Raw genomic sequence first — 243,619 nt, forward strand, 5'->3', positions numbered from 1 at the left:
GTACGTTGCTTTTGCTAGATATTGTGTAACTTGTATTGTTTTCCCTGAGCCAAATTCTTCGATAATGACTAAAAAAGTACCTAGAAAACTTTTGAGCTTCAAGTGTAGCTGAGGTGATTATAAGACACAAATCTTTTCTCTACCTCATAGGCTATCCAACAACCCAAATAGGACCTGATCAGTGTGCATTGTTCTTTCATATGCTTCATCGAACATGATAACACAATACGCTAAGAGTTGGCCATCCGCAAGTACTTCTCCTAGTGGCATTCCTTACTTGATTACAGTCTCAAGCCATGTGGAATCCTCAAACCTAATCGTGCAACTGACCTTTTACCAAGCTTGCAACAAAATTCTTTAGCAACCCTCTTGGCTACAAACATAGTGGGCACTCTTTGAGGTTGTGTGCAACCAATCTTTCCTTTTGTTAGTGCTTCTAGTTGTTTTCCTTGAAGCAGTTTCTCCAATCACAACTACAATTTGGCTCCCATGGACTACTCTAACCAATTCTTTGTGTAGCAAGGCTACAATGTCGGAGGCACTGGACATACAATTAGTTGCAGTTGGGCGGAGTCCACACATTGGACGGACTTTTGCTGGGCAGTGACACGTGGAAGGCATACGGGTGGTGGTCTAGCGGATGTGGGGCCCAACCACCACAACCACATTTTTGAGATAGTCTTAGTTGGACTAGATATTTGTGAGCCGTTAGAGGCTCTTTATGGTTGTATATATCCGTAGTAGCTGCTTTGGGCTTTAGAGATCATCTACATTGTGTGGTCAGTCATCTAGAGTCTATCATCTGGAGTTATACACAGCACGTCTACATCATCCCTACAAAATTGAGCCTCGACACCCGCACTGTACCCATGAGATCTAGGCTGGAGCTGAGTGTGCTGCCATGCCAGCGTTTGTATTGACTTCTTTGAGTTAGTCAATGTCTCTCATGTTGTTCATGTTTAGGTTCACTGCTAAGACGTGTTGTTGTTTCTCTGTTGTTCATTGTCTTTTATGTTTGCATTCTGTGGAGTGAGATCTCACGCACACTGCACTGAGGAGCACCCACTATAGAGGACACAACACATTATCTCCGCTACAGGTGCTCTCATTTTTGGCACTCTTGGTGGGGCCCGAACCCACAACCCCTTGATTAGAAGTCAAATGCCCTTGATGATAGTAGGTAAAGTTCTAAGGCTGGTCGTATCCGACATAAGTGTGAGTAGAGGGTCCCATGAAATGGGAAGAGCTACTTGGTTGTACATATCCAACAGGAATTTGTACTTGTATCCCCTGCCCTATCCAACCATATCCCCTACTCACTGGAGCCTAACATCCCATATCACTATGGAGTAGCACTTTCCAAAGTCCTTGCATCTGAGCTCAGAGGTCGTCAATGATTTTAGACTTTTCTTGCAACGCGTGTGGCAAAGCCAAAATAATGGCATCTCTATCCACTATTGTGCTCTCTGTGACACTCAGAGAGCCCTCCATAGCTACGTATGTAGCGGAGTGGCGCTGGTGAGTAGATGCCAACCGCTCTGCCCAAAGCTCAATGGTAGCAATGGCCTGCTTGGACTCCTGCAATATGTCCTCATATAGCCGAAAAAGTAATGTAGAGTCTGAAACTGTGGAAGATCTCGCAGCAGTGTCAAGTGGGAGAGGGTTGGCAAGTGCCACCGCTAGTGGTGGACTGGAAGCATACCTCTCTGGTGGAATAGAGACTAGTGGAGTGTCTGCAACAACTGGGATAGGTATAGGAGAAGAGGCAACTCCAAGCGGGGCGCGGGAGCTAGTCACTGTGGTAGGAGTGAAAATGACAGAAGTAAAGAGAGGGACACATACTGTAGAAGCCACAACTGAAACATGCATAGTGTGATCCAAACACCCGAGCATACCCTAGAACAAATATGCGGAGTTTTCAATTAATCAGACACCAGCCAATGATCTCTCGAAGCTCCAAGAGGTAGCTCACTCTTCATCTTCTAATGCGTCCTCCCCAGCTACACCTTCTGACCTGGTCAAAGAAGTCAACCTAGGAGACCCTAACAACCCTCAGCATGTCCTATTAGCCACTTGGTTATGGGAGCATCCTGCACTACTCGATCAGGTAGTCTCTTTTATGCACTCTTTTAAAGATGTTTTTGCTTGGTCCTACAAAGATTTGGAAGGGATCCCACCAGAATTGGATGTCCGTACTATCCCTTTGGTTGAAGGGGCTAAGCCGATCAGAGGCCGATCAGAGGCCGATCTTACAAGCTCAACCCAAAGTATGGAGAAGCTGTCAAGTTTGAGATAGAAAAAATGCAAGAATCAGGAATCATTGTACTTGTGGAGCAACTCTGAGTGGTTATCACCCATGGTGATAGCGCCTAAGAAGAAATCGAATAAAATCCGTGTGCATTGATTACTGTGCTCTGAACAAGGTAACTATCCCAAATGGTTTTTCCACACCCTTCACTGAGCGTGTGCTTGAAAATGTAGCAGGGCATGTACTGTACAGTTTCATGGATGGGTTCAGTGGATACCATTAGTTGGGTATCCATCAAGGTGATCTGATCAAAACAGCTTTTGTGACTCCTTGGGGTATTTTCATCTATACTAGAATGTCGTGTTAAAAAATGCTCCACCTTCCTTCAATCGCACATTATATCTCATATTTTGTCCTTTGCTTATGGATCATCTTCGCATCTTCATGGATGATTTTTCAACCTTCTCGGGTTCTCAATGTTCAACCCCATTGGAGAATCTATAGGAGTACCTTGCTCATCTCTCTTTTGTCTTCCTCAGGTGCAGAGAGGCATGCCTGAAGTTCAATCCGAATAAATGTCATTTTTTGGTCACTGAAGGTGCACTTTTAGGCCATGTGGTGACTGCTAAAGGTTTAGCGCCTGGCCCAGAGAAGATAGTGACCATCTTGAAGTTACCTCCTCCCATCAACCCCACAGGTGTTCAGAGTTTTGTGGGCTACACACGCTATCATCACAGGTTTATACGCATGTATGCACAGGTGGCTCAACCATTGACCCGACTTACCAATGCTACTGTACCCTTTCAAGGGTCAAAATCTGAGGCTGAAGCATTTGTATACCTAAAAAAATGTCTCACTAAAGCACCTATTCTAGTTGCGTCCGATTGGTCTCTCCCTTTTCATGTGCAGACGGATGCCAATCAACTGGCTGTGGGTGCTGTGCTAACTCAGCTTAGTAAGGAGTTCAACTTGGATCGCCCTGTTCACTATGCAAGTCGACTGCTCACCAAAGCAGAGCACAACTATAGCACCACAGAAAGGGAAGGTTTGGCTTTTGTGTATGCTCTACAAATTTTTTTTCACTATTTATTAGGGGTCCACTTCACAATTATTATCGATCATCATGCCCTGCGTTGTCTGCTTAATAAGCCGCAAGTTACAAGTCGAGTATGGCGATGGCTACTCTTATTTCAAGAGTTTGATTTTGAAGTGGTACTCTGACCCGGAAAACATCATGTCATTGCTGACTACCTCTCTCACATTCAAACAGGTGAAGAAGCTACAAGGGTTGCGGATGACTTTCCAGATAGCATTCTATTTAAGGTGGATACCACTTCGGAATGGTACGACGATGTCTTGCATTTGCTATCTACTGGCCTGTACCCAGAGAATGTATATCCACTTAAAAAGAGAAGATTGCTGATGAAGTCTAGGCCATTCACTCTGCTTGGAGGCCAACTTTACAAGTCGGGACCGGATGGTGTTATGAGGCGGTGTATCTCCCTACAAGAAGTTGAGTATATTTTGGAGGATTCCCACAGTGGTCCTCTGGTGGCCATTACCTTGGTCACATCACCGCCCAGAAGATTCTACAGAGTGGTATACAGTGGCCCTATGTTTTTCGAGATGCAATTGCCTATGTGAAAGTCTGTGACGTGTGTCAGCATTGTGGAACTAAACCAAACAAGCAATCCAACTATCCTCTATAACATCTTCCTTAGCAGAATTTTCAGATCTATCAAACAAAGGTCTCTGGTGCAAGGTCCTTTTACGCATCTGCTTGCTTTTTTCCATCCATAGGGAGTCTCTGTATTCTCAAGTATTGGTTTGGTCACTACCAATGAGCACAAGCATAAAGTAGATGAATTTATACAAAAGCATACATCAACATGTCTGATACATCACATGTGTTGCATTGTATCCTCGTAAGCATTACAACAGAGCAAAATTTTCCACAATAGCATACATCACTGAACGAGATTCTCTATGCAGTATGCAGGTCTACTTGTCTCTATAGAGGACGCTTGTAGGCCAAGCTAGGGGAGGTCCAATTGCTCCCCCTGCCCAGCCAGGTAATCGGAAGTATTTGCTGGTGGCTACATAATGCAACCAAGTGGGCAGAGGTACTGGCGACAACTGATTGTACTGGCAATACTGTAGCCAAGTTTCTGTATGAAAATATTTTGTGCAAGTTTGGATGTCCTCTAGAGATCACCAGTGATAGGGGCAGTCACTTTATTAATGAGATGATTTCAACCTTGCTCGCCAACCACAAGATTTTTCATCGTAAATCTTGTGCCTATTACCCTAGAGAAAATGGGTAGGCCGAGAGCACCAACAAGGTTCTGATAGCCCTTCTGCGGAAAGCATGTCATCTCCATCCAGCGTCTTGGGCTCAAGCTATCCACGGTACCCTTTGGGCATACCAAACTTCTTTTAAATCCACAACCAATCACACCCCATTTCGGTTAGCCTTCGGTTTGGAAGCCATAGCCCCGTTCAAATTCAACTCAGGATCTCCTCGAGTAGGCAGTCTGCGTGCCAATGGGGGTATGGAGGCTGCCTCTGTCTCTCATCTCTCCCTATCGGAAGAAAGCCGTCGTTTGGCTTCTCAGGCTCTTGAGGCAGAGCAGCTTCGTCGCAAGGCGTGGCATGATCGCCATCTCCAAAAGCCTGAAATTATGCCACGCTCACTAGTGCTACTTTATCAGGTTGGATATCAGAAAAAAGCAAAGAAGTTGGTCCCAGCTTGGCAAGGACCATTCATAGTACAAGAGATTCTACCACAGGGGGCAATATAGTTAGTGACTCTGGAAGGTGTTCCCTTGCTGTTGGTAAATGGCTCCAGGATTAAATGCTACTACCCTTCACCACAAGCTAGGTTGTGGTCTCTTAAACTAGTATTATAACCTGCAGGGCCACGAGGCTGCCTTTTCCTTGTGCTCTCTACCATCCCGCCAGCTCACTTCTATCATTTGCCTTATCTCACAGTCTTTCTTCACCTTCATCTTGGTCCCCCTCTTAAACATTGTTCTTCTGGCCGATATCTGTCTTTTGTTCCCCAAGTTTTTTCAATGTATTCCTGCTATGTTGAATGAATGAAGTGTATTCTTTCATTAAACATTTTCCTATTCACTTGATTGCATCAATCTCTTTATTGAGCTACATTGAGGTCTCGATATGTTCAGTTGGATATTAAAATGAGTACTTCTCTCTTTTCATGGACCCGTCTCCTAAAGCTTTCTTGTCTTAACTGCATTGTCCACTTTCCCTCTTGGTGTCCTTGTCTTTCAGAGTATGCCAAGTTGTTGTATTACTCTTCTTTTCCTATTTGCAATATTCATGACCATCTCTTCCCCTAGTAAGTTCGTCACCACAACTATGTACACCCTCAAGCAGCACAACCTTCTACCAATTTGCATTTAGTGGAATATCATAATTGTTTGCATGCGTAAGGCGATGTTGTGTAATATGCAGCATATCCTTTCCGTCTTATTGGATGCTTTTCAAAAGCACTTCAGATCAAAATAGAGGGGATTCTTTTGTAGTTTGCAAAGTTTGTGAGTAATTCACATCTATGGGAGCTGCGAATTTTTTTGATGCTGCAACCTTCTACTTTACGTTTCAGGGCAATGTAATTTTCACAGCTTCCACGTGCAAGTTCCAGAATCCCTCGCCACTCCCTACCCTGAACCTCTAGCCCCTATACAGTTTTGCTCACCCCTCCCTACTCTCTCTCACCCATAACCTGTCGCCCCTACCCTCATCCCTCGCCCCTACCTTGTCCCCCTCGCCCCTCCCTACCCTCTCTCGGCCCTACCTTGTACCCCTCGCCCCTCCCCACCCTCTCTCGCCCCTCATCACCCTCCCTCGTCCGTCTCTACTCCTCGCCCCTACCTAACCCCCTCACCCTCACCACCCTCCCTCGTTCCTCTCTTCCCTTTTTGCCCCAGCCCCAGCCCCTCGCCCCTCTTTACCCTTTTTGGCCCAGGACCACCGTCGACCCTACCCACCCTTTCACCCTTCCTACACCTCTGAGCCATTAGATCAGTAGGCCTGAGACATAAAAAAATCACGCCAAATTTCCCTTGGATTTTCGCCTACAACCACATCATCCATCACTTGGGGAAGTTCTATCCAAAGATCAACTACACACGCTAGGCCTTACAGCATTGGTGGGTGCACATCTACCTGAGAATGTCCCTGTGAATATGGTCCATGAGGTTCTGAAGCTTTTCCCCAAGGTACACGGTCACACACTTATAGCTGCACGCATTGGTCATGCCTTGGGGATGACAAGCTTTCCCTCCGTAAAACCAGCCACTAGGACATACTCACAACTTTCCAAAGATGCAACCATCTAGGCATGTCAGGATCTACTGAGTACTGATCACCCACACTATGCAAGGAATAAAAGGATTTTGGCTATTTTCAAGTATAACTGTCTGGCCATAGATGCTAAAGCAAGTAAGGAGAGATGCAATGTACCTACGTTGTTCTCTCATTGTGACGGCCTCTATTACCTAATCCACACTATTCGGTGTGGTTTCCATCATATTCTTTACACATCTTTACAGTCCCGGGCCAAGAGGTTTCTAGCCCAGGTGCAATATGTACAGTCTAGCTTGCAATGCTTTGCAGCTCCTATGTTGGCTTGGGTTATTAACATACATGTAAGCCTTATGGACGTGGATGCCGAGATGCAGAGTACGTACTCCAAAGCAAAAGGAAAATCTATTGCCCATACAACATGTTTACCTGAGAAGAAGAAGAAGAAGAAGAGAGGGCTCGAGTGGTGAAGGACACAACAAAATCTCTAATATCGCTGCCAGTATCTGAAAGCCAACAACTTCGAGTGAAGCACCATGCCTGTGCTCCCCGTATATTCCCGCTACTTGTTCTGGGGTATGCGCGGGTCTTTCACATCACACTATGCATGTTTCAGTTGTGGCTTCTATAGTATGTGTCGCTCTCTCTACTTCTGCCATTTTCACTCCTACCATAGTGACTAGCTCCTGCGCCCCGCTTGCAATTTCCTCTTCTCGTATACCTATCCCTGTTTGCAGGCACTCCACCAGCCTCTATTCCACCAGAAAGGCACGCTCCCAGTCCACCACCTGTGGTGCCACTTGCCAACCATCTCCCACCTGACACTGTTGCTGCGGGATCCTCCACAATTTCGGACTCTACATCACTTTTTTGGCTATGTGAGGACATATTGCAGGAGTTCAAGGAGGCCATTGCTACCATTGACCTTGGGGCAGAGCAGTTGGCAGCTACTCACCAATGCCGCTTTGCTACATACGGAGCTATGGAGTGCTCTGTGCTGTCGTGGAGAGCGCAATTGCGGATAGAGACGCCACTATTTTTGCTTTGTGACACGCATTGCAAGAAAAGTCTAAAATCATCGACGACCTTCGAGCTCAGATATAGGGTATTTGGGAAGTGCTACTTCACAATGATATGGGATTTTAGGCTCCAGTGAGTAGGGGATATGGTTGGAAAGGGCAGGGGATACAGGTACATACTCGTGTTGGGTATGTATAACCAGGTAGCTTTGCCCATTTCATGGGACCCTCTACTCACACTTCTGTCGAATATGGCTAGTCTCAACACTTTATCTACATCCTCAGGGGCTTCAACCATCGACTTCCCTACCAAATATGCACCCGACATAGAGTATTCCTTTCGACGACCTTGTTGCTGGTGCACACCGACATGGCTGTGTTAGTTGACACTCTGAGTGCACTGCAGGCTAGGTCCTTCCATCAGCTGTGCAACAGGTGGCACCTCTCATCACTGGCCAGTTCGCCCAAAACAATAGAGCTCATCAACAACAGCCTCCCACTATCGGTTTGATGGCTCCTCCCCCAGAGGCGGATATGTCAGGTGCAATGGTGGCGACGACTCTTTCTCTTGGTTGATAGGATCGCACTCCTCTGCTCAATTTCCTTTGTACATATAGTGACTTCTCGATTTTCTTTATAGCATAGTGTTACTCTCACCAAGACGGTGAGTGGTTTTGTGGCGGGTAACCTGTCAGGGATATAGTGTCGTAGGCATTAGATAGACAATTAGTTGCAGTTGGGCCGACTCCACACACTAGACAGACTTTTGCTGGGCAGTGATACGTGGCAGGCATACATGTGATGGTATAGCGGACGCGGGGCCAGACCACCACGACCACGATTTTGAGATAGTCTGAGCTGGATTAGATATTTGTGAGCCGTTAGTGGTTGTATATATCCGTAGCTGCTTTGGGCTTTAGGGATCATCTACCTTGTGTGGTTAGTCATCAAGAGTCTATCATCTGGAGCTATACACAACACGTCTGCACCATCCTTGCATAGTTGATCCTCGACACCCCCACTGTACCCCTGAGATCTGGGCTGAGTTGAGTGTGCTACCATGCCAGAGTCTGTATTGGTTTCTTTGAGTTAGTTGATGTTCATGCTGTACATGTTCAGGTTCACTGCCAAGTCGTGCTGTTGTTTCTGTGTTGTTCATTTTCTTATGTGTCTGCATTCTGTGGAGTGAGATCTCACACACACTGCACTGAGGAGCACCCAATATAGAGGGACGACACATTATCTCTGCTACACTTTGTTACTACTCTTGCAACTTTCTCCGCTCTTTGGCCATCCCTCTAACTGCTCCTCCTCCTCACCGCGTGAGCTTGATTCTAATCTCTTTATCGGTGGCGCTCATGGAGCTTCAATAGAAGTAGTGATCGCCATCTCTTCCCCTCCTCTGTGTCTTGAAATTTAGTTTGGCTGAAAGCCATCCCTCCCTCTTGTCTCTCTTTTGAATTTCAGCTTGAGGCAATCGTCATGGTCCTCCCTCTTTTGCCTCCAAAGGATGAGCGCCTTGCATGTGTGGAGGGCAGAGAAGGAGTTGGAAAAGGTTGGGGGTAGCACCGGAGTAGAGGTGTCAAGAGTGATGAAGGAGAGGACTCATCGAACACTATGAAGAGAAGGTCAAAAGGGGCAGAGCAAATCAATTAAAGAGGACCAATAGGCATATATGAAGCAGGGAGATCCAACGTTTGCTCGCTTTCTATGTAGGATATGATGATCAGTTTTAGCGTTACTGGTTTACTACTTTTGACTAAGTGCTATTCTTCACTAGACTTTTTTTTTCCCCACAATCAAGAGTAGGTCAATCACATGCTGTCAAGTGCCACATCTCTCTTTGGAGCATTTTCACAACTAGGATGGAGAGCATTTGAACCCCCCACCCCCCCCCCCCCCCCCCCCCCCCAGCCCCCCAATTAAAGAAAAAAAAGAAGAGAAGAGGAAGAAGAAGAAGCTCATCGGGAAAGAGAATTTTTGGACTACATAAGGAGCCCTTAGTAAAGTCGGATTTTTGGTGCAATTGTGGACCATTGGATAAAGCTTGCAGGTTAGTGCCACATGGCAAAAAACTTCCTTTTTTGATATTTCTTTTACGTCTTTATGAGAGGTGTTGACATTTTTTGTACCTCTCTCTTTAAAGAGGGCCATTTAATATTGGTTGTCATTATTTTTTATGTTTTTGGAATATATTATAATCTAAATAAGTCATTGTTACACTTGTTTTCAAAAAGTGAAATACTCTACATATTGTGACAAAAAGAAAACAAGTGAAAGGGTCACGACGGCTTTCAAAAACAATAAGAAACTGATAAAATTGTTAGGTTGAATTAAACTGGTATTAGTGTTTGGGAAAGGATTGCCTCAGCTTAGTCTTGAGCCAATTGAAAATCGAGACTAGCTAGCTGCAAACAATGGTAAACGGAAGAAAAAGCGATGAAATATGTGAGAAAGTCGTCCAAAAATTCAGCAAATCTTAAAATCTTTGCTAGTTTTCAGTTTTCTTCTTTGTGAGGAGGAAACTCGACCAGTTGTCGCTTAATAAAAGAGACTTTCTAGAACGTTAACACTAACTGGAATCAAGCTATAGAATGCAAGAAATGTAAAGCTATGTGAAGTTGTGAAATGAAAGGTGAAATAAAAAGAACTAATTAATATGTGTGTGTGTGTGTGTGTGTGTGTGTGTAGAATTTATTAGAATTATGCAAGATGAAGCTTCACTTTAGCATTCTAAAACAACAGAATGCAAAAAAAAACATATATATGCGTGTGTGCAAAATTTACTAAAATAATGCAAGGTAAAGGTTCACTTTAGCATTCTAAAACAATAGAATGCAAGAAAAGTAAAGACATGTCAGATGTGAAATGAAAGGTGAGTCTCTATCATGCACTGGAAACAATAAAAGTCTCCCTAACCCAACCTCAACAATATCTCACACGGGCATGGGTTGGATGGGATCAATGGCCCATGCCTATTTCTCGGAGCGGTGCATCGTGGGCCGTCCGATGTTGCGACGCGCCCAAATTTACCAATTTGCCCGAATTTACTAAGCTGACCCGAATTTACACAGCGATAGGTTCATCATAAGAGAAGCCCTTCTCCCAATGCTTTCAACAAGCATGCACAAGTGAGGTGGTTAAGGTGATAGGCTTGCAAAGGTGATGTTCTGGGTTCGATTCTGAGGGAGGAGAGTGGGGGAGGGAGAGGTGGGCGCCCGAATTTACAAGTTTTGCTGCACCCGAATTTACCTATTTTTCCGAATTTACACAAACTGCATCGAACAGCTCATATCGCACCCGCTCCCAGAAATAGACGTGGACTATTGATCCCATCGAGCCCATGCCCTAGCGAGATAGTGAGGAGGCTAACCCAACACAACACTAGCATTATATACATAGGCCATTCTGAACTTTCACCTTGTAAAAGTCGTAGAAGAGGGGAGAGAGAGAGAGAGAGAGAGAGAGAGAGAGAGAGGACGTATGGATTCGTCGAAGCGAACCTTCTTCGTGGCAGTGCATGTGGGTGCTGGTTATCACTCCCCGGCCAACTCCTTAGCTTATCGAAAGGCTATGCACCACGCTTGCCTTGAAGCTGCCTCAGTCTTGTCTCAAGTAAGAGAGAGAGAGAGAGAGAGAGAGAGAGAGAGAGAGCCCACACACACACACATGAATTGTTGACATTGAAATAATTGGGTTTTTCTGTCTACTACTGTTTCCCTACCCCGTCCTCGCTGCTCTTACCCTTGAAGAATGCAACAAAGGTTGAAAGAGTTCATTGCCAGTCGTGGCATAAAGAAGACCACAAATTGTTGTAAGGAAGGAGGGAGAATGCCAAAAGCCCAAAACTATTTGTGGAAGACCATAGAGGGGAAACGAAGCCTCTACAAGTTGCTAGAAAACCTCTAGTAATGCCGCAATCCCAAAGCAGGTGACTAACAGTTTCTTTCGTAGTCGAGCAACGAATACAACGAGAAGAGCAGATATGAGGTGCACTAAGAAAAGAGGCCACCGGGAGAATTCCAAGCAAGCATCGCCATAGAAACAATCGCTCATTGTAAGGCAAACGGCTCTTCGGGCAGTGAGTGGCTTCTTCCACCAGGTATTAGACTTCTGCATTGACCATAGGGCATTGCAGTGGTCAACAATCCAGGGTTGCGGTAGAAGAAGAGCATAAACCTTACTAGCAGACATCCTCAAAGGGCGTGTCTTGGAAAAACCAATCAGACATGCAAGCACCATCAAACAAAGGTGGAATGGCCAAATAATCAACGAGCATGTGCTGAAGCTCTCTCCAGAGCTGACACTAATGCACACCCAATCCAAAATGTCGAGCAGCAAAGGGAAACTGAAAAGTGTAGCCTACCTCATCTGTCACAAACCGTGACATGGCATGCCCGAGTACGTACAACTGGCTGGCAGCAGGCCCGTGAAACGCGGAACAATGCTTATTTGGCTGTCCCAAAATTTTCGGCGCAAAACACGGAGACAAGCTAATGTGGCACAGTGTACGGATTCCCTGCTTTTGCGCAACAGTTGCTGACGTGGCAAAACGTACGGAAAAGCTGGCTGAATCTACATGGGTTGATTTTGGCAGCTTTTGAGTCAATTCCTTTATTTTAAGAAGCCTCAGGGCTTTTGATTTTTGGGGGCTCTGCTTTTGGGCATCCCTTGTAAAGCTATAAATTTGTGGGCAGGGTCCTCACTTCTTAGAGCATCTGGACGCAGAATCTGAGAGTGAGAACCCTCCCACTCTCTTGTACTTTGAACACAACTTAATACAAAAAGAAATACTGAAAGGGACGCCGGTCTTTGGGGCCAATATCTCTAGGCACGGAACTCCACCAAGCTGTGTCGAATCAAGTGTGATTTGTGTACTATTTTGTAGTGAACCTCTGCTGTGTCGCGACAGAATCTTGACTTGGAGTATCCAAGTTTGTTACAGTGGTATCAGAGTGCGATCGATTTCTCTTCTACTGGGAAATCCGATCCTTTTCTCGCGACACTTATGGATTCCAACAAAGAACAGTCGACTTCCTTTGCATTTGGAGATGTGGGAAGAGATCAGGAAGAAGATTCTCACGAAGAGTACGGCCCACCTTAGCCTACTCAGGCAGAGATTGAAGAGATGGAACATCGACAATTGGTTGACGACGCGACAAAGATGATGATCAACATTGCGAAGGATCCGAAATTTGCAAAATTTCAGACATCCAAGGTGCACACCCAGTGGCAGACGGCCACAGAGCCACCCCTCAAACCGGCACTCAAGAAACCTCCTACTCCGAGGATGTTTACAGAGCAAGAATTGGAAGAGGTGGTTGATACACAGACTACTCAGCTTTTTGACGCGAACAATAAAGCTAAAAAGTACTACAAAAAGCAGAAGAAAGGAACCGACTTCCCAGGTTGTTTGGGTTCGTCAATCAACTTTTGCCTCGGCAAGAAAGCAGAAGAAGCGTGTGCGATTTGAAGGAGTATCCAATTCTTCTTCTTCTTCTTCTTCTTCTTCTGAATGGAATTCTATCCATGTTATGCTAGCTAGCATACATGTTGTGTATGTTATGCTAGTCAACATATTATAGATGCTAGTTAGCATAATGCGTATGCTAGTTAGCATAGTGGGCATGGTGGCTAGCATACATTGTATGCTAGCTTGCATACCCAATTATGGTATGTATGCTAGTTAGCATAGTGGGTATGGTGGCTAGCATACTAGGTATGCTAGTTAGCATATCCACTCTACTAGTTATCATCCTCGGTACATGGAATGCTTATTTTCTAGTTAACATATTGTGAATTCTAGTTAGCAATTGTGTATGCTTGTTAGCATAGTGGGTATGGTGGCTAGTATACTTTGTATGCTAGTTAGCATACCTAATTATGCTATGTATACTAGTTAGCATAGTGGGCATGGAGACTAGCATACTATGTATGCTAGTTAGCATACCCACTATGCTAGTTAGTACACCCAGCTCTCTTCTGACACTCGAGCGAAGAAGACTGGAAAGGGAAAAAGCGAAGCAAAAAGCAAAGCTTCGGAAAGAGCAAGAAAAAGGCAAAGAAGCCTAAGTTTTGCCCAGTTTCTGACAGTTCTATAGAGGACTCATCCTCATATAATTCGGACTCCGATGATCACAGATTTTTACGCAAAGAAGCAGCATTTCTATAAAGCCAACGAGTATGACTTCCTCGAGGATAAAAGCAAGAAAGTTCGAGAATTTAAAGAAGGTGGACAATCAATTAAGTTTGACACTTTTTCTGGATTCCGAGATGCTTCGAGGGCTTTGGCCTTCATACGGCAATTGATATAGCTTTCTCTGGAGGGCATTACCAGAGCACTCCAAGATTTGGAGGGCTATCTCTTTCTTCAAGGGGAATGCTCGAACATGGTGGTCCACCCTTCTATTGAACAAGGAAGCGCCAATTAAATGGTTGAAATTCAAAAGGCTTTTTATTTCTTCATGGCTGACTGGGAGTATAAACGAGGTATACGAACTGCTTGGAATAATCTTCGGATGACCAAGAGAGATTCTTTGGACGCATATTGCGAGAGATTTTGGAGCTCTTTTCTATCGGCTTCTTCATTTAAGAAGATCTCATTTAAAGAACAGATTGAGCGGTTTTGCTGCGGACTTTCTACAGAGATCCGAGATCACTGCTTAGAACAAAAGTCAGATTCTATTGAAGAATTGATGGGTCATGCGAAACGGGGTTTTGCCATACATTCAGGCAATCTGACTTACTCCACAGATGAGATCATGACTCAAAGAACCGAACAGACTTCTAAAAAAAAAGTAGAAAGAAGAAGAGATCCCAAGAAAAGAAAGATAAGGATTCACAAGCCCGGCTCACTCTTTGAGAGAGGGACAACTACATCAAAGAGGGGAAGTGTTTTGGATGCAGGGAACATGGGCACATCTTCGCAAAGTGCCCTAAAAAGGCACAACAAGAACAGAATGAAGAAAGGCCAGAGAGTTCGAAAGCAGTTGAGGAACGTGGATGAAAAGGCAAGATGAAAGCAGGACTGGTTCCAGATTGCATGGGTACTGACCCAAGCACGATTGATGAAAGTACAGAACTTTGCAGAGCTTGGGGCAAAGTAAAAGATCAAGAAGCCCTGATTTTCTTTGATGGAGGAGCCAAGGCCAACTTCATTTCACCTGATTTGGTGGCGGGACTCGAGATTACACCCGATCGAATGGGACCACAAGCAGAGGCAGTTCTAGCGGCACCCGACAGAGACGTGGCCATTACACCTGTCATTGGCAAACTTCGGTTGCATTGTTAGGGGTGTTTGGGGCACCAGGACTTCTACATAATGCCCTTGGAATGTTGTGGTGTCCTCCTGGGAGTCCCTTGGTACCATAAGAACAACGCCGTGGTTAATTATTGGGCGAAGAAAGCGACATTGACTACTGAAAAGGGCCGAAACATCGTACTTGATGTAAAACTGAAGGGCGAGTCTGTCCCTATTGTATCGGCTTCGGTCGTTTCAAATTAATGAAATCCAGTCTGTTTGTTTACTCGATCTTTTTGAAAGAGTTGAATGATGAACATAGGACAAATATGTATGAACTTGATAAAGAACGCCAAGATTTTCTCCAACTCATGTCGATTGCTTTTCTGAGGGCCTGCCAGGCGAGTTGCCACTAGCTCGTCGTGAGGATCATACCATTGATCTGATACCTGGAAGCACACCACCGAACCGACCACCTTACTGTGTGAGCCGAGCCCAGAATAAAGAGATTATGAACCAAGTGAAAGACCTCTTGGAAAAGGGTCTTATCCAGCCGAGTACTTCACCTTACTGATCTCCGGTGTTGTTGGTCTTGAAGAAAGACGGATCTTCAAGAATGTGCATTGATTATAGAGCTCTCAACAAAATCACCATCAAGAACATATTTCCGATTCCTAGGATCGATGATATTCTAAACCGACTACAGGGATCCTCTTGTTTCAGCGAGATCGATTTGAAGAGCGGATATCATCAAATCTGAATCGTGCCGGGAGATATCTACAAGACAACTTTTCGGAAGACCTTCGGTTTATTTGAATTTTTGGTGATGCCTTTTGGCCTTACCAATGCTCCAACAACCTTTAACCGAATGATGGACATGATTTTTTCAGAGTACAGATCCTTTGTTGGCACTTTCTTTGATGACATTATTGTCCTCTCCAAGGATGAGGCAGACGATCGAGAACATGTGCTACAGGTCTTTCAGGCATTGCGAGATCACAAGTTGGTGATTAATGCAAAGAAGAGTGAATTTTTCCTACTAGAGATACACTTTTTGGGACACATCGTCTCAGCAGCAGCAGGAGTGCAGATGGACGCGACCAAGATTGAGAGTATACGTGATTGGCCCGATTTGAAGAATGTCCATGAAGTTAGAAGCTTGGCTTATGTTCTCGCTACCGGCGGTTCATTAGAAAGTTTGCAGAGGGTTGCTTCCCCTTTGCATATGTTGTTACAAAAAGGAGTCACTTTCTCGTGGAGACCCACAGAGGCGACTGCCTTTCAGACATTAAAAGAGAAATTGACTACATGACCAGTTTTGACTTTGCCAGATTTGCAGAAGTCATTCGATGCTTGTTGTCACAAACGGGAGCGCATAGCAATATAAAATATACTCGGATAAAGAAAATTTATCACTTAATATTGAAGCCAGAGGATATAGAGAAATAGATAGAGAGAGAGAGAGATAAAGTGAGAAGATCGACACAGTACTGGGGACCAGAAGATGGACTCGTCCCCCCCCCCGTAATAGTATCTTTATTACTGAGGAGAAGTCTATACAAGCACTTGAACCGAACGTATTACCACGTTCGTTCTAGAATAAGACTTGATGGTTCCCGGAAGCCTCAGCTTCCGATTCCTAGGGCAAAACCCTATTCCAAGGAACTTCCGTTCCTTATTCTAAGTCCTCGAGAATCAAGGTTCTCACCTTTGGATCTCACCTTCCAGACTCAAAGCATGGCATCCCTGCAACTCTTTTCCAACTCTCTTTCCAAAGTCCTCTTCCGCAGAACAACTCTGCTTTCCTGGACATGAAGACCTTACTTGGGAATCCCAACTTCCGGATCACAACTTGAGAGACTACCTCTCTATGATCCGTGGATCTACTTCCCAAACTCGGGTACGAAATCCTTGGGCTGATCTGGCTCTAGTTCCTCAGAGCGCTTTTTCTCCTGTAGAGGCTCTTACCTTCCTCTGCTCCTACTCCCTCACTAAGAGGAAGTACACCTGCAAACAAATACTCAGAGTTCATAACATGAAAATCGTTACCTTCAAAGTCTCGACGCTCGAAACGCAACTCCGTTCTCGAAAAGCAATTCCCCGGAAGAGATCTCTCCATAGAAAATCCTCTCTTCCAATCCTACACACAAAAGAGGTGTGTTCTCGGGTTCCTTCTCGTAAATCAGCCCCGTCTACGACGTGTATGGGCTGAAAACAGAGTAAAACAACAACTTGTCGCGATGGAAACACGCTTCGTATGCACTTCTTTGCGAGGGAACTCGCGCACTGGGTCTTGGCGACATCTGGTACACTTGGGGCAGCCATGGGCATCACCGGCAACGTCTTCTTTACGGCTGAAATCTGCAGCAGTATCTCCTCCTTGCAAAGATTGGTCCTCCCCTTTGAGTGAGGGCATGTGATGCTTTTATAGCTCCTAGCCACGGGCACGAATAGCTGCTCGCGTAGAGATTGCGGCCGTTTTTTTTTTTTTTCAAATTTTTTTTTTCTGTTCTGCCAGAAAAAGAGAGAGAAAACGCTGGCTGATCTGTTGCCTTATTTATCAGATGGCTGCCCACTTATTAAGTGGGCGGCCGGCGTATTTTAAAAATAGTCTGAACCTGCCCAAAAACTCAATAAAACCTTATAAGTTAAAAACAATGCTTTCACAGCACTTCCCAAGCGTCCCTGGATGCAATCACATGCACAGTTGCAATGTAGACATAGACTTCCTCGCGGGAAAGCATCCGCTTTCCTGAAAAGCAATCCCGCTTTCTCAAAAAGCATCTGTTTTTTCTCAAAGTTTCCTCTGAACCCATCTTCATTCAAGTGCTTGCTTTTTTCCTTGTGCACAATTCTAACACAGTTCGGAATTTCCTCTTGACTATGGATATCCCCTTTCCGATGCACCCGTCACCCACCTTGTGACGCATCAGGAATACCCATCACCTAGTCCTTTCCTACCGAACTTACGGTACAATCTCCTTCACGATGCTCTATGTCACCCATCCTATGACGCATCAGAGATGTCCGTTCTCGGATGGTCGGATACTTCGTTCCGATGCTCCCTGTCACCCATCCGATGTGACGCATCAGAAGTACCCTTTCCTGGTGGCCTTACAGATATTCCCGTTCTCAGTGCTCCCGTCATTACTTTGAATGACGCACTAGGAATACTCTGTACTCGGATGTCTCCAGTGAGAAAAGCCCTCTCACCTAAAATTCCAATAATTCATTTAGAATTATTTTTCCTTGGTGTTCCAAGCGAGAAAACCCTCTCACTTATAAATCCAATAATTCATTTAGAATTATTTTTCTGTCAGATAAAGCCAATTTAGCAACACTTGTGGTCGTAGTCTGGGTGCGGTCTTAATGCAAGAAGGTCATGTCATTGCCTATGATAGTCGATTGTTTTCAAGGCCGGAATGGATAGCACAGATATATGAGAAAGAACGTTTGGCGGTTATTCATGCTCTTACTCAGTGGCAACATTACCTACTCGGAGCCGATTTTATTGTCTTCACAGATCACCAGAGTTTACGCTACTTCTTGTCACAGAAGCAGCTATCGAAAAGCAGATGCGGTGGGCGAACATTTTGTCACAGTTTCACTTCCAGATTGTCCATGTGCAGGGACAAAAGAACTTGGTGACAGATGCTTCGTCCCAGAAGCCGTTGGTCTTTGCTATTTCCGCGATACATCATAGAAGCTTCGAGGATATGGTCGATGAGTACGCCACAGATCCAGATTCTGCAGATGTATTCGGTCGAATACAGAATGGGGAGGTAGTAGCGGGATATTCCATTCGGGATGGCTACTTGATGAAGAAAACGATGTTGTGCGTTACACAGCTGTTGAGGGAAAATGTACTAACCGAATGCCACTGTCCACCATGTACGGATCACCGCGGCATTGATACCACCTTGAAAGGTGTGGAGAGAGACTTCTTTTGGCCGAGACTCAAGGACGTGGATGATTTTGTACGCACTTACTTGGTATGCTAGAAGGTCAAGTTTGACAGAGTTTGAGAGGCATAAAGCACAGGGATTGTTACAGCCTTTACCCATTCGCACCCGCCCCTGGGAAAGTATTGCTATGGATTTCATTTTTGATCTCTTGAAGACATAGAGTGGGCACGATGGTATCTGGACTGTTATTGACAGATTTAGCAAGCAAGCTCATTTCATTCCAGTGAAGAAAACAATCAAGCTGGATCACTTAGCGAGATTGTTCATTGCCCAGATATTCAGATTACATGGCATGCTTGAGACAATTGTCTCTGGTAGAGATCCCTGATTCACGAGTTTGTTTTGGAAGGCTATTTGGGAGAACATTGGTACACGGTTGCAGTTCTCGTTATCTTTCCATCCGCAGATAGATGGGCAATCTGAGATTGCAAATTCAGTCGTACTGGATATATATTGAAGTCTTACATCTCGGATCAAAAGACTGAATGGGAAAGGTTTTTACCTTTGGTGGAATTTGCCTACAATAACACGATCCACTCTTCGACGGGGAAGACACCATTTGCGATTATTGAAGGTGCTCCAAAGGTTCCACCCTTCTTAAGCATGAAAGATAAGACTTTCGTAGCCGACCAGTACATGAGGACTTGGACATTACTTTTGCCAAGGTCTAGGAGGCTTTAGAGAAATCTTAGGAAAGACACAAAAAGGCCGTAGATCGACACCGTCGCGATTTGAAATTAAAGGAAGACGATTGGGTGCTCTTACGTTTTGAGAAGGCACGCCTGAGAAAGAAAGAGGGAAAGGAGCCACTTTTTCCAAAGCTTAGCATGGGATACTATGGACCTTTCCAAATAAAAGAAAAGATAAATGATGTCTCCTTTAGACTGAAGCTGCCCGATACTTGGAGAATTCACAATGCTTTTCATGTGAGTCTCCTGAAGCCTTTTAAAGGCGATGTGCCTGATGATGGGGAGCTAGATGAGCAACCCGAAGTGGAGGAAAGGGAGGAGATACTCGTTCCAGAACAAATACTGGCATATAAATATAGAAAGATAAAAGGTGAAGTGATAAGGCGGTTCTTGGTTGAATTCAAGAACTATTTCTCATCCAAAGTGGATGGAGGAGGAGGACCTGGCAGATACTCCTCAGATTGTGAACCTTTACCTTGAAGCATTCGGTTTAGCACAGTCTACTCCCATAGAACCCTGATTTTAGCATGGGCGAATCCAGTGCAGTGGGTATGCACAAGAGGGGAGTCACTCCACTCCTTTGTCGACAGATTGCCTTGATACCTTGATTTGATATAGAGTCACTCATGTCCCTTTGGGTTTCAGGGAGACTGTTGAGCTGACAGTATTCTGCTGTATGACTTTATGATTTGGAATTCCCGATAATATGATATTGATTTGTACTTGACTTGTTTAAGTGCAGGAACTGATAGACGAAATGACTACAGCATTTCGGTCTGATAAATCTCTATAGACATGATTACAATGAGGATTAGTTAATCGGGCATCTGTGAGGTCCTGGTTGGATCTAGATGCGATTGCTAAATACGTTGCCGATTAATCATGGTCTAAGATTTGGAATGATTTTTGAATGTGATTTGTCCTGTGATGTCAAGTGATGTCCTGTGATGTGACTGTCAATTGGTACATGTGCTAGATGTGTTGTTCCTAGTGCGTCGGTACTAACCGTTAGTGTTTGCTAAGACTGTTTATGGCCTTTGTCTGTTTTGCAGGCGTAATCGAGGGCGATTACAATGCTTTCAAGAGGGGGGTATGTCACAAACCGGTGACGTGGCATGCTCCGTTACACCGAACTGGTTGGCAGCAGGCCCGTGAAACGTGGAACAGTGTTGACGTGGCTGTCCTGGATTTTTCGGCGCAAAACGCGGAGACATGCTGACGTGGCAGAGTGTACGGATTCCCTGCTTTTGCGCAGAAGTTGCTCACGTGGCAAAGCGTACGGAAAAGCTGGCTGAATCTATGTGGGCTGATTTTGGAAGCTTTTGAGTCAATTGCTTTATTTTATTTTAAGAAGCCTAAGGGCTTTTGATTTTTGGGGGCTCTGCTTTTGGGCATCCCTTGTAAAGCTATAAATTAGTGGGCAGGGCCCTCACTTCTCAAAGCATCTGGACGCAGTGTCTAAGAACCCTCCTACTCTCTTGTATTTTGAACACAGATTAATACAAAAAGAAATACCGAAAGGGGCGCCAGTCTTTGGGGCCAATATCTCTAGGCACGGAATTCCGTCGGGCCGTGTCGAATCAAGTGTGAATTGTGAATTGTTTTGAAGTGAACCTTTGCTGTGTCGCGGTAGAATCTTGACTTAAGGTGTCCAAGTTTGTTACATCATCAACCACACCACTCGAAGGCCACGGCAAGAGAGAAAATATGCATGGCGAGGCGAACGATCGACTAAAGTAAGAGAAAATACCGGACTCCAATGAAGACTTTCCAATCGAAGCGAATTCCCTTTCGCTGTTGTCGACCATGCTATGATAAATGAATTGTAACATCTTTCTAATCAGAACTCAAACTGGAAGTAATATGACATCTTGGAATGTGTCCTTCCATCTTGCCAAACACAACCTTCCAAAGAGGTGGCTGTCAATGACCAAAGGAGGAAATAACAATATGCCGGCACAAGCAGGCAAGCATAAGAGCCCAAGGCTGAGTTTGTTGCACAAGAATAGGCAACAACATAGCTTTCCTAGCAAGAACATGCTGGTGCAAGTCCAAGATATTGAGACCACCAAAGCACTTGGGAGTGCAAAGTTTCCCATCGACATTAAACGCAGGCCTTTTTTGTGAGCATGAGTTTGCCACAAATGAGACAAAATCGATGACATAAGAGAAGTGAGACAATAGCGAGGACAATGCAACAATGGCAAATAAAATTGAACATAAGTCATCAAGATACTTCGAACAATTTGCAAAGCGAACATGTAATAGCCATGTGGATAATTTTTAGTAATGCAATTTAACATTCAAGCACTGCATAACCCAATCCAATTTTTGACTGTGAGTGACATTCCATCCAATTGGATACTCCAAATGCTTGCAATTACATTCGGAGGGACAATCTCTCCTGCCACAACAGATCATGCCAATCACAAGGATTCATTAGCAGAAGCTTCGATTTGTGGAAATTGACTCTGAGACCAGCTACGAGCCCATACAGCTCCAAAGCATCCATAATCACTTGAACATCAGTCTGGCAAATTGCGAGGTATAAACAAAGAGTCATCCGCATAAGCATGCCCAATGAAGTTGTATCTCGATGGTAACTGCAAGCCATGAAGAAGACCAATGAAAGTCAAATGATCAAGATGCATCAACAAAGGGTGTGTGGCAATAACATACAACAATGCACCAAGGGGGCAGCCCTGCCTAACTGAACAACCAAGAGGCCAAGATTCCGTCAGTTCACCTTTAAGAATCCCCGAAGACGAGCTGCGAGCATGCAAGAAATAAACGGTATTTGCAAAAAATAAACGGTATTAGCTAATTTAGGACCGAACCCAAGACACCGCATCATAGTTGCAATGTAGTCCCACTGCATAGTGTCAAAAGCCTTTTCAATGTCAACTTGCATAACAAGTACATCCTGCTACGTGTACTTCGCATATTCCATGCCAATTAGAACATTAGCCAAGTTGTTAGTGATTTGGCGATGTGGTATGAAACCATACTGAGCTTGATAAATTCTATAAGAAGGTGATCTATAATCCAGTTCACCAACAACATAGCCAATATCTTATAAACGATAGGCATCAAAGTAATTGGCTCCCAATGAGAAAATTGCTCGCAAAGTGCTTGCTTAGGCAACAATGTAAGCAAACCCTTTTTCCATGATACTGGCAAGTCTTGTTTCGCCCATGCCTCGTTCATTATCAAAAGCAAAGGCTCTTTAAGAGTCTCCCAAAAGGAGAGGAAGAACTCCACAGTAAACCCATCCCAGCTAGGGGATCGCCAACGGCCCAATGCAAGCAATGCACAATGCAATTCATAGTCAGTAAAAGGTTCCTCAAGGCTTTGTGCATCGTGAGAAGAAATGATTGGTTGTACATGAGAGCAACAACTGTCGTGCTTGACAAACCACTATAAATGACTGGGGAGCAGTAGCAAACACCTGTCTATAATGCGAGACTATGGCATCAACAAGTTCCTGTTTGGATGATGTATAAGCGCCTTAAGAAAGCTTTACACGCTTTATGTCCTAGGCAACCCTCGCGTGATGCAAATGCTTAAAAAATTGTTATGAAGCACAACCTTTGTACACCAAAACACGTTGACAAGCACATGTCTGCCGTTTGTCAGGCTTCCGCTTGTCATTTAGTTGTATACACACCCGAGCTTCACACAACTGTGACAATTCAGAGTATAACGAATGCGAGTTAGCCAGTACTTGCAACTGTTGACAAAACTGCTTGACATCATTAACATCATCTCGAGTCCGATGCATGTACTATTTACCATGATCCTGAATAGCACATTGCACTCGCATAACAAAGCAAAACCAAGCAACATCAAGATTAAGATGCATGTGAGCAAGCAAGGGGGAATAAGTCTGGAAATCATATCTCGAAAGGTCTCGTGAGTAAGATGAGCATCGTTAATTAGTAGCAAACGCTTTCGAGAAAGAGGTCTATCACAAGGAGATTGTCCATAGTACAAATTCAATAAAACCAGATGATGATCCGATAGCTACAAAGTGTAATCCATTCTCATATGGTATACAAAGTCGTACTGCTGTGTGTTGAGTACATACCATCTACCTGCCAAAGTCGACGATGCGGAAGCGTAGAGACCAAGGAGAGAGAGAAATGAAATGAAATGTAATATTAATGTCTTCAAAAGGCCAAAATGACCTATGAGACCAAAAGGTTACATGTGGTGAATCTATTACCAGGTGTGGTTACAAAAAGTACAAAGAACTGAAAAGAAAATAGTGGGTAGGGGGGTGGGGAAAAAGATGATACAAGGGGAATACAAAGGGTGAGCTGATACAATGGAGCTCTCTGACAGTCGAGGCATCATATACATATACATCAGTATCCAAAAGGCTATAGAGATTCAATGTCCTCCAAGGTAGACTATGTTGGGACAGCTCCTATGTCGTGCCAGTATGGTATGGATCCTTTGTCTTAGTCTACGTTGATGTCGAGAGGGCCCCTTCATCCGTGGGCGACGGGACCGCCCCAACTCTATCGCCAGATCAAGTAGTATGCCTCTGGTGGCTCTGGTGTTGTTATGTTATTGGGGCTGCTCGGACTCCTCTGTCTGTGACTGAAAGAAATCTGTAATCTTTCGCTATTGTTGGATCTCTCTCATTGTGCCCCTCTTCAAGAGGTCCTCTCTGTGTTTGCGAATCTCCAGTAAGTATAATCCGAGGCATCTCTGATCTTGGTATCTCATGACTCTAGAAAGTGGTCCAAAACCCTCTTTGAATAGACAGTGAAAGCGGCCTCGTATCTCATAGTATACTAGGCAGTGACACATGTAATGTAGCTCTGTCTCTGGCTCTATCTGGCACACCTGACAAATCTTGGACTCAGCGGGTACTCCTCTAAATCTGCTTGTCTCGATCTCTAGCTGATGTGAGGATGTGCGTATCTGACCAATAGCACATCGTATTCCGTGGGATAGATGAGTGTCCATGTATCCTAGTGTGATCACAAAACCATCCTCTGTGAGTTAAAGGAGAAGATGCTCTCTATAGTTAGTCATCTTCGTACCTAGCTCATGTGTAGGTTGTATCCATGTCCTCTTCGTATCTAGCTGAATCGTCCTGTTTGATGAGCCTGGTAATCTCTGCTCTAGTGAGGGAGATGGAGGGTGCACCCAGAGAGTACTGAAATGGGGGTAGCCGATCCATACTAAAGCCATGTAACTGAAACCAAGATGCCATCTCTGCATACCAACAAGATTTATCTCCCTGCAATGCCAGCTGTCGCGAAGACTCTAGTGCTAATCGAGCATATTTGTCTCTAGGGAGAGCCCAAGTGCTGTGCATAAATGAAACTGATCGAGTGAGTGCCTCCACTACCAATGGAGGAGCAGCGAGCTCCGCCTTAACAATGTCATGTGATACTGAGGCCTTGGTCCTAATCATTCGAGAAATCATAAACACCAAGGGCTTCTCCATACATCTCCATCCATCAGTACTGCCAGCTCTGCTATGATGATCAACTGAGGGGCCCCATATCTCCACTCCGTACAGCATGGCCGAAGTGACCAAAGTGTCAAAGAGCCAAAGCTTTGTCCGAGGTTCCTGGAACTGAACCTGCGAACATATCCTTCAAGTCTCCCCAGTGCTGCATAGGCTCTGGTCAATCGCGTATCTGCTGCACGCCTCAGGGAAAATACTGGACCACTGAAAACTGCCCCAAGATAAGTGTATGTATTTGCATACTCCACAGTCTCTCGACCATATGTAAAAGTGGGGGCGGACCTCCTTACCCATTGCGCCGTGGTGTTAAACACCATTACCTTGGTCTTACCACTGTCCTGTGCAAATCCATGCAATGCATCCAAATGACGCTGCATCCCCTCTGGAGAATTGGAGATCAGCACAATATCATCAGCATATAATAGCAACAGAATCCATGTCCCTACAAGCTGGGCACCTCTATGATCCATAGTAGTCTCGTACGGTCCCGTACGTTTTGTACGCGTACGATAATGTGCGGTACTAAACAAACTAAAAAAAATTATGATGTACGATGACGTTATGTACGTTCAAATTTAGAAAAACAAATAATTCTCAAGTCTAAGGGCCTAAGGCTTAGGCCTTAATACTTACTTATAAAAACTTGACATTTGTATAGATTACAAGTTAGTAGTTACAATACTACATAGTACATAGTACAATGTAAAGAGTCAAGACTCAAAGACTAAAGAGAATGAGCATTACATAAACCAAAATGATCATTGAAATTTGATAAGTAGAGACCAAGTGGCAAGGGCTACAAAGTACTCAAAAAGTGGCAAGGGATACAAAAAAGTGGGGGGACCAAGTGGCAAGGGCTACAAAGTACTCAAAAAGTGGCACACCATAATAGAGAGACTAAATAGTAAAGTCACTAGTCACTAGTGCTCTCATCATCTTCCTCATCTTCCTCTTCTGAGCCTTGCTCATCAACATCATCCTCTTCCTCACAAGAGTCGAAGGATGACGGCTCATAATCTCCATCACTAATGAGGTTGCCTTCATCATCATACTCTGGCTCTCGAGGCTCTCTATCCTCGGAAGTGATGGCCGCCGCACAAGAGCCGCTTCCGGAGCCTCGCCGCACATAGGTCCTAGGAGCCTCTGTGGGTGTTTTTGATGCTTTGCCTCTACCTCTTGTAGCCCTGGCACCTCTGCCTCTTGTAGCCGATGTAACTCCATGGATGACGACCTTCTTGCGTGATCGTGTGCGAGAAACCCGGCGATCAATTTCTTCAAGCTCCAAGTAGAGCTCACGAAAAATCATTTGCTCCTCAGGGTCTTGCTCTTTATTGACACTCTTTAGAGTGTCAATCGTAAGTGTGAGCTCATCCACGTTGACCTATTTGACATTTACAACATTGGACAATGAAAACATAATTAGTATATTCAAACTAATTAAAGACTAGACTCTAGAGTATAGAAAATGGAGTGAGTAGTGATTATAATTTATAATTTATACCTGTCGAGCCATAGGCATCTCATGCATAGAGAGAGAGAGAGAGAGAGAGAGAGAGAGAGAGAGAGAGAGAACGAGAGAGAGAGTCTCCTGAACCAATCAACCTTGACAATGAATAACTGAATGTGTATACAATGGAGGCAAGGAGTTGCTTATATAGCAATCCCAGTAAATTGCCCTACCCAAGACTTTGACAAATAAGTAAATAAATACCTAAAAGCCAAACTAAATAATGGGATCACATTGGGCAATTCACTTAAGATGCCTAAACTTAAAACACTATCCAGCTGTGCGCGATATGAGCAATGAGCAGCGTGTTGAAACTTGAAAAGTAAATCCCGAGACATTAAGGTACACATAACGCCATAAATCAAGCATCTGTGCAGAAGCGAGGAGATGATCCCATGCTTGTCTCTCCATGAGCAACATTTGTGAATTGCTTGTGGTGCTATCATTCATATTAGGAGTATTGTTAAAATCGCCACAAAGGAATGCATTGGAGGTCCATGTTTCGCCATAAGGCGGCCCTTTGCCTAGAAGTTGTATATGCATATATGCCTCCAATTTCATAAATGTGACCATTCAACAAACATTGCACAATCATCCATCGACCGCGTGGGTCATTACTCACAAGAACTGGCTGAAGCTCATGCCCAACCATCAGAGTAACCATGCAAGCCAGCATACGCAATTCAATAACCCGCAAAATAGGAACACTGACCAACAAACTCATGCTGATTGTGTTCTTGCAAAACAACTATATCTGCCCTACATGTATTTACATAGTGCCAGGTTAGTCGCCATTTATCAAGGTTACATAACCCACGCACACACATTGTACGAGATACAACTAATGCAATTATGCATGGGAAATCATATGCACTAGTGGCAAAAGAACATAAAGAATTAGGTAGACGTGCCCATGTGCATGTCTTCTTCCACCACATCCGTGTAAGAGCCAATCCGTTGATTCAATGCAGAAAAAGTTTTCAGCATTTACATGCGAGGTGTAAGCCTCACCAATGAGTACATCTTTATAAGAATGCATCGCTTTTTCCCATGCATCAATCAACGTGCGATTTTCATCACATGGAAGTTGCTTGAACCATGCATTCTTATTAGCATTGACAAGTGGAACATAGTTACGAGAGGAGGGTAGAGTGCGAATCTTCACCATCTTTTTAGGCACCACCCAAGCACTAAAATCACTGGACCCCATGTTCTTATCCTTCACAACATTGCCATTACCAGGAATTGCAGATTTGGAAGGCTTGGCTTTCCCTTTTTCCACATTGGGAGCTACATTAACACTTGAGCCTCCATTTTGCTTAGCCTCACTGATAGGTTTGCCCATAGGGATAGGAGTAGATGACGGAACTGCTGAAGGAGAGGGCTGCAAAACAGGTTCAGGGCATTCAGATTGTATGTGCCCAAATTTACCACATCGAAAACATGAATTTGCAAACTTGCCCCATTTGAGTTTGAATGGGCGCTTGCCCACCCACAAGTCCCTTGAATCAACCATATTGCCTTGTGGCTAGGCTTGTCAGTATCCCATAGAATGCATAACCTATTGGTGTTTGCATCCAATTTCGGGGGACATATTACCTTCCCAAGTTGTGCAGGCAACAACGGCAGAAAGTGTCTCTAAGTGCGAGGGAAATCAACAATTTCCAGTGGTGCCTCTTCTGGTATTTCTTTATTATTGCTTCGCAAAGGTACAACTTCTCGAGGGTCAAGTCTTTGAGACCTTGTGTCCAGATGCTGTCCGAAGACTTGCCTTAGGGGCTTTTATGAACAATACAAGGGTTGCCCAATAGCAGAACCCCAAAAACATTTCATCCAAAAGCATTGATGTCCAAAAGCATATGCACTCAAAAGCATGTGCCAAATCAGCTAGCTCAGCAGCAGCACATAATGTGGAAATCCGTACAATAGTGCCATGTTGCACTGAACGCAATTTACGGAAATTCATGTCAGGCCTTACGCTTTTGATATTTAGGGTTTAAGCCCCTTGGTTGGTGCTCTTCAAGTTGGTAGGGGTTAGGTTTTCAAATCCTAACCCACTAGGCCCCTCGGCCACATCTGGGTTCCATCACTTCTTCTGATTGAATGTTTTTAAACTCTAACCCCTTGTCCTGTCAGCTAATTTCTCAAGTTGGGCATGCCACGTCACAAACTTGTGACATACCCCCTCTTAAAAGAATTGTAATCGCCCTTGATTAGGCCTACAAAATCAGCCAAAGGATAGAAACTAGCTCAGTAGACACTGACATCAGATTGTCGTCGAGCGTCTCAAGTACAAATCATGATCATTGTAACATATTTAGGGATCACATTTAGACTGTGCTGATATTGTCACGTTATCTACTAAATCTCTTTACTATCATATTCATATCCTTTCTTTTCGCATTTCAAGCAAACCATACCCATGAACACCTCACAAGACAATCAATTTACAGAGCATGCAATCCACAAATCAAACACTTAGTTCACACTGAACACCAAGGTTCAATCATTCAATTTAGTCATCCCATCTAGTCTAGAACTCTGGATGCACTTAGATCTTTGTGTAGCCATCTCATCTTTTGGAAACTCTTGATGCACTAACATTAGTATCCAGTCACCTCATACAGATAGAAATCTTGATGCCCTAGAATCATATTCACTTAGCCATCACATATAGATCTTGCTGATCTCTCACAGACGTCTAGATGCACTAAGTTCCAATCATTCATCAGACAAAATGATGCAGACATTTCGTCTTTCCGATAGATACCTCTAACAATTACACATGAAAGAGCATGTTCAATCTAGGGAATTTTCAATTCAATGTACATATTTTCATAAAGTCATTTCGTAGAATGTTGCTAAACCATCAGCATCCCTAAAATCTCAAAGAGAAATTAGTGTCTTTATTTAATCTAGACAATTTGTGACAAGGGAGTGGAGTGGCTTCCCTCTTGTGTAGCACACACTGCACTAGATTTAGCTTGTTGATTCGACATGCACTTTAGGAATACACACCGCTAAAAATTCAAAAGCCTAAAGGTACAACTCAAAATTGAAGAGAATTTGCTAGGTTCTCTTCTCCCATCCACTTTGCATCGAGAGCCAGAAAATCTTGCCCTTGACCAAATTATCGGTGGACCTATCTTACCTTTCCTGTTTTGTTTCCTGTGCCCTGGGACGTGTTGGTTGTTGTCCTGGTCTCCGCAATCCACTAGCACATCAATGTGAATCTTCAGAATCCTCTGATGAACTATCAATTGATTCTCTTAGTTCTTTGGAACACTCTGATGTGAACTATCAGCTGGTTCCCTTGGTTCTTTCTTAGGACATTCCCTGAATGTAAGGTGCAACGGAAGTGAATGTTGAACTTTGCTCAAGATGAGTGCTCCGAACTCTGCTCAAGGTTCTTTTTACTTAGGGAAGGGAGAGCCTTCCGTTCTTTATTGAGAGTGCAATGGACACAAACAAAGTGAATGGACACTGTGAGTGAAGGTGCTGAGACTGAGAGAGAGAGAGACGAGAATACGACTAGGGATGTTGTAAAACCCTCCTCCTAGGGCCCCACTCTGGATGGCGAGGGTGGTCTACTATTGATTGCACAATCTGGTACAAGATGCTGATGCATATCTAATTAATGCTAAGTCGAGGGCGACGGTGTGGATGACGATTGTAACTAAGTCAGACTTTGTAAATAATTAATTTATTTACGAGAAAAGAATTATCTAATTAGTTGTGTGCACACCAGAATAGACCTAGCAGTTCTAAGGCCTCTGGTGAGCCTAAATGCGGGCTAGAACACCTCAGAGGGACCTTAGCAGAAATTACCCTGAAGCCCTAGTGATTGGGAAATTGGGTCTTCAGAAAGGGGTAAGCAGTAGCCTCAGATTTTAGGCTCAGGAAAAATACGCGTGTCAGTACAAGCACATGAATGAGATGGGGTCCTTAGAACAGTGACCCTAAGGCTAATAAAGCTACTAAAGCCTTAGGGTAAGTTTCGTGAAATTAAATTTAAAGGTCCGTGCCCGGGCAGGCGGCCGGACAAGTGTGAACAGGTAAAGGCGGTGCAGTGCCCGTGCGGCATTGTGCCGGCAGACCTTTGGTGTTCTCATAAAAGAATCATTGGTAGCAGTTGTTAGTTAGTTGCACATTTTTTTTATGAGCTAGAAGTTTTTAAAGTCAAAAGTTGAATGGTTTTTAAGTTTTTAAAGTAAGTGTGCCAAGTGGCACACTTACCAATGCAAACTAATTCTCTCTTACTCTCACTCTTACCCTCTCTCTCTTCCTAGCGCCCCCTCTCCCTGATGGCTATTTAGGAGCCTCCCCCTCCCCCATTTTCAGGGCTGGCAGTGCACCTACCCCCCCTAATGTGAGCGTGCTCTACGCGGTGGAGCCCTCCATTGAAGCTTGAGAGCAGCCCCTTGCGACATATGTGGTAGCCTTGTGCTCCCATTGTCAAGAACAAGGGATCTCACAGTCATAGACACCTTCTGGTGAAGTTTCATCGCGAGAAGCTGCCGTAGACGCTCTCTTAGCAGAGTGCGGCTGCTGAAATTCTCTGTTTTCAGCCCCTAATCACCTCGATTAGGGCTGTTTTCAGCAGATCAGCCATAGAAATTCTCTTCTCTCTCCTTATCCTAAGTCTACATCAAGTTTGGCGCGATTCCATTGCGAAGAAGACCTCTGTTTCGGCGTAGGGGTGTGCACAGGTAAGAATTTCAGGTTATGTGCAGAAAATTACAGCAAGCATGTGCGTGTGCATTTTGCTTGTTTCTCTTTTGTGTTCGATGCATAAATGAATGAGCATGAAGGCAACACATAACGGAAGATGGACTCTCCTCTGTGAGAGCTTCCGATGAGCTGTTTTATCCCTGATAGAATACGGTGGCTTTGAGTGACCAGCTTGAAGATCTGCCCAAATTGTGGCGAAGTCTGGGTCTTGAGGATACATCTCGCTGAGAGATTCTAGTTCCTCGTGATAAATTGTTGTTAGTGCATTGATCTTTGGACGCCTGGAGAGAGCATCTGCAACTGCATTCTTCGTTCCAGAAGTGTGTAAAATCTGAAAATGAAACATTGAAAGAAAGTTGGCCCATCTCATCTGCTTTTCTGATAACTTTCATTTGTGTGAGGAAGTAGCGAAGACTTTGATGATCTGTCTTGATAATAAAATCAGCTCCTAATAGATAGTGTTTCCAAATGGAAAGAGCATGAATTACTGCCATTAGCTCTTTCTCGTATATGGAGACATGCAACTCTGCATCTTTAAGGCGCCGACTTTCATAGGCTATCGCGTGACCCTCTTGGTTCAAAACTGCTCCTACACAATCTCCAGATGCATCGCAGTATACCTCGAAAGGTTTGCGAAGATCAGGGACGGTGAGAACGGGTCCGTGACTGAGTAGATACTTAAGCTTTTCGAAAGCTTGTTTTTGTCCAGACCCCCCATGGAATGGAATCCGCTTCTTTGTCAGGTCATGGAGGGGACCTGCTATCGCGGCCATGAACTAGAATCTCTCAGCGACATGTATCCTCAAGACCCAGACTTCGCTTCGGCGACTAACCTGGCACTATGTAAATACATGTAGGGCAGATATAGTTGTTTTGCAAGAACACAATCAGCATGAGTTTGTTGGTCAGTGTTCCTATTTTGTGGGTTATTGAATTGCGTATGCTGGCTTGCATGGTTACTCTGATGGTTGGGCATGAGCTTTAGCCAGTTCTTGTGAGTAATGACCCACGCGGTCGATGGATGATTGTGCAATGTTTGTTGAATGGTCACATTTATGAAATTGGAGGCATATATGCATATACAGCTTCTAGGCAAAGGGCCGCCTTATGGCGAAACATGGACCTCCAATGCATTCCTTTGTGGTGATTTTAACAATACTCCTAATATGAATGATAGCACCACAAGCAATTCACAAATGTTGCTCATGGAGAGACAAGCATGGGATCATCTCCTCGCTTCTGCACAGATGCTTGATTTATGGCGTTATGTGTACCTTAATGTCTCTGGATTTACTTTTCAAGTTTCAACACGCTGCTCATTGCTCATATCGCGCACAGCTAGATAGTGTTTTAAGTTTAGGCATCTCAAGTGAATTGCCCAATGTGATCCCATTATTTAGTTTGGCTTTTAGGTATTTATTTACTTATTTGTCAAAGTCTTGGGTAGGGCAATTTACTCTTGGGTAGGGCAATTTACTGGGATTGCTATATAAGCAACTCCTTGCCTCCATTGTATACACATTCAGTTATTCATTGTCAAGGTTGATTGGTTCAGGAGACTCTCTCTCTCTCTCTCTCTCTCTCTCTCTCTCTCTCTCTCTCTCTCTCTCTCCTGTCTCTCTCGTGCTCACTCCCCTTGGTCTCTACGCTTCCGCAACGTCGACTTTGACATGGTATCAACTTGGTGTAGCTCGTGCTTGAAGCCCTTGGCGTGGAGGAGCAACCGTGCAGATCTTGAGAAGAGAACACATCTTGTGCTGGTCGCCGGCGTTCATCCTTTGCTCATTGTGTTTAAAACGCAAGGCTTTTCTACTCCCGGCGCCGGTCTCCCCCACACTGTCCCTCGCAGCCCTAGCGTTAGCGTTTCAAAACGTTGTTGGGCAAGCTACTGACGGCATCGAACTCCCCCATTGCGCAATGCCGCACGGGCACTGCACCGCCTTTACCTGTTCACACTTGTCTGGCCGCCCGCCCGGGCACGGACCGTTAAATTTAATTTCACGAAACTTACCCTAAGGCTTTAGTAGCTTTATTAGCCTTAGGGTCACTGTTCTAAGGACCCCATCTCATTCATGTGCTTGTACTGACGCGCGTATTTTTCCTGAGCCTAAAATCTGAGGCTACTGCTTACCCCTTTCTGAAGACTCGATTTCCCAATCACTAGGGCTTCAGGGTAATTTCTGCTAAGGTCCCTCTGAGGTGTTCTAGCCCGCATTAAGGCTCACCGGAGGCCTTAGAACTGCTAGGTCTATTCTGGTGTGCACACAACTAATTAGATAATTCTTTTCTCGTAAATAAATTAATTATTTACAAAGTCTGACTTAGTTACAACGATGACGAATCTAATGTTGGAACTGAATGCTTGAACTGGTTCTTGTCGGGGCTGTTCTTTCTTGCTTGGAATCGCTAATCTGCTGCCCTTCTATCTGCTGAATTTGCTGCTCTTTCTAGCAAAAAATGCTAGAGTCTATGGTTGGGAAACGCTGGTGTCGGCTGGGCTTTGAAACGCTGAATTTATGGTGCTGAAATACTGCTGCAAAACGCTGTATTTCTGGCTGTATTGCTGCTGCAGAATCGCCAATGCAAGGGCTGAAAAAGCGCTAAGTGCAGGACTGATGAGCGCTGGTGTTTGTTGCTGAAAAACACAAATTGCAGAGGCTTGAAAACGCCAATGATTCGCAGCTGAAAACGCTAGGGGGGTCTGGGGTAATAACGCCATGTTCTTGGGGGAAGTCTTGCTTGAGAAGGTGCCTGTTGAGCAATGCTCTTGATGCCTCTTCTGCCAGAAAATGCTAGCTCTGGTTTGCTTATATATTTCATTAGCAAAATTGCCCTACCTAGTTCCCAACAAAAGTCACTTAATAAATAAGTGAAAAATGTTAAAAATAGGGAAAATGCACTGGAAAATTCCTGTGATGAATTCTGATGGTAATGCTGATGATCATGCTGTGTGCAACCGGAGGTTATGCATCTAATCTAAGTGCCTGGACATGCACGGTCGGTGAACAGACTCACAAAAGTGCCATATCACTTCCTATCCTAGACTGACTTGACTGAACCGAACCCTGGTCATGCTGTAGCTTGTCCACGAACACATAGGGTTGGATGTGTCACATGACATCCCTTCCTTTTCAAAGTGAGGTACTGGTACCGAACTGTATGGCGTCGAGGGAGATTGCCAATAACATCCGGAATCCTGGAAAGGACTCTTCGCCGGCCCACTCTGATGCGTGGGTCATGCGATACTTGAACTTCATAAAGGTTTGCAATGCCTGCTTCTTTGGGCCGCTCCGAAAGCGACACAAAGGCTTGTGTAGCTCCTTCAATGCTTCAACTTTGTCTATGGACGTAGGTCCACCTTCTTCACGAATCTCCAAGGTTGAAAATTCCTGAAACCACTTCCTACACAAAAACATGAACATACCCATTCCATGTAAAGTGACTGGAAAAACTCGTCTTTTCTAAAGACTGTGCATGCAATGTAGATGAACATAGAGACGGAGTGCCAAACCGTTCATCAAACACATGCAAACAATGAGAGTGAATCTTTTCTTTCTGATCTAAATCAATCAACTGTGGCAATTCACAACGGAAATGCCCATGCTTGGTGCTCATACTTTCTTGTGCTCTTGCTACAATGTGTCATGCCAAGGAAGAGACATGGAATGTGACTTCCTTGAATGCAAACAATTCATCTTTTCATGAATAATCCGCATACATCCATGCTCATTCATGAGCGAATCGTGCTCAACGTACAATATGGCATGCCTATGAATAGGGATCACATAAGGACGGTGACTAAAATACTGGAAAGCATCACGAATGAAACACTCAAACAATGCTAATCATTTGAACACAGAATACTTCCTATGGGGGTTCTTTCGACCTAGGCTCGAGAGCCAAGATCGGTTCTTCGTGTTTGATCGAATCTTCCTGTGGGGGTTCTGTGGACCTCGACTCGAGAGCCAAGATCGGTTTCCGTGATTGATGGAATCTACAATGAGGTTAGCTTCACTAGAAAAAGTATCAACTAACACATCATCCTTGTGAACAATCACATCATCTTCACGCAAATCATCATGCTTGTGAGAAATCACATCTTGATCATCATGCAAACCAGCATGCGTGTCATTGTCATACAAGTCTTCATGCTTAGCCTTATCATCCAAATCATCATGCTTAGCATCCTGCAAATCCTGCAAAGAAGAGACTGAGAGAGTCTCCTTCTCCTGAATCCTTTCAATCTTCGCCTGCACATTAGAAATGAGAAATGGAGAATGAACAACTTGCTCTCCACGAATGACAATGGGAGAGTCACTTTTGGCGTTGAAAGTGAACGTATAATCAATGAGGGGTATGCTCACAAAACCATCGAATGCCCAAAATCATATCACATCCTGAGAGAGGAGAGACTAAAAACTTTCGACGGAAAGCAGCTTGTTGAACCGTAAACAACACATCAAGGCACTCTTTCGTGATGAGAGAGTCCATCCCAGGAGCGAAGCTAGAGACCTCAAGAGGAGATTTCTGACTAACCTCTAGGCGGGCTCTCTCAACATCAAGGCACTCTTTCGTGATGAGAGAGTCCATCCCAGGAGCGAAGCTAGAGACCTCAAGAGGAGATTTCTGACTAACCTCTAGGCGGGCTCTCTCAACAAGAGAGGGACTAATCACATCATGCATACTGCCTGGGTCAAACAATATGACAAAACGCTGCCCCGTTATATGACCATAACATTTAATGAGAGACTCATCAATGGGAGGGTCATGAGAAACTTGGGGCACACTCGTATTCTCATTTATTGCATTGACAGAGGAAGTGGGTTCTGTAAATTCTTTAGATTCATTAGAGTCAAGCTTAGGACATTACAGTCAAGCTTAGGACATGTTCTTTTGATGTCGCATTTTTTCTTGTAGGAGGCAAGTCAATGAAAAATTGACACTTGGCGCATTTACAAGCATTTGCCCGTTTTGGGTTTGCCGCTTAAAAATATCTCAACCGACGCATCAGTTGACTTCGTGGCAGAGTTGTAAAGTGTCCCCCCTAGTCATACCGGAGGTAATGACGCGAACACATTTCTCGGCCCAAAATAGCAGTTCCCTAAATTTTAGGAGATGCTTCTGTTGGGCTCGCTGTGGTCATCTGACCATCTATCTTCATTGGAACCTCATCCAAGAGTGCAATGTGGCCCAACTGTCGGATACTTTTTGTTAGTAGTCACACCTTGACTTTAGGCCTTTATTGAGTTCACTTCCTAGTATCCACCAACTTGCTAAGTGCGACGGGGGGACCTACATGATCTTGCTCTGAGCCTAGACATCCTCTTACCATACGAATTCCAGTGCTGACCACTACCCATCTGCGGGTGAAACTACTGTTCACATTGGCCATACAATGTCCGACCGTTTGCTATTTCAAGAAGAGGGTCTCAAAAATAAAACAAAACCCGTTGGAAAGAAACCAACAACTAAAGTTAGCAGTTGCCACGTCCTCGTGACATGTTTAACAATTGCCACGTCCCCGTGACACCACGCCTTGAGCTTGTCTTGGAAATGGCCCAATTAAAGAAAAGGGGCGTGAATTCGTCGGCTTCCTCTAGGTGCATGGCTAACTGTGCCTCTTGCCATGCGTGGTACCAATTGATGGCATCACCAGCAAGGTACATAACTGCCGTTAAAACCTTGCTATTTCCTGTCTTCTTAGTTGTTGCAAAATAAGCATTAAAATTGATGTAACCAAGTATGAATAACTGTAGCATCCATCTTACCATCATACTTACTGAACTGGATCTTCTTTGTGATTGGGTTGCTGGGGTCCGAATCTCTGCTTGCGCCACTTGATGAACTACCAACATCTTTGGCTGGCTCAGACTTCGAGGCGAGAACATGTCGTACCAACTCTTGCATGCGTCGTTCACTCTGTGCCGCACGCTCTACTTGTCTTTCTTCAGCCGCCAAACGATTCGCTTCTTGTTGTGCGATCATGTCCAGCAGTGTCTTGACCAAAGCCTCCATAGGATTTGGTACAATCCGTGGCGTAGATGGGGAAGGAGGAGGGTCGGGAAAACCTCCTGGTGGGGAAAACTCTTCTTCGCCACTCCCATGCTCACCATCTCCATGCGAAGTATCCATTCTGCTTTGGGTGATGACCATACACTGTGACCTTGGTTCTTAAGTTCTCGAGGAACTTGGGTTCTTGTGGGTCTTGGGTTCTTGGGGGTCTTGAGTTCTTGAGGTTCTTGAGGTTCTTCTTTTGCTTGCAATCTGTGTTAGAGAAGGATCTTCTCTTCATCCGAGTTCTGCTCTTTTCCGCGGGCACAGCCCTTGGCGGCCTTGCGCTCACACCAAGGTTGCTATTTCCCACCTCACGTCGATTGGCCGGCCGCTAAGTGCACGGTCAGCTCTCAATGAGTGAAAAGAGAAACAAGGGGAGGCTGGAAAAGCCCTTCTTTCTTGGGTTTCCTGTCACTCTTCAAAAACATGATTAGGAATCGACACGCCCAAGAGGACTTGGGTTACGTGAGACCGCAACAAGCAAAAGAAATCCTTGTGGTTCTTTCCTTGAGTGATACAGAACACTGCCCTGATGGATTGTGATGGATTCTGATGGTAATGCTGATGATCATGTTGTGTGCAACCGGAGGATATGCATCTAATCTAAGTGCCTGGACATGCACGGTCTGCGAACAGACTCACAAAAGTGCCAGATTACTTCCTATCCTAGACTAACTTGACTGAACTGAACCGTGGTCATGCTGTAGCTTGTCCACAGACACAGAGGGTTGGATGTGGCACATGACGCTGAAGACATGTCCTTGTTCACCACAGCCATAACATTTTTCTCCTTTGAAGTACACAGCATGTTGCTCTTCTCTCATTCTGGGCCCTATGGATTTCTTCTTCTGATTTTGCTTTCCCTTGGAAGACTCTTGCCCTGTTGAGGTGGACACTAGCTTGTCTAGAGAATAGGTCAATGACCCGGTATACATACCGAAACCTTCCTTGGCACGCCCCATAAGCCTTTGAATGGATTCTGACCTTTGCTTCAGGCAATACCGTCAAATCTCTTTTGGTAGTCCGCAACAAAACCGCTCAATTTGGTCTCTCACGGTGATCCTCTTTAACGAGGACATCAGCAAAAACGTCTCCCAAAACCTCTAACAATAGTTAATCAAAGTGCCTTCCTTTTTCATTCTCAGATGATGTGAAGCCGTGATGAGTCCTGATGACATCTTCTTCATATTATATTGTTAACCAAGCCGAAGTGAAAATTCTCTTGAATTTGATCCACTTCTCAGGGTTGTATGAAGGCAAGGGCTCGATGGGTGTCCTTGTAGCTTAAAAACGTGTCAAACCTAACTGCTTGACCTCCATCCTTGAACTCCTTGGTCTTCTTTCTCTTTTTCTCACTGTTTGAATTGTCAGAAGAGGACGAGGTCTCCTCCTCTGAACTGCTAGATTGCTTTCTATGCTTTTTCTTGGATTTGCTTTTCTTGCTTTTTCTTCGCTTCTTCCACTTTTTCTCGGAGGGGTGTCGTCTCTATCTGGTTCTCTGCGAGAACCCATGTGTGTTGCAGAAAGGATGACACACCAAGCCAAAGATCAATAGCAACACAAACAAAAACTGCAAATGATTGAATTGAACTTGAATAGAGAGATAGAAGAGAAGAGTCCAAACGGAATGGCGGAGTTCTGTTTCTAGATGCAATGGCCCCAAAGATTGCCGCCTCTTCCTATATTTCTTTATTATTGCTTCGCAAAGGTACAACTCCCCGAGGGTCCAGCTCTTCGAGACTCTATGCTTGGATGCTCTTCGAAGACCGGCCCCAAGAGGATCAATAAGAATGAGTCCGCCTTTGGACTCATTGGTCTGTGCTTGGCCTACAACCTTCTTCACCATCTTGATCTTAGCAAGATGGAAAAAGAAGTATGGAAAACCCTTGAAACAACCTTTGGAGGTAACATTAACAACTCCAAGCTATTTCATAAGATGCAACTCCATGGGTTCCTTCGGCCCCGGGAAGAGGTCCCGCTTCACTTGCACAGTGAGCATCTTGCATTATGGAGTCGAATCGCTTGTGTAGGGAGACGGCATGTTCGCTTTGTAGAGAGACTTAGCACCAAGAGTGTGCTCTAGGTGCTCCCCTCAGCTCTACGCAGCGCATCCTTCAGAACTCTCCACATGATCTTTACTTTGCAGGCAGACATACAAAGATTTTGGAGGAGCTACGCCGGCTCCAAGACGTGAGGTTCGAGTTTTACTCTCGTGCTTCAATGTCCCATTGACTCTCAAGAGGCAATAGAATGAACAAGGAATTCTTTGCTATGCACAGAGAGGGACCAGCCGGGTCTGGTGCGTGCGATCAGGGACTCTGTAGGGGTGTTTTGCGTACAGAGCCAGATCAGGTGCTAGCTATTGCTTCAGATTTCTATGAGCACTTGTTCACAGTTGATGCAATCACTCCAGAGATTTTACAGGCTAGAGATCAGGTTTGGCACTTCACAGGAGCCGTGCAAGTACAAATGTGCCGTCAGTTGATGGCTCCTTTTTCCTTGGATAGTTGCGAGATGATGATGGTCCCACTAGAGCTTTATTTGCGACTTATTGGGATGTAGTACAACTGTGGCTTTTGAGAGGTTACTAGGACATATTTGATATGGGTCTTATGCCGCAGTCGATGTGTTCAGGCCTTGTATCTCTTTTAGCGAAGGAAGGGGACATTGCTCGTTTGAGACAGTGGCGACCCATCACACTCCTCTCTTCAGTTTATAAGATATTGGCCAAATTGATTAGCTCTTAGCTGCGTCCTTATCTGCTGGACCTCATACACAATTCTCATGTAGGTTTCGTTCAGGATCAGTGTATCGTGGACAATTTGTTTTGCTTTCATCTGGTAGTAGAGTGGGCTTGATTGTCACATATGCTGTTGGTGATCCTTCTCCTTGATTTTGAGAAGGCCTATGACAGAGTTGATTGGAGTTTTCTTGAGGGATCTCTACTTCGGATAGGCTTTCCAGATGCTTGGAATTAGAGGCGTCTCAGCTATTTATAGCTCAACTTCTAGTGCTGTGACCATTGGAGGATTTGTTGGATGCTTGTTTGAGCTCTCTCGTTCAGTTAGGCAGGGTTGCCTGCTGGCAGCTTGTATTTATTTGTGGTGGAGATGATGCCGGATTCCAGCAGAGCACAACAGCCAGGTTCTAGAGGTCTACTTATGCCCGTTGAGGATGAGCCAGATTTGGTACATTAGGAGTATGCCGATGACACTCTACTGTTTGTACGCTATGCCCCAGATCTTCTGGATAGGATTCGTCACTCTTTGGATGTATATTCTTTAGCTAGTGGTGCACGCATCAACTGTCACAAGTCTTTTGGCATTCTTGTGGGGGTTGATGACATGTCGACCGTGTTTTCAATCATTCAATCTAGCCATCTCATTCCGTTCAGAACTCAATGCACCTAGATCATTGTGCAACTATCTCATCCTTTCGGAACTCTTGATGCACTCACAACAGTATCCAGAATCTTATTCAGTTCACATTTAGTCCACTTAGCTATTACATCCGATATCTAACAGATGTCTAGATGCACTAAGTTCAAATCATTCATGAGACAAAATGCTGCAGACATTTCATCTTTCTCTACATGTCTCTAACAATACACATGAAAGAGCACATGTTTTCAATTCAATTAAGGAAATTTCTAATTTAGTGTACACAGCTCATAAAGACATTCCGCAAAATACTGTCAGCCCGTTAGTAACCTAAAATCTCAAAGAGAAATTAGTGAGTTTATTTAATCTAGGCGATCTGTGACAAAGGAGTGTAGTGGCTCCCCTCTTGTGCAATCTGCAACGCACCAGATTCAACCTGCTGATTCATCGGTAACTTTTGGCATAGACAGTGCTTCCTAAAAGCTTCAAGGTATACTTTGAAGAGAATTTGTGAGGTTCTCCTCTTCCATTTACTTTGCATCGAGGACCAAAAAGTATTCTTTACCAAATTATCTAATGGACCTAGCTTACCTTTCTGTTCTTTTCTTGTGCCCTTTGACCTGTTGATAGCCCGTCTTGCCTCCCTGTCCTTGGCACCTCAATCTGGATCTGTGGAATTCTCAAATCTACCGGCTGATTCCCTTTCCTTTCTTTCCTCGTGCCGTGAGACCTGTGGGTAACCTTACTCGCCTCCCCTGTCCATTGGCATGTTAGTCTCAATTGTCGGAACCCTAAGACGCACTATCATCTGATCCTTGTTCTTCTCCGAAATCCTCCGATGAACTTGCATTTAGTTTCCTTAGTTCGTCGGAAACCTCGGATGCACTATCGTCTGATTCTTTTACTACTCCAGAATCCTGTGATGAGCTGTCGTTCGGTTCCCCTTATTCATTCTCTTCACTGGAAGACTCTTGCCTTGGTGAGGTGGATACTATCCTGTCCGTAGGATAAGTTAATGAGCCGGCTTGTATTTTAAATCCTTGCTTAGCATGTCCCATAAGTCTTTGAATAGAGTCAAACTTCTGTTCTAGACAATACTCTCGAATCTCTTTTGGCAAATCATAGCAAAACCGCTCAATCTGGTCCCTCAAAAGTAATCTTCCGAAAAAGACACTCCGAAAAAGACACTGGCAAATAAGTATTTCAAAACCTCTGGAAGTAGTCATCCAATGTATCTTTCTTAGTCATTCTCAAATGATGCCAAGCCGTGATGACATCTCTTTTATATTCGTTTGATATCCAAGTTGATGTGAAAATTTTTCTTGAATTTTACCCACGTCGCAGGTGCTTCTCTGCGTAACAATAGAGTAGACCACCATGTCTGCGCAATTCCTTTCAAGGAAGATGCCGTCCTTCGCACCTTGGAGTGTTTTGTGTATCGTCCTCCAGAGAAGGTGATGTCAAATTGCTGTACAAACTCAAGGGCTCGATGGGTGTCCTGGTAGCCTGAACACGTCTCAAACGTGGCGGCTTGATCTGTCACCAGCGTGTGACTACTATCTATCCTTTTTGTTGATTTCTTTCTTATTATCTATTTACTTTCACCTTTTGGAAACACCCCTCGGGAAATCTAACTGTCCTGCATTGCATAGCTAGTGTGGAACTGTTTAGAGGGAGTCCAGGCCTGAGGGCAAGAGAGCACTAAGGTTGGACAAGGACTATGGTTAGCCAAGTGGGGTCATTGACTAGCCAAAGTGGAATCCTTTGCTACAGAGGCTACATTTCAGTTCTGGATGTGGCCGCAATGTACAAAGAGGGTCGGATGACCTAGAAAGATACAATGGCAGCATCTCCTAAAATTTAGGGAACTGCTATTTTGGGACCTGAAAATGTGTTGGCGTCATTACCTCCGGAATGACAAGGGGAACATTTTCTTGCTCTGCCGTAAAGTCAATTGGGCAGCCGGTTGGGAGATTTTTAGGCGGCAACCCCGAAACGGGAAAATGCTTGTAAATGTGCCAAGTGGCACCTTCTGGTGCACTTGCCTCATGCAACAAGAGTTGGCGCTGAATTTAGGAGGGGGAGAGCCTCATTTTCAGTTTTGTCACAGGTTAAGAGCTATGGAGTGCTTGCTTTCCCTCTTATGCACAGTGCGGTGCCAGGAGTGATGCCCTGCACGCTACGCACTGCCCTCTCTCTCCCCTTTGACAGTATGTTATGCCCCTCTAGTGGGCTCTTCATTTGACCAATGTACAGTTGTGTGGGTTCATGCGTGATTGCCGAGGCAAGAGCCTCTTGCACAGGTACTTGATTAGCTAGCGGCTAATCCCCCGCAGGTACAGGTGAATTCGGAGAGGTTTCACGCCAGAAATCTCGTCCGATTCAAAGGGCAAGTAGCCCTACAGGTGCGGGAGCTCGAGGACCTGCTAAGGATGCGACCGACACGCGAAACGGAGCCCGAAACAGTAAATTACAGCCTGCTGTGTATTTTTGCAGGTTTAGGGTTTTGGCCCTAAACGGACCCTAATACCCCCAAGAGGTTCGGGGACGCAAGGGGACCGCTGTACAGGCGATCTGGCACATTTTCGGGGCTGAAAACAGAGAATTCAGCGTGCTGCAGATTCTCGCCAAGTCTTGCAAAGTGCCCGTATGTGTCGGGAAAGTCAGTCAATGCGTGGGAATACTGACTGTGAAGGGTTCTAGTACAGTTATGTTGCCGAAATCAAGTCGGAACAGTCAAAATTCAGCCAAGGTTGTGCGGGGCAGCTTGGAAAGAACCACAGCGTTTATTCCCTCTTTTAAACAATAAAGAAATACCGAAAGGGGCGCCTAAGTTAGGGGCCAATCTGGTGTCGGTCTTCTCATACAGGTGCATTCTAGCATCTGTATCCCATTCCCTTCTCTTGTGTCACTATAGCGCAGGTATAATAGACGACTAATAATGGGTGAAAGCTAAATCAAGGTTTGAAGTAAAGTCTACCGCCCTTTTTGGATTGAACAGGCCGGTTTCATTGTTCCATTGCCGGGATTAAATCACTTTTTCCCATAGAAGTGAGCCTTGGTTAGTTTTGGGCTTGAAGACACAGGGGATCATAGACCAGACACAGGGAATTGCAATTATGGCTGACAGACCAGATGATGTGACTGAAGAGGTTTCCTCTTGACAGGGTGAACAGACACATGAAGTGGGTGAGTCCTCAAGACCACCACAGACGGATGATGATATATTTAGGACCCAGTTGGCTACTGCTGTGGCTATGTTCACACAAGTAATGCAGAACCCGAGGTTTTTAGCCTTTCTGCAACCTCCTGTTCCGTCTCAGCAAGTTGGGTCATTGGATCATATTCAAAAGCCTGTTAAGGCTCGAGCACCGGTGATTCATACTGCACAGTCAATGGAAACACCTGTACACTTGACGGAGAACATGCAGTCTCCACAACCTGTGCCTAAGGTGCAAGAACAGGTGGCTGAGATGCCAGTCTTTCAAGCTGTACCACTTCAGCCCGCCACCTTTCAGCAGCCTATAGCTGGTTCTAATGGGCAGGGAAGCAACCTACAGGCTATGCAACAGGTCTTCCCACCACCTTCAGTACACCCTGGCTATTTTGAAGGTGGATCGGTATTCCAGAGCATGGCTGGTCATGCACCTGGAAATCAGTTTTACACGCCAGGAACAGTGTTCGGGGGTGCTCAAACGATGATGCCTAACCCCATGTATGGTGTCACAGGCATGCTACCAAGGTTTCAGAGCACTCAGGGCCAATTTGGGATGCCACAGGCAAATTTTGGTATGGCTGGAATTACAAATCAGCAGCCAAATATGGCATTTCCAGGTCAAGTTAATAGCGGCCAAGGAACACAGATGAACCCTAATAGTGTTCCCATGTTTCAGTCACTTCCATATGACAATTTAACGCCGCTGGAGAGGCCAACTCCATACAAAGAAGGTGGCAAAGGTGTGTCTTTCACGACCTTTACAGGGTTTGATGACAGGAAGAAGGCTCTCTCATTCCTCCAACAGTTTGACAAGGCCTATGCAGGGGGAAACTTTACAGAGGCTTCCAAGGTCCGCAAGGCAGCCACTTTCTTGACAGGGAATGCGGAACAATGGTGGACAACTTTATTGCTTCGAGGGCAAGCTCCGTCCACATGGATTTACTTCAAGCAGATTTTTGCAGCAGCATGGTTATCTGATGATTTTGAAGCAGATGTCATGACAGAATGGCACCAGCTTAATGCTGCCACTTGCAGAAATTTGGATGATTACAATCGGAAGTTTTGGAAAGCTCTACTTCCAGTAACTTCCTATAGGTTTGTGCCATTGACAGAACAGATTGAAAAATACTGTTGTGGCCTACCTAAAGGATTGAGAAAGTACTGTACGAAGACAAAAGTCACTACTTTGACGCAACTCATCGAGGTAGCAAACACTGGCAATGGTTTGCTCAAGGGAGAAGATTGTGAATTTAACACTGGCGTCAAGGCAGGATCAGGCAAGAAAAATTCAGCCAAGAAGCACGTTCCCAATGAGGCTCCTAAAGGGACTCAGGAGTCAGCCAACGCAGGGAAAGATAAAGCCACGGCTGAATCAGAAAAGGGACCAGCGAAGAAATGGAAAAGACGTTTTCCTCGCAAGTCTGAAGAGCAAAAGAAGGTCTTGAGGACAGAGAACAAATGCTTTATTTGTGAGCAGCATGGCCACATTGCTTACAATTGTCCTACAAAGAAAAGGCCAGCTGATTCTGATGACAAGGAAGACAAGAAAGGAAAGAAGCCCATGGCTGGTCTAGTGCCAGATATGGTAGGCGACAAGCCAAATTCAGATGCAAGTGAGCTTTGCAAAGCATGGGGAAAGGTCAGGGATCAAACAGTGCTTATCTTCTTTGATCCAGGTGCCAAAGCCAACTTCATTTCCCCAGAATTGGCTTCAAAGTTGGGAATCAGACCTGAAGAGATGGGGTATACAGCAGAGGCAGGTTTGGCATGTCCTGGCCATACAAAGGCTGTGACACCCATCATTGGAAAGTTGCGTCTACATATCCAGTCCTATGTAGATGCTGAAGAATTTTACATCATGCCACTGGACGGATGTGATGTGTTGTTAGGTATTCCTTGGTTGTTTCGTGTACAGGGAATCCTGGATGCCTACAACAAAAAGATCACTGTACAGAGCAGGGGAAAGACTCACATTCTGGATGTAAAGCTTAAAGGGGAGTCTATTCCCACTGTATCAGCTTCTGCTATTACTTTTGTAATGAAAAAGCATCTTTCTGCGTACTTGGTTTTTGCACGTGAAGTGTCAGATTGTGATGAATCAAATTTATCTGTGCTAGATAAAGAAAGGTCAATGTTTTTACAATAGTATAGTGACTGCTTTTCCGATTCATTACTGTCTCAATTATCGCCAGAGAGACCCGAGGACCATGCGATAGATTTGGTGCCAGGCAGTAGCCCACCAAATAAGCCTCCGTACAGGGTTAGTGCGGCTCAGCAGAAAGAGATAATGGGCCAAGTACATGAGCTGTTAGAAAAGGGGTGATTCAGCCCAGTTCATCTCCATTCTGTTCTCCAGTGTTGTTGGTGCAGAAAAAGGATGGCTCATGGCGTATGTGCATAGACTACCGTGCACTGAACAAGAATACCATCAAGAATAGGTTCCCTATACCTAGAATTGATGATATTATGGACAAATTAGAAGGAGCAGCTATGTTTAACATGATAGATCTAAAGAGTGGGTACCATCAGATCCGCATTAGATCAGAGGATGTGCACAAGACTGCTTTTAGAACGACGTTTGGCCTTTACGAATTTTTAGTGATGCCCTTTGGTCTCACAAATGCTCCTGCTACGTTCAATAGGATGATGGACAGAATTTTCCGTCCACACTAGCAGTTTGTTGATACATTCTTTGATGACATGATAGTCTACTCAAAGAATGAAGAGGAGCATAGGCATTACTTGGCCATTGTGTTCAAAGAGCTACGCAGTCATAGGTTGCTCATCAATGCAAAGAAAAGTGAGTTTTTTCTGGAAGAGATTCACTTTCTGGGACACATTGTCTCAAAGGATGGTGTCAGAATGGATCCTGCAAAAGTTGAAGCGATCAAGTCATGGCCAAATTTGAAGACGGTGCATGATGTCCGAAGCTTCTTGGGACTATGCTCCTATTACAGAAGGTTTATCCGAAATTTCGCTGAGATTGCTTCACCTTTACATGCTCTTCAAAAGAAGGCAATCACCTTTAGATGGACACAGAAAGAGATTTCAACTTTTAATCTCTTAAAGGAAAAGATGACTTCAGATCCAGTCATTGTGCTGCCAGATCTTAGGAAGTCATTTGTGGTCCAGTGTGATGCCTGCGGTAGTAGCATTGGTGCAGTGCTAATGCAAGATGGCAGGGTAGTAGCCTATGAGAGCAGAATTTTGCAAGGGCCAGAGATGACCATGCAGGTCTATGAGAAAGAGTTACTGGCTGTGATTCATGCGCTCTTAAGTTGGAAACACTACCTGCTAGGTGCAGATTTCGTTGTCCAAACGGACCATCAGACCTTGCGATACTTCTTGACACAGACAAAGTTATCTGAGAAGCATATGCGATGGGCAAATATCTTGTCCATGTTCCATTTTCAGATTGTGCATGTGGAAGGCAAGAAGAACGTTGTGGCTGATGCCTTGTCAAGGAAGCCACAAATTTCCGCTGTGTCGATTCCTTATCATCATGCACTTGATGATATGAGAGAACAATATGAAAATGATGAAGATTTTGCAAGGGTCTTCGAGCAGCTAATGCAAGGACAACGTCATGAACACTATCTTCTCAAAGATGGGTTCATGATGATGCATGGCAGATTGTGTGTCACAAAGCCATTGCGACGCAAAGTTATGGAAGAGAGTCATGTCCCACCGTATGTAGGGCATCGTGGTATCGATGCTACAGTTAAAGCGGTTGAGACATTCTTCTATTGGCCTACATTGAGAAGGGATGTGGATGCCTTTGTGCGAGAATGCCTAATTTGCCAGAAGGTCAAGTTTGACAGACAAAAGGCACCAGGATTATTGCAACCACTACCTATTCCAGATAAACCATGGGAAAGTATTGCTATGGATTTTATCTTTGATCTTTCGAGAACGCAGACAGGAAACGATGGTATTTGGACCATTATTTGTAGATTCAGCAAACAGGCTCATTTCATTCCTGTCAAGAAGAAGATAAAGCCAGATCAGATGGCACGCTTGTTTATGAGCAATATTTTCAAGTATCATGGCATGCCACAGTCGATTGTTAGCGACCGTGATCCACGCATGACAAGTTTGTTCTGGAGAGGCTTGTTTGAGAATATGGGCACAACGCTCAAATTCTCTTCGTCATTTCATCCTCAAACAGATGGGCAGTCAGAAGAGGCAAATTCTACTGTCCTAGATTTACTGAAGTGTTATGTGTCAGAGCATAAAGGAAAGTGGGAGCAGTATTTGCCATTGGTGGAGTATGCATACAATAATACAGTGCATTCATCAACTGGCAAGGCACCTTTTGAGATAGTTGAAGGTGGCAAGAAAGTTCCTCCCATACTGCACACAAAGGACAAGATATTTGAAGCAGATAAGTATGTTCAGGACATGGATGAAATGTACAAGAAGGTCAAAGTGGCCTTAGAGAAGACTCAGGCAAAGCAAAAGAAAGAAGCTGATCGTCACCGTCGTGAAATGGTATATTCACTTGGTGATTGGGTGCTTTTACGCTTTGAAAAGGCAAGGTTAAAGAAGATGAAGGGCAAGGAAAGACTGTTTCCAAAGCTCAGCATGCGTTACTATGGGCCCTTTCAAGTATGCGACATAATCAGTGATGTTGCATATAGGCTGAAATTGCCTGACAGTTGGAAGATTCACAATGCGTTTCATGTGAGTCTTCTCAGACCCTATGTGGGTGATGTGCCAGAAGATATGCCAGCTGAAGATCAGCCGGAAGTCGAGGAACTTGACGAGATCTTGGTACCGGAACAGATTTTGGCACACAAAGAAAGGAAAGTGAAAGGCAAGGTTGCTAGGCATTACTTGGTAAAGTTCAGAAACTATCCACCAATGGATGCTAAGTGGATGGAAGAAGGTGAACTTGCAGAGTCACCAACTGTGTTATCACTTTACCTTGAAGCCTTCGGTTTGCAACCTACCTTGACCCCGTGAGTTTCAGAGCTACATGGATTGTCAGTGTGACAATGGCTTCTGAAACAAATGATGTACATGGTATTTAAAGTGAGCTCAAATGAAATACCTGTTACATGAATGTTAGAGCTGTACAGATTGTCAGTTTGGCAATTGCTCTTATGGAATGTCCAAAAGTTTGGTTAGTGCTATAGAAGTGAGTATTTGTTGTCAATTTGTCAAGGATACAGTAGTTGCTTCTATTAAAGAGTACATGTGTAACTGCATTCTTAAACTGTCGGTTTGGGTATGCTCGAAAGTGTTACGGGATCCAACGTGTACTATAAGACAGTGGCAAAATGTGCAGCTACCATTTTGTCATTGGAAAGTTAGCGACTCAAAGCAATGGCAGAGTGCGAAGCTACCACTATGTCATTGGGACAGGGTTCACACGCAGGCAATACATGTGTCGACGAGGTGTTGAATACACCAGGGTTGACAATGAGCATGTATGTGTCGTACATGTGTCGACAGGTGTTGAATACATCAGTGTTGACTAGGAGCATGTACGACATAGATGCAAATGAGGACGTTTGAGATTTCAAGAGAGGGGTATGTCACCAGCGTGTGACTACTATCTATCCTTTTTGTTGATTTCTTTCTTATTATCTATTTACTTTCACCTTTTGGAAACACCCCTCGGGAAATCTAACTGCCCTGCATTGCATAGCTAGTGTGGAACTGTTTAGAGGGAGTCCAGGCCTGAGGGCAAGAGAGCACTAAGGTTGGACAAGGACTATGGTTAGCCAAGTGGGGTCATTGACTAGCCAAAGTGGAATCCTTTGCTACAGAGGCTACATTTCAGTTCTGGATGTGGCCGCAGTGTACAAAGAGGGTCGGATGACCTAGAAAGATACAATGGCAGCATCTCCTAAAATTTAGGGAACTGCTATTTTGGGACCTGAAAATGTGTTGGCGTCATTACCTCCGGAATGACAAGGGGAACATTTTCTTGCTCTGCCGTGAAGTCAATTGGGCAGCCGGTTGGGAGATTTTTAGGCGGCAACCCCGAAACGGGAAAATGCTTGTAAATGTGCCAAGTGGCACCTTTTGGTGCACTTGCCTCATGCAACAAGAGTTGGCGCTGAATTTAGGAGGGGGAGAGCCTCATTTTCAGTTTTGTCACAGGTTAAGAGCTATGGAGTGCTTGCTTTCCCTCTTATGCACAGTGCGGTGCTAGGAGTGATGCCCTGCACGCTACGCACTGCACTCTCTCTCCCCTTTGGCAGTATGTTATGCCCCTCTAGTGGGCTCTTCATTTGACCAATGGACAGTTGTGTGGGTTCATGCGTGATTGCCGAGGCAAGAGCCTCTTGCACAGGTACTGGATTAGCTAGCGGCTAATCCCCCGCAGGTACAGGTGAATTCGGAGAGGTTTCACGCCAGAAATCTCGTCCGATTCAAAGGGTAAGTAGCCCTACAGGTGCGGGAGCTTGAGGACTTGCTAAGGATGCGACCGGCACGCGAAACGGAGCTCGAAACAGTAAATTACAGCCTGCTGTGTATTTTTGCAGGTTTAGGGTTTTGGCCCTAAACGGACCCTAATACCCCCAGGAGGTTCGGGGACGCAAGGGGACCGCTGTACAAGCGATCTGGCGCATTTTCGGGGCTGAAAACAGAGAATTCAGCGTGCTGCAGATTCTCGCCAGGTCTTGCAAAGTGCCCGTATGTGTCGGGAAAGTCAGTCAATTCGTGGGAATATTGACTGTGAAGGGTTCTAGTACAGTTATGTTGTCGAAATCAAGCCAGAATAGTCAAAATTCAGCCAAGGTTGTGCGGGGCAGCTTGGAAAGAACCACAGCGTTTATTCCCTCTTTTAAACAATAAAGAAATACTGAAAGGGGCGCCTAAGTTAGGGGCCAATCTGGTGTCGGTCTTCTCATACAGGTGCATTCTAGCATCTGTATCCCATTTCCCTCTCTTGTGTCACTATAGCGCAAGTATAATAGACGACTAATAATGGGTGAAAGCTAAATCAAGGTTTGAAGTAAAGTCTACCGCCCTTTTTGGATTGAACAGGCCGGTTTCATGATCCCCCGTCCTTGAACTCCTTGGTCTTCTTGCTGATTTGTTCACCGTCAGAAGAGGATGAGCTCTCCTCCTCTGAACTCCTAGATGCCCTCCCATGCCTTTTAGACTTTTCCAGAAATCTGCTTTCCTTGCTTTTCTTGCTTTTTCTCCGCTTCTTCCGCCTTTTCTCATCCTCACTAGAACTAGAGGACGACAAACTGTCGAAACTCTCTAAAGACGAAGAAAATTTTAAGTCATCCTTGAAAAGAGCACGCTTCTTTGATCTGCTTGCCATCTCGAAAGTTGACTTCCGGCCCAAATAATTGGGGAAATCCTACCCCGGACTTCAGCACACATAGGTTCTCGAGGAGAATGTGACAGAGCAATCAAGATCTTGTTTGTCTAGGAATCTTCGTGTCGCTGCCTCGGACTTATTAGCCACTCTCACCCATAGTCCATTGGGCACGCTCCCATCTTCATCGCTCTGTATTAAGAGACATAAGCCATAAAGAACCCAAGAGCACACATGGGTTCTTACAGAGAATCTGACAGAGATATCAACTCTCAGCTGGAAGGAGAAGAAAAGTTGAAACCTGACGTAGGAATTGAAGAAAAGAATAAAGAATTGGGTAAATTTTTGGCAGTGAAGTTTGCCAAAGGGGAGTACAAACTGCAGGTTGATACATGTGTGAAAACATTAATGAAGTACTCCCAGAACCCGAAATATGTGAAGCATTTGAAGACGTACCCGATAGATGAGATTCATAAGAGATGGCGAGAGGCCATTGATTCTCCTCTCAAGTCGGGAAGAAAGCTGACAGAATAGACGAGTGCAAAAAAGCAAAAAATGTACTTGCAAAAAGAGCTGGGCAGAGCTCTTGACAAGAAGATGAACCAAATAATGAAAGGCTTGAAGCACTCTCGGAAGAAGAGGAATTCGGTGACAGAAGATTCCTTGACAAACAAGATCTTGACTGCTTTGTCAGATTCTCCTCGAGAACCTGTGTGTGCTGCAGAAGGGATTGGATCCTCTGTAGAAGAAGAATCTTTCTGAGATTTGATACCACTGCTATAGGACACTCCAAGCAAGAAATCAATAGGAACTCACGAACAGAAACTGCAAAATCACTGACCTTTACTAGAGAGAAAGCAAAGCCCCAAAAGCAGTTCTCTCAAAAGCACTAAACCGCAAAAGCTGGCCCTGAAATCTGCTCAAAACAGCCAGTGCTTTTTCGGGAAATCCGTACAGCTTGCCACGTGAGCACAACAACGCAAATTGCAGAATTCCGCACAGATTTACCACCTCAGCAGTGTCAAAAGTTGACGATGCGGAAGCGTAAAGACCAAGGGGAGTGAGCACGAGAGAGAGAGAGAGAGAGAGAGAGAGAGAGAGAGAGAGAGAGAGAGAGAGAGAGAGAGAGAGAGAGAGAGAGAGAGAGAGAGAGAGAGAGAGTCTTCTGAACCAATCAACCTTGGCAATGAATAACTAAATATATGTATACAATGGAGGCAAGGGGTAGCTTATATAGCAATCCGGTAAATTGCCCTACCCAAGACTTTGACAGATAAGTAAAATAAATACCTAAAAGCCAAACTAAATAATGGGATCACATTGGGTAGTTCACTTGAGATGCCTAAACTTTTAACACCCTCTCTGCAGCCCATAGTGGACATCAATAGTAAGACCAAATCGATGAAGAAGCTACCATGGACACCCCAGAAAGTGGCCACCAACTGCATACACCTTGGTGTTGCTCTCCTCAACTCTGTACCTGAAAGTATTGCCATCTTGAGCATCGGTTGCCTTTGTAGAAACTTTGAATTGTAGACCACACTACGTCCCAATCCCCATTCGTGAACTCTGAACACATCACGTCCAAAATATAAAACTCCAAGATAATGAACTGTTGGAACACATCATGTCCATAATCTTACCAAGAACAATGAATTGGGGTGTCCATCCATAGTGTTTGACGTCTGATTGGTTCCATGCCAGATGCATGTGCATTGAACTCCGACCTACGGGTCCAAACCCCAATAACTCGAACTCCAACACAAGGGTCCGAATTAATTATAGGGAGCATTGCTTGCCCCTCTCTGCCACTCACAAGCCTCTCTCGGCTGAAGCTAGTGGTGACACCTGTCATTTGACTAGAAATCTGATGTGGAGGCCACTGTGGCCACTGCCACGTGTGCCATGTCTATCTCCTCTGTCAAATCTTTATTACCGTAACCTCTGTCCAGCTTGTCTTTGTCCTTGTCTTCCTGTGAGTTCTTGCTTTTGCCTTTGGCTTCAAACTCCCGAGCCAAACAAAGCGTCGAGTCACATTCATGACAATTCTAATCGTACCGTGTGGGTACCAAGGTAGCTAACTGAGTACTGGTACTGCCATCTGTGTCCAACTGACCTTTGTCGTCGTTCTGTAGCAAACTCTGCCATTTGCTTTTGACTTCACAAACTTGAGCCAAACAATTTGCCGGGTTCCTTGAGAACTGTGCCGATGAATAGACCGCTAAATGGATGGTTGACGATGTGTTATCCATAGCTTTTGGTTGTCTTTGGTCGATGTCGTCGGGCCTCGAGCAAGGTTGGGACATATTGAAGCTGCAAGACCTGGTAATCGGGTACTTTCTCGCACTCCAGAAAATGGCTGTACAAACCAAGCCGAAAAAGATCCAAGCCGCTTCAACTCCACGGCAAAGGAAGGTCCACACGTAATGCGCTCTGCACAATCTGCTATCCCTCTCTGAAATCCGAAACTCTATCGCCGATAGCCTCTCTGCACGTTTGCCCTGTGGTAGGCCTCGAACAAATCCAAAGCTCCACGATAAACTGTGCATAGCAATGGCTAAGAATTCCATCCAAGCCGATAAAAATTTCCCAAGCCGCTCTGCACTCACTTCAATCCACCTCGACGTGCCATGTGGGAGCTTTTGAACAAATCAAAGGCTCCGCAGATCAGAACTTTGCCTCGCCCTCTCTGAGCCGCTAAGCCAGAACTCTTCTCATTCAAGCCGCGTGACTTCTCCCTCTCTTCCTCTCCTTGTTGTCACCTTGCCTCGCCGTGCGGTTGGTCGCCCAAGGAGAACCACCCCAAGTCCCTCTCTTTACTTTGAGAGCCACCCCCTTTGCTCACAGCTGTTGGCGTTTCAAAACGCAAGGGGTCGGGGAGAAGGGCTGCTGGCCTTGCGTTTTAAAACGTTGGTCTTATCTCCTTTGGAACCGTCAGGCAGGGGTGCCACACAAAGCGCGTTTCAAACGCAGGGAAGGGGAGGGTGGGGCTGTCGGCAGCTACGCAGTGGACTGCCTCTGCGGCGTTTCAAGACGTTGGATACTGCGCCCAGTAGCACCACTTTGTTGTGCAACGTATTGAGTCCCCCAACGGCAGGGGGGGATTGAAGGGGCTCGTAGCTTTTTAAGACGCAGGAGGGGAAGAGCTCCTGGGCTGCAAAGGGACATTGCTGGAAAGGAAGAAAGGGCAGCTTTTTAAAACGCCCCGGGGGGGGGGGGGGGGGGGGGGGAAGTTGAACGCCGGCCAGCAAAGGGCGGAAACTCCTCAATGCTTCTCTTCTCTGGGCTGCTCCTCCACGCAAGGGCTTCTTCGATCACTGAGCTACACAGCGCTCTGATACCATGTCAAAGTCGATGGTGCGGAAGTGGAGAGAGAGAGAGAGAGAGAGAGAGAGAGAGAGAGAGAGAGAGAGAGAGAGAGAGAGAGAGAGAGAGAGAGAGAGAGAGGAGAGAGAGAGAGAGAGAGAGAGAGAGAGAGAGAGAGAGAGAGAGAGAGAGAAAGAAAGATTTTTTAACGTCCATAGGAGGCCGAAATCGGCCTATGAGACAAATCAAAGTACATGGGGTGGGTGTCCTCTGGATATCTTGTGAAGGATGAAAAGGTACAAAGCAAAAATAGCTATCCTGTGTAAGGACTGAGGGAAGAGGGAGGTGGTACAAGGGTGCTTTTCTAAAAAACAGGGGAGAGATGCAATCCTATATGCTGGGGTATATACAATCATGAAAGAAATGCTATCATATCTCTAGCTCCATCCTGTCCCGTAATCAGGGTGTAAGACATGATGCATGGGTGAGTGAGGTGTGAACAATCCCCGTAGGATGGCGGCTGGACCTGCAAAAGCTCGGATGCGTCTCTCCTCTAGAGATCTGTAGTAGCGCTCTTGGATCTCCTGGATCTCTCTCTGGTGAAGTCGGGGTGCTTTATTCCCTCTTATAATTCGTGAGTTCAGACTATGAGTGCTTTATTCCCTCTTATAATTCGTGAGTTCAGACTATTTTGAACTTATGAAGGTATATATATATGTCCTACGCCCATGGGGACGTGGACGTCTGCGAGCTCGGACCTCCTCAGCCTGCTGTAGAGTCACTCCTCTCTGAGTAGTTTGGGATGGTGGTACTACTGTGTCCCTCTGGAAGAAATCTGTAAGCTGTGTCTGGCGCTCGTCTCTCACGACTGATGATGTCTGAAGGAGAGAGTCCCTGTGCTGCTGTGCCTCTATGAGGAAGCGGCCGAAAAGTCGCTGGTCTCTGGACTGAAGAATCTGGTGTAAGGTGGGCTGATCTGCAAACAAAGTCGGATATCTGCCTCTGATCCCCTCATATGCTCTACATCTGCACACAAAATGCTCCTCACTCTCAATGTCTGCTGTGCAAAGTCTGCATATCCTCTCTGCCCTGGGGACATGTGCAGCTCTCCCTGCCTCAATCTCTAGCTGGTGTGATGATACTCAGAGCTGTCCAATGGCAACCCGTGCTGTATGTGGCATGTGGACATCCATGTATCTCGGTCTCTGGATGAAACCATATGCTAGGATGGTCAGGAAGTGGTCTCTATAGTATTGCCACTTCGTAGGAAGAGGCTCTCTGGGTGTGATCCATGTCTCTCGGATGTATAGCTGCCAGAGATCCTGTCTGAGAACTCGATTCCTCTCATGGTGTGAGAGGCGTATGTATGGGGAGTCAAGATCATACTGAAAAGGGGGCAAGTCTGTGATGTCCAAGCCATGGGATGTGAACCACTCTGTGACTTGTGAGTACCATGCTCTGGTGTCCCCCTCCTGATGTAGCTGTATCGATGCCTCGAAAGCTCTGCGTGTGAGTCTGTCTGGTGGAAGCTCTCGCATGTGCTAGATGAAGCAAACTGTCTGAAAGAGGGCGTCTACTAGCATCGGGGGTGCCGCTAGCTCTGCTCTGATGATGTCGTGTGGTACTGATGGTTTGCTATGGAGCAAACGAGAGATCATAATGATCTGTGGGCGCTTTATCTGTGTCCAGAGAGATGCTGAGAGTCCTGGTGCCCATACTGCGGCAGCGTACATCATGGCAAGTGTAACTAAAGTGTCAAAAAGCCACCCTTTGGTGCGGGGCTCCTTGAAGTGGGCCTGGTGGCATCTGCACTCTAAGGTGGCCAATGCTGCGTATCCTCGTGTAAGCCGGTCTCTGGCTGCCTGGGTCATGGAAAATCTGCCCGTGGTGCCAGTGAAAGTCACCCCCAAATATACATATGAATCAACTACCTCAACCTGTCCACGTGCTACCATGAGAACTGCTCTACTCCGGACTTTCTTGGAGGTGTGGAAGATCATGACCTTGGTCTTGCCAAGGTTCACTGTGAGCCTTAGATGTGTGCAGAAATCATCCAAGGCGTGTAGGTGGCTCTGTAGTCCCTCCTGTGTCTCAGAAACTAGAATAATATCATCTGCATAGAGCATAATATGGAATGGTGTACCTGCCAAGTCGGAGCCCGCCCCGCCTGCTCGTAGGATGTAATCTGCTATCTCGTCGATGTAGAGGCCAAATAGGGTCGGGGAGAGGGGGCATCCTTGCTTCACACCAATGGTGCTAGCAATGGGGTCCAATACTCCACCTGGGCACCGCACTCTACCTATGACCTGTGCATACAAAGAATGAATCGCCCATATCATCTCAGATGGTATCTGTAGCTCTTGGAGACGCTGAAAGAGTCTCTCTCTAGGGATGGTGTCAAAAGCCTTGCGGAAATCCACAAAGCAGCAGTAGAGTCGTCTCTTCCGTGCTTTCGCTCCGTCGATCAGGCAGCGAAGCACGAAGATGTGATCGATGGTTGAGAAAGTGCGTCAAAACCCTGCTTGTCCTGGTGCACGTAGCCTTGATGCCTCTGCTTATGTGCTGAGCTCTACCTCAAGAACTGCCCCATATAGTTTGGCCAATGTGTGGCCAATCATGATAGTCCTGTAGTTCCCTGGGTCCAAGGTGTCGCCAAATTTGTGGATCGGCACAATGGTGTGCATGGTCCACTCCTCTGGTAGTCCCTCAACCAAAGCGCGGTTGAAGAGACGTGCTATCAAGGGGGAGAGGGTGTCTGCTGCATAGATGAGGTGCTCGCTCTGTAGTCTAGTGTGGTCTGCTGAGCGGCCATGCTGGAGGGGTCGAATAGCCCTCTTCACCATACTAGATGTGAAGAAAGTCGAGGTGGTAGGTAGAGGGTCGGGTGGCTCCGGGATCAGTGGCTGCCTAGGTATCTGGTATAGGCGCTCGGCGTAATCATGCCAGATCTGAGGATCCTGCAGGGGGGTGGTAGGACGTGGCTCTCTGAGAATCCTTCATGCGGTGGCGCAGTCTGTACTCATGAGAAGGTGGTATAGCTCAAGCTCCTGTGCCTCTTCGAAGGCCCGCCGTTTACGACGTGTGATGGCCTTCATCTGTCGCCGGACCTCGCTCTCAGTGTTCTCCTTCAAGGCTCGTCGAGCCCGTAGCTGCCTGTATAGATCCCTACACTCCTCGTCGTACCACCGGTTCTGGGGCATCGTCCCAGAGGGTGGAGGTCTACCAGTGTGGGTAGTATGTGGAAAGCAGCTGAGAGCTGAGGTGTGTAAAACTGCGGAAAGCTGGCTAGTGAGTGTAGAGAGTGGTGTATCTGGGTCGAGAGTGTAGATCCCCTCGTAGACATGCGATGAGTAAACTCTGGCTAGCTCATGTGTGAAATGTATGGCGGTGTGTGGTGTGTGTGAGATGGGTGAGCCAGTGAAAGAGAGGGCAAGATATGCATGGTCAGCCCCAATAGGTAGTGGTGGGATGGTGAAGGATGTGAGCAGGTGAGCTGCCTCTCTGAAGCCGATGTAGTCCACTGTACTGCCGCCGCTGGGGACTGATGGTGGTATGCAAGTCAGGCCTCCAGATGATGGCCATTGCGCCATCCCGTTGTAGATAATGAGACGGTGCTGTGATCCCAAGCGAAGTAGATGTCGCCCGTACGGTGTCGGTGTGGTGGTGTCTCTGGAAAACCTCTCTGCCTCTGTGTTCTCCATGGTGGAGAGTAGCTCTGGGTCGTCAAAGTCGTAGATGTCACACTGTCTACTGTGTGTCCTGGCGTTGAAGTCTCCCGTGAGGAAAACTTCTCCAAGCTTGGAGTATTCCACGATCTCCTCCCTGAGACATGCATATGGTGAAAGTGTAATCATCTTCCTCCTCTCCTCCCTCCGTATGAGCCGCATCTGTCTCTCCTCCGCCTGTCTGTGCAAATCTAGAACCACTGGGTGCGAAGTAGCAAATGGCAATGTAGAGAATGTGTTCATCAGAGAGCTCAATCCGCACCCACATGTAATGGCTCCTGGGTCACGGGCTACTATCCCTATCTTGCTATGGAGTGAGCGACGGTAAAGGATTGCTACTCCGCCAGATCCTCTAGTGGTGTTGTGCCGTGTGCACTTCCTGTGTGTAGACTCCCACTGATAATCTTGTACTCGGGGTAGACCTTTCTCTGAGCTCTCATGTGTCTCTGTGAGTAGAATGATGTCTCTGTCATGCATCACCTCCTCCAATCTCCGTGGGTGTGTCCACAAAGAGCCGTTGCAGTTCCAAACTGCCATGTGTATCTCCTCATATAGTGTCCCATAGGCCGTGAGTCCCTATGCTACGGCCTTGCCATCGATGATGACCCGCGATGATGACCCGGCCGTCGCGATAGGAGGCTCGTTTTCCTTCATTGCGTGCTTGTTGGATCCAGGGCATGCATGCTCTTCTATGCTCCACTTGCATTTTTGTGAGGTCGTCATCTAGGTAGATGGGGGGGGCCGTGAGACCTCGTAGGATTACCCTCTTTCGGATGAAAAGGGTGCGTGCTTCTTCCGATGGGAATTGGAGTATAAGAGGCCTCTTCTTGGTGAGGTCTTTGCCGGCTCGCCAAGCTTTGGTGAAGGGGGTTGGGTCTTCTACTTTGTAACCAAGTGTGTTGCATAAGGTTTTACCATCTTTCTCGGGGGTGGATTCCTTCCTTTCTTCAATGCCGGTGACTCGTATGTTGAGGCGACGGGCATTCCGCATCTTCTCCTCTTCAAGGGGTGGTGTGTACAAGGAGAGCTGCTTCCTTGTGGGCGTCCTCTTTCGCTTCTTTCTTGAGGTTCTTCTTGACCACTTCTACCCATCCCTCCTTTGTGGCTTCGAGCTTGTCTTCCAGGCTCTCGGTAAGGGCTTTAGTGAGTTCTTCTTTGATGGCCTCCTTTGTGTCCTTGTTGATTTCCCCTTCCTCGGGGGTAAGGGATGCGATTGAGGCCTTGAGGATGGCCATTTGCTCATGCATCTCTTCCTTCTCTTTCTTCCATCCTTCAAGCTCCTTCTTTTTGTCTTCCTTCTCCCTTGCCCATTCTTCTTTCTCTTTGTTCAAGACTTCTACTTCTTTCTCAAGTTTGGAGAGGCGGTTGATGATAGTGGTGATGGCGGAGTCGGTCAATTTCTTGTTTTCTTTGATTGTGGCGTGTAGCTTGTCCTCCATTTTGGCCATTTCATCCTTTGTGGCCCCTTTTGCCAGAGCCAGAGAGAGAGAGAGAGAGAGAGAGAGAGAGAGAGAGAGAGAGAGAGAGAGAGAGAGAGAGAGAGAGAGAGAGAGAGAGAGAGAGACTCCTGAACCAATCAACCTTGGCAATGAATAATTGAATATGTATACAATGGAGGCAAGGGGTTGCTTGTATAGCAATCCCAGTAAATTTCCCTACTCAAGACTTTGACAAATAAGTAAAATAAATACCTAAAAGCCAAACTAAATAATGGGATCACATTGGGCAGTTCACTTGAGATGCCTAAACTTTAACAAGCAGTCCGTACACTTGCCACATCGGCAGGCAACACGTTTTATGGAAATCAGCCTCAGACCGGCACATAGAAAAGGCAGACTAAACAGACTTTTAATACTTCAATAACAACTGAACTGAGAGAGAGAGAGAGAGAGACGACACGCAAAACGGAGTGGCGGAATTCCACCCCAGAGAGTATTGGCCCCAAACCTTGGCGCCCCTTTCGGTATTTCTTCATATTGCATCAACACAGTACAAGCCGGTACTCTAGACTCTGTACCTTCGCCAGGAAGCATGCTAGAGAATGAGCCCTAACCTCATATTTAAAGGCCCTTGGCCTGAAAAGCAATTACAGTAAAAAGCCTTTAAAACTCAAAAGCTTCTGGTCCAAAAGCAATGCCAAAAAGCTGTCGGCGCAATTTACGAAAATCCGTATAGTCTTGCCACGTTAGCACCGCCAGCGTGAAAAGCGAAAATCCGTACAGTTCTGCCACGTCAACAGTCAGTGGAATTTTCGGAAATCTCCGTACAGCTGCCACGTCATCAACTGCCACGCAAAACTGTCAGTGTGTGTGTGGGTCCTGCTTTATTTTAATCCTTTATGTCACTTGGGGCTCCATCGGATGGGGTCCCCATAAGTTGGTAGGACTTCTTCTTCTGTTACTTGTTCTTCTTAGGGTTTAGGCCCCTTTGCCGACATTTGCAAGTTGGCTTCCTTCTTCAGGGCTTTGACACGTCAGCAGTTTGTGACATCTCCCCTTCTTGAAAGAGAGTAATCGTCCGCGATTACAGCATATCTGCAAAACAACTCAAGTTAGCTTAAAAATTTCGGAGGGTCATTCCGAGGGACAATCAGTTTGCTCTTTTTGTTAAGGAGTTAGCTTCTCCTTTCGGCTCTTTTGATCAAGGAGTTAGCTTCTCCTTTTGTCCAGATCGGAACTCTTGATATTCCGGCGTAGTAAAATAAGCCATCACCTAGACCGTACTGATCTTCCACGGGTGTCTTGATGCACTAAAATTACATACCGAGGCAATCTCATCCAATTAGGAATATTCAGTGGTTGGCACATCACAATGCAACACAAATGCTCAAATATGCATGTTACAAGACATAGAAACATAAAGCTACCGATGAACACTCCTCCCGCATAACCTAACAAGGTCCGGGCCCGGAGATATTCAACGACTCCCTCATCACTCCTCCTGCACAACCTGAAAAGGTCCGGGCCAGGAGATATAGAGGCCTTTTACAAGCAAACGCCCCCCAGACTGCAGCCTGCGTCGTTTGGAGGTGCTGAGAGTAACCACTGCTCAGACTTCTTAATATTGCTCCCGCATAACCATTCAGGTCTGGGCGGGGAGTGACAACAACAATTATTTTACAAGTATACAACCAAATGCTCCCCAGACATCCCATCTGCGTCGCTCGGAGGTTCAAACAATAGCAAAACAACATTTCTCAGTTCTCCACCGGGAGTAAAATCACCAAGGTCATTGAAACCAGTATTAAAACCAAAGTCAAACATTTCAAATCGGCACCAAGACAAGTTCAAAACAGATACCATCCATTTCAAACAAATTTTCAAACAATACTTTCTAGCTATAAAGAAAAAAAACAAGTAGAGAGTCCATTCGAGGTTTTGTTCGGACAACCGAACTTTTAGGACGACTAGCTTGTCCTTCTGCATCACGGTGATGGTTCAGTTCCTAACCTGGAGAGTCGCATCATTCTTGTCGTGCCAAGGCCTGCCCAAGAGAACGTCACAATTGCTCAACTTTATGATGTGGAAATCAGCTTTTCCGTGAATAGTCACTGGAAGAGCACCAATGAGCGGTGCCACTTTCTGAGTTTTCCCTGCGGCTAGCTCAGCTTCAATTTCTCCACCGTCTGCATCATAATCAAAGTGCATCTGCTTTAAGAATTTTGGATGGATGAAGTTCTCTGTAGCTCCGGGGTCAGAGAAAATAAGGGCTTTGAAGCCATTGACTTTGCCATATGCTCGACACAATTCATTTGTACTTTCAAGCCGTATGCCATAAATATCAGGAACTAGTCCAATAGTGGGTCTAGCTCTCTTAGCAGGAGGTGACGCTGGGGTTCTGTCGACCGTTGGTGCGGGCGTTAGCTCCCCTGGTCTATCAGTGCTGTTGGGACAATTAGAATGATTATGCCCTGTTTGAAAGCATCCAAAGTATTCGCCTTCTTGTAGTAAGGTGTCTCGTTGTTGAGGCGTCAAACGAGGCCTTTGTGGTTGACTTTCACGAGGTCTCGAGAATTTGTTCTTTGTTGGTGAGAGTTGTGGTTCGTGGCGGGAGATTCTTCTATGGTAAACTCTAGCTTTCCCTTCATCAGTTTGTAGCCGACCGCGGCATGGTCCATAAGTTCTTGCATGGTAGAGACTTGCTTGGATAGACAATATTCTTGCAATGGTGATGGTAGTCCAATGGTGTATTGCTCGCATCGGGCCTCCAAGGGAACAGATCTAAAGGACATCGGAAGGTACACGTCGAGAAACCTTTGGTCCTCCATGGTTTCGGTTGCAAGCATTTCCAAGTTGCCCCACTCTGCCAAAATCCGGACTTTAAACATAGGAGTCATGTAACTATGTGCAAAAACTGTCTTGAAAGCTTGCCAGGTCCTTGGAGCATGCGGTTGTATCACGATTGAACTCCACTATTGCATAGCATTATCTTGAAGAAATCCCGCTGCTTGAGAAATCTTGGATTCTTCTGTATAGTTCCCTAAATCATAGATGTTGTCGAATTTCTATAGGAACTGCAAGGCTTTCTTGCGATCTTTCACCTGGGAAAAAGTGAAAAATTTGACTGTCGTGCCGCAATCTTTGAAATCTTTGGGTTGGTTAGGCGCATATCCCGGGTATGGATAATAAGGGTATCCATATGGGCTCCAACCATTGTAGCCTGGTGGCGGTGGTGGGGGCAATGGCGATGGCAAAGGCGGTTGCATTGGATCAGGGTCAGATGGCTGCACTATATTCTTGAAGAATCCCCCGATTGGAACAGGCGGCTGAGAAGGTTGCCGGTTGGAAGCTCTCGTACTTTCTTGTGTCAGAGGAGGAGGTACCACCTGGGGCATAAGAGGGGTAACATGTAGTTCAAAAATTGTTGAAAACTTTGCAGCATTGGAAGATTCTGCTGACGATGCCGCGAAAGAATGTCGTGAAGCTCGTTGAGCAGAAACTGCAAATTTTTTGATGAATCCATGAATTCCTTGTCTTGGGTTCTTTATGGCTTATGCCTTGTAAGACAGAGCGATGAAGACGGGAGCGCGCCCGATGCGCGATGAAGTAAGGGTGGGAGTGTCTAATAACTCCGAGGCCGGAGGCCGAAGATACCTCAAATAAAATTCCAATAGCTTTGTCTGCTCTTATGTAGGACCGGTATGCTTTCAGAAAAGCACACGCCTATCTGCTCTTATGTAGGACCGGTATGCTTTCAGAAAAGCACACGCCTAATGCTCTGATACCACTGTCACAAGACGTGCACCAGGCGTGCCAATAGAAAAGAACAGACTGAACAGACTTTTAGCACTTCAATAACAACTGAACTGAGAGAGAGAGAGACGACACGCGACACGGAGTGGCGGAATTCCACCCCAGAGAGTATTGGCCCCAAACCTTGGCGCCCCTTCCGATATTTCTTTATATTGCATCAACACAGTACAAACGGGTACTCCAGACTCTATACCTTCTCTAGGAAGCATGCCAGAGAATGAGCCCTAACCTCATATTTAAAGGCCCTTGGCCTGAAAAGCAGTTACAGTAAAAAGCCTTTAAAACTCAAAAGCTTCTGGTTCAAAAGCAATGCCAAAAAGCTGCCAGCGCAATTTACAAAAATCCATACAGTCCTGCCACGTCAGCACCGCTAGCGAGAAAATCGAAAATCCGTACAGTTCTGCCACGTCAACAGTCAATGGAATTTCCTGAAATCTCCGTACAGTTGCCACGTCATCAGCTACCACGCAAAACTGTCAATGTGTGTGTGGGTCCTGCTTTATTTTAATCCTTTATGTCACTCGGGGCCCCATCAGATGGGGTCCCCATAAGTTGGTAGGACTTCTTCTTCTGTTACTTGTTCTTCTTAGGGTTTAGGCCCCTTGGCCGACATTTGCAAGTTGGCTCCCTTCTTTAGGGCTTTGACACGTCAGCAGTTTGTGACACCTCAAGCTTTGGGTTTTTAGGGTTTTAGGCCCCACGGCCGGTGCTCAGAAGTTCTTTAAGTTGGTCGGTTGAGTCTCTCTTGTCCACTCGGCCATTTCTCTTCCAGTTGGGCATGCCATGTCATCACTTTGTGACACTATGCCCCTAATGTCTAGGATATGATTCGTCACTCTTTGGATGTATATTGTTTAGCCAGTGGTGCACGCATCAACTGGCACAAGTCTTTTGGCATTCTTGTGGGGGTTGATGACATGCCGACCTGGGGCACAATTGATGGTTTTACTTGGTAGAGACTTGGTCAGTCTTGTAGATACGTGGGATTTCAGGTAGGTCTGGATGTGACTTCGGAACAGCAGTTTGCACCTGTTATGCAGTCGATGCATAGAAAGCTTCGCTTCTGGTCCTCGCATCATCTTTCTTTGGCTGGTCGAACATTGGTGGCCAATCAGGTGTTGTTGCCTCCGCTTGGTATATTGCTTCATGTTGGACACTCCATAAGGGCGTTATGGCGTAGTTGAGGCGCTTGATTTAGAATTTCCTTTTTGGGGGATCAAACAGACACTCGAGCCAGAGTTCGATGGTCCACAACTAGAGTTGTATAGCCGTTACGAGGAACATGGTGTTCCTTGTCCAAACCAAGCATATATATTATAGAGATACAGTACCATTTTGTTCGCGAGAAGACCAAGGATGGCTCTATCCGACTAGAGTACATCCCAACTTCGGATAGCCCTGCTGACATCTTCACCAAACCTCTTCCACAGGTGACATTATCCTCTCATGCCAGCTCCCTTGGACTTGTTTCTCGCCAGGAGTTGAGACTCGAGAGGGGGTGTTAGAGTTCAGATTCCTGTCCGGTGGTGGCTCCAGTATCTCCAAGGAGCATATTAGGGAGGGGGACTGTTTTGTGGCTGTGCTCGGTCGTATCTTAGGTAGATGAACCTGTTCTTGGCGATGCGCTCAATGGTGTTGCTCACACGATAGGGTGGTCTGAGGCGGGACCCCCGTTCCTAGGGTTTCTTGGGGTCAAAGCCTCAAGTGCTCTACAGTTTTGCTACTAAACGTCTGGTCACTTTCAACAAGTTTACATATTTATTAGCATTTATTAGCCATTTATCAGGATCGTGGGTTTTGCAGCAGGTAGGGCAAATCTTGGATTTGTCTGTATATGCAACATCTCCCCTTGTACTCTTGGCATGTGTTGTTACAAGCTTGGACACTCTAAGCGTGAAATCAATAGCAACACACGAACATCTTCAAAATCATTGAACGTTAATAAAGAGAGAGAGAGAGACGACATGGCTCGACGTAGTTCCGTGCCCAGAGGTATTGGCCCTAGAGTTTGGCGCCCCTTTCGGTATTTATTTTTATATTAACGCTTGAGCAAAGCACAAAGTCGGCGGGTCCTCTGCTCAGTGCTCCTAGGCAAATCTGAGAAACAAAGAGGCCCTTGATACAATTTTATACGCTTTAGGCCTTCTAAAGCAGTACATGAAAAGCTTTAGTTCTCAAAAACATTTGGCCCAGAGCATCAGCGCCAAAAACCGGCAGCGCAAATCGTGGATTTCTCTACAGCCTGCCACGTCAATCAGCCAATGCAATTTACGAAAATCTGCCACGTCAGCAGCTCCACGTGATTTGGGCCTTCTCTCTTTTTCATCTATTTATCCCTGGGCTCCATCAGATAGGACCCCATAAGCTGGGAACAACTTATAAAATAGTGTTTTATCCATCTGGTCATGCTGCATCATCGTTTTGTGACATACCCCCTCTCGAAAGAATTGTAATCGCCCTCGATTACGCCTGCAAAATCAGACACAAGCCACAAACTAGCTCAATAGACACTAACTCTAAGTACCGACGCACTAGACGACACAAATCAAGCACTTGCACAAAGATGACAGTCACTGAACATCCACATCACATTCAAATCAAATCACATAAAGTCCATCAAGATCTCGGACCATGATCTCTTGGCAATGTGTTTAGCAATTGCATCTAGATCCACACCGGATCTCAGTGATGTCAGATTGACTAATTCTTATTGCTATCATGTCCATCTCATATGGAATTTCAAGACCCGAAATGCTGCAGTCATTTCGTTCGTCAAACATGCACTCAGACACGACTCACATGAGAGAGCACACGTAACTTAGAATCATTTCGGGAATTCCCATGTCGAAGTACTTCTTTCACAAAGTCATTCAGCAGAATACTGTTAGCCCCATCAGTTTCCCTAAAATCCAAAGAGACAACCATGCACCACCTGTGTCTGCGTTGTAAACCTGTAAACATTAGCAGCAATCTCTTCCGATTGCACTGCCCCGTAAGGTCCCTTGGGTTCGGATAATACCCCCATCAATTCGTAAGAGTGACTTTATTCCATCTAGGTAATTTGTGACAAAGAAGCGGAGTAACTTCCCTCTCGTGCAGTCCCGCCTACGCCATATTCAACCCGCTGATCTCCGGGAACTCTTGGAATAGTCGAAGCTAGACCAAAATCGTTAAGGTAAAGTTTCAAATTTGAGGAGTATCTGCTAGGTCCTCCTCCTCCATCCACTTCGCATCCAATGCCGGATAGTTCTTGACTAAGAGCCCTTCTCTTTTCTTTCCAGGTGAGCTTGTATCTGTTTTGGAACGAGAATCTCCTCGGTCTCTTCTACTTCAGGTTGCTCCTCAGGCTCGTTGTCCACTGGCACCTCTCCTGGATCTGGGGAATTCTTTGATCTACGAGCTGATTTTCCTTTCTTTCCTTGTGCCCTAAGACCTGGGGGTAGCTAGCCTCCCCTGTCCATCGGATTGTCAGTCTCAATCATCCGATGCTTGAGACGCACTATCAGTTGATCCCTTTTCTTCTCCGGAATCCTTTGATGAACTTGCATCTGGTTCCCTTAGTTTGTTGGGACCCTCGTCTGATTCTCCAAAATCCTATGATGAGTTGTCATCCGGCTCCCTTGATTCATTCTCTTCATCGGCAAACTCTTGCCCTGTTGAGGTGGATACTATCTTGTCCGTCAGATAAGTCAATGAGCTGGCATGCATTCCAAATGGTTGCTTAGCATGTCCCATAAGTCTCTAAATAAAGTCAAGACTTCTGGTTTAGACAATGTCTCGAATCTCTGTTGGTAATCCACTGCAAAACCACTCAATTTGGTTTTCAAAGTAATCTTCCGAAATGAAGATATTGACAGATAAGTATCCCAAAACCTTTGGCAGTAGTCATCCAATATATCTTTCTTGGTCATTGTCAAGTGATGCCACGCGGTGATGACATCTCTTTCATGTTCATCTGATATCCAAGTTGATGTGAAAATTTTCTTAGATTTTAACCACGTCGCAGGTGCTTCTCTGCATAACTACAGAGTAGACCACCATGTCTGTGCAGTTCCTTTCAAGTAAGATGCTGCCCTTTGCACCTTAGAGTGTTCCGTGAACCGACCTCCAGAGAATGCGACGTCAAACTTTTGTACAAACTCAAGGGCTCGATGGGTAACTTGATAGCCTGAAAATGTCTCAAACCTGACGACCTGACCCCCTTCCTTGAGCTCCTTGGTCTTCTTGCTCATCTGGGAGATACTTAAGGTGTTTTTTGGTACCCTCTGGCTTCTTAGGCTGATCCGGGTCCTTAGGGGGATGCTTTTTGCCTTGGTCGCCATGGTCATCATAGACCGCTCTTTGCCTTGCACGGTACCTGCTTTGTTCCATCGTTTGGGGGTACTTGGAATGTAGATCCTCCGCAATGATTGCCGACCATAGTTACAGAGAATGCCCATTTTCAGGTCCCCATTCCCCGTTCCCACCCCAATTTCCTGTTCCGTGTTTCAGACATGAGTATCCGAAACAGGGAATGGCATTTCATGCATGTTACCGTTCCACGTTCCACGTTCTGATCTCCCATTCCGGGTAACTATGTTTTTGACTCGATCATCCACTGAAGGGTATCATGGGGATACACCTTCATGCTCTTTCAAAGTGGTGGTTGTAGGCCTGCTTTGAATTTTTGCATCTTTCGCTCGTCCTGGAAATCTTCATGAAAGGAGTAACATTCAGAAGAACCGACCAATACTTGTCAACATAAGCCGTGACTTTCTCATGTTTCTTTTGGGCGAGCCAGTCCCATTCCTTTCGGATGTCCTTATCGAAGTTGGGTGAAAGGATTTGTTCATAAAATTCATCTTTGAACTGAGTCCACGTTTTGGCTTGTGTACCTACCAGAATGTAGGCTACCACTAGTTGCTTGCTGTCTCCTTGCGATACATCCCATTATGATGCAACTTGGATTTTCCAGTAAAGTTTCCGTTGGTAGAAGCAACTTGCGGTTATCCTTCTTGAATTTGGGCTTCTCCTAGTATTACGTAGGGTAGTAGTAGGCGTTCTCTTCTTGGAAGAAGGCTTAGATACTATATGAGAAGTGGAAGTAGTAGTATAATCAGAAGAGTATGATGGAGAAGAGATAGAGACATCCTTGCTTTCATTCAGCAGAGCGAGAGTTTTTTTTCTTGGCCCTTGCTCTTGGAAGGCCGTTTGTTCCGATCCGGAGATCCCTTGTGCGCTTCGGCATCTCTTTCCGCGTTTTTCTCCTGCGGGTTGTTACCTCGGGGAGGATTTTCCTGACGCCCATCGGTATCCGTTCCTTGCGGCTTCTTGATTCCGTCCAAAACCTTCTGGACAGCCAGTGGCGTGAGAAGCTGCTGCAATTTTGGGGAGTTGAACTCGCACTTGCTGAAGTTTGTCTGCAAGGGTTCTCCCGTTGCTCGTCATTGTTCTTCCCGTTCCTTTTCAGTATTGTCCTCCTTTGTAGAAAAAGAGAAGCGACCAAGCTTTGATACCACTGTCACAAAGCGGAGCGCACACAAATAATCAATAAGCTGAAATAAATAGATTATTGACCAAAAAAGACGAGGGAGAAGATCGACACAGTATTGGGGATTGGAAGATGGTCTGGTAGGGAGAATCTTGTTACAAGCACAAGAACTAGAGAAACCCCTCCGTTCTAAATCTTAGCTCGATGGTCGTTTCCTTCCCGTTAGGGAAATCCGAGAGGCAAGCTCTCAATTCCTTTCCTGTCTGTACTCGGGACAAAAAGCTCTGCAGACTGTTCCGGATTCCGCTCTAGGAATCCCCGAGCGTATGCCGAAGCCTCTTCTCTCCTTCTCTGCAATGGAGTACTTGCAAAAAGCACAAACACCAAAAGCAACAAATGGTAGAGCGTATTCACAAGCTTTACCTAGCGGTGGCAACACTGCATCAAAGAGGGGGCGCTAGGTTTTTTTTATAGGCCTTTGGTGCAGACTGGAATAGTTGACAGAAGTCTCACAGGAATAGCAGGGCAAGGGAGCCTTGGAATAGCAGGAGGAGAGAGAGGGAGAGAGAGCTAGCGACAATATCTCTAGAGAGAGAAGAGGAGAGATCGTGTTGGGGTATAAAGCCCAATGTGGTCGCCCAGGTAAGTGGGCGGGCCGCCAGGTATGTACACATATTCTTTTGTAAAAACCTAATAAGAACTCACTATGCTCTACACATTACAGTAGAGTGAGTTCACCGTATCGTCGTGCTCTTCTTCTCGCACTCTCTCTCGCGTCGCACTTCCGCTCGTACTCCTTCAACTGGTATCAGAGCTTAGATCGAGACTCGGGGCAGCACTGCAGGAGGCTAGAGTCACCAGCTCAGATTGGAGTGAAATTCGACAGGCGAAGACACGGCCCCAAATCTCGTGGGCAAGCCCGAAGGGCTTGGTGTTGTCAGAATTTCATTCTGAGGTCATCTCGGCCACCGTTCGGCTTCGACAAAGGTCTGCGCAGGCCATTTTCGACTACGTGGTCTCGGCGGGTGCAGATCCGACTCTGCAAATTTGGGGTTTTCGGCCTACGACTGCAGGTGCTGAGGATATCGACACTCCCAGAGTGTTGATTTGTGGTTGTCTACACATCGAAGGACGGCTCACAGTTCTTGGAGGCGTGTCACATACGACACGGGCGCATCTACACACAGACTGTAGGCAACATCCACTAGTTCATCAGGTAGCTTGTGTTTGCTGCTTGATATTCCAGATTTCATCCTGACATTGCAGGTACTTCCACATGGGATGTATTGTCAGAGATGATGTATGTCTGTTGAGGGTTTGCTGGCTGTGAGTCACGCAGCAAACAACCGCCGCAGCGGTTACAGCATACAGTGGGAAATTTGTGGATGTATGACTTTGTGGGAAGTCTATGTACTATCAGATTTACTGCAGCCTTTGTTGAGGGTCGAGTGAGGTTTTATTGAGCTGGGGGATTCTCGAATGTTGAGATCCTTTCGGTGATACAGGTTTTGGAGCGATCCCTCGAGCACCCTTAGATAGGCAGCTAGGATGTATTGACTGTGAGTTAGACAGTTGGGATTGCATCTTTGCTTTACTGCCGTTGAGGCATTGTCGCAGTCTATGCTTATAGGACAGTGACAGGACAGTGAGAGACAGTACAGGTGCAGGACAGGTTCACCCGCAGCTTATAGTGTCATAGAGACAGTGTTTTTTGAGCTGTTTTTTGGTCTGTTTTTGAGTACACCATAGCCATTTTACAAAGGAGACTCTGCCGAAATTTATGCAGAATCTAAAGCTTTCTTGGTTCATTTGACAGGTTGATATTGGTTCAGAGGTCAGTTTACAGGGGAAACTCTGCTGAATTTTTCCCAGGAAAGTAAACCACTGTGAAACGTAGCTATGGCTGGATCACAGGACACTGCTCTTTACAATATCAAGAAGCTGGATGGAACCAATTTCCCATTGTGGAAGAAGCAGATTTGGCAGGTGTTGGTACAAAAGAAGCTGATAAAACCTATAAAGCTCAAGGAGATAAAACCAGAAGATATGGACGAAGATGAATGGAGCGAAATGGATGAATTGGCACTTTCTACCATTATGCTGACTTTGGCAGAAAGCGTTTACTTCAATGTAGCAGACGAGATATCGGCTTATCAAGCATGGTTAAAGCTCAGCGATCTTTATGAGAAGCAGAGTGCAGCTTCACAGGTATACTGGCTTAAGAAGCTTGTTGACTTGAAGATGAAAGAAGGGACACCTATGTCCAATCATTTGAATGAATTCAACACAATCTATAGTCAGTTGTCAGCTCAAGGTGTCAAGTTTGATGAACCTGTTAGAGCTATGTTCCTATTGATCACATTGCCGGAAAGTTGGGACACTTTTCGCACAGCTTTGAGTAATTCTGCACCTCCAGATGGTTTGAACATAGCAGGTGTAGAAGGAAGTCTGCTTACTGAAGAAACCAATAGAAAGACAATGGACAAAGGCAAAGGAACAGCCTTAGTTGTCAGGGGAAGGACCAAAGAAAAGTACAAAGGTGGAAAGAGGAATCAGTCTCGTAGCAAGTCCCGCAGTGCTAAAGGCAAGAGTGACATAGAATGCTACCATTGTGGCAAGAAGGGTCACATGAAAAGAGACTGCAGAGAATGGAAAGCAGAAAAAGGCAAAGAGAAAGCTGAAGACCATGGTGAGAAGAACAAGTCCTCAGTGAAGATTCAAGAAATAAATGTGACAAACACTGTTGCAGAGGATGACAGACTAGTGTCAGGAGACATCTACTTCTTGAAGAATACAATGGACTCAGCTCTTCTTACAGCATCTGATGGAAATGCACTGAGTGACTGGATTATAGACTCAGGGGCATCACTTCATGTGTCTCCAAACAAGGAGTGGTTTATCTCTTATGTGACCACTAAAGATCATGTTCGGCTAGGCAATGGGCAGACATGTGAGATCTTAGGTGTTGGAGATGTTCAATTGAAGTTTCAGAATGGTTCTTCTTTCACGCTGAAGAATGTGAGACATGTTCCCGCAATTACAAAGAGCTTGATCAGCACAGGTTTACTTGATGATGCTGGCTACGTCACCACTTTTGGACAGAACATGTGGAAGATATCCAAGGGTTCTATGACAGTAGCACATGGAGTAAAGTCTGGAGGACTTTACATGATTTAGGTATCAAATGTCTCTAAAAATGTAATCAATGTAACCGAGCAGCCGAACGTTTCTTTGTGGCATAGCCGTTTAGGACATATGTCCAAGAAGGGAATGGAAATCTTGTCTCGTTCTGGTTATTTGCCTGGCTTTTCATTTAATGATTTTGAATTCTGTGAACATTGTCTGTATGGTAAGCAAACACAGCAGCCACATAAGCATAGAAGCAGTAGAAGAGATACACAGTTGGCACTTGTTCATAGTGATTTGTGTGGACCTATGCCTAACCTATCTCTAGGGGGAGCTTCTTACTTTATGACATTTATAGATGATTATCGAGGAAAGTATGGGTTACTTTCTCAGCACAAGGATGAAGCGTTTGTGTTTCAAAACGTTTGTGACACTGTGGAGAATCAGAGTGGCAAGAAGCTTAAATGCTTACGCACTGACAATGGTGGAGAGTATGTTTCAAAGGCCTTTCAGGACTTTTGTGAGTCAAAAGGTATAAAACGTGAACTTACTGCTCTTACAATCCTCCTCAAATGGTGTTGCTGAGAGGATGAATAGGACCATACAAGAGAAGGTCAGAAGTATGTTGTCTAATGCACAGCTGCCAAATGGGTTTTGGGCTGAAGCTTTATCAACAGCTGTTCATCTTGTAAGAGATCTCCTAGCAAGGGTTTGCAGAAGGATTCAGTGCCAGAGATGGTATGGTCAGGCAAGGTGCCCTCATACAAGCATCTCAGAGTCTTTGGCTGTGAGGCATATACTCACGTTCCAAAGGAATTTAGGAACAAACTTGAGCCAAAGAGTAGAAAGTGCATCTTTCTAGGCTATGGTAATTCTGGTGAGATGGGGTACAGACTTTGGGATCCCGAATCCAGAAAGGTTGTCCGCAGCAATGATGTTCACTCTAATGAATCCAAATATCATTCTAAACCAGAGAGGGTTGAGGAGATTAGAAGAGTTGTCTTCCAAGAAGATGGACCTGCACGTGCAAGACAAAATGTCAGGGCTCAAGAGAAGCAAGGACAGGATAGATTGAAACCACAGGTTGTGGCTGAGCCTGAGCCACCTATTGTGCGTAGATTTGGACGTGTCACGCGACCTCCTGATAGGTTTGTTCCATCTATGAACTATGTCATGTTGACTGATTGCAATGAGGCTTCATGTTACAAGGAAGCAGTGCAAATGAAGGACTCCGGGAATTGGCAATTGGCCATGCAGTCAGAGATGACAGCTCTGCATAAAAACCAGACATGGAAGCTAGTTAAATTACCACGGGGCAAAAAGGCTCTACCTTGTAAATGGGTTTACAGGTATAAGATCACCGCTCATGATAGTCAGCCAAAGTACAAAGCAAGGCTTGTTGCCAAGGGCTTTAAGCAAGAACAAGGCATTGACTTTGACGAAGTCTTCTCTCCGGTGGTCAAGATGACTACATTGAGATGCTTTCTTGCATTGGTTGCCATATTAGATTTGGTGTTGCACCAAATGGATGTCAAGACAGCATTCTTGCATGGTGATTTAGATGTGGAAATTTATATGCAGCAGCCAGAAGGGTTTGTTGAGAAAGGCAAGGAAGATTGGGTATGCCAGTTGTTAAAGAGTCTTTATGGCTTAAAACAATCACCGAGGGCATGGTACCATAAATTCCACAAGTTTATGCTTTCTCAAGGCTACAAACGTAGTGAGTTCGATCACTGTCTAAATACAAAGAAGGCTAAGGATGACAGTTGGCTGATCCTTATTTTGTATGTGGATGACATGTTGATTGCTGGCAAGCACTTGGAAGAAATTTCAGCTTTGAAGTCAAAGATGGCAAAATCGTTTGACATGAAAGACATGGGTGAGGCAAGTCATATACTTGGTATGCGCATTGAGAGGGACAGATCAAGGAAGTTGATTTGGTTATCTCAAACAGAGTATATTGACAAGGTTTTGCAACGTTTCAATATGGAGAAGGGAAAGGCATTGAGTGTTCCATTGCCACCATATGTGAAACTTAGCAAACAAGATTGTCCTGTGTCTGAGGAAGAACAGGCTGAAATGGATAAGATTCCATACGCGTCTGCAGTGGGTAGTTTGATGTATGCAATGATTGCTACTCGCCCAGACATTGCATTTGCAGTGGGAGTAGTAAGTCGTTACATGTCAAACCCAGGCAAGAAACATTGGCAGGTAGTGAAAGGAATATTGAGATACTTGAAAGCTACAAAGAGTATGCGTATATGCTATGGGAGTCAGGAGCTAAGTGTGAAGGGTTTTACAGACTCAGATTATGCAAGTGACTTAGACAACCGAAGGTCTACGTCAGGGTATGTCTTTACATTGGTTGGTGGAGCAGTATCATGGCGTTCTAGATTACAAGATTGTGTTACTCAGTCTACTACAGAGGCTGAATATGTTGCAGCATCAAAGGCATGCAAAGAATCAATTTGGCTTAATCGACTAGTAACAGATTTGGGAATCAAAGAAGAGATGCCTGTGTTATATTGTGATAGTCAAAGTGCTATACAATTGGCTCGCAATCCAGTTTATCACTCAAAGACAAAGCATGTGGATGTGAAGTATCATTTCATCAGGGAAATGCTCGAGGATAAGCAACTTCAGCTTGTCAAAGTTCACACCACAGAAAATCCTGCTGATCTACTTACAAAAGGACTTCCCTCAGAGAGCTTTGCGCATTTTCGCAAGCAGATAGGTGTAGGGTAGTACATCACTTCTCTACATCTCTTGTATATTAGCTTGTATAGTAGCTTCTCTCACACTTAAAGTACCACATTGGACTTTAAGTGGGAGGTTGTTGGGGTATAAAGCCCAATGTGGTCGCCCAGGTAAGTGGGCGGGCCGCCAGGTATGTACACATATTCTTTTGTAAAAACCTAATAAGAACTCACTATGCTCTACACATTACAGTAGAGCGAGTTCACCATATCGTCGTGCTCTTCTTCTCGCACTCTCTCTCGCGTCGCACTTCGCTCGTACTCCTTCAGATCGCTATTTTCAGCTTGGAGAGGGGGGGCTTTATCTTTAAATTGGGCAGCCGGCGGGTCACTTTTTAAAAATAATGTGAACCTGTTCAAAAACTCAATAAAACACTGTGAGTTGAAAACTGATGCTACACAGAACTTCCCATACGTCCCTAGATGCATCCTCATGCACAAATGCGATGCAGACATAGATTTCCTCACGGGAAAGCATCTCCTTTCCCCGAAAGCACTTAAAAATTTCCTGCTTTTTAGAAAAAGCTTCTTAAAACCATCTTTATGCTTGTGCTTGCATCTTTACGCATATTCCATTATCTAGTTCAGATTTCCTTCCAAACCAATGTAATATTCCCAATCTGATGCTCCTGTCACCCATCTTGTGACGCATAAGAAATACTCATTTCCCACGGAACTTACGGGACAACTCCTTCAGGATGCTTAATGTCACCCATCGTATAACACATCCGAGTTGTCGGTTCCTGATGGCTTTTTATCAATTCCAGTAGATCTTTAGTTCCCAACTTTTACGGTTCAAGTGTACACATTCAAATATCCTAATTTCAATAAATAGAATTTACTCAAAAAAAAAAAGAAGAAATTAGGCCATTTAGCAACCCAGAAGGGCACAGTGGACCAAGGGCTTTACATGCTCCGACCTCTTTCCTCTATCACAAGGTCTTCTATAGGTGATCTATGGCACTATCAGTTTGGGGCTTATGGGATCATGTGTAGGCAGAACAGGTTTGGCTCAGGAATATTGGTGTGATGGTCTCCATCCTCCTGGATAGTCTTTACTTTGGGGGCAGCGGCATGGTCAGCTTATTCTGGGCCAGCACTGGGCTATGATACGGAGCAAGACAGCCAGGCTATTAGGCTCCTAGTGGGGCGATCTCAGCAGCGCCCTATGCCGGATTTTGCTGACAGCGAATTGGCCAGATTTAGATGGGAGGTGATCAGCAGCCTGGGTTCAGGTTCATATGGAGGGCTCGGTGTTTTCGCATCTTTGAGGGGTGGCCTGAGCTTCGCGCAGTCATGGTGTGAGCCTTCTTGCTTGGTAAGAGCTTGCTTGGCCACCACACCATGGATATTATCGTACTAATTTGTAATCCATCCCTTCCTTATGGTTACCTACATGCTGGCATATGGTTTCATGCACAATAAGTGCTGATGTTGGAACTGTGTGTTTTTTAGTTTTGTTTACTCCTACTCCTCTTCTTAGCTTTGAAATGGTTTGTAGGACTATGTGTGAAGTTTTTGCTCGAGGCATTTGCCCTAATCTGCGTCCTTAATCTTGTTCTGCTCATTGTAGAAATCGGGAACAGGTTTTGATGCTGTTGTTGCTGCTGTCAAGGTCTTAGAGGTAAGCTTTAGGTGATTTTTTTGAATGTTCATCATAGTTTCGTTTCTCTTGATAAGTTGGCAGTCACAATTGACCCTGTATCTTGAAATAAACCTGAAATTAGGTAGGATTACTGTAGGGTTCTGACATCACCAATGCTGGATTAGGATCCAATTTAACTGAAGATGGTGTGGTTGAGTGTGATGCAAGCATTATGGATGGTAGAACGTGTGCTTATGGAGCTGTTGGAGCTGCACCAGGTACAGTCAGCTACCTTGCAAGTGTCTACTTAAGGTAGAATTAATTGTCCCAATAAATGTGCGGAGGCATGTTTTGCTGAATTAACTGATTTCTTAGACTAATATGGAATCAGTTGAACTCTTTGGTAAGTTGGGATATGAAAATTAATGAGGAAATCTGAAGAGTTTTTTAATACATATATCTGATGCAAGCTTAATGCCTCGCTCAGCATCTCATTTGACGTACCAGGAAACAGAAGGGTCCTAACTTTTTTTTTCAACGCACAGACAGGCATACACATACGCATGTACGTAATTTCATAAATTTACACCCATTTACACACATGCACACATGCACTTGTGTACGTACATACATAAATATAGGCACATCTCTATACACAAACAGAGACACACACGTACATCTTTATAGACTTTGACATCCGTTACGTTGATAAATCGATTCTTTGAATTCTTGTGTCCTTGGTTTGAATGTCTTTAAATTTAAGTGAATTTGAATCAACATTTGTATTGACGTACATCAATACATAATACATGTAGACACACATTTACAGACATTAAGAGTGTGCTGTTGAGGAAACCGATCTTTGCACTCTCTTACGTCCTTGGCACGAACTTCTCTAAACTGAGGTAAAGCTGCGTTATGAATGTATTTACAGACGTAGATGCAAACATATGTATACACACACATTTGTATTCATTCAGAGTGTGATGTAGGGGAATCAAGTTCTTGCCTCCTCTCATGTCTTTCACTTGAGCGTCTCCAAATTGATGTGGACTGGACTCAATTGAGCTTCTTTTGTTTACTTTTCCTAATTGCTTTGATGAATGCAAAATACAAGCAGAAATTACTTCGATCTTTGAGCCTTTTTTGTGAAGTCTGAAAGACCTCGGCATTGGTTGGTGAGCAGGGCAAAATGTTTCTTTGTGAAATTTGAGCAACCTCCACATGTTTGTAATGACTATGTCTTCCTGGCAAGGGAATTTGACCAAACGTGTCCTGAACATATATGGAGTCTGGATTGATGGGAGGCTCAACTTGAAGTGTTTTTTTTTTCTTGTTGTTCAGGTCATGGCCTATCTATGGATATTTGTCCATTTAAATTCTTTTTCCTCGTCCCTTTTTGCACTCTCGATGGCTTCAATTTTGTGTTCCCTCTCTCATGTGTGTGTAGTATCCCATCATTTGCACTTCATTTTTTCTAATTGTACCATTAGTTGTGTTGAACCCTTAAGTGGAATATAATTAAAAACACTTCTGAACAAGGGGATAAAAGGGGGCTTAGATATGCAACCAGGTAGGAATGAGAAGACATTGGAGATTTTAAGTATTTAATGAGTGGGAAAAAGAGAGGTGGATGTGAATGAACTCGTGGAGGGATAGAAGGAGATCCAGCCAATCGAGTAGGTTGGGCACAAACACCAAAATGGAGAGGAAATAATATTTCTGAGCAACTTAAGTCGTCTAATCAAAACTTGTTGAATACCCAATCCATGGTCCTTAGGAAACAGCTGTTTGGGCTACCAAATGTAGTATCCCATTGTTGGTTACCAATAACCATGCACATTTTTCATATTTCTAGATAGGCTGATTCCTGCATTTTGACTTTGGATTTCAAAAAGCGCATTTTAGCCACAAATGTGGTTTTTAGTATGGCCTTTCATGGTTGTCAAAAGTTTTTTGTGGGTCTACCACATTTTTATTTCTGATGTTTCCCTGTTTACTCTTTGACTATTTGTGATTCTTCACTACAGTTGCAACATTTTTTTGTAGAGAATTTTTTCTGAATCTTTGTTCATTATGTTTTTCAGGTTTGCAAAATCCCATTGAAGTCGCAGCTGCGTTGGCAAAGGAAAGCCTCAAGGGGTCATTATCTTGTGGTCGTATCCCTCCTATGTAATTGTATATTTTTGCGCGCTCTCTGTCTCTCTCGACTTATGGAATTGGGGGTACCCATAGAGCTGATATGGGGGATTATGGCATTGTACAGTTCAGTGATGGGTCATGTACGCACATCAGAGGGAATATCTGACATAGTTCACTCCACTATTGGAGTGAAACAGGGATGCCCATTGTCCTCTACTTTATTTGGTATGTATGTTGATGAGGTCTCTGATTATATTGACAGAGGAGGAGATAGAGGTGCTCAGCTTGCAGGGACATGGATCCCTCTTCTATTGTATGCTGACGATATCATGTTGATATTAGACTCACCAAAGGGTATGCAGAGACATTTGGACGCATTGCATAGTTTTGCAGGGGATAGTGGATTGTCTGTCAACCTTGGTAAAACCAAGGTTATGGTATTTAATACTAGCCACAATGGGTTAGGAGATCAGCACCTACATTCACATATGGTCAGGACCGTATGGAGTACACTGATGCATACACATATCTTGGGGTGGTCTTTAGTGGACCGAGGTTCACACTGAAAGTGGTAGCAGACACTAGATTGACTCGTACGAGCCTATGCAGCACTAGGCAGTTTAGAGAGGATTTGTTCGCAGGTTCAGTTCCAGGAACCTCGAACAAAGCTCTGGCTCTTCGACACTTTGGTCGCTTCAGTTATGCACTACGGGGTTCAAGTTTGGGGGACCGTCTGTTGACAGTGTTGGATGGAGTAATATGGAGAGGCCCTTGGTATCTATGATTTCTAGGCTGATTAGAGCCAAGGCCTCAGTTCCACATGACATCATACGAGCGGAGCTGGCTGCCCCACCTATGGAGGTTGAGGCATTTACCAGATCAGTATGATTTGTACACAGCTTATGGGACACCACTAGGGACAGATATACTAGACTTGCTCTTGAGTCATCCAGACAGCTGGCATTACAGGGAGATACATCATGTTGGTATGCATAGATGAGCTCATGGTTTCAAAGGCATGGTTTCAGCATGGAACAGGCTGCTCCCTTTCCAATATTCTCTTGATGCACCATCTTTGGCTCTTACACGTATGGAGATTACTAGACTCATTCGGCAGGATCTTATCCAGCTTGATACTAGGAGGACATGGATAGAACCATCACGGGAGTTGGGTAGGAAGACAGCTTTCTATAGAGAGCATCTTCTCCATCTTACGACATACGGTTTTGTTACACGGCCCAGCTACATCGACACACATCTATGTCATGGGTTACGATGTGCCATAGGCCAGATTCGCACATCTTCACACCAGCTTGGGATTGAGACAGTTAGATTCAGAGGCATACCAGCAGACAATAGGATATGTCAGTTGTGCCATGCAGAGCCAGAGACAGAGTTTCACTACATATGTCACTGCACAGTCTACTATGAGATACGGGGACGCTTTCATTGTTTATTCAGAGATGGTTTTGACTCGTTAGATAGAGTCATGAGATATCAGGATCAGAGATGTCTCGGATTATTTCTACTTGAGATACAGAGGCATAGAGACTCTCTATTGAGAGGGCATAGACACAGATAGTCCCAGAGACGCATCTCAGATTTCTTCACTACGAGTACCACAGAGGCAGAGGGGACACCACCATCACAGAGCTCTGTTCCCACCCATACACACAACAACGGTACTCTCATTGACCGAGCTATAGAGTTGGGGAGATCGAGACGACCGCGACTGAGGAGGGGAGCCACGCAACACCAGAGGAGATTGCGGCAGAGGATCCACAGGATTCTAGCACGACACCCAGAGCGTCGATCAGGATAGGTTCATGCTACTGCTATATTGTATCATGGCGACACTTATCCCCACTTTGTACCTTTGTGGCATGATACCATTGCTCAGCTTACCAGCCACCCATAGGAGTGGGGCAGCACTCCTATCTCAGTTTTTAGTTTGTAGTTTTCTTTGTTTGTACCCAGATTTGGTACTAGACTCATCATTGTAATCAGTTTGGTCTCATAGGTCATTTTGGCCTTTGTTAGATGTTAATATATCATTTCATTTCATCTCTCTCTCTCTCTCTCTCTCTCTCTTCAAAAACAAGTAGAGGAAGAAGATCAATGGATTCAAAGTAGCCAAGAAGGGAAAAATTCAACTTACACAATCATTGTCGATGTCAATAAGTAACACCACCTTAGAGGAGGAGCAATGAAGAAGGACAAGGTCCTTGCATGTGAGAGTAATGAGGCTGAAGCAAAAGAGAACATAGATGAAGAAACCAAAGAGCTCTACAAGCTAATGGGCATTCAAAAGCCCATGCATACAGCTTCTTGGAGGTGGGAAATAGAAATGCCAGCTCAAGTGCAGTGGGAGAAAGCTCCAAGGATGGAGCTGTTATCCTAAGCTTTCCGTTGATAGAAACTAGGACAGAATTCATTGCTCTAAGAACACTTAAGGGCACACGTTTATTTTTAGGAGAGGACCTCACTCCAAATCAGCTAGCACATAACGCAAATGTATGCCTAGGATACTGGCAGCTGGGCGAGAAGGAAAATTGGCATCTTATAAAGGTGGGAAGGTCATTATTTTGGAGCATCACTCCAAATGATGCTAGAAGACCTGTGGGACCTCTTTGAAGCTAGCTGTGTGGAATTACAATGGGGCTAAGATTTGAATCAGGGATCTTCGAGGATATATTCAAAGGCAGAGATATCATTTTTTATTCAGAGACATCAAAGTCCATGCAACACACTTCCCATAGTTACAAGCTACATTTGGGAGTCTGCTTGAAGGAAGCAAACACGTACTGAGCATAGCACAAGAAATTTAGATGGAGCAGCAGTGCTTTTTAGGAAGGAGCTACTCTCTCTTATACATATAGTCCATAAAAGGTGAGATACATGTGGTAAGAGTATAGACACAGTGAGTCAATGACCCAGAGCATTGTATAGTGCTGTATACTACATTCCTCCCAGCTCATCATCGTGTGCATTGCCCATGGAGCAATCAGCATCATAGTTATCCGGAACGGGAAATCGGAACAGGGAACGGCAACATGCATGAAATGCCATTTCCTGTTTTTTCTTTTTGGCAAGAAAAAGATTGTTCCATTAGTTAATAATACTACAAACAACCTCTGTGAGAGAGGGCTACTCTCGAGTCTCAGTGAGAAAAAAGTATGTACAATGAAGGCTAGATCATGAGACGGGAGGAAGAAAGAGCCACACTGGTGGCCAGTAGTGCCATTTAGGCACACCTTGGACCACGGTGAAGAAAGGCCTTGGGCGCCAAGAGGCCTCTCAGTGCTCCCGCATGCGGTCGGAGCTTCCCTGAAGTCTCTCAAATTGACCCGAGTGTAAGAATCAGCTCCAGCCAAATGTCACAAACAGTCTATGCCAGTGTGACGGGGCGAGCCTCGAAGATGCGAAAAGCAGCGGGCCCGTCGGATGAACGAGGAAGAAAGGCCTTGGGCGCCAAGAGGCCTCTCAGTGCTCCCGCATGCGGTCGGAGCTTCCCTGAAGTCTCTCAAATTGACCCGAGTGTAAGAATCAGCTCCAGCCAAATGTCACAAACAGTCTATGCCAGTGTGACGGGGCGAGCCTCGAAGATGCGAAAGCAGCGGGCCCGTCGGATGAACGAGTGTTAGGCCACAAACGAGCTCCCAACACCACTCTCTATCACTGCACCACTCTTGGGGGATGAGCTCTGTGGCAGGCTGAAGTGTAGGTCGATCCCTATGGATCACTATCATCTTGTTGGTGGAAGCCAACTCAAAATGGAGCGCAGGGCCCGTGAGAGTGGACCAAGCTGCAGCACCCCAAGTGTGTTGTCGGGTTCTGGAAAGGGCTAGCATCAGCTGAAGAACCCAAAGCCAAACCTGCCGTACCATGGGGCAGTCCCACAAACAGTGACGCTGGCTCTCCAAATGATGGCCACATGTTGCACATGGTGCTCAGAAGGTGTTTTGTACCCACCAACTCCAAACTGCTATAGCCTTGTGCGCAGCTAGCCACTGAAACATAGTAACGCTCCTCGGCTGCCTGCTCCCAGAAACGTGACAAGAACTCGGTTGTGAGACCCTCCTCGTGCCAGTGAAATGTTGCAGCTGGGCGAGCCTCGCTCCGTGCTGCCGATATGTGTCGCCCCAAGCGAATTGTGTACTGGAAAAAAGGAGTCACTGGGTGATCGGCCGAAGAGTTAGGATCCCGCCAGACCCACTCTCCGGGGTCCCACTGCACTCGTACCAGAGGAGGAGTCTGCTACTCTGGCGACAAATCCAAGCCAACCTGACAACCCAAATAACGTATAGAAGTCCATGGGGGGATCCACGTGAAACCCTCTCCTGACGACCAATCAGGCATAGGAACACTGCCAACCCAGAAAACCACAGTCTTCCTCCGGTTGATCAGTGCTCCTGATGCACAACAAAACACCTCAAGAGCCTGCTTACACGTGTACAGATTGGCCTCATGGCCCTCCAAGTACATGCGCAAGTCGTCAACAAACCCAACGTCAAGCAGCTCGTCTCCCCTAATAGGGAGCTCTAAACCACGCAAACGTGATGGGCTGCCATTGTCGAATCTCATCCAAGGAGCCTTCCTCCTTGGGAATAAGGTATATTAGGCCCTCACTCATGCTCTCAGGCATCTCACCAGTGTGTAAAATGTGCTGGTGGGCACTATATAAATCCGAACCAAGTAGCTCCCAGTACTTCAAGAAAATATTGGGAGTCAAACCATCCTTCCCTAGCAGCTACCTCGTGGGAGTACCCTGAGGGCCTCATGGAGCTCCTCTAGCTGGAGAGACATCCCTAGTCTCTGACGCATCTCCTTACTAACTAGGCAAGTCATCTGTGCCTAAACATGCTCTTTGCTTGCACCCTAGCGCTCTGACTGTAGCTCAACTGAAAGCAACTCACGGTAAAAGTCATTAGCAACTGCACGCATATCCTCAGAATCTGAAGCAACTTACATGTTAGGTCTCCTCAAATGGCTAACATTGGTGCGCGCATGGCAAGGCCCCACAGTCTCAAAGAACTTCCCAGTAACTTTGTCGCCCACCTTGGTCCATTGAGATACCTGCCGATGAAAAGCAAACTCATGACATCGCTCCTCAATGGTGGTCAGCTCTTGTCGAGTCTGTTGCATCTGCTTCTCCAACCAAGGACTGTCTGGGTGGCATTCCTGAATCCGCCATAAGGAAGCAATGCCCCGTTTGAGACGCTTCTCCTCCTCCTTGGCTGTAGCCGAACGAGCTGGAGACTCCTAAAGGAAGAAGCGACCAAGCTCAGCAAGTCCAATAGCCACCCTACTAGCAGGGGTGCCCTGATGTCCAAACTCTCTGTCCAAAGGTCCTCCACCCGCTGTCTTAGCTCCGTATCTAGCAAAATCCTCTCAAGGATGCGCAACATCGCACTCCCACTCCTCTCTCTATTTGTCATAGTAAGAATCATTGGCGCATGATCTGAAAAAGTATTCCCTGCCAAAATGCAAATAGATCCTGTCACAAACTGATGATGTGGCAGGTCCTTGGATGAATACACACACGCTGAAGTACTGACGTGGCAGTACGGGACCCCGTAAATTACGCTAAAGTGTTGATGTGGCAGTCCCATACGGATAGGGCCGGATTTTGCGCTGGCTGTTGTACGGAATTCCGCAAATCGCGCTGATGCTTTTCTGGGTAGATTTTTGGGATCAATTGCTTTTAAAAGCTTTTAAGTTTAAGAGCTTTTGATTTTTGGGGCTCTGCTTTTGGCATCCCTTGTGAATTTTAAAGTTGTGAAGTATTTGAAGTAATCCTCTCTCATGTCGCGGCAGAATCTAGACTTGGGGTGCCCAAGTTTGTTACAGTGGTATCGGAGCACGACCGATTTCTCTTCTATCGGGAAATCCGATCTTTTTCTCGCGACACTTATGGATTTCAACAAAGATCAGTCGACTTCTCTTGTATCTAGGAATGCGGGAGGAGATGGCGGAGAAGATTGTCATGATCAAAGAGAGGAAGAGTATGGCCCACCTCGGCTCAGTACGAACTTGAAGAGATGGAACGTCCACAGCAGGTTGACAAGGCAACGAAGCAGATAATTAAATTTGCTAAGGATCCCCAATTGCAAAATTTTTGACCCAGCAGGAGATGACTGAAGTTCATACTCTGTGGGAGAAAACCACCCAGCCACCAATCAAAACGACGATCAAGAAGCCTCCTACTCCAAGTGTCACAAACTGCTGACGTGTCAAAGCCTAGAGAATGGGGCCAACTTACATATGCCGGTCGAGGGGCCTAAACCCTAAGAAGAACAAGTAGCAGAAGAAGAAGAAGTCCTACCAACTTATGGGGACCCCGTCCGATGGGGCCCTAGTGACATAAAGGGATTAAAATAAAGCAGGACCCGCAGGCACGCAAAAACTGATGACTTGGGAGATTTTTGAAAATTGCGTTGACATGATGATGTGGCAGGCTGTACGGGTTCCCGCGTTTTGCGCTGGTTGATGATGTGGGAGGTTGTACGGATTTCCGTAAATTGTGCTGGCAGCTTTTTGGCTTTGCTTCTGTTTTGCGCTGGTTGATGACGTGGGAGGCTGTACGGATTTCCGTAAATTGTGCTGGTAGCTTTTTGGCTTTGCTTTTGGACCAGAAGCTTTTGAGTTTTAAAGGCTTTTTACTGTAATTGCTTTTCAGGCCAAGGGCCTTTAAATATGAGGCTAGGGCTCATTCTCTGGCATGCTTCTTGGAGAAGGTGCAGAGTCTGGAGTACCGGCTTGTACTGTGTTGATGCAATATAAAGAAATACTGAAAGGGGCGCCAAGGTTTGGGGCCAATACTCTCTGGGGTGGAATTCAGCCACTCCGTGTCGCTTGTTGTCTCTCTCTCTCTCTCTCTCTCTCTCTCTCTTTCAGTTCTGTTGTTATTTGAAGTGCTTAAAGTTGCAGTCTGTTCTTTTCTATTGGCACGTGGTGCCCGTCTTGTGACAGTGGTATCAGAGCATCTGGCGTGTGCTTTTCTGAAAGCATACCGGTCCTACAAAAGAGCAGATAGAGCTATTGGAATTTTTATTTGAGGTATTTTCGGCCTTCGACCCCGGACTTATTAGCCACTCCCACCCTTACTTCATTCCGCATCGGGCGCGCTCTCGTCTTCATCGCTGTGTCTTATAGGGCATAAGCCATAAAGAACCCAAGACTTGGAAATCATGGATTCAGCAGAATATTTGCAGTTTTTGCTCAACGAACTCCACGACATTCTTTCGTGGCATCCTCAGCAGAATCTTCCGATGCTGCAAAGTTTTCAACAATTTTTGAACTACATGTTACCCCCTCTGATGCCCCAGGTGGTACCTCCTCCTCCGGCACCAGAAAGTACGAGAGCTTCCAACCGGCAACCTTCTCAGCCGTCCGTCCCGATCGTGGGAGTCTTCAGGAATATGGTGCAGCCATCTGACCCTGATCCAATGCAACCGCCTTTGCCACCGCCATCGCCCCCACCTCCATCACCACCGCCACTAGGCTACAATGGTTGGAGCCCATATGGATACCCTTATTATCCATATTCCAGATATGCGCCTAACCAACCCAAAGATTTCAATGATGGTGGCACGACAGTCAACTTTTTCACTTTTTCTGGGGTGAAAGATGGCAAGAAAGCATTGCAGTTCCCACAGCAATTCGACAACATCTATGCTTTATGGAACTATATAGAAAGCTTTTTCGAGCAGCGGGATTTCTTGAAGACAATGCTATGCAATGGTGGAGTTCAATCGCGACACAACCGCATGCTCCAAGGACCTAGCAAGCTTTCAAGACAGTTTTTGCACGTAGCTACATGACTTCTATGTTTGGAGTTTGGATTTTGGCAGAGTGGGGCAACTTGAAAATGCTTGCCTATGAAACCATGGACGAATATAACCAAAGGTTTCTCGACGTGTACCTTCCGGTGTCCTTCTTTAGATCTATTCCCTTGGAGGCCCAATGCGAGCGATACACCATTGGACTACCATCACCATTGCAGGAATATTGTCTATCCAAGCAAGTCTCTACCATGCAAGAACTTATGGACCATGCCGCGGTCGGCTACAAATTGACGAAGGGAAAGCTAGAGTTTACCACAGGAGAATCTCCGGCCACTAACCACAACTCTCGGCAACAACGAACAAATTCTCGAGAGTCTCGTGAAAATCAACCGCAAAGGTCTCGTTTGACGCCTCAACAACGAGACACCTTACTACAAGAAGGCCGATGCTTTGGATGCTTTTAAACAGGGCATAATCATTCTAATTGTCCCAAACGCACTGATAGACCAGAGGAGCCGACGCTTGCACCAACGGTCGACAGAACCCCAGCGCCACCTCCTGCTAAGAGAGCTAGACCCGCTATTGGACTGGAGAAATTGAAGCTGAGCTAGCCACAAGGCAAACTCAGAAAGTAGTACCGCTCATTGGTGCTCTTCCAGTGACTATTCAAGATTATCATGGAAAAGCTGATTTCCACATCATGAAGTTGGGCAATTGCGACGTTCTATTAAGCATGCCTTGGCATGACAAGAATGATGCGACTCTCCAGGTCCGGAACCGAACCATCACCGTGATGCAGAAGGGCAAGCCAGTTGTCCTCAAAGTTCGGTTGCCCGAACAAAATCCTGAATGAACTCTCTTGTTGTTTTATAGTTAGATACTCTTGAACTTTGTTTGAGAAAGTATTGTTTGAAACTCAACTTGAAATGGATGGTATCTGTTTTGAACTTGTCTTGGTACCAATTTGAAATGTTTGACTCTAGTTTTAATACTGGTTGCATTGATTGGTGATTTTACTCTTGAGTGGAGAAGTGAGAAATATTGTTTTTGTATTGTTTGAACCTCGGAACGACGCAGGCCGATGCCTGGGGAGCGTTCCGTTGTATGCTAAAAACCTCCGAATGACGTAGGCCGATGCTTGGGGAGCATTTGGTTGTATGCTTGTAAAATAATTGTTGTTGTGACTCCCGGCCCGGACTTGGATGGTTATGCGGGAGGAGTATTAAGAAGTCTGAGCAGTGGTTACTCTCAGCACCTCCAAACGACGCAGGATGCGTCTGAGGGGCGTTTGGTTGTAAAAGGCCTCTATATCTCCCGGCCCGGACCTTTTTAGGTTATGCGGGAGGAGTGATGAGGGAGTCGTTGAATATCTCTCGGCCCGGACCTTGTTAGGTTATGCGGGAGGAGTGCTCATTGGCGGCTTTATGTTTCTATGTCTTGTAACATGCATATGTGAGCATTTGTGTTGCATTGTGATGTGCCAACTACTGAATATTCCTAATTGGATGAGATTGCCTGTGTATGTAATTTTAGTGCATCAAGACACCCTTGGAAGAAGAGCGAAAGGAGAAGCTAACTCCTTGATCAAAACAGCCGAAAGGAGAAGGTAACTCCTTGATCAAAAGAGCAGAAAGGAGAAGCTAACTCCTTAATAAAAAGAGCAAACTGATTGTCCCTCGGAATGTTCCTTGAAAAATTTTGAGCTAACTTGAGTTGTTTTGCAGATATGTTGTAATCACAGAGGATTACTCTCTTTCAAGAAGGGGAGATGTCACAAACTGCTGACGTGTTAAAGCCTAAAGAATGGGGCCAACCTACATATGCCGGTTGAGGGGCCTAAACCCTAAGAAGAACAAGTAGCAGAAGAAGAAGAAGTCCTACCAACTTATGGGGACCCCGTCCGATGGGGCCCCAGTAACATAAAGGGATTAAAATAAAGCAGGACCCGCACACACGCAAAAAATGATGACGTGGAAGATTTTCAAAAATTGTGATAACATGATGACGTGGCATGCTGTACGGGTTTCCGCGTTTTGCACAGGCTGATGACATGACAGGCAGTACGGATTGCTGTAAATTGCGCTGGCAGCTTTTTGGCTTTGCTTTTGAACCAAAAGCTTTTGAGTTTTAAAGGCTTTTTACTGTAACTGCTTTTCAGGCCAAGGGCCTTTAAATATGAGGCTAGGGCTCATTCTCTGGCATGCTTCCAGGAGAAGGTGCAGAGTCTGGAGTACCGGCTTGTATTGTGTTGATGCAATATAAAGAAATACCGAAAGGGACGCCAAGGTTTGGGGCCAATACTCGCTGGGGTGGAATTTCGCCACTCCATGTCGCGTGTTGTCTCTCTCTCTTTTAGTTCAGTTGTCATTTGAAGTGCTTAAAGTTGCAGTCTGTTTTTTTCTATTGGCACATGGTGCCCGTCTTGTGACACCAAGAATGTTTACTGAAGAAGAAATCCTGGATGCGGTCCAGGCCTGAATTAATCAGATTCTGGTTACGAAGAAGCCGACGGAAAAGCAATTGAAACAACATAACAAGGGAATAAATTTCCTTGATTACTTGGTGCAAAAATCCACTTTTGAAAACGCCAAAAAACAAAAGAAGCGTGTACGCTTCAAAGAATTTCCCAGTTCGTCCTCATCTTCTAATAGCTCGGAACTCTCATCTTCTTCTGATTCAAGTGATGAGGACAGGAAAGGCAAGAAACGACAGACAAAACACATGTTTTGTGCAAAAAGAAAGCATTTTTACAGAGCCAATCAATATGATTTTCTCGACCACAAGGGCAAAAAGCCCAAAGAATTCAAAGAGGAAGGATAGGCAGTAAAGTTTGAGCGCTTTTCAAGGTTTCGAGATGCTCCCAAGGCTTTAGCCTTTGTCCAACAGTTTGACATAGCATTTTTTGGAGGGCTGCTATACAAAGCACTCCAAGATCAGAAGGGCGGCATCCTTTTTGAAAGGCAATGCTCAGACATGGTGATCCACTCTGATGTTAAGGAAAGCGCTGATAAAGTGGCTGAAATTTAAGAAACTCTTTATTTCTTCATGGCTCACACAAGAATACGAACGAGATGTGATTATTGACTGGAACCATGGTCAAGACAGAATCTTTGGATTCTTACTGTGAAAGATTTTGGGAAAACTTTGTACCTGTTTCATCCTTTAAGAAGATCAAATTTAAGGAGCAGATTGAACGATTTTGTTGTGGGCTTCCCAAAGAAATTCGAGATTATTGTCTCGAAAGGAAGTCCGATTCTATACAACAATTGATGGGACACGCGAAGCGGGGATTTGCTATACATTCGGGTAAATTGACTTACCCATCAGACGAATCTTCAACAAGTCAGAGCAGAAACAATCGATGAAGAGATATACGACCTTCACTGACAGAAGACCAAAGAGATGAATATTTCAAAGCAGGGAAGTGTTTTGAATGTGGAGAACAAGGACATATCGCTACAAAGTGTTCCAAAAGGGCACAAGAATCAAAATGAGTGGCACATTGAAAGAACAACAGGACGAGGCGATACTCGTTTCAGAACAGCTTTTTGAATTAGCATTTTTTTGCTTTATGGATTTATGAAACAAAACTTCTTTTTTGGAAGATGATTTTGAATTTTGAATAAAACTGATGTTTTTTGAAAGAACTGTTAATTCTGAAAAAAGAGCGGGATTAAGAATGAGATGGAGCAGTGACAGCTCCTGAATGAACATGATAACGAATCACGACTGATTTAATGAACTTAGTGATGTATTGGGATCCCCGAAAACGATTCTCGTACACGACAGTGCTTGAGGCGACAGATTCTCGCACACGACAGTGCTTGAGGCAACAGATTCTCGCACACGATAGTGCTCGAGGTGAAAGATTTCTCACACATGACAATGCTTGAGGCTAATGACTACTTGCACACGACAATGCTTGAGTTGGAAATATATATATATATAAAAAGAGATCTCTATAGACATGATTGCAATATGGATTAGTTAATTGGGCATCTGTGAGGTCCCGATTGGATCTAGATGCGATTGCTAAATATGTTGCCGATTAATCATGGTCTGAGATTTGGAAAGATTTTTGAATGTGATTTGTCATGTGATGTCCTGTGATGTCAAGTGATGTGATTGTCAATTGGTACATGTGCTAGATGTGTTGTTCCTAGTGCGTCGGTACTAACAATTAGTGTCTGCTAAGACAGTTTATGGCCTCTGTCTGTTTTGCAGGCGTAATCAAGGGCGATTACAATTTTTCAAGAGGGGGGTATGTCACAAATTGGTGACGTGGCAGGTCCTCGGACAAACACAAACTCTAAAGTGCTGACGTGGCAGTACGGACCCTCGAAAATTACGTTGAAGTGGTGCCGTGGCAGTCCCGTACGGACAAGGCCGGATTTTGCGCTGGCTGTTGTACGGAATTCGGCAAATCGCACTGATGTTTTTTTGGGCAAATTTTTGGGATCAATTGCTTTTGGAACAATTGCTTTTGATTTGAGAAGCTTTTAAGTTTAAGAGCTTTTAATTTTTGGGGCTCTGCTTTTGGCATCCCTTGTAAGAATAAAAGAGCCCTCAGGGCCTCACTCTTTAGAGCATCTGGACGCAAAGTCTGAGAGCAGAGGTCCCTGCGGGAGTTGTACTTTGCTCAAAGATTAATATAAAAGAAATAGTGAAAGGGGCGCCAGTCTTTGGGGCCAATCTCTCTTGGCACGGAACTACGCTAGGCCGTGTCGACCAAACTGAACTGTGAATTTCAATGTCGTGAAGTATTTGATGTAATCCTCTCTCGTGCACGGCAAAATCTAGACTTAGGGTGTCCAAGTTTGTTACAGATCCTTCCATGTCACAAATGTGGTCACTCGCGTAGAAGCGATCTATCCGAGATAGATTCACTCCTCCTACTCTGCGGCGGGCAGAGCAAGAGAAAGATAAGTTGCCTTGGGGCCGCACAAAGCCTGCATGCTGCCAAACATCTGAAATCCTCAAGGTCATACATAAGCGCTCCCAAGCTGCCAACTCAGCCCCGTGCACAGAATCATGGCTACCTCCATCCTATTTGAGGGCTCCTCCAATATGTTGAAGTTTCCCCCGACACACCAATGCTCTGCATGCGGCAAAGACTCTACAATATGTGACCAAAACTCAGCGCGTGCACTTGTCACAGTGGGCTCATAGATGCTCAGGAAGCCCATGAGGCAACCATGAACCTGTATAGTAATCCACTGGGTCCTGCCTGGCACAATAATACCTCTGCCCGCAATGGCCTGTTGCCATGATTCCGCAACATTCATACATACACCTCCCTAGATGCCAGGCCCAAAAGCAGCTGTCGAAAAGGTCTCATAGTGACCACACAAAATCTGACCACAACGCCGAATGCATCTCTCACAAAGACGGTGTTCTTGAAGCATAAGAATATCAATCATACCACCCACAAGGCATCTTTGAAGCTCCTGATGCCAGCGGCCCCTCTGACGTTGAAATTGAGGCCCACCTAAACCTTGCACATTCCATGAGACAATCTTGATGGGATCAATGAGAGAAGACCGATGCTGCAACAACAGCCAACCTCGCTATCTTCGAGGCCGGCTTGGATGGAGAGTAAACCATATCCGAGCGACATCTAGATAGGCGCGTCTGAAGTGACTGTCCCAGGCCAAAGCAGAGCGCGCAGTTCGTAGGGCTATATCCTCTGAATAAGAATACTCATGTCCAAATACATAGCAAAGAGGGCTGTGAGTGTCGGCAAAAACGTGAACCACAATGTGCCTACATCCTGTTGCATCCGGTAGCGTCACACTGAACTTGGCGAGAGGCCAAAGTGTTTGAATCAAATCTGTCACCCCTAGGTCCTATGTGATGTAAGAACTCTAGAGTCTGGACCTGGAGCAAGTCAAGAACTCTGGGCAAGGTCCACGCAATGTGATCCCTACCACACAACGGAAAGGAGAAGCCTATTGTTGTATTCAAAGCCCCGGCGTCTCTGGCTGCTAGAAAGAGGACGTGAACTTGGAAGCAAGCTGCTTCAAGGTCGGAGATGGGTTGTCGAGGAATCGGGTGAAGTTGTAGTTAAAGAAATCTCACCGTCAACCAATGTCAAAACTGGTCAGCCTGCGGGGGATTGACGCAAAAGGAGAGACCTATACGAGCAGTGGCATTCTCAAGTAGGGCTGTCCCTCCCAAGCCATTCGGCTCGTAGCGAAAGCACCATCAGGAGAGCGTCAAGCTGCGGATGAGTGTTTAGTCCCCTGTGTTTAGGAGTGTGGGATGGGTCGGTGATGAGGTTGAGGGCCCAGCGGGAGAAAGGGCAGGAGGAGGAGGGGTGGGGGGTTGGAGGGAAGGTGGAGGCGGGGCAGAGGAGTCGGAAGGCGGAGGGAGGGGAAGGGGTGGCGGTGGTGAGGCTAAGGTGGAGGGGGACTCCTGTTGCAAAGGGTCAAAACGGTTCCTTGTCGGAACCCAATGTTGCTGAGCTGCAGGAGGTCGGCCACCAGGGAGGGCGGTGTGGCAAGCCCTTGTCGACGGCGGCCGTCCACATTCTGTCATCCATCGGCTGGCTGGTCGTTGGCCTCTATCGAAGTGCCATCGTCTGTGTCTTGGGTACCTGTCTGCTTGGCATGTTTAGCCTTGGGGGGCTGAGCATGCGATGCGGTCGAGATCTCCCGCGAGGACAAGCCTTCGCTAAGTGGGCCATCTGTCTGCAAATGAAGCATTGGTTTGGGAGTCCTGAATACTCCACCCTATGGCGTAGCCACCCCACCACTCACCTAGGTGGAAGGACTACCTTTGGGAGGGTGTGAGTGTCGCGCACCAGAACGTGTAGTGTGGTAATACCTGCAGCCTTGGAAGCCACTGAAGCTGCCGTCCTCGGGGTCTCCAAGACTGTCTTGATCTCGGAACCAATCCTTGAAAGAAGTGGGGAGGTACTCTCTCCTCAGGCTAGTGAAGCAGACTGAATTGGGTAAGTCTTCTTCCTCAACAAAAACATATGAAACTGGGTCGAAACCATGGTGCCACTATCGAAAATGAGCCCTAACCGCTTGGATGGCCAATGGGCTCATCGAGATGACCTTGGCAGCCATTTCGGTAGTCTCAAACTCAATCTTGTAGTAAACCTGCTTGAGAAGCTGTATGTCGATGATCTTTCCCACCTCTGCTAGGAGACGGGCCTAAAGGAGGTCATGCACCTCGCCTCTGCTGGGTCGACTGCCAATAATCTTGCATATGATAAGAGGTGGCTTGAAGGCACTCCACCTTTGTTGCAAGGTTCGCTTTCTTTGTTGGCGATAGAGCAAGTCGGATGGTGGGCTCGGCGGGATCCGGCGAGGGGCCTTCATCTGAGGCCCTCTGAGGCGGAGCACGAGGTACCATCTATGTCTGCTATTGCAAGTGAGGGCGAGAAGTGTTCCTGCTGGGGTGAAATTTGTCGACGAAACCGAGGAGCCAACGATGAAACCCGGTCAAACAGAGAAGAGGTGGAAGTGAATGTGGGTGGAGACGGCACCGGGGGTTTGGGGGGGGGGGGAATGGCGGCGGACAAGGAGGCTAAGGCGGGTGGGAGGCAATGCGAGTGAAGGGGCAGGGGGCCAACATGAGGCAACACGGGGGAGGGAGGAGCTGGGCAAGGGTAGCGCGAGGGGAGAAGTAGGGCGTGGGATGCGCAGGCCGTGGGAGCAAGAGCAGTGAGCGTTTTCTCACGATGATTCTTTTCTACTTCCCATCGAAATGCCATTCCCTATTATAGATACTCACATCTGAAACACAGAACTGGGAATCAGAACGGGTAGTTGGAATGGGAAGGGGGAATGGATACTTGAAAATGTTTATTCCCTGCAACTATGAGATGATCTCAAATGAGGATATATGGAAGTTCTCAAAGGATGGAGATGTCATTTTACTTGGAGATTTCAATGCTAGGACAATTTGTCATGAGTCGGCTTTCTTTGACGCATCAGAGGAGATGCTTTGTGAGCTTGACTCAGAAGAGATGAGCTTGAAGCAGAGTTTTGAAGATACGTAAAGAGTATGGGGATTATCTTATAAAGATGGGTGCTATACATGGGTTGGCCATACTTAATGGCCTCAACAGATATCTACACTCGAGGTTTTACTTGCTTATGACATGTCTATAGCACTAGGGACAAACTCAGCAATTAGCTTCTGGATGCCGGAGATATTATTTGTGCAGAGAGACTGATGGTGTATACATGGGAGAGATCTATAGATAATAATGTCAAGATGACCCAGGGGAACCTCGTTTTGGGAGCATATGCGTGCCCAAGTGCACAATCATAATATCATTTTTCTTTGTGGCCTTTTAGTTATGTTCTGCTTATTGTACATGCATGTTGGTGTGTGTTTCATAGGTTTTTAGCTGGTGATGGAGCACGATCTTGGGCTTCTTCGCATGGATTAAAGACTGCTGTAAATCCTATTGAAGCAGGGAAGGTAATTTTTGTGCAAGTTATATTCAGCATTGAGCCATCATTTCTTTACGAATATTTACATTTAAATATTTTTATTTTAGCTTATTTCACAGCCAGGAAGGTGGTGATCCTGTAAGTGTATAAGAGTCTTTTTAAGGTGTCTTAAGTTGTTCCATCATCAAATGGGATGAATGGGTCTCAAGCATCTTGTATTACATTTGGTGTTGATGAGGTGAGGACGAGGTCATATCTAAGTTTGAGGATTGGAAGAAAACCATTTGCTACTGAATCCCTTAGTCTCTTAATGAATGTGAGAAAGAAAGCAAGAAGTCATATTAACATCCCATAGAGGCCAAATTTGACCTTTAGGACCAATCAGACTGAGATTTACTATTGGGTATCATGTAAAAATAAAATTAAAACGGGGGAGGGCTAGCTTCAAAGGCACTTTTGTCTCATAAGAATCCTTATTACAAAAGTTAGTGATCCATTTTACTCGGGGACTGTAAGAGGGAGCAACTATTTCCTCCTTGTGTATGGAGTTATTAACTCACGAATAATGGCCACGAATGATGGATTTTCCTTCTTTGTAGACCGCCATTTCCCTTGTACTTGGGTAACTCACTTGCTCTTCAATTGTAAAGGGGCGAGCTTGTCTAAATTCCACACCTTGAGTGCCACAAACTGCTGACGTGGCAATCCTCAAGGAACTGGCCAACTTGTAGATCCGAGGGGCCAGAACCCTAGCAGAAGCAGAAGAAGTTCTTACCAACTTACAGATTCTTGCCGAGTGGCCTAAAGATACAAGGGGGTTAGGATTTAACATTTCTATCCTAACCCAATTTATTGATTGGTTGGAAGAGAGAGAAGTTATTCATTACGAAGACAAGTAAATATATTCACATCGTTACCTTTAGAGATAAGATAATAAGTACATTAAGTGGTGCCAGATGGATGATGTTTCTCTATTAAAAATAACGCATGAAAATATTTTGTTTTAGATTTTACTGTGGCATCCAAATGCTGCGTGGGAAACCTACCCTACACCTTTTGCCGAATGTGCTCTCAATAGTTGAGCTCCTTCGTCATGTGGTGTGCTAGTTTTGGCTACCTCATGATCTTCCATGGACCATCTGAACAACAATACCACAACTATTTGGTAAAGTATGTAGACAATTCAGTTGAGGGAGCTCAGTGGATGCAAGCATCACTTCTTTCTTGACAATATCCATCACTCATATCTACATATAACAATCAAAATACCTTAGGTAACACTCATACCATTGAGTGAGCTAATGTACAATTAGCCCAATGAAGAGCGTTGATTGAAGCAACATGATTGTGACGAGTGCCAACCAAGACAACACTTGTTTGTACTTTTACATTTTTTCATTATTTAATATACAATGTTGATTGAGGTAACACTCACTCTTATGTACATCATAGGATAGTAAACACAATTATTACATATGGATCATTGATTGAGGCAATACAATTAACGGTAGTTGTTTTCCAACTATAGTACCATTAGTAATGATCCTCGAGTCCGCTATCTCATGTTAGGGACAAATGTGGGCGGCAAATCATCCAAGTTTAGGTTGAGCTTGGTATCCCAACACTTTCCCTTAAGCTCAACCCCATCTCTCCTACTCCAGGCATAGCTTGAAACTCTTTAGGGCGCGGGTTAAGATGTTTGCAATCTACTCATCCCTATGTGATGCACATAGAGGGTAAGAGAGATATCTACAATCAAAGGCAACGTTTTGACAATGTATGTTTTTAAGCTTTTGGTAGCAAGTGTTTTTCGAAATAGCTAGCAAATTCCAAAAAGACTATCCTTTCTCTCTCTCTCTCTCTCTCTCTCTCTCTCTCTCTCTCTCTCTCTCTCTCTCTCTCTCTCATGGCTTGCCAAAGATAATGAAAAACATATCTACCTTAGAAATATGACAAAAAGAAAGCCAAAGAATTTGAGAAGCAAGTTATTTTTTTGGCTAGCTTTAGCATTAACCACAACTCATGTCACAAACAAGAGTGGTTTCAAGTGTGTTGTGCTCTATTTCGTATATAGAACTCTTTTAGGAGTTTTTGATTTGCCCAAAGGGCAAGGCCATAATGTTACTTTTTTTTTTGCCACACTCGCAATTGAGTTGAGAGAAATTATATTAGCTCAAAAAGAATACAATTTCCCTCAAGCACTACATGTGCCTTGAGGGGACTAGGGTTCCAGTAGAGACTTGTACACAGGAACAGAGTGACGATACACCTACCCTCTTGAGTGTTCTAGGAAGTTCACTGCCTGAATCCATTCTTCATCCTTGTCAACTGCCCCTCTTCTTGCTCCTACTACATGTATGAGCTCACTGCTGTGACACACAATTTTAGCTACATCTAGTTTGTGCTCAAAAACTTGAAGGGTCTGAGACTTCCATACCTGATAGCAGAAGTTGATAATTTTGTGTGCACACCAAAACGGCTTGGCTTTGGAAACCACGACTGATCAGGTCATCCATAAAGAAGATCATCCATAAAGAAGATGGTCTTCCAAGTCCTTACCAATTTGCAGACCCTAGCAGCCATCCCCTGCAAAGTAGGGCACTTGCAGAATAGATGAAGGGGGCCTTCAGAGGCTGCCCTACAGCCAGAGCAAGTGTCAGAGACAATCCCTCTAGCGTGCACCTTAATCCCAGTAGGCAAGGCACACCAGAGCACTTTCCAGATGATTATCTTTATGTATTCAGGCCCTTTAGTCTCCCAGATGGTGTTGACACTCTTTTGCCACGTTCTTCTGACCAGTTTTTTTCTTCCAAATTCCATTGAATGAGGCAAACAAATCTACTTTGTACACTAGGTTATTGGCTCGACTCTCTCGTTGAAGAATTCAGAAAGGTGAGGTCTTGTCTTCTCCAAGAACATGTCGAGGGGCCTAAACCCTAAATAAACTCTAAATAACCTGTCATCATCTTCTACTCACACACAATTTGAGTAGAAGATGATGACCTGGAAGCTGTGTACAGGGACATGCTTGCGAAGTGTGGAGTCTAGTATTGATGTGGCAGCGTTGTACGGATAGTCTTCTGGGCATGAGCTTTGGGACCAACTGCTTTTGGACTCGGTGCATTGTTTGATTCTGGTTTCGATGATTTATGATTTACTTTTGGCTCGGGCTTTCTCGGGAGGAGTACTGAAGAGATAATGGTATTTGATATTGTCTGAGTATCTTTCGCTCGGGCTTTCCTAAGAGGAGTGTTCATTTTAGTTGTAGAACCACTACTGACGCAGATTGATGGTCTGGGGAGCAATTAGTGTAAGCTGAAAACCTTTGAAGGACGCAGACGGCGCTCATGGGAGGGTATAGTTGTACTTGGAGCCTCAAGCGACGCAAGCTGTGGTCTTGGGAGCGTTTGGTTGTAGTAGTCCTCTATATCTCATGGCATAGACCTTTCTAGGTTATTTGCTGGCGGAGTGATGAGGTAGTGGTTGAATACCTTCATACCTGAGGCTGTTTGCCTGGGAGGAGTGTTCATCGGCGCAGGTTGTTTTCATGGCTTGTAACATGCATTTGTAAGCTTCTGCGTTGCATCGTGATCTGTCAACCATTGAATATATTCCTAATTAGGTGAGATTGCCTGGGTATGTGACTTTAGTGCATCGAGACACCTCTTTTGAAGATCAGCACGGTCTGGGTGTGATGGCTAATATTTTCTATGCTAGTATATTAAGAGCTCCAATATGGAATGAGAAAACTGAATGACCCTTGGGATTGACCCTCGGATATTTTTTAAAATCTAATTTGAATTGTTTTGCAGATATAATCGCGGACGATTACTTTTCTTTCAAGAGGGGAGTATGCCACAAATTCCTGACTTGGCAATCCTCAAGGAACTAGCCAATGTGCAGATCCCGGCTGAGGGGTCAAAACCCTAGCAGAAGCAGAAGAAGTCCTCACCAACTTACAGATTCTTGCCGAGTGGCCTAAAGAGACAAGGGGGTTAGGATTTAAAATCCTAACCCAACCCAACTTACAAGAACGACTGAGGGGCTTAAACCCTGTATAAAGCAAGACACTCACTCACACACAATTTGCGTAGCAAGATGATGATGTAGCAACTGTGTACAGATTTGCCCGCAAAATGCAAAGGGTACTGCTCACGTGGCAACGCTGCATGGATAGCCCTTTGGGCATGAGCTTTTGGACCAACTGCTTTTGGACTGGGTGCTTTTCATGTAACTGCTTTTGGATAGGCCTGGGGCCTTTAAATATGCTGTGTGGGCTCTCTCTCTAACATTCTACCTGCGGGAGAAGCAGAGCGGAGACACAAAGTTGTACCTTGTTGAAGTAGTCTAAAGAAACATTGAAAGGGGCGCCAGGTTTTGGGGCCAGTGCCGTCCGGGAGTGAAATTCCGCTAGTTGGTGTCTCGGTCTGTTCAGTCTGTTCTTTTCCGTTGGCACGTGGCGTTGTTGGGTTACATAGAGCCTTTGAGAGACTTGGCTTGCCTCATTACTCCCATCTTCCCACTACTCTAGAATAGTTGATTGTTGCTTGTTTGCCTTTGATTACAATGTATGTTGGGTCTCCCAAATACATGCTTTAGTGAATGCCTCTTTCCATATGTAAGTTTGTCTTATATTTCTCATCCTCCATTGTGGCCTAGGTCCAATCATCAAGTCGACCAACAATTCCGATGGTCCCTTGGTTTGTAGCATTCTATCTTGCTCTCAAATTGTGGAAATTATCTCTTTAACAAAAGGGTGTACTTGATTGATGTTTTCTTTGAGACTGTGCTGTCATGTAGGTCTTCATTGGGTTGCTAGTGCTTTGTTGCGTCATGTATTTCAATTGTGCTTCGAGTGTTCTTATCGTTGTTTGAGACATTTGACGAGACTAGTGTAGCATTGGCATGAGAGTTCTCTTAGCTTCAACAGAGCTTATTGTTTCTTACACAGATGGAGGTAGGAGATGGATCTAGCTAGCCTTGGCGAGGATATGGTAGTTGCAATGTGATTTCCAAGATTGTTAGTAGAGTGTCATCTACGTTACAAAGATTAGCAAAAGTCTCGGTGTTGTTTTGAGCGAGGGTACTGTTGTGGGAGTCATTACTACTGCATTTGGCATAGTATGCCTGCTTCTCACCCTTTCCCATCACAATAACATTCCATCTCGCCATGACTCCCACATTTTCACCTGCACTTGCCACCTCTGAGGTGGCAGTCATTACTACTGCATTTGGCATAGTATGCCTGCCTCTCACCCTTTCCCCTCACAACAACATTCCATCTCGCCCTGACTCCCACATTTTCACCTGCACCTGCCACCTCTGCACCCACATGCACACGATTACAGTCCCTTAAGCACTCATAGTACACTTCACCTACACTTGCACACACCCATCCACCCATCACACGAACACACACTCACCCACTTCTTCTGCACTTAGCCGGGCTTGCTCCACTTGTTTGCAGAGCCACAATTGTTTGTAGAAACCAATCCTCTCTGTCACCGATTTTGGCCATTGCAGGGCTGATCTGCAACTTTCACCAATGTAATAGGGCTACAGTATCACTAGCACGGACAGGCAGTTAGTCACAGCTGGCCAGGTTTCACACTGGACGGACTTTCTTGCGGGGTCGGTGACACGTGGCAGGGATACGGGTGGTGGTCCAGTGAACACTGTGGCCAGCACACCACCACCACAGTTCAGAGATAGGCTTAGCTGTAGTGGATATTTTGCAGCTATTGGTGGCTCTTCATGTTTGTATATATCTGTAGTGGGTTTGGATCAGTTGGACATATATATGGTCAGTAGTCTCTGAGTCTATTATCTTTAGTTGTACACAACATGTCTGCACCATCCCTGCACAGTTGAGCCTTGACGCCCCCACTGTACCTATGAGATCTGGGCTGGAGCTGAGTGTGCTGCCATGCCAAAGTCTGTATCGGTTTCTTTGAGTTTGTCGGTGTTCATGCTGTTGTTGTTTATGTTCATGTTCTGCTGAGTCGTACTGTTGTTGCTATGTTGTTCATTGTCTTCTATGTTTGCATTCTATGGAGTGAGATATCACGTACATTGCACCGAGGAGCACCCACTATAGAGGGCACGACACATTATCTCCGCTATACAGGTGCTCTCATTTTTTTGACACGCCCGGTGGGACCTCAACTGAAATCTCACTCCGTGTAGAGAGCAGAGTCAAGTCGAGGAGCTGTTGGTTTCAGCTCTCTACCTGTCTTGCTCTATTGGGTTCGACTGTGTCGGCTTAGTCTTAGTTCTAGACCTGCTGGTCTAGTCTCTCGTCTTGGTCTAGTCTCTCTGGTCTAGGTCCAGCCAAGTGGTCCAGTCACTCGCCTTGGTCTAGTCTCTCTCGTCCAAGTCCAGCCAAGTGGTCCAGTCTCGCTCGCCTTGGTCTAGTGGCGATTGGACCTATTTTCAGCAAGTTAAAGGTCTTCGTGCCCAAAGCTTGGGTGGGATTTTGGTTAGTGCATGACACATACAAGGCGGTCAAAAGAGCGACAAAGCCTACTATTAAGTCCTTTGAAGTATTACCATAGAAAGTGTCAACCCTTCGTGCCAAGTAGAAGTCCACCAGCCCCATTACCCCTACCTTCCCTGCAACTACCTCCAGTCCCTCAACCAGTTCTACACCTCCCCAGTCACCCCCATCAATAAACTTCTCATCCATTGTGTTACAGCAAGCTCCAATGCAACAAGCTCCTGCACAGACAGCCATGGAGGAGCTCACAAGCGTTCTAGCTAAGGTGAATATTAAGTTTCCGACTTTCAAGGGTCTCTCCACAAAGGATGCAATCTCGGAGGTTTTTTTCTCTCTGCAGAGGTCGTGGCCTCAACCGAGAAGATGCCTACTTAGTACTCTTCCCATCTACCTTGGATGGATTAGCAGACAAGTGGTACAGTCAGTTTGCAGAGAACCACTTTACTACTTGGGCTACATTGAGACAACAATTTTGTGAAGCTTTCAGACCAGGCGACTTCCAAGAAAAGGTTTTGGATGAGTTGGCCAACCTGCTGCTTCAGCCCAAAGAGACTTTTGCAGAACTCATGACCTGAACAAAGTCTTTGGTCGCCAAGCTTCCTCAGCAACGAGGTGAGTTTCTGGTCAAGAAATGCGTAGAGAAGGCTCTTCCAAAGACTTCTCAGCAAAAACTCAGAGAGAATCTCCGACCTGATGCCACCTGGGAGGAGTTTGTTGCGGCTGCAACTAGGATAGAGGGGGCAAGGAAGCTGTTTACCGACTCTTCTCAGGTAGAGACTGTCTTTGTACTCCTGGAGAGTCCATCTGACCCTTTGACTTCTTTACATAGGGAACTGGAAGCCCTAAAACTACAATGTGCTCTTCAAGAGGAGAAGTCAATCTCTCTTAGACAAGAGAAGCCCCCACATCACGAGGCTTTGGATCAAATCAAGAGGGAGCAAGAAGAGCTTAGACTAAGGCTATGGTATGGTTTAGCTCATGCCGCTCTCCAGGACACCCTCCACAGGACTGTCCCCTTCGTGCTTATTGCCACTTCTGCGAAAAGTCTCGACATGAAGACAAGGATTGCTACTATATCAAGGGATTGTGGCAAATACAGCAAAGTCTGGGTCCTCTCCAACAAGGGCTAGCACCAACATCCATTATTGTTTCTCCCTATGGCCATCCAAATTCCATGCCACCTTTGCTCAATACCCCTAGTGTCCAAGGTATGTCAGGTACTTTTCCGTCTCAAAATTTTTATCATACTCATGCTCCCTCAACCCCTCAGAGCTTCTGCACCTCAGCTTCCAACTCCATGCAACAAGACGAGAGACCACCCCATTCCCCGTTTCGTCCATCAAATTGGCCCATCTTATGCTATAGATGTGGAGAATATGGGCATTACCAAAGCAAGTGTCTTTACCTGAAGGGTCTCCTCCTTACCGTCATTGTCCGGAGTCTAAGTACCACTACAGAAGGATTGTCCCAAGCAAAGGGAATCCTCATCTTCAGGCCCAACTCAGAACCAACAAGAATTCACATTCTCGAAGATCAATCTGATCTCAATGAACACCATCCCTCAGCCATCACCTGCTACTCATGCGGTTAGGCCACAACAAGTGGGAGAGCCCGCCGGCGTCCTCACTCGGACACAAAGAGCAGCTCTTGGTCTCAGCTTGCCAAGAGGTCCATCTCGTCCATCACCACTTCCACAACCTGACCCAACTGACGAGCCCTTCATTGGTGCTAAGAGTAGGCCAGTCTCTATGCTATCTGACATTGATGGAGCCTTCTTGGAAGCAGTGGCTGACTTGCAAGAGATCAAAGTTCTAGAGGATGCCCAGATCGAAGGAGCTAAGCCCACAACGGAAGCAATCTTGAAGAACACCTTTCCTTTACGATATGCTCCGGCTTGATGCAACCCTCAGAAGTGACATCTGTACCCGAGTGCAGGGCCTAGTAGCAGGCACCTCTGCATACTGCCCTCAGAGTCTTATATGATTTCCTATCCAGCAGCTCCTCTCAGCGACTACAAAAGTCGTCGTCTCACTGTATCTATTCTTGGGAATCAATTCTCCGTTGTCATAGTGGATGGTGGATTTGGGATCAATCTGATGCCAGAGTTCACTATGTTGGCTTTAGGCCTGCAGCCTACCCTCCCTACTCCATTCACTGTTACATTGGCCGACCAGAGGACAGTCTATCCAGTGGGCATAGTAGACAAGGTGCCTCTGAAGGTACAAGACTTCACCTTCAGCTTGGATTTTGTGGTGGTCAGTCTTCCCCAGGTGGAGGGAGGATTTCCTTTGCTTAGGCACACTAAGGCACTTTATGATTGGGGAAACGATGCCATGTGGATACATACTCTTGGTTCCCATGCAACCAACTCGACTCGAAGGAGGCATGCATCCAGTTGTTCATCACAGCTCTTCGTCAGTACAGTCCAACCCCGACCTTGAGCAATCTACCCCATGTAACGGGTCTGACGAAGACCCTTGTCATGTGTATACTGATGCCAGTCAACTGACTGTGGGTGCTGTGCTGACTCAGCCTAGTAAGGAGTACAACTTGGATCGCCTTTTTCACTATGCAAGTCGCCTGCTTACCAAAGCAAAGCGCAACTATAGCACCACAGAAAGGGAAGGTTTGGCTATTGTGTATGCTCTACAAAAATTTCGCCAATATTTATTACGGGTCCACTTCACAATTATTACTGATCACCATGCCTTGCGCTGTCTGCTTAATAAGCGACAAGTTGCAGGTCAAGTATGGCGGTGGCTAATCTTATTTCAAGAGTTTAATTTCGAGGTGGTACTCAGACCCGGCAAACATCATGTCCTTGTTGACCACCTCTCTCGCATTCACACAGGTGAAGAAGCAATAGGGATTGCAGATGACTTTCTAGATAGCAGTCTCTCTAAGGTGGATACCACTCCAGAATGGTACAGCGATGTCTTGCATTTGCTATCTACTGGTTGTACCCTGAGAATGCGTCTCCACTGCAGAAGAGAAGATTGCTGTTGAAGTCTGGGCCATTCACTCTGATTGGAGGCAAGCTCTACAAGTCAGGACCAGATGGGGTTCTAAGACAGTGTGTCTCCCCTCATGAAGTTGAAAATAATTCTGGAGTATGTCCACAATGGTCCCACTGGTGGCCATTACCTTGGTCACATTACCGCCGAGAAGATTCTACAGAGTGGTCTATGGTGGCCCTATGTTTTTCGAGATGCAATTGCCTATGTGAAACTATGTGATGTGTGTCAGCGTTGTGGACCTAAACCAAGCAAGCAGTCCAACCGTCCTCTGCAGGTCTCTATGGCATGGTTGGCCTTTGAAAGATGGGGCATGGATTTTGTGGGTCCAATTGCTCCTCAGGCCCAACTAGGTAACCAGAAGTATCTGCTGGTGGCTACAGATTATGCAACCAAGTGGGCAGAGGTACTGGCAACAACTGATTGCACTGGCACTACTGTCACCAAGTTTCTGTATGAAAATATTTTGTGCAGGTTTGGATGTTTCCTGGAGATCACCAGTGATAGGGGCAGTCACTGTGTTAATGAAATGATTTCAACCTTGCTCGCCAACTACAAGATTTTTCATCAAGACTAGATGGGGTTCTAAGACGGTGTGTCTTCCCTCATGAAGTTGAAAATATTCTAGAGTATGTCCACAATGGTCCCACTGGTGGCCATTACCCTGGTCATATCACCGCCCAGAAGATTCTACAGAGTGGTCTATGGTGGCCCTATGTTTTTCGGGATGCAATTGCCTATGTGAAAGTATGTGATGTGTGTCAGCGTTGTGGACCTAAACCAAGAAAGCAATCCAACCGTCCTCTACAGGTCTCTATGGCATGGTTGCCCTTTGAAAGATGGGGCATGGATTTTGTGGGTCCAATTGCTCCTCCGGCCCAACTAGGTAACCAGAAGTATCTGCTGGTGGCTACAGATTATGCAATCAAGTGGGCAGAGGCACTGGCAACAACTGATTGCACTGGCAATACTGCAGCCAAGTTTCTGTATGAAAATATTTTGTGCAGGTTTGGATGTCTCCTGGAGATCAACAGTGATAGGGGCAGTCACTTTGTTAATAAAATGATTTCAACCTTGCTCGCCAACTACAAGATTTTTCATTGTAAGTCTTGTTCCTATTACCCTAGAGCAAATGGGCAGGCTGAGAGCACCAACAAGGCTCTGATAGCCCTTCTGCGGAAAGCATGTCATCTCCATCCGGCGTCTTGGGCTCAAGCTATCCACGGCACCCTTTGGGCATACCGAACTTCCTTCAAAGCCACAACCAATCACACCCCATTTCAGTTAGCCTTCGGTTTGGAAGCAATAGCACCCTTCGAATTCAACTCAAGATCTCCACGAGTAGGCACTCTACGTGAGCTTTCTCATCTTAACTGCATTGCTTCTTTCCCCTTTGGTGTCCCTTTTTTCAGAATATGCTAGTTGTATTACTCGTCTTTTCCCATTCATCTCACATGTGGAATTCAAGATCTGTTGGTTAGCCATGGTCAACATCGCAATCTATCCTTTTTTTGCCAAGGTTGTGGGAAACCATCTTTTCCCCTAGCTATGCTGTGTAGCATGCAACCTTTCTTTTCCTTTTATGGGATGCTCTTCACAAGAACTTACAGATAGAAATAGGAGGGGTTCTTTGCAGAGAGTGTGTAAAAATTCACAGCTAGTGGAATTGGAAAACCTTCTACTTCACGATTTGAGGGCATAAGATTTAACAGCCAGGTTGCCAGCAGCTTCCCCTTATACCCCTCGCCCCTACCTAACCTTCCCTCGCCCCTCACCTGCCCTCTCTCGCCCCTATCCTCATCTCTTGTCCCCTCGCCCGTCACCACCCCTCCCTCGCCCCTACCTAACATCCCTACCTCCTAGCCTCGCCTCTCCCTACCCTACACTCATCCCTCGCCCCTAACTGACTTACCTATCCTCTGTCGCCCCTATCCTCATCCCTTGTTTCCTCTCCCCTACCTACCTACTGGCCTCGCCCCTACCCTACCCAAACCCCTCGCCCCCTACCCTACGAACTCTCGCCCCTAACCTTTCCACTCGCCCCTCACCTAACCCCCTCGCCTCTACCCTATTCCCTCACCCCTATCCCACCCCCCTCGCCCCTACCCTAACAAGTCGCCCCTACCCTATTCTCTCGCCCTCTCCAAACCCTCTCGCCCCTACCCTGACAACTGGCCCCTACCCTCAAAAATCGTCCCTACCCTATTCCCTCACCCCTCTCCAAAACCCCTCGCCATAGTATTCCTCACCCGACCCTATCCCTCGAACCCTACCCTCTAATCGCCCCTACCCTGACCCCCTAGCCCCTACCCAATTTTCCTCGCCCATATCCTAGCCCTTTCGCCATCGATCGCCTAGTCTCCCGCAACAAGCAAATACAACTTTTTTTTAACAATCGCCCCTACACACCAAATGCCCCTTCCTTATCAAGCCTACCTATTTAACCTCTACCACCTAGGCCTTGCCTTTACCCCTAGCGCTTTTCCTCTCTCTTCGATTGGATTGATTGATATGGCAGGTCCCAGCAAGCAAGTGTGAAAGGCAGCTTTGCGCAAAAAGCCAGTTGTAGCTGCAGAATCAGGGGATGATGACTTATATAATAGTAGCAAAGGCCTCGAAGACATCACTTCAAGTGACCTAGTGATGAAAGCTACAACTCCTCAGCAGCAGACTCAACGTCGGATTCTGAAGTTGACTATGGTTCGGATGCTTCCAGTGATCACGCGGAACAGCCGAAGGGGAGTCAAAGCAAAGGAAAAAATCAAGTCATCACTCACGAGATAAAGAGGCCTTCAACATCTAAAAGTTGCTCAACTTTCTCCTTGGATTTTTTTCTACAGCCGCCTCGACCATCTCTGAGCAAGGTTCTTTCCCATGCTCAGCTACAGAGTCTAGGTCTAACAGCACTGGCTGCTAGCGATCTACCAAACACAGTTCGTGTTGAGATGATCCATGAGCTTTTAAAAAATTTTCCCAAGTAAGGGGCCACAAACTCACTCCTACACGGCTTGGCCATGCCATGGGTATGACCACCTTTCCCGCTGTGAAACCTGCTACACGCACTTTTTCTTAGCTGTCCTAGGATGCAACCATTCAAGCATGTCAAGAGCTGCTCAACACGGATCACCCCGAGTACGAAAGAAACAAACAGCTCCTCGGCATCTTTGGTACTATTTTCTAACCAGAGATGCAAAAGCAGATAAGGGGAAGTGTGACCTACCCACTATATTCTCCCACTTGAATGGCCTCTACTGTTTGATCCACACTTTGTCCTGTTTGATCCACACCTTGCCCTGTTTAATCCACACCTTGCCCTGTGGATTCCACCAGATTCTCATTACATTCTTACAATCTCGGGCCAAACGATTCCTGGCCCAAGTGCAATCAGTGTAGTTGAGCTCCAAATGTTTTGCAACACCTCTCTTGGCGTCGGTAATAAATATTCATGTAAGCCCTGCCCAAGTGGATGAGGATACCCAACCAATGCTACGAATCGGGAAAAGAAAATCTCTAACTAGTGAGACTGATCAGGCAATAAAGAAGAAAAAGAAGATCAAAGCCAAGGTGTTAAGGACTCAGTAGAGTCTCTACGTTCATTGCCAAAGTCAGAGAGCCAACAGACTAGGGTGACATATCTTCCGGGACGTTCTCCGTCTACATCCATTCCTTGCTCTCCTGTGCCAGTGTCTACTTCCACTCCTCATGACGAGTCCGCCGCTTCTCCGTCACAGCATCCTCTCCCTTCTCCCATTTTCACCTCTTCTCTAGTAAATATATCTCCTACTCCATTAGCACCAACCATCCCAGGTGTACCCACTACACCAGTTGTTGTAACCACTTCACCCATACCTAGTCCTAGTCCACCAGCAGTGCTACTTGGTCCTGCACGTCCTCCAGCATCTCATGCTCCAATACCTCATGCACCTGTTGCGTCTTCAACGGTGGCGGACTCTACTTCTTTGTTTGAGCTTTCTGAGAAGATATTACAGGATTCTAGGAATGCTATCGCCACCATAGAGTTAGGAACATAGCAGTTAGCGGCTACACACCAGCGTCACTCCGCTACTCACGTAGCTATGGAGGGATCTGTGCGAGTTGTTGAAAGCGCCATCGCCAATCGGGATGCTACTATTTTCGCACTACAACAAGCCTTGAAGATAAAGTCCCAAATGGTTGATGACCTTAAAGCTCAAGTACAAGGATTCAGAGAAATGCTTCTACATGAAAATAGGGCTACCCAGCCTACGATGATGGGCGTGGGGTATGGATGGATTGGATCAGGTACACCAATGCAGAATGCAACAATAGGTCCTTCTCTGCAATTTATGGGACTCTACACACAGTCTCCAATTCAGTACTACAATCAACAGTATCCTCAGGGGTTTCAGTTGTCGCCATTGCCTTGTACGCAGAACGTTCCTTGTTGCGACGGTGTTGCTGGTGCACACTGCCATGGCTATGTTACTCGACGTCCTCAGTACACTACATGACAAGTTCTACCCTCTGCCTTGCAGCAGGTGGCTGCTCCCTTCACAGGCGGTGTCAGGCGGCCCAGTTATGGATCGGAGGGCCCACCAACAGTAAGGTTCCACCATTGATTTGATGGCTCCACCTCCAAGACTGATGCTTCGGGTGCTGTGGCGACTAATCTTTCTCTTGGGTGACTGCATGACAGTCTTTTCACCATGGCAGTGCAATGCAGTAGTTGTTTATTTTGCAGTCTTACGATCTTTTAGTAGTTTCAATTGTTTCCCTCACTGAGACAATGAGTGCTTTTGTGGCGGGCAACGTGTAGTAGGGCTACAATGTCATTGGCACGGCAGGCAGTTAGTCATAGTTGACCAGGTTTCAGATGGCAGGTTTCACGAGGTCTAGTCGACATCGTGGCCAGCACACCACCACCACAGTTCAGAGATAGGCTTAGCTGGAGTGGATATTTTGCAGCCGTTGGTGGCTCTTCATGTTTGTATATATCCGTAGTGGGTTTGGATCAGTTGGACATATATATGGTCAGTAGTCTCTGAGTCTATTATCTTTAGTTGTACACAGCACGTCTGCGCTAGCCCTGCATAGTTGAAAGAGGAAGAGCTAGAAGAACCGTCGGAAGAAGAGGAAGAAGAACCGGGTAGTCCTTCAAAACCCACATGCTGCTTCTGTTTTCGTGCAGTTGCAAAAGAAGATTGACTGCTCAAGTAACTGGGGTAGTGAGTCCCCTTGTTGCGCTTCTTCAATTGCTTCTTTGATGACTTCTTCGTGTCTAGAAGCTGATTGATTCGGGTCTCAACAACATCATTGAGTTCTTCTTCAATGACCATCCTTGGAGTAGGAGGTTTCTTGATTGCCGGTTTGATTGGTGTCTCAATGGCTTTCTACCAATGAGTATGCACTTCGTCCATCGGGTGCCGGGTCAAAAATTTTGCATACTGGGGATCCTTGGCAAACTGAAGCATCTACTTTGCGCACTCGTCAACGTGCTGTTGACGTTGCATCTCCATGAGTTGATACTGCAAGGGCCGGGGTAGCCTGTACTCATTCTCCGCTAATCCGCTTGAATTTTCTGTACTGCCTCCCGCTTCAGAGGTGGCAGATGGAATCGTCTGTTTCTTTTCGGAATCCATAGGTGCCGTGAGAAGAAGGATCGAATTTCCCGATAGAAGAGAAATCGGCCGTGCTCTGATACAACTGTAACAAACTTGGACACCCCAAGTCTAGTCTCTGTCGTGACACGTTGACACGGCCCGGTGCACTTCCGTGCCAAGAGAGATTGGCCCCAAAGACTCTCGCCTGTTACAAACTTGGACACTCTAAGTCAAGATTCTACCGCAACACAGCAGAGATTCACTTCAAAACAGTTCACAGTTCACAATTGATTCGACACGGCCCGGCGGAGTTCCGTGCCTAGAGACATTGGCCCCAAAGACTGGCGCCCCTTTCGGTATTTCTTTTCATATCAAATCTGTGCTCAAAGTACAAGGAAGTGGGAGGGTCTCACTCTCAGACTCTACGTTCTGATGCTCTGCAGAGTGGGAGCCCTGCCCACGCTTATAAAGGTTTACAAGGGATGCTAAGAGCAGAGCCCCAAAAGCTGCCATTAAAAAACTCATTTAAAAATAAAGCAAGCTTCCAAAAAGCCTTTCTTGAACATTAAAGCAATTTGTCCCAAAAACTGCCTTGCGTAAGATATTGCGTAGAGCCTGCTTTTTCCTCACGCAAATCAGCCACGTGATTTTTGCCGTGATTTTCGGAGGTCCGTACCAGCCTGTCGATGCATTTGGCGGGCCTGCCTTTTTCCGGGTGTGTGTGTGTGTGGGTGTATATGGGCTGCCACGTCACTGGTTTGTGACATACCCCCTCTTGAAAGCATTGTAATCGCCCTCGATTACACCTGCAAAAACAGACAGAGGCCATAAACTGTCTTAGCAGACACTGACTATTAGTACCGACGCACTAGGAACACACATCTAACACATGTACCAATCGACAGTCACATCACAGGACATGACTTGACATCACATGACAAATCACATTAAAAAATTCATTCGGATCTCAGACCATGATTAATCGGCAACATATTTAGCAATCGCATCTAGATCCACTCGGGACCTCATAGATGCCCGACTAACTAATTCTTATTGCAATCACGTCTATCGAGAACTTTCAGACCGAAATGCTGCAGTCATTTCGTCTATTAGTTCCTGCACCTAGACAAGTCAAGAACAATTCGGTAACATATTATCGGGAATTCCAGTAAAGTCATATAGCAGAATACTGTCAGCTCACAGTATCCTTGAAACTCAAAAGAGACACCAGTGACTTTAGTATAAAAAATCGGGGCATTTTGTTGACAAAGGAGTGGAGTGACTCCCCTCTTGTGCATACCCATTGCACCAAATTCCGCCCAGCTGAGTTTGGGGTTCAATTTGGAATAGACTATGCTAAACCAAATGCTTCAAGGTAAAGGTTCACAATCCAAGGAGTATCCGCCAGGTCCTCCTACTCCATCTACTTCGCATCCAATGCGGGATAGTTCTTGGATTTAACCAAGAACCGCCTTATCATTTTACCTTTCACCTTTATTTCTTTATGTGCCAAATCTATCCTGGAACGAGTATCTCCTCGTTTTCCTCCACTTCGAGTTGCTCATCAGGCTCCCCATCATCGGGCACATCGCCTTTAAAGGCTTCAGGAGACTCCCATGAAAAGCATTGTGAATCCTCCAAGTATCGGGCAACTTCAGTTGAAAGGAGACACCATTTATCTTTTAGGAAATCTGGAAAGGTCCATAGTATCTCATGTTAAGTTTTGGAAAAAGCTACTCCTTTCCCTTTTTCTTTCTCAGGCGTGCCTTCTCAAAACGTAAGAGCACCCAATCATTCTCCTATAATTCCAAATCTGCTCCTATGATGTATCGCGGAAATAGCCAGAACCAACGGCTTCCGGAACAAAGCATCTGCCACCATGTTCTTCTGTCCCTGCACATTGAAATTCTGGAAGTGAAACTGTGAGAAGATGTTCGCCCACCCCATCTACTTTTTCGATAGCTGCGTCTGTGACAAGAAGTAGCGTAAACTCTGATGATCTGTGAAGACCGAAAATTTTTTCTAGAGTAGGTAACGTCGCCACTGAGTAAGAGCATGGATAACCGCCAAAAGCTCTTTCTCATATATCTGTGCTGTCAATTTCAGCTTGAGAACAATCGGCTCTCGTAGGCAATGACATGGTCTTCTTGCATTAAGACCACACCTAGACTACGACCACAAGCATCACAATATACTTTAAATGACTTCTGCAAATCTGGCAAAGTCAAAACTGGTCCTGTAGTCAATTTCTCTTTCAATGTCTGAAAGGCAATCACCTTTGTGGATCCCCACGAGAAAGAGACTCCTTTCTATGTCAACATATGCAAAGGGGAAGCAACCTTTGAAAACTTTCTAATGAACCGCCGGTAGTACGACCATAAGCCCAAGAAGCTTCTAACTTCATGGAGATTCTTCAAATCCGGCCAATCACGGATAGTCGCAATCTTGGCCGGGTCCATCTGCACTCCTACTGCTGAGACAATGTGTCCCAAAAAAGTGTATCTTTGGTAGGAAAAATTCACTTTTTTTGCATTAATCACCAACTTGTGATCTCGTAATGCCTGAAAGACTTGTAGCAGATGTTCCCTATGTTCTGCCTCATCCTTGCAGAAGACAATAATGTCGTGAAAGAAAGTGCCAACAAAAGATTTGTACTCTCTGAAAATCCTGTCCATCATTCGGTTAAAGGTCACTGGAGCATTGGTAAGTCCAAAAGGCATCACCAAAAACTTGAATAAACCGAAGGTTGTCCGAAAAGCTGTCTTGTAGACATCTCCCGGCGCGATTCGGATCTGATGATATCCGCTCTTTAAATCGATCCTGCTGAAACAAGAGGATCCTTGTAGTCGGTCTAGAATATCATCGATCCTAGGAATGGGAAATCTGTTCTTGATGGTGATTTTGTTAAGAGCTCCATAGTCAATGCACATTCTCCAAGATCTGTCTTTCTTCAAAACCAACAACACTGGAGAGTAGTAAGGTGAAGTACTCACCTGGATAAGACCCTTTTTCAAGAGGTCTTTCACTTGGTTCATAATCTCTTCATTCTGGGCTCGGTTCATATGGTAAGGTGGTCGGTTCGGTGGTGTGCTTCCAGGTATCAATCAATGGTATGATCCTCAGGACGAGCTCGTGGCAACTCGCCTGTCAGGCCCTCATAAAAAACAATTGGCATGAGTGTGGAGAAAATCTTGGCGTTCTTTTTCTAGGTCAAAACATATTCAACCTTCAATCATCATTCAGTTTTCTCCAGAAAATCGAGGAAAGAAGCTGAATTTCATCAAGTACAATCTCTGTGCCCTTCATTTGTCAAAGTCGCTTTCTCAGCCCGATAGTCAACCACGACATTGTTCTTTTGGTGCCAAGGGATTTCGAGGAGAATGTCACAACCTCCCAAGGGCATTACGTAGAAGTCCTCGTGCCGTAAACATCCCTGACTTCGTTTGCCAATGATTGGTGTACTGGCATCATCCCGTCCGGGTGCTGCTAGAACTACCTTCTCTTGTGGCCTCAGCCTGTCAGGCGTAATTTCAAATTGAGCCGCCAATTCAAGTGAAAAGAAGTTGGCCTTGGCTCCTCCATCAAAGAAAATGAGGGCTTTCTATTCTTTCACTTTGCCCTAGGTGCGGCAAAGTTTGTACTTTCGTTCATTTGGTTCGGACCCCACGCCAATGTTGTACCAGGTCTGTTTTCATCTGCCTTTTCTGCCACATTCCTCTGCTGCTCTAGAACTCTCTGGCCTATTTTCAATCTGCTCTTGGTGTGCCTTTTTAGGGCACTTCGCGGAGATGTGTCCTAATTCCCCACATCCAAAACACTTCCCCTCTTTGAGATAGATAACCCTTTCTCTAAGAGTGTGTCGGGGACGTGTATCTTTCTTTTCTTTGGTCTGGGAACTCTTTCTCTTTCTACTTTCATTATGAGCAGTCTGTTGAGTTCTTTGAGTCAAGATCTCATCAGTGGGGTATGTCAGACTGCCCAAGTGTATGGCAAAACCCCGTTTCGCATGACCCATCAATTCTTGAATAGAAATTGACTTTTGTTCCAAGCAGTAGTCTCGGATCTCTGTAGGAAGTCCGCAGCAAAACCGCTCATTCTGTTTCTTAAACAAGACCTTTGTAAATGAAGAGGCTGGTAGAGAAGAGCTCCAAAATCTCTCTCAATAAGCGTCCAAAGAATCTCCGCTGGTCATCCAAAGGTGATTCCAAGCAGTTCGTATATCTCTTTCGTACTCTCGAGTCAGCCAAGAAGAAATAAAAAGCCTTTCAGCATTTACTCGGAACTTCCTTTCTCAGTAGAAGAGTGAACCACCATGCTCGAGCATCTCGGAAGAGATTCAAATCGACTGTCCACCTTCTTTAAATTCTTGAACTTTCTTGCTTTTATCTTCGAGGAAGTCATATTGGTTGGCTTTTTGAAATGTTTCTTCTTTGCATAAAATATGTGATCGTCGGAGTCCGAACGGTCTGAGGATGACTCCTCTGTATAACTGCTAGAACTGGGCGAAATCTAGGCTTTTTTTCCTTTTAATTGCCCTTTTCGAAGCTTTGCTTTTTGCTTCGCTTGTCCATGTCTTTCTGTGAGTACATGTCCTGTTTTTCTGCAGTTGTCTGTCTTTTCGGCTTTACTCCCTATCTGAGAGGAGAAGCAATGGCCACACGCCATCTCGAGTAAATCTTATCAATCAGGTAATTCTTCAGTTGTACTCCTTTTCTGACAAATTTGTCCAAAAAAAATTTGCCCAAATCTTCATTCTTTTCTTCAGTTCCCGCGCGGGATCTTCAACTTTTCTTTGCCTTTCCACTGAGACGTGTCATCTCTGTCAGATTCTTCACGAGAACTCATGTGTAATGTGGGATTCTTAATGGCTTTATGCCCTGTAAGACAAAGTGATGAAGACGGGAGCACGCCTGATGCGCGATGTATGAAGGGTGCTAGTCGCTAATAAGTCCAGGGTCAGGGCACGCAAATTCTTTCCCAAAAGCTGTGTGCGTTGTAAAAAGGATCGGATCCTCCATAGAAGAAGAATCCTTCTGCGCTCTGATACCACTGTAACTAACTTGGAAACTCCAAGTCAAGATTCTACCCCAACACAACAGAGATTCACTTCAAAACAGTTCACAGTTCACAATTGATTCGACACAGCCCGACAGACTTCCGTGCTTAGAGACATTGGCCCCGAAGACTGGCGCCCCTTTCGGTATTTCTTTTTGTATTAGATTTGTGCTCAAAGTACAAGGGAGTGGGAGGGTCTCACTCTCAGACTCTACGGCCAGATGCTCTGCGGAGTGGGAGACTTGCCCACGCTTATAAATGTTCACAAGGGATGCTAAAAGTAGAGCCCCAAAAGCTGCCATAAAAAAACTCTTTTAAAAATAAAGCAAGCTTCCAAAAATCCTTTCTTGAACATTAAAGCAATTTTTCCCAAAACTGCCTTGTTTAAGATATTGCGTAGAGCCTGCCGTACAGCCTGCTTTTTTTCTCACGCAAATCAGCCACGTGATTTTCGGAGGTCCGTACCAACCTGTCGACGCATTTGGCGGGCCTACCTTTTTCCGTGTGTGTGTGTGTGGGTGTAAATGGGCTGCCACATCACTGGTTTGTGACAGCGTCCCTTTTGGTATTTCTTTTTGTATTAATCTTTGAGCAAAGTACAATTCCCGTAGGTCCTTAGCTCTTAGACTGTGCGTCCAGATGCTCTGAGAAGTGAGGCCCTTGGGCTTTATTTTCTTCTTACGAAGGGGTGCCAAAAGCAGAGCCCCCAAAAGCAGTGAAACTCAAAAACAATGAGACTCAAAAGCAACTGGCTCTAAAATCTGCCAAAAACAGCCAGCGCAGATTTCGGATTTCCGTACAGCATGCCACATCAGCGTGTCAGTGCAAAAAGCAGAAATCCGTACGTTGTACCACGTTAGTCTGCCAGCGTGATTTACGGGGATCCGTATAGCGTGCCACGTCAGTGTCAGTACAGCGTGCCACGCCAGCGTCCATACTCTGCCTGCCATGTCAACAGTCTGTCAGGTCACCATTTTGTGACACTTTGTCAAGACCTTTTCCCTCAAAGGCTGTATAACACACAACATCGTTTTCCACATCAAATAGCCATCCCGTATGGAATAACCTGAAACTCTCTCCCAGACTTGGTACTAGACTCATCATTGTAATCAGTTGGTCTCATAGGTCATTTTGGCCTCTTGCAGACGTTAATATATCATTTCATTTCATTTCTCCCCATTCTGTATCCGAGTAAAAATGTTTACAAAGTTAGGATCCGTGGTGTACTGGTCAAACATATCCTTGAAGCTTGTGTGATGTATCGCGGAAATAGCGAGGACTAAGGGCTTCCGAGACAATGCATCTGCCACTAAATTTTTATGTCCTTGAGCATGGACAATCTGGAAGTGAAACTGTGACAAGATGTTAGCCCATCACATCTGCTTTTCCGAAAACTGCTTCTGTAACAAGTAGCGTAGACTTCGATGATCTCTAAAGACTAAGAAATCGGCTCCTGGTACATAGTGTCGCCACTGTGTAAGAGCATGGATTATTGCCAATAGCTCTCTCTCATATATTTGTGCTACCAATTGTGGCCGTGAAAACATCTTGCTTTCATAAGTAATCACATGGCCTACTGTTATCAAAACCGCTCCCAGACTACGACCACAAGCATTACAATAAACTTCGAATGGCTTTTGCAAATCTGGCAAGGCCAACACTGGTCCGGTGGTCAATTTTTCTTTAAGTGTTTGAAAAGCAGTCACCTCAGGCGGTCCCCACGTAAAAGGGACTCCCTTTTGAGTCAATAAATGCAAAGGTGAAGCTATCTCTGCAAACTTCCTAATGAACCGCCGATAATTAGAGGGCAAGCCTAAAAAGCTTCGAACTTTGTGGACATTCTTTAGGTCGGGCCAATCGCAGATAGTCTCGATTTTGGCCGGGTCCATCTGTACTCCTTTTGCTGAGACAATGTGTCCCAAGAACTGTATCTCCGGTAAGAAAAACTCGGTCTTTTTGGCATTGATAACCAATCTATGCTTGCGTAATGCTTGAAAGAACTGTTTGCAGATTATGTCGGTGCTCTGCTTCGTTCTTGGAGAAAACTATAATGTCGTCAAAGAATAGATGGATATTCTCGGAAAATCCGTACAGCAGTCCACCACCTTCATTTAAATTCTCTAGTGTCCTTTTTGGGCCCCGTTGGCAGGGTGCCTATAAGTTGGAAAACTTTATCAATAGCCCTTTGTCTGTTTAGGCATGCCACATCATCAGTTTGTGACACCTCAACCTCAGCCCCATCTGTGTTTGACTCTCTGACCAAGCCAAAGCCCTTTGTGTCTGGTGGACTACCCTCCACCACGCTTCCTCAAGGTGGGTTACAATAGATAGATGCCGATTTCAAGATTGATGAGCCAGCAACTCATGATATCTCTCTGCTCCTAGACACGGCAACCTCTTCACCTACAACGAAATCTTCAAGAGTGCCATCTCTATCTCTAGGCCCTGTAAAGGGAGATTACTCGGCTACTCTAATGCCCACCCCACACTGCTAGACCAGATGCAGAGCAAACACTCTTATTTGCTATGGTCTATGTCACAGAAGATAAGATTAGCCTCTTTCGAAGTTACAGAACTGATGATTTTGCAAGAGATTGGTTTGTAAAACTTTTGGGGAGACCAGTGAGTTTAGTGCTATCTGGAATCAGCATCTCTTATAGGGTTGTTTCTTTCAAAACTTGAAACAGGTCACCTTCAACTTTCTCACATCCTCTCTATCATTCTGTGCATCCTCTCTCTCAGCTTCACCAGATATCCGATGCACCTATTTACCCCCTTCGCCCTATCCCTCCCTATCCTCGCCCTACCCACCCCCATCCCTTGTCCCTCAACACCCTTCCCCTCCCTATCCCTCACCTCACCCCTAAATCAACCCCCCCCTTTTGCCTCTCTCTCTCTCTCTCTCTCTCTCTCTCTCTCTCTCTCTCTCTCTCTCTCTCTCTCTCTCTCGCCCTCGCCCCTACCTACCCCTCTCCCCTCACACCACCACCTCTCCTCGCCCCTTTCCACTCCCTCTCCTCGTCCCTCGCCCCTACCCACCCCCTAACTCCCTCTCCCCTACCCACACCCCCTCACCCCTCGTCCATGTGGCAGGCAACTTGTAGCAGGGCTACAATGTCACTTGCACACGACAGGCGGTCACAGTTATAGTGGGTCTTGGGTTCACACTGGACGGGCCTCGCCTGGGCAGTGACATGGCAGAGATACGGGTGGCAGTCTAGTGGACACCGTGGCCAGCTCACCACCACCCAGTTTGGAGATAGACTGAGCTGGACATTCAGAGATATGTGCTGGCCGTTGGTGGCTCTTCATGATCGTATATATATGTAATTGGTTTTAGTCGTTGGCATTATCTCTGTCTATGGTCTTGAGTCTTGAGTTCATGAACAACACGACTGCACCGTCCCTGCACATTGGAGCCTCGACACCCCCATTGTACCCTTGAGGCTGGGCTTGGAGCTGAGTGTGCTGCCAAGCTAGAGTTTGTATGGTTCTTTGGGTTTGTTGAGTTCCACTGAGTTCCGAGTCTGTTGTGCTTTGAGTCGTCGTTTGATTTTAGTGTGATGTTTTCTTTCTGTTGGAGTGAGGTTTCTTGCATATTGCACTGAGGAGCACTTACTGTAGAGACAACACGACACACTTTTCTCGCTACACCATGTCCCTGCTAGCTGTGCTCCTCTGTCCTCTAGTCTCGTAATATAATCAGAGGCCTCATCCACGTACATACCAAACAAAGTAGGAGATAGCGGGCATCCTTGCCTCACTCCAATATTGGAGTGAACCAGGGTAGAAATCCCCTCGGGAGTGCGTATCTGCCCCGCAACTGCTGTATAAAGCCATAATCCCTCAAATGAGCTGTGTAGGTACCCCCATGACCTGTAGGCGTAGCATCAATCTAGCTCTGGGTACTGTATCACAAGGTTTGCGGAAGTCATAATATATCTGTTCTCCATGTGACTTGCCCTCCTCAATAATGGCTCGTAGAGTGAGGATGTGATCAAGAGTAGAGAAACCCCTCCTGAAATCTGCCTGTCTTGTATACCTTGTCTCTACGGTTGAACATCATAGCTAGAAGCTCTGCAAGAATATCTTTGGCATGAATAAATTGCGCGGCCACGAATCCCCCATGATCATAAGCTCTCCCATGTTTCATCCTGTCAATGGCTTCCTTACCATCTCCGTTGTAAAGAAGACATCTGCATGTGGGCATGGCTCTGGTGGACTCGGTAGAGGTGGCTTCCCCGACATTGTATATAGGGATGTTGCATATTGGCCCCACACCTCCGGAGAAGTAATAGCTAGAGTGGGAGAGGATTCATGAAAAAGCTGCCAAAGCCTCAGCCGAATCCTAACTCAAAAAATAGTTGGTATAACTCTTGCTCAAGGCTAGCCAGAGAGGCCCTCTTCTTCCGACGCACCAATATGTGACTGTCTATGAGTGATGACTCCTAGAGAATCCTTTCTCTGTAATTGGGCTCTCAAATCTCTGCACTCCTCATCATACCAACTGTTCTGGTGCATAGTCCCAGAACGGCGTCTTTGCTCAGGATGTGTATGTGGAGAGCCTTCCTAGCCACATCCCGTAGAGTCTCTATCAGAATATGGGTGAGCTCCTCCAAAGGTTGCCCTGGATTCTCTGTGCATAGGCGTCTATAAATTCAATCCATGTAAACTGAGTCTGTCTCCGAAGTGAAAGTATATCTTGTAGGACCTCCTGCTTGTGTCTTTTGAGCTGGGGTCCTCTCAGCTGTGAACTGGAACAAGATGTCCAGTGTCAAAAGGTCACGGTCCATTGCTACCCCAATGGGCGGGGTCCAACTGTGAAGTCCTCAATATGGGAAAGAAAGCTCGTTGTGGCCATAATATAATCCACTATGCTAGCCCCGTGAGGATGTGGGAAGCAAGTAAACCCGGTGGCTGGTGGGAATCTCTGTAAGCCATTAAGTTTCCCATCTTTGTGCAGTCACATGTGGCATCATCTGACCCGGGGCTTGGTGAGTCTCTAAATAGAACACAGTATCTCTGTCTCTAAAGATGTCCTCAAAGGCACTCACATCAAGCGTGGGAGACCCATTGCAGTTCCACATTGCTATTTTAAGTTTGGTCCCTAGGTCTCCAACCGTCATGCGGAGCGTCGCTCCATAATGAGCACCTTTCCTTCTCTATAGAAGGCTATCTTTTCTTTTTCCCTTGCCGCCCTAATCTCTTGCATAACTTCTTGCATGTGGGCAAGGTGTGATAGAGTGAGATCATCGCCAAGGAATATGTCAATCTTCTTTAATGTGGGCGTCTTGTTAAAAACTCTTTCTTCACCTCAATAGTGGGAAAGCGCAAAATGAGAGCACGTTCCTTCGATGTCTCTCCAACACCTCCACTTCTTTTACCGACTCTCCATGCCTTTGTGTGCGTTGGTTTATCTATTCCCATCAACTCCATGAGCTCCCTTACTTCTTCCTCGACTTTATCTCGATCTTTCAGACCACTAATTCTCATATGTACAGCAGGCAAGCGTCTCCGTTGTTCCTCCTCTAGTGTCATGTTGATGATGGTTGGTGTGGGGGTTGATGCCTCCTTCCCTTTTCCTTTCTTGGCAACCCCTATCCACTTCTCACTTCGTCCATCTTCTGCGTCTTGGTGATCACTTCCACCCATGTAGACGTCTTTGCTTCATGTTGCTTCTCATCCTCTTTGATCGCCTGCACTTGCTCCTTGATGACTTTGAGCTCTTTGATCATTGAGGACTGAATTTCTCCTTCTTCGAGTTCCCCTCTTGTCTTAACTTCAGCCAGCTCTTTTTTAAGGGCTGATACCTCCCCTTTGAGCGTGTTGATCTCAACCCGCATGTCCTCTTTCTCTCCTTTCTATTGTTCCTCCTTGCTAGATTGCTTTTGGAGGAAACCTGCCTTTTTCTTCCTCCAACCTTTCATCTCTGCTTTCCACTCCTCCATCTCTTCTTCCATCTCTGTGAGCTGTTTGTGTGTGAGCATGAAAGTCGTCTTTAACGTCCTGGGGGTGTTTTGCTGTGTGGAGAAGCCATCATCTTGCGCGATGGTGGGGGGGTTACAAGAGTACTAAGAACTGAATACTGATGCAATACTGGAAATAGCAGATGCTTATCGAACAATTCTTCACGATAGAGTTGTTGGGAACTATGAGGAGATGCTGTAGGTACTGAGGTACTGCTAAACTGTGAGGCTAACTGCTGGCTGGCTGCTGATTACTGATGGTGCTGATTGCTGATTACTGATGGTGTTGGCTGAGGCTGAACACTAATGGTACTCCGGCTGCTGGCTGGCTGCAAAATGCGAGTTCTGAGGCTGCCAGCACCAAGCGATGCTCTGCTAGTGGGTAGCTACTGAAAACGCAAGGTGCTGGGTGCTGAGGATTTGCAAACGTAGGGGCTTTTACTACATCACCTAAAAATATGGGGGTTTGGGTACATTCAGATGAGGGCTAATGAGGTGTACAGTGGGGGGAAGTAGACAATGGTGATCATCTCATGAGCTCAAAAAGAGAGAGAGAGAGAGAGAGAGAGAGAGAGAGAGAGAGAGAGAGATGAAATGTTATATTATACATCTTCAGAAGGCCAAAATGACCTATGAGACCAAACTGATACAATCCTTGTGGATCTAATCCTAAGACTAAAACTAAAAGACTCAAATCGTCAGCCTGAAAATCATCAGCATCATCATCATCCATGCGGGAGGATGCCCGGCATCGGGCATTGTCTGAGAAAGTATTGCATAAGTATTGCATCGGTGGCTGAAGAGCTTTGTCAATGTCGGCCTCTGTAAATAATCGTACTGGGCGTCTCCCATTTCGTGCTAGAATAGTCCTGATTCTTTGGTGGAGCCTCCGTCGATGTTGTGGTCGCCCCCGTAGACGTGGGTGTCTAGCTCTCCCGAGCTCAGTGGCTCTGTCCACTAATATACCTCTTGTAGAAGTGGGCTCTGAAGTCTGTGGCGAAGCATGCTCATCCGGCTGCTGAGTCCCTGCTCTAAAGAAGTCGGTGAACTCCCTCAGTGAATGTCTCCCACTACCTGGTCTCCTCAAGTGACTTTCCTTGTGTCTGCGTAGCTCTAGCAAAAACAACCCGAGGCATCTCTGATCCTGATATGTCATGACTCTAGCCAACGGTCCAAAGCGCTCTCTGATTAGACAGGATTAGACAATGAAAGCGGCCTCGTATCTCGTAGTATACCGGACAATGAAAAATGTGATATAACTCTTGTCTCTGGCTCTATATGACATAAGTGGCATATCCTGGCTTCTGTTGGTACTCTCCTAAATATGCCAGTCTCAATCTCTAGCTGATGTGATGATGTGCATATCTGACCAATAGCACATCGTATCCCATAGGATAAATGAGTGTCCATATAGCCCGGTCTGATCACATATCCATCCTCTGTTAGTTGGAGGAGATGCTCTCTATAGAAAGCCATCTTCGTGCCCAACTCTTGTACCGGCTGTATCCATGTGTTTCTGGTGTCTAGTTGAATTAAATCCTGACGTATAAGTCTAGTGGTCTCCATCCGTGTGAGAGAAAGGGAAGGTGCATCCAAGGAGTGCTAGAATGGAGGCAGTCTATCCATAATGAAGCCGTGTGACTGAAACCATGATGTCATCTGCCCATACCAACATGCTGTGTCCCCTTGTAGCGCTAGCTGTCGGGATGGCTCAAGTGCTAGCGGAGCATATCTGTCTTTAGGGAGGGTCCCATAAATTATGCATGGAGGAGACTGATTTAGTGAGGGCCTCAACTACGAGAGGAGGGGCAGCTAGCTCTACCCGAATAATCTCATGTGGCACCGAGGTCTTATCCCGAATCATCCAATAGATCATAGAGACTAGAGGCCTCCATACATCTCCATCCATCAGTGCTGCAAGATCTGCCCTGGTGGTCCAATGAGGGCCCCCAAATCTGAACCCCACAGAGCTGAAGCCATTAGAGTGTCAAAAAGCCACAGGTTTGTTCGAGGTTCCTGAAACTGAACCAGCGAACACATCTTCCCCAAAACTCTCAAGGCGGCATAAGCTCTCGTCAATCTAGTCTCTGCTGCTTTCCTCAATGAAAATGACGGTCCACTGAAGACTACCCCAAGATAGGTGTATGCCTTTGTATACTCCACCGTCTCCTGACCATATGTAAAAAGTAGGTGCTGACCTCCTGACCCACTGGTGTGGTGTTAAACACCATAACCTTGGTTTTCCCGAGGTTAACAGACAATGCACTATCGTGGGCAAATGTGTACAAAGCATCTAAATGACGCTGCATTCCCTCCGGGGAGTCGGAAATCAGCACAATATCATCAACATATAATAGTAGTGGGATCCATGTCTCTGCCAACTGTGTTCCTCTATCACCATCCCTCTCAATGTAGTCAGCAACCTCATCTACATATATGCCAAATAGTGTAGGAGATAGCGGCCAGCCCTGTTTCACCCCAATAGTGGAGTGAAACAAATCAAAATCCCCTCTGGAGTGCGTACATGCCCCACTACTGACCAGTGACTTGTATAGAGCCATGATCCCCCAAATCAACTCTTTTGGAACCCCCATCTCTTGCAGTCTGTGCATCAATCTAGCTCTGGGCACTGTATCGAGGCTTTGCGGAAGTCCACAAAGCAACAATAGAGCCGTCTTCCACGTGATCCCCCTCCTCAATAATAGCTGTGAGTGTCAAGATATGATCAAGAGTAGAGAAACCTCTCTTGAAAACTGCCTGTCCTGCTACCCGTACACCCTCTCTCTTTGCCCATCTACTCAACTGCTGCTCAAGGATGGATGCGTACAACCGTGCCAATGTGTGTCCGATCATGATAGTACGGTAGTTCCCAGGCTCCATAGGGTCCCTTGACTTGAAGATAGGTACAATCGTGGACAAACTCCAAGTATCAGGTAGGCCCTTGCACATGGCACGGTTGAACATCACTGCTAGAAGCTCTACAAGCAAATCTTTGGCATGTATAAAATGCTCTGCTTCTAGACCATCGTGCTCATATGCTCTCCTAGTCTGCATCTTGTCAATGGCTATCTTTACCACCTCGGCGGTAAAGAAAGCACATGTGTGTGGGCATGGCTCGGGCGGATCTAGAAGAGGTGGCTGCCTTGGGACGGTGTAGAGAGATGATGCATACTGGCCCCATACCTCCGTAGAAGTGATGACGGGGGGGGGGGGGGGGGTGCCCATGGAAGAGTCGCCATGCCTCGCCTGAATCCTGGCTTAAAAACAACTGATATAAATCCTGCTCTAGCCGAGCTAGAAACACCCTCTTCTTTCGTCGTACCAAACGCCGAGAAGCAATCCATGATTGCCTGTGAGTAATGACACCTAGAAGTACCTCCCTCTGAAGCCGGGCTCTCGTCTCTTGCACTCCTCATCATACTAGCTATTTTGGGGTGTGCTCCCAGCGCTGCCCAGGTTCAGTATGGGGGTATGCCTCTGCTGCTGCATCCGGTAGTGTCTGTCAATATATAAGTGAGCTCCCCTAAAGGTCTCCGCGGATCCTCTGTGCATAAGCGTCTGTAGATACCATCTATATAGACAGAATCAGTCTCTGAAGTAAAAGTGTATCGGGTATGCATAGGTATGTGTGCTAGTCGAGCTGTGCTGAACTGGAATGAGACGGTAAACGTGAGGAAAGCATGATCTACTGCTACCCCAATAGGCCTGGACCCGACTGTAAAGTCCTGAATGGAGGGTATAAAACCGGGCTGAGCCAAAACATAATCCACTGTGCTGGCCCCATGTCTATGAGGCAAGCAAGTGAACCCACTCGATGTTGTAAATCTCTGGAGGCCATTCAAGATGGCCAGTCCATGTGCAGTCTCCAAATTTGTCAGATATCCCCCATATCCAGTGTGCTCTTTATCCTGCGAACACCTGGCCAGTCCCATATCACTGACATCCATTCCTCTCAACATTTCCTCTGAGGTATCGTAGAAAGCTGTCTGAGATTGGCCGGTCCTGACATTGACGTCTTCCAAATGAATGACATCTCCATCCCTAGAGAAACCCATATGTCCTCATCCAATATCATGTAGGGTGACTCCCCCTTGGGCGATGCATAATGAGATGGTGCTGGGGGAAAAATAGCATATTGCAATGTAGAGTGGTCTCCCTGTCTTCGCTCTCACTCTGACCCACATACATATGGCCTCCTCATCCCTCCGAACCATACGAATGAGGGGTTGCAACTCCTCCCTGAATAGGACTGCCACACCTCTTGATCCTCATCCTCTATGCGTTGATCTCACTTCTTGCCTACAAGTAGTCTCCCAATGGTATCCAGTCACTCTAGGTAATGTGCCGCCAGGAGTCTGATGCGTTTCCAAGTAAAAAGTAATGTCTCTTCCCTTAAAGCTATCCTCAAATGCGCCTAAATCTGGCTTCATTGATCCGTTACAATTCCATGCTGCCATTTTAAGGTTGGTCCCATAGGTCTCACACAGTTATGCGGTGCGTTTTTCCAACACCGCTACTCTCCCTCGCCCTTTCTCCCTCGCCGCCTTAATCTCTGGCATCAGTTCTTGCATGTGTGCTACCCGTGTTAAGAGTGCGGTCATCACCCAAAAATATCCCAGTTTGCTTGAGTGTTGGTCTCTTCTTCAAGAATTCCTTCCTAGCTTCCAGTGTAGGGAAACGTATAATGAGTGCTCTTTCCTTGGGCCTTCCTTTCTCATCACTTCCCTTCTTGCCAACTCTCCAAGCACCTGTGTGTGTTGATTCAGAAATACCTATGCGCTTCAAGAGCTCTTTTTTTTTTTCCGAGAAAAAGATCCTTCTATTAGTTAATGAAAACTGCCCATAGGGCTACATCCACCTCTGCTAGAGAGGGCTACAACAAGCATGATGGGGAGACTCTCCCAATGAAAAAACAGCATATATACAATGGGGCTAACTCAAGAGATGGGAGGAGGGAAGAGCCACACAGGTGGACAGTAGTGCCATCTGAGCACCCCCTGGACCATGGTGTAGAAAGGCCAAGGGCGCCAGAGTCGAAGGAAAGCCTCGCGGCGCTCCCGCATGCGGTCGGAGCTGCCCTGTAGTCCCTCAAGCTGTCCTCTGAAAGTATGGATCAGCTCTAGCCAAAAGTCACGAACAGTCTCTGCTGGTGGCACAGGGCGAGCCTCAAAGATGTGGAAACAACGGGCCCGCCAGATGAACCAGAGAGCTAGGCCGCTGATGAGCTCCCAGCACTCCTCTCTCTCACTGCACCACTCCTGTGGAGTAAGGTCTATAGCAGGCTGGAGTGTAGGTCGCCCCCCCTGTATCACTATCATCCTGCTGGTGGAAGATAGCTCAAACTGTAGTGCCGGGCCCGTGAGGGTGGACCAAGCCGCTGCCCCCCAAGTGTACTGTCGAGCCGTGGAGAGGGCAGGCATCAGCCGAAGAACTCGTAGCCACACCTGCTGGGCCGAGGGACAGTCCCGAAGACAGTGTCGCTGACTCTCCACCAACTGGTCACAGGCTGTACATGCGGCCGAGAGACCACTATGCACAAGCCAGCTCCCTACTGCTGTGGCTCTGTGTGCAACCAACCACTGGAACAAAGTTGCGCGCCTCGGCTGTCTGGAGTCCCACAGCCTCTGCCAAAAAGCTGCCAAGAACTCAACTGTGAGACCCTCCTCCTGCCAATGCCGTGCTGCAGCGGGGCGGGCCTCTCTCTGCGCTGCAAGTATATGACGTCCAAGCCGAACAGTGTACTGAAAGAAAGGGACTCCTGGGCGGTCTGCAGAAGAGAAGGGGTCCCTCCAAAGCCACTCACCAGGATCCCACTGTACTCGTGCCAGTGGATAGCACTCCCAAGCCCATAGCCTCCAGTGTCCTGTCTCGAGAGCTGCTGGGTCAGGGTCTATGACGCAAGTCCTCCCACAGATGCCCACAACTCGGATCCTCTGGAAACAGCACTCTGCTACCTGCGGGGCCTCTACTGTAACTCGCTGTAATCGTCCCCCACCCTGAAGCTCAAAGAACAGGGTTGGGACAGTCTCTGAACAAGCCTTGACTGAGATGAGAACCTCCGGTCGTGTGAAGGCTCCCATCCATCGGGGTGCTACTCGCTCGAGAGGCGTGAGCCACTCAGCTGGAACTGACTCTGAGATGTCCTGACACATGCTCTGAACCCCTCTCATGCCCTGTAGCTGGACACCCTGCACCTCCTCTGACAAACCTGTGAACTCTAGCCAGTCACCTAGAGAGCGCGCTGGACCTGCTGCCATGGGACCCCAAGAAACATGAGGCCTACTCCCAACCAAGTGGCCTCTCTGAGTGCTAACCATGGGGTTCCAGACGAGGGGCTGTCGTAGGCGCTCCTCCGTGCATGTCGGCTGTCTTTGCTCTAGGCCACGCCGTAAGAGCTCCCAAGAGCGAAGCAAACTCACAGCGAATCGGTCCTCTAGTCTCCTGCTCAAACCAACTCGGCGCAACTCTATAAAGATCCATCTGGTCGAAGGTTGCCAAGGGCCTCCTGACTGAGGCACCCTGGCACGAAGCCTCTGCAGCAAGAACTCTTTCCAGGGCTCCTCGCCTGGAAGAAGTCCTCTGACGACGAACTTCCCAAGAAGGGCTCTGCTCTGCTGTGCTGGATCAATGATCCCAAGCCCTCCCTGAGAACAAGGGAGTGTGATGACCGACCAAGCCACCTTGGCTCGGGCAACCTGAGTGTCGCGACCTGACCAAAGGAAGTTCCTGATCAGCCTCTCTACCTGGCTGATACAAGAACTCGAGAAGATCCAGCAAGAAGTGATGTACCACATAGTTGCCAACAACACCTAGTTGGCAACTACTACTCTACCAGCCAGCGAAAGTCGTGTTGAGCTCCAGTGTAACAGCTTTCTCCTGATGGACAAGAGAAGAGGAGCAATCTGCTGCTCGGGGGACAAATCCAAACAAACCTGACAACCCAAGTATCGAACTGCAGTCCCTGGAGGAATCCACCTGAAACCCTCTCCTGGCATCCACTCTGGCACAGGAGCACTGCCAACCGAGAAAGCCACTGTCTTTCTCCAGTTGATCAGTGCGCTCGATGCACAGCAGAAGGTCTCTAGAGCCTGCCCACACCTGTGTAAATTGGCCTCCTGGCTCTCTAAGTACAAGGCTGAGTCGTCGGCAAACTCAGCGTCCAGAAGCTCATCTCCCCGTATAGGGAGTGCTAAGCCCATCAAACCAACCTGCTGTGACACCAAAAATTTGCTCATCGCCTCCGCATAGAACAGAAAGAGAAAGGGGGCAAGAGGACAACCCTGTCTGACCGATCGTGTGAGCATGAAGCGCTCACCTCTACCTCCTGCCAAAAGCACCTAACTGTGAGCGTGTCTGTACAAAGCTGACACCCCTCTGATCCAAGCATCTGAAAAGCCCATCCTGCGAAGCATGCCCTCTAGAAAGTCCCAGTCAACTCTGTCGTATGCCTTCTCAAAATCGAGAAGAAGAATCACAAGGTCCTCCCCACGGAGACGTGCCATGGCAGAAGCCTCCCAGAAAGTGAAGATGTTGTCAAGGATACTGCGCTCCTTGACAAAACCTGTCTGAGTCCCATGTATAAGGCTCTCCAAAAGTGGCTGAATCCTCAAACTTAAAGCCTTGGCAAGAATTTCGTAGGCTGAGTTGAGGATGGTGATGAGGCGCCACTGTCGAATCTCATCCAAGGAGCCACCCTCCTTTGGAATGAGGTAAATCAGGCCCTCACTCATGCTATCCAGCATCACTCCTTTGTGCAGAATGTACTGAAAGGCACTACAGAGATCTGGGCCAAGCAAGTCCCAGTACTCCAAGAAGAAGCTGGGAGTCAGCCCATCCTCACCTGGACAGCTACCACGAGGAAGGGCCCTAAGAGCCGTGTGCAGCTCCTCAAGCTGAAGAGGTATCTCCAGCCTCTGGCGCATCGCCTCAGTCACAAGACAAGGCATCTGCGCCCAAACCTGCTCCCTGCATGCATCCTGTCTCTCTGACTGGGGCTCAGCTGACAGTAGCTCACGGTAAAAGTCAGTAGCAAGTGCACGCATATCCTCAGGCTCACAAGCAACTGACCCATCGGGTCTCCTCAGCTGATTGACCTTGGCATGCGAGTGCCGAGGTCCTACTGTCTCAAAAAAAGCACCTTTCACTCTGTCACCTACCTGAGTCCACTGAGATGTCTGTCGGTGAAAGGCAAACTCATGGCGCCTCTCCTCTGTGCAAGCAAGCCCCTGTCGAGCCTGCTGTAACTGCTCCTCCAACCATGGACTGTCTGGATGCTGCTCCTGCATCCTCTGTAGTGAAGCAATGCCTCGTCTGAGACGCTGCTCCACCTCTCTCGCTGCAGCCCGTCGAGCCAAAGACTCCTGGAGAAAAAAGTGGCTAAGCTGAGCTAGGCCTAAGGCCACTCTGTCTGTCGGTAGAGCCTGGCTGTCCATGCCCTCTGTCCAAAGAGCCTCTACCCTCTCTCTGAGTGCTGTGTCCAACAAGACCCGCTCTGGGATGCGAAGCATCGTGCTCCCACTCCTCTGCCTGTCTGCCACTGTGAGGATCACTGGTGCATGGTCCGAGAAGGATGTCCCTGCCAGGATGCCCACTGATCCCCCCAAGTCACTGAAGTGGTCACTAGTGTAGAAGCGATCTATCCGCGATAGATTCACTCCTCCCACTCTGCGGTCTGATCTAGAGAAGGCAAGACTCTCTGGAGGCGTCACAAAGCCAGAATGCTGCGATGTATCCGAGACCCTCAAAGTCATACACAACCTCTCCCAAGCTGCTAACTCGACTCCATGCACAGTAGCATGGCTGCCTCCGATCCTGTCACAGGGGTCCTCCAACATGTTGAAGTCCCCTCCTACACACCAATGGTCAACCTGTGGCAAAGACTCAACAATCTGTGACCAAAACTCTGCACGAGCACTCGCCACATTGGGCGCATAGATGTTCAGGAAGCCCACAAGGCCACCCTGAACCTGCACAGTAATCCACTGAGCCCTGCCTGGCACAATAATCCCTCTGCCCACAATGGCCTGCTGCAATGAGTCCGCAATAGTCATACATACCCCACCCTGGATGCCTCCAGGTCCAAAAGCAGCTGACCAAAAGGTATCATAACGTCCACGCAAAATCTGACCACATCGCCGAATGCGGCTCTCAGACAAATGGTGCTCCTGAAGCATAAGGAGATCAATCTCTCCTCCCACAAGGCAACGCTGAAGCTCCTGACGCAATCGGCCCCGTTGTCGCTGAAACTGGGGCCCACCTAATCCTTGCACGTTCCACGAGACGATCCTCATGGGGAGCGAGAGAGAACAGATGCTGCCGCAGCAGCAAGACAGGCTATCTTCGAGGCAGGCTTGGATGGGGAGTAATCCGCATCCGAGCGTCCTCTAGATAGGCGAGTCTGTAGTGAGTGCCTGGCCCAAGCCCAAGCAGAGCGAGCCGTGCGTAAAGCAACCTCCTCTGTCCAGGAGTCCTCATGTATGTATACATAGCAAGGCAAACACTTTGTATCAGCAAAAAAGTACACCACAATGTGCCTACATCCTGTTGAGTCTGGGGGTGTCACCGCAAAGTTGGCCAGTGGCCACAAAGTCTGCAGCAAATCTGTAACTCCAGGTTCTCCCATGTGGTGAGAGAACTCGAGAGCCTGTGTATGCAACCATCCCACCACTGAGTCGAGGGACCACTCTGTCTCGGTCCTACCACAAAGGGGAAAGGAGAAACCAACTGCTGAGTCCAAGGCCTCTGTCCCCCTAGCGGCGAGGAACAGAGCGTGGACCCTAAAGCAGGCTGCCTCGTGGTCTGCTGCAGAATCGCCGAGAAAGCGAGTGAATCCGTAATCGAAGAAGTCCCAGCGGCGTCGGAGGTCAATGCTCGTCAGACCACGAGGGATAGCTGCAAGGGAAGATGTCTGAATCTGCAAAGGGGGCCGCAAGAAGGGCTGGCCCTCTCTCGCTAGGCGACTCGTGGCAAAAGCGCTGCCAAGAGATCTCCTAGCCGCCGGCGAGGGACCAGTCTCCTGAGTCGATTGTGGTACTGATGCAGGGGGAGGGGGAGAAGGAGCTGGGGGGGGGGGGGGGGGGGGGGGGGGGGGGGGGGGGAGGAGAAGAGAAGCGGGGCGGGGCGAGGTGAGGAGTGGGCGGGAGCAAAGGGCGGGGGAGGGGATGAGGAGGAAGAGGGGAAATCTGAAGGTGGGGGGTCTGGCGAGGGTGAAGCGGAAGAGGAGGTTGGCGTAGGGGGCTCCTCCTGCTCAAGAGGACCAAAGCGGTTCCCCGTGGGAACCCACTGCTGCTGAGTAGGCACATGAGGGCCACTCTGAGTGCCAGGTTGTCGTTGTGGCCCCTGGCGTTGACGGCCACGGGCCTTCTGCCACCCCTCCTCCGCTGGAGCCCCAGGCTCGGAGGGTGGCTCAGAATCTGTGCGTTGTGTCATTGGCTGAGGCTGCGGCCCAGCCTTGGCAGGCTGGGGCTGAGGCTGAGGTGCAGGTCGAGGCCTCCTCCGTGGACAGGCCTTCGCTAGGTGGCCCATCTGTCTACAAATGAAGCACTGGTTCGGGAGACCTGAGTACTCCACACTCTGCCTAAACCAACCCCCACTCACTCGAGGCAGAAGGATGACCTTCGGGAGCATGTGGGTATCTCTGACCAAAACTCGAATTGAAGGGATGCCGGCCGCCTTGGCAGCTACTGATGCTGCCGTACGAGGTGTCTCCAGAAGAGTCCCGAACTGAAGGGATGCCGGCCGTACGAGGTGTCTCCAGAACAGTCCCGAACTGAAGGGATGCCGGCCGCCTAGGCAGCTACTGATGCTGCCGTACGAGGTGTCTCCAGAACAGTCCCGAACTGAAGGGATGCCGGCCGCCTTGGCAGCTACTGATGCTGCCGTACGAGGTGTCCCCAGAACAGTCCCGAACTGAAGGGATGCCGGCCGCCTTGGCAGCTACTGATGCTGCCGTACGAGGTGTCTCCAGAACAGTGGAGTCATAGCTATGACCTTGGAGGCCATCTCGGAAGTCTCGAACTCGATTTGGTAGTACCCCCGTCCAAGGATCTGGACATCCAAAATCTTGCCCACCTCTGCGAGAAGGCGGGCCTGTAGAAGGTCTCGCAGCTCTCCTCTGCTAGGACGGGTGCCGAGAACCTTGCAGATGACAGAAGTCGCCTGCAAGCGCTCTACCTCTGCGGCAAGGCTCGCTTGCTCTGTCGGCGAAAGAGCAAGTCGAATGGTGGGCTCAGCGGGGTCGGGCGAGGGGGCTTCAGGCGAGTCGCTCTGTGGCGGAGCTGGAGCCTCCATCTGTGTCTACTGCTGAGTCGAAGAAGCGGACGGAGAAGAACAATCTGCAGCCGAGAACGCCGAACACTTGTCTGAAGAGAAGGTGTTGCAGAGCCAAGCGCAGAAAACCCTTCGGAGATAATGCGGACAAAGAAAAAAGGGGGGGGGGATGGAGGGAAGGAAAAGGAGGCGAGCACGGGTACAGAAGGCTGCGGGGGGCGGGGGGGGGGGGGGGGGGGGGGGGGGGGAAACAGCCAAGGAGTGGGGGGGGCAGCGGGAGGGCTAGGGGGGGAGGGCGGCGGGCAGCGGGAGGGCTAGGGGGGGAGGGCGGCGGGCAGCAGGGGGCAGGAGGAGGCGGGCTTGGCAGGGTGGGGGAAACAGCGCGAAGGCGGGAGGAGGGAGGGGGTGCAACGCGAGGGCGAGGGGGGGGGGGGCAGCGCTGGGGGTGGCTGAGGGCAGCGCGAGGGTTAGAAGGAGAAGGGGGGTGAGGGGGAGCGATGGCGCAAGGGGGGGGGGGGGGGGGGGGGGGCAGCGCTGGGGGTGGCTGAGGGCAGCGCGAGGGTTAGAAGGAGAAGGGGGGTGAGGGGGAGCGATGGCGCAAGGGGGGGGGGGGGGGGGGGGGCGTGCAGCAGCAGCGAGCTAGGAAGCTATTGTTTTCCGCTTCAAGAGCTCTTGCACTTCTTCTTCTACTTTTTCATTTTCTTTGAGACCTGCAACACGCACATCAAGGGCTCTAGTCTCTCTTTTTTGCTCCTCCTCAGTTGTCATATTGATGATAGTCGATGTCGGTGTTGCTTCAGGCATCTTATGTTTTCCTTTCTTTGCGTCCCCGATCCACTTTTCAGCTTTATCAACCTTCTCTTATGTTTTGAATAGGTGCTCCGCCCACGAAGAGGTTGTTCGTGCCTTTTTCTCTTCCTCTTCTTGCAGAGTTTTCACCTGCTCCTTAATGCGAGAGAGAGAGAGAGAGAGAGAGAGAGAGAGAGAGAGAGAGAGGTCTTCAAGGGGCAGAGCACTTTTGTTCTCATGAATAACATTGTTTAGCTTGCTCAAGCTTAATGTTCACGGCGCAGGATACATGGCTGGTTACGGAGAGGACTTACCGGCAATGGCTAAGATACAAGGAGATGCTTGAACAGGCTGATTCTCTTACTCTTGTAAGGTTATGATTTTTTTTTTGTACTGTTGGTCTGATGCTAGGCCTTCTACAAGAAACAGAAAATAAGGTGCACTGTATATAGAATTCATTGAATTTGTTTGCCTGTGGATGTTATGTGGGTTTGGCTTTTTAAAGGTAAGACTGTATATTAGTGTTTTGGGTGAGCGAAATAATCCTTGTACAAGGTAAGAGGGCATGGGGAGACTTCTTCTATATGCCTTAGTAGAATACAACAATGGGCTGAGAGGGCTACATCAAACAATGGAAGGCGGGAAGAGTCACATGGATGGCCTGTATTTTGCTACCTACAGGGCCAATGGTGTGGGCCAGCTTTGCCTGAAGTAATCTGATGGTGTCATTGGGAGTATCAAAGCAGTGAACCCTCCATACGGACTGCATAGTAAGGCTGGTGATAAGCTCCCAGTGCACTTCCCGTTCTCTCCTCCACTGCAGTTTATCATTCCAGATACACGGCATACGTATTACTGCAATTGGGTGCCTGTGAGAACCCCCTGGTGGGAGCTGACCAACCAGCCTGAATACACAGTTCATATGCAAGTCCCGTGCACGCTGATGTGTGAGAAGTTTGGGACCCGGGTCAAGCTTTTTCAACCTCTGGTGGTGGCACGACTTGAGACAAGGAACCTTCGAAAGTAAGCAGCGTATACACAAGGCCGTCGTTCTTCATACATGGAAGGCCTGCTGGCTTAGTCAAGATGGAGACCCTATCCACTAATAGTTATTTCTCAAGATATTTAGAGCGAGTATGTTTTGTGTCTTCCTCGCGTTGTTTAAGGATGCCCCCACCACTTGGGGACAGATTAACATGTGTAATTTAAAATGCATTATGCTGTTGCATAAAAAAGGAAAACATGTAAACACACCGAGATTCTTAATTGGTAATTGCTAAGGACTCAGCTTGTAGCCATCAACGTATGCATCAGGTTCTTAAGGGTTGCAACCATTTCTTTCGAATGACAGCCTGTGCTGTGGGATAAAAAATGATCATGTGTATTATTGTCAAACCTGGCAGAGCTTGTGTGTTCTCAAACAATGGCAATGTCTTCCTATCATCATTGTTATTATTATCGTCTGCACTTGTACAAATGAGTCTACGGATACCATTCATTTAGATGAAGAAAGCCCTGCATTTGATAGCATTTTTGATAGGTGTGATTTTGAAGAAGATGACTGTTCCAAGCTCATTTAATCGGATTTAATTTGTCAAATGATGTCTTTAAAGATAAAATACATATGAAAAGATTCTTCTATAACATTTGTACTTTCCACCGAGGGTGTTTCTTTGTGGTCTATTAGTCAAAAGCTCCCAGCAGAAGTACTGAGTGCGCGTTGAGTAAGGATGCAGCTTGCATGCTTCCATCTGTTGGCTGTGAAGGAGTCATGGATACTGTTGGCGCAGTTTGTGTTGATTCACATGGAAATATTACGGTGGGCTCATCGAGTGGAGGAATAGCAATGAAGGTTTGGATCCTGAAGTTGGGTTTCAAGTCCATGGAGATCTGTTGTTATGTTGGTGTGTAACTCTAGGCTTTCTTCTTTCAAAGAGATTGTGCTGATTTCTGCTGCAGGTCAGAGGACGCATAGGAGTTGCAGCCACTTATGGGGCTGGGTGCTGGGCTTCATCCCATGAAACACGGGGTGGATCTACCGTAGGTTGTTGTGTGACTGGTGCAGGGGAGCACTTGATGAAGGGGCTGGTTGCATATGAATGTTGTTTGTCCGTTTCCAGGTAAGATAATGCTGCCGGGGGATTTTCCTTAAAAAGTGTAGGTGTATGATGCGAGTTCATCAGAAGGGGTATATTAAACTAACAAAAGTTACAGAATTACAAATACAAGAGGGATTTTTATAACCAATTTGGAAAAAAATGTGAGGTTTATAAATAAAAAGAAGAAAAGAAATGTATATCTATATAATATCTATATCTCCTAATGGCTTCCCAAAAAAAATAAAAAAATAGTACATATTGCAAGCAAACTCTAAAGAGAAGAAAACGCTGAAGGAAAGGTAAAGAAAAAGAAGAATACAAATGCAAAATGACACACATTGCATGCATGCTGGACCAACTTTTACATAGACATGCAAATTTTTTTATTTTCAAAACTCACCCTTCACTTATGCGTTTGAGATGTTTTGAAAGTGTCACAAAAACAGAAGTGTGTTCTTAAAACTTTAAAATTATTTACTATTTTTCGTAGGATTGTGCACAACACAAAATTGAGAAAACAATGCAAAAAATCGACACAGCACTAGGGACTAGAAGATAGGTTGGTCCCTCCCCCCCGAAGGAGATTTGTATTACTTTTTGAACCAATACAAGCACGTGAACCCGAAATAGAATTCACTATTCATGTTCCAAATACTTTTTTGATGCATAAAGATGCATGATTTCATAAGCCTATTGGCTGAAATTCATCAACTTGTAGCCGAAAACGGCTATGTTTGTTTGTACTCGGATTTTCTGCGCGGGAGAAGCTTCTATTGATATCTGCCCACGTGAGGGATGCCCACACGAGTTCTCCTTGACTGAAATCTGCTTTTGGATTGCGTCAGAGTGCTGAAATTTCTCGTGGGTAGCCGGTACTGCGCTTGTCTGAGTGCGCCTATTCCCCACAGGGACGCGCACAAGCTCTATGGGGCAAGCTGTGTAGGCTCTCCGCTGCTCTCACAAGAGCTCTGAGCAAGAGATAGCTAATGAGAGAGAAAGAGCTGAACTGAGCACGGAGAGAGAGAGGGGGCTGAACTAAGTACTGAGAGAGAGAGAGAGAGAGAGAGAGAGAGAGAGAGAGAGAGCTCTATGTGTGTGGAAACAGTTGCAAAATCCCCAATCTGGTAGCGGTACATCCTCTTATAGCCTAGCGTGTGAAATGTTGGCCATCTGGCACTGCATGACCGAGAGAGAGAGTGCTCGCAAACTTTCTACGTTGCTCTTACAATTTTTTCTCAGGCTATGCTTAAGTTTTTTAAAGTTTATTTTATCTAGCCACGTTCAAATTTACCCGGTTGCTTATTTTTTCTTAAAAAACGTACGTTAATTTTCTATTTTCTGGCCAATCTGGGGCATTTATAACCCATTCGATTTTATGTTTCTTCCGATTCAACCCGTCAACTCCCGTCCGGTCGTATTTCACTATGTCGAGCTGGTCACTTCTTGGACGGCCACTGCAAAAACTATTAAATTTTTGCTTTTCTGAAGGAACTGGGTACACCATCTTATTCATAATCTTGTTCTGACAATTGTCCACTGCGTGGCCTTCTTGATTAAAAACTGAGCCAATGCAATCGCTTGAAGCATCGCAATGCACTTCAATTGGTTTTCGAAGATCAGGTACAATAAGGATGGGTCCATGGGTGTCACAAACGGGAGCGCATAGCAATATAAAATACATTTGGATAAATAGGATTTATCACTTATTATTGAAGCCAGAGTATATAGAGAGAAATACATATATATATATATATATATATATATATATATATATAGAGAGAGAGAGAGAGAGAGAGAGAGAGAGAGAGAGAGAGAGAGAGTGTGAGAAGATCGACACAGTACATCTTCTGGTCCCTCCCTGTTATAGTATCTTTATTACTGAGGAGAAGTCTATACAAGCACTTGCAACCGAACATATTACCACGTTCGTTCTAGAATAAGACTTGACGGTTCCCGGAAGCCTCGGCTTCCTATTCCTAGGACAAAACCCTATTCCAAGGAACTTCCGTTGCTTATTCCGAATCCTCGAGCATCAAGGTTTTCGCCTCTGGATCTCACCTTCCAGACTCAGGGCATGGCATTCGTGCAACTCTTTTTTCCAACTCTGTTTCTAGAGTCCTCTTCCCGCAGAACAACTCTGCTTTCCGGAACACGAAGTCCTTACTTGGGAATTCCAACTTCTGGATCACAACTTGAGAGACTACCTCTCTCCGATCTGTGGATCTAGTTCCCAACTCGGGTACGAAACCCTTGGACTGATCTAGCTCTAGTTCCTCAGAGTGCTTTTCTCCTACTAAGGCTCATGCCTTCCTTTACTCCTACTCCCTCATTAAGAGGAATTACACCTGCAAACAAATACTTAGAGATCATAACATGAAAATTGTTACCTTCAAAGTCTCGATGCTCGAAACGCAACTCGGTTCTCGAAAAGCAATTCCCAGGAAGAGATCTCGACATAGAAAATCCCCTCTTCCAATCCTACACGCAAAAGAGGTGTGTTCTCGGGTTCCTTCTCGTGCATTAGCCCCGTCTACGACGTTTATGGGCTGAAAACAGAGAAAAACAGCAGCTTGTCGCGATGGAAACACGCTCCGTATGCAATTCTGCGCGAGGGAACTTGCACACTTGGTCTTGGCGACATCTTGTACACTTGGGGCAGCCATGGGCATCACCGGCAACGTCTTCTTTATGGCTGAAATCTGCAGCAACATCTTCTTCTTGCAAAAACTGATCTCCCCTTTGAGAGAGGGAGTGTGATGCTTTTATAGCTCCCTGGCCACGACAAAGATAGCAGAGCATTGGCTGCTCGCGTAGAGATCGCGGTTGTTTTTTGTTTTTTGTTTTTTTTTTAAAAATATTTTTTTTCTTATGCAGTGTTTTGCCAGAAAAAGAGAGAAAAATCGCTGGCTGGTTTTTACTGCTTTATTTAACCATAGGTTGCCCACTTATTAAGTGGGCGGCCGGTCACCTTTAAAAATGGTTTGAATCTGCCCAAAAACTCAATAAAACCTTATAAGTTAAAAACAATGCTTTCATAGCACTTCCCAGGCATCCCTGGATGCAATCACATGCACAGTTGCAATGCAGACATACACTTCCTCTCGGGAAAGCATCTGCTTTCCCGAAAAGCAACCCGCTTTCTCAGAAAGCATCCGTTTTTCCTCAAAGTTTCCTCTGAACACATCGTCATTCAAGTGCTTGCTTTTCCTTGTGCACAATTCTAACACAGTTCGGAATTTCCTCTCGACTATGGATATCCCCTTTTCGATGCACCCGTCACCCACCTTGTGACGCATCAGGATTTCCCATCACCTATTCCTTTTCTACCGAACTTACAGTACAATCTCCTTCGCAATGTTCTATGTCACCCATCCTATGACGCATCAGAGATGTCCGTTCCCGGATGGTCGAATACTTCTTTCCGATGCTCGTTGTCGCCCATCCGATGTGACGCATCAGAAGTACTTGTTCCTGGTGGCCTTACAGATATTCCCTTCCACGGTGCTCCGTCGTTACTCTTTGAACGACGCACTAGGAATACTCTGTACTCGGATGTCTCCAGTGAGAAAAACCCTCTCACTTGAAATTCCAATAATTCATTAAATTTATTTTTCCTTGGTGTTCCAAGCGAGAAAACCCTCTCACTTATAAATCCAATAATTCATTTAGAATTATTTTCCTGGCAGATAAAGCCAATTTAGCAACATCCCTCTCACTCATAAACAATTGTCCTCAACTGTAGAGGTCCAATTGAATTGCCGGGGAGAAAGCGGAAAGATTCAAAATCTTGCTCAATGGTGAGTTGAGCTAGTCCTTTCTAAAAAGAGAACTTAAAAGTTAAATTAAACAAAAATTCAGTAATTCAATACTGACTTACCAGTTCATGTCCTTCCTCTAGTATCTCCAGGATATCCTTCACCAATCATCAAACTTATGAGCCATGTAAGAACTCGTCATTCGCGTCTTTCCAACAGATCGGAAGTTTCCTCATCCAAGAATCTGTTAACTCACTTTTGCCTTCTCAACCTCGAGAAGAATAATCCTCCTAGAAATCAATCTAGGTCTCTGTCCTTGCACATAACCTTGTGCTATTAGTCCTTAGGATTTTAAGCCTCCTGTGTCCTCCCGCATAGGGCATGTCGAGAGCATTAAGCTCATGTGAATCTTCCTATGACAGACAAAGTGTGCCATCTTACCAAAGTAAGTTCTTATTCCGAGCCTTTGCTTTGGATAGGCTAATTGTTTTAATCCGAAGATCCCTTGTGCATTGCGCACGTTTTTCCTCCGGTGGGTTGTTACCACTTGCAGTGTTTTCTTTATGCCTGCTTGTGTCTATTTCTTGCGGAAATTATCAAGAATTTTTCACTTAGCAAGCATCTAGGATTGCTTGCAAAATCTTAGGCAAATAAAAATTCTAGCGATACCATTCCGTGAACATAAGTTCAAACTCGGCCCACTTAAGGGCGCACTTAAGGGCGAACCCGCTTTAGATCTCAATGATGTTCTCCGATATGTGGTTAAGGTAATTCTTACCATTTTAAAACGGTTGGCGAATTATACTCTTACGAACATAATTGTTCGAATTTATTCCCGCAGCGTGTAAATGCTACTTGACCTGCTCATGGAGAAACATATACCGCAACCAAAAGTTGCTACTGTAATGGTAAAAGCACATAGCGTACTCAATTATCAATGACCATCAAAAAATTTCTCCTCTGTAGAGAAACTCAAATTCCTTCCACCGAACACGTCTCAAATAGAGATTCTCGTGTCGGAATATCCTTGCGCTCAAAAAGGCGCTCAAGAGAGTATAACAAACTCCTGTCTAGTTCCTGAAAAGGAAGTTGGTTCATCTCATTCTGTTCAGCAGAAAAAAAATTTGACTGGTAGATAATCCACCTTGGCATAGGTCTGCATCTTCATGTGTTATCCATGTACCTAAAGGTGTACATAATTCTTAAGCTGTGTTAGTGTTTTGGTGAACCTGGGAAATTACCTTCCCTTCGTAAGATCCTTAGAGCGAAGACACTCAACCTGACGATCCCTTGGCTCGATCTTAGAGCAAAACCTGCTCATCAAATAAACTAGGATTTCAATCCTTGGATTCCTCGAGCACAGACCGTAGCCATCGCTTGTTCCTTCCCTCGTAAAGAGAGAGCGTGCAAAGAGCACTACCATATCTTCCCTTACCGGGTAGGGGGTGTGGGCTTAAAGAGTACTCAAGCTTAATGAAAGTTTTTCTGAGCTTGAAAGCTCAGAATGGTTCCTTCATAATTTCCTACCCGCAGTAGCAGGTAATCTGTTTAAGAATTACCGGATACCAGATCAATCATGGACCTTCTGGATGGTTAAGCAAACCAATTCATCGCATAAAGCAATGTTTGAACTCAATTCTACTCTCATAAACATTTGTGCGTGATTGTCTTGGTTAGACACATTTATATACCTCGTGCATAAAAGCAATATGCAATTTTCTAATCCCTCAAAACTTTATCTTTGATCAAAGACTTGCCCTCTCACTTAAAGTTCGAGGGTCTTCTGTTCAAAATCTCAGGAGTCAATTTGAATGCCCTTACTCCAAACTTTCTCCGGATAGCAACGTATCCGTCGAGGAGAGATAACAAAAATTGGTGTTTCTATGTTCAATGGTTCCCGTCCCACTGCGGGGATTAGATTCTATGTACACGGAGGTGTACACTTTCAGCTTGTATTCTGACTCCACCATCCGCTGCAAAGTATCTTGCTGATGCATCTACAAAGTTCGGGCAAAAGTCCGTCGTTGAATTTCCTTATCTTTCCTCAGAGAGGATCAAGAGTGGAGCTACCTTGGCAAGAGTGAACCACTATTTGCTTTGAATAACTCGTGTTCCTATCGGACAAACCGATCCCAATCTTTTTGGATGCCTTCCTCAAAGCGTAGAGGAAAAAAAATTTGTCGGAAAATTCAGCCTTGAATTGAATCCAAGTCTGGTTGTAAGTTTCTTGTACAGCTTTGGTATACCACCAAGTACTTGCAATCCCCTTGAAGTGTTTGGTCACATCCTCACCTTCGACGCTTTTCAGAAATTGCCGTTTGCAAAGGCAACTTCAAACTGTCGAATGAAAGCGGTAGCTTTCGGGACATCTTCCCTTCTGTCAAAAGTATCAAACTTGACCGGAGTGTTCTGATGTCTAGAGACCTTCTTCATATCCTTCCCGAAATGATGGGATTTCATGGCTATGGTTCTGAATTGATGTTCATGGATATTTTTTGGATTCTGAAGGATCTTGAGCATTCCGCTCCTTGGATTCTCTAGGTTCTTGAGCATCATGCTCTTGTCGCCCTCTCCGAGAATCCCAAGACTTGTGCCGACTTCTGCAGAGAGATTTTTTTTTTCCAACCTGCGAGCTTTTCCTGCAGGGCTTAGGGTTCCGCCTCCTTACTTCTCTCTTGGCTTGTCATGGCTTCTTCCCGTATCTTTCCAGATTCGTCCTCCTTTACAGAGAAAGAGAGGAGACCATGCTCTGATACCACTGTCCAAACGGGAGCGCATAGCAATATAAATACACTTGGATAAATAGGATTTATCACTTATTATTGAAGCCAGAGTATATAGAGAGAAATAGATATAGAGAGAGATAGAGAGTGAGAAGATCGACACAGTACTGGGACCAGAAGATGGGTTGGTCCTCCCCCCCCCCCCGTAATAGTATCTTTATTATTGAGGAGAAGTCTATACAAGCACTTGAACCGAACGTATTACCACGCTCGTTCTAGAATAAGACTTGATGGTTTCCGGAAGCCTCGGTTTCCTATTCCTAGGGCAAAACCCTATTCCAAGGAACTTCCGTTCCTTATTCCAAATCGTCGAGAATCAAGGTTCTCGCCTCTGGATCTCACCTTCGAGACTCCGGGCATGGCATCCCTGCAACTCTTTTTTCCAACTCTGTTTCTAGAGTCCTCTTCTCGTAGAACAACTCTGCTTTCCCGAACACGAAGTCCTTACTTGGGAATTCCAACTTCCGGATCACAACTTGAGAGACTACGTCTCTCCGATTCGTGGATCTACTTCCCAGACTCGGGTACGAAACCCTTGGACTGATCAGGCTCTAGTTCCTCAAAGCGCTTCTCTCATGCAGAGGCTCATGCCTCCCTCTGATCCTACTCCCTCACTAAGAGGAAGTACACGTGCAAACAAATACTTAGAGATCATAACATGAAAATCGTTACCTTCAAAGTCTCGACGCTCGAAACGCAACTGTGTTCTTGAAAAGCAATTCCCTGGAAGAGATCTCGACATAGAAAATCCTCTCTTCCAATCCTACATGCAAAAGAGGTGTGTTCTCGGGCTCCTTCTCGTAAATCAGCCCCGTCTACGACATTTATTGGCTGAAAACAGAGAAAAAGAGAAGCTTGTCGCGATGGAAACAAGCTCCATAGGCACTTCTTCGCGAGGGAACTCGCGCACTTGGTCTTGGGGACATCTGGTACACTTGGGGCAGCCATGGGCATCACCGATGACGTCTTCTTTGCGGCTGAAATTTGTAGCAGCATCTTCTTCTTGCAAAAACTGATCTCCCCTTTGAGAGAGGGAGTGTGATGCTTTTATAGCTCCCTGGCCACGGCAAAGATAGCAGAGCATTGGCTGCTCGCGTATAGATCGAGGTTTTTTTTTTTATTTTAATAATTTATTTCTTATGCGCTGTTCTGTGAGAAAAAGAGAGAGAAAAATCGTTGGTTGGTTTTTACTGCTTTATTTAAACATAGGATAAGTGGGCGGCCAGTCACCTTTAAAAATGGTATGAATCTGCCCAAAAACTGAGTAAAACTTTATAAGTTAAAAACGATGCTTTCGTAGCACTTCCCAGGCGTCCCTGGATGCAATCACATGCATAGTTGCAATGCAGACATAGACTTCCTCGCGGGAAAGCATTTGCTTTTCCGAAAAGCAACCCGCTTTCTCAGAAAGCATCCGTTTTTCCTCAAAGTTTTCTCTGAACTCATCTTTATTCAAGTGCTTTCTTTTCCTTTTGCACAATTCTAACACAGTTCGGAATTTCCTCTCGACTATGGATATCCCCTTTTCGATGCACCCGTCACCCACCTTGTGATGCATCAGGAATGCCATCACCTAGTCCATTCCTACCAAACTTACGGTACAATCTCCTTCGTGATGCTCTATGTCACCCATCCTATGACGCATCAGAGATGTCCGTTCCCAGATGGTCGAATACTTCTTCTCGATGCTGCCTGTCACCCATCCAATGTGACGCATGAGAAGTACCCGTTCTTGGTGGCCTTACAAATATTTCCTTTCACGGTGCTCCCGTCATTACTCTGAATGACACACTAGGAATACTCTGTACTTGGATGTCTCCAGTGAGATAAACCCTCTCACTTAAAATTTCAATAATTCATTTAGAATTATTTTTTTTGGTGTTCCAAGCGAGAAAAACCCTCTCACTTATAAATCCAATAATTCATTTAGAATTATTTTCCTATCAAATAAAGCCAGTTTAGCAACAATGGGTGAGAAGGTACTTAAGCTTTTCAAAAGCTTCCTTCTGCCTAGCCCCCCATGCAAAAGATATATCTTTCTTAGTAAGATCGTGGAGAGGTGCAACGACATGAGTGAAATTGCAAATAAAACCTCTATAGTAGGGATAGAGGCCAAGGAAACTTTGGACATCATGAACCGAAGCATGCCGTGGAACCTTTGCTAGGTCTATGCGTAGTTGATAATGGGAGATAATGTGTTGCAGATAATGAATCTTTGTCAAGAAAAATGCACTCTTCTTAGCATTAACTTGGAGTTTATGCTACTGCAATTCTTCGAACTCAGTCTGTAGATGTCGTTTGTGTTCTTCCTCTGTGTGAGAAAAGACTAGAATGTTAACAAAGAAGGTTCCATGAACTGCCATGTCTCGACCGCGGACTTATTAGCCACTCCCACCCTTCATCGTGCATCGGGCACGCTCGCGTCTTCATCACTCTTGTCTTATAGGGCATAAGCCATAAAGATCACTTGCAAGAGAAGGATCAAAGGTTTTTCGAGCCACTGTTTTTTTTCTCAGAGACAGTGCCATGCCATAAAGATCACTTGCAAGAGAAGGATCAAAGAATTTTCGAGCCACTTTTTTTTTTTTTTTCTCAAAGGCAGTGATATGTAGTGGTGGAAGTGTATAGCTACCAACCCGCACACTCCAAGGACTTTGTAAGCTTTCAATAAATTTTTTTCCTGAAGTTAAAGGCCTTTAGACATCTTCCTTTAGATTGCAACTTCTGGCAGATTGGGGTATCCTAAAAGGCTAGCCACAAAAACCCTAGTAGATTAAAACTTGAAATTTCTCGTCATCTCTCAGCAGGTGTCTCTTCTCAAACTGATAATCTTGGAGGTTCGGTGTCATTGCTATGTCTTGGGACTACCATCACCGCCATAGGAACACTGGAGCTTATGGATCACGTTGTGTTCAACTTATGGAAGAAATATAACCCTAATTTTTGGTGCAGGTTTCAAGATGGAAAGTTAGTCGACTTTTCAAGCTCGACTGATGTCGAGTTTGCTTTATTAGTTTGAGGTCCGTTTGAGAACTTGTCTGGTGATCCTGCTGGAGTTTGTTTGAAATGGATGGTATCCGTTTTAAACTTGTCCTGGTGCCGATTTGAACTGTTACTCTGGTTTTAATACTGGTTTCAATGATTGGTGATTTTACTTTCGGGTGGAGTACTGAGAAATGATGTTTGAGAATGCTTGTTCATACTCATGGTCCGGACCCTTGCGATGTGTTTTTACTCATGGCCCGGACCCTTGCGGTTATTTACGGGGGGAGTATTAAGAAGTCTGAGCAGTGGTTACTCTCCAAACGACAACGCAGGTTGCGTTCTGGGGGGCGTTTGGTTGTAAAAGGCCTCTATATCTCCTAGCCCGGACCAACGACTCAGGATATCAAGAGCTCCAATCTAGAATGAGACTCCTTATTGGATGAGATACTTCTGGGAAGCTAACAACCCAGGATATCAAGAGCTTCAATTTGGAATGAGACTCCTTATTGGATGAGATTCTTCTGGGAAACCAATGACCCATGAAATTAAGAGCTCTGATTTGGAATGAGAAAACTGCCTCGGAATGACCCTTGGAAATTTTTGACCTGGCTTGAGTTGTTTGCAGATATGCTGTAATCGCGGACAATTTCTTTCTTTCAAGAAGAGAGGATGTCACAAACTGCCGACATGTCAAGCCACTGAAGAATGGAGCCAACCTGCAGATCCCGTCGGAGAAGCCTAGACCCTAGAAGCAGCAGAAGAAGTTTCACCAACTTGCAAAGTTTGGCCGAGTGTCCTACTTTTAAAGAAGCCCCCAACTTATGGGACCCCGTCCATGGGGCCCAGGGGACCTAAAGGCATTGAAGTAAAGGAGGACCGTACACACATGCACTCAATCTCTTGCAAATAGCATGGTGACGTGGCAGTTGTACGAACGCCCACGTTTTGTGTTGTAGTGCCACGTGGGAGACTGTACAGATTTCCACGTTTTACGTTGCTGACGTGGCAAGTGAACGGATTTCCTAAAATCACGTTGGCTGATTTTCAGCATGTGCTTTTGGGCCATATGCTTTTAGACTAGAAGCTTTTCATGTAAATTGCTTTTCATAGGCCAAGGGCCTTTAAATATGTGCAGAGGGCTTAGTCTCTAGCACGATCCCGCGTGCAGGTGGAGAGTCTCGAGTACCGGCATTGTACCGAGTTCAAGTAAGATAAAGAAATACTGAAAGGGGCACCAAGGTTTGGGGCCAGTGCACTCTCGAGGTGGAACTCCGCCACTCCCCGTCTCATGTCGTGCATCTCTTTCAGTTCAATTGTTATTTGAAAAGCTTAAAGTTGTTCAGTCTGTTCTTTTCTATTGGCACGTGGTGCCCATCCTCGTGACAAGTTCCCAATCTCTCGGAATTAAGTTCAAGAGATTTTGAGTAAGTGCAATCTCTCGGGAGTAAAGAGATACTGAGGTGTCCAAGGAAATGAAATTTTTTGTGGAGCTTGGACATTCAAGCTGCCCCACCCTTTGAGTAGCTGCATTTTTCCTTTCTAGCCACAATAGAAACATTACCCTCTTCCATATAGGCCTTCAATTGAGAGGGAGTGGGAATTACTCTCCCTCTTGCTTCTATTGTGGACCTTTGGGCAGATCTGAAGGCCGCTTTCGTGTGGAGTTCCTGCCTTAGTAGTGAGAGCCTTCTGCTTTTGCATGAAAGGTACTAAACTCCTGCTTACGAGGAGCTCCTTTCGAATGCAAGTTATTGGTTATGAGGATGGATTGTATCATAATTTGAAGAGTGTTTCGAGGGTATAATTTCATGCTTTTCTGAAGTATGGGCTGGAGTCCAGCTTCAAACTTGCGCATCTTCTCTTCATCAGGAACTTTCATAAAGTGAGTTAACTTTAAGGAGGACCTCCCAAAATTTGTCGACGTAGTCGGACACAGCTTCATGCTCTCTTTGGGAGAGCCAATCCCATTCTTTCTTCACATCATTGGCAAAGTTAGAGGGAAGGAACTGAGCATAAGGCTCCTTTTTGAACTCCTCTTAGTCTTTGTGTCACAAACTGGTGACATGGCAAGCCCCGGGACACACACACACACACCTAATTGCTCGTGAAATGCGCCGACAGGTTGATGTGGCAAACTGTACGGACCCCCGCAAAATGCACTGCCTGCTGAGGTGGCAAATTTTTTGCAAAACGCGCTGGTGTGCTGATGTGGCAGTACATACGGATTTCTGGAAATTACGCTGTCAGCTTTTGGTTGCAATTGCTTTTGAGTTTGAGAAGCTTTTGAGTAAAAGATTTTGGGGCTCTGCTTTTGGCCATCCGTTGTAAGAATAAATAGGTCCTATGGGACTCACTCCTTAGAGCATCTGGACGCAGAGTCTGAGAGTGAGTACCCAGGGACTCTCTCTTGTACTTTGCACACAGATTAATATAAAAAGAAATACCGAAAGGGGCGCCAATCTTTGGGTCCAATACCTCTTGGCATGGAACTACACCGGGCCGTGTCGTCTTTTGTGAACTGTTTTGAAGTGAATCTTTGCTCTGTCGCGGTAGAATCTAGACTTGAGGTGTCCAAGTTGTTATAGTGGTATCAGAGCATGGCCAATTTCTCTCCTACCGGGAAATCCGATCCTTTTCTCGCGACACTTATGCATTCCAACAGAGAATCAATCGACTTCTTCTGCATCTGGAAATGCGGGAGGAGATGGCGGAGAAGATTCTCATGATCAAACAGAGGAAGAGTACGGCCCACCTCCGCCTACTCGGTACGAACTTGAAGAGATGGAATGTCGATAGCAAGTTGACAAGTGCACAAAGCAGATGATTAAATTTGCAAGGACCCTCAATTTGCAAATTTTTTGTCGCAGCAATCCATTGCAAAAGTGCACAGTCAGTTACAGAATGCCACCGAACCACCCATCAAACCGGCAATCAAGAAACCTCCTTCTCCGAGGATGTTTACAGAACAAGAACTACACGAGGTGGTTCAAACTGAGATCAGTCGCCTTTTGGATGCAAACAATCAATCCAAAAAGCAAATGAAATGCCGCAAGAAGGGGACTGACTACCCTGGTTATTTGGGCCGTCAATCTTCTTTTGCATCTGCAAGAAAGCAGAAGAAGCGTATACGATTTGAAGGACTACCTAGTTCTTCTTCTTACTCTTCTTTTGACAGTTCTTCTAGCTCTTTTGACTCGAGCAAGGAGGGCAAAAAAGGCAAAAACCGAAGCAAAAAGCAAAGCTTTGGAAAGTGCAAGAAAAAGGTAAAGAAACCCAAATTTCGCCGAGTTTCTGACAGTTCTACAGAGGAGTCATCCTTTGACAGTTCGGACTCGGATAACCATGTTTTATGGAAAGAAGAAGCATTTTTACAAAGCCAACCAGGATGACTTCCTCGAAGACAAAAGCACGAAAGCAAAAGAATTCAAAGAAGGTGGACAATCGATTAAATTTGAATCCTTTTCTAGGTTCCGAGATGCTTCGAGGGCTTTGGCCTTCATCCAGCAGTTTGACATAGCCTTCTCTGGAGGGCATTACTCAGAGCACTCCAAGATTAGGAGGGCTGCATCTTTTCTTGAAGGCAATGCTCGAACATGGTGGTCCACTCTTCTTCTGAGGAAGGAAGCTTTTGTTAAGTGGTTGAAATTCAAAAGGCTCTTTCTTTCTTCTTGGCTGACCCGGGAGTACGAACGGGATATACGAACCGCTTGGAACCATCTTCGGATGACCAAGGGAGATTCTTTGGACGTTTATTGCGAGCGTTTGGGACTCTTTTCTACCAACCTCTTCATTTAAGGTCTCTTTAAGGAATAGATTGAGCAGTTTTGCTGCAGACTCCCTATAGAGATCCGAGACTACTGCCTGGAACAAAAGTCAAATTCTATTGAAGAATTGATGGGTGCGAAATGGGGTTTCTCGATACATTCGGGGAATTTGACTTACCCCATTGATGAGATCTTGGCTCAGAGAACTCGACAGACCTCCATTAATGAAAGTAGAAAGAAAAAGAGTTCCCAAGAAAAGAAGGATAAGGATACATGACCCCGGCTCACTCTTCAAGAGAGGGCCAATTACATCAGAGAGGGGACGTGTATTAGTTGCAGGGAACATTGACACATCTCCGCAAAGTGCCCCAGAAAGGTACAGCAAGAGCAGACTGAAGATAGGTAGAGAGTTCGAGAGCAGCAGAGGAATGTGGCAGAAAAGACAAGATGAAAGCAGGATTGGTACCAGATTGCATGGATACTCACCCAAGCCTGATTGATGAAAGTACAGAACTTTGCGGAGCTTGGGGCAAAGTGAAAGATCAAGAGACTTGAGTTTCTTCAACGGAGGAGCCAAGACCAACTTCATCCCACCGGAATTGGCGGAGCGGCTCGAGATTACACCCAACAGGATGGGACCACCAGAGCATAGGCAGTTCTAGCGGCACCCGGACAGGACATAGCCATTACAGCTGTCATTGGCAAACCTTGGTTGCATTGTCAGGGGTATTTAGGGAACGAGGATTTTTACATAATGCCCTTGGAAGGTTGTGACGTCCTCCTAGGAGTCCCTTGGTACCATAAGAACAACGCCGTGGTTGATTATTGGACAAAGAAAGCAACGTTGAATGAAAAGGGCCGACAAATTGTACTCGATGTAAAACTGAAGGGTGAGTCCATCCCTATTGTATTGTCTTCGGCCATTTCCAAATTAATGAAATCCAGTCTCTTTGTTTACTCAATCTACTTGAAAGAGTTAAATGATGAACACAGAATGAACATGTCTGAACTTGATAGAGAACGCCAAATTTTATCCACACTCATGCCGATTGCTTCTCTGAGGGCCTGCCAGGCGAGTTGCCCCCATCTCGTCCTGAGGATCATACCATTGATCTGATTCTTGGAAGCACACCACCATTTGGCCACCTTACTGTGTTAGTGGAGCCGAGAATGAAGAGATCATGAACCAAGTGAAAGACCTTCTTGAAAAGAGTCTTATCCAGCCGAGTACTTCACCCTACTGCTCTCCGGTGTTGTTGGTATTAAAGAAAGACGGAACTTGGAGAATGTGCATTGATTACCGAGCTCTCGGTAAAATTACCATCAAGAACAGATTTGCGATTCCAAGGATCAATGATATTCTTGAAAAACTTCAGGGATCCTCTTGTTTCAGTAGGATTTATTTGAAAAGCTGATATCATCAGATCCGAATCGCTTCGGGAGATGTCTACAGACGGCCTTTTGGACAAGTTTTGGTTTGTATGAATTTTTGGTGATGCCTTTTGGCCTTACCGATGTTCCATCGACTTTCAATCAAATGATGCATAGGATTTTCCAAGAGTATTGATCTTTTGTTGGCGAGTGAATTTTTCTTGCCGGAGATGCACTTTTTGGGACACATCGTCCTAGCAGAGCAGGAGTACAGATGGACTCGGCCAAGATTGAGACTATATGTGATTGGCCCGATTTGAAGAATATCCTTGAAGTAAGAAGCTTCTTGGGTTTGTGTTCTTACTACCGGCGGTTCATTTGAAAGTTTGCATAGGTAGCTTCTCCTTTGCACATTCTCCCACAGAAAGGAGTCCCTTTCTCGTAAGGATCCACATAGGTGACTGCCTATCAGACACTGAAAGAGAAATTGACTTTGCCGGATTTGCAAAAGTCATTTGAAGTATATTGTGATGCTTGTGGTCGTAGTCTGGGAGCGATCTTAATGCAAGAAGGCCATGTGATTGCCTATGAAAGCCGATTGTTTTCAAGGCCAGAATTAACAGCACAGATTTATGAGAAAGAGCTTTTGGCAGTAATCCATGCTCTTACTCAGTGGCGACATTACCTACTTGGAGCCGACTTCACAGTCTACACTGATCATCAGAGTTTACGCTACTTCTTGTCAAAGAAGCAGCTTTCGGAAAAGCAGATGCGGTGGACTAACATCTTGTCACAGTTTCACTTTCAAATTGTCCATGTTCAAGGACAGAAGAACTTGGTGGCAGATGCTTCGTCTCGGAAGTCGCTAGTCTTGGCTATTTCTGCGATTCATCATAGAAGCTTCGAGGACATGGTTGATAAGTACACCACAGATCCGAATTTTTCCGATGTATTCACTCGAATATAGAATAGGGAGGTAGTAGCGGGATATTCCATTACGGATGGCTACTTGATGAAGAAAACGATGTTGTGCCTTACACAGTCATTGAGGGAAAAAAATCTGCCTGAGTGTCATTGTCCACCTTTTACGGGTCATCACGGCATCGACACCACCTTGAAAGGTGTGGAGCGTTACTTCTTTTGGCCAAGACTCAAGAAAGATGTGGACGACTTTGTACGCAGTTTTTTAGTATGCCAGAAGGTCAAGTTTGACAGGCATAAGGCATAGGGATTGTTACAGCCTTTACCCATTCCTGCCCGTCCCTGGGAAAGTATTGCAACGGATTTCATTTCTAATCTCCCGAAGGCACAGAGTGGACATGATGGCATTTGGACTGTCATCGACAGATTTAGCAAGCAAGCCCACTTCATTCCAATGAAGAAAACAGTCAAGCCGGATCATTTAGCGCGATTGTTCATTGCTCAGATTTTCAGATTACATGGCATGCCTGAGACAATCGTCTCCGACAGAGATCCCCGATTCACGAGTTTGTTTTGGAAGGCTATTTGGGAGAACATTGGTACACGTTTGCAGTTCTCATCATCTTTCCACCCGCAGACAGATGGGCAATTCGAGATTGCAAATTCAGTTGTTCTAGATTTATTGAAGTCTTACATCTCTGATCAGAAGACTCAATGGGAGAAATATTTGCCTTTGGTGGAATTCGTCTACAACAACACGGTTCACTCTTCGACGGGGAAGGCGCCATTTGAAATCATTTAAGGTGCTCCGAAGGTTCGACTCTTCCTTAGCACGAAAGATAAGATTTTTGAAGCCCACTAGCACATGAGGGACTGGGACACTGCTTTTGCCAAGGTCCGGGAGGCTTTAGCGAAATCTCAGGAACGACACAAGAAGGCAGCAGATCGACACCGTCGCGATTTGAAATTAAAGGAAGACGATTGGGTGCTCTTACGTTTTGAGAAGGCACGCCCAAGAAAGAAAAAGGGAAAGGAGTGGCTTTTTCCAAAGCTTAGCATGAGATATTATGGCCCTTTCCAAATAAAAGAAAAGATAAATGATGTCTCCTTTAGACTGAAGTTGCCCGATACTTGGAAGATTCACAATGCATTTCATGTGAGTCTATTGAAGCCTTTTAAAGGCGATGTGCCCGATGACGGGGAGCCAGATGAGCAACCCAAAGTGGAGGAAAGCGAGGAGATACTCGTTCCAGAACAAATTTTGGTACACAAGGACAAAAAGATAAAAGGTAAAGTAATTAGGCGGTTCTTGTTTAAGTTCAAGAACTATCCTGCATTGGATGCGAAGTGGATGGAGGAGGAGGACCTAGCAGATACTCCCCAGATTTTGGAACTTTACCTTGAAGCATTCACTTTAGCATAGTCTACTCCAATAGAACCCCGACTTCAGCGAGGGTGAATCTAGTGCAGCGGGTTTGCACAAGAGGGGAGGCACTCCGCTCCTTGTCAACGGATTACCCTGATTTGAAATAGAGTCACTGATGTCCCCTTTGGGTTTCAGGGATACTAAAGGGCTCAGTAGTGTTCTGCTGTATGACTTTATAATTGGAATTCCCGAAAATGAAAATGATTAATTTGTATTGGACTTGTTTGAGTGCAGGAACTGAAAGACGAAATGACTGCAGCATTTCGGTCTCATGAACCTCTATAGACATGATTGCAATAAGGATTAGTTAATTGGGCATCCATGAGGTCCGGAATAAATCTAGATGTGATTACTAATTACGTTGCCAATTGATCATGCTTTGAGATTTGGAATGAATTTGTATGTGATTTGTCATGTGATGTCAAGTGATGTTCGGTGATGTGACTGTCGTTTTGTACAAGTGCTAGATGTGTTGTGTCTAGTGCGTCGGTACTAACAGTCAGTGTCTCCTAAGAGAGTTTATGGCCTTTGTCTGTTTTGCAGGCGTAATCCAGGGTGATTACAATTCTTTCAAGAGGGGGGTATGTCACAAAATGGTGACGTGGTAGGCCCCCGAACACACACACACACACACACACACACACACACACACTTGACTGCCCGTGAAATGCGCCGACAGGTTGACGTGGCAAACTGTACGGACCCTCGCAAATTACGTTGACTGTTGAGGTGACAGATTTTTGTCAAAACGCGCTGGTCTGCTTACGTGGCAATACGTACGGATTTTCGGAAATTACGCTGGCAGCTTTTGGTTGCAATTGCTTTTGAATTTGAGAAGCTTTTGAGTAAAAGATTTTGGGGCTCTGCTTTTGGGCATCCCTTGTAAGAATAAATAGGTCCTTTAGGACCCACTCCTCAGAGCATATTGACGCAAAGTCTGAGAGTGAGTACCCACAGACTCTCCCTTGTTCTTTGCACACAGATTAATATAAAAAGAAATACTGAAAGGGACGTCAGTCTTTGGGGCCAATACCTCTTGGCACGGAACTACGCTGGGCCGTGTCGTCTTTTGTGAATTGTTATGAAGTGAATCTCTGTTGTGTCGCGGTAGAATCTAGACTTGGGATGTCCAAGTTTGTTACACTTTGGGTTTGCGTTTTTTTCAAAATTGTGGTAAGCCACCAGTTGCTAGCCGTATCTTTCAGATACATGCTAACATGGCGTAGTTTTGAGCGTTTTGAAAAGTTACCTTTTGCAAAGGCCACCTCGAATTGTCGAATGAAAGCAAGAGCCTTCGTGTCAACCTTCTTGCCATTATAGCATTTGAATTTGACATCCTTATCTCCAGCTTTAAACGTGTTCTTCTTCTTCTTGTGGTGTCAGGACCGCTTCTTGGAGATGGCTTTGGACTCCTTGTTCAACGGAATTCTATGAAGACTCTTCCTTTGATCCTCGTCTTGCTTTTCTGCTTTCTGTGGTTGATTCTACAGTCTCATTTGGGGGTAACTCAAGCTCCTCATCAGCGATGATATTATCCAAGTTCTTCATAAAAGAGTAATTTGGCGAGTTTGGTGAAGGGATTTCTTCTTCTTTATGTTGTCGGAGGTTCTTATTGCAGGATCCCTCCAAGGTCGTGTTGGGGCCCCAATCTGAGGTATTCCCTGAGTTGGTACTAGGGGATTTTGAGGTGGCTCTTCCACCGTCTTTGCTTTCCCTTTTTCAGGGTCTTAAGCACTTTCTGCACTTCTGGCTGAGCAAGAGCAGCTTGCAATTGTGCCATCTGTTGCTTGAGCTGCTCAAGCTCTTTTGCTTGTCCAATCATGATGGGTATTTATGCCAAGGACTGTCTCTCCTTAAGGAAGAAAACGAGAGGACCTTGCTCTGATACCACTGTCATAGAAAGGGAAGCGTGTAAATAAAACTTTAGCACTTATTTACTATTTTTCGTAGGATTCTGCAGGACACAAAATTAAGAAAACAATGCAGAAAATCGACACAGCACTAGGGATCAGAAGATAGGGTGGTGCCCCCCCCCCCCCCCCGAAGGAGATTTGTATTACTTTCTGAACTAATACAAGTATGTGAACCTGAAACAAAATTCGCTGTTCATGTCCCAAATACTTTTCTGATGCATAAATATGCATGATTTTATAAGACTATTGGCTGAAATTCATCATACCTGTAGCCGAAAACGGCTATGTCTGTTTGTACTTTGATTTTTAGCGATAATTGTCTACGTGAGGGATGCCCACTCGAGCTCTCCTTGGCTGAAATCTCCTTTTGGATTGCGTCAAATTGCTGAAGTTTCTCATTGGCAGCCATATTGCGCTTGTCTGATTGCAGCTATTCCGTGCAGGGACGCTCACAAGCTCTATGGGCTGTTCTACACCTTTGCCGCAAGCTGTGTAGGCTTTGTGCTGCTCTCACAGGAGCTCTAAGCAAGTGGTAGCTAATGAGAGAGAGAAAGAGCTGAATTGAGCGCTACATCCTCTTATAGCCTAGCATGCGAATTGTTGGCCATCTGGCGCTGCATGAGGGAGAGAGAGTGCTCGCAAACTTTCTACGCTGCTCTTGCAGTTTTCCCCATGCTATGCTTAAGTTTTTTTTAAGTTTAGCGTTCAAACTGGCCTGGCCGCTTATTTTTAAAGGTTTCAAACCTTTTACTTAAAAACAAGCGTTAATGTAGGTCAGTCGTGGGTAATTGTGGAGCATCACTGATGACGTCAGCCTATAATGTGTGTGTGGCATGGCTCGCCGCTAGCTGCTCCTTGCCGACCAAGACCTATCAATTACCCTTGTCCCCTGCTGTAGAGAATAGTTCTTGCAGCTTGCTCTCCAGCTTCTGATGGAAGGTGATCCTAGACTCCACCATATGGCGAATAAAGGGAATTGTCTCCTCCTTAGATTTGGGATTTGGGAGCGCTATAGTAAACAACATGGCCGTGCTTGGCGTAGTTGGCTTCTTTAGTGTCATCAACAGCCTCGCCCGAATTATCGAGCACCTTTGTCTATTCGAGAGTGTATACGCTTCCGCACAAACCTAACATTTAAATCTCAATTTTCTGGGCCAATCTGGGGCATTAATAACCCGGCCCATTTCATGTCTCTTTTGACTCAGACTGTCGGTCCCGCCGGGTTGTATTTCCACCCGCAAAAACTATTAAATTTTAGCTTTTCTGAGCGAACTAGGGACACCATCTTATTCATGTGCTTGTTTTGAACCATTCTGCACTGCGTCCAGCTACTGTTCTACTTATCATTCTATCCGGACACGGATAAATTTTTGGATGACATATTGCACTGAAAAAATATACCCGTTCATGATTAGTACCAATAAATTCATAAATTCATCCTGTGTGCACAAAAATTATTTTCATTTATTTGTAGCCGTAGCTAAAAATATTAGAGGAAGGATTTTTGTTTTTCCATAGTAGTGGAGATAAAGAAAAAGGGGTCATTTTACTCATAAAAGTATTGTGTGTGAAGGGTTTTCTACATACAGCTTGAGTGCACATGATATAGAAAATTTCTTGAAGGTGAATCCCCCAGGATAGTGATATCGTAATCCTTGGTTCGTCTCCTTTAGAATTCAAGGTTTTTGTGAAATTTGTAACACACATTTAGCATCATTAAAATTATGCCTTTAAAAGTGTCTCTATTTGCAGTTTGCAGAAGGATCCAGAAAATGCGTGCAAAGAAATTCTTTCAAAGACACTTCAACAAGTGCGGAACTTGGTTCCGCAGACATCTGGTGGAGTACTACTAGTACAAGCAAATGGAGCGTCCACGGTAGGTAGCTTGAGAGCTGGCAACCTTATTTTTGGTTCTGTCTGCACTGCTGGCATTGCATGCTCACTTTCTCGAATATGGTTGGACTTTTTGAGTCAGGTAGAGGAGCAAGGTGGACAATTGAATTCTTTAGAGATTATTGCTGCATATGCAACGTCTTCTTTTGGGGTGGGATATTTTAGCAGCTCTATGAAAAAGCCAAAGGTAAGCAACTAATGCAGGAAAGGCTAGAAGAAATTGAGGGATGTTGATAGCATTTTGCATAGTGATAGCCAAATCATTATGCCTAATGGCTTCAAAAAAGTAAATTAAGGACATACATAGTGCAAGGAACCTCTAAAGGGAAGAAAATGCTAAAGGAAAGGTAAAGAAAAAGAAAAAATCCAAATATTCCATGCACGCTTGACCACCTCTTTGTAAAGACATTCAAAGTCCTTTGACTTTCCACTTTGATTAGGATTTTCATTTTCTAGGCCCATCCTTCACTTATGCATTTCAGATGTTTTGAAAGGAATTTTTTTTCCCAAAAATGTGGAGACCTAATTGATCATTCTGATATGTATAGGCCACAATATTGAGGCAGGTTCCTGGGAAGGATATGACACAGATCAGCACTTTTTCATCTTTATTTAGATTCTCTTAAGGAGTGGCAGTTTCCTGGTAAATTATTTTTGGTCATACCCATGCGAAGGATTTTTATTTTTCCTTCGGCCACAAAAGCATGATGAAATGTATTAAGAAAGAGGAATGTTACAACAAAAGGAAGAAAAGGCGGAACATCCCTTGGAAACAAGGATGCTAGTGAGATCCATGAAAAACTAGAAGTGCAAGTGATTGCTCTAGATAAGCACATGCAAAGGAAATTAAGAGATTATCATCGCACAGTCGGTCTCCTGTCAGCTGGTTATTATGGATGATGAGTGCACTCCTTCCACATTTTCTTCATGGAATTCTGCGACAGATGCATGTTATTCAACAGATGGTTCTTTATAAGGTCGATGCACGAAAATGTTGGAGACTCCAAGTCAGGTTCTCATGTCCCTAGGAGTTCATGAGTTTTGACAGGACTCCAGGATTATGATGACCTCAATTTTGCAATGGTGGAGGCTAAGCTCTCTACGTCAGCTTCGGTGCAAAAGTGCATTGGGCATATTTATGTATGCGTCATGCAGCCAAAGTATTTTTAGCTACTACCATTGATGGTGTCATTACTTCTGTATATCATTTAGGGCTTTTGCCATGATTTATCTTTTGAGATTTCTCCCTTGACGAATTGTTTTTAAAGGTCTCATGAACTAAATCAGTATTTGATATTATGGACTCGTGGGATGAAATAGCTTGTTAGTCATCGGCAAGTGCCGATATATGTTGGCTCAGTGGTGAATTTTTTTTAGAAGGCAGTCAAAGAGTTTCCCTGATGGCTTCTCTACTATCTGCCCTTTCGGTTCGTTGTCAACTTCGAGACGGCTAATTTGAACTGTTACACTAACTGCGGCTAGTCTGGGTGAGCTTCCTCTTACTGGCATGTGCACACGTGTGAAAATTTGAAGAATCTCTCGAGGTTTGATGTAAGGGAATTTTGGGAATGTTTTTTACTTCATTGATATTTTGGGTAAATAGTGAAGGTAGGGATATTTTGGTGATCTCCCCTGTTATTTATCTAGCCGGTTTTCTAATCTCATTATATACTGCCTCTTTGCAGTCTTTAGCAATCCCCAGAAACTCTTGCAAGCGGGTGGCTCTTGGCTTCTGAAAAAGTTCATGGACCACCAATTCAAGGTTAAACTTTCAAGATTGTTGTGATCTTGAGCAAAGATGTCATGATACTTCCGAATAAGTAGGTCTGAGAGCAGACAAGAACACTACCTTTCAACGAGCAAGGACGATGTGTGTGTGTGTGTGTGTGTGTGTGTGTGTGTGTGTGTGTGAGAGAGAGAGAGAGAGAGAGAGAGAGAGAGAGAGCACCCTCTTGGCTCTTGCTATTTTTATAGCCAGCTCATTTCTCTTGTAAGCATTTTCTCATAGTGTCCTCTCCAAGTAAAGGATTGAGTCTCTTGAACCTCATCCGGTATGATCCTGACATGATCTAGATATTTCTACAAAGTAATGGAGCTAGGATCATGTTCATTATCACTCTGTAATTCCATGAGTTTGGATGGAAGAAGAATAGAATCACTCTAGAAAAGCTCTTGCAAGGATAAGTCTATATAAAACTGCCATTAACAAAGTCAATACATACAACCCGGGGTTGCTTAAATAGTACTGGGCTGTTGTCTAGGGCTTGGGCAAAAGCAATCAACGTCGCCAATTGCAACTATTGCTGCTCATCCAGCAATGATTTCCACACAAAGGGACAACAAAGTATCATAGTTCAAATATTCTCGTCGGATGCCACACTTGTATCACCCAACTCAGATTGTGAATTGCACATTTGTCATCCACAAATTTTACCACGTTACAAGTCTTGCTAGGGTAGAGATAGAGAATGTGTTTCTTGATCCTGGGGCTTGGAGACAATGAGCAAAAGCAATTAGAGATTGACAATGTGTCTCTCTTGATCCCAGGTACATATAACGCATTAGCAAGTGGGGAGAGCTACCACTGGCATATGTGAGCATAATTTTTCCAACTCCTTTTATTGGATAAAAGACATTGTTTACATGTTACATTCAACGGGAAAAGTTTTCGTTGGACAATTATGCCACGTTGAGCCTTGAAATTCGTTTTGGTCTGAGACCCACTTAGAGGGCCCCCCCCATAGACCCTCTAAAGGTGCCAGTAGAGGGCCCTGCAAAAAAATAATTTGAGCCTCATAGGGTTACGGTAAAGTAAAGGGTACTTCACCTAAAAGGTAGCACAAAAGTTTTAGGGGGTCCTTCTACCACCCCCTACATTTCAAAAACGCCATTACAACTTGCTATAGAAGGTTAACAAGTCAAAAGTGAAGGTGTGCTCAGAAATTCCTTGCACAGTCCACTGGAAAACCTATTATCAAAGGGCATATGGGCACACAATGAAATTTTGAAAAGGCCCTTCAAACTTAAGAGGGCCCTCTTACCATACAAACGGGTTAAAGGTACCCCCAAAAGGTAGTCGTTTGTTGACCCTTAGCTCTAAGTCTTCAAAGAAGGCCAAACGGTGGGATCCACGATTGGTGGCACGAAAGGCAAGAGGATCTAGATTGTCCACGTCATTTTTTTAAAAGTAATCTCAACCCAAATTCGTAAACTCAGACGTTAGTGCTGATGTGGCACGAGGGGTGGATGGAGGTGGAGCTTGGGTGGAGGTTGCCTGAGCTTGGAGGGATACTGACGCCAGGGCATCATGGAGGCACATACGGGTTGTACCCTCCATGCAAGTCACCGTGCAAGTGGAGGTGGCGGTGAGGATGGAGGGAGTCCTGTGGGAGCACAGGTGTGACAGAGGGCTGTAGTGCGTAGAAAAGGACTGCCCATTGCAAGTGGACAGTCGTGGATTGAGTTAAGGAAAGCCTTGCGGCAAATCATAGGTTGGCGCACTAAGCACAGCAAAGGAGGGGGGGCTTCGAGGATTTGATAGCAGGTTTGGTTATATTACACCGACTGTGTGCACACATGGGATAGGGGGTGGTGTGTGAGGGATTAGGATGTGTGTGTTTGTGTTTTTCCAATGGGGCACAATGAGGGTCGTGACTTCTTCTACAGCTCATGGGTGAGGATGGGCAATGAGGTGTGTGTGTTCCAACAATGTATGTGGGCAACAATTCATAATTTTTCCATGCCTCTGCAACTCAAGGTGGAAACCCCAATAGCACCAAGAAGAGGAGGAAAGAATTCTGGTGGTATGAAGCTTACTGTGGGCAAGAATGAAGCAGCACCGATGGTATTTGGAGGAGAGGCCACACCTCCAAAACCTCTCAAAAGTAGTCCCCCATTTGAGAGAAAGGCAGTGTGGACCAGACATTGACTTGAATGCCACCCCTTTTCGTGAAGGGGAACACCAACCGGAAACGTCCGCTTCTATCAATCCACGGCCTAAGAAGAAATTGGAGAAGGTGTTTGATTGCCATGAGGAGAAGGTGGATGAGAGGTTGATTGGATAGCATGCCAAAAAACCAGTAAAGATTGGAATTGCAAAAGCGAAAGGCAAATTGGTCCAAGATGATGAGGACCTAGGTGAATTCAAGGTGGAGTTCAAACAGCCAGGTTGAGTCAAAATAGTTGCAGAACAGCCAGGTTTATGCAAGGAAGATGGCAAGGGGATTGGGGGTAGTAGCATGGAAATGATGACTCCCATGCCACTTCCATATGTGGAGGTCTTCTTGCCCGACGAGATGCTTGCCCGACAATGTCGTGCAAGTGATGAATGCCCTAGGATGGTTTCGCTTTGAGTTGAAGACGTGGCGAATGGAGAACGAAAGACCATGGCCTTGTCATACACGTTCTTGTAAGTCGAGTCGCCCCTCCAAAGCTGATTTGGACTTGAGAGGGAAGGCACCAAGGGCATGGCTAGAGAAAACTCAATGACACAAGTGTTAAGTATGGAGCTTGATTTATTCTTTGTAACTTTGTCTCAAAACCCTCATTGGTAAGGCTTCCATTATGAGAAGAAGCCATTGTACGTATGAAAAATCACTCGTCAAAATTTTCTCTTTTTGCCGAAATATTATGGTCGGACGGCCGTCGGAAAGTGATCGAAAAATGTCTGATCGGTTGGCCGGTTGGCCGCATGGCTGGAAGTCAATGGCCGATGGCCGATGGATGGAACTCTTTGGCTGGTGGTCGAATTCAATGGCCGGTGGCCGATTTCTAAGCGAACTTATCTTCTCAAGGGTAGCCACACGTGGACGTATTGGAGAGTCCAATTTGAACTTGTTTACACAAGGGCGGTTACACACGGCTGCCTTTCATGAGAGAGGACAACCCTTTTAGCCTATAAAAGGAGATCTCTTCTACACCTAAAATGCATTGTGAAGTTGATGAAACAAGGTGTATGCGAGGTGGTGAGAGTGAAGCAAGGCGGACGCTCCATTAAGAGTATAATCGCTTTGTAATCTACCTTTAGTTCGAAGTACGAAAGCCATTGAGTGACTGCTTTTCCGTGGACATATGTCACACTGGGTGAACCGTGTATATCATGTATTCTCTCTCTCTCTCTCTCTCTCTCTCTCTCTCTCTCTCTCTCTCTAATCTTTCGTGTGTGAAAATGATCTCTCTCCATTAAGTAAACTACTTTAATATCTACTTAGCGACGTCCTATTTTCTAGCAATTGGTATTAGAGAAAGGTTTTTTTGTAGCTAAGTATCTTAAGAAAATGATTTCTTGAACTGAATGGGAGTAATGGTGGAGGAATGTAAACTGAAGATCGAAAAGTTTAACGGTAAAAACTACCAACATTGGAAGATGTAGATTGAAGACTATCTCTACCAAAAGGACCTTTATTTGTCACTACCCGGTTTTACAAAGAAGTCCGCAACAATGACAGATGAAGCATGAATTGTCCTTAACCGAAAGACATTAAAAAAAATTTGGCTAAGTTTGGCCTTCAACGTTTTGGAGATGAAGACCACGGAAGACTTGATGAAGTTACTCGACGACCTCTACGAGAAACCATTGGCATCCAATAAGGTGTTTCTCATGAAGAGCTTGTTCAATCTAAAAGTGGTAGAGATTGATTGAGTTGCAGAACACGTAAATGACTTTAACACCAACATAAGTAAACTTCGATCGGTGAAGATTAATTTCAACGATGAAGTGCAAGTCCTTCTTATACTATCGTATGTACCGGATAGTTGGGACGGCCTAGTGATGGCTGTAAGTAACTCTATCTTTGACACAGACTCTTAACTTTGATGATGTTGTGGGTGTTCTTTTAAATGAGGAAATACGAAGGAGAAGCACATGTGAATCATCAAGTGCTGCACTATCAGCGAAAACGAGGGGAAGATCGAAGGAGAGGTTCAAAAACCAAAAAGGTCATGATCGCTCAAAACGGAGCAAGTCACACACAAAGTCAGTTCTTGAATGTTGGAACTACGGCAAGAAGGACCACGTCAAGAAGGATTGTTGGTCAAGAAGAAGAAGTCAGAGTCTCAAGATAAGAAGCCAATATTGGAGGCCAATGTGGCAGGTAAAGTAGAGCAAGACGCTCTAATTCTCTCATTAGATAATGTGTCTAATTTCTGGATAGTAGATTCCGATGCTTCATTCCATGCAATAATGCACATGCAACATTTCCAAGACTACACCAAAGGTAATTTTGGGTATGTATTATTGGGAGATAATGAAGCTTGTGAAATTATCGGCAAATTGAAGTCGCGGAGCGGAGCTTAGATCGATTCTCTCTCTCTCTCTCACACACACACACACACACCCACACAGAGATACACAGACAGAGAGCTTACACAGTACGCAGAGAATTCGTTGAAGGCTTATCTCCCAAAACTTATTAGTCACAAAAGTATATGTGAGTATATACAAAGAGTTAGTGATAAGCGAGTTAGGCGGACGGGTGGCCATATCCGTATAAGAGGCCACTTGGGCTTTAATCCCAACAACCTCCCACTTAAAGTCCAATGTGACACTTTAAGTAACTGTAAATCTATGAACATAAATGTACAAAGATTTACATGGCTGCCATCTATCCTATGCCCAATAACTCACGACAATGCACAAAGCCCTCTCCTGGAAGTCCCTTCGTGAGTAGATCAGCAAGATTGTCCTTGGTGTGGATCTTCAGCAGTTGTATCTGCTTGTCTTCAAGTACTTCCCTGATGAAGTGATATTTCACATCAATATACTTAGTCTTCGAATGGAACACTGGATTCTTTGCCAATTGTATAGCACTTTGACTATCACAATATAACTCTGGCATCTCTACTTTGATTCCCAAGTCTACTACCAATCTACCAAGCCAAATAGCTTCTTTGCATGCCTCATTTGCTGCAACATACTCAGCTTATGTAGTAGACTGTGTAATACAATCTTGTAATCGAGATCGCCATGATATGGCACCTCCAGCCAATGTAAAGACATAGCCTGATGTAGATCTCCTCTTATCCAAGTCTCCTGCATAATCTGAGTCAGTGTATCCTTTGACACTCAAATACTGACTACCATAGCATATGTGCATACTCTTTGTATGTTTTAAGTATCTCATGATACCTTTCACTGCCTCCCAATGTTTCTTGTCGGGATTTGACATATATCTGCTAACCACTCCCACTGCAAATGCAATATCCGGACGTGTAGCAATTGTTGCATACATCAAACTCCCACATGCAGACGCATATGACACCGAATCCATTTCAACCTTTTCCACCTCAGACTGTGGGAAATCTTTGTTGCTTAGTTTCACATATGACGGCAATGGTGTCATCAATGCCTTTCCTCTGTCCATATGGAAACGTTGCAACACCTTGTCAATATACTCTTTCTAAGATAAGTAAAGCATCTTCTTTGACCTATCTCGCTGGATACGCATACCCAGTATATGACTTGCCTCACCCATTTCTTTCATGTCAAAAACCTTTGTCATTTTTGACTTAAGAGCTGAAATTGCTGCCATTTGTCTACCAGCAAGTAACATGTCATTCACATACAAGATGAGGATTATCAACCTATCATCCTTAGCTTGTCGAGTATACAGGCAATGATCTGTCTCACTTCTCTTGTATCCTTGAGAAAGCATAAATTGGTGAAACTTCTCTTTGTCATAGAGACTCTTTTTCAAACGACATACCAATTTCTCTTTGCCTTTCTCAACATACCCTTCTAGCTGCTACATATAAACCTCCTCATGCAAATCTCCATGAAGAAATGCCGTTTTCACATCCATCTGATGTAAATGCAGATCATGTTTGGCAACCAAAGCAAGTATACTTCTCAATGTTGTCATCTTGACAACTGGTGAAAAGACTTCATCAAAATATATTCTGTGTTCTTGCTTAAAACCCTTAGCAACCAACCGTGCTTTGTATTTTTACTGTCCATCATGAGGAGTAAGTTTATACCTGTAAACCCACTTACAAGGTAGAGATTTCTTGCCCTTTGGCAATTGAACCAAATCCCACGTTTGATTCTTATGCAGAGCCGTCATCTCTGATTGCATGGCCAACTGCCATTTTTTTGAGTCAACCACTTGTAATGCCTCCTTGTAATAAGATGGTTCTCCGCAATCCGTGAGCATGACATAATTTAGAGGTGGCACATAACGATCAGGTGGTTTGGAGACACGCTCAGAACGTCTCACCACAACTGATTCTGCCTCTCTAGCCACTATAGGTTGTTCCTGAGCTTGACCATGCTATCTTGATGTGCTAGCACTAGGTCCATCTTCCCTGAAGACAACTCTTTTGATCTCCTCTGTCTTCTCTGGCTTAGCGTGAAACTTGGCTTCATTGAAATGCACATCATTGCTACGAATAACTTTTCTAGAGTCAGGATCTCAAAGCCGGTAACCCATCTCGCCCGATTCTCCATAGCCAAGAAATATACACTTCTTGCTCTTTGGTTCTAACTTATTCCTGAACTCCTTAGGAATATGGCTATAAGCTTCACAACCAAAGACTCTGAAATGCTTATACAAAGGTGCCTCGCCTGTCCATAGCATCTCGGCCACTTCACTCTTATCCAAAGCCCTACTAGGAGATCTGTTGATCAAATGGACTTTTGTAGCCACTGCTTTCGTCCAAAATCCATCAAGCAACTCATCATTTGACAACATTCTTCTGACCTTCTCTTGTATGGTCCTATTCATACGTTCTACAACTCCATTTTATGAAGGATTGTATGGTGCAGTAAGTTCCCGCTTTATCCCTTTTGCTTCACAAAAGTCTTGAAAAGCTTTGGAAACGTACTCTCCACCATTGTCAGTTCTCAAGCACTTCAGCTTCTGACCACTCTGATTCTCCACAAGCTGCAAGAATGTCTTAAAGACCTTGAGAACCTCATCCTTGTGCTTTGAGAAATAAACCCATACTTTGCGAGAATAGTCATCTATGAATGTACAAAAGTACGTTGTTCCCCCTAGTGACAAACTAGGCATTGGTCCGCATAGATCACTATGCACAAGAGCTAACCGTTCGGTCCCTACGATTCCTCTTTGATCTGTGCGGTTCCTGTGTTTGCTTACCATAAACACAATGCTCACAAAACTCAATCTTGAAATGAAAATTCAGGAAAATAACCATAACGAGAAAGTATTTCCATTCCTCTTTTTGACATATGTCCCATCCTACGATGCCACAGTGACACTTGGCTGCTCAATCACATTAATTACATGGTTTTCAACCTCTGAAACATGTAAAGTGTATAGAGTTCCTGACTTGATGACATGTGCTACAGTCATCGAACTTTTGGAGATCTTCCAAGCGTTGTTCCATAAACTGTCACATAACCCGCATCATCCAACTTCCCTGTACTGATCAAGCTCTTTCGGATTGCTGGAACATGTCTGACGTTCTTGATCCATGAAGAAGAGCCATTCTGAAACTTCAACTGCACATCTCCCACTCCAAGTATTTCACAAACCTACTCATTGCCAAGTCTGACATAATCTTTAGTAGCCACATATGATGTAAACCACTCTTTGTGCGGAGCCATAATCCAATCACTCATAGCATGTCCATTCTCTGCAGTCAAGAAAACAAAATCAAAATTGCTTGTGAGGAAGATGTCACCAACTGCTATACCAGAATCACTGTCTGAACCAGATCCTGTGACATTCACCTCTTCAATCTTCACTGAACTCTTCTTTTCATCTTGCTTAAAACTCTTTGTTTTGCCTTTTTCTTGTTTCCACTTCGTACAGTCTCTCTTCATGTGACCCTTCTTGCCACAATGGTAGCATTCTATGCCATCCTTTGACTTCGAGTCACGAGACTTACTTCGGTTTGGTGCCTTCTTCTCTTTAAACTATTCTCCCTCGAACAACCAAAGCACTATTGCCTTTGCCTTTGTCAATGTTCTTCCTGTTCACTTCCTCTGTGAGAAAGCTGCCTTCTACATTGGCACTTGTAAGATCTTCTGGCACGACAGAATTACTTAACACTGTGCGAAAAGTATCCCAACTGTCTGGCAAAGTGATTAAGAGAAACATAGCCTTCACTGAATCTGGAAATACTATCTCCTGTGTTATTAATTGAATGAAAATTGTGTGAAACTCATTGAGATGATTTGACAGGGCTGTCCCTTCCTTCATCTTCAAATCCACCAATTTCTTGAGCCAGTAAATCTGAGAAGCAGCACTTTGTTTCTCGTACATACCACATAGCTTTTGCCATACGCTGTAGTCTCTTCTGCTACGTTGAAGTAAATATTTTCTGCCAGTGTCAGCATGATTGTGGAACAAACTAACTCGTCAAGCTCTTCCCACTCATCTTCAGCCATACCTTTTGGTCTCCCCCCTTTGAGCTTTAGTGGCTTCGCTTGTTTTTTCTACACCAAAACCTGTCAAATCTGCTTCTTCCAGAATGGAAAGTTTGTGCCATCCAGCTTCTTTATGTTATAAAGAGTCTCACTTTGAGAAGATGCCATGTCTGTCAAACTGTTTACTCCTGGGAAAAATCCGGTAGAGTTTCCCCTGTAAACTGGCCTCTGTACACAATAAACAAGCTATAAACAACAAGCTGCACACCTCTCCTCAAGAACTGTCAGTATTTTGAAAAATTTTAACAGCGTCTCAAAAACAACCATGAATAGCTGACCAGTGACAAATCTAGAAATCTTTGTAATATGCTATCCTATAAGCATACACTGTCTCCTGTCTGGGCGATCACAGAACTTGTATCTGTCTCAAGACTGAACCCTGAACAATGCCTCAACGACCTGAAGCATAAGATGCAATCCAGTGTCTACATAAAGTCATCCATCCAATGGGATAAAAGTCGCCGAAGAGGATGCGTGTAGAGAGGAACTCCAACAACCTAATCCACCTCACACTGGGTAACCCAGCCCCTAGTGTTTGGCTTCAAAAAACCTCACACGACCCTCTCAGATGGCTCAACAACTGCCCATAACTAGCATACATCCTACAATAGACCAATCACTATCCTATGACCACTACGGCAGTCTGTTTGCTAGCGTGACTCACAACTAGCAGACCCATAATCACAATACATCAATCTGTAATACATGCGAGTGGTGTCAAGCCGTCGTATGGCCACACCTCCCCTAGAACCTGGCAAGCACAAGAAGTAGCAATGCAGACTGCAATATATATATCTGATGATATATATATGTGTACATGGTCTATAGATGATGCTTTGAAGACTAATGAGTGATGTATGTCGATGCCGATATTGATGCCGACCACCTCCTGCTTGCCAATCTACACAAGACGGGTTTCTTTGCGGTTGAAACCTATCTTCTGATGTAGTACTCAGAACGAAATTTTGAGGGCATAAACAGCTTCGAAAGGGGGGTAAAACCTCAGGTCAAAATACTCTCGGAACGCCGAGTGTGAATTTCCAAGCTCCGGATCCAGAATCTGCCTAAAAAGTGCTCGCGCGCGATTACGCGAAAACGCACTGAACCTTGCTCTGATACCAATTAAAGTCGTGGAGCGGAGCTTAGATCGACTCATACACACACACACCCACACAGAGATACACAGACAGAGAGCTTACACAGTATGCAGAGAATTCGTTGAAGGGTTATCTCCCAAAACTTATTAGTCACAAACGTATATGTGAGTATATAGAAAGAGTTAGTGATAAGCGAGTTAAGCGAGCGGCCGGAGATATCCGTATAAAAGGCCACTTGGGCTTTAATCCCAACAAAGGTATTGTCTATGTAAAAATTGTAAATGAAAATGAATGTAAGCTTAAAGATGTTAGTCATGTTCCTTCTCTTCGTAAAAAATTGATCTCTACAAAATAATTGAACAATGAAAGGCACAATACTGCATTTGGAAACAAATTGTGGAAGATCTCAAAGGGATCTTTGAGAAGGAGAAAATGTTGGTACACTTTACTTGTGTGCTGCCAGTGCACAATATTTAACTTGTGTAACAACTACAGAAGTCGACATTGCGGTATGGCACTATCGGCTTGGATATATGAGTGTCAAAGGAATGCAAATCCTTCAATCAAAGAAGCTTCTACCAAGTTTAAAACAAGTGGATTTAGAGTTCTGTGAAGATTGTATTTATGATAAACAAAAGAGGGTAAAATTTTAAAAATCAAAAAATAAAAGAAAACATAAAAAAACTTGAATTGGTTCATTATGATGTTTGGGTCCTGTAAGTGCACCATCCCTTGGGGACTCATTTTATTGTTTCTACGTAATCTGCGTCATTCAATAACGAGGGGTAGTGGCGTCACCCTGGAAATGCTGATGTTGCTGGCGATACCAATTTTTATGCATTGCCTGAGTTACAAAAATTCGATTGATAGGGGTTTTGTATTAGCAAACGTCATTGATGGAGGTGAGGGGATAAGAAAGAAACAGACGAAAAATTATGGCAATTTCTCCTACGATTGCTTCCTCCAATTCAAGAGATGTATGTAACATTCATAGATGATACAACTAGGAAAACATGGGTTTAAGTAATGAAGAATAAATTCAATGTGGTTTTTATATTTCAAAGGTGGAAAGCCTTTGTGGAGAATGAAGGAGGTACTAAGCTTAAAGGCCTCAGATCCGACAATGGAGGCGAATATTGCAGCTAAGCTTTTGAAAGCCTTTGGGCTAGCAATGACATTTGGGGACAGAGGACAACCCCAAGGACAACTCAAAAAAATGGCATTTCAAAAAGGACAAACAAAACAATCATGGAGTGAGCACAAAGCATGCGGCTACATGCAGGCCTACGGCTTGAGCTTTGGGCAGAAGCAGTAAGTACGTCTGTGTACTTAATTAACCGGTCACCCTCAACGACATTGGATGGAAGAGATAAAAGAGGCATGGATAGGTAAACTGGTGAATTATGCATTTCTCAAAGTCTTCGGGTGTGAGACTTTTATGCACATAGATAGAAGCCTAAGGTCAAAGCTACATGCAAAGTCCAAAAAAGTGTTTCTTTATTGGCTATGGAGAAGCCGACTTTGGGTATCGCCCATGGAATCGCGAAGATGGTAAAATCTTTAGGAGTAGGGATGTGATTTTCAACTAACAAAATATGTATAAAGATTACTTGGAAAGAAAACAAACAAAAGATACAGGTGATGAGTACATGGAGCTTGAGGATGCTGAAGGATCAAGGAGTAAAAGCGGTGACAACGTGCAACAACGTCACCAAATGAGGAGCCTCAACCTATGCCTCGAAGATCTACGAGAGCAAGTAGACCTCCAAAAAGGTTTGTTACTTCCTTCAACTATCTCTTGGTATCAGATTCTGGAGAGCCGGAATCATACAAAGAAGCTATGCAACACGAATCCAAAGAAGAATGGATGAAGAGCATGCAAGTGCAGATGGACTCATTACATCGCAACCAAACATGGGAGTTGGTTGAGTTGTCTAAAGGTAAATGGGCACTACATAACAAATGGGCGTACAAGCTGAAGTAAGAAGAAGGTGAGAAGAAAAGGTACAAGTCCAGGCTTGCTGTAAAAGGATTTTCTCAAAAGAAAGTTATTGACTTCAATGAAATATTTTCTCCTATTGTAAAAATGAATTCAATTAGGCTTGTCCTAATACTTGTGGCTACTCATGACTAAAATCTTGAGCAAATGGATATAAATACGACATTTCCTCATGGTGATTTAGAGGAGTAAATCTACATGCTTCAACCAAAGGGATATGAAGTAAAGGGTAATGAGAAAATGGTTTGCAGATTAAGAAGAGCTTGTATGGTCTAAAGCAAGTATCAAAACAGTGGTACTTGAAGTTCAATTGATGGATGGTGAATCACGGATTTAGAAGATGCAACTCAGGTCACTGGGTCTACACAAAGAATTTGGGAGATGGGAAGTTTATCATCCTAACGTTGTATGTTGAGGAAATGCTAATTGCAAGTGCTAATATGCAGGATATCAAAGACCTAAAAGAGGAGCTGTCTAAATCTTTTTCAATAAAAGGTTTATGCAAGGGTATGCTGATGCAGATATGGCAAGTGACAAAGATACTCGAAGGAGCACTACTGGTTATGTCTTCACATTTGGAGGCATAGCAGTAAGTTGGGCTTCAAAACTGAAGAAAGTGGTCTCACTTTCTACAACGAAATCAGAATATGTAGCAATGACGAAAGCAAGCAAAGAGATTTTGTGGCCTCACAGAGTCTTGGAGGAGCTTGGATACAAGAAAGACAATTGTGTCTTGTACAGTGACAATCAAAGCACCATTCATCTTGCAAAGAATTCAACCTTTCACTCAAGGACAAAGCACATCGAGGTGAGATATCAATTCATACGTACTCTTTTGGAAGAAAGACAAGTAAATTTAGGAACGGTGCACACAAGTGAAAATCCTGCAAACATGTTTACAAAGGTAGTCAACAAGGAGAAGTTGAGTTTTTTCTCATCTTCAATCAGCATTCAAGGATAAGAAGCCATGATGGAAAACAGTCACAGGTTTGGTGTGGAGATCAGTCTCCAAGTAGGAGATTGTTAAGTATGGAGCCTGATTTATCCCTTCTAACTTTTAATCTCAAAACGCACATTTGTGAGGCCCCCATTATGAAGAGAAGCCATCGTGCGTATGAAAAATCAGTCGCCAGAATATTTCCTTTTTGCCGGAGTATTATGACCGGACGACGGTCGAAAAGTGATCGAAAAATGACTGGTTGGTTGGTCGGTTGGCCGGTGACCGAAAGTTAATGGCCGGTTAGCCGGTGGCCGAAAGTCAATAGCCGGTGGACAAAAGTCTTTGGCCGGTGGTCGAATTCAATGGCCGGTGGCCGAGTTCTAGGTGAACTTGTCTTCTCCAGGGTGGCCATACATGGGCACATTGGACAATCCAATTTGGAGCTGTTTACACATGGGTGACTATATACGGCTGCCTCTCATGAGAGAGAGCAGCTCTTTTGGCCTATAAAAGGAGGCCTCTTCTACACACAAAATACATTGCGACGTTGATGAAACAAGGTGTACGTGAGGTGGTGAGAGTGAAGCAAGACGGGAGCTCCATTAAGGGTATAATCCTTTTATAACCTACTTCTAGTTTAAAGTACTGAAGCCATTGAGTGGTTGCTTTCTCGTGGACGTAGCCTACATTGGGTGAACCATGTATATCATGCGCTCTCTCTCTCTCTCTCTCTCTCTCTCTCTCTCTCTCTCTCTCTCTCTACTCTACTCTACTCTACGCGTGTGAACATTATCTCTCTCCCTTAAGTAAACTACTCTAATATCTACTTAACTACATCCTATTTCCTAACAACAAGGTGGCAAGGAAGCACGTCAAGGACAAAGAAAGAAATTTTGTTATGAATGCAAAGAAGGCTGAGGACCTTCTTCGCCTTCGAGCATAAGAGAAATGGAGCAGGCTCAAAAGGGAATTTAGAACCATGTCAAAGGGGAAATTTGTGGATAGTGTCATCAAAGAACGCATGACTACCTACCATGCATCTACCGCATTGCGCCTTGGAAGCATTCAATAATTCATTGACGAAGGCTACGATAAGCATGTAAGCTAATTAATTGTTAAGGGATTTCTTTAGATGCTCACATTCCTTGTATTTTTTGAAGTCTCAACTTTTGGGCATGTGTAGCTTTCTTGTATGCTTATTATCGTGCCATAGCATGTTTATGGTGACTATGGTTTAACATGTGTTCCTTGTATTATTTGAAGCTTCAACATGTGAGAATGTTTATGCTTATTACCGTGCCATGGTAAGCATGCTTATGGTTGCTACAATTTAACATGTGTTCCTTGTATTATTTGAAGCTTCAACACGTTAGAATGTTTATGTTCTTTCTATCTTATGATGGTCACATGGCTTTGGTTCATGAAGCAAAATCACATGATCTTGTTGTAAGTTTCATGGCCATTGCCTTGGTTTCTAGGAAGATTTTTCCTTCCTTGTTTTCTGCCATCGGTTTGTTTTACCCACCATTGTTTTACCCACCATTGGTTGTTGCTGCCTAGGGTCTAGATATGCACATGCTTTTATGCTTGCTATTGTTTAATCTATTTCCTCGTATCTTAAAACTTGTAGTGCTTGGTTTAGATTAGTGTATTTTGGAAGCTTGGGCATGTGAGTTGCCTCGTATCTTAAAACGTGTAGTGCTTGGCTTAGATTGGTGTATTTTTGGAAGCTTGGGCATGTGAGTTGGTTGCATGTTTTACGACCGTTGTCTTTGTGTATGCAAAGACCTTTAAAGCTTCAACCTTCTTTGCTACTATGGGATTGCCCAATGTACTGATGTCATCTAGTATGGCCTCCATGTGTGTTTTTTCTACCATAATTGTTGACAATGGACCCATTTGACCCACTAACCTGGTGATCATTGTTATATCTAGGACCTTGGTTGGCATAGGTGGTCCTTGTAATCACTTCTAGTGAGGGAGTGGACAAAACTTTGAGACAACTATAATTTGCAAAAATTGCAAATAATTTATCACTTGGAACAACTTGAATAAGTGAACTAAAACAAAGAGTGAAGGAAGGAAGAGAGAGAGAGAGAGAGAGAGAGAGAGAGAGAGAGAAGATGATGGCCCTAAATTGCCCCTTAGGTTTAAGCGCTTAGAGCTCTACTACTTATTGTGGCTTTATTTTCCATGGGCCTAGTTTACAATGTCTTTGTCCTAAGACTTTCCTAGTTTATTCACTAAGATCTTTGTGTCACAGTGGTCCTACTTATCCTTGTGAGCAACTAGTATATATATCTATCTATACTTTTCTTGGGAGAGGCTATATTAGTTTACTCGTGTTTGATTGAAGATTGTTGACATGATCCAAGTTTATCATGTTTGACCTTGCTTGGCATGTGATCACGGTTTGCATAAATTTGTTCTTGTTTAGGCAAAAATCTCTATTTAATTAAATTTGACCTTTGGTATCTAAGGTTAGCCATAAGGCTCTTTATGTGTGCCGTGTTTCAAGTTTATCTATAGTTGTCCTTGTAAATACTTACTTGTCCTTGATTATCTATACTTATTCTTGTTTATTATTTATATTTGTCCTTGTTTACTTTACAGGGAGGGTCCTAGTTTTCTAGCTTTGACCGGTGTGTTGGAGCAAAGAAGAGTGCTTCTTGTGGGCAAATCAAAAATATTTTGGCATGAAGACTCTCAAGAATATCACTTTTGTAAGTCTCTCTGTTTGCTAAAGATACAAGCTTCCTCATCTCAATAGTTTCAGTCACAACTACGAGCAACTTACTCCAAAGAAAATGATGCAAGCAATTGAAGAAAAGCAGTAAAAACAATTCATGCATAACTTACACTCTTCAAGAAGAGCCACGAAGTGTTTAAAATCATCTCCAGTGATCCAAATCTTACCAAATTTGGTTTGTGGGCTTATTACAACATGGTAAAACTAGTGGTATGCTGACTTGGTCAAAAAAGTTAAAAAATGGGACAGATATAAATAATCACGATTATTTATAACTGGCAACTTTTTGCATCTTTTTTATCAACTGAGCATGTACACATGTTTATCACATCAATATAAGCCTATAAATCAAATTTCAACAAGTTTGGACAATTTTTTCTCCAATTTACACTCGAGTTTCAAAAAGTCAGTACAAACTTTAGTTTTTACCCAGTTTTTTGCCAGTTTGGTGATCCAAATCTTTTGTGCCTTTACAAAAGTTGTTTGTACACATGCAATGAGTCAATGGCATGAACCTCGGTCAAATCTGAGCTAAAAGTTAGTATTGCGATTATCAACTTCATGCTTGAAATGAACACTTTTTTGTAATTTTTTCAAAGAGAGTCTTTACATGAGCTATTTTAAGCCTATGAATTAAGTCAAAACTTAATTTGGCCTAAAATGTCAAGAAAAGTAAATAATCTGAGTTTTTGCCAACTCTTGAAATTTTTACCTCAAAGTGTCCTTGAGCTTACCAACTGGTTCAGACCTTTTAAGCTTACTCTCCAGTTGGATTGAGTGGTATCGAGTCTTATCATGCTATTTCTAGCCGTAGACCTGAAATTCTGCAACTTCCAATAACAACTCACACTTGAGTCTTTCAAAGAGAGCAATGTTCTGAAATCCACTTCAGATCCTACTTACCCTACTACTAGATTCTCATGCAATGGGGTTGTGGAAAGTGTCCACAAACACTCGTTTTCTTGTCTTTTATGGTTTTCTGAGCATTGATGTTAAGACTTGTCTCCCCGACCAATCATCCTCAAAATTCTAATCTGTTTCTACAATCCGACAATCCTAAAGGCACTCAGTAAGTACAATTACTTCCAAGCTACCTCTACACAACAAAAGACGACAATCTTAGGCTATGCGGTTTCTAAAAGAAAATTTTGAACTCTACGCGATCTTAGAAGAAGTTAAAGGATAACTTCACAAGACGCTCGTATTTTTCCCTAGTTTAGGTCTCTTCGATCCTCGGCAACGCCAAATGTGGGATGCATATCTAACCTAACCATCCTATCTTATTGCAATATTAGCGAGAACCACGATTAAATTGTTAATCCATGGGATGAAACTAACTCGACTAGTGCATAGAGGCTACAAGAGGCGTCAATCTCTCGAAAAACAACTAACAACTCGTATCTAACTCAAGCTACACTCAAGTGACTGAAATCACCAAAAGCCAATCGCTCAAACAAATCACATTCGTTACAGCATCAAATGACATCCAAACGTAACGAAACTTTTAGGACATGTTTATAAGACATAAGCACACATGCTTATGGTCTCAAACCCCATTTTAGATCAAGTTCCAAAATCGCGATTATTAACAGCAGTGGATTTTTGACCTAGTCATTTTCGACCCAGAATGTATCTAAATGCTTAGCAATGATGCCCCAATACCCCACCTATGCTTAGTTTTTTATTTGAAAATGTAAATTCCTAGTTATGATGAAATTAGGCCGTGGGTCGGTGAAGCCAAAAGCTACGACATATCGTGATGTGTTTACGTCAATGCGTAGAGCTCTTACCTACGGTTGCAATGCAACAAACGCGATTGTAATGTGACAACTGGGGAGCGAGTAGGAAGCACAAGAAGGAGAGGAGTGAGCGCCGTTAGCTCACGCTGTGTATTTCATTATCCAAAACTTAATAATAACTTACAAAATTGGCTTTTATACCTTAGCCAAGGTTTTTGGTGGTCAAAACTAATAATTTGGGAGTTCTACCAAAGATGGGTAATGACGGGTTGATACAATCTGGAAGCTTGTAGCCCCGACTCATTAATTATAGAGTTTATCCGAGAAAATAGGAGTTACAATATTCCCGATTTATCAAAATAATAAGTGTTTTACAATGAGAACTCTGAAAAATGGTATCCGTGTTAGCTTGCTGCTAACATGGGCAAAAATAGGTCAAATGGGATGAAAATTGGTGGGAAGGCTTATGAGGATGTGATCAAGGTGTTGGTTACTCCAAATTCACAGAATCAGTAAGTCAATTTATGACGTTTTTTGGCCCAAACTGGGTGAGTAGCTTTCCCATGGTGTGTGTAATGCTTTGATGTGCTCATAAGTGGAATTGGTTGAGAGTGCATGTGCCCAAGATCAAAGACGGTGTTTTAGACTCAAAGTTTTGAATATTGATGTGTTTTGTGAGCAAATCTTGACCAAATGTATCCAAATTTGGTGAGGTGACTACAACCTAGAAAAGAAATAAAAGGATAGGATGCACGACCCAAGCTTACTCTTCGAGAGAGGGCTAACTACATCGAAGAGGGGAAGTGCTTTGGATGCGGGGAAACAGGACACATCTCCGCGAAGTGCCCTAAAAAGGCATCGAATGAATAGGATGAAGAAAGGTCAGGGAGTTTGAAAGCAGCTGAGGAACGTGGGGACCCAAACCGATTCAAATGAATGAAAGTACAAAACTTTGCCGTTTTTAGGGCAAAGTGAAAGATCAGGAAGCCCTCTTTTTCTTGGATGAAGGAGCCAAGGCCAACTTCTTTGCACTTGAATTGGCGGCTCGATTTGGAATTACGCTCGACAAGTTGAGGTCACAGGCAGAGGTAGTTCTAGCGGCACCCGAACGGGATATTGCCATTACACCGATCATTGGAAAACTTCGTTTGCAATGTCAAGGGTATTTAGGGCACAAGGATTTTTACGTAATTCCCTTGGGAGGTTGTGACGTCCTACTCAAAATCCCTTGGTACTACAAGAACAACGCCGTGGTTGACTATCGGGCCGAGAAAGTGACTTGAAAAATGAAGGCACAAAGATTGTACTCGATGAAATTCAGCTTCTTTACTCAATTTTCTGGAGAGAGCTGAATGATGATTGAAGGTCAAATATGTTTTGACGTGAATGAGGAACGCCACAATTTTTCTCCACACTCATGCCGATTGCTTTTCAGAGGGCCTGCTAGGTAAGTTGCTGCCAACTCGTCCTGAGGATCATACCATTGATCTGATACCTGGAACCACACCACGGAACCGGCCACCTTAGCGTGTGAGCCTAGCCTAGAGATACACTTTTTGGGACACATTGTCTCAGTAGCAGGAGTGCAAATGGATCCGGCCAAGATAGAGACTATCCGTGATTGGCCCGATTTGAAAAACGTCCATGAAGTTCAAAGCTTCTTGGGCTTATTTTCTTACTACCGGTGGTTCATCAAAAAGTTTGCAGAGGTTGCTTACCCCCTTTTCATTCGAAGAACGTCCATGAAGTTCGAAGCTTCTTGGGCTTATTTTCTTACTACCTGTGGTTATCAGAAAGTTTGCAGAGGTTGCTTACCCCCTTTTCATTTGTTAACATAGAAAGGAGTCCTTTCCTTGTGGGGACCCACAAATGTGACTGCATTTCAGAAAGTGAAACAGAATTTGACTACATGACAAGTTTTGACTTTGCCGGATTTGCAGAAGTCGTTTGAAGCATATTGTGATACTTGTGGTCATAGTCTGGATGCGGTCTTAATGCATGAAGGCCATGTCATTGCCTACGAAAGCCGATTGTTTTCAAGGCCGAAATTGACAGCATAGATTTATGAGAAAGTGCTTTGTCGGTTATCCATGCTCTTACTCAGTGGCGACATTATTTACTCGGAGCGGATTTTACTGTCTTCACAGACCATTAGAGTTTACGCTACTTCTTGTCACAAAAGCAGCTATCAAAAAAGCAGATGCGGCGGTTGAAACATCTTGTCACAGTTTCACTTCTAGATTGTCCATGTGCAGGGACATAAGAATTTTGTGGCAGATGCTTTGTCTCAGAAGCTGTTGGTTCTGGCTATTTCCACGATTCACCATAGGAGCTTCGAGGATATGGTAGATCAGTATGCCACAGATACAGATTTTGCAGATATTCTCACTCGGATACGGAATGGGGAGATAGTAGCGGCGGGATATTCCATTTGGAACCTCTACTTGATGAGGAAAACGATGTTGTGCGTTCACAACCGTTGACGAAAAGGTTACGACCGAATGTTACTGTCCACCTTTTACGGGTCACCGCGGCATTGCTATCACCTTGAAAGGTGTGAAGAGATACTTCTTCTGGCCGAGACTCAAGAAGGACGTGGACGATTTTGTACGTAGTTGCTTGCTTGGTATGCCACAAGGTCAAGTTTGACATGCATAAAGCACAGGGATTGTTACAGCCTTTACCCATACCCACCCGCCCCTGGGAAAGTATTGCAATCGATTTCATTTTTGATCTCCCGAGAACACAGAGTGGTCACGATGGTATCTAGATTGTTTTTGACAGATTTAGCAAGCAAGCTCATTTCATTCTAGTGAAGAAAACAGTCAAGCCGGATCACTTAGCGAGACTGTTTGTGGCGCAGATCTTCAGATTAGATGGCATGCCTGAGAGGATTGTCTCCAACAGGGACCTCAGATTTACGAGTTTGTTTTGGAAGGCTATTTGGGAGAACATTGGCACGCGGTTGCAGTTCTTGTGATCGTTCCACCCACAGATTGACGAGCAATAAGAGATAGCTAATTCAGTGGTACTAGATTTATTGAAGTCTTACATCTCTGATCAGAAGACTCAATGGGAAAAGATAGACGAAATGATCGTAGCATTTCAGTCTGAACGACCTCGATAGACATATTTGCGATAAGGATTAGTCAATCGGGCATCTATGAGGTCCTGAGTGGATCTAGATGCAATTGCTAAATACGTTGCCGATTAGTCATGGTTTGAGATCCGAATGAATTTTGAATGTGATGTCCTATGATGTTGTGTGATGTGATTGTCGATTGGTACAGGTGCTAGATGTATGTTCCTAGTGCATCGGTTGTTCCTAGTGCCTCGGTACTAATAGTCAGTGTCTGCTAAGACAGTTTATGGCTTCTGTCTGTTTTGCAAGCGTAATTGAGGGTGTTTTCAAAGCTTTCAAGAGGAGGGTTTGTCACAAACTGGTGATGTGGCTGCCCTATACACACGCACACCCGCCCGCTGAAATGCTGACGTGGCAGTAGCGTACAGACATTTCTGGGATTTGCGGCGCATCGTGCGAAACTGATGACATGGCAGTAGTGTACGGAATTGCAGATTTTTCTACGCAATTGTAAGTCTGAATTCTACGCAAAGTTTAAAGCAGCTTTTGGGAGAAAATTGCACTATTATTAAGCTGCTTTATTTGCCAAGCAATGGATTGAGAGAGAAATTTATTTTTATGAAGCTTTTGATTTTCAGCTTTTGGGGCTCTGCTTTTGGCACCCCTTGTAAAGCTTTATAAGTGTGGGCAGGGCTCCCACTCTACAGAGCATCTGGACGCAAAGTCTGAGAGTGAGACCCTCCCACTCCCTTGTACTTTGAGTTGCAAATTAAATCAAAAAGAAATACCGAAAGGGGTGCCAGTCTTTGGGGCCAATATCTCTAGGCACAATCGAATCAATCGTGAACTGTGAACTGTTTTAAAGTGAATTTCTGTCGTGTCGCGGTAGAATCTTGACTTGGAGTGTCCAAGTCTACTACAATAAACCTACACATGGTTAACATATGCACATTTAAAGAAAGAGTTGGCATAAATGCTTGGACTTTTGCAACTCTATGGAGGTGTTTAGTGCACTGTGTATTTGAGTAAGGGTTGCATGACTTGGGCCTTCAAGACTAAAAATGTATCTCATGCAACCACAACATTAAACGTAAGTTTGACGAACCACTCAAATGATGGGTGGGGAGAGAGAGAGAAGAAGAAGAAGAAGAGGAGGAGGATTTTAACGTCGTAGGAAACTATCTCGAGAGACCTCTAAGATCTATCTGACGAGAGTTGAACTCAAGACCTGTTATTCAAGAGGGAAATGGCATAACCAATCTACCAAAGAGAGAGAGAGAGAGAGAGAGAGAGAGAGAGAGAGATGGTTGTATGGTTATATTAGGTATTAGGTTGTGTAAGATTAGGGTTCAAAGGAACCCTAATTTTACACAAGAAAGGAACCTATCTTGCATGCTCGAAGATAACGGCCAAATTAGAAACAATAGCAGGCTTTGTACAACCAAAAGTTGGGTAAAGTCTCTGAAGCTAAACAAAGGAGCATGATGAAGATTATTGATTTATGCCCAACTAAGGGCAACTATTGCTTTAGGGGGGCTATAGGTTGAGAACAAACGCATAATGAGTTCTTTCTTTAGGTGCCTTATGAACAAGAATCACGCCTTTTCTTTACTTGACAGGCCATAGTGTTTGGTTGTTTTTTTTTATAGCTTTGGAGATAAAGCACATGATGGTTGTAAATGGCTACCTTTTTTTTTTTTTTTTTTTTTGCAAAACTCACAATTGCGAGTGAATAGTATTAAGAACAACAAAAATATACACCAATCCTCAAGCTCTGACCGAACCTTGAGGGTCAAAGGATTACAAGTTATCTGCTCGGCGAAGAAACCACTACTACTTCTCGGCTTTACTTATTACAAGATGTTATACATTGTTCTAGACCAGTCCTCTGAGGCTTGTTTGCCTCCGATCATGTGGATTATCACTCTACTCTCTTGTATGATTTCCCAAAAGCTTGCCACAGCCAGATCCCCCTCAAACATGTGGCGGTTCCTTGCTTGCCAAATATGGTGCAAGAAGCAGTACCTAATTACTTGAGTGCGAACGAGAAGATCATGACTTCCCCGCTTGTTACTACCAAAGAACAAATCATTCTTGAAGAACTTAATTTTCCATGTCCTTTGAATCCACTTGCATATTTTCTCAGCAATGCCCCTGATTGCCTGGCATCCCATGAAAAGGTGGGCTAGGTCTTCACTAACTATTCTGCACCCCGAGCAACGATCGGACCCGATGCCTCTTTCTTGTATCTTCACGTCCGTCGACAGAGCACCCCACATCACTTTCCACAGAAATAACTTCATATACTGAGGCCACCTTGGCTTCTAGATGTTCTCCATGACTCCCTTGGTTGTAAGTGGATACCTTAAATCATTGTTTGTTCTTCAATGCAAAATCTTGAGATTTAAAAAATCAAGAAAATTCTCTTTTCTTTTGCACTCATTTCTTGAGCGCCCCCCCCCCCCCCCCCCCCCCCCCCCCCCAAACACAAAAAAAAAAAAGAAAAAACCTTTCTCCCTCACACACTCACATTCAGAGACATCCTTAACAATACTATTCTTTCGTTTTGGACGGCATCTTAAATTCTCTAACATTTCTTATGCTTGTTTTTTAATCAACCAATACCCTTGATTGACAATGTGTTTGTTGATTTCCTAGAGTGGAAGTTGCAATTCTACTTGGAAAGGCCATTGCATCCATAGGACCAGTTGAGTAAAATCAGGGCTCCTTTGTTTATATCTTCTTTAGCGCTTGCATTTCTGTGTTACTTTTTTTTTTTCGTGAGCATCTTTTTAACTTGAGTGTCACCTTAATGAATGAAGTTATCTATTATGCAAAAAGAATGTGAGATTCTTACTCCCATCTCTCAATGTGAAGTCTAAAAGGGAGATATGGTGGTTTGGTAGCCATTGAGGTTCCCAAGGAGAGACATAGAGTGCTAGACTTGATCTTTGCAAGGAGCTCATTGATTACACATCATTACTGCTCAAATTGCACGTGAGAAACTTAAGGTGCCACATATTACGACATTTGTCTCCATGTCATGCATAATCTCGGCTTACCCTTGTTTTTATGTGTGTATGATTTTACTCGAGCTTTTTGCTCATGATCTGACCCCAACCATATGTTTAGTGGCCCTTGGGAGGTGACTTGATGACCATAAAGTGCCTGCTAGGATGCAAGCAAGGTAGGGTATTTGAAAACCCCTTGGGGAAATCCATCATTTTGTTCTTGCTTGCTAATGTTTATCTATGCACATTGCATGCACTCATGTGTATTTTTTATCTTTTTATCAAGTTCCACATTGATTATGCATTTGGTATGAAGCCAGTAGAGAGATCACAAGAGGCCTTGCAAATTGTAGAAGATTTGCTCAACTCAATCGGATGCCACGGAGGAAATGCCTTAATAATGGCTTCAAGGACATATAGGAAGAGCTGGGTCAAATTGTGACACTCTCACTTGTGCTTTTGTGTGTGCATACGTATGCGTGCGTACATGTGTGTGTGTGTGTGTGTGTGTGTGTGTGTGTTCTCTATCTCCAATTGTGTGGGATTCTATTCTTAATTCTTGCAATGGTGGAGTTCAATCGTGACACAACCGCATGCTCCAAGGACCTAGCAAGCTTTCAAGACAGTTTTTGCACGTAATTACATGACTTAGATGTTTGACGTTTGGCAGAGTGTGGCAACTTGAAAATGCTTGCCACCGAAACCATGGACGACTCTAACCAAAGGATTCTTGACGTGTACCTTCCGGTGTCCTTCTTTAAGTTCATTCCCTTGGAGGACCAGTGTGAGTGCTACACCGTTGGACTACCATCACTATTGCAGGAATATTGTCTCTCCAAGCAAGTCTCTACCATGAAGAGCTTATGGGCCATGCAGCGGTCGGCTACAAGCTCATGAAAGGAAAGTTGAAGTCTACCATAGAAGAACCTCCGGCCACTAACCAGAACTCTTGGCAACAACGAAAAAATTGTCGGGAATCCCGTGAAACCAACCTCAACGGCCTCGTCTGACACAACGTCAACGAGACGCCTTGTTACGAGAAGGTCGATGCTTCGAATGTTTCCAAACAGGGCATACGTTCAATACATGTCCTTAGTGAGCCTCGACGTCCTCAGTGAAACCTTCTGCTCCCACGTCAGACAGATCCCCGGGGCCACCTCCGGCCAAGAAGCCTAGACCTGCTTATTGGACTAGTACCCGATATTTATGGTGTACACCTCGAGAGTTTTAATGAATTATGCAGAGCTTATGGAAAAGTCAACGGCTTGAAAGCCCTTATTTTTTTCGACCCCGGAGCTATGGAGAACTTCATCCATCCAGAATTCTTGAAGCATACGCACTTTGATTATGATGCAGAGGGTGGAGAAATTGAAGCTGAGCTAGCCACATGGCAAACTCAGAAAGTGGTACGGCTCATTGGTGCACTTCCAGTGACTATAAAAAATTATCATGGAAAAGCCGATTTCCACATTATAAAGTTGGGCAATTGCGACGTTCTCTTGGGCATGCCCTAGCACGACAAGAATGATGCAACTCTTCAAGTCTGGAACCGAACCATCACCGTGATGCAGAAGGCCAAGCCCGTTGTCCTCAAAGTTCGGTTGTCCGAACAAAACCGTGAATGACCTCTCTAGTTGTTTTCTAGTTAGATACTTTTGAACATTGTTTGAGAAATTATTGTTTGAAATTTGTTTGAAATGGATGCTATCTGTTTTAAACCTGTGTTGGTGCCGATTTGAATTGTTTCACTCTCGTTTTAATACTCGTTTCAATAATTGGTGATTTTACTCCCAAGTGGAGAAGTGAGAAATACTGTTTTGGTATCGTTTGAACCTCGGAACGCCGTAGGCCGATGCCTGGGGAGCGTTATGTTGTATGCTAGAAAACCTCTGAACGACGTAGGCCAATGCCTGGGGAGCGTTTGGCTGCATGCTTGAACCTTCAAGCGACGCAGACTACGATCTGGAGAGCGTTTAATTGTACAGTCCTCTGAGCTCATGGCCCGGTCCTTTTTAGGTTACTTGCGGGGGGAGTGGCGAGGTAGTCGTTGAGTAGCTTCATACCGCAGACCGTTTGTCTTGGGGGAGTGCTCAATGATGTTGTTTGTTGTGTCTTGTAACATGTATATGTAAGCATTTGTGTTGCATTATGATGTGTCAACTATTGAATATTCCTAATTGGATGAGATTGCCTGGGTATGTGATTTTAGTGCATCAAGACACCCGGAAGATCAGTACGGTCTGGGTGTGATGGCTAATTTTACTACACCGGAATATCAAGAGTTCTGATCTGAACGAAAGGAGAAGCTAACTCCTTGATCAAAAGAGCCGAAAGGAGAAGCTAACTCCTTAACAAAAAGAGCAAACTGATTGTCTCTCAGAATGACCCTCAAATATTTCTTTGAGCTAACTTGAGTTGTTTTGCAGATATATTGTTATCGCGGACAATTACTCTCTTTCAAGAAGGGGAGATGTCAGAAACTGTTGACGTATCAAAGTCCCAAAGAATGGAGCTAACTTGCAGATGCGGGCCGAGGGGCCTAAACCCCAAGGAGAACAAGTAACAGAAGAAGAAGTCCTACCAACCTATGGGGACCCCGTCCGATGGGGCCCCAAGTGACATAAAGGAAATAAAGCAGGACCCACACACACACACACACACACACACAAGCAATTGCATAGCTGCTAATGAAGTGGTAGATTTTTAAAAATTACGCTAGTTGATGACATGGTGGGCTGTACGGATTTTTGTGTTTTGCGCTAGCTGATGATGTGGCAGGCTGTACGGATTTTTCTAAATTACATTGACAGCTTTCAGCATTGTTTTTGGGACCAGAAGCTTTTGAGTTTGAAGGATTTTCATGTAAAGTGCTTTTCATAGGGTGCTAAGGCCTCATTCTCTGGCATGCTTCTTGGAGAAGGTGTAGAGTTTGGAGTATCGGCTTGTACTGTGTTGAGGCAATATAAAGAAATACCGAAAGGGGCGCCAAGTTTTGGGGCCAATACTCTCTAGGGTGGAATTCTGCCACTCCGTGTCGTGTGTCGTCTCTCTCTCTCTCTCTCTCTCTCTCTCTCTCTCTCAGTTCAGTTGTTAGTGAGGTGCTAAAAGTCTGTTCAGTCTGTTCTTTTCTATTGGCACGTGGTGCCCGTCTTGTGACAGAGCTGATTCAAGTAAAAATGAATACGATAAGAGCATATGGTGAATCACAATAGCATACACTTTAACTTGGAGAGAGACAGAGAGAGAGAGAGAGAGAGAGAGAGAGAGAGAGAGAGAGAGAGAAAACAAACACGAGACATAGGAAGGCGGAGCACCTTCTTTAGAAGCGTTGACCTTGAAGACGAGCGCCCCTAAAGGGCATTTCTTTTATATTGCAAAAGATGGCTAGTACAAGTTGTTGTCACAAATACTCAAGGCCTTCGTGATCTTCAGGTTTCAACATCTTCAAGAAATCTCAAAGCATTGGTTGTCTTAACAATTGTTAAGAGAGAGAGAGAGAGAGAGAGAGAGAGAGAGCGAGAGCGAGAGCGAGAGAGAGAGATCGCCCAAAAATTGATGCTTCTTTACAAATATCTGAATAGGTTTTTATATCCTAGTTTTTGCACGTAATTACATGACTTCGATGTTTGACGTTTGGCAAAGTGTGGCAACTTGAAAATGCTGGCCACCGAAACCATGGACGATTCTAACCAAAGGATTCTTGACGTGTACCTTCCGGTGTCCTTCTTTAAGTTCATTCCCTTGGAGGACCACTGTAAGCACTACACCGTTGGACTACCATCACCATTGCAGGAATATTGTCTCTCCAAGCAAGTCTCTACCATGCAAAAGCTTATGGGCCATGCAGCGGTTGGCTACAAGCTCATGAAAGGAAAGTTGGAGTCTACCACAGAAGAACCTCTGGCCACTAACCAGAACTCTTGGCAACAACGAAAAAATTGTCGGGAATCCCGTGAAACCAATCTCAACGGCCTCGTCTGACACAACGTCAACGAGACGCCTTGTTACGAGAAGGTCGATGCTTCGAATGTTTCAAAACAGGACATACGTTCAATACATGTCCTTAGTGAGCCTCGACGTCCTCAGTGAAACCTTCTGCTCCCACGTCAGACAGATCCCTGGGGCCACCTCCGGCCAAGAAGCCTAGACCTGCTTATTGGACTAGTACCCGATATTTATGGTGTACACCTCGAGAGTTTTAATGAATTATGCAGAGCTTATGGAAAAGTCAATGGCTTGAAAGCCCTTATTTTCTTCGACCCCGGAGCTATGGAGAACTTTATCCATCCAGAATTCCTGAAGCAGACGCACTTTGATTATGATGCAGAGGGTGGAGAAATTGAAGCTGAGCTAGCCACATGGAAAACTCAGAAAGTGGTACCGCTCATTGGTGCACTTCCAGTGACTATACAAAATTATCATGGAAAAGCCGATTTCCACATTATAAAGTTGGGCAATTGCAACGTTCTCTTGGGCATGCCCTAGCACGACAAGAATGATGCAACTCTTCAAGTCTGGAACCGAACCATCACGGTGATGCAGAAGGCCAAGCCCGTTGTCCTCAAAGTTTGGTTGTCCGAACAAAACCGTGAATGACCTCTCTAGTTGTTTTCTAGTTAGATACTTTTGAACATTGTTTGAGAAATTATTGTTTGAAATGGATGCTATCTGTTTTAAACTTGTGTTGGGGCCGATTTGAATTGTTTGACTCTCGTTTTAATACTGGTTTCAATAATTGGTGATTTTACTCCCAAGTGGAGAAGTGAGAAATACTGTTTTGGTATCGTTTGAACCTCGGAACGCCGTAGGCCGATGCCTGGGGAGCGTTATGTTGTATGCTAGAAAACCTTTGAACGACGTAGGCCAATGCCTGGGGAGTGTTTGGCTGCATGCTTGAACCTTCAAGCGACGCAAACTACGATCTGGAGAGCGTTTGATTGTACAGTCCTCTGAGCTCATGGCCTGGTCCTTTTTAGGTTACTTGCGGGGGGAGTGGCGAGGTAGTCGTTGAGTAGCTTCATACCGCATACCGTTTGTCTTGGGGGAGTGCTCAACGATGTTGTTTGTTGTGTCTTGTAACATGTATATGTAAGCATTTGTGTTGCATTATGATGTGTCAACTATTGAATATTCCTAATTGGATGAGATTGCCTGGGTATGTGATTTTAGTGCATCACGACACCCGGGAAGATCAGTACGGTCTGGGTGTGATGGCTAATTTTACTACACCGGAATATCAAGAGTTCCGATCTGAACGAAAGGAGAAGCTAACTCCTTGATCAAAAGAGCCAAAAGGAGAAGCTAACTCCTTAACAAAAAGAGCAAACTGATTGTCTCTCAGAATGACCCTCAAATATTTCTTTGAGCTAACTTGAGTTGTTTTGCAGATATATTGTTATCGCGGACGATTACTCTCTTTCAAGAAGGGGAGATGTCAGAAACTGTTGACGTATCAAAGTCCCAAAGAATGGAGCTAACTTGCAGATGCGGGCCGAGGGGCCTAAACCCTAAGGAGAACAAGTAACAGAAGAAGAAGTCCTACCAACTTATGGGGACCCCGTCCGATGGGGCCCCAAGTGACATAAAGGAAATAAAGCAGGACCCCCCCCCCCACACACACACACACACACACACACACACACAAGCAATTGCATAGCTGCTAATGAAGTGGTAGATTTTTAAAAATTACGCTAGCTGATGACATGGTAGGCTGTACGGATTTTTGTTTTGCGCTAGCTGATGATGTGACAGGCTGTACGGATTTTTGTAAATTACGTTGACAGCTTTCAACATTGTTTTTGGGACCAGAAGCTTTTGAGTTTGAAGGATTTTCGTGTAAACTGCTTTTCATATGGTGCTAAGGGCTCATTCTCTGGCATGCTTCTTGGAGAAGGTGCAGAGTCTGGAGTATCGGCTTGTACTGTGTTGAGGCAATATAAAGAAATACCGAAAGGGGCGCCAAGGTTTGGGGCCAATACTCTTTGGGTTGGAATTATGCCACTCCGTGTCGCGTGTCCTCTCTCTCTCTCTCTCTCTCTCTCTCTCTCTCTCTCTCTCTCTCTCTCTCTCTCTCTCTCTCTCTCTCTCTCTCTCTCAGTTCAGTTGTTAGTGAGGTGCTAAAAGTCTGTTCAGTCTGTTCTTTTCTATTGGCACGTGGTGCCCGTCTTGTGACAAAGCCGATTCAAGTAAAAAAGAATACGATAAGAGCATATGGTGAATCACAATAGCATACACTTTAACTTGGGGAGAGAGAGAGAGAGAGAGAGAGAGAGAGAGAGAGAGAGAGAGAGAGAGAGAGAGAAAACAAACATGAGACATAGGAAGGTGGAGCTCCTTCTTTAGAAGCGTTGACCTTGAAGACGAGTGCCCCTAAAGGGCATTTCTTTTATATTGCAAACGATGGCTAGTACAAGTTGTTGTCATAAATACTCAAGGCCTTCGTGATCTTCGGGTTTCAACATCTTCAAGAAATCTCAAAGCATTGGTTGTCTTAACAATTGTTGAGAGAGAGAGAGAGAGAGAGAGAGAGAGAGAGAGATCGCCCAAAAATTGATGCTTCTTTACAAATATCTGAATAGGTTTTTATATCCTAGCTTTTGGGTGTCTCTGACCCTTGTCTTTTTATTCATCAAACCTTTCGATTTTCATTTGTTCGAACCTTTGGGTTTTCATTTGTCGGACCTTTGGCTTTTCATTTGTTTCAACCTTTGGCTTTTCATTTGTCCAAACCTTTGGCCTTTCATTTGTCTAAAACTTTGTCTCTTTCATTTGTCCGAACCTATGCGGCCTTTGCCTTTTCATTTGTCTGACCCCTGGCTTTTCAATTGACAACCGCCGACCTTTGTCTTTTCATTTTTCCAATACACCTTGGCTTATAAAAAAAAAGTACACCTCACTTTTAGGGTTGATTTGTGACATTCCCCCCATTGAGAAAATAGTAATCACCCTCTATTACATCTACAAAATAGAACAAGGGTAACACAACAATTTATCAATTAATCAATCAATCATGTACATGCATTAAAGTTACTAATCACATGGCATGCATCACATGTATATGTTTTGAATAAATCTAGGCATCCTTATCAATTTCAATCTTGAACAGTTAGATGCTCCATATACACTAGAATCAATTAGACTAGTCATCACATCTGGTTCAATCTTGAACTCCACAAGTGTCTCTGATTCACTAGAATCAATCAAATTTCTAACTAGCCATCGCATTACCATAGGAACTTTTGATATCATAAGGAAAAATATAGACCTTACATGGTCCATATAAGAATCCCTAATTTTTATGGATTAAAGCTAATGCTGTGGAGAGTTAAAGGGACAAGGACATTTATGCAGTTAGTTTTTAATAGGCTTTTCTAGACTTTTTTTAACGCCCATGTTCGAGAAGGCCCCTTATTCTCACTACCTTTTTGAAAAGGGAGTTTGACGTTAACTACTCCCTCCTTTCTCTTTCTCTTGACACACCATAAAAAACGTGCATAACTAAGGATCAAAAAGTGAACTTTGTTTCAAAAAAATTATTTTCACTTATTTTTGGCTTAAAACTTCTCCTCAACATATATGCATATCAAAAAGACCATTTTTGGACTTTATATTTGACACATTCACTAAAAGTCCACTTTTTAAATATTTATTTTTTCCTTTAAAAAATTATGTTCTCTCCTCCCTCTCCTCTCCCCTTTCTCTCCCTCCCGTGTTCCTCTCCTCCCCCCTTCCTCTCCCCTCTCTCCCTCTTTTCCTCCTTTGCTTCCTTAGGATCACATGGCATGGTACTTAATGACATCACAAGCTTTGGAGATCTTTCCTAATGATGCGGTGGTGTTTGTAGTGGATTTTGCACAGAGTTACTCTTTCAAGGTGGAGAATCAAATTTAGTCAATGCATTGGTATTCAACTCGGGCCACAATTTTGGTTCGCATTTCATACTTACATGATGCACCTGGTGCCATTCAAAAGACGACCCACTTATACATCTTTGATGACAAGACACATGACACTTTGTTTGTGTAACATTGCTTTATTTGGCACAACATGTGGTTGAAAATTCAAGGCTATAGTGTCAAGCAACATTGGGTGTGTTCAGATGTGTTGCTTCACAATTCAAAGCAAGGCAGCCATTCTATATTGTAGCCCAATTCTTCAATGTGACAGTATTAAGATGATGGACAATTTCTTTGATTTTGGCCATGGGAAGGGTGAACACGATGGGACAGGTGCAGTGATCAAAAGCTCTCTCACACATGAGAAGTTGAAATCTGGTGGATGGGTGCTGCATAACTCTTGAAGCGTTGTTGCATTCCTCAAGGCAACCGCAGTCAGAAAACAATGTCCATAGACAGGTAAGAAATTCGACCGTTCATTCTCGAAGGTCAAGCTCAATGACGTCGATAGAGACACGGAGTGGGATTGCATGTGCATCAAAGGGTCTTGATCCTTTCACTGTGTCAATGGATATATTCAAAGAGATATGCACGGGCCAAGGCACACACTATTGTCTTGCTATTGCCATGTGTGCATCAAAGGTCAATGGAGGAGATTCGTAAACAAAGACCATGTGGAGGGATGGGAGTATTTGCTAATACAACCCACAGTTAGGGATGAAAGCGATGGAGAAGCGTTGAACAACGATGAGGATGAGCATGCCTCCATATACATTGGCCACCATGAAGACCTGAGCAGAGCCTTGATGGTTGCCCAGAACTGGTGAATGCAAAGGATCTTGGCGTAGAATTAAATATCCTCAAATGCACTAAGGCAAAGCGCTTGACCATAACTTTTAAAAGGGACGAATGGCACAACCAAAGGAAGAAAATTTCATTTTTCGTTCAGGGACTATTCTATGGCAAGGTAAATGGACGAGATGGTACCTATGTCCTTTTGGACAACAAGTCCACTTCTCTAATATACTCCCATTTGGTGTGACGCATTAGGTTTCCAATGTGCTTGAGGGAAGGTGAGCCTAATGTATATGATATGGCAAATGATGTATTTTTAAAAATCTATAATAGCATGCCCCCAGAGGAGAACTTGTATGTTCTATCTATGTGATAATTCATAGCCTAACCACAGTTTGTACTCACCTATGTTTGCACTTGTTTAGCACTTCACCACTTTCAAAATCACTTGACAACAATTTTCTAGTAGTTGACCACTGTCAAGCACCACTTGACAACACTTTTCCAAAACTTCACCACCATTGAGTACCACTTGAAAATGCTTTTCCAGTGCCTTACCACCACTTAGCATATCCTAACCATCTGAACACGGTGAGCCATCTATTAGCGGCCAAAACAAAAGCCTCTTACCCTAAGAAGCTAGCCCTAAGCATATTAAAATAGCCAAACGCTACACTAATGTGATTTAGAGCAGCCAAACCTAAATGGCTTTACACAACCTATCGTAACGCTCCAAATACGACGATCTATTAGCGACTAAATCAAAAGTCACCAACTCTAAGCCACTAACCCTTAGCGGCTAGCCCTAAGCAGACTTAAATGGCCAAACGCTGCTCTAATCCGATTTAGAGCGGCTTAGACTAAGCGCCTTTACATAGCGTATCCTAACCGTCCAAACATGGCGCGCCATCTATTAGCGGCCAAACCAAAGCCATTAACCCTAAACGGCTAGCCCTAAGCAGGCTGAAATGCCAAACTCTACACTAATCCGGTTTGGAGTGGCCAAACTTAAGCGGCTTTTCACAGTGTACCCTAATGCTCTAAATACGACCATCTATTAGCGGCCAAACCAAAAGTCGCTAACCCTAAGCCGCTAATCCTTAGTGGCTAGCCCTAAGCAGATTGAAATGGCCAAATGTTGGCTTAACCTAAGCGGCTCTACACATCATACCCTAATCGTCCAAACACAACGCCCATCTATTAGCAGCCAAACCAAAACCGCTAACCCTAAGCAGATTGAAATGACCAACACTACACTAATCTGATTTGGAGCGGCTAAACCTAAGTGGCTTTACACGGGTGCTATCCTAACGCTTCAAATATGGCCATCTATTAATGGCTAAACCAAAAGTCGCTAACCTTAAGCCGCTAACTTTAAGTGGCTAGCGCTAAGCAGGTTGAAATGGCTAACTACTACCCTAATCTAATTTGGAGCTTCCTAACCTAAGCGGCTCTACACAACCTACCTTAACTGGCTAAACACTACCATCTATTAACGGCCAAACACTAAGCCGCTAACCCTAAGTGGCTAGCCGTGCCCTAAGCAGACTAAAATGGCTAAACGCTACCCTAACCCAATTTGGAATGCCAAACCTATGCGGCTTTACATGGCCTATCCTAATCGTCCAAACATGACCATGTATTAGCAATCACTACCCCTAATCTGCTAACCCTAAGCAGCTAGCCCTAATCAGATTGACATGGACAAACGCTACCCTAATATTTAGAGTGAACTAACCTAAAGCGGCTTGATGCAACCTACGGTAAGCATCTAAACACGGCTATCTATTAGCCATCAAACCCTAAGCGGCTTTACGTGACCTATCTTAACCGTCCAAACACGGTCATATAACAAAAGGCTGTTAACCCAAAGCGGCTAGCTCTCAGCGGAGTGAAACAGCCATAAACGGATTGAAACTGCCAAATGCTAAGTTTAAGCCGACTAAAATATGCAGCTAGCTAATCCTAAGCGACAAGTTCTACACTAATTAAAATGGTCAAACCCTAACACTTCAACCTAAGTGTTTAGGTTTAAGTGGACTAAAATGGTCAAATGTATTAAACAAACTAAATCTTAATTTAAATATGAACAAAGTAACAAATTTTTTTGTTTAAGTATAAATTGATCTAAATCGAATCAAAATAACTCAATGATTCTTTTGCAAACTTATTCTTATTACCATATTTTATTATGTTTGTTTTTGAATGATAATATTTAATCAAAATTTAAAAATAACTAATTTAGTATACTTTTCATTTTTATTTTTAAAATTTTATGTGTGTGTAGTGTGTTAAATTATGTGTAAATTTATGTGCATCTTTATTTATTTACGTTTTTATGTGCATGTGTGTGTTTGTGTGTGCGCGCGCGCAAGAAAAGAAAGGGATAGTGCACTCACAAGTGGCCTAAGTGAGCACAAAACACTTGAGAAGATGCCGCGCGTGCCAAATCTGCAAACACACACACACACACACACAAACCAAAAAACCTACCATAAATGTACGAAGTAATCTCACCTTCTTGTTGTCGATGAGTGTATGAGTGCAGATCTGAAGCTCGGTAAGTCCCATAGCAGCAGATATGAAGCAAGCGAGAAGAGGAGAGCACGAGAGTCTTAATAAAATGAGGCAAAACAAGAGAAGAGAACCCAGGGTTCTGTTTTTGCGGGTGGCATTGATGCAAGTGTCGGTATGCCCGTTGATATACGCGTCGAAAAGTGCGTTGGTATAACCGTCAGTATAAGCATCGGTATAATCGTCCGTAATCGCATTGGTATAAGCGTTGATAATTCAAAATTTAATTTTTTAAAAAATTGGATCTCCCTTTAGGTTTAGCAATGCATATACCAATGCCCATCAACGACATCGATAATTTGGCGTTGGTAATGAAGCAATCTCTTGTAGTGTCACAAGACAATTAGTTGCCCCTTTTTTGATATCCAGGTGAAGATTTTTGGCATGCCCAAAGGCCATGGACTCTGAAATTGCCTTCTCTTTTTAAGCCTTCCCAAAAGGCAAAGGCCTCATCTTTTTGTTAGGGAAAAATAGGCAAAAATTTACAATTTTATTTTATGCTTTTTTTTGGGTAACAATGAGTGGACCTGGTGGGTTTTTGAGTAGAAAGTAGTGTAAATTTTGGTTTTTAAGCTAAAATGTACGATCATCATGAAAGATCCTGTTGTGTATTTTCATGATACACAATGGAAGTGCTTCTACATGTGATCGCGTAGAATATAATGCATAAACTTATCATCACTCCAACCAGCTAGTTTATTGTTGCCAATTTTACTTCTTACTCGATCCTACTACTAGCATGTACTACGTGATAGGGGGACATTGCCCAGTTGATTTTCACCCCAAGTGCTCCATAAACTTCTTGATGCATGAATCTCCTAAAGGAATGCCACAACTACTCTCGATGTGAGCACCTCTTGGAAGCCACTTGCCAACATTGAGACTATTTGGGCATTTGCCTCATCCAACATGAAAAGCTAAAAATAGAGGTTGCAAGCCCAAGGCTAGATAGTGGCTAGAGACACGAGGAGGGGCAAGGGGTCGAAGAAAGTTTATTTTCTTGATAGACAATGGAAGTGCTTCTACATGTGACCACGTAAAATATAATGCATAAACTTATCATCACTCCAACCAGCTCGGTCTTTATCGCTGCCAATTTTATTTCTTACTCCATCCTACTACTACTAGCATGTACTACGTGATAGGGGGACATTACCCACTTGATTTTTCACCCACAAGTGCTCCATAAACCTCTTGATGCATGAATCTCGTGTGCATGCTGCAATGGAGCCAAAGGAGTGCCAAAACTACTCTCGATGTGAGCACCTCCACGAAGCCACTTACCAACATTGAGACTGTTTGGGCATTAGGCATTTGCCTCATCCAACACAAAAATCTAGAAACAAAGGTTAGAGGCAAGGGCTAGACAATGGCTAGAGACACAAGAGGAGGGGGCGGGGGGGGGGGGGGATGGCAATAACAAGGAAGATGGGCATGGGAAGCTTCAGATGTGCACAACTTAAGCAAGAACGCAACAACATAACTGGACAATCATGCACCTTTAGCCACCAACTACAAGAACATATCAGGTGGAGCTAGGGTAGCAGGAGTGTGCCAAGTTAGGGTAAGGTGATGGTCAAGTTAGATTTGATGATGAGCTTTAGTGTCACAAAGAGAGATGAAGAGAGGAGGTATCTACATGCATTAAACTTTGGAGCACGAATTCATCGCTTAACTTTCCTTGCATCCTACCTTTAATAGGTGCAACACCGTGCATCTATCCTTGTAGAAAATTCTTTTTTAGGCCTACTAGCATCAAGCCTAGCATGTTTCTGTAAGAGAGCCCATTGTAAAGAGCCCCATGGAGGACAATGATCCTTTATGGTCCTACACATGTGCCATGACACGAGTGCCACTTTGTGTTGACAACTAGGTTGGTAGCTCTAATTCTTGCTTTAATTCACATCCTTAGATTTTACTATACCTCCAAATAACTTTGTGACATAAACACAGTGGTGTCATCGTCACTGGTGTCTTGCCTAACCCCATGTGAGTGGGCTCTATGCCTCCAAATAACTTTGTGGCCTAGACAAAGTGGTGTTACTATCACTGGTGTCTTGCTTAAACCAATTTATAGTGAGGTAGGCCTCATGATTTTATCACTTGTGTTAGCTAAAATTAATTCTATTACATGATAGCAAAAACATCTTATTGCTAGAATTAAAGGAATGTAATCTCATGATGAGGTTGAAATCAGCATTGGTATCATTACAGCTAGTAAGGGTGCGGTATTAATTTAACGTAGGCCAAAAATCTCCAATGTTCCATTTCCTCTAACTCTCCAAGTTTACAAATTAAGGTATGGTCACATGAGGCTTCGTTATCAGTTATTTGAACTGATAACTAAGCTTTATTCTTGGTCACAAGCAAAAAAGGCATTAAATGAATAACTATGCCTATCCTTTTAACTATGCCAATTTTGGCATAGTTGTGAAGCTCAAGGCATAGAGTGCATTTGCACATTGTAGTGGCAGTGTTTTGAGTGACGCAAGCTGTTTTGGCTACTCCTCATAATGGTTGTGAAAGCTACACGTGAACCAAGAGAGAGAATGAAAAATGTAGGAGAGAGAGTGGCAAAGTTGAGCCAATTCTTCCAATTTTGGCAGAGTTGAAACTTGGATGGCTTTGTTTTTGTTAGGTGACAAAGGAGGATTTCATCGCTGAAAATGCTGCCACAACAGTGTGCAAATGCGCCCATAATTGGGAGGTTGAATTAATAACTAAGCCTTGCATGACCATGCAAAAGGCTTAGTTATTCATTTAACGCTCTATGTGGGCTTAGTTGGAATAGTTTTTATAACTGATAACTAAGCCTCACGTGATCATAGCCTTACGCTTCCCTTGGGCTTTGTTGTGCATTGTATGCATGCCCATTGATGATGAGGATTCCATAGTGGCATCCCTTGGTTGGCCTCATCACTATATGACATAGGATATTAAAAGAAACCCATGAGGTGGAATCAATGGATGGGAAGTCAAGCACGGATTTCATAGCAGTCTTGGCCATCCATGCAAGAAGAAAAGGTAAACATGGACATAGAAAGTAAACATGGATGTGGGGCCTACATGGAGCTATCGGGCGGGGGAGTTGATGTACTGAGGTGGAGCCAGAGTGGTGAGGAATTTTGAAATCACCCTACAGGTGGCTTGAGGGAAAAATTTGAATTGGTAGGTAAGGGGAAGGGGGTGGGTGAATACTTACCTCAGTGAATCAAGAGGGATGTCAAGCGAGTGGGGATGTTGGGCAACCTGACATAACATAGGATGTCCATGGAGTAAGTGCTCAAGGTTTTTTAAATAGATGCAACAAAGTCAATTGTGTAAAGATTCCATCAATGGAGGGAGGGAACAAGGTACATTCTGTGATGAGGGTAGCTCTCTTTGCTATTTCTTTTTGTGTATGTATGGAAAATGCATGAGGGGAGCAATGTGCTTTGCTATTGTACCAAGATGGCGTTATATGGGATGTGTCGGTATTTATTCAATGCTATGCATGATAGAGTTGATGGTTATATTAACTTGTGGATGACAGCCATGGGTCCACACCTTTGACTTCCCTTTAAAGGGAAATCCACCATATCCTCAAAGCCACCATATGTTGGAGGCCTAGATCTCATTAAAGGAGGGCACTGCTTGAGAAGCTCAAGTTATACTCTCATGTCCACATGTGATGCAAAAGCAGAGTGAGGAGCTTGTCATGTAAAATTTGAGGGTCAATGCACACAATTTGGGGGAAGAAGGGCACGAAGTTTGTGTGTGTGTGTGTGTGTGTGTGTGTGTGTGTGTGTGTGTGTGTGTGTGTGTGTGTGTGTGTGTGTGTGTGTGTGTGTGTGTGTGTGTGTGTGTGTGTGTGTGTGTGTGTGTGTGTGTGTGTGTGTGAGAGAGAGAGAGAGAGAGAGAGAGAGAGATGGCTACAACAGGGTGCAAAAGGAAGAGACATGTTGTGTTTCTACAGAAGGAGTGGACGGATGATCTCCTCAATGTTTCTTTTCATGAAGATATCACCTGTAAGACATCTATTGGGGGTGAATCGAGTGAGTATCTTGAGATGTACAACCTCTTCGAAGTTGAAAGTGCCAAGGCTGAGGTCAATGAAGATCCCAGCTGTTCAAAAGATCCCAATTACCTAGGGTAGATCTTGAACCAGTTTGCCTACATATCAAAGACCTTCTTTTCATTTGACGAGAAGTTGTACTCATTGATGTTGGCAGATTTGTAGGGCACAATTAGGGTGTCACTTGATGTGCAAGGAGTAATGGACCTCAAGAAATGTTATGGGGTTGGAGAAGACTTGAGTCTGACCATTAAAGGAGGCTCCCAACAATGCCACATGTGTTTGCAATTTTCTAGCTTGAAGATACCTACATTGAAGGCTGGGAGCATATACTCCATGCATCCCATTGTCCTTTAAGGAATGGAAGACACTTGGGAGTGGCTGCCACCATCAGTGCAATCCAAGCAGAATGGTGCACCGACCAAAGAAAGTGTGGCATCTCTCTTGAGTACATAAAGGACTTGATTGTTGCATGTGGTTGCATACTCAACGGGAAGGCTTTCACCATGATGTGTCTTCTTGGCCCGAGAGAAGAAACTCCAAGTCCTCTTCAAGCATTTCAATTGAGACATGCATTTCTCGAGTAGAACAAGAACTTACGACCATCATGATCAAGTACCAAATAAGGTTGGTGCTAGTTTGGTCAACAAAGGCACATTGAGTGAGCAGGTTGATACAGAAGTACATGTGTCACCAAGGTGGGAATGCAAGGAGGAGTAGCCTTGGAGACAAAAGGCGACAAAAAAAATCTAGATGAGGGTGTCGCCATCTCAGAATTAGACGGTGTATTTTTCATAACATTTTCAGCATCAGACGGTGGATTTTGTCAGCTGGGTGTGGACGTTTCTTTGGCTGACACCCTTGGAATTACAACTATAGGGGGTGTCAAGCACTCAACAAAGCATGAAATATGGTATAAAGCTATGTTTCAGAAGGATCAGATGGTGGAATTTTTTTCAGAAATTTTGGAGTCTTACCAAAATTCAAGAAAGGAGGGAAGGATGTAGATGGCAGAGGCAGTCTCACTAGCGGAGGCAGTTTCACTAGGTGGGAACTAGCTCCTGGAAAGCCGAGCAACGGATCAATCAGTAATTACCATGACGGTTACCATAGTAACTCCAAGAGGCTATAAATAGGACCCATTACATTATAATCGGGTTGGCAATTGTTGGCTATACTTTTGGGTTGTTTTATCTTTTGACTTCCTACTCTTAGTGTGTGGTTGTAGTCCTGAAGCTGTTCCTAAGCTACATTATCCTCACTTGTACTCTTACTTTGTAATTCCTAATAGAGTAGTCGAGTACACTTCAGCCAGATATACTTTGTATCCATTCCTTCCAAATCTGAATCTGAATTTGAACTGAATCTGAACACTAATTCCAGTCATTCAGCTTGTCTATTTCTCAGCAGATGTATTCCAGTTCAGGTAATTGTTCCAGCTCAGTTTCTATCTTTTCCTCCAGTTCTACTGATTGAACTAATGAATCACCAGTAGTTGTAAACTCTAACACTGGAATCAGCTATCTAAAGAGATCAGCTTCAATTCCACGACAACTAGTTTGGAGTTGCCACTAGCTCAATTTTTCTGCATGTAAATCTTCTTTTCTTGTTTGTACATGTAGGTTCTCAAACGACAAAAGTGCACCATAACTGTGAATGGATAGTTTTTGGTTGTGTTATGTTCGTGCATTGGATTGGCCATATGCTCCTGGTAATGCTTCCTTGTTGGTGAACTGGCATGACTTTCATTTTCTTGCATGACATTCTTTTCCACTTGTGTGTATTTGGGTTCTCAAACATTGAAGTGCACCAACATTGTCACTGGAAAATTGGTGCACTTTCCACATGTGTATTTGGGTTCTCAAACATCAAAAGTGCACCAACATTGTCATTGGATAGTTGAAGCAGCAATTAGTTTGGAGTTGCCAATAGCTCAAATTTTCTACATGGAAATCTTCTTTTCTTATTTGTAAGGCTAGGTTCTCAAATGGAAAAAGTGCACCGTAATTGTGAATGGATAGTTTTTGGTTGTGTTATGTTGGTGCATTGGATTTGGCCATATGCTCCTAGTAATGCTTCCCTGTGGTGAACTGGCACGAGTTCCATTTTTTTGCATGGAATTCTTTTCCACTTGCGTGTATTTTGGTTCTCAAACATCAAAAGTGCACCAAAATTTTCACTCGACCGTTTAGGGTTGTGTCATGCTGGTGCATTGGATATGGTCATACATATGCTAGCATTGGATATGATCATACATATGCTAGAATTCTATGCATCTTGATCTCACCGGCTCTACTATACATTTTCTCTAGAGTTTAGGGTCTCCCTTACTGTCTACTAAAAGCTACCCAAAGCTGCTCGGAGAGGATCAAAAGTGGCATGAATTGAAAATTTAGATAGCCATAAATTAGGCCCTAAATACAGCATTAGGGTCGACCGCTTGGAGTGTGGCAACATTATGCAAGTCTTGTACTGGTGACAATAAACAAAGATTTCGTTGCCTTCAACTGGTGCTAGCCTTGTGGGAGGGAGGGGCATGGGCCAAGTCTTGATTCATCACAAATGTTTCCTTTCCCTCAAAGTGCCTCTTGCTAGTGCTGGCATTATGGTGACAGTTTTTCCAATGGTTAGCTAGCTTGGAATGCGGATCATTATGGAAAGCTCCACGGATTTTTGTTAACATGATGGCAAAGGTTTCCTTTCCCTTAATGTGCCTTTTGTTGGTGTTGAAATTATAGTGAGTTTTCCAAATGATGAGCTTGTTCGAGATGTAGATCATTATGGCAACCTCCACAAATTTTGGTTAACATTGATGTGCGATCTTGAGTGTCTAAACATGCATCATGATGACCAGATGCAAGCATGAAAAATGATGTAGGAACAACCTATGGTGAACGCATAAATCCATATGTGCATGTAACCTTGCAACTGCACGTAAACACTGATGGAGTACATGACAAATATCTTTTGAAAGGAACACATATATTACCAAGTGCAAAATTGGAAAACAATGACAATGTAATGATAACTTTTATGTGGTGGAGATGGCCCTTGTGACGTAAACGACCAAGGGTTGTAAAGGCACCAATGCAATCTGACCTACCGACCTTGGCAGATTCATGTAAACATGACAATAAATAGGCACTAAAACCCCTACTTGCAACCCCCACCCGTGGACATGCACTTTGCATAGACGACAAAAGCAATGCTACTATGATTTTAAAAATGGTAGATTTAAGTAGATGATGAAAATCAAATTTCATTGGGCAATGAAAATCTTTTTAACATTAAACTTAGTGGATGGGGATGGATTTAATGTAAACTCTCATGTGCAACTAGACAGTTATGGCAGTTGCGAAGTCAAGGTAGATAATGAGAAGGAATCAAAACAAAATGTTAAGATGTTGAAGTGTCTTGCATTGGCCGATACCCATTGTGAGGTTACCTGAAAGGCTATTGTTTAAGACGTCAAGCTGGGGAAATTGCCAAAAAGGCCGTTGGAGGAGAAAACCACGACTCAAATTGATCGTAACCATAGATCACCAAAACACCACTATAATAAACAATGGCAGGTTTAAGTTGATAGTGACAATTATATTTTAGTAGACAATGATAATCATTGTAACCTTAAATTTAGTGGATGGGGATGGATATAATGTAGACTCAAGTTTTGTGTGGAAAGACACACCTCGAGGGTCGACATGGATCAGGATAGTATGCAATAAGAGAAGGCTACCACATTTGAGTGAACAATAGCGGAAAATTACAAGTAGGCATCGATGACCACCAAAACATGGGATAAACAATGGTGTGTTTGGCAACCTCAAGAAGTAAACAAATCATTGTCCCGAATAAAAAACCAAGACCTTGTGTAACTTGGGATCCAAAAACATAAGCAAAGCAATCAATGACAAACTTTACACACCGCTCTTTAAGTAAAAGCAAACAAAGACTACTTCACAGTAACTCTTTAAGTTAAAGCAAACATTGTTTGCTTCACATCTGTACTTTACATAATTGCAATTAATAGAAGGGTGAGAGTCGGTCATTTTACATTGCATTGAGTCTAATTAGGTAGAGTGTGGAGACCACGATTAAATACACCCAAAGGACACAAGGCATCCAAAATGTGTAGTAGACAAGTGGAGTCATATAAATTTGAGCAAATATGTGTTGCACACATAATATGCCAAGGGGGAGACCACAATGTGTCAACATGTCCAATTGCCCAAGAAACACAAAATCCGATGGCAATTGATATACCCAAATCAAAAACCCTATATCTTGTGTCAAGCCTAATACACCAGCATGTACATGTTGGAATTAGGGTTTCAGAGAAACACACATAGCTTGGAGAAGACGAAGGAAGCTCAAGGCACACAACTCAGAGTAATCACTTAGTCTGCAATGGAAAGATAGATAGCCCTAGAAGAAATAGGTGTATATACAATGCACGAGGAAAAAAACCTCCTGAAGAGGGAAAAAATGCCTCGACGGTCCTAAGTGTGTTCAAACACATCACTACCACATGTATATGGTAACAAATCCCCCTTGGAATGAAGTGGTGAATGAGAGCTGGCACATGAGTAAAGGGAAGTGCCATGCCTTGAGCACATGATCAGTCCACAAAGGGGAGCAAGCCCAAAGCTTTGCGGAAAGCTTTGAACTTCTTACGAGACAATGCCTTTGTGAAAAGACATGCAAGGTTGTCCTGTGTTGGCACATAAACCAAGCTGATCTCTCATGTTGAGAGCCTCTCCCTGACATAGTGGTAATGCACCTCAATGTGCTTTGTGCGAGCTTGAAAACTAGGTTCCTCGCAACTGCCAATGCGCTCTCACTGTCAGTGTAGATAGTGTTGGCAGTGTCCTGTCCAATATCCAAATCAGCCATAAGGTGTCTGAGCCATAGACACTCAACCGTAGCTGTGAATACTCACAACTAGAAGTGGCCACGATAGGTTGCTTCTTGCTGAACCATGATATACATGAACTACCAAGCATGAAACAAAAACCACGTGTGGACACTCGCGTGTCAAAACAACCAGCCCAATTTGAGTCCGGAAAAGCATGTAAGTGTGGCGGCAATGATCCCCCCTTGGGATAAAACAAGCCAAGATACAAAGTGCCACTCAAGTAGCGGAAAATCCTCTTGACAGCTTGCCAATGCTTAGACCTTGGGCTATGCATAAATCTACTGACCTGTGAGACTGCAAACTGAGTATCTGGACTCTTGTTGCCTACATAAATGAGGTAGCCAACAGCAATTTGATAAAGAATGACATCAGCAGGATCACCAGCATCATGTAGATGTAACTTCAAACCTATTTCCATGGGAGTGGAAATAGGTTTGCAATCCTCAAGTCCAAACTTACATAGCAATGTCTCTATGTAACTTTTTTGACACAAAACAATACCACCATCACACTCCTTAAATTGTATGCCCAAGTAATGATGCAATAGCCTCAAATCTTTCATCTTGAAAGCAACATTCAAATCAACCTTAAATTAAGCAATATGTGCCTCATTGGGACCAGCAGCAAATCATCCAATAAAAAACGACAATGAGAAGTACATCGCCCTCATGCTTGACATACAATGTGCTTTCTGTTGGACTGTTACAAAAGCCTCGTTTGACCAAATGAGTGTCAGCTTTCTCATACCAAGCATAAGGAGATTGCTTCAACCCATACAAAGCCTTCCTACATCTGCACACTTTGTCCTCTTGTCCTTTCTTGACAAAACCGTGAGGCTGCGTTACATAACTTCTTGAAATATGTCACCATTCAAGAAAACAGTAACAATGTCTGATTCATGTACATCCCAACCAAAATGAGTTGCCAATGTACATAGAAACGCATAGGAGTTATACGAAAAGTGGAGCAAAAGTCTCTTCATAATCTATGCCTTTTTGTTGTGCATAACCCTTTGCAACAAGTTGAGCCTTATAGCGATCAATATCACCAATGGCCTTTTTGCCAGGAGGCAAATCACATAAAGTCCATGTGTCATTCTCGATAAGTGCATCATACTTTGATTGCACGGCAGCCATCCATTTTTTTGAATTTTGTGCTTCATCAAAAGACAGAGGTTCCTCAACATCATGTAAGCTAGACACAACCAAAGCATAACAATCTAATGCAATAAGATGCATGGCAAGAACCTGAATGAGTACGACTAGACAAAGGTGCATCCAATTTACTGTCATGCAAAGTATGCACCAACCATTTTGGCATACCTCTAGCCTTCTCATTTTCAGCTCTTTCCTCATTAAGTACATCATGTACATCTACATCAATAATAGGCTGATCCGTAACATTTTTTGAAACCCCCATAGGTTGTACATTTACCTCATTGGAATTTACATTTGTACTTCCACCACTGAAAAGAGGCAACAAAGTGTCATAAATGTCATGTAAGCTTACATTCTTGTCTCTAGTACATGACAGCAAGGGCTGAACAGAATCTTCCACAAGCACAACATCCCGTGAAACCAAAATAGACTTTGTTTGTGGATGATACAACCTATAACCTTTGCTTTCAGCTCTATAACCAACAAAAATACATTTGACAGCCTTATCATCCAATTTCTTGTGCTATGTTTGTGGCACCAAAGCATATGCCAAACAACCAAAAACACGCATGTGCTCAATAGAAGGCTTTCTATCATGCCATGCTTCATATGGAGTAATAGACTACAAAGCTTTAATAGGACACCTGTTTAGTACATAAGTGGCACACATGATGGTCTCAAGCCAAAAAGAATGTGGCAAGGCTTGACTGTTGACCATACATCGTGCCATTTTCGTCAGTGACCTCTTTTTTCTCTCAGCAACACCATTTTGCTGAGGTGTATAAGGCACTGTACATTGGTGTTTTATCCCATGACTAGCCAAAGATGCATTAAATTCATGAGACATATACTCCCCCCCTTGATCAGAACGGAGGGTGTCCATAGTACATTTTGAGACATTTTCAGCCATAGCAAAAAATTGTTTGAAGCACATAAAAACTTTGAACTTCGTTTTAAGCGGAAATACCTATGCATTCCTGGAGTACTCATCAATGAAAGTCACAAAGTAAAGGTAATGTCCCAAGGACAGAGTTTGCATGGGCCCACAAACATCACCATGCACAAGCTGCAACCTGCATGTGGCCCTAGCTGAACCATCCTTTGGAAACTTAGAACGCTGCATTTTACCCAAAATACAGCCTTCACAAACATGTTTGACAGGTGCTTCAAGAGGCGGCAAAGAAGCAACCATATCAAATTTCTGCAAACGCAGCAAACTAGAAAAATTCGGATGCCCAAAACGTGCAGGCCACAATTTTGCATCTAAAACAGCCCTTAAATCTGCAACTGGTTTTGCAAAATTTTGTCCACACTTGTCATGCGAAGAATTGTCATACAAAGTGAGCTTATACAACCCACATCACAAAAGGCCAGATGCAACAATTTCATCACCAAAACTGAGATCATGAATTGTACATCTGTCATCCACAAATTTGACTACAAGTCCAAGTCTAGCAAGTGCAGATACATACAAAAGATTCTTCTTGATTTGAGGTACATAAAGTGCATCAACAAGTGTGAAAGAACTGCAGTAAGCACAATCTTTCCAACTCCCTGAACCGGATATAAGAGGCATTGTTGGCACAAGTGACTGAATTCCCATGAAGGACTGACTCGAGAAAGGTGAAAAATTCACGATGTGAGGTAATGTGCTTTGTAGCACCACTGTCAAATTACCACACATGTGAATGTGTAGCAAGTGACATGCATGTATCATGGACATTAGGATTGTAAGTGCACTTTGCACTAAAAGCCCATTCTGCATTAACATTAACATCAGAATCTCCTTTCACAGAAGACTCAACAAGATGTATTTGTAGTGGAGCCCGCATTTGCAGTGGAACCACCCTCTTTCTTCTTAGCCTCTTTGGCCTTCAACTTAGGACAATGCTTGATCAAGTGATCATTAGCTTTACAATAATGGCAATACATCTTCTTTTTGCCCTTATCACTCGCAGAAGAACCATAAGAAGTGGCTGCATCGCTGTTACCACCCTTTCTTTGAGCAGCAATAAAAGCATGTTCAACTGCATGTTGTCTAGTCTTGTTTTTTTTCGAAAGTGACTCTTGCAACAGCAATGTGCATAATGCATCAAACTTGACAACTTCAGGAATTTCTTGGGTCGTAATTCTCCAAGTACTAGCAAAAGTCTGGTAAGAGTCTAGTAAGGCAGCAAGAACAGACTGCACAAGGGAACTGTCTGAAATGACTTCACCGCATAAATAAATTGCTCATTGATATCCTTGACACCAGAAAGGAAAGTGTCCATATCATCTTCCTCATGCATAATCTTCGACTCTAGCTCTTTACGCAACAATGTAGTATTTGCCTCATTGCGGCTTGCATAAAGACCAGCTAGAATATCCCAAGCCTGTTTTGCAGATTTCATTGAACAATGTGAGGAGTAATGGTGCACTTCACAGACAACACAAACAATGCGTGAGCTTGCGCATCCTTTAAATCCCATTGAGCTTGTTCTACCATAGGCAAAACAACTCTAACAGGAGCAATCCTTGCAGCAAGACCTGCAACATGCTTAACATCGCCTACATCCTGAGAACCAGGACGTACATCAATGCCCTGTACAATATTTCAGATGCCCTTTGACACAAGAACGTGTTGCATCGTGTAAGCCCACATAGGGTAATTGTCCCCATCCAGTATGTTCTCAACAGCAAACATATTGAACACATATGTGTTGTCGCCGGCCATTGCAAATGCCTGCACTTGATGTGAAAGCTGCCCAAAAAGAGGAGAAATGAAGCGGGAAGAACACGTGCTATATAGCACAATCTGTAGAAGATTGTAAGGGACCTGTTATGCAAAAAAGAACACTGACAAAAAAAATTCACAAAATGACAAAATAGTCTGTGCAGTACTGCCTATAGTGGAAATGGCGGCTGAAATGAGCCGAAATAAAAAATCTGAGCTCTCCCAAAACTTTTATCGACCTGCGAACGCTCGTCAAAGCTCACAGAAATCGGAGAAAGTGAGTAGACATGTGCTGGAGCTGCTGGTGACTAAGCCCGAGAGGACGAAACCTGCTCTGATACCAATTGTTGGAATTAGGGTGGTTGCATAGAAATGCACACAGCTTGGAGAAGATGAAGGAAGGTCAAGGCACACAACTGAGAGTATATTACTTAGTGTGCAATGGAAAGATAGATAGCCCTAGAATGAATAGGTGTATAAACAATGCACGGGGAAAAAACCTCCTAAAGAGGGAAAAAATGCCTTGGCAGTCCTAAGTATGTTCACACACATCACTACCACATGTATATGGTAACAATAGACTATGTAGTAGATGTGGCAGGCCTTCATGATTTAGCCAAAAAACATGGCACAACATACATCAACACAACCAACCATGATGGAGCTTCACACCTTTGCAAGACATTGCATGCACTAATCATGCAACTGCATCCTGATCTCGAAAACATCATTGTGCTTGAACCAATTCCTTATCAACCAATTCTTGCTTGGCCACCCTATTTGACTTGCCAAAGTCAAATCACTACAAAACAAAGAATTTATGATTAGATTACACAACCCGAAGTCGGATTGCAAGAAGGCATAGATCTATTATGCACATGTTTGATTGTATCTGACAAATTTCATCACATAAAACCCACAATTGGTGCCATTCCGCTCTGTTGTGAAACATAAAAAATCTTTATCTCAAGCACTAACTTCATTGATGCATTTGAAAGAACCAATAAATTGGATTTGTCGTGCAACCTTGGAAAAGTCTATGTTTGAGGTTGGTGGCTTTATCGAGATATGAAGGTCGTATCGATGTTCCATTGAGTCCATTGTATGCACTTTTTTCTTGGTCGATGGAAAATAAAAAATGGCATCACCATCGTAAGTTTGAAAAATTATGTCATCTTCACGATGAGAAAAATATCGGACATGATCTTTTTAAGGTGTTCTTCTGTGACATAGACCTCGAAAGATCCATAAGGCTTTGTTCATTCCTTATGAAATTGAACCATGCAAACACTCGTTCACGAACATATCAATTCCATCGGAGGTGCTTAAACCAATTAACTTTTCATTGTTTGTTTAAAGAGTAAAACCAACAGAGTCAAAGACTACAATAGTTATGAGCAGGAATCCAATCTATAGACAAGGAAAGGTCAGCTAACACCTGTCAACCCAACAAGGAATTATAGATAGTGGGTCCATCAAAGCCTATAGACAAAAATAGCTAAAGCGAGCCTCCTGGTTTCCTAGCTTTTTGAGAGAACTGGCATATCTTCCTCGTTGCACCTCCAATTGATGCACAATCAGTTCCTCCTAACTTTCCATGATGCATACTACCCTCTAGGACCTGGTCGAACCCAAAAACCCTCTTGATAGCATGCCTATCAAAGCGGGCAAATTGGCTCATACTCAACCCCCGGAAAATCTTCAACTCGCCATAACTTTCTCGGCTGAGCTCCGATTGGCAATCTGGAAAGACCGGCACGCTCCACAACTTGAACACTCCAATCGTATTCACCCACATTTTCTCTGGCCACCTATCCCCTCTTGCCCTATGCATTGGGAATCTGCCATGCATTCCATTTTTGGACCACCATATCTTTCACACTGGAGCTCCGTTTGAGGGGCCTTCTAGACCAACTTGTAGAGCATCTCAAACACTACATTCGAGGGCACATTCACCGCACTTCAAACACTTTGAAAATCCATCCCAATTGGCCCTTTTTGGATCCCTTTTAGCCTTAAAAAATACATCAGGTATACATTTTCGATGTCCTTTGCCTGCCCAAGACCTTGGTACCTACTTTAGCTCTCTAGCTTGCACATGTGGACACCCATAGCACTGCTAGGCCACTTCACAACACGGACCAACTTTGGATGCACCATCATTGCCCAACCCCCCTATCAAGCATTCATGTTCGACCACACACAGGCTTATTGCACTACACCACCAAACCACCACTTTGTCCACACCAAAACTCCTACCATATGTACAAATGTTGTCCTGCTACCTGCCACCTTTGCTCAAGTGGGTTGCCTAACCTTGTGCTTTACTCAATGGCTTCCACTTGGATCAAACATCTGACATTGATCCTGTGCATCCACCTGCAATCGTCTCATGTAGTGTTCCACCCTAGCACACTACAACCAGCACCCTAGCACACAACCAACCACACACAAAAACTGTCCATAGCACACTTCTATCACTCCAATCCTCTAATGACAAACTGCTCACTTCCAAAAGTATCACGAGGCACATCATCGCTCTCATCAGAAATACCATCATTCACATTGAGCATACCTCACATACCCTCTCAACGATATAAAGTGAGTTTCTCCTCAAGCAGACTCTATACCTGTTTGACAACACACTGCATAGCCACACATACCATAAAATACCCTTCAACCAGAACTCACAGGACTCCTTCAAAAGCTTGGACACAACCTGGGAATCTCCATAATCTTCCATAGAGCACACTTGTAGCATAGGAATCACTTCCACCTTTGGCTCCATGCTTGCCTTCTCACCTGCAATGTCATAAAATCTAATATCTAACTAACCCAAATGATTTTCTCATATTAAATTGATCACTTAATGTGGGAGAATAAACGGGAACAAGTGTTAAGATATAGGTATGTGCTTATAGATCTATCTCAACACGGGGCCAATGGTAAAGGGGCCCAAAAGGGAGATGGTCTATCAAAGAGCAAGGCTAACCAATGGAGCATAAGACCTTAGGGTTAGCTTCATTGAAGACCTCCAATAAATGTGTGTAAAAGTCCTTTGACCTTAAGTAAGCTAGGGCTGAGCTTGAGGTGGGAACCCGGCCCAAGCTCGAGGTGCTTGTCATTCTTGAGGTGCTTGATTAAGATGCTTGAGGTGCTTGACTGGCTCCATGCTTGAGGTGCTTGACTTGCTGCATGATTAAAGTACTTGAAGTGCCTTGAGAAGCTTGCCTGAGATGCTTGTGGGAACACCCCCTAGTTCAAGTGCTTTGTCATGCTTGGTGAGTAAGGTGCTTGATCACCTAAAAGTCAAAAGCATTCCTACAAGAGGGGGGGCGAGCCCTTTTCCTAGGGGCTAGAGAGAGAACACCCACTCACACACACAAGGGAAGCCCAACTTGAAGAGGCAGCAAGGACACATGTCAGGCCCCTACCCATGTTACCTTCATGTGTTGCTTGAAGCCTATTGGCTAGGCTTCAAAGGGGTCCAATGATAAATTACATGAATTATCTAATTGTTTTAGCATTTATCAAGTCCTCTCTCTCAAAGGGGAAAGGGGGACACTTGTCCCAAGGCTACCCATGTTGCTTGTAATGGCTCTTGCTTGTGATTGGCTAGGCTTGGAGGGGTCCAATGAGCTTCAGGCATGAGCTACAAGGGGGGGTCGACCCAAGCAAGCTAGGGGGGTGCCTAGGGGGTATACTCACCCACACACACTCACAAGCACTCTCATTGTGTGATATGCAAAGTGCAAGAGCTCCCTCTCCAAGCAAGTAGAGGTTGAGAGCCTACACCAACACTCTTGGCTATGGAGTGCAAATCCAACCAAGATCCATGCTTCAATGCTTAAGCTTGCCATATCCTTCTTCTTCATTACTATGCTATTATGTATGCTAGCAACAAGAGTATGATAAGTGAGGAACTAATTCTTTCTCCTACGAAATTTTTCTTCTTCCTCTTCCCTACCCTCATTCCCTGCTAGCTCTCTCCACCTTCGAAGGTGTTTGAGGTCTTGGGACTGAGGCTTGGGATAGTTAAAGCTTTCTTCAAGTTTATGTTATGTTTGTGGTGCATGAAGCCTTCCATCTTCATGGCATCACCTAGGTCACAAGGAACACAAAGACTGTATTGTAACAAGTCTCTCTTTATGGGAGAAATCATAATACCAATGCCTATTGGAGGGGGGACCGGCTCCACATAAATCCGGTCCTCAATTGTTGTCATGTTCTCTAAACTCTCTCTCTTGCAAAAGTATTGTGTATGCCAAGTTAACTAATTGCTATGATTATGTTGCTATCTTCAATTATGTCTACCCGCTATGCTCACAAAATCATTTCTTGAAAGTACTCCCATTAAATTCCGCTATTCTCAAATTGAATAGGCAAATTCCATTACATTGGTATCAGAGCATTTGGTTTCTCTTTTCTTGCTTAAGAAGAGAGGTCCTTAAGTAGCCTATAAATGGTTGATGTTGTTAATTATAATAGAGTAAGTGGAACTGGGATCTAATACCGGTTTTGTTAAGCCCACTATGTGGGGGATGGTGCACACCTCGGGAGCTTTGGACTTAATAATGGAGTCTTTTTAGACTTGCCTACGGCTTTACCATTATTGAGCCATAAGAAGTCCGAAAGGAGCTAGCCCTTGGCAACTCTGCTATGTTAGACCTACTCCTCTACTCTCTATAATTAACCACTTTGAGCCGTGGGTGTAGATACTTAAGAGCCGATTTTCAAAGGCTAAGAGGAGTGGCAACTAAGGTTTTGAATTGCCAAAGCATACACTAAGTACATACATAAAATTTTGTTAACATGGCTGACAATAATCAAGAGAGTAGAATGAACATTGATAGCTTTGATTTTGCACATGAAGGTGCTAATGATGATGCTCCCATGTTTGTGAATTATCTTATGACTAGGTTGCAACAAGCTATGGGCAACCCTACCTTGCAAGCCGAAGTTACTCAACAACTTCGTGCCTATGGAATTTCCCTTCCTCTCCAAGAGGAGAGAGAGCTTAGGAGGCCTCTTGAAGAGACCCCCAAAAGAAGACTCTCTTCCATTCGAGAGGAGGAATCCAAAGAGAAAGAAAGCAATGAAAGTCTAAGTTCTTCTGAAGATGTGGCTCCACGAAGAAGGCGGTCTAGACGATCACCTACTCCTCCCAAGAGGAAAAGAGCAACCCATAGTCCTTCTCCTCATCACTCTCAAAGGCAAGAGAGGAAACAAAGGAAGAAAAGGGCTAGGAAGAGGTCACCCTCTTCTCCTTCTTCTTCACCTTCCTTCTCTTCCGATGAAAGTTATGGCTATTCTCCTAGAGAATACAAGAGGGGAGGGCATCGCAAATCATTTCCTGCATGGCGAAGGTCACAAAAGCTAAAGAAGTTCAAGGAGGGAGGAAAGAGTATCTCTTTTCTCACCTACGATGGCACCTTTGGTACTACCGACAAAGTGTTGGCCTTCATCCAGCAATTTGATGCGGCCTTTGGGGACGAGGGCTTCACAGAGTCCTCCAAGCTACGCCATGTAGCTATGCACTTCCAAAAATCAGCTCGTCAATGGTGGGCTAGCCTTCGTGGCAATGGAGAAGCCCCAAAGACATGGAAAACTCTACGAGTTTCCATCATGAAGTAATTTCTTCCAAGCGATACTAAAGATAAAGTTCTTACCGAATGGCGCGGCTTGAAGCTCCTCTCTCATGAGTCTATCAACAAGTATGTAGATAAGTTTTGGGATTTACATCTCAAAGCTACTGTCTTTCAAAAGATAGACTTTGCCGAGCAAAGACAGCAATTCTGTGCGGGATTACCTGAAGAGATGGCCGAATATATCAACTCTCAACGGCCCGGTACTATTACCGAAGTAATCCACCACACCATGGTTGCTTCACGCATCAATTTCCATCAAGGGGCTAGACGTAATGTCAAGCCCATGGAAAACAAAGATAAAAATGATGCAAAGGGGAAATCCAATGCTCAAAATAATTCCCAAGGCACTTCCAACAACAACAACAACAATCGGTCCAAGGAGAAGGGAGTTTACAAAGGTAAAAACAAACTCTCTCCTGAAGAGCTTGAAGCTTTTCGCAAGGACCATAAGTGTTTCAAGTGTGGGGAGCAAGGACATGGCTATCGTTCTTGCCCCAAGAAGAATACTCGCAATGAGACTCCTAGGGCTTCCACCATCGAAGCTCCAAAAGAGGATGCTCATTGCAAAGGATCATCACTCTCCTATGCTTGGGGAAAGGTACGAGAGCATGATGCCTTCATCTTGTTTGACCCTGGCTCTACTCTCAACTTCATATCAATAGAGTTGGCCACCAAGTTGGGCATTCAAGCTTTTGAGATGGGAGATATAGTAACAGCTGATGCAGCTTTCAAGGGACAACAAGCCTCCGTTACTCCCTTGATTGGGAAGTTGAGGCTTCATGTCCAAAGCTATGTCGACAAAGAAGACTTCTTCATCTCTCCCCTCCAACATCAGGATGTTATCCTAGGGGCACCATGGTTTGATCGCATGGCTGCCAACATGAAGTTCCCTGAAAGGAGAATTTACTTCACCTACAGGGGAAAGAACATGTATGTAGATGCTAGTGAGCGTGGTCGCACTATTCCACTTGTAAATCCTCTTTCTTTTGATAAATCAATGAAGAGCTCAGTTTCTGCGTACATGATTTATGTCAAAGAGTCTCTAAAAGCTAATAATGTTTCATCAAATGAAAATGATAGGAATCAAGAAGAGTTAGACTTGTCTACTTTTCTAAAAGGATTCCAAGATGTGTTCATCGATGATATCCCTATGGACCTACCTCCAAAACGAGGGGATGATGACCATCGTATTGAGCTCCTTCCAGGAAGCTCACCGCCTAACAAACCTCCTTATCGAGTCTCACAAGCTCAACAAGAGGAGATCATGAGGCAAGTACAAGAGCTGGTAGACAAAGGGATGGTGAGGCCTAGTTGCTCTCCCTTTTGTTCTCCAGTCCTTTTAGTGCAAAAGAAAGATGGTACATACCGTATGTGTGTGGACTATCGAGCACTAAACCATATCACTATTAAAAATAGATTTCCCGTACCTCGGGTAGAAGATCTGTTTGATAAGCTACAAGGCTCTACCTACTTCAGTAGGATTGACCTTAAGAGTGTCTATCATCAAATAAGGATAGTGGATGAGGATATCTTAAAGACCGCGTTTCGCACAACATTTGGTCTTTATGAATATCTAGTCATGCCTTTTGGCTTGACTAATGCACCAGCTACGTTCAATCGTTTGATGGAGAAAATTTTTAGACCATATCGAAAATTCACTGGAGTGTTCTTCGATGATATCATCATCTACTCCAAGTCTTTGGAGGAACATAAGCAACATCTCCAAGTGATTTTTCAAGCCTTGAGGGAGAACAAACTTTTTCTCAACCAAAAGAAAAGTGAATTCTTCCTTCAAGAGATTCAATATCTAGGCCATATTATCTCTCACGATGGTATTCGTATGGATCCATCAAAGTTAGAGGTAATAAAATCATGGCCTAACCCAAGGAATCTACATGAGCTAAGAAGCTTTATTGGTATGTGTGCATACTATAGACGCTTCATAGCAAAATTCTCTCAAGTGGCAGGACCACTACACGACTTAACCAAGAAGAACGTTAAGTTTGTATGGACTGCTAAGGAGCAAAATGCTTTTGAAAAACTCAAAGAGAAGCTTACTTCCCAACCAGTCCTCGTGCTTCCGGATCTCTCAAAGCCCTTTGAGGTCCAATGTGATGCTTGTGGTGATTGCCTTGGAGCGGTTTTGCTTCAAGAAGGGCATGCCATAGCATATGAGAGCCGAAGGCTCAATGGTGATGAACGAGTCTTGGGCATTTATGAGAAAGAGCTTTTAGCTGTTCTACATGCCCTAGACACATGGAAGCACTACCTATTGGGGACTCCATTTATCCTACGAACCGACCACCAAAGTCTCAAGTATTTCATGACGCAAACCAAGCTTTCTGACAAACAAATGAGGTGGGCAAATTTTCTTTCGCAATTTAATTTTCATATTGCTCACATAGCTGGTAAGCACAATCAAGTTGCCGATGCACTTTCACGACGACCAAAAGTTAATGCGGTGTCTATAGCTACTCACAATGATCTATCCTCTATGATAGATGAGTATGCTACTAACCCTGACTTTAGAGACATAATGTCAGCCCTTGCTTTGGGGAAGAAAGAGGAACCATTCACCTTGCAGGATGGTTATCTTCTTCACGGCAATAGGCTATGTGTTACCCATTCCCTTCGTGAGAAGGTTATGTATGAATCCCATGCTCCTCCATATGCAGGGCATAGAGGTATTCAACCTACTCTCCGAGGAGTAGAGACGTATTTCTATTGGCCTACCATGAAAGTGGACATACAAGAGTATGTTTCAAAATGTGTAGTATGCCAAAAGACCAAGTATGATAGAGGGAAGCAACCTGGATTACTCCAGCCATTGCCTATTCCAAATTCACCATGGGAGAGTATATCCATGGATTTCATCTTTGGATTACCCAAGTCTATCCATGGGAATACAGGAATATGGACAATAGTCGACAGGTTTAGCAAGCGAGCACATTTTATTCCTGTCAAAAAGACTATTAAGGCACATCAAATGGCAACTCTCTTCATATCTCAGATTTTCAAACACCATGGATTACCCACATCCATCGTGTCAGATAGAGATCCTAGAATGACCAGTAATTTCTGGAAAGGTCTCTTTGAAAATCTAGGAACAAGATTGAATTTCTCTTCGGCCTATCACCCACAAACGGATGGCCAAAGTGAGATAGCCAATCTTACGATACTCGATCTACTCAAGACTTATGTTACCGAAGTAGATCAACGCTCACAATGGGAAAAGTATTTACCGCTAGTAGAGTATGCCTACAATAATACTGTACATACTTCTACGGGCAAAGCACCTTTCGAGATCATAGAAGGAAGACCTAAAAGTCCCTTGCTACTGAAAGTACATGGGAAAATCTTTGGCGCCGATGAGTATAGCCGTGACCTACAAGAATCTTTTCAAAAGATTAGGGAGGCTATAGCCATCTCTCAACAAAGGCAAAAAGCTGCTGCTGATAAGCACAGAAGAGCCTTAATGTTCAAAGAAAATGATTGGGTCTTACTCAAGTTTCCTAAGGCTTGATTAAGGCAAACGACGGGCAAAAATCCTACAGGCCATCAAAAGTATTATGCTAAACTAGCAAAAAGATACTATGGTCCTTTCCAAATCTTGAAGCCTATCAATGAGACGGCTTATCAACTCAAGTTGCCCAACCATTGGCTTATACACAATGCCTTTCATGTAAGCTTACTTAAGCCCTACAAAGGAGAGCCACCAATTGAACCAATTATTGAAGACCCTCCCGAAGTTGAAGACCAAGAAGAGGTGCTACAACCCGAAGCTATCCTTCGGCATGAAGACAAGGTACTACGACATGGTAAGATTATCCGACGGTATCTTATTAAGTTCAAAAATTATCCTTTTGAAGATGCTAAATGGATGCAAGGAGTACAACTTAAGGATAGTATGAACCTTGTCAATGCTTACAATGCTACATTAGAATAAGCAAATGTACAAATTTCTTTTAAATAACTCATGTTTTTGTCTTATATGACTAGTCCTCTTTTTAATTGTGCACAAAATTTAACTAGTATGCATGCTTAGAATCATGTTTGTGATGACGACGTCTCTCAAACACCAAGTAGAATTTGTCACTCTACTTTGGGAGAATAAAATGGACTAAAGAGCAGACATGCTTGCGGCAGCAATGTCTCCCAAGCACCAAATGGATTAGTCATCCATCTTGGAAAGATGTCATAGGGTAAAAAGGGATCCTTTACCCGCTAAGTACGATTGACTAATGACTAAGACTTTATCTTTTCTACCTCATAGTCGAGGACGACTATGATTTCAAGAGAGAGGTAATGTCATAAAATCTAATATCTAACTAACCCAAATGATTTTCTCATATTAAATTGATCACTTAATGTGGGAGAATAAACGGGAACAAGTGTTAAGATATAGGTATGTGCTTATAGATCTATCTCAACACGGGGCCAATGGTAAAGGGGCCCAAAAGGGAGATGGTCTATCAAAGAGCAAGGCTAACCAATGGAGCATAAGACCTTAGGGTTAGCTTCATTGAAGACCTCCAATAAATGTGTGTAAAAGTCCTTTGACCTTAAGTAAGCTAGGGCTGAGCTTGAGGTGGGAACCCGGCCCAAGCTCGAGGTGCTTGTCATGCTTGAGGTGTTTTTCATGCTTGAGGTGCTTGATTAAGATGCTTGAGGTGCTTGACTGGCTCCATGCTTGAGGTGCTTGACTTGCTGCATGATTAAAGTACTTGAAGTGCCTTGAGAAGCTTGCTGAGATGCTTGTGGGAACACCCCCTAGTTCAAGTGCTTTGTCATGCTTGGTGAGTAAGGTGCTTGATCACCTAAAAGTCAAAAGCATTCCTACAAGAGGGGGGGCTATCTCGTACCTTCTGGCAAAACCCTGCACCTGTTGCACCACCAAGGGGAGAGAAACTCATTCTCCACCGCATCATCCTAGTCTTCTCCTTAGGCAAGGCTATCACATCCCTTCTGGTGAAACCTTGCAACTGTTGCACCACCACAACATAATCCACTGCCACTTTCACCAACATGGCTATTAGCCTGGCACCGCACACCATCTTTACCTGCATATCATCACTTGTAGGCATGGGTTCCTCCACTTGTTCTCCTTCAAGCACATTGGCTTGCACTACAACCTGCTCCTTATACGCATCTCTGCATCTTTGCTCACATGCAAGAGATCAAACTTTTGATACCTTGTTAGCAGCAAGCTAACTTGGATACTATTTTTTGGAGCTTTTATTGTAAAAACACTTATTATTTTGATGGATCGGGAATATTGTAACTCCGACTTTCTAGATAAACCTTGTAATTGATGAGCCGGAGCTACAAGCTTCCAGATTGTATCAACCTATCTTTAGTTAGAGCTCCCAAATTATTAGTTTTGACCACCAAAAACCTTGGCTAAGGTATAAAAGATTAGATTATTAGTTTTGACCACCAAAAACCTTGGCTAAGGCATAAAAGATCAGATTATTAGTTTTGACCACCAAAAACCTTGGCTAAGGTATAAAGCCAATTTTGTAAGTTTTTTGACAAGTTTTGGATAATTAAAACACAACGTGAGCTAATGGTGGTTACTTCTCTCCTTCTCACGCTTCCTACTCCCTCCCCGGTTGTCACATTGTAGTCGTGTCTGTTGCATTACAACCGCAGGTAAGAACTCTACGCATTGACGTAAGCATTTCATGGTAATCCGTAGCTTTTGGGGTTATCGATCCGCAGCCTAATCTCATCATAAGTAGAAATTTAAGCTTTAAAATAAAAAATTAAGTATAGGCGAGGTATTGGGGCATCATTGCTAAGCATTTAGATGCATTCTAGGCCAAAAATGACTAGGTCAAAAACTCACTGTTGTTAATAATCGTGATTTTTCCACTTGACCAAAAGTGAGATTTGAGACAATAAGCATGTGTACTTAGGTCTTACAAACATTTCCTAGAAGTTTCGTAACGTTTGATGCTGCAATGAATGTGATTTGTTTATCGATGAGCGATTAGCTTTTGGTGATTTCTGTCATTTGAGTGTAGCTTGAGTTAGATGCGAGTTGTTTGTTGTTTTTTAAGAGATGAACAACCTCTTGTAGCCTCTATGCACTAGTTGAGTCAGCGTCGTCCCATGGATTGACAATTATATTCGTGGTTCTCACTACGTCCGCAATAAGATAGGAGTGAGGTTATACACCCGTCCCACATTTGGCGCCATTGTCGGGGATCGAAGAGACCTAAAATAAGAAAAAACACGAGCGTCTTGTGAAGTTATCCTTTAACTTCCTTTAGGATCACCTAGAGCCAAAACTTTCTTTTTAAAACTGCATAGCTTAAGATTGTCGTCTTTTGCTGTGTAGAGGTAGCTTGGAAGTAGGTTGTACTTTAGGACTGTAGGATTGTAGGATTAAATCAGGATTTTGAGAATGATCGATGGTCAAGACAAGTCTTAATGCTCAAGAAACCATAAAAAATAAGAAAATGAGTGTTTGTGGATACTTTCCACAACCCCATTGCAGTAGAATCTAGGAGTAGGGTAAGTAGAATCCGAATTGGGATTTCAGAAGATTGCTCTCTCCAAAAGAATCAATTATGAGTTTTTATGTGAAGTTGCAAAATTTTAGGTCTACGGTTAGAAATAGCACCAGAAGACTATCAACCACTCAATCCGACTTGAGAGCATGCTTTAAAAGTTGTATGAACCAGTGGGTAAGCTTAAGGACACAATGAGGTAAAAATTTCAAGAGTTTGCAAAAACTCAGATTATTTACTTTTTCTTGACATTTTAGACCAAATTAAGTTTTGACTTGACTCAGAGGCTTAAAATAGCTCATGAAAAGACTATCCTAGGAAAAAGTTCAAAAAGTGTTCATTTTAGGCCAAAAGTAAATAATCACGATTATTTACTTCCAGCTCTAAACTGACCAAGGTTAATCCAAGAGACTCTATGCATATGTACAAACATCTTTTGTAAAGGCCAATAGAATTTGGATCACAAAACTGACCAAAAACTGGGTAAAAACTAAATTCTGTATTGACTTTCGAGAACTTGAGTGAAAATTTGGGTGCACATGCTCAGTCGATCAAAAAGATGTAAAAATTTGTCAGAAGTATATAATCGTGATTATTTACTTTTTTCCTATTTTTTAACTTTTTTGAGCAAACTGACATACCACTAGTTTTAGCATGTTATATTAAGCCCACAAACCAAATTTGGTAAGATTTGGATCATTGGATTGAAAATTGTAGCCAAATTTGCAAAGTCAGTCTACAGACACAAAATTCTTGACCATTTGGACAGAAATTATCCAAACTTAATAAAACTTGGCTAGAGAGCTTAATAAGTTAAGCTGCTTAACAGATGTGTCAAGATTGTGACAGAAGTTTGTAAAAAAATAGTAGGATCGAGTAAATAATCACGATTATTTACATCTGCTACAAAATTGGACAATTTTGCACAATTGAGTATACCACAAGGTCAAGCATATCAAGTAGATCACACAAATCAATTTTGGTGAAATTTGGATCACAAAAGTGAGACTTAAGCCAGATTCTTGAAAACGGAGTCTGCGGACACAAAACAATTGATAACTGGAACAAATGTTGTTCAAACTTAGTGAAACTTCTCTAGAGACCTTAACAAGTTTCATATTTGGCAAATCAAGCCAAAAAGTGCAAAAATTTGAGAAAAGTAAATAATCGTGATTATTTACTACTAATACACAAAGACAGACTTTTTGACTTTTGAACTTGTACATTGTTACACCAACATAATACAAGGTCACCGAGAAATTTTGGGTTCAATCGGATCCAAATTAGTACATGTTCACTCAATTTGCAGGTTGCAAATTAGTCCTTTGGCTTTTTGCAAAAGTAGAATATGAGTCTCAATTGCTGACTCACTTAGCTCAAATTGAGTGATACACATAGGCTAGTCGCAATAGTTAGCAAAAAAATTGTACAGTCTTTGTGAAAGAATAGCTAACTTGATCAAAACTGCGACAGGAATCAGGTTGCAGACAAGGAATCGGAAGCTTGACAAAAGTTGCAATCAAGTCAAGTGAAAGAAATTGACAACAAGTCAATCCGACGGTAAGTACTCTATCCAAGGCTTCACAAGTCTATATGAACCTTAGATCTGGTTGTATACTAGCAAATCAAGGCATATTTGGAGAGACCGCTAGTAGAGTATCCATCGAATAAAGTGTGAACCAAGGAGATCACTTGGACACTATCTTTGAAGAAGTATCAGACACTTTTTCAAAATCAACATCTGAAATGTCTTCCTATTCAACTCATTCAGAAATCGGACGACAGTGCGATATAAGCACATACTCTCATTTTATAAGACTAATTGCCATGAAGCTCATGTTTACCTGGATCCTAATGAAGAGTATGCCATTCGCATTGATGACCATGACATAGAGTTTGAAGAGGAAATCATGGCAAACAAACAAGGAAAAATGTACATGGATAAAAATGGAACTCAATATTTACAAATTGAAAACCCTGACGTGATAGACAAATGGGGCCTAGAAGTAAATACCATAATTCCAAATATGGTAGCAAAAGAAGAACCACCGACTTTAGAAATGGAGGGATATAATCAAGTTGATTTGAAGCCTTTGAAATGGCTTAGCACGAATAATCCTAGGATCGGAGTCTATTGTTGGGAGGATAGAAACGTCAAAGATCTTCTATGGGCTTCTCATGCCAAATCAGGACAATTAACGCCCATGAAGATCATCTATATCTTCAAAATCATAGACAAGGGTACAACAGATCTACCAACCTACCTCTTTAGGGATTATTATAACAATAACTTTGTTATGATGAATCCTGAGGAGGTGGAACGAACCAAATACCAAGGGTACTCCATAAGGAATTGGATATTAGACCAAGGACCAGAAACTATTCCAAGAGATGAAGTCCGTGAGAGATCTTTGGAGAGAAATGTTAAGAAACCAAAAACCACCTCATCACGAAGGAAATCGGGTGACACTAAAGCCAATGCCCACCAACAACACCATGCACTTTACCTTCAAAAGATAGGGGCCCGGAGGACCGTGGGAACAGACCTGCAATCGGAGCCAACACATCATCACATCTCACAGCCACCTGATGATGAACACCAACAACATCATGCAGCACAACCAGCAAGGACACTACCCATTAATGCCATGCTACCACCTCTCACGGCAAGATCCGCCAAGAGCAGCAGCCACACACAGTGCGCCATGGCCAACGAGCTTGAAGGTCCAAGGTCCACATCCCTTTGTGATGCCTAATGGGGGCTCAAAATACACCCCATATAACCCAGCTTGCTAGCCTTTTGCACCACATGTGGGATAGCTTAAAGGCACATGTCAGCTGCTTGGTGACTCTCCCTCCAAAGCTCCATAATCCCCTTAAAAAATTCCAAAAAAATATTTTTTTTCCTAATTTCAATGGCCAGCCATTTCTTGCCCAATGATCCAACCCCCAAAGCTGTAAATTTTGAACGCACTCCCACCAAGCCGACTTCAAACCCACGTAACCCTCACCGCACTTTGGCTCCACCGGGCCGTCCAACCAAGACCGCAAAAAAAGCATTTGGCATCTTCCTTCGGGCAAGTGCACCCAAACTTCAAAGTGGCATATCTTCCCTGTTGCGACTCCAATTGATGCTTCATCAATTCTTCTTGACTTTCCATGATGCATACTACCCTCTAGAACTTGGTCAAACCCAAAAACCCTCTTGATAGTGCACCTATAAAAGAAGCCAAATTGTCACATACCCAATTGACCGCTGGCAAATTGTTAACCGGACATAACTTTCTTGTTTGAGCTTCAATCGGCAATCCGAAAAGATCGACATGCTCCACAATTTGCACAATTCCATTCTATCCACTAGCATTAGCTCTAGCCACATATCCCTTATTGCCCTATTTGTCAGGAATCTACCATGCATTCCATCTTTGGACCACTATATCTTTCACATGGAGGCTCCGTTTGAGGAGCTATCTGGACCAGCTTCTAGAGCATCCCAAACACTGCATTCATGGAACATTCCTCACACTTCAAACACTATGACGATCCATCCCAATTGGCCCTTTTTGGAGCCCTTTTGGCCTAAAATACCACATCAGGTATACATTCCCACTGCCCTTTGCCTACCCAAGACCTTGATACCTACTTTAGTTCTCTAGCTTGCACCCGTGGACACCCATAGCACCACATAGTCTACTTCACAGCACGAAACAACTTTGACTGCACCCAACGTGTGTTTTGTTTTTGCAGACTTATACACAAAAGAACATAACTGTCCAAAAGATAGCTCAGTCTTTGATTCAATTTTTGTACATCATAGTGAGAATGAGATATCATTCTACTTTTTTGTACATAAGATAGTAGAAAAAAACTTATTCTAAATTGAAAGAGGCCATGTTCGACAATGATGGACAACAACTTAGCTAAAAAGATCCTAAGTAAAGATAGAGTCCTCAACTGTATCCATATAAACAAGAAAACAAATTTTTAGTTTTGAATATGTATTATAGGTGTCAACAAACCTATCATTGAGGTTCTTAATGACCAAGGTGCTTGAGGTGTTCAAGTCAAACATGATCCCTACATAGGAGGGGGCAAGCCCTAAAGGTAGGGGATGAGAGACAACACACTCACACACACTCAAGGAATGTGCAAGACACAAGAGGCATAAAGGACACATGTCAAGCCCCTATCCATGTTTCCTTCATAGTGTGCCTCAATCCTATTGGATGGCCTTTAGGGAGGTCCAATGATAATTTAGATCCAATTAAATATTTAATTAATCTCTCTCTCTCTCTCTCTCTCTCTCTCTCTCTCTCTCTCTCTCTCTCTCTCTCAAAGGGGTAAAGAGGGACACTCATCCAAATGCTACCTCTATTGCTAGTTATGATCAAGACTCTAATTGGCTAGGCCTACTATACCCCTTGTAAATATGCTTGCTTTTGATAAGTCAATGAAAATCTCAGTTTGCACGTACATGATTTTTGCTAAAGAGTCCATAGACGATCCTAATGTTTTGCTAAATCAAAGTGGTAGGAATCAAGAAGAATTTATTTATTATTGATAAGATTATCTTTATGATTGTGGCATTTATTTCCCTCTGATAAATGCACCACTCCTTTCCTGTCTCGAGATTATGTGCACCATTTGTGACGTGTCATTCATACAGTGGCCCATTGTGATCATCATTACTGACAAGATTCTCTTTATGATTGTGGCATTTATTTCCTCTGATGACAGTTATGTGATACTGACTTAACTGGCTTTTCCTTCTAGTACTGGACTGGTCTGATTGTTTGAATTTGGATTGAGTGTTGCTTGTGACCATTGAAGGACTAGGATAGTACTGGTTCTGCCAGGTATTAAGTTTGAACTGGTTCTGGAAATTCTTGAGTATCCACTGGTATGATCTGAAATAAGTCTGGGGGTTCAACTTTTGATTTGAATGCACGTCTGGTACCGGTCCTATTGGAATCTCCTCTGCTCTGGCATAGCATAACTTGATTTTGGCCCCATTGTATACTCCTGGTAACAACAATCTCAACAAGTCTCTGAGCCTTACTGTATCATTGGAGAACATCCAATTAACCTCATAATGTCCATACCAATTGTTATTTATGTCCTACTTAAAAGCTTTTTAACTTATACCTGCCATCCATGTAGTGCTAAATATCAGCAAGTATCCATTCTCGAAACAGTAAGCCAAAGATGAAAGTGACATGTGTGTGTGTGTGTGTGTGTGTGTGTGTGTGTGTGTGTGTGTGTGTGTGTGTGTGTGTGTGTGTGTGTGTGTGTGTGTGTGTGTGTGCACTCACCCTAACCCAAGCACCATGCTCAATAAGTCGGCAGTAGGCCCATTGAGAATAGAATAGTCAACTCTGAAGCCAAAGAGCTGCATCATATAAAAAAATCCACAAGTCTCATCGGAGCAATAAAGTGACAATGCTAATAGAGAAAATAATACTCCATTTGGAGTTTTAAGGCTTTGTTAGCCAATAGAGAATAGTATGGATGGCATTCATAGTGATCCGTAGAAGTTTTCCATGCTTTAATCGATTTCTATGGATACTCCTCAAACGAACCATCCATCCAAGAGTAGTTTGTTTATAGATAAAAGGGTCTTGAAATCATAAGAATTGAAATAATTACACAAGGGTAAGTAATTTTGGATTAACCTACAACCTAAAACCAACAGAGTCAAAGACTACAATAGCCTGTGAGCAAGAATCCGATCAATAGACAAGGAAAGACTACTTAGCACCTGTCAAACTAACAAGGAATTATAGACAGTGGGTCCATCAAAGCCTATAGACAAAAAAAATTCAAAGCCAATGTCTTGGTTTTGTAGTTTTTGGGAGAACATTGTGTTTAGGACGTGTGTGTTGTGTGTATTGCTATTTTTAAACTAATAAATATACACAAAAGAACATAATAGTTCAAAAGACAGCTGGCTTTAGACAAGGGACAAGGTGTAACACAAAAATGACTCATTCTTTGATTCATTTTTGCACATTAAAGTGTGAATGAGGTATCATTCTAGTTTTTTGTACATAAGATAGTCAAGAACATTCCAAAGTGACAGAGGCTAAGTTCGACAATGGTGGACAATAGCTAAGCCACAAAGATCCTAAGTAAAGATAGAGTCCTCACCTGCATCCATATAAATAAGACAACATATTTGTTTAGCTTTGAATATGTATTACAGGTGTCGATGAACCTATTAGTTGTTATCCATCTCCTACTTAAAACCTGTTTGCCTTAAACTATGTTGCGATGATTAAGAACTGTGAGTATCTAAGAAGAAGTTGTCGAGTGTCTTTTTCAAGATCTTCCAGTACACTTTCTTAATCATTTTTTATGTTTGTTTTATCTTGAGATCAGAAAAAGATCATCACTCCTTTAGTTCCAAGTGAGTATGTAGTTTGTAAATAAATCTAATATTACCCCCAAATTTTAAGGGTTTTTAAACCATATTTATTTGACTAGTTTCATCTTGGATCAGAAGGACATTACCCCTTCTAATCCAAGTGTCTCCCCTATTATTTTTACCCATGTATTTGTGCTTTATGATGGTATTTCAAGAAAACAGCTATTTAGGCCAGTAATGAGCCATCGATTAATAGAGTAAGTGCTACAAAAATTATGCCAAAACAGTCCCTCACCATCTTGATATTACACAATTTAGATAAATGATCCACTAGTTTTAACATGGTATAGAACCCCCCAAAAAAACCTTCCCTACTGTACTTCATTGTGGATTCAATCCATACTTTTAAGAGTATATATCCGGTCCAATCATTGCCACCAAGATGCTTAAAAAACATAACATCAATTGTCAAAGCAGTCCTTTAATCACAATAAGAACCATATTTTAATCCTAGCATAAACACTTCAAAACCATGTATGGGAGCCTGAGAAGGAGCCATTTTTGCTCAATCAATCTCATGGTCCCAAAATCACCATATAAACCTTTGCTTTTAAACAAGTTGTAAAAAAGAATCCCCACTATTTTTTTATATTTTTTGAGGTGGCTTGTCCTGTTATCCAGAAAACAACGATAGAGATAGAGAGGAGCTTCCCCTTGCATAACTAAAGCACACCTTATCAGTAAAAAAACCAAGTAGTGGAAAAACCCAAAGCACACCCCCCCGCCCCCCCCCTTTTTTTCCCAGTATAGTCAGTTAAAAACCAGAGCAGGGTCAATTATCCCATATACTCAATAAAATGACATTTGAACACGCAAAAAATAGTCAAGAAGGTGAAAATGTGTGTTTTTAAGGCAAGCACCCACCTGCGACGTCGTGCCCTGTTCGACAAGCTCCATAAGAATTTTATCAGCACCATACAATGCACTCAAACTCTCTTTAAAGAGCACACACGACACAAATGTAAAGCTGAGTGAGGGGAAGTCATCACCCTCACCTTCTTTTATAGAGCCCCAAGGTAGCCAGGTCTGCCATAGATTTTCACCATTTGCTTGGTGCAGGGTTCAAGGCTAGGCGAGCAGCCAGTTAATGGGGAGAGATATTTGTCGTGTAGAGGGAGGATAGAAAGATAAGAGCTAGGAGCATGAGAGCACAGCCAATGGAGCCATAGCATCTTGCATGAGTCATTGAAAATAGAAGGGAGAGTAAGGCTAGATGATGCCAACTGGCCTGCCAAGGTATTATTACAATGCATCGATAGGAGAGTCCCTCTTTAAGCGGTACTCATGAAAACCAACGATTTCAAACGCCCAAGGATACCTTAGTGAAGCTTTAACATGCTATTTCCATTTTAAGGTTGGTTTTCAACCTTAACTTAAGTATAGTTTTATTTTATGAGATACCCATGTTTTGGGCCATATAGCCCTAAGTGGTGCCAAGAGGGCATCTTATTAAAGTTAAAAATTATTTTGCTAATCAGCAGAAGGTTTCAATTCTTTTTAAGGTAATTGGGGATCTCGTTTGGACCAAGCCTATAGAGAACATATTGTCAAGACAGACATGTGTGTGTGTGTGTGTGTGTGTGTGTGTGTGTGTGTGTGTGTGTGTGTGTGTGTGTGTGTGTGTGTGTGTGTGTGTGTAATCCCTCAAACAATTATGTCTAGGTAAGCCATTAGGTGCTTAGGTCAAGCCTAAAAAGTTTAGCCAATAAGAGAGTCCTATCTTCAATACAAGAAATCAAGCTCATGTGTGTGTATCTCAACGATGAGGCAATCAAAGCACAGTGCACTGCCTAAGTGTCTGTGTGTGTGCCCACCCTAGGCACCATACTCAATGAGTCGGCAGTAGCCCCATCGAGTATGGGCCTATTGCCTCATCAAGTTGATGAGAATAGAATAGCAAAGTCTAAAGCCAAAGAGCTGTATCATATCAAAAAATCCATGAGTCTCATCGGAGCTATAAGTAACAATGTTAAAAGAGAGAATTGTACTCCATTCAGAGTTTTAAGGCTTTGTTAGCGAGTAGAGAATAGTATGGATGCCATGCATAGTTTGTCATAGAGTTTTTCATTCTTTAACCGATTTCTACAGATAGTGCTCAAATAAACCTTCCATCCAGGAGTAGTTCATTTATAGGTAAAATGTTCTTGAAATCGTAAGAATTGAAATAATTACACAAGGGTAAGTAATTTTGAATTACTTTGCAACATAAAACCAAGAGAGTCAAAGACTACAATAGCTTTGAGCAGGAATCCGATCTATAGACAAGGAAAGGTCAGCTAACACCTATCAACCCAACAAGGAATTATAGACAGTGGGTCCATCAACGCCTATAGAAAACAAAAATATCCAAAGTGAGCGTCCTAGTTTCCTGCTTTTTTAGAGAACCTGTGTTTAGGACGTGCGTGTTGCTTTTTTAAGACTTATACACAAAAGAACATAACATCTCAAAGACATATGGTTTTAGACAAAGGACATGAATTGGCACAAAAACAACTCGGTCTTCGATTCATTTTTGTACATCATAGTGAAAATGAGGTATCATTCTAGTGTTTTGTACATAAGATAGTCAAGAACACTTATTTTTAAGTGACAGAGGCCAAGTTCAATGATGATGGATAGCAGCTTAGCCAAAAAGATCCTAAGTAAAGATAGAGTTTGCACATGCATCCATATAAACAAAATAACATATTCGTTAGCCTTGAATACTTATTACATGTGTCAACAAACCTATCAATTGTTATCTATGTCCTAATCAAAACCTTTTTAACTTATACCTACCATCCATGTAGTATTAAATATCAGCAAGGATCCATTCTCAAAACATTAAGCCACATATGAAAGCGACATGTGTGTGCCCGCCCTAATCAAGACACGATACTCAATGAGTCAGCAATACCCATTGAGTATGGACCTATTGCCTCATCAAGTTGATGAGAATCGAATCGTCAAGTCTGAAGCCAAAGAGCTGTATCATATCAAAAAAGCCATGAGTCCGATTGGAGCTATAAGTGACAATGTTAACAGAGAGAACTATAATCCATTTAGAGTTTTAAGGCTTTGTTATCCAGTAGATAATAGTATGGATGCCATTCATAGTGAGTCGTAGAAGTTTTCCAAGCTTTAACCAGTTTCTATGGATAGTCCTCAAATGAACTGTCTATCCAAGAGTAGTTCATTTATAGATAAAATGTTCTTGAAATCATAAGAATTGAATAATTACACAAGGGTAAGTAATTTGGATTAACCGGCAACCTAAAACCAGCAAAGTTAAAGACTGCAATATCTACGAGCAGGAACAAGGAAAGACTACCTAACACGTGTCAACCTAACAAGGAATTATAGACACTGGGTCCATCAAAGTCTATAGACAAAAATATTCAAAGCCAATGTCCTGGTTTCCTAGATTTCTGGGATAACGTTGTGTTTAGAACGTGTGTGTTGTTGTTTTTAGACTTATCCTTATACACAAAATAACATAACAGTTCAAAAAACACCTAGCTTTAGACAAAGGACAAAGATCAGCACAAAAACAACTCAGTCTTTGATTCATTTTTGTACATCACAGTGAGAATGAGGTATCATTCTAGTCTTTTGTACATAAGGTAGTCAAGAACAACTTATTATAAAGTGAAAGAGGTCAGGTTCGACAGTGATGGACAACAGTTTAGCCAAAAAGATCCTAAGTAAAGATAGAGTCCTCATGTGCATCCATATAAAGAAGACAACATATTTGTTAGCCTTGAATGTGTATTACAGGTGTCAACAAACCTATCAATTGTTATCCATGTCCTACTTAAAACCTTCTTAACTTATACCTACCATCCATATAGTGTTAAATATCAGCAAGTATCCATTCTCAGAACAGTAAGCCACAAATGAAAGTGATGTGTGTGTGTATGTGTGTGTGTGTGTGTGTGTGTGTGTGTGTGTGTGTGTGTGTGTGTGTGTGTGTGTGTGTCCGCACTAACTTAGCCACCATACTCAATGAGTAGCAGTAGGCACATTGAGTATGGGCCTACTACCTCATTGAATTGATGAGAATAGAATAGACAAGTCTGCAGCCAAACAGCTATATCATATCAAAAAATCCATGAGTCTCATTGGAGTTATAAGTGACAATTTTAATAGACAGAATTATACTCCTGTCAGAATTTTAAGGCTTTGTTAGCTAGTAGGAGAATAATTTGAATGCCATTTATAGTCAGTCGTAAAAGTTTTCCATACTTTAACCAATTTCTATGGATAGTCCTCAAACAAACTGTCCATCTAGGATTAGGTTGTTTATAGGTAAAATGTTCATGAAATCATAAGAATCAAAATAATTACACAAGGGTAAGTAATTTTGGATTAACCTACAACCTAATACCAGTAGACTCGAAGACTACAATAGATGTGAGTAGGAATCTGATCTATAAACAAGGAAAGACCACCTAACACCTCTCAACCTAACAAGGAATTATAGATAGTGAGTTCATCAAAGCCTATAGATAAAAATCTCCAAAGCCCATGTCCTGGTTTCCAAGCTTTTTGAGAGAAACTTGTGTTTAGGATGTGTGTGTTGCTATTTTTAGACTTATACTTATACACAAAAGAACATAACAATTCAAAAGACAATTGGCTCAAACAAAGGACAAAGATTAGCACAAAAACAACTTAGTATTTGATTCATTTTTGTACGTCATAGTGAGAATGAGGTATCATTCTAGTGTTTTATAGAGAAGATAGTCAAGAAAAACTTATTTTGAAGTGAAAGAGGCCATGTTCGACAGTGATGGACATCAGCGTAGCCAAAAAGATCCCAAGTAAATATAGAGTCCTCACCTACATCCATATAAACAAGACAACAGATTCGTTAGCCTTGAATATGTATTATAAGTGTCAACAAACCTATCAGTTGTTATCCATGTCCGACTTAAAACCTTTTTAACTTATTCCTACCATCCATGTAGTGTTAAATATTAGCAAGTTTCCATTCTCAAGATAGTTAGCCACATATGAAAGTGACGTGTGTGTGTGTGTGTGTGTGTGTGTGTGTGTGTGTGGCACCCACAAGCGGCTTGAGGGGCTCATGCATGCACACAACCCAACACAATCACAAAAGAGGAGAAGGGAGGGTAATGGGGGAGACAATGCAAGATAATTGGTGCCAAAAATGGCCATGAAAGCTTGGTTCTTAAAAAAATAGTGGGCTACAATGGAATATTACAATCCATTAAAACTCAAGTTCTCTCCTCTTTTCTCTCCTCCTACTCTCTTCTCACAATACGTTTAATGCCAAAAAAGGGGCTTTTATTATATTTTTGTGAGTCTTTTTTGTCCACACACCCTCTATCACTTTGCATGACATCACCCACTTCTCCACAAGCTAACCCTCTACATGTGAATCTCCACTTGTAACAAGGAAAAGGTGTTGTGCTTTCTAGAGTGGGTGCTCCTCAGTGCAGTATGCATGAACCCTCACTCCAATAGAAGAAACATCACTTAGGAACATGACTCAAACACAAAAGTGACATGACTCAAAACACAAGTGCAGACTCAACTCAATGAAACTCGACAAGCTCAAAGAACCATACAACTCTGGGTGGTAGCACACAGAGCTCCAAGCTTATGACAATGGGGGTGTTGAGGATCCAATGTGCAGGGAGAGTGCATGTGGGATGTAGAACTCTAGACTCCAGACTTGAGACTAGACGCTAAACCAGACAAAGTGGATCCTGATACCCCCGACTTGGAACCAACCACTCATATATGGGTGAAAGCATGAAAAGATGGTCAAGTTTTGGGGGCGAAATTGGTGGATCACTTTGGTACTTTCATATTGTGTGAGGGTCTAGTCTAAGTCGATTAAGAAGCTACCAAGATTTGGAAACATCACTTCAAGATTTCATCATTTTTTGAAATGCAAGCATGCAGCAAAAGGTAACCTACTCAGTGTCGGCACGTGCCAAGGTCGTGTTTCATGGATTGCTCTCGCTTGCAAATCTTTCAAAGCTCACTTTCTGCTATGCTGTGCCACTAGTGCCATGAGACTGCTAACAACCATTTATTCCTCAAGGTAGTGAGCTCTCTCTCTCTCTCTCTCTCTCTCTCTCTCTCTCTCTCTCTCTCTCTCTCTCTCTCTCTCTCTCTCTCTCTCTCTCTCGTTGATGCTTGCTCATCTCTGTTGGGTCATATTTCCTTGCACTTCTAGACTGTTGAAATGATGGATTTTCTTCTTCTTCTTCTTCTTCTTCTTCTTCTTCTTCTTCTCTCTCTCTCTCTCTCTCTCTCTCTCTCTCTCTCTCTCTCTCTCTCTCTCTCTCTCTCTCTCTCTCTCTCTCTCTCCGCTGAGGGTGTTGCATTCATTGTTGGAGCTTTGATGGTTTTTCTATTGGGACACCAGAATGAACACACCACCGCGAAAGTGCACCTTACCAAACAAATCACGGGTTGAGGTGTCATCCACCAGCTTGCATTCTAGCAGTAGCAAACGGCCCAAGAGTGGTGCATATTTGTCATTAAAGGACACCTTTCTTGCCTCTAATAAGAGCAATGGTAATCACCCATTTCCTTCTATGAATCTGTTAAATTAATACTTTTCGGTTAAAAAATTAGATGTTAAAGGTTTGCCATTGTTTTTCCCATGTCCACATTTCATTAGTTTTATTACATTGAATGCATAGTTTTACATGGTGGTGGAAGTGTTTTGACTAATCCCCTTCTCTCTGATTTTTTGTGCTCAATAGTAGCAACTCGAAAGGCTCAATATCCCAAGCAGACCAAAATCTGCTTTATCCGACATGACCTACACGAGGAGTACGGTCTAAGTTTGGAAGGCAAGCTGTACCAACATTTGTCTGATGAGGATCTGACAGATGAGGATTGGCTGGCAGCCTTCACAAAGAAAAGGGAGAAAGATGCCAGGATCTTCTTGCATATGGTGTGGCCGGAATATGCAAAAGAATGTAGGTTATTGTTTCACAAAGTATATCAAGCCATAGCAACCAACAAAGAAATCACACACAAGTTTTCAGCCTTGTTTGTATATGAGAGATGCCCAACTACCATGCAAAGTCCAACGGGCCAGTGGAAGGTTGCATGGATTGTTTTTGGTGAACAGGTCCTAGATCACTGCAAGAAGCTCCCGAGCGGGATGGACAAAAAGCTCAAGAACTGGACTGATTGCAATGAGAATGGTCACCATGTGACTCTGACCACACAATCCACTCCAAAGGCTCTTATTGACCATGGGGGGATAAATTCTATTTCTTATAGTTTGGGCCCTCACTCATTTTTGAATTGCAGCTCTGTTAATCTCCAAATCATGGCAGAAGTGGAGCAGATGTTGGCTGCAAGAAAGAGTACACTCGAGAGTCTGAAAAGCAAAATAAATGCAACCCAAGTGCAACTACAAGAGAAAAGTCAGAGCATGTGGAAGATAGAGGGAACATCTTCAGCTGTAGCAATGCTTCAAGGGAAATTGACTAAGCTTGAAAAACTGAAAGACAACATGGAGGGAGGAGCATGTGGTGCATCTAATTTTGAGCTGATGGTAATTGATGCAAAGATCATTGCTCTCTCAAGTGCATTGATAGCTCTAGGAGCTGATGCAAAAAACTCAAAGATTAGAGATGACGTTGACCGTATAGAGGTATGCAATGTAAAATTAAACCTTGCATTTAGGTTTTTAAGTGCAATGTAAGTACCATGTGAACTTTCTAAGTGGTTCATAGAGTTTTGGGATATTACCTGACAAATACAACTCTCAAGATTCAGCACCTAACTCTGATTATGTTTTGCATGGTACTTTCCACAAGTCCCAATGGAGTTTTCTTGGTACTTAACAAGGCACAAGTAGATAGAACTACACAAACTCCACCATTTAACAAGGATTAAATATGTCATGGTACTTTATATAAGTACCAATGGATCCGTATGGGTGCTTCACAAAGCCTGGGGATGGTAAAAACGAGAAAGAACTCTCATATTCCACCATGTGATTTTGATTATATACACCATGGTACTTTTTGTAGTTACCAATGAGGCACTGTTGGTGCTTCATAGAGCTTATAAATGGTAGAAAATAGGTAGAACTCTCAAAATCCAACATTTGACTGTGATTGAGTAGATTGTGGTACTTTTTGTAAGTACCGATGCAAGTTTATTGACCAGTGGTTCACAAATCTTAGTGATGGTGGTGGAAATCACAAAGTCCTCCATTAGACTACGATTAAAGGTACTTTGTGAGGCTAAATAATATGGTATCTTTTTATATGGTAGTTCAAGTGCAAGGTACAACTAAGAGTACCCACATAGGCACTTTGTACATATTGTTGTATTACTTGGTAGAGTTTATAGTACCTATCATAGGTAGATACTTTGAAAGTACATATGCTCTGTTTCCAAAGTACCATGTATGTGTTTGTACATTGTGAAAGTACATGCCTTTTTTCCCTAAGTACTATGCATGTGTTTGTACCATGGGAAAGTACATATGCCTTTGTTGCAAAGTGCCTTTCATGTGTGCTTGGTAAGTTTATATGATTGGTACTCTGAGATTGTCCTTGGTACTCTCATAGGTACTTAGAGTGTATCCTTGGTACTTTTTTGACATGGACTAATATTTACTTGTTTAGTGTGGTGCAGAAAGAGCTAATTGAGCTAGCAGCATGAGAAGCTACATGTGCTGCTCAAGTCACACTTTGTGAGAGCTTGCTGGGTCAAATGAAGAGAGGTGACTCAATGTTTCTACGACTAACAGCTAGCGAGCATGGGAGTCATCGACAAGCCAAAGTGACTGGTCATGGAGCATGTGGTGCATGTGGTTTAGGTTTTGTGGCTTTCGAAGTAGTCCATGTGTGTAGACTAGAGTGTGGCAATGCATACCATGCTGTGTTTTGTTGGATGGGCTGGGTCAGAGAAAGAATGTGCAAACCCTTCCTGGAAGCAGAGTATTTCGGAATCGAAAAAGTCAATGCGTGTGCATAATGGTTGGTTTTTCTATTCTCCATGTCTATTGAGATTAATAGAGTTTGTTAAGAATGTAAAAAACTTTTTTTTATTACACAAGCTACAACTTTTGTGGTGTAATTGCACGTTCTAGTCATATGCCATATGTGGAAACATTACCAGCTGAGGTGCCAAACCTGAATGTTGATCCAACTCCGGATGCCCACACCATAGATAGAGACATGCAATTTGATGATCAGTCAACTCTAGATGGCAGGGAAGGCTCATCCTTGGCAAGTGACAAAACTCTGGCTTACATGTGGCAATTGACAAAACCCCAATTGTTGAGGTGGAGCCCTCTCAACAGACAGTAGGTGAACCAAAACCAAAGAAAACTGAACCAATGGAATATGTTGATGTTAAGATGACATATTCTAAAGCGCAAGAGGGGGTGGAAGCAGTGCAACGCATTGTTCATGGTGATGCAGATCTAGATTCCCCTGTCTTCCTTAAGGATATGGTGAAGAAGTCAAGGAAGCTGATGGTAAGTTGTTTTGGCTATCTAGGACTTGGATCCCTATAGGCATTGAATGATTTTTATTGATGTGTCTCTTTATGGTGCAGCTGGATAGTCCAAAAATACGTGGGCATCATAGATTAACCGCTCAAAGCAGCAAAGTAACAAGGCTGAGGAAGAGAATGATGGCAAGACCACTTTTACTCATGGCTTGTTCAGGAAAAGCATCTTAGCACATAGAGGAAGTTTGTAGGGTCAACCTCATTGATAGTTTTATCTCTATAGCCCATGTTCATGCTCATCATCGTGTAAGTTGCTTGGGTTTTGGTTTTAGGCAGTGATGGAAAATCGATGAGCGAGGAAGCTCCAAAGTCACCGCCTCCTGCGAAGAAGTCCCCCTTAAAAAGTACTCCCCTCCAGCATCCCAATATTATTTCACACCCCACAAAGCCTTGTGTTTGCAAAAAATTGTGACATTGAAGACACTTCATGTCTGCACTCTCTTGTAATGACAGAATCTTTAATTCTTGCTTTTTGAATAGAATGAGAGTTTTATGTTGGCCTCCATATCTCTATCTCTCAATTTATTGCAATCTTCACTCTTGCTTTGGTTAAAAAGTACTTGGTCTATTCCTTGAAGTATGTAAAACCCATGTCTTTTACAGAGATACCAAAAGAAAAGGGGACTCTCAAATTTCCTGTTGCGAAGAAATAATAATTATCAAAGATCCACCCCCCTATATTCCAAAAACCATCACATCGCTGCCATTTGATATCCTCACAACCAACATTAGTGTTTGATCTTAACAGTGTCCTTTGTACTTCCTGGATTGAAGATCCTGATAACCCGGATGCTCAACCACCTGATCTTGAAACTGCTGGGTTCGACCTCATCAACGAAAGGATGACATGTTTTACTGAGGCTTTGAAGTATTTTTGTTGTACATGTGATTTGTGCATGCCCACAGAGCGAGAATTGTTGTTCTTCAAGTACCTCTTTGTTCCCAAGGATGCAAAATAGTTATTAGCTTGGGTCGTGGGTTGGGTAAATATTTACATCTGAAGTTCAGCAATGCTGAGCAGAGTAGACAGAATAATCAAGGCAACTTTTGGGGGGCTTTGTGACTACTTCAGCGGAAGGCTTGGACAACAGTTATGTGTGATGAAGCCACATTCAAAATGGTAGGTGGAAAACCAGTCTTTTTCAAGAATCTGCAAAATTTTCTAAAGCTGGTTCCGCGATATGGTATGAGAAATGTGTTATTGATCAACAACAATCTTTATAAATGCTATTAAAATTGCTTGGTTCCTACATCATTGTACCTGGCCTAGAGGATCGGAGTATTGAATTCTTGTCCAGGGATTTGCAAGAGGTTCTTGCCAAGTGGTGTGATGCTATGAATCGGTCAGCCGAAGCTTTCACCTTCAATGTGAAGCCTATATTGGAGGACAACTATGTTAAAGCTGCACTCAAGCAAGGTGGAAGACGACTAGTTATGGAGAATACTTAATGGGGCCACATTTGATGCCAATGGAATTTTAGCCCTAGTATCTCATCCTTAAAAAGCTCATGTAATTTTAGGAAGCCAAGATTTGTAGAAAACCCTTGTACTGCCATGTTTTGTCATTACAGCTTAATGCTCTCTACTTGTTGGGGTAAAGGCGCTCCGCCTTTTGCCCGGGCCAGTGTCTGACCGTCCGTCCACGTGTGTACATACCCTTATTCTTCATTACATGTGAGAATAAGGAGCTCCTCATCTTAAGTTTTGTGAGGCTGCTCCACCCACTTGTTGTTGGGGCTGATGGTGTGCGTGTGTGTGCTCAAGGAGGTTTGTGTGTGTGTGTGTGTGTGTGTGTGTGTGTGTGTGTGTGTGTGTAGACATAGCTTACACAGTTAGAGAGAGAAGTACACACACTTTTGAAAAGGTAGACTCAATACACAAAAAAGGGGCTAATAGTACTTTTGCATGGTGTATATACAACATAGGCTTGGGCTTTATTTATGTACAAAGCTGGAGTGGCTATCTGGCTGATGACTCTCCATGTAGCCCTTTTTAGAAGCTTACAACTCATAGGATAAATGTCAATAGCAAAAGGTATGCACATGTAGAGGTGTTTCCCATAGTCGCTGAAGAAGGGCATGCCTATCTCAACACTACTAACCCATGTATATGCCTACTTCCCATGAGGGGTGGTTTTTTGGATAACATTTTGAAGGCCTCTATATTGAGTGATTAACATGTAACTTATCGGCAACACGAAATTTGAATTTATAATTATTCCATTATGTCAGTTTAACATGCTTTGGACTCTATTTTTTGTGCTTTGGACTTAATTTACGTTGTGGGTAGTGGGTGTGTTTGGTTGTAGCTGTGGATGGTGCCAGAAACGTAAGTTAAGTGTTTTTGAGGCCATGTTGTGTAGTCATTAGAGGCCTCTTGTCATTACAATCATGTGTTTTAGCATTCTTGCAATAGAAAGTAACAATACAAATACCAACCAAGGTACTTGGTGTACCTGATGTGCAGGCACGTATTTTAAAAGGGAACTTTCAAAACACCCATAATGGTAGTTTAGGGTACCCTATCTGCAGACAGATACATGTGAAGAATGCTGGGAGACTAACAACAATGGTACTTAAAGTAACTAATTTACATATATGCTCCATGCATGTTACTTTAAGTACCTAATATGCACACTTCTACATTGTAGAACATGCACTAAAAAACCATCATTGGTACTTTGAGACTACCTGGATACCCCCTTTAAGTACGTGAACAAGCAGTCAGATGCTTGAAACCTGAACTGTAGTAAGCTTTAAATTACTTTGAAGTACACACGTTGGTACAGTAAATGGGAGATAGACAGTTTGTTGTCAGCACTCTGATATCTAAAGAGAACCAGGAGGCTACATTTGTGATCAGGTGTTTTGGGAGGACTCAGATACAACAAACAAAAATTGCAGCAAAACAACTGTTTATTAGGCCCAAAGATACAAAGACCTACAAAACCATTGGCATGTTGTTGTACACATTTTTGTAAACCTCTAAGATGATATGAACTTATGTGGCTCTCCATGCAAGGGTTCCAAAGGTATCTTGATGGATCGAACCAAGTGCGATGCCAATAACACTTTTGGTTGGTCAGGAGGTATGCAATAAACATCCTTGGTACCATCGACTAGCTCATAGTAGTAGCCCTCAACCAAATAGGAATTCGGAAAATGCAGTTGTCCCAAGAATCTCTTAGAGCTTGTGTTGTTTTGTATTTCTCCTTTGAGCACCTCAAGAGGTAGAAGTCTTCTCTGTCTTCGTTCGTATTAGTGGCAAAGTTGTCACCGGCACGCAGAGCATTAGTAATAGCATCATGATGTCCACCATACATAGGAAAATATGATCCTTCATCGTCACTTTATTGATCACTTTCTTCGTCACTGCTATCCAAGGGTTCGATGGCGATATACTGCCAGTTTTTGACATGTGTGTTGTTAAGGCATCGCCTCCAAAGTTGTGATATACAAAACTAAAAAAACACGAGAGAGCTCTATAGCAAAGTGCACACTTGTCAATCCTAGAGTGTCCATTCACACAATGCAAAGAGAATGACCATTCCACTCGCTTGCAATTCCATTTCCTCTCCCTCGTCACATTGGCCGCTTTTCGACGTCCCAAAAAATTCAAGTCACCTCTGACCGAGTGTTTTCATCATGAAATTTATGTTTCAAGAAACTAACCACATCCTTGGCACACTTCATGTGCCATGCATCAGATTTCAATTGATCATGTGTTAGAGCCTTTTTGACAATTGCATCAGCCCCATCATGCTCTCCTTTGCCATGGCGCGATGCAAAGAAACTCCATAGCATCTCAATTCCAGTCAAAGATTAGTACCTAGATCAATGACATGTCTCAGAGGCTAGGAGAAAACAAGAAATTGGATATCATGTTCGAGATATCAGAGAAGCTAGAATACCTTGAGACGAAGAAAAACGGCCACGATGCCTTGAATTGAGCACACCCGTCTGATCAGACCCAGTGCCGCTTCAAGGAGATGAATCCTTGCTCTTGTAGCCACACACTATGCAATTGCATGCAATGCTGCACAAACAATGTGTCATGCGCTTTGTCATCAGAGATGTAAAAATGTATATACTTCAACACCCTGTCAGCTTCATCTCGAACATAGGTGATGTGCACCAAGATCATGACTTGTGAAGAGTACCAATGCATTGATTGGATTTCATTTTGATCCTTGAAAGAGTAATTCTCAACAAAGTCTATAACAGAGACTACCACGTCTCTAGGAAACCTATGAATGCAGTCTTTGAATTGCTGAGATACCTGGCAATAAAATTGTGTCTGATGTAGGTGGTTAGATGCTTTTTAAGGATGGATGTAAAAAAATTTGCACATCCATTTCCTTGACCACTAGATCCTTGTGCTTCTTGCCTTCTTGATGGGTTGATGCAATGCCTTCAAACGCCTTTATTGAAATCTGGAATGTATTTTCAGATTCTTCTTTTGGACAGAGCACTAACCGCTGCGATCCACATTGATCACATTATTCCTTCAAGCAAGAGAGCTTATGAAACGTAGAATCATCTGACTTTGGACATAACACCATCTCAGCCAATTTGTTGATGCTATTATGGGTGTACGCAATAGCTCCACACTTTCCTAGATCCTCTTCTATGGAGCATACTTGACACTTGCAGCCACACCCGGCCCTTCACTATGCACTCATGTCTTGCTTTGTCTCATCTGGTTGAATGCATCCTTGAGGTATATCATTTGTATGTGAGCAATGCAACAAGAAGTGTACATATCCTTCAACTTGCAAACAAACCAAGGCTTCAATTCCTCAAAACATATGAGAGAGATCTTGATGTATGAATATTGCATTTGGAATCTCCTATAAAATTCCACCTGTCCAATGAAAATAAAATCTCATCAAAACTTTGAGGCTGTGAAGAGGTTAAAGTCATTACAACTTGAACATGCTACCTAACATGGTACTTTTTAAACCTTTTGTTAGGTACTGAAGTACCCAAGCCACTGTAAATGGTACTTTATGAAGTACTAGTTTTTGCAAAGTATCTAAGTCCTTGAAATTGATAATTTAATAAGTACCACAGAGAGTACATTTAAAGTACCTATAAACCTAGAGTTTGTATTCCAAAAGTACATGCTGGTGGTCACATGCTAGCTTCTACCTAATCTCAAGGTACTTTGGAAGCTTCCAAGTAGCCCAAGAGAGCCTATTGGTATGTACTTTCATAGTTGTAAAGGACCAATGAGTTTACAAAGGTGGTTTTAAACTACCATTAAATGTACATTCGTTGTCCAAGAGGACCCTAATAGAACTTATGAGTCTACATTGGTGCTTTTGAGCACCAACCCCTTTCACATGGTAGTATTACTAGCATCTACATGTAGGTACTCTAGGTAATCTTCAATGTAATATATTTCTACAAGGTACATGTAGCAAAATTGGTAGTGCTGAAGTACCTAGTCTATGCACTTTGGCCCAATGCACTTTTTTTGCCTTTATGCATACTTGAAGTACTTCTTTTGTTAAGTATGGAGCCTGATTTACCCTTGTAATTTTCTGTGGTAAAAGCGCACATTTGTAAGGCCCCCATTATGAGGAGAAGCCACCGTGCGTGCAGGAAAATCACTCACCGGAAACCAAAATTTTCACGGACAAGAATCAGGGGGACAAGAATATTCCTTTTCGTCGGAATATTATGGCCGGACGGCAGCCAGAAAGTGGTCGGAAAACAACCGGTCGGTTGGCCGGTGGCCGGTAGTCAATGGCCGATGGCCGGTGGCCGAATTCAAAAGCGGACTTGTCTTCTCAAGGGCGGCCACACATGGGCGGATTGGAGGGTCCGATTCGGACTTATTCGCACAAGGGCGGCTACACATGGCTGTCTCTCATGAGAAAGGGCAGCCCTTTTGGCCTATAAAAGGAGGCCATTTCTACACACATTTCATAGTGTGAAGTTGATGCAACAAGGTGAGTGTGAGGTGGTGAGAGTGAAGCAAGGCGGGAGCTCTATCAAGGGTTTAATCCCTTTGTAAACTACTTCTTCTTTTGAAGTGCTAAAGCCATTGAGTGGCTGCTTTCCCGTGGATGTAGCCCACATGGGTGAACCACGTATATCGTGTGTACTCTCTCTCTCTCTCTCTCTCTACTCTATAATCTCTTGTGTGTGAAATCTATCTCTCTCCATTAAGTAATCTACTCAAAAATCTATTTAGCTACGTCTTATTTTCTAACATGTTTGATCTCATGCTAGCTTCTACCTAGGGTGAAGGTATTCTTCATGGTTCTAAGTATTTTAGGAGATCCATAAGTATATATTGGTGGTTGAAGAGTTTGTATACACTATACCTATGGTGCTTGCTATGGTGATAGTAAAATATATTTGAGTTTATATTGGTGCTCCACCGAAAGATTTTCTTTTGGAGCGTACACACCTTTAGGGCTTCACAGACAACATTATACATGATGTAATACTACCTAAATGTAGTTACTATCTATACGCATGGTACCTATACTAGAGCATGCAAGAGTACAAAATAATTCAAGCACTTTTAAAGCATACATGGGACTCGTCAAGCAAACGTATTGGATGCTTTATGTAAGATTTTTGCCCCAGACGCTTCCAACACACATCCTTTTTGTTTGGGGACACTCGCGTCTCTGTCTGCCAAAAACCAAACACAATGTCTCTTATCTCCTACGTGATGCAATGACTTTGAGGCTGTTGACATCGGCATAATTGGAATGGAAATGCTCTTGCCTCAGCCTACTGTAATTGTGAATTAGCTGCTGCAAAATTTAGTTGATGCAACCTTGTGAACCTCGCCATCTCCGAATTGCTTATAGACCTTGATGGATCCCCTTCGTTATTCACCAACATCATGCATAAAGCTCTTTTTAGCTTCAACTCCTCCTCAAACAAAGATGCTTTGAATTTGATGATTGTGCCTTGTATGTTGGAGAGTATAGACTTCTCTAATCCACAGTCCAGCCATCAAAAAGCTGGCTTCTCTAGAAGCAATCGAAAGGTGGATTTCTTAGCTTCGCAATTCATGCCTTTTGTAACTTCTTGCCAGCAAAGCACCATTGTTTTGCAAACTGTACTGATATCTTCAGGCGTTGACAAGCATGATGTATACCGTTCTCTTTTTCTTTGATGACTCTCTTGTTTCATCATGGCCCAATACTCTCGCATCCTATGTGTGGCTTCCTCGAAAATCGTGGTTGAGTAATCAATGTGGCCATGAGGGGACATCCCATCATTTCTTGGATTGTCCTTAACATGATTCTGAGATGAGTGAGACCACCCCATTGGATTTGAAGCTTGTTGATGGTCACCAAAACCATTGTCTGCAATTATTCGCTGCTTGATAATGTGGCGATCATTTGGAGGATGTTGTTGGTGTCCAATTGTTGCTTCCACAGACATGGGATGCAATCCAAGCTGAAGGATCTGCCAATGTTGCAAGTGCAGCACAACCCCCTCTTCCAAGGTGCTCTCACCCACACAAAAATTTTGCTGTCGAATTTCCTCTCCCAACCTGCTGATGCTTCCATCCACAGGTAGCCATCCACCTTGAGTGTAGTGAGAAGGCTGTTGTTGTTGAATGTCATGCTGCCACATCTGAGCCGCACCAACGTGGGGTAGAGTAGACAAGAGCCTTGCCCGTTTGAAGGTTGGAGCATGTTGGTTGAAGTTTTTGAGTGCATTCGCATCAAGCCAGGACGTAGACGCCATTCAGGTAGATGGATGTGCAAGCCATGCTTGCTTGATTCAAGAGAAGGAGAGATGAGGGTAGATTGCTAAACAACATGCAAGTAGAGAGAGAGAGAGAGAGAGAGAGAGAGAGAGAGAGAGAGAGAGAGAGAGAGGGAGGCGCTCAGCTACAACAACACGCATGAAAGGTAGACGGACAAACATTTCAAGGAATCATTAAAGTGGTTGGAGCTGACGTTTCAAAAAAAAAAACATAAAGTGTAGTCTCATAAGAACATCTTCAAAAGTGTGCTAAAGCACCATCCATAAATGCCTCACAAAGAAGTGTCAAGGGCCCTACTTTTTGCACCACCTTTTCATGTTATCACCCATCTAAGAAGACGCCAATGGCTAGCAGATGTCCTAATCTAGCTAAGGCTTTCTCCAAATTGTGGTGGTGGTGACTTGGCCACAGTGTCCGCTAGACCACCATCCCTATCACGACTTGCCACATGTCATTGCCCAGGCGAGAGTCTGTCCAGTGTGAACCCAGCCCAACTGCAACTAATTGCTTGTCTTGTGCAAGTGACACTGTAGCCCTACTATAGGTTGCCCCCCACAAGACCACTCACCGTCCCGATGAGAGATAACACTGAAAAACTGTAGAGAATATTGAAACTAGAGAGGACACTGAAACTGCAGAGGAAAAGGGGTGGTTTGGGGTGAGAGGGGGCGGGTAGGGGCGAGTGAGGGTGTGAGGGGGTCAATGGGGGTGGGTAGGGGCGAGTGAGGGTGGGAGGGGGGGGGGGGGGGGGGGGGGGGGGTTAGGGGCGAGTGAGAGAGAGGGTAGGGGCGAGTGGGAGGGGGTGGGTAGGGGAGAGGTCAAGAGAGAGGTAGAGAGGGGCAGGAGAAAGGAGAGTTAGAGAGGGGGTTGGGTAGGAAACAACATCCAAGAGCAAGAGACTCTATGAGAACATAGCAGATAATATGACATGAGTTGTCATAATGGCAACACCGACAGTGACGACAAACTTCCTCCTACTGTGGTCCTTGGCAAGCTTACAACGTTTAAAGGCTTCTACTAAAGGTACAACTCAGCAATGAGCCTCTGTGACTCCCATTTGGTTTTTAAATGTTTGAAATTCATAAAGATCCCATATGAGCTGAAAAAAACTTGGAATTTCTTTGGGCTATTGATTTTGGCTCTAACATTGTGTTTGACAAGGATTTTCCAACCTAAATTGTCCGAAAAAACATGTTATGTTTTTTTACCATTTTCCATAAAATTGGCCATAGACCACCCTAGAATGCCTCTAAACGTGACGATTTACTCTATTCCCCTTGCATAATTTACAAATGTACTTTAAACCAAAGCTGTTCATATTCACCGCCTCAAGTGAACCAAAGACCTATGCAAAAAGATATGGATTAGCCTTAAACAATATGGAGTGCATAAATACATATAAGCTTAACCAATTGAAGCATGTATGGCATATCTTCTTCCGAAATCCCAAGCTAGCAACCTGCTTGATAAGATGGTCTTCAAATAGCAATGATAACTTATCCGGGAGATACCATGGTTGCATTAACAATCGAGAGAGTATCTGATAATAGCTTAAACACATTTATGTTGTGAGCAACACATGAAAAGGAACCATGTTCTTTAACCTTATTGACTTTATGATCGTAATCCAACCTCCTTGATGGAACAAATAGGAGCTACAGACAACAAAGTTTCCCCATGAGCCAAGTCTTAAACCAACAAATGAGTTAAGACAAAGTTAAAGATAATCGAAAATAAAAAGGAGCAAAGCTTTGCACTTGCTCTATCGCTTGAAGCTGAGCCACCAACAATGACAAGCCAAATGTTGTTGCCACTGCCAACCTTAGTTGCATTATCTATCTTCACAATGGTAAAAGCTATAGTAGGCACAAAGTCCATTGATATTGAAGGGTGGACAGCAACTAGATCGCTAATTTTATGCTCGAAAGAGGACCCAATTGCATTCAAAGGGTTCAACTTTAACTACAAGAGTCGTTGCATCAACATGCATGGCCCACATACAAGTACCCCACCCCATCAATGCTCCACTTTTTCTTCACCAAAGCACCCTTTATATGTAGAAAGTTAAATTCCTCAAAGAACTCAACAAGCTAAGAATATGTGCTTCAAACACCACGAAAGTAATGGTGTGTTCAGATTCTTTGTCGATAAGGTTTGCCTTCAAAATTCTACAGTAACTATTTTCATGAATCTTTTAAGTGTCGTACTCAAACAAAACCTTCCCCTCCAATGAAAAGCATAAATTGAAGTTCTAAAAAATTTCAAAGATTGGATGGGGTTAAGGGCTTCGGAGTAAGAGCAAGAAAAATCTTACTTTTTTTGGATAGGGCTTTCTTATAGTAAGGTTCAAGATGTTCCATTGAGTGGACCATCTTACAGAATCAATCGATCCATTGTGCTATGATTTAGGCCCATGTCACACACAAGCGAACGGATGCACTGTCTGCTGGCATGGGACAATGAATGTGAGAGATTTTGAGCTACGTAGTCACACAATCAGGTGGACAATCTCGAAAGCAGCTGAGCTAGCTGCCAAGTCGTGGTCACTGCTGTGTGGAAGTTGCACACCCCCCCCCCCCCCCCCCCCCCCCCCCCAAACCAAATCTCGTCCTCGTCTCGCCCACATCATAGTTCAAGCAGGTGTTGAATGCTGATTGGCTGTGCAAGTTGCAAAGGCTACCCATGTGTGACTTGCTTGGTAGACATCCTTCTTCATGATGTAGCAGCGCTCTGCCAACCGTACATGTGTGATAACAATCTTATACTTAAAGACTATCCCACCCCTCTCTGATCTCTCTCTCTCTCTCTCCCCTTCAGTGTTCGGGAAACATGTGTCTCAAGTTAATATGGTGCTGTTTTCAATTTCAAAAATGCCGATTA

The 243,619-nt window shown here is 44.2% G+C and overlaps 1 protein-coding gene across 1 annotated transcript; it reads left to right on the top strand.

The window, feature by feature from the left end:
• The first annotated feature begins 11,014 nt into the window (after positions 1-11,014).
• On the top strand, positions 11,015-157,190 carry LOC147449795 (N-terminal nucleophile aminohydrolases (Ntn hydrolases) superfamily protein). Its single transcript, XM_086522150.1, has 11 exons — positions 11,015-11,211; positions 76,361-76,411; positions 76,530-76,650; positions 78,460-78,544; positions 94,659-94,740; positions 133,164-133,247; positions 134,567-134,731; positions 134,839-134,999; positions 155,649-155,772; positions 155,872-155,976; positions 156,338-157,190. Exons 1-11 carry the CDS (start codon positions 11,080-11,082, stop codon positions 156,413-156,415), a joined length of 1,188 nt encoding a protein of 395 aa, XP_086378276.1. The 5' UTR covers positions 11,015-11,079; the 3' UTR covers positions 156,416-157,190.
• Positions 157,191-243,619: the final 86,429 nt, after the last annotated feature.

The sequence above is a fragment of the Adiantum capillus-veneris genome, chromosome 10 (assembly GCF_014529385.1).
Source record: "Adiantum capillus-veneris isolate H3 chromosome 10, ASM1452938v2, whole genome shotgun sequence".
Classification (NCBI taxonomy): domain Eukaryota; kingdom Viridiplantae; phylum Streptophyta; class Polypodiopsida; order Polypodiales; family Pteridaceae; genus Adiantum; species Adiantum capillus-veneris.

What these genes read in the sequence shown, in the direction of transcription:
- LOC147449795 (XM_086522150.1), top strand. Translation starts at nt 11,080, where the DNA reads ATGGATTCGTCGAAGCGAACCTTCTTCGTGGCAGTGCATGTGGGTGCT. An exon ending in AGGCTGATTCTCTTACTCTT is followed by an intron (nt 133,248 to 134,566) that starts GTAAGGTTATGA and finishes GTGGTCTATTAG; the next exon opens with TCAAAAGCTCCCAGCAGAAG. An exon ending in TGTTGTTTGTCCGTTTCCAG is followed by an intron (nt 135,000 to 155,648) that starts GTAAGATAATGC and finishes CTCTATTTGCAG; the next exon opens with TTTGCAGAAGGATCCAGAAA.